This window comes from Narcine bancroftii, chromosome 9, assembly GCF_036971445.1.
Source record: "Narcine bancroftii isolate sNarBan1 chromosome 9, sNarBan1.hap1, whole genome shotgun sequence".
NCBI lineage: Eukaryota > Metazoa > Chordata > Chondrichthyes > Torpediniformes > Narcinidae > Narcine > Narcine bancroftii.
Window position 1 is genome coordinate 119,630,760 of NC_091477.1, and position 288,358 is coordinate 119,919,117.

Genomic DNA, 288,358 nt, shown 5'->3' on the forward strand with positions numbered 1-288,358 from the left:
AAGTAGGCTGTGGTGCAACTATGCTTTCAACAGTGCACTTGTCGAAGTTTGATGGACTATTCCAAATCTCTTCAACCACCTTCAAAAGTAGAGGTGTTGGTGTGCCTCCTTCTCAGTTGCCTCAATGTGCTGGCTCCAGGAAGGGTCTTCTGAAATCTGGACACCCAGGAACTTGAAGGTACTCTTCAGGGTCCCGCTGGGCTTTTGTCTAGATTGATGTGCAGATGTGAATGTCCAGGGTTGAAAAGGTCTGTTCTTCCCTCAGATGAGTGAACAAATCATCATTCGGTGTTAAGGAACATCAGCAAGCTTCATCGGGTTTTTTGATAATATCCACAGATACTAATGGTCTCATTTATCTTCATTACTACACAATCTGCCAAGTTGAAGGATTCAATTTGTTCACTTATATTTTTCTTTGGCTTGGCTTCGTGGTCGAAGATTTATGGAGGGGGTAAATGTCCACGTCAGCTGCAGGCTCGTTGGTGGCTGACAAGTCCGATGCGGGACAGGCAGGCACGGTTGCAGGGGAAAATTGGTGGGTTGGGGTTGGGTGTTGGGTTTTACCTCCTTTGCCTTTTTTCAGTGAGGTTATACCCACTTATACCCACTACCGAATCTCTACAGATCATCCTTAAGCTCTTTTTTTCACTCTGAAAGCTACAGGCTCTTCTGTGAAGTCACTTTCTTACATGAGTGTTTCTAAGTACATCTCAAAATGGGTCTGGATATTGTCAAGTATCGATGTTTTGTAGTCTCTCCTGATTTGATGTCTAATTCCAGTCTATCAAATTCGCCTGCATGGCCACTCCTCACTCGAAATTCAAGATTCAAGTCATGAGGTGAAAACAGTGTAAAATCACATGGAATTTGCTGCAGTCTGCCATAAAGCAGACAGATTCGGCATCGGCAGAAATTCCCTGAAGCACCTCTTACAGTCAACGAAAGAGAAGCAAAGGAGAGTCTCCACCCCACCACCTCCCCCCCTCCACCACCCTGTCACCGATGCCTGTGGATTCACATCCAGATCCTGCAGCCTCCATAGATGCACAGCCTTCAGTCCAAACCATCGGCAACCCAAGCTCCAGATCCAATCCTCCAACACGATCAGGAAGCCCTCAGCACCCTCTCGCCTCGCAGTTCCAATTCCACCCCTTCGTCCTGTCTTGAGCCAGCCTCCAGCAGTCACCTATTCCTGTCATTTTTCTCCTTTCTCCAATGTTGATTTCTTTAAATTTCAGACGTGCAGCATGGTAACAGGTCCTTCTGGCCCACAAACCCACGATTCAATTAACCTCAACCCCCGTACGTTTTGAAGGGTTGGGGGGAAACCAGAGATCACGGAGGAAGCCCATGCAGACTCGGGGAGAAAGTACAAACTCCTTACAGACTGCACAGGATTTGAACCCAGGTTGCTGTGTGGAAATGAAGATCTGCTTGTGATTCCTTGGCCTTGTCACTCCCAGCTGGCCAAATTTACTGATACTGCAGAGATTGAATCCTCTAATCTGCTCAGTTATACCAACCTCCTTTTGGTCTACCTGTCTGCGGGAGGAGCTCAGTGGATCGAGCATTGTAATTTATCTGGAGCCACCTCCTGCTTGACCCACTGAGTTTCTCCAGCAGACGAGGTTTTACTCCAGATTCCAGCATCCACAGGTCCTCTCTGCCTTCCAGCCCACTGAGTTAGCATCAACCTCCCCATTTACATGAATCCCATTCTCTTCTCCCCGCGTTCCCATCACCTCTCCCCCAGATACACGTCCACACCACGCACTAGGGGCCAAGCTAGGATGCTTAATTAATTAAACTCAGTGCACCATCTCCAGCACCAAGGGTGATGCACGATCAATTACACGAAGACTGAAAGTTGTTGAAACTGAAGGTTTTTATTTGGAAGAGATGGACAGTCTCCCTGTGTTGGTTGCTCGCACTGACCCAGACTTGAACTGGTGGCAGGCTTGGGGCAGGACAACCCTTATGGGGAAGAAAGGGGGAGGAATTGCGAGCCGCCCAGTGAGAGCAGGGTCAATCAGGAAAGGTCATGTCATTTACATATAGTGAATATGTACAATAGTGGTCTCACCATAGGGTGCGGAAAAGATTTATGTGGTTGTTGCCAGGACTTGGGGTCTGAGGGAAGGGCAGGTAGGTGGGGAGGGTGGTTGGTTGGAAACCATGACATTGAGAATGCTGAGCAACTAAATGAACTGCTCACAATAACCATCCGAGACCCTAATATTCATTAACACTATTTATTTATGTGTATATATGTATTACTTCTCCTGCATCTGTATTGTTTGTTTGTGTGTTAGTCTGGTTGTGTCTGCGTGTTTTGCACCGAGGACCAGAGAGCACTTTTTCATTGGGTTTTAAGTGTGCAATCAAATGACAATAAACTTGTCTTGACTTGAAAGAGAAGGAGGAAAGGAGTCAGGAAGATAAGGGAAAGTGAGGGGGTGGATGGGGGTAATGGAACCTGGAGGGAGGAGGTGACTGGAAATTGGAGAAGTGAGTATTGATGCTGTTTGGTTGGTGACTGCCCTGGCAGAATATAACATGTTGTTTGTTCCTCCATTTTAAATGTGGCTGTATGAAGCCATGGACAGATATGTCAGTTCAGGAATGGGATGTGGGATTGAAGTGGGTGATTCTTGCTATTGAAGCGGACCGATCGTTGGTGCTCAGTCACAAGGGAAATGTGCAGACAGCACCCGAGGTAAGGATCGAACCAGGGTCTCAGGCACTCTCTCCGGATGTACTACCAGCGTTAATGTTATACATTAAACCACATCCCCGACACCACACACTTCAGCCTCTGACACTGTCCAAGTATAGGCTGCGGGCTTCCCTACTTATTTCTCGCACATATTGAAAGTGAACATTGGGGGGAGGGTTTGCAGCAAGGCTGACAAACAAGCTGGTTGTTTTGTTCTGGATGCCAAGGAGTGTTTTTAGAGCAGTCCTCGACACTGCACATGGATGAGGACGTAAGTGGAAGACGTTGTAAGCAAAATCCATTTGACCATGCAGATGTATTAATTGGGCATGAGCCAATAATGCAATTATGTGATTACAATGAGGAAATAGGTTGAACTAATTGTGATTTCATCAAACGTTAAAAGATAATTCTTGTTTTGATTAATCCAATACATCTTTTTTGTATTAGCCCAGTTCTCCCCAAATTTTTTTTTTAACCTCTCAGTAGCTAACCATTTCAATCCCACGCTGACATGTCTGCCCATGGCCTCATGTGCTGTCAAACTGAGGCTAGCCGCAAATTGGAGGAACAACACCTAATATTCCGTCTGGACACTCTACAGCCAGTTGGCATTAACGTCAGTTTCTTTAGGCCACTCCCCTGTCACTCTCTCTCTCTCTCTCTCTCTCTCTCCCTCTCTCTCTCTCTCTCTCTCTCTCTCTCTCTCTCTCTCTCTCTCTCTCTCTCTCTCTTTCCCCACCCCCTTCTGTCTCCATTCATAAAGGTATGCCTTTCTCCATCACTTCCCAGCTTTTCTCTCTTCTGGCCTCCCATCTATGACCTCCTGCCTGTGGGCTTGGGCTTCTCCTGCCTCTCACCCCACAATTCTATTCAGGTGCCTGCCTGCTTTTTTGCTCACACCTTTTTGAAGGAGTCAGGCCCAGCTATTGGTTATGTATCTTTGCCATAAAAAATGCTGTGTGGCTTACTGAGTTTCTCCAGCATTTTTGTGTATTAAACTGCCCAAAAGTTTCCTTTTTTTTAAAACCATGCACACAGAGATAGGGCTAGTGGTGATGTGGTTAAGTGTAGGTGAGATGTGTTTACTTTACTGTACAGTGTGAATATGTGTCGTGTTCATTCACGGAACATTTATATCTGGAGGCTTAGCAGTCGTGTGTAAACTTTTCTCCACTTTTGAAGCAGACTATCAAAGAGGCTCTGACATATAATTGGCGAGAATTTCAAGCCATTAACCTTTCTATTAATGCACAGGATGTGGTGGGTGTTGAGGACATGATCCACATGCTCTGAACTCCTCTCAGTGTTCTTGAATGGCGTTCTTTGCTGAATCATTCCAATGGGGAGGGTGGAGTCAACAACATTTTAGTGGGGCTGGAGTCACGCTGACCAAAGTAGATAAAGCTGGGCCATTTCAAGTTCAAGTTTGTTGGCATCCAATTGCACAAGTCCATCCTGATGAAACAGCATTCTCCGGTCCTCGGTGCAAAACACGCAGACACAACACACATACAGACAAATGATTCATACACAATACAGTAAAACTCCTGTTATCTGCAATTCAAGCAACTGGCAGCCTCAAGCAGACGGCAAAAAAAATCAAAGAAAAAATATTAAAATATTTAAAATAATAGGCAAAAATAAGTAAGTAAAATTGTAAATACTCTCTGAGGTAACACGTAAACCTTTAACGAAGATGGGAGCAAATATTCAGCTGGCAGTTGCTCGTGCTTTACTCATAGCAACTGCTTGAATCAAGTTGCGTGAAACAACAAGTGTCGCCCAGGATGAAGAGTTGGTAGATCCTGCTCGCCAATGGGGTGACTCTTTTAAATTGTCTCCTTATCCCTGCTCAGTAAGAGTCATCCCAGTCAGAGGCTTTATCTGTAAACTTGGGGGAGGTGGGGGGAGTTAATTATTTATAATGTTATTGGTCATCTTTCTTGCAGCTCCTTGGAGGGGGAGATGCACTGCCTGTTAAATGTGACTGAAAATAAAATAAAATGCCTTAAGGTTTATATATTCATGCAAGTAAAATTTGTTCAGTGTAGTATTTTTTGTCTTAAAGGAGGAGTATTAGTTAGAGATTGTAAGAGTTCATCTCGAGCAACTAGAAAATATACTTATCTAGCATCTACCAATCCCCATAGGTGCAGGATACCAGGGGTTTTACTGTACATATAGAAAAATAAGTAATGGAAGGTTTATGCGAGCAGTTCATTTACTCGTTCAGAGGTCTCACTGCCTGTGGGAAGAAGCATTGATTGGTCTGGAGTCATATAGAGGCCATACCGGCTTGGGTTGGAAGATTTCAGCTCGTGGAACAGTGGTTCTCAACCTTTTTCTTTCCACTCATATACCACATTAAGCAAACCCTATGCCATTGGTGCTCTGTAATTAGTAAGGGATTGCTTAACGTGGTATGTGGGTGGGGGAAGGTTGAGATTCACTGTAAACCAGTGGTTCTCAACCTTTTATTTTTCACTCACATACCACCTTAAGCAATCCCTTACTAATCACAGAGCACCAATGGCATAGGGAAATAAAAAGATTGAGAACCACTGTTGTGGAGGATCTTCACATTTTGAGATCAGTTAGAAGTTTCTCAGTCAGGATTACTGATGGGGGTATTCTTATTCCAGGTTTTTGTTTCTCAGAGCTTTAAATACAGGAGCAGGAGTCAACCAATCAGACCTTGAATCTGCCCCATCATTTCGAGTAGGCCTCAACACAACTTTCCCTCCCTCTCACCATCCTCTTTGCACTTCACGTATCTGCAAGTCTCCACCTTGAGTGCACCCAGTGGAATCTGCCTCCACAACTCTCCCAGTTGTTGTGGATCATCACTGGCCATTTAGGAAGCACATCTCATCTAGTCTTCAGTGTTGCCATAAGGATGAAGGTGGTTCGACCAGTCCAGGACTCACAAGTTTCTTTCACACACGTGACTGAGTGATGCTGCTACATCCCTGCCATGGTTTCCAACCATCCCCCCTCCTGACCCACCACCTACCCTACCTGCCCGTCATGCACCCCCTTCCCTCAGACCCCAATTCCTGGCAACAGCCACATAAATCTTCTCCACACCCTGTGGTGAGACCACTATTGTACAGATTCGTTATATGTAAATGACATGACCTTCCCTGGTTGACCCGGCTCTCACTGGGTGGCTCACAACTCCTCCCCCTTTCTTCCCCATAAAGACTGTCTTGCCCCAAGCCTGCCACCAGTTCGAGTCCGGGTCAGTATGAGTTACCAACAAGGGAGGCTGTCCGTCTCTTGCAAATAAAAGCCTTCATTCTCACTAACTTCAGTCTTTGTGCAATTGATCGTGCATCAGGGAGTACATAAATCGGGCACTTGCAACAATTTAACGCTGCCCAGTATATTACTGCCTCACCCAGCTATTCTGAATGGAAGTTCACTAGTATCCCCACCTTTGGAGCCGCAAGAAAAAAAAAGCCTTGTTTTCTTTTCACTTCACCTAACAGGAATAATTCTTATATTTTTTATTTAGTCGGTAAGAGAGGAGCACGGAAGAAACAATAACTTGAGTGCTTCACACAGAAGGGGGCCCATAAACTTTGAGCAGAGCCCTCGGTGTGTGTGTGTGTGGGAGGGGGTGGTGGGGGGGAAGCCTTGCAAAAAAAAATTGGTTGGGACTTACTGCTCCAAACAGTCTCATCGCTGACTGAAAATTGATGCCACATGATCTGTGAGGGTTACCCTGTCTCCTTAGCAACACCAGGTGATTTATGCGACTGGTAAGTGCTGCGTCAGTTTATGTGGATGTCAGTGGTAACCCCCAATGACCATTGCTGCAGATTTAATGAAAGGCACAGTCCCTGCTTTATGAGGAAGGCAATTACAGCCCATTCATTCTGAGATGAATATCTGACAGGGAATTCAAAAGAATGGAGTGCCATTTAGCTCATCCTGTCTCTGAGTGAACTGAACAGTCTCCTTGGAGGGATTAGCAACGTGGCATTAAATCACTGGTTTCATAATCCAAAAGAGGGGTTGTTGAAGAGCTATGGCTTGCACCTGGTGCTGGAAGATAGACTGGTGAGTTAAGGGATTACTTAAGGTGGGATGTGGGTGGAAAGAAAAAGTTTGAAAACCACTGTTTTAATCGTCCCTCAATGACTCGTTATGTGCATGGTTTCCTAACTCCAAAGGAAATGGGCCAATGGCCATTTTTCTCAAGCAAAACATTTCAGTTACAATTGGGTCTAGAGCAGTGATTTTCAACCTTCCCTTCCTATCCATATCCCACCTTAAGCAATCCCTTACTAATCACAGAGCACCAATGGCATAGGGATTACTTAAAGTGGGATGTGAGTGGAAAGAAAATGGTTGAGAACCACTGATCTACTATCTCCTCCTACTGGCTCTCTCTTTCCACTCCACGGTCTGGCTTGATGAAGGGTTTCAAGCCTGAACCAACAGCAGTTAAATTTTTTAATTTAGTAGAAGCTGATTCAAGCCATTTAAATCCTGCCACATACTTACACCCAAATTAACCTACAAACCCTGTACATTTTTGGAGGGTGGGAGGAAACTGGAGCACCCAGAGGGAACCCATGCAGACATGGGGAGAACATACAAACTCCTTACCAACAGCTCCGGATTCAAAGCCAGGATGTTGGCCTCTGTAATAGGTAGTGTCCTGCTAACCGCTACACTAATTGTTCTGCTCCCACAGACACTGCTTGATCCACTGTCTGTTTTTCGCTCCATCTGCCACTATCAGTATCATCTTGCGTCCCCAAACAAACGAAAAGCAATGGCAAGGAACTCCGGCCTATAAAAGGCAGTGGAAGCAAAGATGTTGAATATTCTATAGATGGTGAGATTGATTCTTGATAAACGAGGAACGAGAGGTTAACTGGGATCGGTGGGAGTGCAGGGCTGAGGTTACACTCAGCTATGATTCTGTTCATTGACACAGCTGGTTTCAACAGCCTTATCCTGTTGTTAACATACATGTCCATACGGTCACATGGCGACGCTGCCAGAGCTCAGCGCTGTCGCTGGTGTGGACCTGTGGAGAGCATGGAGTGAGATCTCAGTGCTCCCCGTGGAGTCCAACCACCCAGTCCGATTGCCTTTGGCTCAGTACAGGATTTAAGCAGCCTGTTAAAGGAGCCCACAGTTGTTTAATTTTAAAATTCCACCATCGTGGGGTCTGGGCCCAAGATGGCAGTGCCTATGATTGGCGGCAGCCTCAAAGGGTTACAGACTCTGGGGAAGCAGAGGACTGGTGCAGGGCAGTAGAAAACGAGGGGACCTCCCTCCATTTGAGAAGGAGAAGCAGAGGAGATGACCAATGGGACGAAGATTTTAGCAGCGGACCAGCGAGGGGCTCTGAGGTTGAAGAGAGTGAAAGCATGATAGGTCGCAGACTCCGTGATTGTGGTAAAAACACCGAGATGCTGGAGAAACTCAGATGGTCTCTTCAGCATCCGTAGGAGACAAAAATATTTTGCCAACTTTTCGGGCCTGAGCTCATCTTCAAGGAAAAATCAGGAAAGACAGAAGCAGGATACATCAAAAAGTCTCAGAGGCTGAAGAACACACAGGAGGTGGGCTGGTTGGTGATTCAAGGTGAGGTACCCATGCAGACCGTGCGGGCTGGTGACTGTGGTCAAATTACTCACCCCAGGCTGTGGACCACTGGAGACTCTAGGGCTCTAGGGCACCAGGCATTGGAACCGAGAGCTGAGTGGGTCCTTGAGGCTTCCTAATCTTGTCAGAGGTGTGCTTCTGGAGCCCTGGTGGCTGATGGCTTGGACTGAAGTTTGTGTGCCTGCAGAGGATGGTTCTGGAGTTTCGAGGTAATCCTTGATTCATTGGGAGTTCTCGAGCAGAGCAAAGCTGCAGTCCTATTGCTGGCCACTAGATGGACACAAACCACAATGAATCAAGAAGTCACTGGGACAACGTGGCCTGTCTGGGAGATCACTTTGCTGAGCACATCTGCTCTGTTTGCCTTAATAGCAGGGATCTCCCAGTGGCCACCCATTTCAATTTCTCATCCCATTTCCTTGTTGACACATCTGTCCGTGGTCTCATGCACTGCCAAACTGAGACCACCCGAAAATTGGAGGAACAATACCTCGTCTTCCATCTGGACACCCTCAACCCTGATGACATTAACATCAACCACCCACATCGCCCACCTCACACCCCCCCCACCCCATGTCTCCTTTCCACTAGTTTTCTCTCTCTCTCTTGCTCTCTCTCTCTCTCTCTCTCTCTCTCTCTCTCTCTCTCTCTCTCTCTCTCTCTCTCTCTCTCTCCCTCTCTCTCTCTTTCTCTCCTTTTTTCCCCTGTCTCCTTTCACAGAGCCAAAATCAATAATGACCTTTCCTCTTGTATCATAACCTTTTGTTGGTCTGGACTCCTCCCCATCCCATTCTTCCCTTTTCTACACCAGTCTTCATTCAGACGTCTGCCTGCTTTTTACTTATACCTTGAAGAAGGGCTCAGGCGTGAAACATTGGTTATATATTTTTACCTTCTATCGATGCTATGGTATCTTAGTGCATAGAACAGAGAACACTATCACACTCAATGTTGTTCCAACTCATTTATTCCTTAAAAAAATGTCCTAAACCCTTCCTACTCCATAACCCTCTATTCTTTCATCCATGTGCCTGTCCAAGAATCTCTTAAATGCCCCCAATCTTTCAGCCTCCACCACCATCCCCAGCAAGAGATTCCAGCCACCCACAACACTTTGGGTAAAAAATTTACCCCTGATGTCTCCCCTAAACTTCCCTCCCTTCGCTTTGTACTCACGTCCTCTGGTGTTGGCTAGTCCTGCCCTTGGAAAAAGGTGCTGGCTGTCCATACTATCTATGCCTCTCAGGATCTTGTAGACCACTATTAAGACCTCCTCTCATCCTTCTACGTTCCAAAGATAAAAATCCCATCTCTGATGACCTTGCCTCATAGGATTTATTTTCCAATCCAGGCCACATCCTGGTAAATCTCCTCTGCATCTTCTCCACAGCTTCCACATCCTGTCTATAATGAGGTGACTAGAACTGAACACAGAACTCTAAAGTATTGTTCTCATCAGAGATTTCATAGTGTTGCAACATGACTTCTTGACTCTTGAACTCAATCCCCTGACTAATGAAGCCCAACATCCTAGAGGCCTTCTCATCTATCCTATCAACCTGCGCAATGACCTTAAGGGATGTATCTATTGAGTTCCTCCAGCCTGTAAGCCGAGGGGAGAGTTCAGAGTCAGGCATTGGGAGCTCCCGGCTCTGATGACTGGAACTCCCGACGCCGACTCCAAACCCGGCCTACAGTCACACCAGAGCTCCCAAAGCCCAATTCCGAACCCTCACCTCGACCTACCTGAACTATGGGGCACAATTTGCTCTCTTCAAGATCCCTCTGACATGTGTGCCCTAGGCGGATGCCTAGTTGGCCTAATTGTAGTGCTGGCCCTGTCTCTGTGAATGAGTTTTAATGATTAATAGATTGAAAAAGAGTTGCTTGCAATGGATTAAAACAATGGTTCTCAACATTTTTCTTTCCACTCATATCCCCCTTTAAGTAATCCCTATGCTGTCAGTGATCTGTGATTCGTAAGGGGTTGCTTAAGGTGGGATGTGGGTGGAAAGAAAAAGTTTGAAAACCACTGTTTTAATCGTCCCTCATTGACTCGTTATGTGCACGGTTTCATAACTCCAAAGGAAATGGGCCATTTTTCTCAAGCAAAATATTTCAATAACAATTGGATCCAGAGCAGTGATTCTCAACCTTCCCTTCCCACTCACATCCCACCTTAATCAATCCCTTATTAATCACAGAGCACTGATGGCATAGGGATGACTTAAAGTGGGTTGTGAGTGGAAAGAAAAAGTTTGAAAACCACTGTTTTAATCGTCCCTCATTGACTCGTTATGTGCACGGTTTCATAACTCCAAAGGAAATGGGCCAATGACCATTTTTCTCAAGCAAAATAATTCAGTAACAATTGGGTCCAGAGCAGTGGTTCTCAACCTTCCCTTCCCACTCACATTCCACCTTAATCAATCCCTTATTAATCACAGAGCACCGATGGCATAGGGATGACTTAAAGTGGGACGTGAGTGGAAAGAAAAAGGCTGAGAACCACCAGATTAAAGATTGGTTGCAATGATTTTTACATTAAGTGGCGGATACCCTGGAATAAGATGAAGTCTGAATTCTAATAGTTGGTCTGGTTTATGTATCCAAGCCCAATGATCGATGCAAATGGATCACAGATTCTGGGATCATGTCAGGTTCATATGGTTCTTATATGGGATAAAGGCTGCTTGCAAGTGAATCAAATGCTGGAATCTCATCAAGGACTTGGTGAAAGGTTTTAAGTTGGTCTTGGCATCGTGTTGATGCATCATTTTAGCAAACTCGAAAGCAGCCATTCTCGATGTTTTTTTGGCAATGGGCCCCTTAGGACTTTGCTCAAAGTTCATGCACCCCTTTGACTGTGAAGCAGTCAAGTTTTGGTTTCTTCCATACTTCTCTCCTACCGATGACATAAAAATACTTATGCTGCGCGAGGTGAAAATAAAACAAGGCTTTTATTTAAATGTGCTGTGGCCCCTGTTGAGAATGGCTGCTCTCATGAGGGCACTGAAGTTTCTGGCCATACGACACACAAAATGAGTAACTCCCGAGGTGATTCACAAGGAGCATTACAAAAGGAATGTTTGTTTAAAGAAGGGGCCTTCACTGTTAGCGAAGTGGTGAATGAATGCTGTCACGGCACCAGCGACCGGGGTTCGAATCCAGCACTTATCTGTAAGGAGTTTGGATGTTCCCCTTATGTCTGTGAGGGTTTCCTGTGGGCGCTCCGGGTTCCTCCCACCCTCCAAAAATGTAGGGGGTTATAGGTCAATTGGGTGTAATGGTGGGGGGGGGAGCACGGGCTCAGGGCCTGGAAGGACCTGTTGCCATGCTACATGACTAAATTTAAAGGATATTTTGGAGCTTTTGTGCATTGCTTCTCACAATTCCACCAAAACCAAGCTGTGGTAATATTCAGCTCATTTCCATATATTGTGGCCTGTTGGGGAATACCTTCAATTTTTAGCAGATTATTCAATTTTGCTCAGAGATTTTCATTTCACATGAAGCTCCCCAAGTGCCAGCAACTGTGATTCAAATGTTAAATTCTTCTCGTATCTATTCAGATGTAAATTCTTGTTGCAATAAATGTGAGAGAGGAGAGGCTTCTCTAATTCATATGGTCTGGACGTGCCCTAGCCTTGAAAAACATTGGAGGGAAGTACTTCAAACTTTATTTTCAATTCTTAATGTAAATCTAGAGCCTAATCCTTTGGTCGCTCTTTTCGGTACAACTGGAGAGGATGATATTCTTTTAACTCCAATTAAATGTCACACTCTATCCTTCGCCTCTCTTTTGGACAGACATGCATTATTGTTTAGAAGGAAGGATGCTGTCCCACCCACTCATGCTCCAAGGGTAAGGGGCATTAGGTCCTGTTTAGGTACTCAATTAATAATTCAAATATAAGGTTTCATATGATCTGGGGACCACTCCTGAATTATTTTCCTAACTTCTAGGCACAATGTTAATTCTGAATTTTAATGCCTGCTGATTTATTTCAGGAGAAAAGTAAATTTTTTCTTTAGTTATATATGGCATTAGTCTGGGGATGGGGTTTAGTGCCACGTTAACCAACACCCAACCCCAACCAACCAATTTTCCCCTGCAACCGCTGCAACCGAGCCTGCCTGTCCCGCATCGGACTTGCCAGCCACAAACAAGCCTGCAGCTGACGTGGACATTTACCCCTCCATAAATCTTCGTCCACGAAGCCAAGCCAAAGAGAAGAGAAGAAGATCCGTGATAACATTTTCTTTTAGATGTATATTTGTATCACAGATGCGCTGTATATGTTTTAGAGTTTGTTGAGTGACCTAATTTGTCATTTTTATTATGCATTCTTTAATGGCGCTCAGAAGTCTAGCGACCTGGCACAGGATGTCATGATGTGGCGCGCGCGGTTCCGTATTTAAAAAAGAATACGCGCATGACTCGAGAAAACGCGTTCTGATTTGCCTTCAACAATGTGTGGCGTTATTTCGTGTTCTTCAGCCACCACTGCATTTTCAGTGGCTACAATAACATGAATGTTGTGTTTATTTGTGAAAAATCAATAAAATTAAAAAGTCCCTGCCTCAACCAGCTGCCCATTCCATGCACCCACCACCCTCTGTGTAAAATAAGTTACCCCACAGGCTCCTGTTGAATCTCTATCCCCCTCATCTTAAACCCAAGTCCTCTGTTTACTGATTTGCCTCCTTGGGGCCAAAGGTTCTCTGCATTCCCTCAATGTCCTCCTCTCATGATCTTTTTACACCTGTGTGAGATCACCCGGAATCCCAGGAATACCCTCGCCTTCTCGACTTCTCCGGCACTGTTCCTGTCACACAGTGACCAGAACCGAACCCAATACTCCAAATGGGGCTAGGTTAACAGAGAGGGGCCTTTTCTGTTTGGAGCGAGGAAGGATGCAGGTTACTTAATAGGGGCCTTTTCTGTTTGGAGCGAGGAAGGATGCAGGTTACTTAATAGGGGCCTTTTCTGTTTGGAGCGAGGAAGGATGCAGGTTACTTAATAGGGGCCTTTTCTGTTTGGAGCGAGGAAGGATGCAGGTTACTTAATAGGGGCCTTTTCTGTTTGGAGCGAGGAAGGATGCAGGTTACTTAATAGGGGCCTTTTCTGTTTGGAGCGAGGAAGGATGCAGGTTACTTAATAGGGGCCTTTTCTGTTTGGAGCGAGGAAGGATGCAGGTTACTTAATAGGGGCCTTTTCTGTTTGGAGCGAGGAAGGATGCAGGTTACTTTCCCAGGGCGAGAGCAGCAAACTGTAGAACTGCAACATGACCTCCCAACTTCTCTACTCAATACTCAGACTGATGAAGGCCAATGTGCAGAAAGCCTATTTGACCACCCTCTCTACCTGTTAGGCCACTTTTAAGGTAACATGTGCCTGTACTCTGAGATCCCTCTGCTCTACAAAACTCCCCAAATCCCAACCATTCACTGCATAGGTCCTACCCATGGTAAACCTCCCAAAATGCAAAACCTCATATTTCTTTGTATTAAATTCCATCAATCTGCCCACCTGCCCAACTGATCAAGATCCTGCTACAATCTTTGGCAACTGTCTTCATTACAATACCAGACACTTTATTGTCAACCACAAACTAGCTAATAAAACATAGAACCTATAACAACACAGTGCAACACAGTGAAGGCTGAAGATTTTAATTGGATCTGATAAGAGGAGAGGTGAGAATTGATTTTGGCTCTGAGAAAGGAGACAGAGGGAAAAGGGAAGAGAGAGAGAGAGAGAGAGAGAGAGAGAACTAGAGGAATGGAGACAGGGGAAGAAGAGGAAGAGGATGAGCACAGGCCAACCATAAAAATGCCATAGATGGGCATGAATAGGAGAACAGGAGAGAGGCGCTGAGAATTGATTGGGGAGTGGGGTGGGTCAATGAATGTAGAACTGGAAGAAAGAATAGGTAAAGAGAGAGAGGCAGAGAAGGGGATGGGTGCTGGTAGTAAAGATACATAAAGACAGGGAACAAGAGAGATGGGGAGGGGGGGCGGGCTAACAAAAATTGGAGGTGGATATTAATGCTGTCTGGTTGGAAGGTGCCCATATGGAATATAAAGCGTCGTTTGCCCAATTGGGCAATTTGTCTCAGTTGGGCGGTGTTTGAGCCCATGGACAGACATGTCGGCATGCAATTGGGGCGGGGAATTGATGCACCTCCCGCTCCCCCTTCTTCCCTCCTCACCCTGCCTTTTATTCAGACACCTGCCTACTTTTTTCTCCTATCTTGGTGAAGGGCTAAAGCCTGAAACATTGGTTATATCTTTGTCTCCTGTGGAGGCTGCGAGACCTGCTGAGTTCCTCCAGTATTTCAGGGTTTTAACTGCCTAGATGCCTGTTCTGGGCCCTCTCCACTACCAGAGTGAGGCTCATTGTAAACTCCAGGAACAACATCTCTGACCTCCTGCCTATGCTCTTCCTCCTTCCTCTCTTCTCCTGTCCCCACCATTTTATCATTCAGGCACCCGCCTCCTTGTCTTAGGGCTCAAGCTCGAAACGTTGGTTATACATCCTTGCCTCCTGTGGACGCTGCGAGACCTGCTGAACTACCTCAGGCTTTCTTGTTCCACTGACTTTATGCCTCAAATCATTTCTTGGTTGAGTCATAAAATAAGGGATAACACATGATTCTTTTGCTTGCAGCTGTTGACAAATTCTTATCTATCATCTGATGTCTCTAAAACATTATCTGTGGGTTATTATCCTATAAATGCTGGCATTTATAGGATATTTCAGTATGCAACAGAAATCCTATGGTTTCTGTGTCACAACAGAGGTTCTGTTGCAGCGTGTGTGTTCATGTCCTTGATATTTCAACCCTCTTGATGGGAGCTCACCATGGCTGGAATTAATCAGCCTGGAAATTTTAGTGTTTCCTTATAAAACCATTGAGTTGCAGGGTAGGAAAACGGCCCATTAGGAAATGCTGATTATCAAGGGCCCCATTCACATTAGTCCTAGTCTAATCTCCACAACAATCTTTCATTCGGGCCACACCATATCCTGATGAAGGGCTCAAGCCCAAAATGATACTTCTGTCTCTCTATCTTGGCTGCATAATGTGCACTGTTCGGCCCGTTGAGCTCCTCCAGCCTTGCGTTTTGACTCCAACCACAGTGTCCGCAGACTTTCGTGTTCTATTTCCACCACAGTCTAATTTTTTCCCACCTCTTATTCATAACCCTCTATTTTTCTTACAACCATATGCATGTCTAAGAGTCTTTTGAATGTCCCTTTTATTCCAGCCTCCACCACCACCCCCGGCCATGGGTTCCAGGCGCCCACCTCTCTCTGAGTAAAAAATGTACCTCTATCTTCTCGGCCTTGGGGTAAGAAGCTTCTTTCTCCTTGTCCAAGAAAATCTTTTATTTACTACTCCCTCTCTCCTGCCAAATAGTTAATTTTTGAACCATGCTGCTAAATCCACTCTTATTCCATGCATTTCATTTCTGTTGACAAGCCCTATTATGCAAAACTCCAAGCAAATGGCTTTTGAAAGCCCATTTAGGTGACATGAACTACATTTTTTTGACTGACTCTTTCTATTTTATAACCATATAACAATTACAGTACGGAAACAGACCATCTCAGCCCCTCTAGTCCACTCTGATTTAAGTGATTTCCTCTAGTCCCACCTACCCACTCCCTGTCCAATCCCCTCACATCCATGCACTCATCCAACCTCCTCTTAAATGACAAAATTGACCCTTCTGCAACCACCTCTTTCGGAAGGTCATTCCACTCAGCCACCACTCTCTGAGTGAAGAAGCTTCCTCTCATGTTACTTCTAAACTTTTGCCCCCTAACCCTTAACTTATGCCCCCTTGTTCCAATCACACCTACCCTCAAGGGGAAGCTCCTATTCACATCTACTCTGTCTATTCCCCCCTCATAATTTTTAAATACCTCTATCAAATCCCCCCTCAACCTTCTACGCTCCAATGAACAAAGACCCAGTCTACTCAATCTTTCTTTGTATTCTAGATACTGCAATCCAGGCAACATTTTAGAAAATCTTCCCTGCCCCCTCTCTACCTTATTTTTATCCTTCCTATAATTTGGAGACCAGAACTGCACTCAATATTCCAAATTTGGCCTCATTAATGCCTTGAACAGTATCAACATCACCTCCCAGCTCCTATATTCTATGCTTTGATTTATAAAGGCCAGCATACCAAAAGCCTTCTTTACCACTCTATCCACATGAGAATCCACTTTCAAAGAAAGATGAATTGTTATGCCAAGACCCCTCTGTTCCTTTGTATTCCTCAACACCCTCCCCTTCGCTGCATATGTCCTGTTTTGATTAATCTTCCCATAATGAAGCACCTCACACTTATCTATAGTAAACTCCATCAGCCATCTTTCAGCCCACTCTTCAAAGCAGTCCAAATCCTTCTTCAGTCCCTGAAAACCATCGTCACTATCCATAACTCCCCCTATTTTTGTATCATCTGCATATTTACAAACCCAATTAATGTAAATAACGAATTAAAAGGGACCCAACACCGATCCCTGAGGCACACCACTCGTCACCGGCCTCTATCCTGACAGACAGTTATCCACCATGACTCTCTGGCGTCTATCTTCTAGCCACCATTGAATCCATAGGACTATCTCAACATTAATACCTAGCAATTGAACCTTCCTTACCAACCTTCCATGTGGAACCTTATCGAAGGCCTTACTGAAATCCATATCAAAATATATCTACTGCTCTACCCTCATCCATGTTCCTTGTTACCTCCTCAAAAAATCCAACAGAAACGATCTCTGGCAAATGAATCAGTTGATGAGAGAAAGTCATGCTGTGGGATCTCTGCAGACTGACTGCATTGCAATCTGGTTTGGAAACTCAAGTGCCAAAGAACACAGAAGGCTGCAGGAAGTCTCAAACCCCATCAACTCCATCACAGGCTCCGACCTCCCAGCCACTGATGACGTCAACGTGATGGCGCAGCCTCAAGAAGGCAGCCAAAATCATCAAGGATCCTCTGGTCACAACCTCTTCACACTGTTCCCTTCAAGATGAAGTCTGAAAACCAGCAGCTCTAGTTTTTTTAAACAAATCTCAGGCTGCTGAACTTCCCCATAATACCCTAACCATATACTACCCCAGGACCACCAAAAAGATCTGTCTTCACAATAAAAACATCAATTTTCTTTTGCAATAACTCCAAATGTGAATATTTATTTATAAATTTATATATTTATTATTTCTTTTTATATCTTAGAATATTGTGGTAACTTAATTTATACGGTTGTCAAGTTTATTGTCATCTGATTGTACATGTACAACCCAACGAAACAGTGTTCTCCAGTCCTCAGTGCCAAAACACACGAGACATAACACACAAGCAATAGGTCTGCAGGACAAGTATTTCACCAAAAAAAATTAATATATTAATATTGTTTTGTGCATATGAGGGTCTCGGATGGTTCGTGTGAGCAGTTCTTTGGGTCATTCAGCATTTTCACTGCCCATGGGAAGAAGCTGTTCCTCAGCCTGGTGGTGATCCTCCTGACGGGAGCAGCTGAAAGATGCTGTGTGCAGGGTGGAAGGGGGTCCTCAGTCATATTCCATGCCATTTTCAGACAATGAACCCGGTAGATCACGTTGTTGGGTGGGGGCGGTGTGGTGGGAGTAGAGAGATTGTAGTTGGCAGGTCTTACTTATCTATGTTTCTGCAACAAGCAAGAATTTTGGTGCATCTGCGCATTTTTCTTCTGTATTAGCTTACTCCCTTCAGGAAAGGCCATTGTCACAGCTGAATTGGGTTAAGAGCTAGCTGCATTGCTTGAGATCTGGAGTCTCATATCAGCTGGATTGCCTACAATCACTTCTAGTTTCATGGTCAGCTTTATAGATACTATCAAGTTATTTCACATGTATTTAATGAACCATATCTAAATTCCTTAAGCTGCCTAGAAGCTAAATGCACGCAGTGCTATAATAAGGCCACTGGGACAAGGGCTGGAGGTGGTTAGCAGGAAGACTGCCAGCCAAGCCTATTATTAAAGACACATGTGTTTTGACCTCCTCCCATACTTAACCTCTACTGTTCTCAACCATGGGGCGGTGGGGGTGGTGATCTGCTTCTAATCATTGCCTCTGTAAGAGATGTGATTTCCAAACCAATATTGGCAATTTCCAGAGAAAATGCATCCAATCTAAACTAAAGCTGGTTTCCAAGTGATTTCTTCAACTCATACTTCATTTTCAATGTGTACGTCAGACAAGAGAAGGGAAACTCATTCTTTACTGAGGGCAAGGGTTTGACTAGCAGAGGGACCATCTTCTGGTTGCTGTAGTGAAATGGATCGGAGGCCAATCCACAGGATCATAAGAGCTGCAGAGAGGGTCACTGGGATCTCCCACCCTCGCCCCTATCGGTAGAATATTAAACCAAGGAACAAACAAAATCCAAGAGAAACACAGAGTTGACTCAAGGCAGTCTGGTTCCAGTAGATCAGTGAGGAGAACATCGACCCTCACGTCAGTTCAGTGACTATCTCTATGGGGTGGCATGGTCTGAAATCTGGTTGGTGCAGGGAGACCAAAGTACAGTAGAAACCCTGGTATCTGGCTCCTATGGAGATGGTTAGATGATGGATAGGTAAATTTTCCGACTGCTGTGTGATTGGCAAACTAACAGCGAGGTGTGCCACTTTTAAGCTTTTGTATTTTTTAACCTATTTATTTTCCACAATTTTTTTTTTTGCCGGTTGCATGAGGCCTGCTGATTGATTGAATTCCAGATAACAGGAGTTTGGCTGTATCTTCCCTTTTCCTTAAGCCTTTCCACAACATCGCCTCAATTGTCAGGAAGGCACAAATTCCTGAGAAGGCTGAGGTGGGCAAGACTACCTGCCACCATCATATCATTTTTCTGCAAGAGCTCCAGTGAAACCATCCAGGCCGGCTGCATTGCTATAGAGAAGTGGATCAGAGGTCAATCCACAGGACTATAAGAGCTGCAGAGAGGATCGTTGGGGTCTGCCACCTCCCCATTGACGTGATCTACCAGGATCGTTGTCTGAAGAAGGCGTGTAAAATCATCCAGGACCCCTTCCACCCTAGGCACAGCATCTCCCATTAGGGAAGAAATAGAGGAGTATTGGAGCCAACACCACCAAGCTGAGGAACAGCTTCTTCCCACAGGCAGTGAGAATGCAGAACAACCAAAGGAACTGCTCACACTGACCATCCAAGACTCTCATATTCATGAAACAATATATATTTATTTTTATATATGCATTTTGGGCCTGGACATGTATCATTTGTCTGAGTGTGTGTTATGTTTGGTTGTGTGTCAGCGTGTTTTGCACCGAGGATTGGAGAACGTTGTTTCGTTGGGTGGTTCTTGTACAATCAGATGACAATAAACTTGACTTAACTTGACCAGCTTTTACATCCAATAGACAGCTCCTTCTCAATTTCCACCAAATGCCCCCACCAGTCACAGTCCCCTCCCTCCTCTTTGAGAATTCCGAAGGCACTGCTCCTATCATAACTCTTTGGTTCACCTGTCTATATCCACCAGCCTTTTCCCTCCTCATGCCACAACAGCAGAAGTGACCCTGGCCCCTCCACCATTTCCCATATCAATGCCCTGGGACTCAAACGGTCCTCCCAGCTGAAGCAGAGACTCCCTTGCCCTTCCTCCAATTTGCCATGCTGCCTCCTGTGGTCTCCTCTATTTTGAATAGACCAAATGCAGATCGGGTCAATGCACTGCAGAACATCTTTATTCATTCTTCAAGTCACCTGTCACCTTTATTCTTCAACCACCCCCACTCTTTCTGTGTGGTCCCCTACACTGCTCCAACAAAGCCCAATGTCAGCGTTAAAGGACAGATCTCATTGAGCAGAGATACTGCAGACTTCAGGATTTATAACTCAGTATCAGTCCTCTGAACAAACCTTACACCAGTAAAAATATGTTGCTGTTCCTTTCTTGTAAATGATCTCTCTTGTTGTGCCCTTGTATAAAGAAGAAAATGGTAGCACTGCCATTGGAGAATGGAGAGCAAAAACACAGCGCTGCTCCAAAAGGTTCATCTGCCTAGTCCTAATGTCCATGGCTCTATAATGGCCTGTTAATGGATCCAATGGTGTTTTATTTTCAATTCTTGCAAAAGCAGGGTCTGGTGACCAAACTGGTGGCGCCATGCTTGAAAACGGCCAGAAGGTTTTGCAGACTCCAGGGGAGCAGTGGACCAGTGCAGGGCACCAGAAACAGTGAGAACACCCCCTCCTCCCTTTGAGAAGGAGAACCAGAGGAGATGACCCTACAGGACAGTGACCACATCGGCAGGCTGAGGGCTGCTCTACACTGGCTTGTGGGAACCAGGTTTCAGAACTGGGACTTGAGAGGGTGCTGAGAGCTAGAAGGGCTCTTGGAGGAACTCAGACGCTGAAGGCTTCCAGACCATGTTGGAGGTTTGGATCCAGAGCTTGGGTTTCCGATAGATCGAACAAGAATCTGTGTGACTGCAGAAGCTGCGGGGGCGCTGGAGGTGACTCCATGGAAACTCAGTGCCAGAAGGGACTCTCTTTTTCTCCTGGACTGTAAGGAGCAGTGAGTGACACCAGTGGCCACTCTTTGTTAGTCTTACTGTGGACAGAACATGTAATATTACATGTCCTGCAGTATTATGTGACATTAAAATATTCTTGAAAGGGAGGATTTGACCCAGTGATGGTGAAGGACCGGAGATATATCTACAAGTCAGGAGGATGAGTGCTTTGGAGGGCAACTTCCAGATGGTGGAGAACCTGAATCTGGCCATTTAATTCTCATTGCAATACTCAGCCCTCTAAATTAAAAAAAAAGTTTACATGGACTGTTTGCCCTTTAATGTCACTGAACAACATATCCGATTGTCCTGTGACAGGATGCCGGACGTTCTTTCTGAAACTCCATCTTCTTGAACCTTCTCTGTTCACTGTATCTGCTTGATCTGGGGGTCACACATCTGTCTTTAGCAAGAATGAAATTTGAGAGGATTAGCCGAGGGATAGCAACTCAAAGAACCTATTCATGGAACCAACTATCCAGAAGAGATCCTTCAAGTTCAAGTTTACTATCATCTGACTGTACATATACTACCAGACGAAACAGTATTTCTCCAGACCACGGTGCACGAACATATGCACACAATACACAGCACATAATAATCACATGTAAACATACAGATATTATATAAAATAATAACTTCATTAGGGTTCTGTCCAGGTCCAAGGAGTCCAGGACCAGTGTGCTCCTGGGTGTCAACATCATTGAGGATCTGTCCTGCAGCCTCCTTGTCAATGCAATCAAGAAGATGGCTCACTAGCGACTATAGCTTGTAAGGAGTTAGAGGCTATTTGGTATGTCACTAAAGACTGTTGAAAATTTCCAACATTGCCTCACTTGTCAGGAAGAGACCATTCTGACTGGTTGCATCACTGTCATGTATGGAGGTGTCAATGCCCAGGACAGGAAAAGAATTCAATGGGGTGAACTCAGTCAGCACACAGGCATCAGTCTCCACTCCACTGAGGACATCGATAAGAGGTGGAGTCTTAAGAAAGCAGCTTCTATCCACAAGGACCCCCACCGCCTAAGCCATGCCCTCTTCACACTGCCACCATCGGGAAGGAGGTACAGGAGCCTGAAGATGAGCACACAGCGGCACAAAATCAAATTCTTTCCCTCTGCTGTCAGATTTCTGAATGGAAAATGAACCACAGACCCTGCTTCATTTTCTCTTATTTTTGCACAAATTTATTTATTTTTAAATGCAATTAGCAATATTTGCACTTTAATGCTGCCACAAAACAAGAATTTCGTGCCATGTTCATGCCAACATGTTCAAGGCAGTGATGCAACAGTGAGCTGGCTGATGGAGGACCTCAGTTTTCTTCAGGCTGACTTCCAGGCCAAACATTTTGGCAGTTTCCGCAAAGCAGGACGTCAAGCGCTGAAGAGCTGGCTCTGAATGGGCAACTAAAGCGGCATCGTCTGCAAAGAGTAGTTCACGGACAAGTTTCTCTTGTGTCTTGGTGTGAGCTTGCAGGCGCCTCAGATTGAAGAGACTGCCATCCGTGCGGTACCGGATGTAAACAGCGTCTTCATTGTTGGGACCGCAATCTGGACCGCAAGCCAATCTCCAGTAAGCATCTTTTGAAGTACAAGATTCACATAATATAGAATGTTACAGCACAGTATAGCCCATTCAGCCCACAATGTTGTACTTTCCTTTGTTAATCTTCTCCACAACAATCTAATCCTTTCCTACTTCACACCCATAACCCTCTATTTTTCTTACATCCATGTTCCTATCTAAGCATTATTTGAATGTCCCCATTGCTGTCCCCACTGGGACTCCACACCCCTCTCTGTAACTGGATCCTGGACTTCCCGATGGAAGGACCACAGTGTGTCCAGGTCAGTAACAGAATGTTGAGTATCATTACTGAACAGTGGCACACCTCAGGGCTGTGTGCTCAGCCCGCTCCTGTTCACACTACTGACCCATGAATGCATCACCAGATCCGGCTCCAACAGTGTCATCAAGTTTTCAGGTGATATAACAGTAGTCGGCCTCATCAGCAACAATAATGAGTCGCACTACAGAGAAGAGGGGGAAAATCTTGTGATATGGTGCGAGAGGAACAACCTGAATCTTAACGTGGATAAGACAAAGGATATGATCGTGGACTTCAGGAGGACCAGGAATGACCACCTTCCACTGTACATCAACAACTCTGTAGTAGAGAGTGGAGAGCACAAAGTTCCTTAAAGTTCACTTAACTATAGTGACCTATTGTGGACTCTCAACATTGCCTCACTTGTCAGGAAGGTGCATCAGTGACTACATTTCCTGAGAAGACTGAAGTGGCCAAGTCTACTGGCCACCATTATGTCAGCCTTCTATAGAAGCTCTGTCGAGAGTGTCCTGGCCGGCTGCATCACAATGTGGCCTGCAGAGAAATGATTCGGAGGGCAATTCACAGGACCTTAAGAGAAGCAGAGAAGATCACCGGAGTTTTCATCCCCCCCGATCGATGTGATCTACCAGGAGTGCTGACTGAAGAGGGCATGTAAAATCATTGAGGAGCCCTTCCTCCCTGAACATAGCATCTTTTAGCTGGTCCATTTGGGGAAGAGATACAGGAGTATAAGGGGCAGTGCCTCCAGGCTGAGGATCAACTACTTCCCAAAGGCAGTGAGAATGCTGAACAATCACACTAACCCTCTCATATGTACAAAGGAATATTTATTCATTTGTATAGATTAATACTTGTCCTGCATATGTATTGTTCATATGTAGTTTTGTCTGGTTGTGTGTCTATATGTTTTGGACCAGAGAACGCTGCTTTGTTGGGTTGTACATGTACTACCAGATGACAATAAACTTGATTTATAGCAGCCTCCGCCACCACCACCCTCTGCAATGCATTTCAGGTGCACACCACAGTACAAAACTTACCCCTGACATCTCTCATAAAGTTTCCTCCCCTCACCTTCAACAGATGTCCTCTGGTATCTCCTATTGACAAAAGGTGCTGGCTGTCCACCCTCTCTCGGTTCTCTCTCATCCTTCGTCATTCCAAAGAGAAAAGCCCTAGCTCAGTCAACTTCATATGTTCTCCAACCCAGGCAACATCCTGGAAAAAATTCCATGGATAAAATTGTACTGACAATAACCACACCAGCAGTGCGAGTATAAGACAGCTTTAATAAACTAATATGGACACTAAGAGGTCTTGTCTCTGCGAGACGAACCTGGAAGGCTAGACTGTAGCTCTGGACTGCTTTATAGACAAGGTTACCGGGATGACCCCTGGTGACCTAGTGGTGTAATTACATATCACCACAAAAGTATTCTATTATTCAGAGCTTTGCTTATTTTGATGTTTCTGTTCAATGCCAGAGTTGAATTTATGAGAAAAAAAATGCTTCCAAATAGCATGCAAGTCCCTCAGCCTCTTTCTTTTCCAGCTTCTTGGAATATCAATAACACTCTAATGACCATTTTTTATTTATTCAAATGCTGTATACATTGTTGGCAGCGCCCAGTTACTGTACATCCATCATTAGTTGCCCTTTGTTTAGTAAGATCCATACAGACTCAGATTAGGCAATGATTTTTGTTCCCAGAAGAAAATTAGTGAACCAAATGTACTTCTGCTTCCACACGACGTTCTCTACACAACTCTTCAAACTCCAGATTTAATCAATTGAATGCAAAGTCCCAAACCTTGATGGTGGGCTTTGAACTCATGTCACTGACCTTCTGGTAATTTTTCTGCCACACCATATTGAAAGGGACACTGTAAAAATCCATTGTAAGAATTTTTCCATAATGAGCGCCTCTCTAGTTAATTTGGTGCCTCAAATGCTGAAGGCATACCATGCACAGCTGCCACGGAAATGTCTTGCATTGAAGATAAAAATAAAATTGGAAGGTCACCCCATTTAATTTATTTTCAGGCTTCCTGATGCACAAAGAGCAAAGTCATTCGGGCCACACAGGATCATTAACATTGCTCCATTATTTTACCGGTCTTAATCAGCTGTAATTTCATGAGGTCAAGACTGGGTGAGTAGATGGATGCACACACAGATTGTTTTGCCCCTAACACTAGACAACAAAGTTTTGGCTTTCTTAACACTTTGGGCTGTATTTTATGGATTTTGACCATGAAAATCACCTCAAACGTTCCCTACCATGTACCATTTTTTTTAGATATGGCCTTTTTTGTGATTTCCTGTCTACTACCATATAGCCCACAAAGCAAGCTGTTTTGGTTAGTCCAAGCATGCTTGAGCATGCACTCATTGCAAATGCTATACAAATGTCTTAGCATAGAAGGTATTCAACGTTAAGAATTTTCTTACAGAGCACCCAACTACTGATTGACAACATGGTTCAGCAGACAGAACCATGAAGTACAACATTTGATTGAAAATTCATTTTTGCATGCACACTTGGACTTCTTCCCTGTTGATCTTGGTGCCATCAGTAATGAACATGGTGAGACGTTTCACCAGGACAAAATAGTATCAGGGCAACTGGAATCCATCAACGCCGGCCCATTATTATGAGAGACATCAGATGCTGAGTACAAACGTTTCTAGGTCAGTTGAACTAATTCAACGTGTCAGCATCATTATGCGATTAAACATGTTAAATTCAATAAAAATTAATTTAATGTTTCTACAACCTTCTATGTGATACCGCAAATCTAATATTATCTTGGTATTCAGCTTGAAGTAGTCTATCATAATCCCCAATTTTTTTTTCAGGAAGGAAACATTTTGAAAAAAAATTGTTGTCCCATGTAATGAAGAATTTAAATTTCCACAAAGTCTTCTATCTGAGGATGCCATTGAATGTTTAACAGGCTTCTCCACTGCGGTGCTGCTGGGGAATATTGTGGCCAGATTAGCGGGAAGCAAAGACTTGAATTCCTGCAGTATCTTTCAGATGAGGTACAGGGGCCAGCTAACACAGGATCTCAGCTATTGCTTTGCTCTCCCTTCTTCATGCTGCAGGACCTCAGGATATACCGGTTTCCATGTGGATCCATAGGAGAGAGCAAGGTAGTGAGCAAGTCTGATCACCTGGCTGTATTTCTATTCCCGGCGTACAAGCAGAGACTGGGGTCTACAGCACCAGAAGCAAAGACATGGTTGAGAGAGGCAGAGGAGCGTCTGCAGGACTGCCTTGAATCAGTGGACTGGAACATAGTCAAGAATTCATCCATAGACTTGAATAAATAGGCAACCTGTGTGGATGAGTGTGTGCCCACATGTACATACAGGGTGATCCCCAACCAGAAGCCCTGGATGAACCAGAGGATTTGCAACCTGCTGAGGGCGAGAACAAGGACGCTTAAGGCTGGGGATCGGGATCTTTACAAGAAGTCCAGGTGCGACCTGCGGAAGGCCATCTTTGAGGCAAAGTGGTAATTCCAGAAGAAGCTGGAGACAGAGACAGATACATGCCAGCTATGGCAGGGAGCGCAGGCCATTACAGCCAACAAAGCGAAGGTGAACACTATAGATTGGCTGTGCTGTTTCACTATCCGATGAGCTGAACACTTTCTATACCCGCTTTGAGAAGAAGAACCAAACAGGATCTACTAGAATCCCTGAACAGGCCTATGATATCTGTCCCTAAGGATAATGTTAGAACATCATTCAAGAGGGTGAACCCTCACAAGGCATCAGGCCTGACGGCGTACCTGAAAATCTGCACCAACCTACTAGCTAGACAGTTCACAGATATTTTCAATCTCTCATTGCTTCTGTCAAATGTTCCCATCTGCTTCAAAAGGGTATCCATCATCCCGGTGCCCAAGAAGAGTCGTGTGAGCTGCCTTAACGACTACTGCTCAGGAGCATTAACTTCTACTGTGATGAAATGCTTTGAGAGGCTGGTCATGGCCAGAATTAACATGTACCTAAGCAAAGATCTGGAGTCGCTGCAATTCACCTGTCGTCATAATCGCTCCACAGCAGAAGCAATATCGTTGGCTCTCCACTGGATCACCTCGTAAACAGAGCACAGAACCAAGCATCCTCCTCCTGTACTAACTTACTTTTCCCTCCTCCACCACTCCCGTCCCTTCCTCGTGATCTCTCCCTCCTATCTGTCTCTTCTTAATTTTTTTAATTAAATTTAGGCATACAGCATGGTAACAGGCCCTTATGGTCCAAGAGCCCTGCTGTCCAATTACACACAATTAACCTGCAACCCCGGTACATTTTGAAGGGCGGGAGGAAACTGGTGATCCGGAGGAAACCGATCCAGCCACGAGGAGAACGTACAAACTCCTTACAGATAGCAGTGATTTCGAACCTGCATGAATGGCGCTGTAACAACGTTACACAAACTGTGCCACCCAACACTTTCTCTCACCTTCTATTCTATCACCTCTGGAACCCTTGCCCAGCTTCACCTTTATAGATGTACTATAGCCCTTCCCACCCCACCCCTCCCTTTTAGTCCCAATATAAGATTCCGACCCAAAACCTTAGCCTCTTTTAAGATGCAGTACCTGAGTCACCCTCTTGGGTGCAATTACTGGGGCAAAGGTGGTGGAAGCACCTTTTAAATTGCAGGGGGATTGACCCATTAAATCCCCAACCCGACAATATAAGGGGGATCCCATCCCCGCAATGATGCGTCATGCACTCACCGGAAGTCCCGCTGGATGATCAGATTCTGGCTGCCTGGTGACGCATGCGCGTAAGCGCTGACGTCACTGGATTAAGCGGGTCGGCCATTTTCTTTTTCAAATTGCCCATGGACACAACCTAGGTAAGTTTAACTGAATTCCCTGACTACCTCTGAGGTAGGTCCAGGACCTGTTTGGATTCTGACAGGGTTGACCGGGTCAGACCATTTCTAACTGCCACATAACTGGAGCACTATCCAGGCAAAATGCCCGTTTAACCCCATTGAACACGGCAGTTTGAAAGGGTCTCTTGACGGACCATTTCTACCCGGGGATGCAGTTTGACCTGCTGGGTTCCTCCAGCAATTCTGTGTTTGCTCAAGATACCAGATCTGCAGCTTTTGTGTTTCATATCTAATTCTGTTTGACCAGATTTGATGGCATGTATGAGCCTGCCAGCTATATTTCCTCATTCTCAATATCAAAAAGGACAGTAATGCTTTGTTTCAACCCTTCTTATGAATGTGCAATTATTTATGTTTTGCTTCAGTTCAGATTTCTGGGTCATTGGAATCTCTTCTAGGGAATGTCTGAACTATATAACTATATAAAAAAGGATGGGCCTGCACCTTAACTGGAGGGCAAGTTTGCTAAAGCTGTAGAGGAGGGTCTGGTGATACAATCACAACACTGGCTGTGCTCCCACCAGCCTACTGCAGGGGGTAACCATTGTACGTGCAGGTAGGCCACCTGGGAGGCTTGACCCACCAGCCTGCTGTCAATCACAGGCCTGTTTATAGACTTGAGCCACCCTCTCCTGGGTCAGTCAGACATGTGGAGCCAGCAGAGGACAGTCAGGCACATGCAGAGCCATCAAAATATGACAACTGGTTTGTGGAGAATTTAAGTCAATTAAAGCCTGTAGTACAGTCTTTTCTTATGTTTGTGTTTGCTTGCTGCACCACAGAGGGTTAAACTAGTTTGGCAGGGGAGTGAGAATCAGAATGAGAGGGCAAAGATTAGGGTAGAAGGACAAAACTTAGATGCTCTATACTCTGAGTTGGTGAGGAAGGACAGGCAGGGGACAAAACCTAAAGGTAGCCAGTTAGAGCGGTTGAGATGAGTCTATTTTAACGCTAAGAGAATTAGAAATAAAGGGGATGAACTTAGTACGTGGAACTACGATGTTGTGGCTGTTACTTAAACTTGGCCAGAGGCAAGGCAAGAGTGGCTGGTACAGGGACCTGGGTTTAGGTGTTTTAAAAAGAATAGGATGAGAGGTAGAAAAGCTGGGGGCGGGGAAGTAGCATTACTGGCCAGGGATGGTATCACAGCTATAGAAAGGGTGGGCGCTGCAGAGTGAGTGTCCACTGAGTGGGTGTGGGTGTAAGTTAGAAAGAGGAAGGAAGCTATCACTGTGCTGGGAGTGGTTTATAGGCCCCCAAATAGCCTTCAGGACACCGAGAAGCAGATAAGCAGGCAAATTTTGGTATGGTGCGGGAAATACGGGATTGTAGTTATGGGTGATTTCAACTTCCCTAATATTGATTGATACCTACTGAATGCAAGAGGGATGGATGGAGCTAAATTTGACAAGTGTGCACAAGAAGGATTCCTGACACAATATGTGGACCAGCCGACGAGAGGAGAGGCCATATTGGATCTGGTTCTGGGGAATAAATCTAGTCAGGAAGCGGACCTCTCAGTGGGGGAGCATTTTGGTGAGAGTGGCCACAACTCCCTTAGCTTCAACGTAGCTATGGAAAAAGATATAAACAGTCAAATTGGACAAGTGCTTAACTGGGGATGGGCTAATTATGAATGGATGAAGCAGAAACAATTGAGAATAAATTGGAAACAGATGTTTAAGGGTAAAAGCACAGAGGTAATATGGAGGAAGTTTTCGGACCACTTGTGCAGGGTTCAAGATAGGACTGTTCCTCTGGAACAAGGAAAAGATGGTAGGAAAAGGGAACCGTGGGTGATGAAGCAGGTCAGAGAATTAATCAAGTGGAAGAAGGAAGCTACATTAGATATAGTAAGCAGGAAACAGGAAGGGTTCATGAGAAGTATATGTTAGCCAGGTAGGAGCTTGAGATAGGAGTTAGGAGAGCTCAAAGCAGGCCTGAGAAGGCCTTGGCATGTAGAAATAACCATAATCTGTATGTGAAAAGCAAAGGACGATGAGAATGAAGGTGGGGCAGCTAAAGGACAAAGGAGGCATCATGTGCCTGGAGGTGGAGGAGGCTGGAGAGGTCCTAAATCAGGGGTGTCAAACTCAAATTCACGGAGGGCCAAAATTAAAAACTTGGACTAAGTCGAGGGCCGAACTAAATATTTATTGAAAATTTTCAACAACATCTGCATGTTTTCTCTTCTTTCAACATATGTAATGTTAAACTTTAGGATATAACTTTAGGAGGATAATGTTACAGGTCAGGAGTAGGTAGCTCAAGTTCACCCTTTGCTTGACCTGAGGGAAACCTATTTGGTCCCTGTGGAGATGTAGTCAGCATTCACAGGCTGTGTCCATTTTGGCCTGCATCAGGACTCAGCATTTCCTGCTCACTCCTCAGGCTCTAGGCCTCTATTCACCCTCGACCCACCATCCCTCTACCTGACCAGTCCTTTACCCAACCTCTACTCACCCCTCACTCCACTCACTCTGCCTCTACCCACCCCATCCTATACACGCCCCTCTACTGCCTCTCCCCTCAACCTGTTCCTCCCTCTACCCGTCTCTCGCCCTCTAATCACCCCTCCCCTACTCGCCCTGCCCCTCCCCTTTTACCTCTTCCCTATCCACCCCTCCTTCTACCCACCCCTCCTTCTACTCATCCCTCCCTCTAACTGCCCCTCGCACCACCATAACTTCCCCTGCCCATTACTCCTCACCTACACCCTCTGCCCACCCCTGCTTACCCACCCACTCAGGCCCAGCGCGCTGCCGATCAGCCTTTGCGGAACAGCGGGGGCCGTGCGCAGCCTGCCATGTCCGTCGCGCCGACAGGAAATCACAGGCGCTCGCCAATCCGCCGCACCGCTCGACAGGTGGGAGAAGTGACTGGTTGTGCGGGGAGCCTTCCAACTGGCTTGCCGGCTGATGACATCGACAGACTTCTCGTGTTACAATTTTGTTTTCCCCATTCTCAAAGTTTGCACGGTCAACTGCAACACTCTTGCTCCCTCCACGTCCCGTGGATCTGATGCCCGGGTGTTGTTAGGATACCCAGCAGAAGGTTTGTGGAACTTTACCATTCTGGATTCCTTTTTGAGAATATTCTGGCCATCTTTTAAGGGGGGTGGTTTTAGTGGGGAGGTGATAGTTAGGGGGTGGGGAAGGATGTGCAATGAAGGGGGAGGATGGTGGGGGTGACATTACCAAAAAACAGCATCGGCTCTCGCTGCAGGGCGGGCCACCTCTAATACATTTTTGAAATGATCTTGCGGGCCAAATATAATTATATCGCGGGCCAAATTTGGCCCGCGGGCCAGAGTTTGACATGTGTGTCCTAAATGAATACTTTGTACCAGTATTCACAAGAGCAAAGGACCTTGATCATGGTGTCGTCGAAATTGAACAGGCCTGTGAGCTGGATAGTGCGGAGATTAAAGAAGGGGAAGTGTCGGATCTTCTTAAAAACATCAAGATTGATGTCCCCGGGGATGGACGTGATATACCCCAGGCTGCTGTGGGAAGTGAGGGAAGAGATAGCTGGGGCATTAACTATGATCTTTGAATCCTCTTTGGCCACAGAGGAGATGCCAGAGGATTGGAGAATGGACAATGTAGTCCCCTTGTTTACAAAAGGTAATTGGGAGAATCCTTGGAATTATGGACCGATGAGTCTTGTATCAGGGGTGTGCAAACTAATGAAAGGATTCTTAAGGAGAGGATCTATGAGCACTTGGAAAAGAACAGTCTACTCAAGATGGGTTTATGAAGGGAAGGTCATGCCTCACAAGTCTAATTGAGATTTTTGAGGAGGTAACAAAAGAAATTGGTAAGGGTAGGGTGGTCTACATGGATTTTAGTAAGGCATTTGACAAGGTCCCCCAAGAGAGACTCATTCATAAAGTCATGAGGCAGGGATCCGTGGAACCTTGGTCATGTGGATTAAAAAAATTGGCTGTAGAAAAGAAGCAGAGAGCAGTAGTGGAAGGCAAGTATTCTGCCTGGAGGTTGGTGACTAGTGGAGTGCCACAGGGATCTGTTCTGGGACCCATGGTCTCTGTGATTTTTATAAATGTCCTGGACGAGAGGTGGAAGGATGGGTCAGTAAGTTTGCAGATGACCCAAAGGTTGGAGAAGTTGTGGATGGAGCTGAAGGTTGTCGAAGGTTACAAGAGGATATAGACAGGATGCAGAGTTGGCCAGAAAAGTGGAAGATGGACTTTAATGTGGATGTGTGAAGTGATGTATTTTGGCAGGACAAACCAGAAGGCTGAATAGAGGGTTAATGGTCAGTTATTTAAGCTTGTGGATGAACAGAAAGATCTTGGGTGCAAATCCATAAATCCCTCCAGGTTGCTACACAGGTTGATAGGATAGTTAAAAAGGCCTATGGGATGCTGGGATTCATTAATAGGGAAATTGAATTCAGCAGTAGCGATGTCATGTTGCAACTCTACAAATCTTTTGTAAGTCAGTTCTGGTCACCTCATTATAGGAAAGATATGGAAGTTTATGGAGAGAATGCAGAGGAGATTTACCAGGATTGGGAAACAAGTTTTATGAGACAAGGTAGCAGAGCTGGGACTTTTCATTTTGGATTGTGGAAGGATGAGAGGAGATTTGATACAGGTCTATAAAATGATGAGAGGCATAGATAGGGTGGATGGCCAGTGCCTGTTTCCTAGGGCAGGATCAGCAAAGAACAAGTTAAGAGAGGGAAGTTTAGGGGAGACACCAAGGGTAAGTTTTTTGCACAGTGACTTGTGGGGGCCTGGAATGCCTTGCTGGGAACAGTGGTGGAGGCTGAAACATTGGGGGGCATTTAAGAGACTCTTAGACAGACACATGGATGAAATAAAAATAGAGGATTATGGGTAGGGAGAGTGTAATGGTATGGATTGTATATGCTAATTGGCACAGGCTGGCCTGCCCCCTTGATGACACTCTTACCTGGACTCCTCCCCTGGGACCCAGGCCATAAAGGGCCACCTTTTCCCTTCCCTGCATTTCCCTAGTTTGGATTCGGGCCAGCTCAAGTCTTCTGTGCAATAAAGCCTATCGTTCGCCTCAAGTCTTTGTCATTTCAATTATTGGGGCAACTGGTAATGCCCAACAGAGGGTTTAGTACTTTGTTTAAGGAAGAATATATGGGTCAGCACCACTTCGAGGGCCAAAGGGCCTGGATCGTGCTGTCCTATTTATTCGAGGTGTAGGAGTTGACGGATAAAGCTGATGTTTGACACCCATCCTCAACTGTTCTGAAACTGAGCCAGTTTGTTGTTTTTGGAGAACAGTTTCTGCTTCACCTTTATAGATGTCATATAACGGCCTTCCCATTTAGTCCCGATAAAAGGTTCAAGCCCAAAACCTTGACGGACCATTTCTACCCGGGGACCCAGTTTGACCTGCTGGGTTCCTCCAGCAATTCTGTGTTTGCTCAAGATTCCAGTATCTGCACATCTATTCCTGTTTGGTGGCCTGATGACTCCACATGCCCCTGATGAAAACTGTCCTCCCTTCTGCCATCTGTAGGAGGTATGACAACACTAGGGCCCTTACATCCAGATTAGGCAAAGGATTTTACCCCCAGACCATCAGAACATATGTGGATAAGGTACCGAGGACTCTTACAGTATACGTCTTAATATTTAATATTTTAATGTGTTTAGCTTCTAACTTATATTTATGTAAATATGAACCTGCCACATATATTTCCTAATACACAATATCAATAAGGACAGTAACACTTTGTTTCAGCCCTTGTTTCTCATGAATGCGCAAGTATTCACGAGGTGTGGGAGTTGATGGATAAAACCAATGTTCGACGCCCATCCTCGATTGTTCTGAGGCATTTATTTGCTTCTGTGGAACACTTACTGCAGACCACATGATCCTAGTGTGTGTATGTGTGGATCATGCACTGGCCCTGGAGGTAAGGATGGGAGGTTTTCCCCCTGCAGGGCATCAGTACACAGAATAGATTTTTGTGACCACATGACTTGTATTGCAGTCACTTGACAGGTATTCAGTTTCAGAATTTATTTTACGAACTGAAAATTACTTCCTCTGCTGCTGTGGTGCGATTTGAATTCAGTTTTCTGGATCATCTGTCGAGGCCTCTGGATAGCAAGGTTAATTCCAAATCATCCAGAATTTTATACATTCAGGAAAACCACAATCTGAGGAAGGGTGAACGTAGTCTTATTTTCACACCCATAACAAGAACGTATATTTCCTCCAGTAATTATTTTTGCCTTGCCAAGAGGAGTTCTGTATGGCATTATTATTCTTGGTAATGAAGTTAGTGCTTGGAATAATAAACTTGACTGTCTGTTGCCCTCCCTGCCTCGATGAAGTCAATATCGAGCAAAACCTGAACACAAAGATTTCACTGTGTAACAAAGCAAATGAGAGAGCAGGATTTATTTTGATGGGAATGAAATCGAGACAAAAATATATTGAATAATTTGGTTATTTCAATGGTAAATAGGTTGAGAGTTTAACAGCAACAGAAAAATAACCGAGACGCAAGGTTCCAGATTATTCTATGTCATGTAACGTGATGTTACGCAAAATTCCCTCTAGTCTCCCGCTATCAGCAGAAATTGCCCAACGTCCATTACCGCCGGAGAAAGAGAAACAAAAGAGAGTTCCCCCTGGGTCACTGAGTGCCCGTGGATCTGCCTCCAGCGCTCCCACAGCCTCCGCAGCTGCACAGACTTCAGGCCAAACTGTCGGCCGCCTGAGGCCCAGATGCGCACCTCATGACCCAATCATGAAGCCTCCGACGCCCTCCTGCAACCCGGTTCCGATGGCTGGTAGCCCATCAGCCAGTCGTCTCCAGCAGTCCTCAACCTGGTGCGAGCCCCTTGACTGTAGTTGCCAGCAGCCCGCAGGCAGCTCCACGTTAATGAACGGATGGAGTCGTTTATTGTCGCGTGTATAGAGATACAGTGAGAAATGTTATTTTGTGTGCCCTTCAGGCAAGTCAACTCATATTCAAATGCAAACTTGAGTACAAAATATAACAAAAGTGCAGAATGAATTGATCCAGAGAGAAAATAAATCACTTGAGAACATTACAAAGGCCTTATTATTTTGCAAGTGGGAAGTAATTTGTAAATGATATCCTTCCTACAGCTGGGCAACTGGAACTGCACACAAGGCTCCAAGTGAGGTCTCACCAATGTCATATGGAACAGAATAGCCATTGGCATTGCTCCTCCTTAAATTACTCTCTCTGCTGGGTATTCGTGCTCCAAGGCGGCAGTGCATACTCTTGCTAATCTGCACCGAAACAACTCACCAAGGCTTCTTTAACAACACTGGCTAAAACTGTGATTCTTACCACTTAGCAAGTGAAAGGCTGTCGGCATGCCCCTCTCCAATCACTCATTGTTCCCAAAAGGTTGTTAGTAACTCCCTAATCCGATTTTTAAATTTCAGATTTATTACATACACGACATCACATACAACCTTGAGATTCTTTTACCCCCGGGTCAGGCAGCCTTACCACCTAATTTTAGTGCAGAATGTAACTGTACTCATTTACACATGTAAACAAATAAAGAAATGTAAACAAACTGAATGAATGTTCCATACAGAGAGGTTTAAAAAAAATAAGTCCTTAAACAAGTTATTTAAATGAGTCCTTCAATTAACCATTAAGGGGGTTTGGAGCCAGGAGCCAATGAGGGAGAAGTGGATGCCTGGATCTTGGGTTCACCACAGGACCATGCAGCTATGGAGTTTAAAGGGGCGCAGGAGATGGTGGCGTCGAAGGTTGTGGTGGGATCCACAGGCATTCAGTGTCTCCGAAGGGGTTCTTCTTTGCTTCTCTTTCTCGTCGTGGTAGGGGCAGCAGACTAGTGGTGTCTCTGTGTGTGTCTTTGCAGACAGAAGTGCACAGATTTTGCACATTGAAATACCTGGCAATTAGGGACCTTATAGAATATAGAACATTACAGCACAGTACAGGCCCTTTGGCCCCTGATGTTGTGCCAACCTATATAAATGTATATAGGTTTAAACGTATATTTAAATGTACCATCCTTCAAAATGTAAGGAAGTAATAGGTCAACTTGGGTGGTACGGGTTTAAATGGAATCAGCTTTCACCGCATTGTAAGTAAAATAAAATTTAAACTTAAAAATCTAAATCCTACTCATTAATGTTAACCTTCCCTACCTCACACCCATTACACTTTTTTTTTCTTGCATTCATGTGCCTGACTAAGTATTTTAAATGTCCCTGAGGTACCAGCCTCCACCTCCACCACACATCCCAGGGACCCACCCTTCTCTGTGTAAAACTCTTACCACTGATGTCTCCCCTAAACCTTCCTCCCTCATTTTGTGCACAAGTTCTCTGGTGTTTGCTGCCGTCACCCCAAGGAAAAAGGTACTGGCTATCGACACCTCTCATAATCTTGTAGACCATTAAGTCATCTCTCATCCTTTGCTCCACTTGCTTGAATGTCTTAATCTGGAAACTCTGGACCCTGCAGCACAGTCGAATTTCTTCTGTAGAAGGCCTGCTGAGGTTTGAAAAGGAAGTTTCATCACTGCCTTTTGTGGGGTCATGAGGAATGAGAAATAAATGTTGGCCTTTCCACAGAAATCTACGCTGCAGAAATATTTTTGGAAGGCCAAAAAACAAACAGCTAAAGCAACTAGTGGCTCCCCAATGTTTGAAAAAGAATTATGACCTACCACACACACACACACAAACATGTACACACACACACACACACACACACACACACACACACACACACACACACACACACACACACACACACACACACACACACACACATTTTTCTGCAATATTTCATTAAGGAGAAAGGAGAAAGGGTAGCAGGAGGTGGAAAATATTTTTTTAATAGGGGGACAACCTTGAGTTTGTTGGTAATAGGATATCAAACAGGCAGGTACATCAAGTGGCAACTACATTCCTTCAGCATGAATAAACTGCCCCTGATTTACGAGTTGTGACAGATTTAATCTTCTAGAGAATATTACAGAAGACTGACAGAGTGGGTGTGTGTCACGGATTATACTTGCTTCGAGACCTGATTGCATCTGTATGGAGCAGAATGTTTCAGTCTATTCTGCAATGATTTTGCAAGTTAAAAAGGCTGGCAGTGCCTCTGTCTTTGCAAGTCCAATGAGAAGTGGGCTGGCAGACTTCAGATGCGATTACCACTTTGGGAATGTCTTTGCTCAATTCTTGTTAGGCGCCAGCAAGGAGTGTACGGATCTATCCTTGGAAGTCCTTGTTCTTGAATCACAGATATCCTCAACGGTGGAAAACTTCCCAGAATTCTTATCAAAGGAATGTTCCTTCTATCTCTGTGTCAAATGGCTTGTGCCTTGGAGAGAATTTTGGCTTTGAGATGCTTCATGCATATTCTCTGGAATTACCGGACAAATTCGGTGTGAGGGTTATATCAATCTGTCTGCTTGCTGACCATACTTCACTGCTGGACTTTCCCCAGAATGCAAATATTGCAGAAAAATGTGTGTGTGTGTGTGTGTGTGTGTGTGTGTGTGTGTGTGTGTGTGTGTGTGTGTGTGTGTGTGTGTGTGTGTGTGTGTGTGTGTACATGTTTGTGTGTGTGTGTGTGTACATGTTTGTGTGTGTGTGTGTGTGTGCACATGTACATGTTTGTGTGTGAGTGTGTGCATTAGCATATCTCTGTGTGTATATATGTGAACATGTAAATACTTGTGTATTGTGAACATTTGTGCATTTGTGTGCATGTGTGCGTGTGTGTCTGTATTTCTGAGAATGATCAGGGGAGAAGTGTTTGTGCAGGAGGTTAACATTGGGTTAACAGTTTGATGGGGCTGACACAACCCTTGACATTGCCACAGAGCTTTCTGCTATATTAAACCTCTGCTGGGTTTAGCTCGATACTTGTGAAACCACTGTTTAATTTTTCCAGTTCACCTCCCCTGTCCTGAATTCCAACAGCTCTTGAAGCTGGGCTCTCCGAGTAGCCTGATGTCCATCCCTTCATCTGCAGCCCAGGCATCACAGGGAAAATCCTGCCACCTTCAAGAACATCTATGGGAAACATTGCCATCAGAGAGCAGCAGTAATCATCAAGGATCCACAGCACCCAGCACAAGCTCTGTTCTCGCTGTTGCCATCAGGAAAGAGGTGTAGGTGCCACAAGACTTGCACCCACCAGGCTCAGGAACAGCTGCTCCCCCTCCACCATCAGACTCCTCAACGACAAACTCAATCAGGGACCAATTTAAGGACTCTTTACTTCTGTATTTTATTGGTTTTTTGAACTGTATTGCACAGTTTGTTTACATTTCTTTATTTGTTTACATGTATGTTGTGCAGTTTTTTTTTCATTACCAATAAATGATGATTCTGCCTCATCCACAGAATAAAGAATCTCAGGTTTGTATGTGATATGCTTTATGTAAATCTGAATCTGAAATCATTATGTGATTAAACATGCTAAATTCAATAAAGGTCAATTTAATGTTACTCCAACTTCTTACATGATACAACAAACCTGAAACTTTCTTTGTGTTCAGCTTGAAGTTGTCTATCACAATCCCCAATGTTTTCTCAGCAAGTTAACCTTTTGAAAAAAAACATGTAATTCTCTTCTAAAATCTCTGGGATATTCACCGCCAGATCAGTACCCCCATGTGGGATACATCCACCCACACAATATGCCGTCTGGGGTATATCCAGCCCCTGCTCAGTATATTGTGTGAAGGATATTCACTCCACATCACTACTTTAGTTCAGAACCCTTACTCTAACCCTTTTAGTTTGAAGGAGCAATATGGATGCTTTTTCTTTTAAGTTCAATTCCCATTTTGAAGTGTGTCTTGGTGCTTCTTACACACCAGAGTTTTCAGGGATTTCAGCAATAAATATTTTTCTTTGTTAGTCCACCCACGACTTTGTCACCACAGTCTCCCGCAAACCCAGAGAAATAGCATTTCACGGATTAAACAGAATTTAGACCCTGCACAGAGAGGATCAATCGGGGTTAGTGCCAGGAAAGAGGTGTCTGACTCACTGAGAAGAATTTGCCCTCAGGAGGTTACCGGTATGATGGATTACTGAAATCATTTGATAAGGTTGCACTTCAGAAATTATTTTGGAAAAATGAAAAGGAATCAGAGCCTATCTTGGAACCTGGGACATAATTGGTTGGAAACAAATTTTTTATTGTCAACAAGCAAATGGAATACAGAACATAGAACATACAATAGAACACAGAGCACAGAAAATAGATCATAGAGCACAGAAAATAGATCATAGAGCACAGAAAATAGATCATAGAGCACAGAAAATAGATCATAGAGCACAGAAAATAGATCATAGAACACAGAACACAGAGCACAGAACATAGAACATAGAGCACAGAAAATAGATCATAGAACACAGAAAATAGATTATAGAACACAGAATCACAGATCATAGAGCACAGAACACAGAAAATAGATCATAGAGTACAGAACATAAAACATAGAACTTAGATCATATAACACAGAACATATTAACATAGAGCATAAAAAGCAGAAAATAGATATAAAACACAGAACAGAAGAAATAAAATTGTGATAATATTTTGATATCTCCCCTCCGCCTGTTTGCTAGTGTGCCTTATTTCCCTTATCTGCCTATTACCTCTTGCCTGTGAGAATGTGCTCCTTCCTCCCCCTCCCCACCCTCATTTTGTTCAGACGCCTACTTACAGTTTGCTAGTACCTTGACGAAGGGCTCAAGAGCGAAACGTTGGTTATGTCTCTTTATCTTTGCGAGATAAAGGAAACTGGCCTGCAGAACTTCTCCAGTGTTGTGTTTTACTTCAACCGTTCCGTCTGCAGACTAAATTTGAAACACAGGTTTTCAATTGTAAAGTAGTGAATCAATCCATAGAGCTGAACAGAATGGATAATAAACCACAGACAAGACTTCTCTTCTTTTGCACTAATTTATTCTTTAAATAGTGTATTTAAGGAAATGTAATTTATAGCAACTTTTGTACCTGTAATGCACAATAATTCTGCCACAAAGCAACAAATGTTGTCGCTCATGTTCAAGATCAAAATAAAGATCCAATTTATGGTCACGTCTCCAGAATGGAGGACCATCGCCTTCCCAAGATCGTATTATATGGCGAGCTCTCCACTGGCCACCGTGACAGAGGTGCACCAAAGAAAAGGTACAAGGACTGCCTAAAGAAATCTCTTGGTGCCTGCCACATTGACCACCGCCAGTGGGCTGATAACGCCTCAAACCGTGCATCTTGGCGCCTCACAGTTTGGCGGGCAGCAGCCTCCTTTGAAGAAGACCGCAGAGCCCACCTCACTGACAAAAGGCAAAGGAGGAAAAACCCAACACCCAACCCCAACCAACCAATTTTCCCTTGCAACCGCTGCAATCGTGTCTGCCTGTCCCGCATCGGACTGGTCAGCCACAAACGAGCCTGCAGCTGACGTGGACTTTTTACCCCCTCCATAAATCTTCGTCCGCGAAGCCAAGCCAAAGAAAGAAAAAGATATTACACAAAAATCGCCTTTTGCCTGCTGTAAGGCAGACAGATTCACCATCGGCAGAAATTGCCTGAAGCTCCCCTTAAAGTCAGATAAAGAGAAGCAAAAGAGAGTTCCCCCACCCCCGGAGTCACCGAGTGTCCGTGGATTCGCTCCTGCAGACTCCGCAACCACACAGAGTTCAGTCCAAACATGACAATAAACCAGAATCTGATAGTGATTCCGAGAACTGTAGACTCACAGACTCGCGTCCAGTAACCGGGACGCGACCCAGCACACAAAATGACTGATGAATGCGGCAACCCTGCAGACCCCACGGGGGCCAGTGGCCAGTGACCTTCACACCTGCACGGCAGGAAACAGCGAGCAATGGCATTGAACGCCGGCCAGTCGGAGATCGGTGCTGTCGTGATGTCACTCCCGACGTCAGCAGCGAGGAGTGAACGTAACCAAAACTGCCAGTGCAGTAAATCAGTCTTCGTCTTCAACTCCTCATGCGTGTGTCTCGCTCTTCGCAGTAGCACGCATGTTACATCATCGAATCTGAGAATTTTAAAATTGAAGAATCATAAAACTGTAGAATCATTGGGACATACCACCCATTCTCAACCATTCTTTGCCAATAAGGAATTAGGGGATATGGGGAGAAGGCAGGTGGGTGGAGTTAGGTCCTAAATTAGATCAGCCATGATCGGATTGAACAGTGGAGCAGGCTCGATGGGCCGAATGAGGTGATAGAGGAATTAGGGGATATGGGGAGAAGGCAGGTGGGTGGTGTTAGGTCCTAAATTAGATCAGCCATGATCGTATTGAACAGCGGAGCAGGCTCGATGGGCCGAATGAGGTGATAGAGGAATTAGGGGATATGGGGAGAAGGCAGGTGGGTGGAGTTAGGTCCTAAATTAGATCAGCCATGATCGTATTGAACAGCGGAGCAGGCTCGATGGGCCGAATGAGGTGATAGAGGAATTAGGGGAAATGGGGAGAAGGCAGGTGGGTGGAGTTAGGTCCTAAATTAGATCAGCCATGATCGTATTGAACAGCGGAGCAGGCTCGATGGGCCGAATGAGGTGATAGAGGAATTAGGAGATATGGGGAGAAGGCAGGTGGGTGGAGTTAGGTCCTAAATTAGATCAGCCATGATCGTATTGAACAGCGGAGCAGGCTCGATGGGCCGAATGAGGTGATAGAGGAATTATGGGGATATGGGGAGAAGGCAGGTGGGTGGAGTTAGGTCCTAAATTAGATCAGCCATGATCGTATTGAACAGCGGAGCAGGCTCGATGGGCCGAATGAGGTGATAGAGGAATTAGGGGGATATGGGGAGAAGGCAGGTGGGTGGAGTTAGGTCCTAAATTAGATCAGCCATGATCGTATTGAACAGCGGAGCAGGCTCGATGGGCCGAATGAGGTGATAGAGGAATTAGGGGGATATGGGGAGAAGGCAGGTGGGTGGAGTTAGGTCCTAAATTAGATCAGCCATGATCGTATTGAACAGCGGAGCAGGCTCGATGGGCCGAATGAGGTGATAGAGGAATTAGGGGGATATGGGGAGAAGGCATGTGGGTGGAGTTAGGTCCTAAATTAGATCAGCCATGATCGTATTGAACAGCGGAGCAGGCTCGATGGGCCGAATGAGGTGATAGAGGAATTAGGGGGATATGGGGAGAAGGCAGGTGGGTGGAGTTAGGTCCTAAATTAGATCCGCCATGATCGTATTGAACAGCGGAGCAGGCTCGATGGGCCGAATGAGGTGATAGAGGAATTAGGGGGATATGGGGAGAAGGCATGTGGGTGGAGTTAGGTCCTAAATTAGATCAGCCATGATCGTATTGAACAGCGGAGCAGGCTCGATGGGCCGAATGAGGTGATAGAGGAATTAGGGGATATGGGGAGAAGGCAGGTGGGTGGAGTTAGGTCCTAAATTAGATCAGCCATGATCGTATTGAACAGCGGAGCAGGCTCGATGGGCCGAATGAGGTGATAGAGGAATTAGGGGGATATGGGGAGAAGGCAGGTGGGTGGAGTTAGGTCCTAAATTAGATCAGCCATGATCGTATTGAACAGCGGAGCAGGCTCGATGGGCCGAATGAGGTGATAGAGGAATTAGGGGGATATGGGGAGAAGGCAGGTGGGTGGAGTTAGGTCCTAAATTAGATCCGCCATGATCGTATTGAACAGCGGAGCAGGCTCGATGGGCCGAATGAGGTGATAGAGGAATTAGGGGGATATGGGGAGAAGGCAGGTGGGTGGAGTTAGGTCCTAAATTAGATCAGCCATGGTCGTATTGAACAGCGGAGCAGGCTCGATGGGCCGAATGAGGTGATAGAGGAATTAGGGGGATATGGGGAGAAGGCAGGTGGGTGGAGTTAGGTCCTAAATTAGATCCGCCATGATCGTATTGAACAGCGGAGCAGGCTCGATGGGCCGAATGAGGTGATAGAGGAATTAGGGGATATGGGGAGAAGGCAGGTGGGTGGAGTTAGGTCCTAAATTAGATCATCCATGGTCGTATTGAACAGCGGAGCAGGCTCGATGGGCCGAATGAGGTGATAGAGGAATTAGGGGGATATGGGGAGAAGGCAGGTGGGTGGAGTTAGGTCCTAAATTAGATCCGCCATGATCGTATTGAACAGCGGAGCAGGCTCGATGGGCCGAATGAGGTGATAGAGGAATTAGGGGATATGGGGAGAAGGCAGGTGGGTGGAGTTAGGTCATCAATTAGATCAGCCATGATCGTATTGAATGGTGGAGCAGGCTCGATGGGCCATTTTGGGCCTCCTCCTGTTCCTACTTCCTATGTTCCTATGACTCCCACTTAGGACTCTGCTCAGTTTCTGGGCTCCCTTCTCTGCAAACTAGTCAAGTTTAGTTGGTTTCTTCTGCACTTCTCTCCTACTGACCATGCACAAAAAAACCCACTAATAATATCTCAAAACTTTAAAATTTAAGGCCTTAAATGTGCTGTGGCCCCGAGGGGACACGTATGGCCTCTGTTGAGAATGGCTGGGTCATGTTAGGTCTGCTTTGTTCATGAATGAGTGAGTCAAACACCAGACTGAGTCAAAATCAAGGTTCTTTGTTCTTTATTGCCGGATTGTAACACTTGCAACTAACAGTGTTAGTTGGAGAAGGCGCATTCTGCCGTTATCAGCAAGTTGTGTTTTTTTTATACCTTAGGATACGTACTTAGTAAATTATCATACCATGACATTGTCCAATGAATAAACTGTTGCTATCCTTCTCTGCTAGCCTCCTGCACATCAATTTGTCATTACCACTCTTATCTTGAGAGTACAAGGTCACAACTGCATCTTGTTACGGCCCAGCACTGGGTGACTCCCTCTACATTCCCAGCTCATGATGTTTTTACCTAACAGTCATAAAATGATAAAATCTTTAAATAATGGAATAATAGGACTCAAGAGTGGCAGTGCAGAGTGAAGCAATAGATGCAGAGTGGAATCAGTTGCAACACATCAAGGGAGCATTATTTCACAAGATTCATGATGGAATGTGAGGTCACTTACCACCATGTTCATCATCATTTCTCTCCTGCTATTATCCAACTCCTGAATGGTCCTCACAATAGTATTCAAATTAAAATATATCCTATTGATGCCAAGACATTAGCCATCACAACTTCACCGATCTCATTTATTCTCGTAAAGGGTCCTGTGGATTCCTCTGACCCTCCACCTCCTGATCCATCCCAACCTCCCCCCCCAACCCCCCCAACTCCAAACCATGCCTGCTCTTTACCATCCCCTCTGACCTTCTCCTCTCAGAGATGGAACGTTCTGTCCTTAGTAGAGGACTCACCTTTATCCCCCTTCGCCCACACCTCAACGAGTTCCACGTATGCGATGATGCCAAACTCTTTTTCTGTTGGCTCCATTTCCGTGCTTACTTCTACAACCAAGATTAGTTCCACGTGTGCGATGATGCCAAACTCTTTTTCTGTTGGCTCCATTTCCGTGCTTACTTCTACAACCAAGAATCTTCACTTCCCACTTATCTTCTCCCTCCGTAAACTTTTCTCCTCCTGGACCCCTTGATCAATCCTGCTGACCGCTCTGGACCTTTCTATATCCAACTGCTGCTGAGACATCAACTGTCTCAACTGCTAACTCCCCTCATTTATTCCAATGAACGCTGAGACCTGCTGAGTTCCTCCAGCATTTTTGTGGTTTTACTGCAATCACAGCATCTGCAGACATTAGTGTTTCACTCCAATAGTAAAATAATGTGGCCTTTGCTTTGTTCCAACTGATCACTCTCGTTAAGCTCCATGGATTCACAGTGCCTTTCTGTATTATATCTTGCTTGCTAAATTTTAATTTTTAATTTTACAGTAAGGTAGAAGACGCTTCCAGCCTGTGAAACCCATGATGCACAAATACATCCAATTAATCTACCCAACTTGTACGATTTTTTTGATGACTGGAAGAAATCTGGAGTACTCAGAGAAAAGCCATGCAGGTCACGGGAAGAACGTGCAGAATTCTTACAGAGACCAGTGGATTTGAACCCAGGTCGTTGCAATAGCCTTGCTCTACCCATGTACTTGGTATAAGTAGACAGCTGGACTGTTAACAAAACAAAATTTATCACTGAATTATGTGACAATAATCCTGAACTGAAATTTAAACTGGTGAGAGGTCCGTTCAGGAGTATGATAGCAGCAGCAAAGAAATCGTTCTTGAATCTGGTGCTACGCGAACTCACATTCATGGATCTTCCCGGCCGGGGTGGGGAGAAAGAGAGTGTGACTGGGTTTGGATGAGTCCTTCAGAATCTTGACTACTTTGCCGTGGCAGCAGACAGAGAGAGTTACTGGATGGGAGGGGAGCTTGTGTGATGGTCTAAGCAGCACAGGGGTGATTGTTCTCTGTGGCCTGGAGTTTGGATACAGCCTTGGTGAATTTGTTTTGCAGGCAGTGGCACAGGGGACAGCTGGAAGATGGCATGTCTACTGAGGAACAGAGTCGATCTCTCTTTGACATTTGAATCTGAAAGTAACATTTGCTCATTCGAGATCTAGTTTATTATATCACTGCGCATTTACAACCTGTCAAAACAGTGTTTCTGCATACCATTGTGTGCATACATACTGTATATACATTAGGATGTAATATAAATAAATATTTATAAATATTTTGCAATAATTCACAGGATACCATTCATCCATCTCAAGGGTGCAGGAAGAAGCTATTTCCCAGCCTGGCATTCCTCATTTTAATGCTCCTGTACCTCCTTCCTGATGCTAGCGGGTGAAAGATACTGTGTGTTAAATGCAAAGGGTCCTCAATAATTCTCTTTAAGCAACGATCCTGGTAAATGTCATCAATTGAGGAAAGGGGAACCCCACTAGGCTTCTCAGCCATCTTGATGATCCTCTATATTGATTTCCGGTCCGATGCTTTGGAGCAACCATCCCCACACAGTGATGCAGCCGGACAGGACACTCTCAACGGTGCTCCTGTAAAGTGTTGCCAAGATGGGGGCCGGTAGCCTTGCCCTCCTCAACCTCCTCAGGAAGTATTGGCACTGCTGCACTTTCCTGGCACCACCCCATCTGAGAAACAACAGGTAAAATGCTGGCTGCAGCATGGTGAGCTCTCAGTCAAACGTCTCACAGCGGCGCAGAAATGCTGATTATAACAGAATGGAGTGCAGTCATTTGAAACCAAGGAGGCTTGTAATTCGACTTTCCCCTTCTCCTCTGGCAACGTACCAGTCTTAAATGAGGTGTTTGTTGCTGTTCTTGCCTGTTATTCTCTCAATGTGGCCCAGCTACTTCAATCACTCCAAGACAAAGGAATACAGGGATGAAAATTGATTGTACTCAGCTCTTTCTGGCCAACTTCGTCATTCACAGCCGCACAAAGGTCTGCCTCTGTGTCCCTGGTGTGAATGATGGCTCCTTGTCCAGTGTTTTTCAGTTTGCAAATCCATGGAGGTTAACAAGACGGCTGCAGATGCTGGGGTCTAGTGCAGGGGTAAGACACGGGATAAGGGCAGGAGGGTTAGTGTACCGATCGGCACAATTCTGCTAGAGCGCCAGTGACTGGGATTTGAATCCAACGCTGTCTGCAGTGGGTTAGTAGTCCTCCCCGTGTCAGTGTGGGTTTCCTCTGGGTGTTCCATTTTCCTCCCACCATTTAAAAATGTACTGGGGTTGTAATTGGGCAGCACGGACTTGTGGGCTGAAAGGGTCTCTTACCATGTTGTATGTAAAAATTAAAAATTAAATTAAATTCAAAGTGATTTAGTCATTTAAAAAATGCCATCATGACCCAAAATATTAGCAAACATCAATTTCTCTTGACAGTTACAAAGCAGAAAATGGACTGTAAAACAAAATGGTCATAATCTAAAAGGTAAAATGTCTATCTTTAATATGGTTATTGAACAAGAGGAGGTGGAGAGGGTGTATGTATGGAGTGTGAATGGTTGCAGCCTCTATTTGAATATCCAAAGGGGCTGCTCCTTTACTTCTGGCTGCGCTCTCGATTTACAGTCACACTTTGAAAAGGAGTAGGTTTGGGAGGGGGTGGGGAAGGTGGGTCGCTCGGAGGATCTCCTGGTCTGTTGGCTCCTGGCCGGGCAGTCAAGGTATCGGCTGACTACTTGCCGGTCTTCCAGGATTACGTCCGTGTCCATCTTTCCCTGGAGAAGGAGCACGTGGTGTCTGCAGGTGCGAGCGGGTATTTCCGAAGCCAGTGGGCACCACAGGAGCTCAAGTGCATTCTAGGTAGTGATGACCATGTTATAATTTGAGCATGTAAATATGTGCCTCTGAAGTACTGTATTAATGTGATCTCTTGTGATCAATGAATAAACAACCTCTTTTAAAGGGAAAAAAACCATGACACTGACATGGTTAAAGTTCAAGAATCCCGTGTCATTGCTAAAGTAGTTCAACACATATATTGCATTAATGTTAATTCATGCAGTTCACATTAATCCATTTCTTTAGTACCTTGACGATTCAAAATTGATCAGGTTTAGCTAAATTGTTGAACGTAGCCTTTAAAGAGAAAAGCAAATTCAGACCAAGCAATTACTAAAATTAATTCTCCAAAGGAACTCCGACACTTTGATCTCAAATGAATTGCATTTGTTTTTGACATTTAGTTGGACCCTTCACTTGGACAAGATTAAGTCAATTTGAAGGATTAACAAAACTCAGCTGAATCTGCTCTGGTGCAGAACAGAATCAAAATTGTTCTTGTACTTCACACAGCTAGAAGGAAAAAGTGAAAGAGTTCCCACCAGTTCAAGTTTATTTGTCATCCGACTCAACATATACAACGAGACAAAACAGTGTTTCTTTCAGCCACAGTCTACACACACACACACACACACACACACACACACACACTCACACAAACACACACACACAGACACACACAGACACACACACAGACAGACAGACACACACAGACACACACACACACGCAGACACACACACACACACAAACACACACACACACACAGACACACACAGACACACACACACACAGACACACACAGACACACACACAGACAGACAGACACACACAGACACACACACACACGCAGACACACACACACACACAAACACACACACACACACAGACACACACACGCAGACACACACAGACACACACACAAACACAGACACACACACACAGACAGACAGACACACACACACACAGACAGACACACACACATGCAGACACACACACACACAAACACACACAGACACACACACAGACACACACACACATGCAGACACACACACAAACACACAGACACAGACACACACACACACAAACACACAGACACACACACACACACACACACACACACAGAGCACATAATAATTGCATCAAAATAAAATATTATAATACATTTCAGCCTGAGGTAAATAACTATTTCCCAGCCTGGCGGCCCTGATTTTGATGCTGTGGTGCCTCCCTCCTGATGGCAGTGGGTCAAAGACACTGTGTGCTGGATGGAAAAGATTGAAATAATTCTTTGAGCCCTAGTTAAGCGTCACTCCTAGAAAATGGTCAGAACGATCATTTAAAAATATAACCATGTGCACAATCACTTTTATTGATGGATCATTTTCTAAATATTTCAAGATGCCACAGAATTGTTCATTCTGATGAGTTTGGGTTACAAGGACCCTATGAACAAGAGAATGCATTGATGGAGCCTCTCGAATTGCAGTGTCCTAAAATTAAGGAATTGTTTAGATGCTGAAGGAGGCCACTTAGTTAACGAAGTCCACGTCAGCAAGAAGTAGAAGATTGTGTCAGAACCACATCTCTGATCCTTCCCCACCAGCCCCCGCCAATTATTCCTTCAGATTTCACATTTATTATCAGAATCTGAATTTATTGTCATGAGCAAGTATGAAATTTGATGTTTTGTGGCAGCGTCATTGTATAAATATTCATATTATAACCATCTTACAACATTATATAAAAAAATAATAATGCACAAAAGGTGTCTGTGGTTCATTGGTCATTCAGGAGTCTGATGGCAGCGGGGAAGAAGCTGTCCTTGTGCTCGTCTTTAAGTTCCTGTACCTTTTACCCAATGGCAACAAAGTGAAGAGAGCATGGTGGGGGTCTTTGAGGATAGAGTACATACATGGCATCACATACAACTGAGATTCCTTTTTCCTGCGGGCGTGGCAGAATGACCACTAATCGCTAATACAAAAAAATGTACACTGCGTAAACATGTAAGCAAACAAAGAGTTGTAAACAGACAATGAATGTAAACAAACTGACTGTGCGACACAGAGAGAACAAAAGAAAACCAATAAAGTGTTAAATGAGTCCCTGATTGAGTTTGATGTTGAAGAATCTGATGGTGGAGGGGGAGCAGTTGTTCCTGAACCTGGGGGTGTGAGTCTTGTGGCATCTACACCTCTTTTCTGATGGCAGCAGCGAGAACGGAGCGTGCTCTGGGTGGTGTGGGTCTTTGATGTCCGCTGCTGCTCTCTGACGGCAATGATCCCTGTTGATGTATTCAATAGTGGGGAGGGTTTTGCCTGTGATGTCCTGGGCTGTGCCCACTATCTTTTGGAGGGCTTTACCCTCAAGGGTATTGGTGTCCCCCATAACAGACCATGATGCAACCGGTCAGCACACTTTCCACCACACCTTTGTCGAAATCTGCCAGGGTTTATGGTGACATACTTGTGATTATTTAATTACCTACTGAAGAAACAAATTGATTCAGCTTCCTTCACTGCCAGGAAGTTCCAAATCAGTGCTCCTCCATGGGGTCCTACTGCCTGGTTGTCCTGCTGACCTCCTTTCTGGGCAATTTTTTTGACAACAAGATCTCCGGAGGTGCAGATCCAATATGGCAGCACCCATGCTTGGCAGCCCAGATCGAAGGTTATGGGATCCTGGGGAAGTTGGGGATCACCAGAGGACACCCGGGATGGAGAACACCCTACCTTCCCCTACTGCCAAGAGCGGGGGGATGCATTGGAGAGGATAGGAAACCACAGCAGCAGAGCAGGCAGGCAAAGGCCCCACACCAGGCCGCGGAAATCGGGTGTCGGACCAGGATGGCGAGCAGCATTCCCAGAGGCCCTTGGGAGCTGTCGGCTTCCTGACACTTTGTGGGGGGGTTCAGGAGATGTGACTTTAATGCCTCAAGCTCAGGTTCGCCACTGGACAAGACAGGAGCCTACGGACATTTCAGGAGTGCAGGAAGCAGCGATATCAGATGAAGTGACAGGATTCACAGGCACTTATGTCTCTGACGAGACTCTTGTTAGCTTCTTCTTGGAACTGTATGAATGGCACCTCATTGAGTGCCTACACAGGACAGGAAAAGGAAAGATATTTGTATATTTTGTTCACATGAAAATAAATGGAATCTTGAGTCTTAAAGGGGAAGTGTAGGAAATGGCTTTGAGGAATGGGAGAGCTGGCTCAAGAGCTAAATGGAGGTAGACAAGAAAATATGCAAATATGGGGGGGGTCAAGTGCAGTACACAAATGGCTCAAGGCGTCTAGACGCTGCATGACCTGCTGAGTTTCTCACTGGCTCAAAGCCAAATGGTTTTCACATTCTTCCCTTTAGATCTATTGAACGATGGAACACGACAGCACAGAAACAGGGCCCTTCGGCCCATCTAGTATATGCCAAGCTATTATTCTGCCTCGCTCTGCATCACATCCCTCCATTGCCCTTCTTGACCTTGCATGGAAAATATGGCGGAGCTATTGTAAGCTCAGGTGCGGACCCTGGGAGAGTGGGGAGTGGAGAAATAGTGCTCCCATGTGGGGTGCTACCTCCCAGTCTTACTGCTGACAGCTCTGTCTGTGAAGGAGCCAGTGGTGCTCTATTTAAAATCCTGCAACCACGGGGTATAGATCCATGGCGGGGCCTATGTTTTACAGTGTGCCTTGAGGGGTTGCAGTTAGTACAGCAAGGTTCACCAGAGGGGAGACAGGCAGGTTGGCCACAGTGGAAGGAGCGAGGCAGCAGTAAAGAGAGAAAACCCCCCCCCCTTGAGAAGGGAAAAGTGAGGAGACGACCCCCCAAGGGCAGTGACCATGGCAGCGGACAAGCAAGGGCCTCTGCCACTCTAGGACACACACAGGCAGCAAGTCGTTGATGACTTGTGAGATGAGGGACCCACACAGGCTGTGGGCTGCTGGAGCCAGGTACCGTGACCAGAATTTGAGAGGGCGCTGTGAGTAAGATGGGCTCTCGAAGGGCCTTGGGCGTCTAAGGCTTCCTGATAGTGTTTGGACCTGGAGCTCGGGATGTCGATGAATCGAACAGGAATCCGTGTGGCTGCAGAAGCTGCGGGAGTATTAGAGCCGAATCCACAAATGTTCAGTGCCCTGAGGGTACACTCTTTTTCTATCCTTTCTCTGACTGTAAGAAGTGCCGGGCAATGCTAATGGCAAATCTTTTTCTGCCTTATGGCATCAACTACAATAGATACATGACTGCACATTGAATGTAATTGCAGAGTCACAGAAGGGAGATAGATCAGCTCGTTGAGTGGTGTCACAACAACAACCTTGCGCTCAACACCTACAAAGCCAAGGAGATAATTGCGGACGTCAGGAGGACATGACCCAGTCCTCACTGAGTGGTCAGCAGTTGATAGGTCAATTTCTTCAAATTCCTGGTTGTCATCATCTCCGAGGACCTGCCCTGGAGCCTGGATGTTGATGAAATCATGGCTTGCCAGTGGCTATAGCTTGTGAGGAGTGTCTCCGAGGACTCTCGAATACCTCCACAGGGGTACTGTGGGGAGCATTCTAACTGGTTGCATCACTGTCTGGTATGGAGGTGCCAATGTTCGGTAGAAGAAAAAAAAACTCCAGAGTGTTGTTAATTTGGCCTGCGTCATCACAGGCACCAAACTTCACTCCATCGAGAACATCAACATGAGGTAGTGGCTTAAAGAAAGCAGCTTCTATCCTCAAAGACCCCCACCATCCAGGCCATACCCTTTTCACTTTGCTACCATCGGGGAAAAGGTACAGGAGCCTGGAGGAGAGCACTCGGTGGCTCAAGGACAGCTTCTTCCCCGCTACCATCAGATGCCTGAATGAACAATGAACCACGGTCACAGTCTTGCTTTGATTTTGTCGTGCACTGTTGTAAGGTGGTTTCTAAGAATGTTTGCCCTGTAACGCTGCTGCAAAACAACAAATTTTGTGACATGTCTTCTTCTTTGGCTTGGCTTCGCGGATGAAGATTTATGGAGGGGGTAAAAGTCCACGTCAGCTGCAGGCTCGTTTGTGGCTGACAAGTCCGATGCGGGACAGGCAGACACGGTTGCAGCGGCTGCAGGGGAAAATTGGTGGGTTGGGATTGGGTGTTGGGTTTTTCCTCCTTTGCCTTTTGTCAGTGAGGTGGGCTCTGCGGTCTTCTTCAAAGGAGGTTGCTGCCCGCCAAACTGTGAGGCGCCAAGATGCACAGTTTGAGGCGATATCAGCCCACTGGCGGTGGTCAATGTGGCAGGCACCAAGAGATTTCTTTAGGCAGTCCTTGTACCTTTTCTTTGGTGCACCTCTGTCACGGTGGCCAGTGGAGAGCTTGCCATATAACATGATCTTGGGAAGGCGATGGTCCTCCATTCTGGAGACGTGACCCACTCAGCGCAGCTGGATCTTCAGCAGCGTGGACTCGATGCTGTCGACCTCTGCCATCATGACAATTCATGACAATAAATTCTCATTCTAAGAAAACTACCAAAGAATTTGGTAAGGGCCCGCAGATTGCTTGGTTATTAATATGGCACTCGGATCACTGGACTGATATATGTTAAGCCAGTGTTTCGTTTTAACCTTCCTCTCTTCAGCTGTCAAGAAGTACAGCAAAAAACGATTAGTAATCAGAGCCCTGGAGAGAGAAAGGTAAATATTCTTATCACCTTATCACAATGTCCAAGATTAGTTTAAACAAAAGCTCCTGAGGCAGCATGTATTGTTTGAATAAACACAGACATTTTCCCATCATTAAATCAATTTATTTTCAGCTTTGGGGACAGAAGTATTTTCTCACGCAGGGGGATTTGCGGAAACAATGCTAGACTCATTTCTTATGAAGTTTCTGTGTTAAAGGAAAATACCCAAAATAATCTCTTCCAATTTAAAAAGGAATGGCTTCCCCTCTACTGCCATCAACTTATCCCTCACCCGCATATCTGCCCTGCCCCGTGCCCCGCAGCCCCCCTCCTCTCCACCCCAGAGAGATAGCAAGGACAGGATTCCCTTTATCCTTATCTTCCACACCACCAGCCTCCGCATCCAACATATTTGCCTCCACAATTTCCACTACTAACAACTTGATCCCACTCTCCACTTTCCAGATGGACCGCTCCCTCCAGGACTCCCTCTTCCACACATCCCTTCCCATTACTCATCCCCTCCTTGCCCATGACTGCAAGAAATGCTCCACTTGCGCCCACACCTCCTCCCTTGCCACCATTCCAGGCTAGCATATTGGAGGAAAAATACCCTATCTTTCGTCTGAGCAGTCACCAACATGGACCTCCAATTTCCATTAACTCCTTACCCTGAGTCTCTTTTTTTTACCTGTCTCTGTTCTCCCAGATCCCACCCCTCCCCCTCCCTTGTCATATCAGAGAGCTAACCTCTCTCCAATCACATCTCAACTCTTTTCCTCCTCTACCCTCTCAGCTTTATCCACCTATGACCAATAACATGTTAGCCCATGCTCCTCCCATGCCCCTTCCTCCTCCCCCCACCTTCATATTCTGGCACCTGCCTGTTTTTGCTTATACCTGAAGTACCAGGCCTGTAACTTTGGTTACACTTTACTTCAAGTCACTGCTCTCTCCTCCACTTCAGCCCCTTCACTTCTCCATGTACCCTCCTCTCCAGCCCTTAAAACTCTCCATCTGCATTCCCCTCCAATCCTGACACCTCTCCGTGTCTCTGCACTCCCCTTCAGCCCTAACATCTGTCCCTATCTCTATACTCTTCTCCAGCTCCTTCACCTTTATCTACACTCCTCTTCTCTACACCTCTCCATCTACACTCCCCTCCAGCCCTAGCATCTCTTCGTTTACACTCCTCTCCATCCCCTTTGCCTCTTGCAGTCTCTGCGGTCCCCTCCACCTCTCTGTGTCTTTGCATGTCCCTCTCTTACAGGCAACATGGAAGCTCATTGTGTTCACAAGGCCTGTATGCTTTTCCATTACCACAGATCTTAGTCTTCAAAGTGTGACAGATTATGTTGTATTTTATATTGTATCTTGATATGTTTTAAAGGTGATAAATGCTGCAGGTTTTTTTAGTGCAGGTCACATACAAACACTTCAAAACAGATCTCATTTAAAATACTGGAGCTCTGCTCAAGCCAGACAGACTGGCTCTGAAGGCCTTTGCAAAAGCTTTTGGGAGTGCCTTTAGAGACTTCACACATGGATTGTTGTTTTGGAAAGCAATAGATGAAAGAACTCGGAGGATTAGGTCTGGAACTGCAGGCTGTCTGAGTGCAGGTTGCTATTCTAAGATGGTCATGTGATTTTGTAAGCAGAGGGAGTCAAACAGGCTTTTCTCAGCAGCAGCTGGGACTGGAACAGGACAAGCTGGCAAGCTTGTGGAAAAACCCCATTTTGAAGATGGGTTGTGAGTTCTTAGTTCAGCCTGATCAAAGCCCTTGTGGTCCATACAAGAGGAGAGGACTGGCTGCCTAATATTTCACTTGAAATAAGGGAAATAAAAAGAAACTCTGTGATGACCTGAAAGTAAGAGGTTATCATCTGGAAAACCCTGATGGGGCAAGTTTCTTTGGCAAGACACTGAAGTGGCTGATTAGAAGGGATCATTTTGTGTCCAGGAACAACAAATCTCTCTCTGAAAACCGACAAGAACCTTCCTGAGCGGTAACCATTTATCTTTCAAGTACCAAGCCCTGGTGAAATTCATAAATGTTAAATTCTGTGCACAGTCTAAGAATTGCCTGCAACCAGTGAACTTGGAGGAGTGAGAAGTGAGATTGGACTGTGAATCAAAGAACTTTTCTAAATTACACACATTACATACAAGTGCACTTAGAATTAGAAGGGGGTTAAGTAAATTAATAGTAATAAGTTAGAGTTTGATCCTGTTTTCATGTTTAAAGATCATTAAAAGCAACTTTTGTTGAAGTAACCATTTGTCTTGGTGAATATCTATTGCTGCTGGGTTTTGGGGTCCTCTGGGCTCGTAACAAAAGCAACAAGAACTTCATTGTCAGTGATACTATGGAGTGAAGAAATACAATACAAAAGGCAAAAGTAACGAAAGACAATTATATCATTCCTTCCACATCATCGTTTGAATATTGCCAAGAATTTTGCTGGTAATTATGGTACCTTACAGTATTGTGGGGCCGTTTTTAATGCATACACAACACTTGCTCACAAAAAGCAATGCTATCATGATCAGATAATATTCTTTTGAAATCTTGTTTGAGGAGGTATGTTAACTAAAACACGAGAATTACTTTCCAGCTCTTCCAAATGGATGTCTCATCTCAGAGACAATTGCAATAGCACCGTTGTCACTCAGCACCAAACAGCAGTTTTACCTAAAACTCAGTTTTCTGGACTCACCTCACAACTCTGCCTGTTCAAGGTCACCTGCAAATTGAAGGAACAACACCTATTCTGTCTCAATGTCCAACCAGATTTAAATTTAGACATAGAGCACCGGTAACAGGCCTTTTCGGCCCATGAGTCTGAACCGCCCAATTTACACACACTCTCGCTACAGTTCGAACAGTGGGAGGAAACTGGAGCCCCAGGAAAAACTCACACAGACACGGGGAGAGCCTACAAACTCCTTGAAGACAGCACAGGATTCTAACCACTCCTAAACCTAGTGAAGTGGGGGGGGGGGGAGGTGGGGAATGGTGGGCCCCTCAAAGGATCTCCTGGTCAATTTGTTCTTGGGCCTGGCCAAGGTGGCCATTCTTGGGTCTAGATGGGAGGTTGAGGGTTTGGCCCTGTGCTGACTGCCTGTCCATCATCTGGGGTTACATCAGTGCCTATGTGTCCCTGAAGAAAGAGCACACAGGGTACAATGGGGAATTTCTGAGACCAGTAGGCACCACAGAGTCTCGAATGTGTTCTACCATCAATCGGGAACTTCTTTATAGACTCACTTTATTGATTTTCTTCTCTCTCTCTGTATTTCATTCAGTTTGTTTACATTTCTTTATTTGTTTACATGTGTACATTGATCCAGGGTTTTGTTTGCGCTGCCAATTAATGGTAATTCTGCCTCGCCCATGGGAAAAGGAATCTCAGGGTTGTATATGATGCCATGTATGTACTCCGACAAATCCAAATCTGAAATGTGGATTGTAATTACTGCTTTATAATTCAAATGTGTAACGATCATGTAACTGAAATAATTTAATATATTAATGTGATTTCTTGTAATCACTGATGCACACATACAATACACAATACATAATCATCACAGAATCAAAATAAATATATATTAATATTTGGGCTGATTTCCACAATTACAGATATTGTTCATCAAACTCTACTGAAAGGATCTACTCCCTAGCCTGACAATATTGATTTTAATGCTCCTGTGCTCCCCTTCCTTTTTTTTTAAATTTTTTATTTTTCACACCATAAATCACATTAGCCATGATATACACTTTTTCTTTTTCACACATATACAGTGACTTTTTCTCCCCCCCCCCCCCTCCTCCCAAGCCACCCCCCCCCACCCCCCCCCCCCTCATCCATTTTAGGTATACAATCTAGGTTGCATTAAACCAGTCAGACAATGTTGTCATTCAACAAAAATACACCAGAAATTCTACTGAGTCCATTCTTTTCTTCCCTTCTCCTTCCATCAACTTAGGTAATGTTTGTCCCCGGTAGGTTTTCGCTATTGTATTTAATGTAAGGCTCCCATACTTGTTCGAATATTTCAATATTATTTCTTAAACTATGTTATTTTTTCTAATGGAATACATTTATTCATTTCTATATACCATTGTTGTATTTTCAAATTCTCTTCCAATTTCCAGGTTGACATAATACATTTTTTTGCTACGGCTAGGGCTATCTTAACAAATCTTTTTTGTGCATCCTCCAAATCAATTCCAAATTCTTTGTTTTTTATGTTACTTAGGAGAAAGATCTCTGGATTCTTTGGTATATTGTTTTCTGTTATTTTATTTAATATCTGATTGAGATCATCCCAAAATTTTTCTACTCTCTCACATGTCCAGATTGCATGAATTGTTGTTCCCATTTCTTTTTTACATCGAAAACATCTATCAGATACTGTTGGGTCCCATTTATTTAACTTTTGCGGTGTAATGTATAGTCTGTGTAACCAATTATATTGTATCATACGTAGCCTCGTATTTATTGTATTTCTCATCATTCCAGAACATAATTTCTCCCATGTTTCCTTTTTTATCTTTATATTTAAATCTTGTTCCCATTTTTGTTTAGTTTTCTGTGCTCCCCTTCCTGATGGGGGAGGATTGAAGATACTATGTGATGGATGGAAAAGGGTCTTCTATAATTCCATGAGCCCTATTTAGGCAGGGCTCCCAGAAAATGTATTCTGTAGAGATTAGGAAAAACCTAGTGATTTTCTGTATTGACTTCCAGTCCAACGCTTTGCAGCTACCACCCCACACAATGATGCAACCAGACAGGACACACTCATATGTGCTCCTCTAAAATGTGGTCAAGAAGTGGGCCAATAGCCTTGTTGTCCACATACTCCTTAGGAAGAGTTGGCCCTGCTGATGTAGAACTCTTTAGTCAACTGGGCAGATGCAGTGCATTTAAATTTTAAATTTAGACATACAGCACATAGTTGGCCCTTCCAGCCCATGTTGCCCAAATATCTCCATTAACCCACAACGCCTGCACATTTTTGATGGGTGGGAGGAAACTGGAGCACTCTGAGAAAACCCCCGCAGAAATGGGGAGAATGTACAAATTCCCTACACTCGTCACCGGATTCAAACCTGGGTTATAGCACTGCACTAAACATTTTGCTAACCTAAATATTTTGGAATGCTTTACTCAGTTACAGGATACCATTTATCAATCTCACAGCCTGAGGGAAGAAGCCATTTCCCAGTCTGACAGTCCTGATTTGATTCTCCTGTACCTCCTTATGACTTGCGCTCTACATATGGTCACTCACAACAGGATACATAGCCTTTTGATCTTGCAGCCATAATATTTATGTGGCTGATTCAGAGTCGGTAGGCCAGGATTTAGCAAATGGTGTTATCATGGTCGCAGCACTGCTGCAACCCGACACATTCCTCACTCAGGTTTTGGTGATATCGAATCTCCTCCACTCTCAATGGAAAAAGCCTATCCATATTAACTATCTTTTCCCCCTTATCATTTTGAATACCTCTACCAAATCACCCCTCAATCTTCTACGCTCCAGGGAATAAAGTCCCAGCCTGCTCAACCTTTCCCTGAAACCCCAGCAACATTCTCATAAACTTGCTCTGCACTCTATTCTGTTTCCATCCTTCCTGTAATTCAGTGACCAAAACTGCACACAATATTCAAAATTTGGCTTCACCAATGCCTTATACATTTTCAACATAACATCCCAACTCCTGTATTTATGAAAGCCAGCATACTAAAAGCCTTGTTCACCACCCTATCCATATGTGAATCAACTTTCAGAGAATTATGGACCATGACTCCTAAATCCCTTTATTTCACTGCACTCCTCAATTGGCTACCTTTTAACATATATGATCTGTTTTGATTAGTCCTACCAAAATGTCGCACCTCACATTTGTCAGTATTAAACTCCATCTGCCATCTTTCAGCCCACTCTTCTAACTGACCTATATCACCTTTAAGCTTTGATAATCTTTCTTGCTGTCCACAACAGTGGACCCAGTACTGATCCCTAAGGCACCACTCGTTACCAGATGCCAATTCAACAAAATTTTCCACCACTACTTTCTGGCATCTCCTATCCAACCATTTCACTACTTCATTAATACCCAATGCTTCCACCTTCCTTACCAACCTCTTATGGGGAACCTTGTCAAAAGCCTTACTAAAGTCCAAATAGACAACACCCACTGCCTTCCCCTCAACCTTTTTAGTAACCTCCTCAAAAAACTAAGATGTTAGACATGATCTACCACGCACAAATCATGTTGACTACTCAGAATCAATCTCTGTATTTCAAAATAGTTGTATATTCTATCTCTAAGAACACTTCACACTAATTTACCCACCACTAACTTCAGACTTACAGGCCTATAATTACCAGGTTTACTTTTGGATCTTTTCTTGAACAGCAGAACAACATGAGCCACCCTTCAGTTCTCCGACACCTCCCCCATGGCTAACATCCCCACTATTTGTTCACTAACCTCCCTCAGGATCCTAGGGAATATTTTATCAGGGCCTGGACGGGCCTGGACATTTATCCATCTTGATCTTTTTAAAAAAAAACCAACACTACCTCCTTTTTTTTGTAATTTTTTATTTATCACACTATGAACCATATCAACCACAATATGTACAGATATTTCTCTTTCAATATACAGTGACATTTTCCCCCTTTTCTCCCCCTTCCCTCCCCCTTCCAAAACCAATAAATATTAAACACAAAATACAATAAAACCAATAAACAACATCTTCACACAAAGGAAAAACAAACAAGAAAAATGTGTCATCTACATTTACACATTAAATCTAATCATTTTTATCTTATTTTAGGAGATAGAGGTCTGAGACAAGCTCTCTGTTACGTTCCATGTACGGTTCCCAAATTTGTTCAAACAATGTAACTTTGTTTTTTAAGTTATATGTAATTTTTTCCAGTGGAATACACATATCCATTTCCATGTACCATTGCTGCATTCTCAGGCTCTCTTCCATTTTCCAAGTTGACATTATACATATTTTTTGCTATTGCTAAGGCTATCATAATTAATCTTTTTTGTGCTTTATCCAATTTGAGACCTAATTCTTTACTACTTATCTTATTTAAAAGAAAAATTTCTGGATTTTTTGGCATGTTGTTTTTTTGTAATTTTATTTAGTTCTGATTTAGTTCTTCCCAAAATGTATTCATTTTTGTACATGCCCAAATTGCATGTATTGTTGTTCCCATTTCCTTCTTACAGCGAAAACATCTATCTGCTGTTGGATCCCATTCTTTTAATTTTTGGGGCGTGATATATACCCTGTGTAACCAATTATACTGTATCATCCATAACCTTGCATTTATTGTATTCATAGTTCCAGAACATAACTTTTCCCATGTTTCATTCTTTATCTTTATATTTAAGTATTTTTCCCACTTTTGTTTGGATTTATACCTTATTTCATAATTTTCCTTGCCTTGCAGCTTAATGTACATATTTGTTATCAATCTTTTAATTATCATTGTGTCTGTAATCACATATTCAAAGCTTCTGGTAACCTCAGTCTTTTTCTCAAATTGTCCTTTAAATAAGCTTTCAGTTGATGATATGCAAACATTGTACCATAAGTTATTCCATATTTATCCTTCAACTGTTCAAATGTTAATAAATTATTTCCCCAAAAACAACTTTCTATTCTCTTGATTCCTTTTCTCTCCCATTCTCTAAAGGAAAGGTTATCTATTGTAAAAGAGATTAGTGGATTTTGCATCAATAGCATTTTTGGTATTTGGTCATTTATTTTTTCCTCTCTATGTGTATCATCTTCCATATATTAAGTAAATGACGCAATACTTGTGAGCTGTTATATTGCACCAGCTTTTCATTCCATTTATAAAGTATATGTTCCAGAACATTTTCTCTTATTTTATCAAGTTCTATCTTAGTCCAATCTGGTTTTTCTCTCATTTGGTAAAAATCTGATAAGTACCTTAATTGTGCGGCTCTGTAATCATTTCTGTAGTTTAGTACCTGCAAACCACCTTGATTATACCTGCTAATTAATCTAACGCTACCCTCAGTTTCCCCCCTTTCCACAAGAATTTCCTTATTATTCTCCTTAGTTCAGCAAAGAATTGGTAATGTTTGAAATAAGTATTGTATCCTTGGGAACACATTCATTTTAATGCAGTTCACCCTCCCTATCAACGTTAGTGGTAATTCTTTCCAATGTTCTAAGTCTTCCTGTAATTTCTTTGTTAGTGGCTGATAGTTTAGTTTGTACAAGTTTTTTTAAGTTATTATCTAACCTGATACCTAGGTATCGGATTGCTTGTATTTGCCATTTAAATAGAGATTCTTTTTTTTAAAGTTCTGTATAATCCACATTACTCATTGGCATCACTTGCCTTATATTTGCATTGACCTTATATCCCAATATTTCTCCATATTCCTTCAATTTCTTATTTAATTCTTTTATTGATTTCTCTGGTTCTGTTAGGTATACTATGATGTTATCTGCAAATAAACCTATTTCATACTCCTCCTTTATTTTTATCCCTTTTAATTTATTTTCCTTTTTTATCAGCTCTGCTAATGGTTCTGTTGTTAATGCGAAAAATGAGGGGGATAATGGACATCCCTGCCTAGTTGATCTGCTTAGTTTCAACTGGTTCGATACATATCCATTTACCACTACCTTTGCCAACGGTCCATTAATATGTTTTTTTTGGCAGATTGAATTTCTCTAACACTTTAAATAAGTAGTTCCACTCTACCCTGTCAAAAGCTTTTTCTGTGTCTAAGGCAACTGCCACTGTTGGTTTTTTATTCCCTTGAGCTGCATGAATTAAATTAATAAATTTACAGACATTGTCTGCTGTTAGTCTTTTCTTGACAAATCCAGTTTGATCTTGTTTTATTATTTTTGGTACAGTCGACCAATCTGTTTGCTAATAGTTTTGCTATTATCTTATAATCTGAGTTAAGTAAGGATATTGGTCTGTATGATGCTGGTGTTAACGGATCCTTCCCTGTCTTTGGTATTACTGTAATTATTGCTGTCTTGCATGAGTCTGGTAAGTTTTGTTTCTTCTACCTGGTTCATTACTTCCAGGAGAGGAGGAATTAATAACTCTTTAAATGTTTTATAAAATTCTATTGGAATTCCATCCTCTCCTGGCGTTTTATTGTTCGGCATCTTTTTTAATATATCCTGTACTTCCTCTATTTCAAATGGTTTTATCAGTTTGCTTTGATCCTCTACTTGCAGTTTCGGCAGTTCAATTTTAGCTAGAAACTCTTCTATTTTTATAATTTTCCCCCTCATTCTCAGTTTGGTCTAATTGTTCATAAAATTCCTTAAAGTTTTCATTAATCTCTGTTGGGTTATATGTAATTTTTTTTTTCCTTTTTCCTTGACGTCAATACAGTTCTTTTAGCTTGTTCTGTTTTAAGTTGCCAGGCCAATATTTTATGTGCTTTTTCTCCAATTCGTAATACTTTTGCTTTGTTTTCATTATGTTCTTCTCCACCTTGTACTTTTGTAATGTTTCATATTTTATTTTTTGACCACCAATTCTCTCCTTTTTGTTATATCATCCCTTGTTGCTACTTCCTTTTCTGCACTTACTATTTCCCTTTCCAGCTGCTCTATTTCCCGATTGTATTCATTTTTCATCTTAGTTACATAACTTGTTATCTGCCCTCTAATGAAGGCTTTCATTGCATCCCATAGTATAAATTTGTCTTTAACCGATTCTGTGTTTATTTCAAAATATGTTTTCATTTGGTGTTCAATAAACTAAATTCTTGCCTTTTAAGTAGCATGGGGTTTAACCTCCATCTATATGTTCTTGATGGGATGTCCTCCAGTTCTATTGCTAATAGCAGGGATGAATGATCTGAAAGTAGTCTAGCTTTACACTCAGTTTTTCTGACGCTCCCTTGAATATGAGCCGACAACAAAAACATCAACCCTTGAGTATGTTTTATGCCTACTCAAATAATATGAATATTCCTTCTCTTTTGGATGTTGTCTCCTCCATATATCCATAAGTTTCATTTCCTGCATTGATTTAACCATAAATTTGGCTACTTTATTCTTTTTGCTTGTCTTTTGTCCAGTTTTATCCAACATTGGATCCAAATTAAGGTTAAAATCCCCTCCTATCAATATATTTCCTTTTGTATCTGCAATCTTCAAAAAAATATCCTGCATAAACTTTTGATCCTCCTCGTTAGGCGCATATATATTTAGCAAACTCCAAAATTCTGAGTATATCTGACACTTCATTACATACCTCCCCGCTGGATCTGTTATTTCGTCCTCTATCTTGATGGGTACATTTTTGTTAACTAGTATGGCTACACCTCTAGCTTTTGAATTGTATGATGCTGCCACTACGTGCCCTACCCAGTCTCCCCTCAATTTGTTATGTTCCACCTCGGTTAGATGCATTTCCTGCACAAATGCTATACCTGACCCATCTCATTTCCTAATAGGAGATCCAATACTGCCCCCTCTCAAGTCAGTTCTTCTATGTATTGATTAAGAAAACTTTCCTGAACACACTTAAACTCTACTCTATCCATCCCTCTCACTGTATGGATGTCCCAGTTAATGTTCAGAACGTTGAAATCTCCCATAACTACCATCTTATGTTTATTACACACACACGCAATCTCCTTACAAGTTTACTCCTCCAATTCCCTCAGCCCATTTGGTGGTCCCATTAATGTTTTCATGCCTCGGTCATTCCTCAATTCTACCCAAATAGCCTCACTAGACAATTCCACCAAACCATCCTGCCACAGCTGTAATGTTCTCTTTAATAAGCAATGCTACTCCTCCACCTTTTTATCCCCCTGGTTCTACCATGCCTAAAACAACAGAATTCTGGAATATTTAACTGCCAAACATGCTCTTCTGCAAACAAGTTTCACTGATGGCCACAATATTGTATTTCCATGTGTCTCTCCATTGCATAAGCTCAACCTCCTTACTTACAATGCTCTTTGCATAAAAATATATGCACAAGAGAATGTTCTCCTTTTATTACCATCGACCGTTACCTCCTTCATTTATTTTTAATGTTCTGATCCCTCCATTCCTTCTAATTTCACTGTTCCTCCTCCATCCTCTCATTCGGATTCCCACCCCCCGCCAAACTAGTTTAAACCCTCCCCAACAGCTCTAGCAAACCTTCCTGCTGGATATTGGTCCCCCTCCATTTCAAGGGCAGCCCATGCCTTTTGTTCAGGTCAGACTTTCCCCAGAAGAGATCCCAATGATCCACAAACCTAAACCCCTGCCCCGTTCTTGAGTCACACATTCATCGTCCACAACTTCCTATTTCTACCCTCACTAGTGCATGGCACAGGCAGCAATCCCGAGATCGCCACCCTTGAGGTCCTGCTTTTCAACTTCTTCCCTAACGCTATGTAATCCTTCTTCAGGACCTCATCCCCACTTCTAACTACGTCATTGGTCCCCACATGGACCACAACTTCTGGCTGCTCACCCTCCCCCTCCAGAATGCTGTGGACTTGATCAGAGACATCCCTGATACTGGCACCTGGGAGGCAACATACCAACCAGGATCTCCAATCTTGTTCAGCAAACCTCCTATCTGTTCCCCTAACCAGCAATCCCCCAATACCTTTCACTTTTCACTCCCTTCCCTTCTGAGCCAAGGGACCAATCTCTGTGCCATAGACCCAACCTCCATGACATCCCCTGTAGATCATTCCCCCAACAGTATCCAAAGCAATATACCTGTAGTTGAAGGGGAACAGCCACAGGGGTTCTCTGCATTGCCTGTTTCCCCCTTTCCCTTTCTTAACAGACACCCATTTCCCTGAATCCAGACTGCTGGGGGTGACTGCCTCCCCATAACTCCTATCTATCACCACCTCTGCCTCCCTTATCATCTACAGTTCAACCAGCTGCAATTCCTGTTCCCTAACCTGGTCTTCCAGGAGTTGCAACTGGATGTACCTGTGGTGCACACAATAATCATATCAACATGATGCAATAATTAAACAGCTTTAATTACCAAAACCTGAGCATTACTGATACACTAATTGGCCAGGTTTCAGGTACAGGAGCAAGTCCAGGCACACCAGGTGTGGTGGTACACCCCCAGCCTACTGCAGGGGGGAACTTCTGTACCTGCAGAAGTGTAAGGGGACAGGACAACACCTGGCCAGCTGCCAATCAATTGGACTAAATGGATCAAGCCCCACCCGGTCGATGACACCCAAATGGTGTCATCAGCTCACCAAAGCCTTAATACCCCATTTACTACCTGGGCCACTCCTTTACCTCACCCTCCTTTTATTGGGCCTCTACCAATTTACCTAATTACCCAATTACTGTCTCCCTCAAATCACTCCCGGCTGTCTCTCTTTTTTATGTACTCATGAAGCACTTTCTCCTGCTCAGTCCCAATGAAACATTAATCTCTTTTTATCTTCTAAGCAAAGAAAGTTAATAGAGATATTCTCCATTTATTTTCTGTAACCCAGGGAAAGGACTCAAATTATGCAGTGTGCCTAGAGTAGAGTAATGCAAAATGATTTTACAAGACAGTCATTTCATTGTGCGCCAATTTGATTGGAATTCTGTGTGTATCTTGTTACAGCGAATCTCAGGACAAAAGTGGATTTTCTTGTCACATTTATGAAGATTCAGACACAAAAATACTTCCAAGCATTGTCTCGGCAGAACTCACCCAGACGCACGTTGAAATCTGATGCTGTGATGGAGAAAGCTCTTGTGTTGAAAAAAAAATTGCTGAAAAGAAAATCACAGTTTGTCTGGTTAATTCATTGCAGACTTTTGATGACCACTCTGCCAAGACCCACAGTGAGCCAAGAGCTTCTGGAAGTGTCTACCACCTTGCAGGTGTGCATGCAGTGAGTGTCTGGGTGTCCGTGTCCGGGTGTCTAGTTCTCTCCCACGTGCCTTTGCGCTGACTGCAGCCAAGCCTCGCCATGTCCTTCCTGCAGCCTGATGAGTTCCTCCAACATTGCTATGTTTTGGTGACAACCACAGACTTTTGTGTTTCTCCCCAGTGTGATTTGGACAGGTGGTGTTAGTGGGGAAGTGCAAGGCTCTCCACGTTGGTGTCAACAACAAGAAGGCAGGTTATTATCTGAATGATTGGAGATGAGGGAAAGGAAGGTTCCTGGGCTTATTAGATTCCAGATTCCTCTTCTAATCACCTCTGTGTGATTCATCTTCTTCCCCGAGCCCTTGGATTTTCTTGCTCTCTCTCCCTTTGCCACTCCCCTGCCTCTGCCCATCACATCTCACCTCGGCTTGGTTCACCAATCCCCGTGTCTCACCCCTCCAGCAGTGTCTTCTGCTCGCTGCTTCTGCTCTAAGTTTCCTCAGTCCTGATGAAGGATTTCGACTCAGAAACACTGACCATTCTTTTTGTAAATTTTAAATTTAAATTTTGATGCAAAGCACGGTAACAGGCTCTTCTGGCCCACCATGCCATCCGATTACACCCAATTGATCTACAACCCCGTACGTTTCGAGCGGTGGGAGGAAATCGAAGCTCCCGGAGGAAACCCATGCAGGCACTGGGTGAACGTACAAACTCCTTACAGACAGCGCCAGATTCAAACCTTGGTCGCTGGCACTGTAGTAGTGTTGCGCTAACTGTGGTGATATGTAATTACACCTCTAGGTCACCAGGGGTCATCCCGGTGACCTTGTCTATAAAGCCGTCCAGAGCTACAGTCTAGCCTTTCAGGTTCATCTTGCAGAGAGACAAGACGTCTTAGTGTACATATTAGTTCATTAAAGCTGTCTTATACTCGCTTTGCTGGTGTGGTTATTGTTAGTACACTAACCACTACACTAAATGTGCCACCCAACTCTTCTCCTTGCTGATGCAGCTTGACCTGTTGAGTTCCTCTATCTTCAGAACCCAGTGTCTGCAGTCTCCTCTATGTCTCCTGTCTCCTTACATTGCTCAATGCAAGTTGCTAAGAAGCCAGTTGGCATGTTATCCTTCAAAGCAAGAGGGCTGAGTACAGGAGCAGGGACACCTTGGCATCATTCAGGGTCCCAGTGAGACAGAACCTTGTGCATAGCTTTGGCCTCTGAATCTGATGAACCAAGTTCTTGGTATGGAAGGAATTCAGGGAATATTCACCGGTCTCATTCCTGGAACGCTTGGCAAGATTTTGGAACAATTAGGCTGTTATTGACTAGGATTTCTAAGAAAGAGAGGGAAACCTCATCAAAGACACACAGGAACTTGGATCTGGAGACACTTACTATCTGCCGGAGAAACTAAGCAGGTCGAACAGCTTCAGTGGGAGAAAATTGGTCAAAAGTTTAGATCAGAACCCTTCATCAGGACAGAGAGTGTGGAGGGAAGAGAGGGAGAGGAGAGGGGAGAGGAAGAGAGAGAGAAGAAAGAAACAGAGGCACAGAGTGAAAAGGAGAGGGGAGGGGAAGAGGGATAGAGAAGAAAGAAAGAGAGGGAGATCAAAGCAGCTAAGGAAAGAGCAGGAACGGGGCTGAACTTGACTGATGAACCACCATCATAATTAAATGTCAGATCGGGATCAAAGTGTTTATGGGCCTACTCCAGCTTGTAGTTTCTGTCCCCCAATGGCCCAGGGAATGTTTTTTTTTACTGTAACCACTGTTGCAATGTCAGTTACATGAGAGGTGGTTTGAACAGTTCAAGGTCCCACAAACAGATCAACAATGATCGCTGTCATACTGGTCATTTTTTGGGATAAATATTGACCCGTGGCGACCCACTGCGGCAACAATCGAGCCAACGCTCCGAGCGGCGAGTACAATCAAAGGCCAGCAGCCTACGCAGCGACACTGGCCCCAACAAGCGAACCGGTGGGTGGACAGCAAGGGCAGCTTAAAGGCCAGCGACCTCAAATGGCGCTGGTCTTGCGGAACAGCCAACAGCCAGGGACAGCGCGCGGGGAAGAAGGGATTTGTTATGCAGGAAAGTACCCCCGCGCGGAAAACCCGCTTTTGTTATGCGGGTCGTGACATCAGTAAAGGGGGGGGCAATGGCAGGAATGGTGTGAGTATAAAAGTCAGGCCTGAGCCCCCAATAAAACACAGAGCTTAACCTGACTACAGTTGTGTGTGTGTGTGCATATTCTTTCGACTTGCGCGCGGCTACAGACCAAGATTCAAGAAATGGTGGCTCTTCTTTCAACACTTCCTTTATTTCTTCACATAGATCATACAGCATCCGTAGGAAGTTAAATGCAATTGGCGTTTCGGGTCTCTGCCCTGATAAAGAGTCTTTTGGTCAACTGCCTTTTACTTACTATGGATGCCGCATGACCTGCTGAGTTTCTTCAGCACGTTGGCATATTGCAGCAGTTTCCTTACAGTTAAGGCTGGAAGATTTCAAACTTATTGTCAGTGCAAAACAAAAACCTGGCTCAATGTACACATGGAAGCAAATAAAGAAATGTAAATAAACTGATTGTGCAATACAGAGAGGGAAAAAACAATAAAATGCAAAATTTGTTGTGAGTCTCTGATAAAGTTTGTCATCTGATAGTGGAGGGGTAGCAGCTGTTGCTGAACCTGGTAGGGCAAGTCTCGTGGCACCAATACCTTTTTCCTGATAGTAGCAGCAAGAACAGAGCATGTGCTGGGTGGTGCGGATCCTCGATGATTGCCGCTGCTCTCCTACAGCAGTGTTCCCTGTAGATGTTCTCGATAATGAGGAGGGATTTTCCTGTGATGCCCAGGGCGGTGTCCACTGCCTTTTGAAGGGCTTTACGCACAGGGGTATTGTTGACCCCGTACCAGACCGTGATGCAGCCGGTCAGCACACTATCCACCACACCTCTGTAGAAATTTGCCAGTGTTTCTGGCATCATCCCAAACCTCCACAAACTGCTGAGGAAGTAGAGGCCCTGACGTGCTTCCTTCACGATGCCATTAGCGTGTTGGGTCCAGGAAAGATCCTGCAAGATAGTGACTCCCAAGAACATAAATCTGCTCACCCTCTCCACCTCTGATCCCCCAATGATCACTGGATCATATACCAAGAGCCCAGGAGGTGGAAGTGTATGACAGACTGACTGACAACCTGCCTAATCCAAACATTCATTGCTATTTCTTCAGGCTCTGCAATGCATCATGGCTTCAGCTTTGGCACAGCTGCGGAAAGATCTTCCTGGAAAATGCGATTAGCCTAGTGGGATAACCTTATCACTTTCATGAAGGGATTGAGCTATGCAGTTTCAAAGCGACTCTTAAGGGCTTAAGTTAAAAGGGTTATCTATTTGACAGTTGGATTAACGTGCTTAGACCTGTGATAATTGATCAAGAATGGAAAAAGGCTTTCAGGGGAAACGGATGGAATGAGAGAATGGTGCAGTGAATCGAATGATCTCCAAATTATGTTCCTGTAATGGTTGGCAATGAAATCATTTACTCGCATTGCAAATTGCAGATACAAACACACGAACTATAACGAATAGAAGCCTTGATAATTTGCGACATCTTTTGTTTCACTTTCAGAGTTTGACAAAAGATCCTGTACAGCCAATAAAGTGATTCAATACAATCAATATAACCAATACAACCAACGCAACCAACACAACCAATGCATCAGGACCTGAATTCATTTTCATGAACAATTAAGGAAATTCATTGTTTTGCGCAGCTTACAAAAAATAAATAAAAATAGTGCCTGAAAAGTCAATATAAAGCAAAGTCTGTGGTTCATTGATTATTCAGGAATCCAATGGCAGCGGGGAAGAAGCTGGCCTTGTGCTGTTGAGTGCTCGTTTTTAGGGTCTTGTACCTTTTCCCTGATGGTAGCAGAGTGAAAAGGGCATGGCCTGGGTGGTGGGGGTTCTTTGAGGATAGAGGCTGCTTTTTTATGACACCGCCTCATGTAGATGTCCTCGATGGAGTGAAGTCTGGTGCCTGTGATGTCGCAGGCTGAGTTAACAACCCTCTGGAGTATTTTTCCTGTCCTGAGCATTGTCACCTCCATATCAGGCAGTGATGCAAACAGCCAATGCTCTCCACAGACATTTGTAGAAATTTTCAAGAGTCTTCGATGACATACCGAATCTCCCCAAACACCCTCTCCTCTGTTCCACGCTTTGAAAGAGGCATTAAACCTGCTCTTTCAGATGGGTGTAAGTTGACTGGGCTTGAATTACAAGAAGAGCCTGGATAGGCGAGGAGTTTTCTTCCATGAGCATGGAAGGTGGAGAGTGAAACTGTAGAGAAGGTTATAGAATTGTGAGAGGCATATGTAAGGTGGACAGCATTGTCCTTTTCCCAGGGTCAGAGAATCACAGATTTACAGTGAGGCAAAAGTTTTAACAGAGCTCTCAAAGGTATCTTTTTCACATCAGAGGATGGTGGGGGTATGGAATGAGCTGCCAGAGAAAGTGGTAGATGTGGGGACAATTGTAACATCCAAAAGTCATTAGATAGGTGCATGGACAGGAAAGATTAAGAGGGATATTTTAAATTTAGACATACAGCACGGTAACAGGTCCTTTCGGCCCATGAACCCATGCTGCCCAATTACACCCAATTGACCTACAACCCTTGGTAAGCTTTGGAGAGGAAACCGGAGACCCCGGGGAAACCTACGCTGAGAGAATGTACAAACAACGGTCCCAATCACTGGCGCTGTAACAGCTTGTTGCTAACTGCTATGTTAACTGTGCCATTGTGGTCCAAGCACAGGCAAAATTGGCTGGCTCTGGAACCCAGCTGGGAGGAAAAAGGTGAAAGGAAAAAGATTGGCACAGGCAGGGAAAATTAGAGATTGACAAGAAAATCTGTGGACCCTGGGGTCTAGTGTGATATGGAAAATTGCCGGAGAAACTTAACATGTCATACAGCATCCATAGGAAGTAAAGGCAGTCTGCGTTTGAGCAATGAGTTACATCTGATTAACAAATGATTGGTGTATGATATTTTTTCTAATGCTGACCATTATTTGAACAAGTTCAATGGTCAGAACTGGGAATTCAGGCAAGAATCTACAGTAAAACTCCTGTTATCTGGAATTCAAGCAACTGGAAAAATAATTAGGTAAAAAACATGGAACTTTAAAATTGGCGTGCCTTGTCATTAGTTTGCAAATTCACGCAGCCCCCAATCTCAAGCAACCAGAAAATTCACTTGTCCAGCATCTACTGATCCCCACAGGTGCCGGATACCAGGGACTTTACTATGTTGTAGCGTTCACGCTACACAAGCATGGAGAAGAACAACATGCACACCAAAGCCTTGGAAAACTAGACTGATTTATTGCTCTGGCTGTCGCGCTTACATGGGCCCCTGACACTGACATCAGGGCCACACGTCATCAGAGCGCCGGCCTCAGAGTTCCCACCAGAGTTCCCCACCTGGGACGACAAACGGTGTAACCCCCAGGTCTGCATGGTCACCGCATTTGTCGGCCATTTTGTGGCTGGTTCGTGGCTCCTTGCGCAGACTGCTACAATAAAAGGAATAATGTTGGGGAGGATAAACCTCAGTAATTGAGGGTGATAAAGATTTCATGAGTAGATTTAGAAACATAATTTTGACAACACAGCTGGTAGAAGGCCCTTAAGAGACACAAAAGGCCCTCAAGAGACACAAAAGGCCCTCAAGAGACACAAAAGGCCCTCAAGAGACACAAAAGGCCCTCAAGAGACACAAAAGGCCCTCAAGAGACACAAAAGGCCCTCAAGAGACACAAAAGGCCCTCAAGAGACACAAAAGGCCCTCAAGAGACACAAAAGGCCCTCAAGAGACACAAAAGGCCCTCAAGAGACACAAAAGGCCCTCAAGAGACACAAAAGGCCCTCAAGAGACACAAAAGGCCCTCAAGAGACACAAAAGGCCCTCAAGAGACACAAAAGGCCCTCAAGAGACACAAAAGGCCCTCAAGAGACACAAAAGGCCCTCAAGAGACACAAAAGGCCCTCAAGAGACACAAAAGGCCCTCAAGAGACACAAAAGGCCCTCAAGAGACACAAAAGGCCCTCAAGAGACACAAAAGGCCCTCAAGAGACACAAAAGGCCCTCAAGAGACACAAAAGGCCCTTAAAAGTCACAAAATGATTTGAGACTTTGAGAGGATCTGCATAAGGGCCTCTAAAGTAACTGCAAAGAGTTTGAATGCACAGATGGCTGCAGATTTTATCTCCAAAATTCTCTGCATTGGCAGGTAGGGGGAGCTGGATTGAAAAATGGAGGTGGATGCATATTCAATTGGTCAAAGAATAGATGGGAGACGAGAAATGGGGGAATGGAGACCAATTTAAATCAGACATGATCATGTTAGGGATATTTTCTCCTGCTCTTGTGAATCTTGGAGTCAATAGTCAAGTGTAAGTCAAACAAAACAGTAGTTGACCACGTTTGGGGAACTGTTATGAAGATGTCATTTTTGATTCAGGGCACATTCAGAATCTGACACCACCTAAATTGACATGAATTTGAGCTTTTTTATGCCCGTTGTAAAATACAATAAAATCCCCAATATCCAGAATTCAAGCAAACAGCAAAAAAAACACAGAAAATAAATAGGTAAAAAATATGAAATTTAAAAATGGCCACCCCCACCCCCAATGGTCAGTTCGATATATGATCTCAAGCAACTGGAAATTTCTCTAGCAGTCCCCATAGGTGTCAGATATCAGAGGTTTTACTGTACCCCAAATATTTATTACTAACACAAAGGAAATCTTCTTACCACATTAAAAGCATTTTGCCGCAAGTTTTAATGCTGTACTGAGACGCGGTTACTGCCAGAACGTACAGCGAGAACATAGCAAGTCAAGCAGCATCCAATCCATGGAGAGAAACCACAGACTGAAGGAAATAGAGGGCCCACCTAAAATGTTGCCTATCCATCTCTCCGCCTGACCCACTGAGTTCCCCCCCTCCCACTTTTCTTTGTTTGCTTGTGTTTCCAGCGCATTTATGTCTTTAATTACTGCTAGAAAACCAGCCACTGCTGAAGGAAATTCTATGTAGATACTCTGCAATTTCCATAAAAAGAACTTTTAACATCTTGAGGATTTAAGAACTATTTTAACAAAGTTTATTTATGATACTTCAATTTCTACTTTGACCATATGTCTACACTCAAATATTTATGTTAGAATATACAAAATAAATTGAAAAAATGTCTCAATTCCTGTTAGAATTTATTTTATGCAATCGGTTATTCAGCCAGGTGTCAGAGATGAGGTGTCAGAGATAATCTTCAACCATTGAAACTTTCACTAAAGGACACAGAACATTATAGCACAGTAAAGGCATGTCAGCCCATGATGCTGTGCTGCCCGATCTAAATCTACTCAAAAAAACAAAACCATCCCTTCATCATAGCCCTCTAATTTTCTTGCATCCATGTGCCTGTCTAAGAATCTTTTGAATGTCCCTAATGTACCAGCCTCCACAACCACCCCTCGGCAATGCGTTCCAGGCTCTCACCACTCCTACACCTACACCTGATGACTCCCCTAAACTTTCCTCCCCTCACCTTCTACAGATGCCTTCTGGTATTTGCTATTTCTAAAAATAAATTCTGCACCTTTGCTTTATTATTGCACTACCTGTTGTTCTTAAGTATGGTTGACTTGCCTGGATAGCACACAAAAGATTTTCACTGCATCTTGGTGCATGTGACAATGAACTATTCCATTCCAAAATGACAAGAAAAGATTACACAAACAGTTAAGGATTTCTCTTGATCAAACTTTTCAAAGTATTAGAGATATAGGGTAAAGGTGAGGGGTGTTTAAAGGAGATGTGTGGGTGTTTTCTTTTAAAACGGAGAATGGTGGGGTAGTGATGGAAGCAAATACAGTGGGACCATTTACGGGGCTTCTAAATAGATACATGTATGATTATGCAGGGAACAGATCATGCGCAGGCAGGAGGGCTTTAGTTTAATTTGAGCATGAATATCAACACAGACCTTGTAGGCTGAAGGGCCTTTTCCTGCGCTGTTCAATGTTCCAATTGATTGGAGTGTTGAGGAGAACCTCATTTTTTTCTGTTGGACGAAATATTGTTGGCAAATCTGAAAGTCAGTAAATTGGAGCCAAGCATTTCAGGAATGAAGTTGTGAAGCGCTTCTGTACACGGGGCAAGGTAGAAACTTGGACGGCATTTCTGGAAATGATAATTGAAGCTGGATCAATTGTTAATTCCATATCTGCGACTGATAGGTTCACAAGTCTGATGGTGGAGGGCGAGCAGCTGTTCCTGAACCTGGGGGTGTGAGTCTTGTGGCACCTAAACCTCTTTCCTGACGGCAGCAGCGAGAACAGAACATGTTGCTGTGTGGTGTGGATCCTTGATGATTGCTGCTGCTCTCCGATGGAGTGTCATGAGGATACATTTTTGGCAAGCAAAAGTTATGGATTTGGAAGTTAACTGTATGAGATCGTGTACCACCTGAGTCAAAGACTTTTCTTTCCTGCTGTTAACAGATTCCCGAATGAACCCTGGAAAAGTAACAATCCAATGCTGTATTTCTCTAGCAGGTCAAATAGTGTACTTTATATGGAATATATGTATATTTATAATTTTTATGTATATAAAAATCACACACACACACACACACACAATGAACTGGTACAATGATCAAGGAACATCACTACAATGCCCCACCACCCCTTTACTCAGTGCAGGCATGGCTCTATGCTACAAGAAGACATTAATTAAACGCTCCCAACTCTTTTAACAGTGGGCATCTTACCAACATTTCTAAGCCTGGAGTGAAGCAGGGTGGTCCCAAGCTGGCAAAGAGAGAGAGCGAAGAACACATGGCACATTTATAGTGCTGGAGGTTCCAGCTCAGCTCGTTAGCAGGGACCAATGGCTCAGTGCCAGGAGGGTTAATCCAAATACAACAGCCAATGGCCCAAGTTAAGGCAGGTTGGAGAGTCCAGTCCAGATAATTTACATGGAATGGCAAGGTGTGCACTAATGGGTGGGGTGGAACCAAACCTTGATTGGCAGCTGGTGTGTCCTCTGACTAGGTAGGGGGAAGTGCACAGGCTGAATAGGCTAGTTCTGCTCCTGTGTCTTATGGTCTTATGGTTATTCAGTCGGCACAACACTGAGGCCTAAAGGGCCTGTGCTGTGCAGTAAATTTTTTGGTTTGGTGTTTTATGATTGAACTGTACCTATCTTGTCCAAGATTATCTTCTTAATCTTATGACCCCTTCCTTCATGACCTGAAATCATTGTCCCTCACACCTGCAACACATTGCCGGACAGAGTGATGGAAGCAGAGTCACTGATAGTATTTAAGAAGTATCTAGATGAGCACTTGAATCATCTCAGCACAGAAGGCTACAGTCCAAGTGCTGGACGATGGGATTAATATGGATGGGTATATTCTAGTTGGCAAGGACTCAATGGGCCTAATGGCCTCTTCCATGAAGTCTAATGGCCTCTTCCATGAAGCCTAATGGCCTCTTCCATGAAGCCATTTGATACTGTGACAGAAAATCACCGCTTTGTTTGTTCCTTGGTTCCAAGTGTGAGATATTAGGCAGGGTGAAGACACATGTACTGAAAGAGTAAACTATTTCACATTATCTCCACGAGCCAGAATCATACCATGACTTTTTCAGTTTCTGCTAGCCTATGGGGTTGTAGCTTCATTGGTTACATGGTTATATTTGGTCATCACAGCCTCATGGGCCAGAAAGGCCTGTTACCATGCTGTGTCTCTAAATTAAATTTTCAATATATATCTGTGAAAGGTTCCTGACTCAAAACGCTGACTGGCCATTTCCACCCGTGGATGCTACCTGATCCTTTGAGTTCCCCCGGTAGCTCATTGCTTCTTCAAGATTCAAGAATCTGCAGTATTTATATTTCTCTTAATGATGGAGCCCTGACAAATCTTGGGGAACAGAGAAAACCAGTCCTACATTGACATACCCCTTCTGAAAGTGGTGACACAAGTGGTCAGAATGGTGAAGAAGGCATTGAAGAAGCTGGATTAGAACAGATTCTGGAAAAGAGAGAGGGGATGGTGTTTGCAGTTTGTTAACACTGGGTGGTGCACAGACATGGGAGTTATGTCGACTGCCTGCTCTACTGCCTTAGAGCAAACCTTGATTAAATTCAGACTCTTCTCTCTACCCTGAAAGTTCTCAACAGTGATTCTCACCGGAGTTTATATCCCTCCCGATGCCGATTACAAGCAGGCACTCACGGACCTGCATGATGTGGTCAATAAACAGGAGACGGCCCAACCCGATGCACTACAAACCTTAGTCAACGTCTTTAGCCAGGCCTGTGTAAAGAAAACCTTGCCCAAGTACCGCCAGCATGTAACCTGCTGCACCAGAGGACCCAGCACCCTCGATCAATGCTACATCAAGATAAGGAAGGCCTACCATTCTTTCCCAAGACCACACTTTGGCAGGTCTGATCACCTGGCTGTGCTCCTTCTGCCTTCCTACAGACAGAGTCTAAAAAGAGAGGCTCCGGAGGTCAGGACAGCTAGAAGGTGGTCACAGGAGTTTGAACAACGGTTACACGAGTTCTGCGAGTCAGAGGATTGAGTGGTGTTCAAGGACCCTGCTGAGAATCTGAACGATTACACCAAGGCCATCACAGACTTTATCTAAACAGCGGTGGATGAGTGGGTCCCCACCAAATCATTCATGGTTTTCCCGAACCAGAAGCCATGGATGAACAATGAAATCTGGAACCTGTTGAGAACCAGATCAGAGGCATTTAAGTCTGGAGATCCAGATCAATACAGAAGGACTAGGTATGACCTGCAAAAAGCTATCTCCCAGGTGAAGTGGAGATTCAGATGAAAATGGAAACAATGAGAGACACCCAACAGCTCTGTCAGGGCCTAAATACTATGTTGAAAAACCAAATCCGGTGAAGTTTAAGACAGCAAAGGTTCGCTCCCAGATGAACAGTGCCTTCTACGCATGATTTGACAACAGCAGCAGCGAAGAACCGCCCCTCCGCACCCCCACATATCATAATAATTCCATCCTGTCTGTATCTGAGGATGACGTGTGTGCTCTCTTCAAGAGAGTGAATCCGAGGAAAGCATCCAGCTTGGATGGAGTACCTGGCCGAGCACTAAAAAATCTGTGCTGGCCAACTTACCAATGTACTCACAGATATCTTCAATATCTCACTCCAGCAGGGAGATATTAAAGGCGTTAATAATACCGGTGCCTAAGAAGAGTGTAGTGACCTGCCTTAATGACTATCGACCAGTAGCACTTACATCAAAAGTGATGAAGTGTTTTGAAAGGCTCCTGTCTGAGTGGTGATGTGGATCCATTCCAGTTTGCCTGTCGTAGCAGGTCGATGGTGAATGCCATCTCTCTGGCTCTACACAAAGCTCTGAACCATCTGAACAGGAAAGATGCATCAGGATGATCTTTATCAACTATATTTCGGCATTTAACATCATCCCCTCAAAACTGATCAACAAACTCCAAGACCTGGGACTCAACACTCCACTGTGTAATTGGATCATGGATTTTCTCACCTCCAGACCACAATCAGTGAGGATTGGTAAGAACATCTCCTCCACAATCTCCATTAGTACTAGAGCACCACAGGGCTGTGTTCTTAGGCCCCTGCTCTACTCACTTTATATGCTCGCTACACCAATAATACCATCAACAATTTTCCCCGATATGATGGTCGTGTTTTGTATAAAGAAAGGCGATGAGTCACCCTACAAGAGGGAGATTGAAAACTTGGCTGAATGGTGCACCAACAACCACAACTAAGGAGTTGATTATTGACTTCAGGAAAGGAAAGCCAGAGGTTTACAATCCACTGATCATTGAGGTAACCAGAGGTGGAGAGGGTGAACAAATTGGGAGTCACTTTCTCGGACAATTTTTCCTGGACTCTACACACCAATGGCATCATGAAGAAAGCACACCAGCACCTCTACTTCTCAAGAGTTTGTGGAGGTTTGATGCGGCTCCCCAGAAATCCTGAAAGATTTCTGCAGATGGTTGATGGAAAGTGTGCTGACCAGCTGTGTCATGGTCTAGTATGGGGACACCAATACCCCTGAGTGGAAAGCCCTCCAAAAGGTAGTGGATACTGCCCAGGACATTGCAGGCAAAACCCCTCCCCACTATCGAGAACATCTACAGGGTACACTGCCATCAGAGGGCAACAGCAATCCACTCAGCAAATGCTCTGTTCTTGCTGCTGCCATCAGAAAAGAGGTATAGGCGCCACGAAACTCACATCACCAGGTTCAGGAACAGCTGCTACCCTCTCACCATCAGACTCCTCAATACAAACTCAATCAGGGACTCATCTAAGAATTCTTGCCTATCCATCATTATCTGTGTACAGTTCTTGATTTGTTTACATGCATATGCTGTGTACAGTCTTTTTGCACCACCAATAAGTGGTGATTCTGCCTCGTCCACAGAAAAAGAATCTCAGGGTTGATGTCATGTATGTACTCTGACAATAAAGATGAGATCTGAAATTTGAATCTGACTTCATCAGTCAAGGTACTGAGTACAACAGTTGAGACACTGCATTAAAATATAGAATATTTTGGCTGTATTTGTGTAGTTCTGCTCTCTTTTCTATCTCTTTCATATCAACAGATCTAATTAAACTGGAAAAAGTGCAAAATGAAAGATTCACAGAGATATCACTCAGACTACAGGGTGGATAGAGTTGGCCTCATTGTACCTCAAGCTTAGAAAGATGAAAGACCTTAGAGAGGGATTTTAAATCATGAGGGGCCTAGAAAAGGTGAATAGTTACTGTCTTTTCCCCAAGGTAGGGAGTCTGAAACTAGGATTTAAGTTGAGACAGGAGAGAATTTAATGGGGACCTGAAGGTCAACCTCTTCACACGGAGAGTGGTGGGTGTGTGGAACGAGCTACCAAAGATAGCCAAGGAGACAATTACAACATTTAAAATATGTTTGGACAGGTACATGAATTAGAGAGGATCAAATACACACAACTGGGGCCAACACAAAGAGGCAACTGAGCCAGCAAGGACAAGATGGGCCAAAGGGCCAGTTTCTGTGCTGTATAACGAAGTCTCCAATTTCCACTTAATTCATGACTGAGTGCTGCAGGTGAAGAAAGATACTGAGAGACAGAGACAGACAAACATAGACAGAGAGAGACAGACAAACATAGACAGACACCAAGAGACAGAGAGAGACAGACAGACAAACTTAAGACAGACACAAAGAGACTGACAGATAGAGACAGACAAATATAGACAGACACCAAGAGACAGAGAGACAGACAGACAAACTTAAGACAGACACAAAGAGACTGATAGAGACAGACAAATATAGACAGACACCAAGAGACAGAGAGAGACAGACAGACAAACTTAAGACAGACACAAAGAGACTGACAGATAGAGACAGACAAATATAGACAGACACCAAGAGACAGAGAGAGACAGACAGACAAACTTAAGACAGACACAAAGAGACTGACAGATAGAGACAGACAAATATAGACAGACACCAAGAGACTGACAGATAGAGACAGACAAATATAGACAGACACCAAGAGACAGAGAGAGACAGACAGACAAACTTAAGACAGACACAAAGAGACTGACAGAGAGAGACAGACAAACATAGACAGACCCCAAGAGACAGAGAGAGACAGACAAACATAGACAGACACCAAGAGACAGAGAGAGACAGACAGACAGACAAACTTAAGACAGACACAAAGAGACTGACAGATAGAGACAGACAAACATAGAGAGACACCAAGAGACAGAGAGAGAGAGACAGACAGAGACAAACAAACATAGGCAGACACAAAGAGACAGAGAGAGACAGATGCAGACAAACAGACAGATACAGACAGAGAGAGTGACAGAGACAGAGAATGATTCAGAGAGAGAGAAAAAAATCTCACATGGAAAAAGAGAAAAAAGACGCATAGACAGTGAGAGGGGATGAGAGAGAGAGAGAGATTATGCAAAGATGCAAACGAGGTTGTATGCATCGCTGTGAAAGGGACTCTTCGCAGTCCGCACGTTCATTCCCAGAGAACGAACTGCAAATCGTCATTTTGCAAACGACCGGAGTTGATGGAACGAGCACATTGCGGGGTCTGACCGGCGCTCGCTGCGTGAAACCCTCACCAATTGCAACCTGCGGGTCTCCGACTCACCAATGGAACTTACGTGCCTTTCGGATTCTTGAAGGGAGACCCTCCTCCTCCTCCTCCTCCTCCTCCTCCAAGAGCATCATATTCAACCACGTTGAATATGATCCAGAGCTGGACTCACATTCGCTTCGGAAATGAATTACGGTTGACAAGTGCTGGTCGATCCCAAGCTCCCGTGTGACTATGGGGAGGGAGGGGGAAGAGGTGTGTGTGTGAGTGAGAGAGAGAGTCTCGGTTTAAAGCTGGTGTCTGCATCGCTCTGTAGATTATTCGCTTGGCTATAAAAGAGCTGCTATTCTGTGTCCTGCGCTCTATTGGTCACTGACACCCAATCCACACCTGGTGAGTGCTTTGGAGTCACGGAGAGACATTTTAGATCTGCAAGCGTTTCTATGCTTTTCAAAAGTGTCTGAAATCTTGTTTGAGGTTGCATTATTTTCACGTTATATAGACTTGTTGCACGCGCAACGTCCAACGTTGTGCCTTGAATATTTCATAATGATTGCATTATACATTAGCATGCCAGCGTGGAACGAGGCGTTTTACAGGTTAACAAGTGTTCCGGTGCTGTTTCCAGCCAGGGAGGGAGGAAGAAGGGAAGGGGTCGTGAGCTGTCGGTAGTCCTGGAGTAGTGCGGAGGAGAGGGGGGGAGGCGAGGGAGGAGGAGAGGGGGGCGAGGGAGGAGGAGAGGGGGGCGAGGGAGGAGGAGAGGGGGGCGAGGGAGGAGGAGAGGGGGGCGAGGGAGGAGGAGAGGGGGGGCGAGGGAGGAGGAGAGGGGAGCGAGGGAGGAGGAGAGGGGGCGAGGGAGGAGGAGAGGGGGGTGAGGGAGGAGGAGAGGGGGGCGAGGGAGGAGGAGAGGGGGGCGAGGGAGGAGGAGGGGGGCGAGGGAGGAGGAGAGGGGCGAGGGAGGAGGAGAGGGGGGCGAGGGAGGAGGAGAGGGGGCGAGGGAGGAGGAGAGGGGGGCGAGGGAGGAGGAGAGGGGGGCGAGGGAGGAGGAGAGGGGGGCGAGGGAGGAGGAGAGGGGGCGAGGGAGGAGGAGAGGGGGGCGAGGGAGGAGGAGAGGGGGGCGAGGGAGGAGGAGAGAGGGGGCGAGGGAGGAGGAGAGAGGGGGCGAGGGAGGAGGAGAGAGGGGGCGAGGGAGGAGGAGAGAGGGGGCGAGGGAGGAGGAGAGGGGGGCGAGGGAGGAGGAGAGAGGGGGCGAGGGAGGAGGAGAGAGGGGGCGAGGGAGGAGGAGAGAGGGGGCGAGGGAGGAGGAGAGAGGGGGCGAGGGAGGAGGAGAGAGGGGGCGAGGGAGGAGGAGAGAGGGGGCGAGGGAGGAGGAGAGAGGGGCGAGGGAGGAGGAGAGAGGGGGCGAGGGAGGAGGAGAGAGGGGGCGAGGGAGGAGGAGTGAGGGGGCGAGGGAGGAGGAGAGAGGGGGCGAGGGAGGAGGAGAGAGGGGGGCGAGGGAGGAGGAGAGAGGGGGGCGAGGGAGGAGGAGAGAGGGGGGCGAGGGAGGAGGAGGGAGGGGGCGAGGGAGGAGGAGAGAGGGGGCGAGGGAGGAGGAGAGAGGGGGCGAGGGAGGAGGAGAGAGGGGGCGAGGGAGGGAGTTTTCTCAGTATTGAGCAGTCACCGCTGCATCTGCCAACCCCGCTAGAAGCCCGGCCAGGGCGCTAATATTGCTTTCACCCTGGGGTGACGACCTTTACCAATGCAGGCTGGAGCAAAACGCAAACTGCTCTCGGAGAGACCCCGGCGACCCAAGCCGGCGCTCGCGTCAGGGAACTCTCGGCTCCCTCTGAGAGTGCCTGCAATCTAGATGGGAAAATCAGTTTTCACCCGCGCGAGAGTTTCACGCTCCTCAGTAAGTGTTAAATTTAGGATAAATGGTGTCGAATGCGGCTAAATTTAAAAAAATCAAATCTACCGCTTCGCTCTGCCTGCAGCCTATATAATCCAACTCCCACACAGTTTATAGACACATCCCCATATATACTGTGTGTGTGAAATGTTGCAGTGAGTTCGTGATAACCTTTATGACCTTGGGGGTGGGGGGGGTTTGAAAGTCAAGTCCTCTAGTTTCATCCCCACTTCGAACGAATGAAAGGTCATTTTTTATTCTTCCAGAATAGACTTGAAGCATAATAAAGTTCTTCGCGAAGGGGATCCCGCACAGTCTGTTCCCCCCTCCTCCTCCTTTCATGTCCGCATTGTTCCAGCGATTCCACACCACCGCTGTGGCATTTCTTCCCCCTGTTGTTTGAGGGAATTGGTTTTAACGGGGTTTCGGTGCCAGATGCTCGCGTCAAGAGGACACATCTCGGGGGAGGTGTTGGGACCGACTTACTTCTTTGCCAACTCCCTTACATTCCACACCGAGTTCCTCCCCCCACCCCCTTCCCTGGAGCCAGGCAATTTTGGAAAGCAGATTGAAAGGCTGAATGGATACGCGTTGCAGCCAGCATTGACTGATCTTTAACCCCAGTCTAGGTGCCTAATGACTGGTGGACATTTCTCCCTTGGCTGCGGAAGGCAGACTTTGCCACCTATGCACTCAGCGACGTTGTCATCTTGAGTTCCTTTCAAACTTCCAGCTCGCCAGATAAGCAACACCGCTTCCCTGCTCTGCGACGTGAGTCCTCCACCCCTGTGTCATTTAGGGGATTGATTATTGATTCTTTCGTCCACTGCGCAGATGACCACGTTGAGACAAGCCAGAATTTGGACGTGAGCAACTGTAGCAGATTTCCCCAGTGGGGATGTCTGCTCACTTCAAACAATGCAGCTTCCAGCCGCATGATTTTCGTTCTGTTTTCCGATTTCGCTGGGTTGTCAGCGAAATTCACCTTGAACTTTGCGGCGATTTGTCTGGGATCATTCGGCTGTGCTTTGAACGGGGTCGATTGACCTACTCACCCCGAGTGGGCGAGCGCAAAGTTGCTTCGTGTCTCTCTCCCTCGTTCGAGGTTGGCACTGAGTTTGGGCTCGGTGTCCACGGGCAGTTCAGTTGATCTGTGAAAGTGAGAGGGGTTCTTTTGCAAACCGTCCAACAGGTCAGCTCGAACAGTCGTGCGCAGAGCACAATTTGCGGAGTGGAGGATGAGAGTGAAACATAGCGCTAAGGGCAGCAGGGGAACACTCTTGTGGGGTTCATTCAGGAGCCTGATGAGGAATGGGTTGGCCTTCTTCCTGGTGGGTGGAGGGAGAAGAGGGGGCGTGATGGATCCTTCAGAATGTTCCCAAGCTAGAGGAGCAGAAGGAGGCCCATTGGGCCTTCTAGTCTGCTTCTCTGCTCTAGTCATGAGCTGCCACTCAGCCCCACTCCCCGGCTTTCTCCCCTGACTAATCAAATACCTGTCATTCTCTGCCTCAAATCCACCTAAGGGCCTCGCTTCCGCAGCCACTTGTGGCAACAAGTTCCACAGGCTCACGCCCTTCTGACTGAAAATATTTTTCTGCATCTCTGTTTTAAATTGATTCCCTTTGATCCTGAAATGATCTCCTACCATGGGAAAACATCAACTCTGTCCAGGCCTTTCTGCATTTTTTACACCCCAGTCCAGCCACGTTGGCTGCCTTTCTTAGCCAGTGGAAGATGTATTTGAGTCCATGGAGGGGAGGAAAGCTTGCCTGATGCTCTGGCCATGGCAAACTGTTTCACTTCAACCCCTGCCTATCCACACCCTGGATGAAAATGGATGGGTAATGGTTTCTTCTGTTGTGGAACCACCAACTTGGGTAACCTCTGTGTGAGAGTGGTCATGAAAGCAAATTATTTGGGAAATGTATCTAGGACATGGCTGGTCTTAGTCCAACATGGGGTTTTGCTGTGAATTCTCTGGTTCCTGGACTAACCCCGGTGCTGTGTCTTTGCCCTTCAGATTGATGTTATGGGAAAGTCTGAGAGCCAAATGGATATGATTGAAGGTAACCAAGAAAAATCAAAGAAGTCATGGAAATCGTGCAGCTCTCTGGAAATTGGACTGATCACCATTGTGGCTTTACTATTCATTGTGGTCATCAGCTTAATCGCCCTTTATGCAACTCGCAAAGGTAAGCAAAGCAGTTAATTGGATGTTAGTGTGTGTTGTGTGTGTGTGTGTGTGTGTGTGTGTGTGTGTGTGTGTGTGTGTGTGTGTGTGTGTGTGTGTGTGTGTGTGTGTGTGTGTGTGTGTGTGTGTGTGTGTGTACGCACTCAATCATGTTCAAGTTTATTGCCACATACACTGAGGTGCAGTGAATGAAGTTTGTTTTATGGGCAGTCCAATTAGACATTACATGCATACTACAGCAAATTTGCAGAGTTGCACTGAGATCAGTTAGAACAGAACAAAGGCATTATTATTTTACTGATATGGGACTCATTCAGGAGTCTGGAAGCAGTGGGAAAGAAACTCTTTGAATCTGGTGTGCGCGATCTCACATTTGTGAATCTTTTTTTTCCTGACAAGAGAGGTGAAGAGGTTGTGGCTGGGGTTGAGTATTTTAAGATGTAGGTTGCAGCGGTGGGCTGGTTTGTGCCCAGTGAAGGCAACGATTACATAAACTATGTGAAATGCACACAGGAGAGTGGAGCTGAAGCCAGCAATCTGATCAGCCACCATTGTGAGGAATGGCAGAGCAGGTTCAAGAGGTCCAAGGGCCGATTCCTGCCCCTAGTCTTCTGTAGTGCTCAAGTATTCTTCTCAAGCCACTTGCATAGAAACTGTTATCACTCATCGAAGCAGGTTCTTTGACCTAACTCGTTTCCCCACCCCTCCCCCCCACCCCCCGGTCTGGTCTCCTTACCTGAGAGAGGCTACACTGGCTTTGGAGGCAATACAGAGCAGAGTCACCACGTTGATTCTGTATATGAGGGGGTGAGCCTATGAGGAGAGATTGAGTTGCTTGGGTCTGTACTCATTGGAGTTCAGAAGAATGAGAGGGGGATCTTGCAGAAATGTAAGGAAAAATAGATGAGATTAGATTTGGGGCAGCTTTTGGACTGGCTCGTTATTGTGCTGTCTGAAGTCTTAAAAACATTTAGAAACTGGAAGATTGTTTCCACTGACAGATGAGGTAAGATCTGGGGGATATAATCTGAAGATTTAGGGTGGTAAATTTTATGACTGAGAAAGACAAATGGACTGCTTCACCTGAGAGGAGTGAGTCTGTTGAATTCTCGACTCAATGAAGCAGTAGAGGCTGCCTCATTTGGAACATTTAAGATTCATTGTTGAATAAAAGGGGAATTAAGAGTTATGGGGAACAGGTGGATAAGTGGAGTTGAGTCCATGGCTAAGTCAGCCAGGATTTTGTTAAATGGTGGAGCAGGCTCCATGGGCCAGATGGTTGTCTCCTGCTCCTAGCTCTTGATTTGTTATGTTAAATATGATATGTATTTTGGTAATATTCAGTTGCCTAGAAATTTAAGCCTTATCATTAGTCATTCAATTAGATAAGAGTCATTCAATGTGTTAGTAAGCCCTTCAGCCTATCATATCCATGCCAACCATTGCACTTGTCTGTTCTTGTCACATACTCTGCCTCGACAGTTCCATCGCTGGTCGAAAACAGATCTCTTTTGGCTATGTCCTTTCCTAGGATTCTGCTCAGTCTATGCGTCCCCTTCTCTGAAGCAATCAAGTTTTGATTTCTTCCATACTTCTACCGACTACATTAAAAAAAAACTATTAAAATATTCATGTTGCGCGAGGTGAAAAAAAAACAAGGCTTTTACTTAAATGCACTATGGCCCATTGAGTCTGTGCCACCATTTTATCATGAAATGACCCATTTCCCTACTCAGCCCCACTGCCCGGCCCCTGTTGAGGATGGCTGGCCTAAAAGCTTCTTGAATGTTGAGAGTACCATGCAGAAGCCTAATGGCCTGAGATTGTCTGATCTCGGAAGCTAAGCAGACTCTGGACTGGTCAGTACTTGGAACGGAGAGCGTCCCCATAGGAACACCAGGTGCTGTAGGTTTCTGTGAGGGTCGCTGGACAAAGTAGTGACTCTTGTCCGCCTTACGGTAGAGAAGTTAAAGAATTTGATGTAGGTTGCATTCTAAATGTAATATTATGTGACAATAATGGAACCTATAACCTTTAATCCCCTCAGGCAATGTGTTCCAACCACTCACTGTGTGAGAAAAATAAAACCTCCCCACGTCTCCTTCAAACCTTCTCCGACACCCTGTATTTATCCCTGCTTGTTTTAAACATCCACATTGTGGGGAAAAAGGTTCTGACTATCACTCATGCGTTTGTATACCTCAGTCTTACAGCACAGAAATTGACCTTCAGCCAAACTTACTCCTGCTGACCAAGGTATAAAACCCCCCCCCCATTAAACCTTTTTTATTCATGTACCTGTCTGACTGCTGTTAATGTACCCATGTCTATCAGTTCCCCTGGCAGCTTCAGAGGAGGTTCAAAAGCATGATCTGGGAATGAAAGGGTTATCATATGAAGAGTGTTTGACGGCTCTTGGCCTGTACTCGTTGGAATTTAGGAAACTGAGGGGAAATCTCATTGAAATATTTTGAAAGTTGAAAAGCATTGTCAGAGCAGATGTAGAAAGGTTGTTTCCCATGGTGGGAAAGTTGCGGACAAGAGGGCACAATTTCTGGATTGAAAGGCAGCCACAGAACAGAGGTACGGAGGAATTTCTTTAGCCAGAGGATGATAAATCTGTGGAATTTGTTGCCACAGGCATTTGTGGAGGCCAAGACATTGAATGTATTTAAGGCAGAGATTGATAGGTTCTTAATTAGCCAGGGCATCAAACATTACGGGGAGAAAGCCGAGCAGTGGGGCTGAGTGGGAAAATGGTGGGGCAGGTTCGATGGGCTGAATGGCCTATTTCTGCTCCTATGTCTTATGCTCTGGTCAATATACCCATCACTCACTGTATCAGAAGAGTGCCCCATAGATCCCTTTTAAATCCTTCCCTTCTCCCAACTCTACGCCCTGAGAAAACTACTACAACTATTTACATTCTCTGTGCCCTAGTAGGCCGTCTCTCAGCATTCCACCCTCCAGGGAGAAAAGTGTCAGGCTGTCCAGACTCTCCCACTGATGCTACTCAACCCGTTGAGTTCCTTCAGCAGATCATGTTCGGCTTCACATTCCAGTGTCTGCAGTCTCCCTCGTGTCTCTTGTTAACTCCAAGCTTCCAGTGCCGGTGATGTCCTCGTGAATCTTTCCTGAACCCTTTCCGCCTTGATGACGTCCTTCCTGCAGCTCAGTGACCAGAACTGCACCCAATGTCTAATCTCTCCACATAACTAAAATCCTCCAATCCAAGCATCAATTTTGTGGATCTCCTCTCCTTCCTGTCCAGTGCAATCCCCATATTCCACATTGGAGCCACCTTTGAATTCATTCCATTGAGATCAGTGGAAGGAATTTGAGAGGGTAAGCATCACTCGCTGACACTACTTTGCAATATGTTTTCACTAATAATAGGGATAAGATTCGAGGTGTATGTTTCCGTTTCCTTCAATCCAATTAACTCGCGTCCTATTTTAGCCTTCTTATTAAATTTTTTTTGAGACTTTATTCATAAATTTTAAACCACAATATAATTACATGACATTTAATTGTCCACTTTTTTTTAAATTACATGGTGATCAACTCCGGCCCCCCACCCCCCCCACCACACCAGCCCTAAAAAATGAAAAAGAAAAAAGGAACAGAAAACAGGAGAATGCCAAGAAGTAAAATATTTATACAGAAAAATCAATTGGAAGTTACCAAGAAGTGAGGTCTTCATATATGCAAACCAAAATTTTGTAAATATTGGCTCCATATTTTCCAAAAAAAAATTTATCTCAAATTTTCTCTAACGGTATGCAACTACAAAGTTCTGCGTGCCACTTTTCCATGCCTAAATCTATTTCTGACTTCCATGATATTGCTATATATTTCCTAACAACTGCTAAAGGAATTAACACAAATTCAATTTGATAAATATTTAAATTTAATTTTGGCCTTAGAGCATTAATATTACTCTGTATCCAAGGTGACACATTGTTTGACACCTTTTTTGAATCCATGAGTGCATCACCAATTAATGTTCTTGATCATACTTCCCTTTAAACAAGTCAGCAATGATACTTCGTGTTTCTTGCCACTGAGTCCACTTGAGTCATACCCCTTACTTTCAATCTGCTAAGTGGCAGTCAGTCTTCAACTAGGTAATTGGATAAATACACAAGTGCTGGTGAAACCCTGCAAGTCATGGAGCCTCCTTAGGATGTAAAGGGCCACCAACATTTAGGGCCTTTGTCAGGAATGTGGGAAAACAGATAGGTGCCTGAATAAGAAGGTGAATGGTGGAGGAGGGAGGAGAGAACAGGAGGGAGGAAGGGGAGAAGCATAGGTAAAAGGTGGGATAGAAGGAAGGCAAGGGAATGGGGAGCTGGAGAAAGGAAAACCAAGGAATTGGGAAAGAATGAGACCAGGGGGAGGGGGGGGGGTTAATAGAAATTAGAGGTCAATGTTAATGCCTTCTGTTTGGAGACAGCTGAAATGGAAGATAAGGCATTGTTCCTCCAATTTGCTGTAGCCTTGATTTGGCAGAGCATGAGGCCATGGACAGATATGTCAGTGTAGCAATGGTCTGTGGAGTTGAAATGCTTGGCCACATGGAGGTCTTTGTTGTTGCAGTGGACAGAGTGAAGGTGCTCAACGAAATGATCCCCCAGCCTGTGCCCAGTGTCCCCTATGTAGAGGAGGCCACATTGCTTCACTTGGAAGGACTGTTTGGGAAATTGGATCATGTGTGTGATTTGGTATTGCAAGTTCCTGCTACCGATGCATTTTAGAATAAAACTGGTAAATGCAAAACAATCCCAGTTAATGCCCTAATATCTGTATTTCGGTTGAGAATAGTCTTCCTCGGATAACTCAGCAGTATCCATGGAACTGAGCTGGAGACAGTAGACAGCTTTAAGTTCCTGGGATGAAACCTCTCCATTCACCTATCCTGCTCCATCTATGTTGATGATATGGCCAAGGAAGCCTTAGTGAATTCAACATCTCCCCTGCATCCTTTAACAACTTGTACCGGTGTACCTTTGAAAGCATCCTGTCAGGGTGCGTCACTGCATGGGACGGGAACGGCTCAGCCCAAGAACACAAGAAACTGCAGAGGATTGTGAAAGTGGCTTAGGCCATCACACACACCACCCCCCTCCCCTCCATCATGCACATCCCTTACTCTCCATCACACAAACATTCCCTTCCCCATCGATCGTGCCCACCCCTCCCCCTCCATTGCTCCCACCCCTTACCCTCCATTGACTCCACCACGCACCTCCTTCCCTTCATCAATTCCATCTATAACTCCCTCTGCCTTGGAAAGGCAGCCAACATAATTAAAAGACGACTCCTATCCAGCCACACTCTCTTCATCCCTAACCTGTCAGGAAGAAGGTTCAAGAGTGGGAGATCACACTCCATTAGATTCAAGGACAGATTCTTCCCAGCTTTTATGAGACTCCTAAATGATTCCCTATACAGCAAGGTGTACTGTCTTTGCTCTGTATCAACTGCTCTCTCTTCATAGCTCTGCACTTTTGTACTGTGTCTGACATCTCTGCATGAGATGTCGAACTAGTCTGCACTTAGAACAACTTCTATAACTGTGTTGTGGCAATATACTCCCAACAGCTTGAACGATTGAAATGAGTGGAAGTCTGCACTTGGCAGACAGCTTGGAGATCTGGTTCCAATTTAGTACCAGTTGGTGATTTGATACATGAGAGCAATAGGGATGAACCATTGATCTCTGCAGAGTGAAGGGCTGAAGTGTTTGCCATGAAGCTCCTCGCTACTAGTGCTGCTGGGATCTATCGGCCATTACCTGGCAATCATCTGCCAAAAAGCATTAAGTCATCGCAGTGCTTGATATTTTTGCTGTTCTTGTGGAAGATTTCTGCTGATCGAGCATTTGGTGAATGGCCAAAAGGGAGCAAGGTCACTCCAAATGCAATCTCCAAGCAGGAGCTGACAAAAGATACTTGCATATGTGCTCGTTCCGGAGGCCAACTCCAAGTCAGCAGTGGCTCAATCCCTGAACTGCAAAGGAGAGCAGATGTCTTCAAGCCAAAGGCCAATTCTCAAGCTGCTTGCTGACCACCTCCACCACCTGCCCCCCCCCCCCCAACGATTCATGTCCGTGACAAGAGCCTGTTCCATTTCCCATATCATGAGAGTCATCTCACGACAAGGGCAGACGCCCAAGGTCAATTCAGCTTCTGCAGTGAGTCTGCACACTCGTTGGCCATCTGAAAGTTAGACCTCAAACCCGGAACAAAATTAATAGTGACCTATTGCTTGAGGTAGAGGGGATCTGAGGGGGTCCTTTTTCACCCAAAGCATGGTGAGTGGCTGGAATGCTCTGCTGGAGAGAGTGGTGGAAGCAGGGTGATGAAGTGTCTGAAAGAGCTCTTGAATTGCCCAGACAGAGAAGGGAACAGGCCAAGTGCTAGAAGATGGATGCCCGTAGATTGACATGGTATTGGTGGGCTGAATGGCCTGTTCCCTTTCTGCAATGCCTCTTTGACTTTTTTAACAGGGGGGGGCACACGGCGAATGATGTTCAAGTCTGCATCATCAGGGAGAGGGGATCAGGGCATCAATGTTTAAAAGAAATGTGGTATCAGGGCTCTGATGAGTTTAAAGGGAGTGTCATTGAGTTTAGTGTTCAAAGGAAGCATGGGATCAGGGCTCTAGCATTAAAAGAGAGTGTTGGATTAGGGGCTCCTTTGAGTTTAGTATGGGGTTAGAGACCCAGGGAGTTTAAAGTGAATGTAGGGATTAGGGTCCCAGGAAGTTTAGGGGGGGATTAGGGTCCCAGGGAGTTTGGGGGGGGGTGTGGTGGTGGTGGCAGGAAGTTTAAAGGGAATGTATATAAATACTTTTGAATGATTCACTTGGTTACAGGATGCGCCTGCGGGAAGAAGCTATTCTGCAGCCTGGCAGCCCTGTTTCTGATGCTCCTGTACTATGTTCCTAATGATAGTGGGTCAAAGATACTGTGTGCTTGATGGAAAGGGTCCTTTATAATCCTCTAGGTCTTAAGAGGAAAAGGAGGCTTTGGTGATCTTCTCTGCTGTTTTGATGGTCCTTGATTGACATGATCTGATGCTTTACAACTACAATCCCACACACTGATGCAGCCTGACAGGACACACTCAATTGTGCTTCTGTAGAACGTTGTCAAGATGAGGGCTGGTAACCTTGCCCTCCTCAAGTGTAGGCACGTTATGCTTTGGCGATTCTTGTGCATTCAAGGAGTATTCAGAATAATACAAGTGACATATTTTGAAATGGAAAACTAAGCTGTTGGATGAACTCCCACCCACACCCCACCTACAGTATGTAGTTGCACTCACCTTCCTTTCTCTTGAGATTCCATCATCTGCAGCCCAACATACCCCCCCACCACCACCCCACCCAGCATCTGTCATGATCTCCACCTGTCCTGCCCCACCTTGGGGCTCCATCTGTCTATCAATCCCCCTCGTCACCTGGATTCACCAATCGCTGACCAGCTCTTATCGCGCACTTCCCTTCCACCTGGCGACCTGGCCTCCTCTCTTCATTCCTGACTTGAAATGCTGACTGGTCATTTCCCTCAACAGTTGATGCCTGCCCCATTAAGTGCCTCCAGCAATCCTGAGGGTGACGTTCATTCTCAAAGCCTTCTGGATAGTATCTCAGGCAGACATCTCCTCTGTGAGGGTGATCGTAGATTACTGGAGAGCAGATAACAGAGATGGTGCCAAGTAATAAGTGCGTCTGGATTACTGGCTACCCCTGACTGTTTTCTTTATATTTCTCTGCAGATGGAACATGTACCTCACCAGCATGTGTATCAGCAGGTAAGAATACACCAACACTAATCCATTTGAGTGCAAAGTCAGGCAACACCTCGCCTTCTAACTGGTACCTTGACGAAGGGCTCAAATTCGCTAACGTTGGAGAGGGTTCAGAGGAGGTTCACAAGGATGATTTGAGGAATGAAAGGGTTATCATGTGAGGAGTATTTGGCAGCTCTTGGCCTGTACTCGTTGGAATTTAGAGAATAAGGGGTTATCTCATTGCAGCATTTTGAATGTTAAAAGGTGTGGGCAGAGTAGATGTAGAAAGGCTATTTACCATGGTGGGAGAGTCGAGGTGCACATTTTCAGGATCTGGTTAGCATCGAAATGGGGAGAAATTTCTTCAGCCAGAGGGTGTTAAATCTAAGGAATTTGTTGCCACAGGTGGGTATGGAGGCCAAGCCATCAGTGTATTTAAGGCCGATGACAGGTTATTGATTAGCCAGAGCACCAAAGGTTATTGGGAGAAGGCCAGGCTGTGTGGCTAAGTGGGAAAATGGATCAGCTCATGATTGAACAGCAGGGCAGACCCGATGGGCTAAATGGCCTATTTCTGTTCCTATGCCTTAAGATTTTATGGCTCAGGCCTGAAATATTAGGTGGCACAGCTAGCGTAGCTATGTTATTACAGTGCCAGTAATTTGGGTTTGAATCTGGCACTAAGTTTGTACATTCTCCCTATATCTGTGTGGGTTTCCTCCGGGTGCTCCAATGTCCTCCCACCTTTCAAAACGTACGGGGGTTGTAGGTTAATTGGTATATTTGAGGGGGTCATGAGCTCATGGGCTGGAAAGGCCTGTTACTGTGCTGTTTGATTTAATGTAAAATTTATCCCCTTCTTTCCCATGGACGCTGCAGGACCTACTGTGTTTTTCTAGCACTTTTGTACATTGTATATTGCACTTTTGATAATGTTGATTACTGCCTCTGAATTGATTTTGAATTCCCACTCTCTGTGTGGCCTATTTCCAACATTTATCTTCCTTCTTTTGAGGATAAATCTGCAAATGCATTAACTTACTTTTAATTGCACTTCATCCAGATTGTCAACTCTCCACTCAGCCCTGTAAACTTGTCATTCCTTTCCCCATTTACCACATATACTCATGTAATAATCTGCTTTTATGGACCAATTTTCAGGTCAAATTTGGGGGTGGGGGGGAGTAAATTTTTACATGGGTCCTATTTTTGACCGCAATAAATACCTGTGCCACTCAAGGTGTCAGAAGCTTGGGGGGCCAGGACCAGGTGCTAAGTCTGCGTTCGGGCTGCCGGGAGCTTGGATGGGTGGGCAGCCAAGGTCTCAGAGAGAGTCTGTGGCCAGAGGGGGTCAGGAGCTCAGATGAGTAGGTGGCTGTGGCGTCAGAGGTGGCTGAGGCATTGGGATCTCAGACTTGTGGGGAGTCAGGGTATTGAGAGTTCGGATGGACTCTCATGTCATCTTGTTTGAATCTCCCCTGTCCTCAATGGAAAAAGTCTATCTACATCTACTCTATCCCCCTCAAAAATTTAAAGACTTCTATCAAATCCTCCTTCAGCCTTCTATGCTTCAAGGAATAAAGACCTAACTTGTTTAACCTTTCTCTATATCTTAGGTGCTGAAACCCAGGTATCATCTGGTGAATCTTCTCTCTATTTTGTTCACGTTTCCTATAATTTGGTGACCAGAACTGAACATCATATTCCAAATTTGACCTCCCCAATGCCTTGTACAATTTTAACATGACCTCCCAACTCTTAGACTCTCTGATCTGATTAAAGGCCAGCATTCCAAAGACCCTCTTCATGACTCTAAACACCTGAGATTCCACTTTTAGGGAACTGTGGACCATTATTCCTAGATCTCTCTGTTCAATTGCATTTTTTAATGCCCGACCATTCACCAAATATGTCCTATTTTGATTGGTCTGACCAAAATGTAGCACCCCACACTTGTCAGCATTAAACTTCATTTGCCAACTTTCTGTTCACTCTTCTAACTTGCCCAAATCTCACTGCAAGATTTGAAAACCTTCCTCACTATCGTCTGTATACTTACTAATCTAATTTACTACCCCATCATCTAGATCATTAATGCATATTACAAACAACAATGGAACCAGTACAGATCCTTGAGGTGCACCACTAGCCACCGGCCTCTAACCCGACAAACAGTTATCCACCACCATTCTCTGGCATCTTGGTATCGTTCTGGACTCCACGCTGAGTCCAGGGGGTGGAGTGAGCAATCTGACCTCCAGAGGTTCTGATTTCTGCAGTGCTCGGGAGCAGAGCAGGTGGAGGGTGGGAACCTGGTATTGAGACGGAGGAGGCAAATGAACAGCAGTAAATCTATGGTTCCACAGATGTGCCTGCTCCTATTTTTCTCATCGCGCACTGTAGCAGCTGGTGACTCTCCACAGACCCAATTTTCAGTGCAATCCTTCCCATTAGTGCTGTTTCTCCCTAGAGTTTTATTTAAGTTTTCCAACGTCTGCAGTTCTTTGCTTGAGTCATCAATGAACCCTAACAATAGAGTTCTAAACATCTTGTGCAATACACTGTTAAATTAAAGCTAGACATACAGCACAATAACAGGCCCATCCATGCTACCCAAATGCCCCAATTAACCAACAACCCCCATGCATTTTGAATGGTGGGAAGAAACTGGAGCTCCCGGAGGAAACCCACGCAGACACAGGAAGAACGCTCAAACTCCTTGCAGAGAGCGCTGAATTCGTACCTGTGTCGCAGGCACTGAAATAGCGCTGCACTGTGTGCACCATGTCGCTGGAAGGCCAGAGGTCCTACAATTTGCTGAGATTTATTTATGACACAGTGGAGATACCTAATGTGAAAGATGTTACCCACTCTCTATATTTCAGCAGGTGCTTCAGTTGTTTTGAACAATCTATTTTGATACTTTTGATAACGTCACTATCAATTGTACCATTTATATTTCCACATTGAAATGGTAGACGCAGATCACTTTAAGTTGTTCTGAATGCATGAAAAGTGGTACATTAATGCAAAGTTTGTTCTGCTTTCTCTCAACTGCTCACAATTGAACTTTCTCTTCCACTATGACCCATATTCTCTCTCCTGTCAGGTTTGATTACAAGGATCGTTTGGAGAGGCAGATATTCAGCGCTTTCCCCTATTCCAGCTTCCAGTTAGACCACAGCTGATTTTTAAAAAATTAAATATTTGGGGGGGGGGGGGGGGAAACCACGGCAGATGCTGGAAATCTGAAATAAAACTGAAAATGCTAGAAGCATTCACCAGGTCAGGCAGCATTTGTGGGCCAATGTGAAACTTTAAACCCACTGGACTATTCACAAATGGTGACCGAACTGCTGCCTGTTTCCAGCGTGGTTTCATGTTACGAATGTAGAGTTCGTGAAGTGTTACAACAGGCCATTGACCACATGTGGCCTCCTAATACTGATATTCCTGTTCACCCAGGTAGTCCTGCAAAGTATTCTTCTCCATTGTCCATCCAATATTGCTTTGAAGGAATTGGTTACTTCTCTTTCCACTGTAAATATGAGATCTCAATTGCAATGTTAAATGTCCCTGCTCATTTCCTCCATGTGTTGATAATGTAATGCTATAAATCTTTGGTGAAACCACACTTGGAATATTGGGTTCTGTTTTGGTTGCCTCATTACTGGAAGCTTTGGGGAGGGTGCAGAGGAGATTTATCAGGATCTTGCCTGGATTGGAGAATGTGTCTTGTGAGGCAAGGCTTCTCTTTGGAGAAAAGAAGGATGTGAGGTGGCTTAATAGAAGTCTACAGGATTATGAGGCATATTATATGGTGGACAGCCAGCACCTTTTTCCTGGGGTGACAGTAGCAAGCACCAGAGGATCTGTACAAAGTGAGGAGAGGAAAACTGAGGAGAGATATCAGGGTTAAGTTTTTTTTGAAGTGCAGGGAACAATGGGTACATGGAATGCATTGCCGGAGTGGTGGTGGTGGTGGAGGCTAGTACACTGTTAGACAGGCATCTGGGTTCAAGAAAAAAATAAAGGGTTATGGTGTGAGGTGGTGAAGACTTAGTTTGTTGAGTAGGTTTGTATAGGTCAGCACAACATTGTGGGCTAGAAGGCCTGTACTGTGCTGTATTGTTGTATAATTTTTGTCTAAAGTTTTAATTGCATTCCTGGAACTAATCTGGTAACTAGATCAACTTCCCACCAGTGGTTCTCGACCTTTTTCTTTCCACTCACATACCACTTTAAGTAATCCCTCCGCCATCAGTGCTGTGATGAGTAAGGTGGGATGTGAGTGGGAAGGGAAGGTTGAGAATCACTGCTGTAGACCCAATTGTTACTGAAATATTTTGCTTGAGAAAAATGGTCATTGACCCATTTCCTTTGGAGTTCTGAAACCCTGCACATAGTGTGTCAATGAGGGACGATTTCAAACTTTTTCTTTCCACTCACATCCCACCATAAGCAATCCCTTACTAATCACAGAGCAACTATGGCATAGGGATTACTTAAAGTGGGATGTGAGTGGAAAGGAAAAGGTTGAGAACCACTGCTATAAACCATTTGTGATCTTGTCCTCCTTCACTAAAATCACCTCTCAGAGGACAATTACCCCAGACCCTCCATTCTAATCCAACATCTGAAATATATCATCCATGGCACCATACTGGGGATAACTAAAATCTCCACCCTCCCTGACAGCGTCACATCTTCACCTCCTGTCATTTGTACATTCCAGAGACTCCTGTTGCTTTTGAACTCCAAAAAAAGAGACCTTCTGGCCCATTAGATCAATGCTAGCTCATAGACACAATCCTAATCCCCCATATCCTACCCTTCACATTTGGGAAGGGGAGGAAGGGGAATGAAGATGATATCGGTTTCCAAATGAATCAGAATTTATTGTCATGAACATGTCATGAAATTGGTCATTTTGCTCTAGCGTCACAGGTGCAAAATTGCTATAATTTACATTTAAAAATGAATTGGTGCGAAAGATGAAAAAGTGAGGAAGTGTCTGTTGTTCATTGCCCATTCAGAGGGGAAGAAGTTGTTTTTGATCAGTTTATTGGAGTTCTTTGAAGAAGTTGAATATCCAGCCCCTCTTCTCAGTAACTTGCTGTCACAATTTCCATGGGAAGGATGTCATTGAGCTGGCGAGAAGGCAGAACAGATTCACTATGACTTTCCCATGAATGGAGAGCTTGAGTGAAAAGGCTTGGGTCATGGGGCAGAAGATAGCATATCAGAAGATTGGATGGCTCACATGAATCAGCGAGTAGTTTTATCTGACTGGCAACAAGTGATGAGTGGCGTCTTGCCGGGATTGGCGCTGGGGAAGAATTATTTTTACCGCTGATGGTCAGTACTTGGAGGGAAGACTGCCTGGAAACACCAGATGCTATAGGAATATGTGAGGAGCACTGGACAAAGTGGTGACTCTCTGTCTGCCTTACGGTAGACGGAAGTTAAAGAACTTTGTGTGTTATATTCTAAATGTTGTATTGCGTGACAATAAGGGAACCTTTACCTTTAGAAAATTGTGACATGCTCTTTGTTTGCTTCTCCATTTTCCCAGAATCTGCAGTCTCTCTCGTTTATTTCTGGTTTTGACCCAAGTGTTCTCTTGTCTTCCATTCAATGAATCAGAATTTATTCTCATGAGCATGTCACAAAATTTGTTGCTTTGCGGCAGCATTGTAGTGCAAACATTTATTTAAACTACCTTACAAAATAAATAAAAATTGTGCAAGAAAAAGCCAATGTAAGGCAGTGTCTGTGGTTCATTGATAATTCAGGATGAATGGCAGTGGGGAAGAATCTGTCCTTGTGCCGCTGAGTGCTCATCTTCGGGCTCCTGTACCTTTTCCCTGATGGTAGCAGAGTGAAGAGGCGTGGTGGGGGCCACTGAAAATAGAGGCTGCTTTCTTAAGACACCGCCTCTTGTAGATGGAGTGAAGGCTGGTGCCCATGATGCCACAGGCCAAGTTAACAATCCTCTAGTAAATCACGAAAATCCATGGTTGAAGTAAAAACACAACATGTTGGAGAAGGTCAGCAGGTCAAATAGTGTCCTTTATGGAGCAAAGTTAAAAATACAGAACCAACGTTTTGGGGTTGAGAGCTTACCAAATATTGGTTCTGTATTTTTACCTTTGCTCCACAAAGGACATTGTTTGATCTATTGAGCTTCTCCAGCATTTTGTGTTTTAACAATCCTCTGGAGTTTTTTCTTGTCTTATATATGGGATTGTGATGCAACCAACAGGAATGTTCCCCACAGTACAACTGTAGAAGTTTTCAAGAGTTTTCGGTGACATACCCAACCTCCTCAAACTCCTTACAAAGTATAGCCACTGGCGAGCCTTCTCCATGATTACATCGACGTGGAGGCTCCTGGACAGATCTTTGGAGATGTTGGCACGCAGGAAGTTGAAGTTTTTGACCCTCTCCACTACTGAGCCCTTGATGAGGACTGTTTCGTGTTCCCCTGACTTCCTCCTGAAGTCCACAAACCGCTCCTTGGTTTTGCTAACATTGAGCGCAAGATTGTTGATGTAACATCACTTTATTAGTTGTATCATAATGTTAGTTGTGTATCTCTGGGCTTTATTGTGTTGCAAAGCATTTGTTCTTCAGTCTTGCATATCTCATGTATCATTAAAGATAATACTGTGTGTAATGACCAAGGGGAATACATAGCCTGACGCTTGGATTTTGTGTTTCAATATTGATGAAGAATTTGGCCTTTGTTGTAATCTTTCTTCTTTATTATTTTCAGCGGCTCGGATAATTGAGAACATAGACCAGATGGTGGACCCTTGTCAGAACTTTTACCAGTATGCCTGTGGAGGATGGTTAAAGAAGCACGTCATCCCTGAGACCAGCTCGCGATACGGTACCTTTGACATTCTGAGGGATGAACTTGAAGTCATTCTGAAAGGTCGGTGACTTAACTGCCAGTGCGGAGGCTTTTAACAGATACTGGTTGTCCATTCAAACCACTTCATGGAGTGTCATTGCTCCAGCTAAGGCACTGAGCAACTTGGCACAGTTGGTGTAGCGGTTAGCGCAGGGCTAGTGGCACGGGATCGAACCTGGCCCTGTCTGTAAGGAGTTTGTACATTTCCCCCCCACCCTGTGTCTGTGGGGGTTTTCCCCGGGGGTCTGCTTTTCTTCCACCCTTTAAAAATCATATAGGGTTTGTAGATTAATCGGTGTCTTTGGGCAGTACAGGCACGTATGCTAGAAGGGCCTGTCACTGTGCTGCATGTTTAAATTTAAGACATAATTTGAGGTTATGTAATACATTTAAGGCTTCCAACAAAATCAAGGTTGATGAAAAATGGGTGTGGATTAAACATTACTATCCTTTGCGAATCCCTGTCAGCTGGAATCTATGAAGATCTCCCTCCTCTATCCAAAATGAAATGACGTTTGTCAGACACCATCTCCATCCATCTAATTTCCAGGCAAACCTGCTTTTAGAACACTCATGAGTTCTCTTTGACTTTGTCATTCTGGTTTGGGAGCACATCTTTTGTGGAAAGTGGAATATGTTAGTCCTGTAGAATTATGGAGTTTTATAGAATGGAAGCAGGCCCTTCAGTCCATCCTGTCCATGCTGACCAAACAAGTCCCATTTTGAACCAATTGAACATTATCGCACAGAAAACAGGCCCTTTGGCCTTTCTAGTCTGTGCCGAACTATTATTCTGTTTCGCCCCACTGATTTGCACTGTTCATAACTCCCTATATCCCTCCCATTTACCTCCATTCAGCCTATATAGGAACATAGGAAGGAGGAACAGGAGTAGGCCAAAAATGGCCCATCGAGCCTGCTCTGCCATTCAATACGATCATGGCTGATCTAATTTATGAATTTAATTTGTATCTCTCGCAGCCTTTCCTATCCATTCATTGTAATTGTTCTGCTGCTGTCTGCTTCCTCTGGCAGTTCATTCCAGGTACCCACAATCCCCTGTGGAAAATGTTTCCCCTCACCTCCCTTTTAAATCCTTCCCCTCTCACCTTAAGCATGCTCTCTAGTTTTAGATTCCCCTATCTGAGACAAAGACTATAACTATTTCCTGATCTTCATGATTTTGCAAACTTCGATCAGGTCACATCCTCAGTCCCCAATACTCCAGGGACAAAAGTCCCAGTCAATCCAACTTCTTGAAACTCAAGCCCTCTGGTCCAGCAACATCCTTGTGAATCTTTTCTGCATCCTTTCCTCCAAATGACATCCTTCCTACAGCCAGAGCTTCACACAATATTCCAAGTGTGATTTTTGCCAACGTCTCAAACAGTTGTAACATGGTGTCCCAATTGTTGTTCACAAAGAGTGCAAGCCTGTCTAATGCCTTCTCCACAAACCTACCACCTGTATCACTGTTTTCAGGGAAGTATGTCCTTCTGTTCCACAACACCTGCATCTTCTATGTAAGTCCTGCCCAGATTGGACTTGGAAGGTCAATGGAGAAGAGTGGAGGAGATACCATGAGGTGAAGTGGGGTTGGAGGAGGTTGGGAATGACCAGTGGGTCTGAGTGGGCTGTCCGAACTGCAGGATTAATTCAGTCAAAATGCCTGGGAGGCCTGATACAGTTTGTTTTGTTGTCATAGTTTCCCACCAAGTAGATGGGACAAATAAATCTGCCTTCAGGGTTACTAGATAAGAAAAAGAGAAGATGATCACCGATGCATAATTGTGCAAGAAAGAAAAATGCAGATAAAATAAATGAACAATCATAAATATAGGTCAAGTTCCAATTAGTTGCTTGTTACCATCTAAGTTGACTCCATCTCCTTATCTTTTGTCTGATTGCATTACACTTAAGAGAATGTTAACTATGGTCTGATAATTCTGCCTCAGGTTGAAGGGTGTTGTTACAGTCACAGGAGCAGAAACCAAAGGAGTTTTTGCCTTTCGTGACATGTTCATGAGGCTCTGATAGCTCAGTGGTTAGAGCACTAGTCTTGTAAACCAGGGGTCGTGAGTTCGTCCCCTGCTGGGGCCGTCATCCCTGTGAGGGACCCTTGACAAAGTGACAACTGTCTGTCTTCCTTACAGTAGACAAAGTTAAAGAATTTCATGTATCTTGCATTCTAAATGGAGTATTCCGTGACAAATTCTGATTAGATGGGAGAGTGTGCAGCATCCATGGGTAAGAAAAGGTAACAAATGTTCCACACCTGAGCCAGTCCCATAACTTACTTGAAGCTCTCCTCCAAACAGGAAAGGTCAGCAAGTTGTTATGATGAACTGGGCTGACAATTTATCATTTTAATTGATGCAACGTTTAGAATACTTGTTTTAAATTTTAAATTGTAGGAGGAACCGGAGCCCCTGGAGGACAAGGGGAGCATGTCCAAACTCTTTATAGACAGCACCAGATTCGAAGTTTGGCCCCAATCACTAATGCTGTAATAGCGTTGCGCTAATGCTAACCGTGTGGTGCCATGTCAAAAATGAAGCAGGTTTTTTGATGGAATATGCGGAGCTAGTCGATAGCCAACTGACACAGCTTTGGAATCCTCAAATGATGCAGAATGGAAGCAGGTTTTTTTGATCTAACTTGTCCCTGATGACCACGTTGAAATCTTAGCTGGTCTCATCTGCCTTCACCCAACTCTTGTGGTTCTCGCGCTTGTCCACATACCTGGACAAACATCTTTTAAATAATGTATTTGTCCCTGCCTCTGGCAGTTCCTTCCATGTACCCAACACCCCGTGTGGAAAAGGTTATCCTTCAGATCCTTTTTAAATATGCGCCCCCCCCCCCCAACTTAAACTTATGCCTCCTAGTTTTAACACTCTCATCCTGCCAAAAAGTCATCAAAAACCTATCTGTGCCCGCTATGATTTTATAAGGTCACCCCTCAACCTCTTGCGCAGCAGGCCAAAACATCCAGTCTCTCCTTGTGACTCAAGCCTTCCAATCTGAGTCGCAACCCTATGAATCCTTATTGCAGCCTTCCCGGGTCAATGACATCTTTCTAACAGCTCGACAAACATTTGAAATGTGGCTACAACGTCTTGTACAATGCGGAGAAAGGTTTCGTGGATGAACAAAGCATGAGGAGCAAGAAGTTTCATGCATAAAGGGTTGTAACTACTGACTGCAGAGTTGAAAGGGCATTGGGAATCTTCAAAGAGTTATTTTTTTTAACAGCAGGGTAGAGGCCGATGCTGGCATTTAAATCCACGATGCCCATTCACACCCAAATTAAGCTAAAACCCAGTAGGTTTTGGAGGGTGGGAAGAAACCAGAGAACTTGGGGAAAATCCATGCAGATATGGGAAGAACGTAGAAATTCCTCACAGACAGTGGTGGATTCAAATCCAGGTCGCTGATGCTATAATAGCTTCACTAACCTGCAAGAAAACATTGGATCTGTGGCACAACTGCAGAAATGCATTAAATCCTGACTACCAATGCTGTCTGTGTGGAGTCTGCACATTCTTCCTGTTCCCTCTGCTTATTTCTCAAATCACAAAGATGTTGGATGGTTGGGTTAGTTGACCACGATAAATTGCTGCCCCCTGTGTGCAATAAGTTCTGAGGAGAATTGGTTCAAGGTTGCCTTTATTGTCATGTAATAATAGATTAAAAATGATACATGATCTACTTCAACTATGATCTGCCGTAAGGCAAACAAGGTCGCCGTGAGCATTGCCTGGTGCTCCTAACAATAGGAGAAAGAGAAGAAGAGAGTCCCTTTGCAGACATTGTGAGTCTGTGGATTTGTCTCCAGTACTCCCACTACCTCTGCGGCTGCACAGACTCCTGCTCAATCCATCGGCAAACCGAACTCCAGATCCAAACGTTGAACACAATCGGGAAGCCTTTGGCACCTGAGGCCCTTCTGGATCCCTTCTTGCCCTCAGCAGCCTCTCGAATCCTGGCTCCGACACACCAGGTTCCCATGAGCAAGTCTCCAGCAGCCCGCAGTCTGCGTGTGCCCCTCAGGCACTGAGCCCCTCACTGGTCCACCCGTAGTCACACTCCCTGTGGAGTCGTCGCTCATGTTTCCCCTTGTCAATGGGGTGGGGGGTTTCTCCCTGTTTCTGGTGCCCTCTCTGGTCCGCTGCTCCCCTAGAGTCAGAATCCTCTCGAGACCACTGCTGAGCTTGACTGCCGCCATCCTGGGCCCAGTGATGGGATGGTGAGGATTTAGAACAGTTCACGCTTGCTCATTGGCAGGAATGAGTGCAGGACTATCTGAGCGAGTAGCAAAACTAATTAGAAACTACTTGCTGGGTGTTTTCACATTGTTGGCTGGTTCCGAAGATTTGAACTATTGATACAGGGTTCAAATCAATCCTGAATAGCAGAGAAATTCAGTTAATGACACAAATATTGAATAAAAAGTTGTAACCATGAAGCTATCAGATTGTTGTAAAAACCCATCTGGTTCACTAATGCCATTCTTGGCTGATCTATCTTGTACCTGGCTCTCAACCAAAGGCCTTGTAGCTGTCTCTTCACCTCCCTCTGGAATCCTGCAGAAAGCAGCTTAAATTCAGTGCAATTAGCGATCGGCAGTTATTGCGTTCTCAAGCCACTGCCTGCTGTGAAAGAATTAAAGCAATGGAGAAAGACCTTATCAAAAGAGCATGTACAAAAGTGTTCCATGACAGGAGTTTTCAGACATCAAAAACCTTGGCAAACTTCTACCGAGGTGTAGTGGAAAGTGCACTGACCGGCTGCATCACGGCCTGGTAATGGGAAACACCAATACCCCTGAACGGAAAGGTAGTTGACACAGTCCAGGGCATCACAGACAAAACCCTCCCCACCATCGAGAACATCTACAGGGAATGCTGCTGTCGGAGAGCAGGAGTGATCATCAAGGATCCACACCACCCAGCACACGCTCTGTTCTCGCTGCTACCATCAGGAAAGAGGTCCAGGTGCCACAAGACTCTCACCACCAGGTTCAGGAACAGCTGCTCCCCCTCCACCATCAGACTCCTCAACCACAAACTCAGTCAGGGACTCATTTAAGGATTTTTATTTTGCACATGACTTATTATTGAAGTTTGTTTACAATTCTCACTTCTATATATGTATCTTTTCTTGACTGCAGTTATTTTTTGCACTGCCAATAAGTAGAAATATTCCCTGGCCCATAGGGAAAAAGAATCTCAGGGTTATATGTGATGCCATGCTCTGAAAATAAATCTGAACTTTGATAGATTGGAACAGCTTTCGAGCTGACAGACATGAGGGACTTCTATAGAGCTATTAAAAAGGATTAATAATTACTAAGTGAAACATGAGAGGCTGCAGATGCTGTGGTTGTAGAAAACACACTGAAATGCTAGAGGAACTCGGTGGGTCTTTTTATCCGACGTTTCAGGCCAGAGCCCTTCTCCAAGGAAAAGGCAGAAGCAGGATATATCAGGAAGTCTCAGAATTCAAACAATGGGAGAGGAATCCAGCCCCACAAAAGGTGTTAATTGAATATGATTAGGGGACTACGTGAGAATTTATCATGTTGGTGCGAAAGGAGACGGGAACCTACGGGGGTCATCCACTGCAACCGGTGCTTCTGCTGTGGCCGCCTCTACGTCGGAGAGACTGAACGCAGACTGGGAGATTGCTTTGTTGAGCACCTCTGCACTGTCCGCTGCAAAAGCGTGGATCTCCAAGTGCCCACCCAGTTCGTTTCTCCATCCACTCTCTTGCCGACATGTCTGTCCATGGTCTCAAGTATTGCCAGACTGAGACGAGCCGCAAATTGGAGAAACCCCTCATCTTCCGACTGGGCACCCTCCAACTGGAGGGCGTTAATATCGACTTCTCTGGGTATTGTTAAACCCCAACCCCTTCTCCCCCCCCCCACCCCCTCACCCTCCCAGTTGTCTCTCCTTTCTCACAGACATGATAAATTCTACCTAGTCCCTTATCGTATCCATTTAACACCTTTTGTTGGTCTCCCATTGTTTGAATTCTGAGACTTTCCATATATCCTGCTTCTGTCTTTTCTGATTTCTCCTTGAAGAACGGTCTAGGCCAGAAACATTGGCAATATATCTTTGTCTCCTAGAGATGCTGGAAAGACCTGCTAAGTACCTCCAGCATTTCAGGGTGTTTAATAATTACTAAAAACATATTCCCCAGATGAATTAAAAGTAATTCGTAAGAAACGTATTTATTAGTTAATTAGCTCGTTTATTTATTTGACATTCCGCACAGTAACAGGCGATTTAGGCCCACGAGCCTGATTATTTACTGACAAAGAACAATTTGATTTTGCTGTGTTATTTCTTTACTATCTCAGTTATTCTGATGTGTTCCAAAGCCAAGTTGTCGTGTTTGTGAAGTGAAGCCATGGTTATTATGAAAGAATTATTACAACAACTTTGGCCCCAGTGGTCGTACAAATAGCCGTGGAACCATAGATCGTTGTGGCGCAGAAAACCAGTAAAAACACAAGGCTGGAGAAACTCAGCAGGTCAAACAGTGCACTTTACATAGCAAAGATAAAGATACAGAACCAATGTTTCAGGAGTGATTCCTTCAACAAAGCTTGAGGAAAATGTAGACAGTTGCCAAAAAATGCCCTTTCGCTCTTCTAGTCTGTGCCTAGTCCCACTGACCTGTCCCCATTCCATATCCTTCCATACCCCTCCCAGCCATGTACCTGACCAAATTTTCCTTAAATGTTAAAATTGAGCCTACGGTCAACTGGCAGCTCGTTCCACACTCTCACCACTCTCTGTGTGTAGAAATTCCCCCTCATGTTCCCCCTAAATGTCTCCCCTTTCACCCTTATCCCTTGTCCTGTGGCTTGTATCTCACTTACCCTCAGTGTGAAAAGTCTTCTTGCATTTACTCTATCTATACCTCTCTCACTATTTTGTATGCCTCCATCAAATCTCCCCTCAATCTTCTATGCTTTAGGGAATAAAGTCACAACCTATTTCAATTTTTTTCCTGTAACTCAGTTCCTCGAGTCCCAGCAACATTTTTGTAAATCTTCTCTGCACTATTTCTGTCTTATTTATATCTTTCCTTCAGCAGTATTTCATTTGGCAATAACCTTCAAAGTCTCCTGCTAAGTTCAGAGCTTGGGTGAAAAGCTTGTGAGTTGGGTTGTGGAGGTTGGGTACCGAGGTACGATAATAACAATGAATTTATTGCTATATGCAGTACACATTGTACACATCCATGGAAATTCTTCCTTATTGGTGCTAAACTGGAACTTCCTTAAAAACAAGAGTATACATTAAATTATTAAAAAAGGCTTAATAAATACAACAGACAGATAATAAATATTCACAATTACAATGGTGAACATAATAAATGATGTTATGAAAGTTAGACAGTCCTCTTGTGGTGTCAGAGCAGTCCATGATTAGTGTAACAAGGGGAGGTTCAAGATTCTGATAGTTGTTAGAAAGAAACTGTTCTTGAACCCAGAAGTGCTGGTCTTCAGACTTTAGTACCTTCTGCCTGAAGGGAGCAGCGAGAAGAGGTTGTCACCAGGGGTCCTTTATAATGTTGGCTGCCTTCTCGTAGATGTCTTCAATGGTTGCGAAGGCAGGGCCCATGATAGACCTGGCTGTGTTTGCTATCTTCTGCAGGATCTTGCATTCCTGGTCGCTCAAATTCCCAAACCAGACTGTGATGCAATCAGTCAGTATACTTTCCATAGTGCACTGGTAGAAGTTCAGCTGAGAGTTCGAGGAGAAAAGATCCCTTCAGGAAAGTGACTGGTGAATCGGCAGGGAATTGGATTGATCAGAGAGCATCAAACAACCATTGCCTTTCTGTCACCAACTTTCCTGGTAACCTCCTTGAAAAACTATAAGATTGGTTCGACTTGAACCATCACACTCTCCTTAATCTGTCCTTGTCTATCCTCCGAGAAACTAAACTTGCAAAACCAAATATCTACTACTGCTGAATGCTGGTGTTATGGACTTAGTGACGGTCCAACCATTCCCAACAGTTGCTGGAGACCAAAACATCTGTCGTACTCTAGGTTGATTGGCGGAGGGCTTTGAAAAAGGAGGTTGGTCAAAAAGATTCAGTGACTCGGTATCGAGATTGAGATAGTAAATTGGATTAGACAAGACACAGAGAGAGAGAGTAGTTTATTGCCTCATTATCTGGAAGCCTGTGACTAGCAGTGTGCGTCAGGGGGTCAGTGAGTGGTCCATTATGGCACCATGCAAGTACCACTTGTCAAATATTCTCATTGCCTGAGACTGGAAAGGCCATTCTATTTGATGTTCAAGACTTTCTGGGGACTCTTGCTTTGCACATTATTCATTATTGAATATTTATTTTCTGTATTGCACACTTTGTTTGAACTTCCTTCTTTGCATTTCTCTCTTCTGTATCCGTCTTGAGTGCGGTCTTTTTGCGCTGCCGATAAATTCTGCCTGGCCCATGGGAAAAAGAATCTCGGGGTTGTATGTGATGTCATGTTTGAACTCTGACAATAAATCTGAACTTTGAACTTTGAATATTAAAATATAATCAGCTGCAGCAGATCAGAGTTGTTGCATGTCTATATCGTACTATAGATATATATATAACAGCACAGTACAAACCCTTGGGCCTATGATGTTCTGACAACCTCTATAAACCTACTCCACATCAATCTAACCCTTTCTCCCCCGCCCCACCTCACACCCAAACTGTCTATTCTTCTTGTATTAATGTGCATGTCTAAGTGACTTTTGAAAGTCCTTATTGTACCAGCCTCCACCACCAACCCCGGCAATGCATTCCAGGCATTATTGACAATAAGCTCGTGATCATGAACCAGAGACTATTGAGGTTTCTTCCTCACTTTCTGATGCCAGTCTAAATAGTGAACATTTGAAACTTACAAACATTATTTATTGTTAGAATTTTTTTTTTAAATTGAGACGTAACAGGTCCTTCCTGCCCTCAAACCTGCCCCCGAAATACCTCAATTGACCTACAAGCCCTGTATGTTTTAAAGGGTAGGAGGAAACCCATGCAGACACAGCGTGAACACTTAAAGAAAGCATTGGATTTGAATCCATGTTGCTAGCACTGTAACAGCATTTCACTAATTGTGAAACCTGACTTATTTAATTACAAAGAGCAAAACTCAACAGACTGTAGATGTCATAATTGAAGTAAAGCAACGCTGGAGAAACTCAGCAGGTCCAACAGCAAACTTATCTATATAAAGTATGATGTTGGACCTGCTGAGTTCCTCCAGTGTTGTATTTTTACTTTATTACATTTCTTAGTGTTTATTCATTAAGAATAAACACCCCTTTTCCCAGGTTAGGGGGGGTCTAATACCAGAGGGCATAGGTTAGAGGTGAGAGAGAAGAGATTTAAAAGAGTCCTGAGAGGCACTTACTTTACACAGAAGGTCAATGGAGCGAGCTGCCAGAGGAAATGGTGGAGGCGGGGACCACTGTTCGAGAGAGACATTAACAGGAATGGTTCAGAAGGGAACATAACAGATACAGGCACTGGAATGTTGAGGTCACGATCTCAGCAGGTCACGGGTAGAAATGGTCAGCCATCATTTTGGGTGGGGACCAGATTGAGTTTAAGAGAGATATGGGCCGAATGCAGGCAAATGGGATCAGCTTGGCCAGCATAGACAAGTTGGGCTGAAGAACCTGTTTCTGTGCTGTCAAACTCTATGACCCGAAGCACCATTCGAGCCTGTCCCTCACTGACAAACCAGCTGAAATTGAGAATTGCGCCATTTACTACAAGGGCAAACCAAGAAAGGACATACACGGTGAATGGTGGGGCAGCAAGGAGTGCGGTAGATCAGAGCAATATGGGAAATCAGATTCATAATTCCCTGAAAGAAGCATCTCGGGCACAGCTGCCTGACCTGTTGACTCCCTCCAGTTTCTCATTGTTCACATATAAAATAAAAGTTCCACACACATTGACTACTACCCCTCGATTTTGGGGCCTTTCCCAAATTGTTTCACTCCTCCTGCTGTTTCTGCAATTGGAGCTGGAATCCTATTCCTCAGCACGTGCAGACCTCCGATAAGTTTCAGGATCTGCTGAATCTTTGCAATTCTTATCTTCAAGTTGACATCAAGGTTGATCTCTGTTCCAAATTGCTCCTGGCCTTTGCTCCTCTTGTTTGGCTGTTACTTGGCCAAGAGAGTTCCGGCTGTTGCGGAGGGTGGGTCAGCATTCAGCAAGCAATTAGCAGATCAAAGTTGAGGTAAACAAGGAAGCTGCAGGCAAAACTGCTGAAGGAACTCAGATCCATAGAAAGCAATAGGGCAGTCAGCGTTTCGGGCCAGAACCCTTCATCAGGAATCATTCCTGACCATAGGTCCTGCTTATTGCTTTCCATGGATGCGGTGGGACCTGCTGAGATCCAAGTAAGTCATTTCAATTCACGTCCAACCAATCTCAATGACCACGGTAGGAGGAATCAGTCTGGTGTCTGTCCCCACCAACTCCTCCCACCCCATCCTCTTTATGTTGCTTCTGTACTAACTTTATCGGTCCTTTTAAAATATATATATATATATAATTAAATTACGACACGGTAGAAGCCGTTTCCGGCCATTTAAACCCTTGCTGCCTAAATACACCTACAACCACGAACATCTTTGAAGGGTGGGAGGAAACCAAAGCACCTGGGGAAAACCCACACAGGTCATGGGGAGAATGCAAAACTCCTTAGAGACTGCTGGAATCGAACCTGGGTCGACGCATTAACTGCCACGTAAACTATTCGCCCCTAATGAAGAGTTTTGGCTCGAAACTGCAGTCATTCTGTTCTCCCCACTGATGCTGCTCGACCCTCCAGCAGATTCTGTTTGGCTTCAGATTCCACTGTCTCCAGCCTCCTGTGTGTCTGCTGTGGAGAGAGCTTGCTTTCACCTGCTTAAGGGCTAAGCCACAGGGCAGATTTGATTGAGTCGGTTGGATTGGTTGAACTAATTTGGGTGAATTTTTGCGAGAATCACTAGCCTGGTTCATAGTGGGCCTATCAAAGGAGCCTCCTGCTCAGGGGAGGCTCGGTGGTTCAGATCCTGGAGGTCCAGGGCAGTTTTACACTGGTCAGTTACATTGTGGTGACGGTGGAGGAAACTGGAGTGGAAGGGAGGGGTTGGTTGGCAGTGGAAACTCATGTGGTCAGAGGGAGAATGTGCAAACTCCGCACAGACAGCTCGGAGATCAAATTGACCTTGAACCATGAGATAGCAGCTCTACTTAGTGTCCCAGTGCCCTTTCCCTGGTGCAGGCATCTCATAGATGGGGTCAGACAGGGAAATGTCAGGCTTGTAGAGTAAGCAGAAAATACAGCACAGACACAGGCTATTCAGCCCATTGAGTCTGCATTGACTGTCAACCATCATTGACTCTGATCCTGTACTAATCCAATCCTATTTTATTCTCCCCATGTTCTTGTCAACTCCTCCCATATTCTACCACTTCCCCAAGCAATTCACAGGGGACCCTTTTACTGATCGGTCTACATAGATTAAAACAGCTATTATCTGGAATTCAAGCAACCTGCATAAAAAAAATGTGGGAAATAAATAGGTGAAAGATTTGGAAGTTTAAATTGGTGTTCCTCACCATTAGTTCGCCAACCATGCAACACAAGTGAAATTTATTGTCATCTAAGTGCATGAGCATAACCCGATGAAACAGCTTTTCTGCTCCTCAATGCAAAATAATCTCAAGCAAGCGGCAAGTTCACTTATCCAGGAATCCCCATGGATGTCAGGTGCCAGGGTTCTTCATTGTATATGGTTTGGGGATCACACTGGTTGGCAGGATATAATCCACTAAAGCCCCAGTTAAATTCTGACCTCTGGAATTTGCAGGATAATAATTGTGATAATGAGTTTATAAGTCATAGACATTGGGACAAAGTACAGACATACCAAAAGTTTTATTGGCTTCTGCTGGATAGGTACTTAAAAAAAGCTGCAATGGTGAACATACTTGAATTAATGGAACAATAAATTCTAAAAGATGGTAACCATTCACAATGATCTTAGAGCAATAAATATTCATAGTTATCCTAGTGTAAAAGAAAGTGACTCTGCAGTAGTGCCGACAGTCCCTTTGTGATGTGGGAGCATTCCCCGTAGCCGTGTGTTTCCCATGGATGCACTATCCTAAAGGCGCGCACGTTTGTGTGCGCGTGCGATGGTAGATTAATTGTCTTTTGCAAATCACTCCTTTGGCTGTCTGCTCTCTCCCGCTCGTGCAAACTCGGTGTTGTGCAAGTGTCATTGTAACGTGCAACTCGATGTCACTGGCACGTGTGACTTGTCGTCACTGCATGTCTAAAAGTGCCCCCAAGCACAAGTGCTGGACGTGCATGGAGGAAATGCATTTTGCAGTTGAAATTTTGATTGTTCTTGTAAAGGATACAAAACTGAAAGCAGCTTTAGAGGCTACAGTGTTAGGGAACATGAACATGATGTGAAGCTGAGAATGTCAACAATAAGCTCACTGGGGAATTTAGAAGGTGCAGCACAGAACTTTGGCCCACAATGTTGTGCTGACCTTATGTACATCTACTCTATAGCAATCGAACCATTTCCTACCAAATCTCCACAACCCTTCAACTTTCTCCTTGCACTCATGTGCCAATCTAAGAGGCTTTTAAATATCCCTATTGTACCACTTTCCACCACCACCCTTGGCAATGCTTTCCACCTCTCTCTGAGTGGAAAAATGTAGCTCTGCTATCTCCTCTAAACTTTCCTCCACTCACTTTAAACAGAATTTGAGAAATACTATCCGGGAGAAATCATGGAACTCCTTCCACCCCATCAGTTATTTCAGTTGAGCACCTTGTTTTGATCAGTGGAGTCTGGTGCTGCTGGAATCCGGAGCAACCAACAATCTGCTGGAGGAACTCAGCGGATCGAGTAGCATCAGTGGGAGGAAAAGAATGGGTCGGCCCTGAGAGGGAGACTAGAATTGATGAAGGGATCCGATCCAGAACGGTGACCACTCTTTTTCTCCTCCTGATGCTGCTCGGTCCGCTGAGGTCCTTCAGCAGATTGGGAATTTTGCATTGATCAGTCTCCAACAGAGGTAGCTGAATGTAATCAGGGCTGAAGATATCCTTTCCCAGGGTAGAGAAGACCATGCAACTTATCCTTGTCATTTGACCCAACCCTTGATATCACTCTGAAGGCAAGTGGGATCTTTTTTAAAAAATATGGACATACAGCATAGTATGTCCTTCCTGCCCTTGAGTCAGTGCCACACAAATAACCTACCACCCTCCAATGTTTTTGAAAGGTGGGAAGTAATTGGAGTACCCAAAGTAAGCCCACGCAGCCACGGAGAGTGCGTACAAACTCCAGACAGGTAGCGCGGGATTTGAACCCGGGTCGCTGGTGCTTTAATAGCGTCATGCTAACTGCTACGCTAAACGTGCCGTGGTTGTTGGCCCGAGGGATTGAATTTTAGGGAGTTTCTACTGCAACTGTGGCCACACCTGGGCTACCTGGAGAAAGGATATACCGGCTTTTGAGGTGGTGGAGAGGGCTTCTCCAGGTTGGTTCCAGAAATAAAGGGATGATCTGATGAGGAGAGATTGAGTTGCCTGGACCTAGTTGGAATTAGGAAAACTGAGAGGGGATCTTATACAAACGTATAAAATTACAAGAGGGATAGATAAGAGAGAGGCAGGAAAGTTGTTTCTACAGGTAACTGAGACTGGAACGAGGAGACATAGACTCAAGATTTGGGGAGTAGATTTAGGATGAAAGGAACTGTTTTTTCCAGAGAGCAGTGGAATTCTCTGCCAGGGAAGCAGTAGAAGCTGCCTCATTGAATACATATAGGACTCCATTAGAAAGATTTTTACATAGTAGTGGATGTTTGCCGCGAAAAGGCGGTTAGATGGAGCTGAAGCTATAGCTGGTCAGCCACAATCCTTTTGAATGGCGGAGCAGGCTCAATGGGCCAAGTGACCAACTCCTGCTCTTGTTTACATCTTACGTCCTTGTGGTGAGATGTTTAACCACAAAGGAATGAGTGGCTGAAGTATTAGCCCAGCTCCTCCATCGATCCTCTCTCAAACTGCACCAAAATAACAGTCAGCTTGCTTAAAAAGGTACCCTGAGCAGCAACCAACATAAATAAGCTCATTATTAGCACATTCTGAGGATGTGGGTGAAGAACAGATCTTCAATATTATCCCAAGCCAGCGTTACCTTGTGAACCATGTCTTTCAGCCTCGCAAAGTTTTGGCAAAGTTTTGACTCTGTATCGAGCCCCTTTAATGCATTTTCAATAAATCCTTCTCCTTATTTCACTCTTGCTTAAACCACCACCCCCCCCCCAACCCCTTTCATTTGCCTCTCAGTCATGCCAACTCCACAGTGATGTGCTGGCTTGTGAATCCTTGTTTTGGATCCCCACATCAGGTAGAAATGTCTCCACTATTGGAAAGGTCTTCAGAGAAGTGCCGCATTGACCTTGCTGTTACCAAATGCTCGCAGAGCTCCTTTAACAACTCTCTATCAATGAGATCTCTTGGACTCCAGTGCCGAATGCTCCACGTTGCTCCCAGCTCTGAAGTTACTCGCTCTGCTGCCAGGCACTTCAATAATGGCGAACAGAAATCAGATCGTCTGCTCCCTTTGTTGAGTGAGAAGGTCACATTTAAATACATCCCTTCCACACTGCAGATCTCCAATCAAAACCCTGGAGCGTGTCTGAACTGTGCTCTTGTTTCACTGAGTCATGCCCACACATGCAAGGATCATTTGAAGGCAGGCATTCACCTGCTCTTGTTTATTCCACTCCAGAATGGCCTGTCTGTTCTCTTTTTAATGAGCCTATTTTCCAAGACCATCTCCATTCAGCAACCCCCGTAAGTTTGAGAGACATCCCATGCCAAACTGCCCATTCAGGAAGACTGGAACTAGCAAACACCAAAGTGTGGTTGGGGCTTCCAAAGACAAAGTACAAATTGAAATTGTCCTTGCCCTGGACCATGTATCTGACAAGGAGCAAAAAATTAAATGATGTCCTCCAATTTCCATTAACACCCTGCCCCCCATCTCTCTCTTTTCCTCACACCTCTGTCTCCTTTTCCCAATCCCTCCGCTTCCTTCTCCAATCTTCTTAGTCCTCTCCCCTGATCACTTCTGAGCTTCTTTCTCTGGTACCTTCCTACATGAATCCACCGATTACTTCTGACCTGTCAACCTGTACTCCTCCCCTGCCCCTACCTACCTACCTCCTCTCCTCCACCTCCCTCCCCCAATTTTTCATTCAGGTGTCTACCTGTTTTTCCATCTTCCTAATACATGCTCTGTCCTAAAATGTTGATTATCCTTTCCTTCCAGTGGATGCTGCATGGCCTGCTGAGTTTCTCCGGCAGTTTTGTGTATTGCACTCAACCCCAGCATCTGCAGCTTTTCTTATTTAGCTGCATTATGGGCAGCACATTTGGCATAGCAATGTTATTACAGTGCCAGGGATCGGGACCAGGGGCTCGAATCCAGCACTGTGTGGAGTTTGTACATTCTCCTTTGTGTCTTGGTGGGTTTCCTCTGGGGCTCCAGTTTTCTTCAACCGTTCATAACATACTGGGCATTGCAGGTCAATTAGTTGTATTTGGGCAGCGCGGGCACATGGGCCAAAAGGGCCTGTTACTGTGCTGTTTGGCCAAATTTTTAAAAACAATTTAAAAACAGAAAAAAATTAAATTTAAATTTAAAAATCTAGCATGGACAAAACTCACAATCATTGAAAAGAGAATGTTGAAGGGCAATTAAAAATTGAGATCTACAAATAAAAGATTTGACAGAGTGGAAAGAGTTTTCTCTCCTGGGATGTGGCCAGACAGCAGAGATTTAATCTTGTAATGGGAACTTGGGCTGTTTCATTTCTACAGCAGAAGTGGCAAACTCGAACCCTTGTTCCAGAAAGCTGTTGAATCTAAGCAACCGCTGAGTTTTTCAAAACTAACACGGTTGGATTTCTGAGGCAAAAATCTAGCGGCTGGATGATCGGTTGGCGTAGATGTAGTAGTGCGACGCTGTTACAGCACCAGCCATTGGGATTGAGGTTCGAATCCCATGCTGCCTGCAAGGAGTTTGTACGGTCTCCCCGTGTCTGCATTGGTTTCCTCCCCCCAGGGGCTCTGGTTTCCTTCCACCTTCCGAAAGTGTACCAGGGATTGTACGTCAATTGGATGTGATTGGACGGCACGAGCTCGTGGGCCAACATGGTTTGTTACTGAGCCATGTGTCTAGATTTAAACATTTTAAATTTAACTCAATAGGCCAGGCAGCATCAATGGAGGGAAAGGGATGGTCAACATTTCGGATTGAAACCTTTCTCCTGGACTGAAAGAGTAGAGGGGAAGTAGCCATTATAAAGAGACATGGGGAGGTAGAGCAGGAGCTGTAGATGGATCGAGGGGATGATGAGCAGAAAGAATCAACCGAAATGCCGAAAATTCCTTTTCCCTCCGTGGATGCTGCTCGACACTTTGAGTTCCTCAGTCGATTTTTTTTTTCTCTCTGAAAAAGGAGTTTTTGACAGGCTCCGTCGGCAGGTGAATTGATCTTTTCCTATCCCCATATTCCATGTAATGATGGGGAACTGGGTATATTTCACAAGCAGTTATTTGCAAAGATGTGAGAAATCTTTGGTGAGGACACAGGGGGAAGTTTAGTGAGGGGTGGGATATCATAGAAATTGGTGGCTTTCCCCTCAAAAATTCCCACTTTCCCACTAAAACAATGCCAGAACTACAGTAGAATAAAATGCAGAGATTCTCTCGTCTTGAAATACTTAAGCCATGGAGAGTTTTATGCAGTCGTGGAGCCACACAGAGCAGACACAAGCACTTTAGCCTAACTTGCCCATGTTGACCAAAATGGTTAAACAGGTTAGGACTTTATTCCCTGGAGCGTAGAAGAATGAAGGGAGATTAGATAAAGGTATACAAAATTATGATGCGTATAGATGCAAGTAGGCTTTTTCCACTGATGGTGGGTGAGAAACAAACCAGGGGACGAGGGTTAAAGATGAAATGGGAGAGGTTTAGGGGGTACATGAGGGGAAATTTCTTCACACAGAGAGTGGTGGGGAAGTGAAACAAGCTGGAAGCTGAAGTGGTGAATACATTTCAGAAAAATTTGGACAAGTACATGGATGGGAGAGGTATAGAGGGATGTACAATGGGTGCAGGTCAGTGGGACAAGATAGAATAATAGTTCGGCACAGACTAGAAGGGCCTGCTTCCTGTGCTGCAATGTTCTATGGTTCTATGGGCCAGGGTGATGTTTAGGCGATGAGGGGTTGGGGAAGGCATAGAGACCAGGGTGGACTGGTGGGAGCAGAAAAAGGACATTGGGAGGGGCCCAGGTTACCTGACAACCTAACCTCCACTCCCCATTCTAACCTGTCCATCTTCTGCTACCTTCAGTGCAATGGTGAGGCCTGATACACCCTGGAGGATCAGCACCTCCCATTCGTAGCCCAATATTATGAACTTCGAATTTTCCAATTCCTGGTAACACACCTCTTTTTCCTATATCACTTTCCCCAGTATATCCCTCCACTCATTGTTACCTGGACCCATTACTGTTCCTCACCTCATACATTTGGCACTCTACAAGTGGTATAACTGTGAATATTTATTGTATGCTGCCTCATGTAGATACCGACTCACTTAACTGGATTTAAACAAGAAAGTTTGCAGACAATGTGATTGTGGTTTTAATGCTCAAAAGTGCCAGAGAAGCTCAATATTCAATGTAAGCCAAACATTGGCCAGGAATTCCTACCACACAAGCCCAGCAAACCACTGTAATCCTGACACTCACTGGATCCCAGTGTAAATAATGGTTTGTTCAAAAGTCTCTGTAAATATTGACTCATCTTTGCAATATATATAACCAAAGTTTGGCTTTTCTGGATACTGGGATTCAAGAAATCACAAAATAAATATTGGCATCTGCACCCACATTCCAGGTAATCCCATTGTAAATTTTGGTGCATTTTGTTTTATTTTAAAATCTTTGCATATTCTGGGTAACATCATAGTGTCTCATTTCCAGGGATCTCACTGTAATTAAGAATATTCTTCTGGGATATCCCAAGGCAAATGTTAACCCATTCTTGGCAATCCCTTTATATTTACTGATCCTGAGGAGAAATCTCATTATCAACAGCGCTTATAATGACACATTCCCAGAGTCCATTATGCGTAGTCTCTCTCTCAGATCTCCTAATATTAACAGCACATCCCAAAATACAGGTGCACAATAAGAAATCTTACATTCGATAATGGCAAAGGGTGGCCATTTCAAACTTAGCAAAACAGAGGACATTCAAGGTCAGCGTCAGAAAGTCTCTTGGGGGTGAGGGGAGGGGGTGCTGCCATCACACTTCCCCATCATCACGCATGCGCGAGTCGAGAAGAAACATGGCCGTGCACCGTGCATTTAACAGGTAAGCGCCACTTAATTTGTCCTCTATTTGGGGGTGTAGGCTCTACACCCCCAAATGAAGGGCAAATTAACATCCGGCTCGACGTGGCACCAGACAGAGGGCTCAAAAGTCTAAAACCGGACGTCTGGCCACCCTGCCCTTCCAGGAAGTTCCACAGCAATTGCACTCCAAACAATCTCAGAAACTCAAAACAAAAGAACCATGAAACATTGATGGACTGCTCCAGTTTCTCATTGTGAGGTCACAGTTAATGCTAATTCATAGAACATGGAACAGTACAGCGCAGGAACAGGCCCCCTCGGCCCATGTGTCTGTGCCCAACGTGATGTGCAGATCAAACTAAAACTCTGCTACTTGCAGAATAGATATCCCTCCATCCCTTTAACAATCATGTGCCTTCAATGCTATTGTTGTATCTGCTTTCACCACTATCCTGGCAGCTCGTACCAGGCACCTACCACCCTCCATGTAAAAGAATTGCTCCACACACCTCCCTTCAATGTTCTCCCCCTCACCTTAAACACGACCTCCAGTACATGACACTTTTACTCTGGAGAAAATATTCCGACTGTCCGTCCTCTCGTGATTCTATCAGGTTCCCCTTCAGGTTCCAATGTTTCAGAGAAAATGTCCCTTTATCTCACGTCCTCTAATCCAGGCAACATCCTGGTAAATGTCTTTTGTCCCCTTTCCAAAACCCCCATGTCCTTCCTGTAATGTGGTGACCAGAATCACCCTCTAGAAGTGGAGTCCTCAGGGGCAGGGGTTCTTGTGGGATTTGGCAGAAATCTCTTGGTAAATACTGGCAAATGCGAGAGTCTGCATATCAGTGCTTACACCGACCAGGAATTCCTACCGCGTAAATGCATCAGACCACTGTAATTCTCACACCCACTGGATCCCAATCTAAATAATAGTTTATTCAGAAGTCTCCTTGTAAATACTGACTCATCTTTTCAAAACCTATTGTAAATAGTGACACACACTCAAATCTCAATATAAATATAACATAGTTTGAGCAATCTCTCCATCAGACCTAATGCGCTGACATAATTGTCCAATAAATTTCACTGTAATACAGTATAAATCATTTTGAGATTAACTAAAACATTGTAGGATGAATATTAACATCCAATGAACTATGTAAACATCTGATGTTCTAGCCAACTTGAGCCTTTCGCTGGAATTCCAAACTGCTAGCATGCCGTTAATTCACTTTATTCAGAAATTGGGCAGCAGTTAGTGCAACGCCATTACGGCGCCAGCGATTGAGACTTGAGTTTAAATCCCGCACTGTCTGTAAGGAGTTTTGTAAGTTCTCCCCATGCCTGTATGGGTTTCCTCCAGAGACTCCGGTTTCATCCCAACATTTGAAACGTACTGTGGGTTGTAGGTTCATTGGGTGCAATTGGGCGGCACGGGCTCATGGGCCGAACTGGCCTGTTACCATGCTGTATGTCTAAATTTAAATTTCAATTTCAAAATTAAAAATAAATAAATTGCTTGGTATTATAATGAATGTCCCATTGAACCTAATAAGATTAAAGGAAGGGGAGAGGATATTATGGTGAGTGGAATATGAGCGCTGACATGAATGATTTAGTGAACCAATGGTCAAATAATTGGAATTTCTGAATAGTTCGACAGCAAATTTTTGGAATTGTACTCTTTCTCTATAAAATATTGTCACATTCCTATAAATCTCCATTTATAACTGCCTCCCCATCGATACAGATTCGACATATTCTGCCACAAAGACAACATTTCCGAAATTTACTGAAATGTTAACTCAGGATCGGGAAATCCCACAGTAAATGACAGCGCACGGAGAACAGAATCACACTAATGCTGCTTCACTGGAGGAGATTATTATCGCAGAGTTGCATGAGATATTTCTGGGAGTACTGATGTGATGTCAAAAATTGTAACGCTAAACCAAATGGGGGAATCTACGGCCACCCCTGGGGACCACAGCACCTTTTAGTAAAACCCTCTTAACATCACATAGCATGAACTTTTTAAAAAAGTTTTTCATGTAGTCGTTAGGAGAGAAGTATGGAAGAAACCAAAACTCGACTGCTTCCCAGGGGCTGATAAAATTTGGGCAGAGTCCTGAGGGGGCCTTAGCCATAAAAAAAGGTTGAGAATGGCTGCTCTAAATAGACACTTGCTCCGAGTTGCCTAACTGAAATTAAGAACAAACTCCAAGAAATCCCCATGTGTGGGCCCAAGAGCCACAAATTACTGACAGATTGCAAGGATGTTCTGGTGTGAATGCAGATGCACCCCATGGTGAAGACCATGAAATGCTGGAACTTTCCATAAATACTTCTGCAATTGGCAATGTACTCCATTATAAATACTAATGTTTGACAGGCATGTTGAACCAAGGATTCAGTCCAATTGTAAGAATGTAAGCCAATTTCTCTGCGTCAGAAACATCTGCTTTCTACAGTAACCTATATTGGTATTGGCTACATGAACATGTTATAATTTTTTTTCATTTCATCAATTATTTATCCTAATTCTACTCATTAACAAAATGAATGGAATCCAGTCATTAACAAATGCCACAAAACATTTACTTAGTTTTAATTTTGAATTTAGAGATACAACACAGTAACAGGTCCACTAGCTCACAGGCCTGTGCACCCCCCCCCCCCAGCCCCCAAAATACACACATGACCAATTAATCCATTAATTAACTCAATTAATATGGGAGGAAACTGGAGTACCCAGAGGAAACCCACGTGGGCACAGGGAGAATGTTCAAATTCCTTTCAGACAGTGACGGATTGGAACCTGGGTCACCTGCCACTGTAATATAGTGTTGAGCTAACAAATATGTGGGAGAATTTAGATCGTCAGATCTCCCTGACTGAGATGTTTCAGAACCCAGAGAGCCTCTGTATTGTATAATGATGATGTATTCCAGAAAACCCACCACCAAATCCTGATGCTCCCACATGATCCCTTTTTTTTAAAATTTTTTATTTTTCACACCATAAATCACATTAGCCATGATATACACTTTTTCTTTTTCACACATATACAGTGACTTTTTCTCCCCCCCCCCTCCCTCCTCCCAAGCCACCCCCCCACCCCCCCCCCCCCCCATCCATTTTAGGTATACAATCTAGGTTACATTAAACCAATCAGACAATGTTGTCATTCAACAAAAATACACCAGAAATTCTACTGAGTCCATTCTTTTCTTTCATTCTCCTTCCATCAACTTAGGTAATGCTTGTCCCCGGTAGGTTTTCGCTATTGTATTTAATGTAAGGCTCCCATATTTGTTCGAATATTTCAATATTATTTCTTAAACTATATGTTATTTTTTCTAATGGAATACATTTATTCATTTCTATATACCATTGTTGTATTTTCAAATTATCTTCCAATTTCCAGGTTGACATAATACATTTTTTTGCTACGGCTAGAGTTATCTTAACAAATCTTTTTTGTGCATCCTCCAAATCAATTCCAAATTCTTTGTTTTTTATGTTACTTAGGAGAAAGATCTCTGGATTCTTTGGTATATTGTTTTCTGTTATTTTATTTAATATCTGATTGAGATCTTCCCAAAATTTTTCTACTCTCTCACACTCCCACATGATCCCTGATGAGATCTATGAAATTCCATTCTTGGAATTCCTGTAAATCTCACTCTAAATGCATGGGATTCTAATGTAAACACCACCCCATTCAACCCCAACATAAAGATCGGCAATCCTGGAAATACCAATGTAAAACAGATACATTCCAGGAAATCTGATTGCAAATGCTGATATCCCTGGAAATCCAAATGCCAACAGTGGTGTATTGGAAAGATTCTTATTGGAAAATCTGGGAATATGTTGGAATTTACAACGTGAATGTTGACCCATTTCTGGAAATCGCATCATAAAGTTCTGGCCCATTCCTGAATGTGACTTTCCAAAGTCAGTTTCCACAAAATCCCAAATGCAAGTATCAACTGCATAATAGCAATGAAGGCTTCCAACCATAAAATGTTGACGGACTTTTTCTCTCCACGGACTCTGCCCGACCTCCATCTTCTCTTTGTTTTCTCAAGATTCCAGCATCTGCAGTTTGGGGGATTCTCTCTACCATAACTTACCATAAATATTGTTTCAGTTTCAGTAATTATGGAATAAGTCCAGGTAATATCCCTGCACATCTTTAAACTACCATTATACAGCACCTCCCAGTAGCCTTCAGCTCAGTGAATCCATGCTGTGACAATATGAGGCCAATTAATTACCACAGGAAGGTGTAACAAGTTTTTCTTTTCACAAAGCATTTGAATTATGCCCTTGGTCCTCTTGGGGGAAAGAAAAACCCTTACCAAGACAGAGCACAGAGAAGTGTGGTTATTTTGGGGATTTGTGCCAGGCCTCAGAGTCTTGTACCCTAACCCATCTGAGCCAAGCCCTGTAATTTATTATTATTTTTTAAAGTTAAATTTAGACATAGAGCACAGTAATAGGCCCTTCCTGTGCTGCCCAGCTCGTGCTGCCCAGTTACACCCAATTGATCTACAACCCCCGGTGCTTTTTGAAGCAATGGGAGGATACTGGAACACCTGGAGGAAACCCACACAGACACAGAGAGAACATACAAACTCCTTACAGGCAGAAAAGGATTCGAACCCAGATTCTGATTGCTGGCACTGTGTTGGCATTGAACTAAGCGTTACACTAACCGTGCCAGTAAAGTCCAAAGTCAAAGTAATGGGGACATTAATAATTTTCTGACTCCACCAGTTATTTTGGTGAACGTGTAGGCATAATTGAAATGAGTTGTTTATTGTCACATGTCCTGAGATACAGTGAAAAACATTGTTTTGCACGCTCTCCGGGTACTTAAACAGCTAGTATAAAATAAAACAAATCTGCTCAATTTAACAGAGAAAAGCTTCAGCGAAAACAGTAGAATGGCAGCATCATTTATCGACGGTGTTCACCAGTGCTCTGAGGTGGAGGTGGTCTCTGACATAGACAGGGCTGCTACCTGGTAGACTACAAGATTTGTGCCACTACAACTTTGCATGATATTCCACTGTAAAGACTAGTGCTCTCCAGAAACATGAGTTCGAATCCAGCCCCAGCAAATGGTGATTTAATATCACAGCATATGCAGCTTTTTTTTAACCTTTATTAATATTCCATTGATGGACTAACAAGCTGGCGTCAGTTATGGAAATTACAAAGCTACTTAATTGTAGTAAAGTTCCCATTCAGTTGGTTTCTTTATGAATCACAGAGTCACCTGTTCAAATGAAGCAATGGATGAACAATACAATTCTGGACTTAATAGTGAGGCCCTCAGAAGAGAATAAACAATTGGGAAAATTTAGTATGAATAATGTTTGTGTGATTTTAACGTGAATTTAAACTCAAACATAATGAACATAGAGCAATGTAGTAGAGGAACAAGTCCTTCGACTCCTGTGTCTGTGCTGAACATGATATCCAAATCACACTAAAACTTTGTTGTGTGCACTTGATAGAAATCTCTTCAACTCCTTCACACTCACGTGTCCAGAACAGTGGTTTTCAAACTTTTTCTTTCCACCCGCATACCATCTTAAGTAATCCCTTACTAATTATAGGGCGCCTATGGCATAGGATTTACTTAAGGTGGTATGTGAGAGGAAAGCAAAAGTTTGAAAACCACTAATCTAGAAGCCTCTTAAACACGACCATATAATCTGCTCCCAACGGTCCCACTGGGAGCCCACTTGAGAAAAATCTGCCCTGACATTTCCTTTAATCTTGCTACCCCTCAATCCAAATTCATGTCCTCTTGTCTGTGACTCTTTTACCCTGGGGAAAATATACTGATTCCACCCATGCCTCGCACAATTTTATAAATTTCTCTGTGAATACTGGTTTGCTTTTGATATGCATGAAGCAAAGACTGATGGATTTCATAACACTGCAAAATACCACAAAAGATTGGCACCTTCCAGCTATTCTTGAAATAACCCTTCATGTGATAACTTACACATTCCAAAAGTAATAACTTAAATAAAGGAACTATCCAGGAAATTTCACAGAAAATTATTTTATTGGATCTAAAAGCTCCATGCCTAAATTACCCAGGAAATTGCATTATGATTAAATCACAGACTCCATGAATTTTAAACACAAACTAAAAACTAGGAAATCCTTTGTAAGTGCAAACATCATTCAGGAAACATTAGTAAAGTTGCTTTGTAAATGTACTCCTGTGCTGTTAAAAATCTTCAAGGGATATCTTTAAATCTCATCTCAAAACATCAGTGACATGCAGGAACATTTTGTTGATCCTTGGTTCATTCCAGGAAATCCAATTGGATACACTGACTCACTGCAGGAAATTTCAGAACCAGAAACAGGATCAAATTTATTGTCGTGAACATGTGCCACAAAATTTGTGGTTTTGTGGCAGCAGTATTGTGCATGACAGGTGCAAAACTCCTATGAATTATAATTCCATAAATATAAATTTTTTTAAAAAACCAAATAACTAGTGCAAAAAATAGAGAAAAAAAAGAGAGGTGGTGTCTGTGGTTCATTGTCCGTTCAGAAATCTGATGGTGGCGGGGAAGAAGCTGTTTTTGTAATGTTGGGTGTGTGACTTCAGGCTCCTTCTCGATGGTAGCAGTGAGAAAAAGGAATGGCCTGGCTGGTGATGGTCCTTGAGGATAGAGGCTGCATTCTTGAAGCACCACTTCAAGATGTCCTTGATGCAGGGTGAAGACGAATGCCCATGATGGCACTGGCTGAGTTTACAACCCTCTGTGGCCTGTTACTCCTCTCCAGACAGTGATGTTACAGTCAAAATGAAAACTACCTGTGGAAATTTGCAAGAGTCTTTAGTGACATACCAAATCTCCTCAAACTCCAAACAAAATATAGCCACTAACATGTTTTCTTCATGATTGCATCGACATGGTGGCCCCAGAATAGGCCTTCAGAGATGATGACACATTTTGAAGTTTCTTACCCTCTTCTGGCCTCTCAATAACTGGTTTGTGTTCTCTTGGTTTCCCCTTCCTGAAGTCCACAATCAATTTCTTAGTTTTGCTAATGTTGAGTTCAAAGTTGTTGTTGTGACACCACTCAACAAGCGAATCTACCTTCCTCCTGTACACTTCCTCATTCCCATCTGTGATTCTGCCAACAACAGTGGTGTCATCGGGAAATTTGTAAATGGCATTTGATGTGTGCCTGGGCACACTGTCATATGCATAGAGGGAACAGAAAAACAGGTTAATCACGCATCTTTGAGGTGTACCTGTGTTGTTTGTTAGAGAGGAGCAGACAATGTTTCTGATCTGCACTGACTGTGGTCTTCCGATGAGGAAGTCAAGGATCCAGTTGTAATGTTAAGAATTTTTCTGGGATATCCCATTCTGAATATTGGCACTGTTATCCCAAGGTTAGTACTGAGACATTCTTGGATATCTGAAATAACACTGTCATTCTCCTGGCAATCTAATCATAAATATTAAACAACAATGAGAAATTACCCCGTGAATATTGATATCTATGTGCGGTGCAGTCTCAAGAAAGCAGCCAACATCACAATTTAAAAAAAAACGCCTTCTCCCTTCAGACAGATAAGGTGCACAAAGGTAAACAAAAAAAATCTGCAGATGCTGAGGTCAAGTGCAAAACACAAACGTGCTGGAGAAACTCAGGATGTCATGCAGTATCCACGGGAAGTAAAGGGTAACGAACGTTTCTGACCTGGGCCCTCTGTCAGGTATGAGCAAAGAGCCCGGGCCCAAAACGCTGGATATCATTCACTTCCTATGGATGTTGTGTGACCTACTGAGATGCAGGAAGGGCATAGGAGTGTCTAGGGCTGGGCTCACAGAGTGTCTAGGGCAGGAGTGTCTAGGGCTGGGCTCACAGTCTAAAGTTAAGAGGTAAGAGAGGGATGAGGAGAAATTTCTTCTCGAAATGATAAAGAGAGTGGCAGAAAAGGAATACAGCATATAAAAGAGCCCCTTAAATTAATAAATTTTTAAATTTATACATACAGCACTGAAACAGGCCAATTCGGCAGTATGAGTCCGTACTGCCCAATTTACATCCCATTAACCTACACCCTGGTATGTTCTTGAATGGTAGGAGGAACAGGAGACCCCATATAAAACCCACGCAGACACAGGGAGAACATACAAACTCCTTACAGACTGAGCAGGATTCTAACCCAGGTCTGGTCCCAATCTCTGGCGCTGTGAAGGTGTTGGACTACCCGCCTCGCCAACCGTACTGCCTTTGTCCCAATGTTGACCAGATTTTCCAACTGAGCGAGTTCCATTGCCTGCGTTTGGTTCCGTAACCTGTGAAATTCTGTTCCACAGAAAACAACTGAAACCAAGTAATTAAATTAGTTAAGAAGGAGATAAATATTATTCTTAGGGTCTAGAGCAGTGGTTCTCAACTTTTTTCTTTCCACTCACATCCCACTTTAAGTAATCCCTATGCCATAGGTGCTCTGTGATTAGTAAGGGATTGCTTAAGGTGGGAAGGGAAGGTTGAGAATCACTGATCTAGACCCAAATGTTACTGAAATATTTTGCTTGAGAAAAATTGTCATTGGCCCATTTCCTTTGGAGTTATGAAACTGTGCACATAACGAGTCAATGAGGTACAATTAAAACAGTGGTTTTCAAACTTTTTCTCCCCATCCACATATCACCTTAAGCAATCCCTTACTAATCACAGAGCACTAATGGCATAGGAATTACTTAAAGTGGTTTGTGAGAGAGTGCAGAGAAGGTTCACGAGAATGTTGACAGGATTTCAGGGTCTGAGTTACAGGGAAAGGTTGTGCAGACTGGGGCTTTTTTCTCTGGAGCGTAGAAGATTGAGAGGGGACTTGATAGAGGTGTTTAAGATTTTAAAAGGGACAGACAGAGTAAATGTGGATAGGCTTTTTCAATTAAGAAAGGGGGAAATTCAAACTAGAGGACATGGTTTAAGATTGAAGGGGGAAAATTATAAGGGGAACATGAGGGGAAATTTCTTTACGCAGAGGGTGGTGGGGATGTGGAATGAGCTTCCGGCAGACGTGGTTGAGGCGGGATCATTGGTTACATTTAAGGAAAGACTGGATCGTTACATGGATAGGAGGGGACTAGAGGGGTATGGACCGGGTGCTGGTCAGTGGGACTAGGAGGGTGGGGATTTGCTACGGCATGGACTAGTAGGGCCGAACTGGCCTGTTCTGTGCTGTAAGTGGTTATATGGTGAGTGGAAAGAAAAAGATTGAGAACCACTGGGCTAGAAGGATCGCGTAAAACACGAAAGTCTACAGACGCTGTGATTGCAGTTAAAACACAGAAATGCTGGAGGAACACAGAAGGTTTCGCAGCATCCATAAGAGGTAAAGATAGATAACTGACGCTTTGGACCTGAGCCATTCTTCAAGGTCTAAGTAAAAAGCAGGCAGGTTTCTGAATTAAAAGAGAGGACGGGCGGAGGAGCAGAGGCCAATAGACTAAAGGTCTGTTTATTTGAACAGAGAGGAGGACAGGAGAATGGAAAGGTCAGAATTGATTGGGGTGGGGGTGATAACTCTGTGAATGCAGAGCTGAGGGGAAGGAAACAGGGAAAAAGAAAGAGAGAGGGAGAGAGGAAAGGAGACATAGGGAAAGATTGGGGTGGGTGGCGGGGGTAGTGGGCAAAAGGAAACCAAGTTCGATGTTAGTGCCATCTGGCCAGAGGAATATTCCTCCAGTTTGTGAGTGATCTCAGTCTGGCAGTTGATGAGACCATGGGCAGGTATGTTGACTTGGGTATGGGACGGGGAATTGAAATGGGCAATGCTTGCTATTGAAGCGGTCAGAGCCAAAAAGCTCAATGAAATAATCTCCCAGTTTGCGTCCGATATAGAGGAGTCCACAACAGTGGCACCGGAAGCAGTAGATGACCCCTGCAGATCCACAAGTGAAGTGCTGCTTCACTTGGAAGGATTGCTTGGGGCCCTGAATGGTGGTGAGGGAGGAGGGGTGGACACAAGTGGAGCATCACCTGCTTTCACAGGAATAGGTGACAAGAGGGCGAATGGTGTGGAGGGAGGCGTGGACAAGGGAGTAATGAAGGGAGCAGACCCTGCGGAAGGCAGAGACTGGAGAAGCAGGGAAGATGTGCCCACTGGGAAATGCCCTCTATTGTGGCAGATAGAGATGAGGTGCTGAACAAATTGATCTCCCAGACTGATTCCAGTCTCTCTGATATAGAAGAGACCACACATGATCGCTGGTGAGGGAGAAAACAGGGACAAGGGACTGGATTTTGATGAACAACCATGAATTGTTGTGTAGGCTTGAAGGGCCCAATGGCCAACTTCTATTGTTGATGTTTCCACTCAAAATCCATTGTTAACATTGAGGTCCAACTTATTCAAATGCCAAGTGCAGACACATTGTAAACATGGCAAAACTTCTCAACTTTTAAGTACCAGTAATCCCATTATCACAATGGAAGGAAGATACATCTGGAAACTCTGAAAATCTTCCAGTCCGGTTACACGCACCTCACAATTATGGATACTCTAGGAAATCTCATTTCAACCACTTGACACTTTATAGGAATCCCCACTGCAAAGAGCCCTGGAAATGGGCACTCGAGGAAACATCAACCTAAATTCCGACTCACCCCGATCCAGGAAATCCCATATTATATACACCAGATTTTCAAAGGATATGGACCATTTCCAAGGAGTATTGTGAATAGTGACACATTCCAGGAAATCTCTCTCCAAAGTCTGACATGAGAGGGAGCTGCCAATACTTTGTTGTTAAAAAAAAGCAGTAAATGCTGGAGGAACTCGGCCGGTCTCGCAGCGTCCATAGGAGGTAAAGATATATCACCAACATTTCGGGCCCGAGCCCTTCCTCAGGATCTGAGTTTGAGACAATGAAACTCAGTCATTCACTGCCAGACTGAAGCCACTCACAAATTGGAGGATCAACACCTCATCTTCCATCTGGGCACCTTCCAAATGGATGGCATTAACATCGACTTCCCTGGTTTCTGTTAAACACCACGCCCCTCCCCCCATCTTCCTCCCCCTGTCTCCTTTCCTCTAGTGCAGTGGTTCTCAATCTTTTTCTTTCCACTCACATCTCACTTTAAGTATTTCCTATACCATCGGTGCTCTGTGATTAGTAAGGGATTGCTTAAGGTGGTCTGTGAGTGGAAAAAAAAGTTTGAAACCCACTGTTTTACTCATACCTCATTGACTCGTTATGTGCATGGTTTCCTAACTCCAAAGGAAATGGGCCAATGACAGTTTTTCTCAAGCAAAATATTTCAGTAACGATTGGGTCTAGAGCAGTGATTCTCAACCTTCCCTTCCCACTCATATCCCACCTTAATCAATCCCTTACTAATCACAGAGCACCGAAGGCTTAGGGATTACTTAAAGGCACTTTCAGATGGCCACAATACCTGACTGTAAAGCAGCACATTATACTCCTGTGCGGCTGTATTGTGGCCATCTGAAACAGGAGAAGCCAGCCAGGAGGTCTACTCACCTAACCCTTCTCCAGGAGGTATAATATCCTGCTTGGAGTATCCTCTCTTGCAGCTGAAAGCAGTTGGATTCTTGGTTCGAATAGTTAGTCGGGCATGCAAGGGGGAGGCACCGGCAGCGCGAGTCGGGCGGGCAAGGGGGAGGGACCAGCAGTGCGAGTCGGGCGGGTGAGGAGGGGGGAGAGACTGGCAGTGCGAGTTGGACGGGTAGGTCGGAGACCGGTAGCGTGAGTCAGGCGGGCAAGGGGAGAGAGACCGGCAACGGGAGTCAGGCAGGTTGGAGACCAGCAGCGGGAGTCAAGTCATGCCTTGAGTTGTTTGTCAGTCATGCCTTGACGTGCTGTAAATAACGTCAAGGCAGCATGGGCGGAACTAGGCCACTGTCCCGAGTAGCCAGCTTTCCCTGCTAGACAGCTATCAGTCAGCTGGCACATTCAAGTGGTAAAAAGGCATCCACTCCGTGGCCACCTAAACATGCCAGCTGTACTCCCCTAGCCACGACTGCCAGCGCAAAATCTTCCTGGGAACCCCTAAAAGCAGCTTTAGACTGGTATGTGAAAAGAATAAGGTTGAGAACTACTGCTCTATTCCTCTCTCTCTCTTCCCTTTTCCTCCTGTCTCCTCTCACTTTTCCTCTTATCACTTTCAGTTAACACCTTTCGTTTGTTGGTCTGGACTCTTCCCCCTTTCTCTCCCAGTCTTTATTCAGATGCCTGGCTGCTTTTTGCCTACACCTTGAAGAAAGGCTCAGCCCCAAAACGTCAGTAATCCATCCTTCCCTCTTATCGTCGCTGCAAGACCAGCTGAGTTCCTCCAGCATTTACTGTGTTTTTACTACAATCTCAGCGTCTGCAGACTTCTGTGTTTCCCTCAGTACTTTACTGCTGTATTCAGTGACACAGTCCAGGAAAACAAATTGTAACTGATGAAGCTCATTAGCAGGTTGTACCAGAAGCAATGTCTGTAAATATTGACATCGTCGTGAGTATAAATAAACCCACAGTAGTAACCCCATTTGACACATTCCAGAAAATCCCATTGATTTATGCAGCGATTCCCATTTTAAACAGATGGGATGGTGACACAGGAGTGAGACACCCTGCAGAATGACATCAGGACCCCAAATTCAATCCTGAGTTTCTGATATTGCTGGAGCCGGATATGCACCTTGTCCCTGGTAACTGTGTGGGTCTCACCCAGTGGCTCCCACAACCCAAGAATGCTGTGGTTGTGTTAATCAGCCATGGCAAATTGTCCCCCAGTGCAGAATCAAAATCAGAATTTATTGTCATGAACATGTCATGGTATTCGTTGTTTTGCGGCAGCGTCGTGGTGCAATATCACTCTAAATAAAATTTCTAAAATAAATGAACAGTGCAAGAAAATAGGAGAAAGTGAGGTAGTGTCTGTGGTTCTCCTTCCCTGTTGTTCTCATTGGTCACCATGACACCGAGTCTTCAGTGCTGCCAATGTATGCGAAGGTAACAGATTAGAGGAAATCAGAAATGTGATGGCAGAGGGAAAGAAGCTGTTCTTGTGCCATTGCGGCATTTGTCTTCAGACTCCTGTACCTTTTTGCTGATGGTAGCAGTGTGAAGAGGTCATGGTCTGGGTGGCAGGCTAGTGGTTGGGGGGCATCAAAGGAGAGGAGGTGAAGACACAGGAGAGGCTGCAGATGCTGGAATCTGGAGCAGGTAGACAGGTACGAGAGAGAGAGAGAATAAGTTGCAAGAATAGGTGAGGGGAAAGACGGTTGGGGTTGTGTGGCAGGGAGCCACCAAGTACTCAGTGGGCCAAATGGCCTCCTCTGTTGCTCTCACCTGTTTTCCTGTAAGGCCATGATACCTAGTCTTCAGTGAAGGTAATAGATTAGACGAATCTCAGCTTGCAAGTTCTTCCTTTCACACAAGTGTCAGAGGGTACAGGAGATGCGGTTGCATCTAAACAGTCCCAAACAGGGCCCTAAGTGAAGCAGCACTTCACCTGAGAATCTGCAGTGGTCGTCTACTGCATCTGGTGCTCCCAATGTGGCCTGCTTTACATCAGAGAAACAGGACTCAGACTGGAAGATCGTTGTGTTGAGCACCTTCGCTCTGACCGTTGTAACAGCAAGGACCTCTGGCTGAAATAATTTAGCCATAGAATTTCACTCCATGGAAAAAGGCCCTTTGGCCCAACTTGGTCTTACTAACCTAAATGTCGACCAAAGCTGGTCCCATTTGCCTACTTTCAAAACTTTCAAGATGAAGGAAATGATCGTGGACTTCAGGAGGATGAGGAATGATCACTGTCCACTATACATCAACAGCTCTGTTTAGAGAGAGTGAAGAACACTAATTTTCTTGGTGTTCACTTACCTGGTGACCTATCATAGACACTCAGTATCTCCTCACTTGTCAAGAAGGTGTAATAGTGACTGCACTTATTGAGAAGACATAAGCGGGCAGATGTTCAAAATCTAATATATAAGAAGAAAACGCTGGAAAATCTTAGCACGTCATGCAGCATCCATGGGAAGAGAGTTGGTGATTGGGGCCTGCATCAGAACTGAAAAAGGCAGGGAAGCAAGTGGGTTTGAAATAGGAGGGAAGGTCTTAAAAAGGATAGGCTATTGGATGAGTCGAAATGGGGACAGTTACCAGTGCATTAAAGTATCAAGATTGTACATGGTGAAGTGGTGTGACTTGCCTCTCAGGCAACCCAAAGGAGATTCACAAGGCTAATCCATGGGCTGAGAGAGTTTTCCTCTAAAAAGGGTCAAAATAATTTGTTGGTTTCCTTGGAGTTTAAGATGATGAGCTTATTGTCAACATATGCACCAAAATTCTTGCTGCATCCAAACTGGTATTTGCAAAGAAAAACTACAACTTTAAACCAGTGGTTCTCAATCTTTTTCTTTCCACTCACATCCCACTTTAAGTATTCCCTATGCCTCAAGTGCTCTGTGATTAGTAAGGGATTGCTTAAGGTGGGATATGGGTAGGAAGGGAAGGTTGAGAATCACTGCTCTAGATCCAATTGTTACTGAAATAATTTGCTTGAGAAAAATTATCCCATTTCCTTTGGAGATATGAAACTGTGCACATAATGAGTCAATAAGGGAAGTTAAAACAGTGATTTTCAAACTTTTTCTTTCCACCCACACACCACCTTAAGCAACCCCTTGCTAATCACAGAGGACCTGTGGTGCAGGGATTAATTAAAGTGGGATGTGAGTGGAAAGAAAAGGGTTGAGAACCACTGCTTTAAACTAATTGAATTAAATCGAAATAGAAAATAAAAATATGATAGATAATAAATATTAGGGTAAAGAAAAGTGACTTGCTAGTACATCAGTCCTTTTGCAGTGTTGGAGCCGTCCCTGATCAGTGTTACATGGGGAGATTCAGGAGCCTGATAGCCATTGGAAAGGAAGAATTCTTGAACCTGGAGGTGCTGGATTTCAGGCTTCTGTACCTGCTGCTCAGAGGTCGAAGTGAGATTAAGTAGTGATCTTATTCAAACATTTGAGGTTGTTGAAAGTGGAAGAGCCACAGGGTTACAGATTACCAGCTGTCATTTAAGTTGTGAAGCAAGATCTTCTCTCAGCGGGTAAATTTCTGGAACTTTCTGGCCCAGAGGGTTGCAGAAGCTGGATAATTTGATATATTTCAGGTGGAGAGATAGATCAATAAAGGAATTAGGTGACAAGGACTTGACGCATAAGAAGAGTTGAATCCCCAATAGATGAGCCATGATCATATTCAGTTCAGTTCATTTCATTTCAAGTTTATTTATCATCCGATTGTATCGGCACAACCAGACGAAACAGCGTTCTCCAGTCCACAATGCAATATGTGTACACACATAACACACATACTGTACAGACCAATGACATATACACAGTACATAGGTACATGTATTAAAATCAATGTTATTGATTAATAGTAGAGTCATGGCGAGATGTTTTAGCAGTCGTTCCGCATCATCACTGACCATGGGAATAAGCTGGTTCTCAGCCTGATGGTCTGGCTCTGATACCATTGTATCTCTTTCCCAATGGGAGTAGCTTGAGGATGCTTGGTGCGGGGTGGTAGGGGTCTCCAGATTTTGTGACCCCTCTTTAAACAATGATCTTGGTGGGGGAGGGGGTGGGGAGGAGAGGTGGTAGAGCAGCCAACCAGGATGATCTCAATAAAACTTCTGGAGAAAGTTGACAGGATGGTGGCCAGTTGCCTTGCTTGTTTCAGTCTTCACAGGAAGTGCAGTTGCTGTTGTATTTTCCTAACAAGTGAGGAGGTATTGTGTGTCCAGGATAGGTCACTTTTGAAAGATGGGCAAGCTTGAGGGATGGTACAAGGGGTTTGCTCCAGCTCCTATTGACTTATGTTCTGGTTCGGAGAAAAACACGAAGGGAACACTGTAGGAAAATTAAGCAGGTTGACAGCATCTGTGGAAAGAGAAACAGCTCATTTAGGGTCCCCTTCATTAGACCTGATATTCATACATTTAGTTAGAGCTGGTAACCATGACACATTATGTTAGGGGAGAGGGGCTCCTGAATCTTCAGGATCCTTGCGGAATATTGCAATCCCTTGGGAGAGGATCGGATGTTTGAACAATCTAAGAAGCGATCTGAACTAGGAGACAGAAATAAACATTAATTGCAAATGCAAACATTGACAGGAAGATTAATTGCACAAGAAACAAGATTGATTGCAACTATGAACACTTATTTCTGCATTCTTTGACGTTCATTGTTTTTCTTCTTGGCATATTGTAGTCATTTATTTTTTTACTACCTTATGGCAGCAGCATTTGGTGCTCCTGTACATTTTCCTTCTGTGTACAACAATGAATTTACGTTGAACATCTGCGGAAGAGAAACAGCTAACATTTCAGTTTGAGACCCTTCGCTAGAAGTTGGGATGGGTCTGCAACCCAGAATGTTGATTCCGCTTACAGTGTCCTGTGTTTCTTGAAGATTTCTTGTGTTTCAACCCCATCTCCAGCACATGCCAATAATCTGTTTTATTATCTTCCTGGTGATAAAATCCAGCTGAATTTTTCTTTTACTATAATTCACGCATCATAGAAAAGGTTGTGAAATAATGTGAAGAATCTTGGAAGCAAGGAGATCAAATTATGTAGTGTTCATGGTCCTCATTCTTTGGGTCCAATGGAATTTCAAATTGTCTTCACTAGATTAGCAGAAGAATCAAAATGAACATAAAATTCAAGATTCCTTTATTGTCACGTAATAGTTCAGAACAGGGGTGGTGGTGGAGGCTGGAACAATAGGGGCATTTAAGAGACTCTTAGACAGGCACATGGATGAAAGAAAAATAAAGGGTTAGTACATAGGGAGGGTTTAAGTTGTTTTTATGGGTATATATAGGTCGGCCCAGCATCATGGGCCAAAGGGTCTGTACTATGCTGCAATATTACACAAAATTGCCTTCTGCCTGCTGTAAGGCAACAAGTTGCCATTAGTGTGACTTGGCACCCCCTTACAGTAAGAGAGAAAGAGAAACAAAAGGGAGTCCCTTCAGAGTCATTGATGTAAAGGATCTGTGTTAATATTAATATTTAGGTTAATGTTAAGCTATATTTATTCTAAATATGATTTAATAATTAGTTTTGGGTGGTTACAAGGGCTCAAAGACAAGATGTTAGCATTTTAAACACACATGGTTCTTTAAGATGGAAGTTTAAAGCTGGTTTGAAAGCCGAAATGGCTGCTTCTGCAGTTGAAGCCAAAGAGATGAAAGGATTTACGATGGTTCTTGAGATACTGAAAATAATGGGTGTTATCTCACAGGCATCTGTGTAAACATACTGCCATTTTGTGTCCATGTGGGCAGATAGCCCAGAACCAGAAGAGGACCATTCAACAAACTGCTCTAACAACTGATTAGAATTTCCCCACTGCATAACCCTCTATTTACCTCAGTACCTTACACCTATCTAACATTCTCTTAAAATATACCATTGTACTTGCCTCCGCCACCCTTAACTTCTCATGGATGCTGGGTGAACTGTTGAGTTTCTCCAGCACTTTGGTGCATGGCAAGTACAGGTGTGAACTCTTTTAAGGCAGAATATTGGTCATAACTTTAACAAAATCTGAATAGTTTTCACTGAGAAACTAATTAAGAAATTGCAGATATTGAGTAATCATGGCATGAGTTTGTATTGACGTCAATAAGGAGACCACAAACATTTTGGCCCCGGGATATGTGTTCTGGATGTATTTTTGTATCTTTGAACACCACAAATCACTGCTTTCTCTCGTTATCTCTTATCGTCAACTCAATCATTGCTCAAAAATATACATTAAATAGTGCGATTAGATTAGAAATATTCATTTTTCACTAAAATAAAATCAGAAAAAATATCATAAAACTCTCCTTTACATATTTGGGAATTGTTTTTAGCATTAATCAGACTCTGATATATTTTATGTCAGTCACACATTTTACTTTCAAAATGTGGATTGCAAAATGTACTACTAGAACTGAAGAACGTGATTGAACAGTAGTGGGAGCATAACAATGATCTTCCCTGGTCTAACTATATTACTGATGCAGTCCAAAGAGAGCATCAGGAAGATCATTATCATATCCCCAATGTTTCCTACTAATTTTTACAGATGCACTATGTAAAGTATTCTGTCTGGATACATCACAAGTTGGCATGGGAATTGCTTGGCCAAAGATTATAAGACATTGAAGGGAGTTGTGAATGTATCATGCAAACTAACCTCCCCTTTATTGACCAGAACTTCAAACTGCTTCAGGAAGGCCGCTAACATATTAAATGACCCATCTCTCCCTGGCCACACTCTCTTCTCCACCCTTCCATCAGACAAAAGCAGGTTTGAAAACTACACAGCGCCAGATTCAAGGACAGTTTTTTTCCCGCTGTTGTCAGATTCATGAACCGGCCTCTTGTTAGTAAAATGATACTGACCTTGCACTGTCTTAACTGAACAACTTCTCTGACCCATTGAGGCCCTCGTTGTTGGCTCCAGATTCCCAGCATCGGTACTTCATAAGACCACAAGACATAGGAGCAGAAAAATTTTATTCAACCCATTGTGTCTGCCACACCATTCAATGAGTTGATCCATTTTACCACTCAGCTCCACTGCCAGCCTTCTCCCCATAACATTTGATGCCCTGGTTAATCAAGAACCCATCAATCTCTGTCTTAAGTACATCCAATGACCAGGCCTCCACAATGGCTTCAGGCAACAAATTCCACAGATACACCATCCTCTGGCTGTAGAAATTCCTACACATCTGAGTTCGAAGCAGACGCCCTTCAATCCTGAAGTTGTGCCCTCTTGCCCTAGACTCTCCCATCATGGGAAGCAACTTTTCTACATCTCCTCTGCCACACCTTTCAATATTTGAATAAGAACAAGAACCAGGAGCTGGAGTTGGCCACGTGTCCTGTTGAGTCTGCTCCGTCATTCAATAAGACCACGGCTGATCTGGCGGTCAACTCAGATCCACCTGCCTGCCTTTTACCCATTCCCCTTAATTCCTCTACAATGGTTAATCTATCTAACATTTATTTAGTGAGGAAGCTCTACTGCTTCCATGGGCAGAGAATTCCACAGATTCACTGCTCTCTGGGAGAAGCAGTCCCTCCTCACCTCTGCCCTGATTATTCTTGAATTTGATGTTGAGTTGAGAATCCTGCAGGATTCCCAGATGAAAGTTTAGGTGCAGTTTCTCAAGCTTATCATGGGCTTTGATATAACAATGCTGGAGTCCAAAGTGAGAGTAGGATGGAACTGAGGGAGCAGGTTTGAGTGTCCAAGTGAGCAGGACCAAGGAGCTTGAATTAAAGGGAGGTTGGATAGGCTGGGACTTTTCTGCCTGGAGTGTAAAAGGATGATCCCAATAGAGGTTTATAAAACCATGAAGGTCAATATTAATTGCTTTTTTTTTCTCAGTCTAGGTGGACTTAAAACTAGAGAGCATAGATTTAAGGAGATGACAAATTCCTGTGGTTCATCATTCTGGGAAAAGAAATTAAATTCCTCTGCATCTCTGTTTTCAATGGTGCCCTTCAGTCCTGAAGTTGTGCCTTCTTGTCCTAGACATCCCTTCTGTGGGAAACCATCTTTCTACATGTACATGTCCAGGCATTCAATCTGCTTCTATGAGGTCCCCCCTCATTCTTCTGTACACTGAGCAGAATGTTTCTGTACATCTGACAGATGCTCGATCTTCCTCTTAAGATAATCAAGCTGCTTTGTCATGCAACCTAAATGGGATGTGGCTGAAATTTTCCCTGTTGGTGACATTGGCTCAATGTTCATGCCATTTGTTGCAAATATCAAAGCTTTCCTTGACCAGGAGAGAGAATGGTCTTAAAGGTAGCAACACACAAAAGTGCTGGAGAAACTCAGCAGGTCATTGCGCATCCATAGGAAGTAAAGGATCACCAACATTTCGACAGGCATAAATGCTACTTGACCATTCTGAGTTTCTCCAGCACATTTGACCCCAACATCTGCAGAATTTCTTATTTAACTCTGCCCTTAAATGTTAAATTGCCAAATATTTTCAGGTTTATTGATTTAACTTTCAAAGAGGAGACTTGCCCTGTGTTTCCGAAAGCAGCAGAAGGTGAATTCTGACCCGTTTTCACCAACTGTTGTCGTCCCTGTGCCTTCGACCTATTCTCTCCACGTGTGAATGTTGTCGTTGCTGCAATCCATTCAGGTTATTTTTAGCTTCTGTTTACTGGCTGCACAGAAATCACTTAGTGGGATGATGGGGGAGTGGAAATAACTCACCCATCAGTCATTTGGCAAGGTTCCTACATTGCAGAAATAGTTTTGTTCTCTAGTACCTCTGCAGGAATATCCGGATAAACAGAGATACCAGAGTTGTAGCCCGAACAATCTCCGTCGGGGTACACTTCAACCTCCAGTAATCCAGCCGTTTCACCAACCATTCTTCCACATCCAGCTCTTTCTGCAGCTCTCCACATCCTGCTTCATCAGTAGTAATCCTTCCACACCGCACCCCCCCCCCCCCCAAACTCTTTATCTTTCATGTCACATGTATTATGCATTCCTGGACCTTTCTGAATGGCAGTAGATGGATTTTAGTGAGCTCCACTGAGACAGAATTTTTCAATTTTTTTTAAATTTAAATTTGTTATAAACTTTTATTCACACCACGATAGAGAGGGTGCAGAGGAGATTTACAAAAATGTTGCCTGGATTACAGTATCTAGAATACGAAGAAAGATTGATTAGTCTGGGTCTTCATTCATAAGAGCGTAGAAGGTTGAGGGTGGATTTGATAGAGGTATTTAAAATTATGAGGGGGATAGATAGAGTAGATGTGAAAAGGCCCTTCCCCTTGAGGGGAGGTAAGATTGGAACGAGGGGTCATAAGTGAAGGGTTAGGGGGGAAAACTTTAGAATTAACATAAGAGGAAGCTTCTTCACTCAGAGAGTGGTGGCTGAGTGGAATGACCTTCCGGAAGAGGTGGTTGCAGCAGGGTCAATTTTGTCATTTAAGAGAAAGTTGGATGAGTGCATGAATGTGAGGGGGATGGAGGGTTATGGGCTGAGAGCAGGTAGGTGGGACGAGTGGAGTTTCACTTAAATCGGTGAGGGACTAGAGGGACCGAGATGGCCTATTTCCATACTATAATTTTTATATTGTTATGGTTAATTATGATAGATGGGGGTTCTGGCCATTTAAACCCCTGCCTCCCAATTACACCCAAATCACACCCCATACGTGTTTGGAGGGTGGGAAGAAACTGGAAGAACATACAACTCCTGCAGACAGCAATGGATTCGAACCCCAGACACTGGCGATGTAACAGTGTTGCACTAACTGCTGTGCTCTCCGTGCCACCAAAAGGTTCTGGTTCAGTTCCCTTTCAAGCTGCACCATCACAGATCCCACCACTGAGGGAATGCTGCACTGTCCCTAGACAAAAGACTTAACTGAGGCCTCCCTTACTTTCTCAGGTTAAATTTAATTTTTTAATGTTAATTTTTAAAATTTTACTTTAACTACAGTAGAAGCTAATTCTGGCTATTTAAACCCATGCCGCCCTGTTACACCTACAAAGTAACCTACAAACCACGAACGTTTTTAGAGGATGGTAGGAAACTGGAGCACCCAGGGAAAACCCACTCGGAGACCGTGCAAACTTCTTACAGACAGCTCTGGATTCGAACCCCATTCACATGCTGTAAAAAAAATTCCATGATCCTACGCAAAAATGATTAGAGTTGTTCACACTGGAAGGCCAGGAAAATTTTATCCCGGAAACAGCACAGCTTAAAAACAGATATGACTTGTATTGTTGGGAGTTTGCATCGATTGACTACCAGGCTTCCTAAAAAAATCCAGGGCCTGACTTTCAGATGTATTTGATCAGAATCAGAATGTATTGTCACGAACAAGTGATGAAGTTTGGTGTTTTTCCACAACATTGTCATGCTTTATAACTCTCAGTAAAGAGAATCATATTTCTAATTACTCAGGAAGTGTCTTCAAGGATCTGTTTGTACTTGTGGAAGTATGAAACAAGGGTTTTCCACATTAAACTGACATTGGATGTGGGGAATATTTGAAATTCTGTTCCAATAACAGTCGTGCTACAGTGTTAAACATGAGTTGTTCTGTTGCCACGGGAACGCCAAACTAGCTGTTTCAACCTTTTCTGTCTTCACTGTCTTGGCTGAGTTGAACTCTGCTTGTAGAAGAGGCAGTAATTTGAGATATAGCACTGAGGAGCTTTCAGAGGTGGAGCTGAGGGGGCGGAGGGGGGTGTGGGGGGGCTAGAGGAGGGGTAGAGCTGGTGGCCGATTCAGGGTCTCGGCCCAAAAACCTTAACCTGCCTCTCTGCCTCCGCAGATGCCGCCTGACCTGGTGAGTTCCTCCATCGCAGCCACTGACCTCCCAACTGATGTCGTCATCCATGTGAGGTCCTGCCTCAAGGAGGCAGCCAACCTCATAAAGGACCTCCATCTCCCTGGTCACAACCTCTTCTCACTGCTACTTTCAGGCAGAAGGTACAGAGGTCTGGAGACCACCAGCACTTCTAGGTTCAAGAACAGTTTCTTTCCATCAGACTCTTAGACTTCCCCTTGTTACACTAATCAGGGATTGACCTGACACCACAAAAGGGCTGTCTGCAATATCGCCCTGGGAATATTTACATCTCTCTCATATTTATTGTCTTTTTTAAAAATTCAATTAAGTTTACTAAAATCAGTTTGTTTTTTCATGTCAGTAATTGAAGGTAAATATGTTTTCAGTGACAGATTGAATACCACCCCCTCTCGCTTCTGCTGCCATGCTTCACATCCTGTTGTTTCTGCATGCATTCGCATCCAGCTGTTTCTGTCACTGTCATTCTGTATCCAGCTGTTCCTGCAGCTGTTCGCATCCACACGCATTGACCACCATCCCACATCCAGCTGTTTGTGCATCTATTCACATTTTGTGGGCTTCTGGGCAAATCACAATGCCTCAGAGGGAAGGATTGCACTTCAAAAAAATGTCCAGGCCCTGATTCTTACTGCTGCAGCCAAATTGGTTCTTGTAGTAAGCTATAACAGTAAATCAAATTAAAAAGACAATAAATACATAAAATAGATATGCAGTCGTGCAGATGGTCCTTTGGTGGTAGCAGGGAATTCCCGGTTAATGAAACAAGGGGAGCTTCATCAGTCTGATAGCTGTTGGAAAGAAACTGTTCTTGAACCGAGCGGTAAAAGCACCACAGAAATGCTGGAGGAACTCAGCTGGTCTTGAAGTGTCCATAGAAGGTAAAGACATATAATCGATGTTTCAGACCTGAGACCTTCTCAAGGCAAAAATGGACCAACAGCCAAAAGGCATCCACAGGAGGTAAAGATATGTTAATGAGTCCTCCTTCAAGGACCCTGCGAAACCAGCTGTGTTCCTCTGGCATTTTTACGACAACCACACCATCTGCAAACATTCGTGTTCCACTTGAACCGAGAGGCTTCTGTACTTTCTGCCTGAAGGAAATAGCGAGAAGAGGTTGTGACAAAGGTGAAGGGAGTACTTTATGATGTTGGCTGCCTTCTTGAGTCTGTCATAGATGGGAGGCCAAGGCCTGTGATGGACCTGATGGTATTTGCTACCTCTGCAGCCTTCTGTGTTCCTGGGTACTCAAATTCCCAAACCAGTCAGTGCACTTCACACAGAGCACCAGCAGAAGTTTGACAGAACTTAGAACTCAGACTTCTTAGCAATTGGAGGCATTGGTGCAGATGGAATCATGGATAGTCATGGTGGAGCTGATGTAAAGAGTTGGATAGCCCTGTTCAAATGGTTCATTGATCTATGTTTGAAATGCTTAGCCTCTATGAGGGAGAATTCTGACAAGAATATTCATGAGTAAATTCACCCCCTTGTTTTCCTTTCTGACACTGGTTCTAGATGTCCTGGAGAAATCGGGCATTGAGAATTCTGAGGCAATTCAGAAAGCAAAGACACTGTACAAATCGTGTACAAATCAAAGTAAGTGGTGCTCTTATGAGTATTCCAGCCTGTTACCCACCGCTGCCCTGACTCTCTCTAACTCCTCTCCCTGTGTTTACTTCAGCGGCAATCGAGATCCAAGGTGGGGAGCCATTGATCACCATGCTGAAGGATTTGTTTGAGTGGCCAGTTGCAACAGATGACTGGGAGAACACTTACGGTAAGAACTAAACGCGGCTTAACTCTGTGCGATTGAGGCTGTAGCATTGAATAAATTGCAGCTCATGGGTTAAACTGATGAGACTTACTGCTGAAGGGCTAAAACAGAAGGAGAAATATTGCATTCTCAAAAATGTTAAACATTACAAAATTTAGTTGTGGAGCAGGTTTACATAGGTCTGCATATTTTGGGCTGAAGCGCCTGTACTGTGCTGTAAAGCTCTGTGTTCTCAAATTATTTAAATCTATCATGCGTATAATTTTCTTCGCTCAGAGATTAGAGAATCTCTGGACATCTCCACCCTAGTGGTGCAGACCAAATTATTAGATGTATTTGAAGTGGTGATGGGACAACATTGGAACAATTGGGAAACTGACACAGACGAAGTGACGAGGCCAGCGAGGATCATATTGAATAGTAGGGTAGGCTTAAGGGGCCAAGTGACCTAATCCTGCTCATTTTCTCATGGTTCATGTATTCTTCAGGCTGTCAAGGTGTCACCTCCTTACCTCCTTCCCACTTTGGGAAGCTATAGCCTTGGACCCTTCAACACCTTCTGAGTGGGATCTTCTGAAAATACTTGCAAAAAATTTCCATCCCCTTGGTCCTCTGTTAAATACTTCCTCAAGAAACTCTGAAGGATGAAGCCATCACAATTTTCCTTTCCTAAAATCAAGTTGATTCTGTTAACTGTACGATTATATTCCAAGTGTCTTTAGTGGGACATCAGAAATGCTGGAGGAACTCAGCCAGTCTTGCAGGATCCATTGGAGGAAAAGATATATAATTGACATTTTGAGCCAGAGCCCCTCTTCAAGGTGTCAGCGAAAAACAGGCAGGCATCTGAATTAAAGATGAGAGAATAAGGGGGATGAATGGAAGGGGAATGAGTCTAGGTCAACAGCCAAAAGATGTTAATTGGATATAATGATAGGTGATAATTGATTTTAGCTCTGTGAATGGAGACAGACAGAAGGAAAAGGGAAGGGGGGAGGAGAGAGAGAGAGAGGACTAGAGGGAAGGAGACAGAGAAGAAGAAGGGGAGTTTATTAATGGGAACGAGAGAAGTCGATGTTAATGCTAATCGTGTTCCCCATCAGAGTTAATCCAACACCACGAGTTGAATATCTCCTTCACAATTTCCAGACCCATCTTACTATCTATATTGTATTTTGTTATCCAATGCTCATACCTGTTGAGTTATGATCCATCCTGTGCAATTCATGCTTCTCCCTCAGATGTCTGTGTGGTCAATATTTGGCTTTGGTAAATGAACAGATTGCCCAAACGTAGATCCATAGAACCATTGAACATTGCACAACAAATACAGGCTCTTTGGCCCATCTGTTCCATTCCAAACCTTTTATTCCACCTTATCCTATTGACCTGCACTTGAACCATAGCCCTTCATATCCCTCCCATCCATGTACCTATCCAGTCTTCTCTGAAATGTCAAAATCAAACCTGCCTCCACCATGTTCTCTGGCAGCTCACTACGTGTTCACACCACCCTCTGAGCTCCCCCTAATCTTCCCCTTAAACTTTTCATCTTGCACCCAAAACCCACGTGCTCGATCTCTTGTCTCACCCAACCTTAGTGGGAGAAGCTGGCATGCATTTACTATATCTATATCCCACATAATTTTGTATGATTCTATCAAACCTCCACTCATTCACAAGTGCTTCATGGAATCAAGTCCAAATCAATTCAACCTTCCCCTGTAGCTCAGCTCCTCAGCAACATCCTTGTAACTTTTCTCTGCACTCTTTCTGATATCTTTCCTGTCGGGAGGTGACCAAATCTGTACACAATACTCCAGATTTGGCCTCACCATACACTCAACAAAAGATCCCAGCTCCTGCACTCAATACTTTGATTTATGAAGGCCAATGTGCCAAAAGCTCTCTTTGTCACCCTGACTCTCCATGACGTGCCTGCTCATTTTCTAAGTACAAGGTGAAGTACTTCCTGTAGCCTCCTCACAGGCATTTTTATCAAGGAACGGAAAGATATTCAATTTGTGAAAGTCTAAACGTTTCTGATGCTGGTAACTGCTGTGTTCTTTCTCCCAGGTAAAACGTGGACACTTGAAAAAATCCTTTCAACAATGAATGCAAAATATGGGAAACGAGTTATCATTGACTTTTTTGTTGGGACCGATGACAAAAACTCAAATGTTCACATCATTCACGTATGTGCCTTTATTGAGAGTACATTTTGTAACTGTTCTGGGACCAAGCGGGAGCACCCTGCACTGTTGAAACATTGCTTCCTTTTCGCATGAGCTATTTATTATCTATTCATTTTATATTTAACGTTATACAGTGCGGAAATAGCCCCTTAGGTCCATTCGGACCAAAGTGTCCCACCCACACTAGTCCCACCCGCCTGCTTTTGGTCCATTCCCTCTAAACCCATCTTATCTATGTATCCATCCAAATGTTTCCTTAACAATGCGACAGTATCAACTACCTCTCCTGACAGCTTATTCCATACATTCACCGCTCTCTGTGTTAAACAAACAGGATGGAGAGGGTAAATGGACCTTTTATCCCCTGTAGAAATGATAAAGAAAATGGAGAAATGACAGTGTTGGCAGGTGGCCACAAGTGTAATGGAGACCAAGTCATTGGGTGTATTTAAGGCAGAGATTGATAGGTTCTTGATTAGCCAGGGCCGAATCAGCTCATGATTAAATGGCGGGGTAGGCTCGATGGGCCAAATAACTTACTTCTGCTCCTGTTCCTTATCATTTATGGTTAATTAGTTACTGTAAATTAATGAGTGTGCATATATAATGGGAGAAGGAAGATGTTAGCTGATGTGTAAGAGAGAGAATAGATCAAAGAGGCAAAGTTGAATTCAATCAAATTGTTTTATTATAATATGTAATAAGAACCAGTGAAAAACTTTGTTTTGTGTGTTATTCAGGCAAGTCAATCCATACTTAAATACAGCAGGTAATATAATAATAGGACAAAGGTGCAGGGTGAGGTGCTGCAGTAAGTCAAAGAGAGAAAGATATATTTTTAATTAATTTACACATGCAGCTCGGTAACAGGCCCTTCAGCCCCATGAGTCTGTGCTGCCCAAATACCCCAATTAACCTACAATCCTGGTACAATTTGAAGGGTGGGAGGAAACCGGAGAATGCAGAGGATACCCACGCAGACACGGGGAGAAGGCAGAAACTTCTTACAGACAGCGCTGAATTGAAACCCCGGTCACTGGCGTTGAAATAGTGATGCGCCCACGGCTACGCTGACCTGTACTGCCCTAGTGCTACAAAACAAAGTGCAGGATGTAGAGATAAGTAGTTAAAATATTACGAGAATGATTGGATTAGTCCAGAAGCCAGCATAAACCCAGTGGACTAATGGACCATTTTTTATGCTGATAAGGAATACGAGAAATAAAATGCAAGAATCGATGCCAGGGAACGAACTGTGGAAATGTAATGAAGAAAAGAAGCCACAGATGCTGAAATCTAGAAAAGAATAACAGAACCTCAGCAGATTAAGCAGCATCTGTGGAGGCTAAAGGCCCGAAAGGTTGACTTGCCTCCACAGCTGCTGCATTCTTCCAGCATCCTGTACTTGGTTGAGGAAATACAATGGTTGTTTTAAAAATATATTTCTTTTGCATTTTTAATTCTACATTTTTACTACTGGCAAGCCAAACGAATGATACATAGCCAATGGTTCGGGCCTAAGCCCTTCGTCAAGGTGTGAACAAAAATTAGGCAGACGTCTGAATCAAATGATTGGGGGTGGGGGGGGGGGGAGGCAAAGGCCCACAAGGAAGAGGTCATAAGTGCATATGTGTGGGCAGGCGGAAGAGAAAATAGTTGGGAAGTGATAGCAGGAGGGGATAGCTCTCTGAATGGAGAGGCAAGTAATAGCAGGAGGGGATAGCTATCTGAATGGAGAGGGAAGACTTACATTTCTGCCAGGCATCAAAAAGCCAAATCCAGGAGATTTTGAAAGACAACCTGGGATAAAGGTAAGGTGCAACTTGTGGGAGAGGATCATTGGAGTGATAGAGCAGCAAACATAGACCAGTACAGCACAGGATCAGGCCCTTCAGCCCATCATGTCCATGCTATAATACCAAACTACAGCACTCCCATGTGCGTGCTCTCAGATTGTATATTTTGATTCCTGACCTGTTCACGTGGCTGCCTCAAACCCTCAACAGTTTCAGGAGTTTTTCATAACCTGTGAGTCTCCTGAACATCATTTCTGTACGTCGACAGCAGTGCGGTAACAATGAGTTTCAGATTGGACAAATTTCAAATTGGATTTAATCGCCCGGCTTTGGCTGTAGCTAGGAAATGTATTGCCATCACATGGAAGAATGATATTGAATTGAATATACATAGAAAGCATAATGAGTTGAGATCTTGTTTTTATTTAGAAAAGATAACATATAATTTACATAATAATTATTCCTTTTTTATTAAAATGTGGACTCCATATTTGAAATGTATAGGTTTGGATATATCTTAAACATTTTTTATAAGATGTTAAGGGTTTGGCCCATTCCACAGCAATGGATAGTTAACTGATATATGTTTTTGGTTCTTTTTGTAGGGGTAGTTTGGGGTGGGATGTCGGGGGGGAGGGAGGGAGGGGGGAGGGGGTGAGTAGTAGAGGGAATATTATGTATTTTGTAGGGTTTTATTTTTATTTTATATCTTAGAAATAACGTTTAAAAAAAGGAAAATATCCTTTTTTTCTGCAAAACCGCCTCAGATTAGAGAACTGTGAACATAACATTAACCCAGTTTCACCTCTTGATTAATTTCTAGATTGATCAACCAGGCCTTGGTATGCCCTCTCGGGATTACTTTGAATGCACGGGAGCATACAAAGAGGTAGGTGATTCTCTCCCTCTGTTGGTCTGACTGCACATATCCAACCTTACACACACATAAAGACACAATACACAGCACGTAATAATTGTATATATATTTTTAAAAATATTTTAAATGCTATTTTCAACAGCCATCCTCAACTTTATTTTGGTTGTGACCCACTTAAGACTCTACTCAAAGTTTATGGGCTCCCTTCCCCTTGAAGCTGTCAAGTTTAGTTGGTTTCCTCCGTACTCCTATCTAACTGACAACATAAAAAATTTTTTTATGATTTCTCTCCGTGGCCCCTCTCAAATGTACTGTGGTGCCTGTTGAGAATGATTGATTTACAATGTTGGGAACCGATTCCAGCCCATGAAACCCGTACCCACCAATGACACCCAATTAACCAACCAACCCCGCACATTTTTGGAGGGTGGGATGAAACCTGACCACCTGGAGAAAACCCACGCAGGTCAAGGGGAGAATGTATAATCTCCTTAGACAGTGTTGGATTTGAACCTTTTGCCAACAGTAATAGATCCTGGATTAACTGTTTTAAAGATTTTAAAGCAGTGGTTCTCAACCATTTTCTTTCCACTCACGATTTCTTTCCCTATGCCATCAGGGCTCTGTAATTAGTAAAGGATAACTTAAGGTGGGATTTGGGTTGGAAGGGAAGGTTGAGAATCACTGCTCCAGACCCAATTGTTACTGAACTCAATCGTTACTTGAGAAAAATGGTCATTGGCCCATTTCCTTCGGAGTTATGAAACCATGCACATAACGAGTCAATTAGGTACAATTAAAACAGTGGTTTTCAAACATTTTTATGCCCACCCACATCCCACCTTAAGCAATCCCTTACTAAGCACAGAACACCGATGGCATAGGAAGTACTTAAAGTGGAATGTGAGTGGAAAGAAAAAGATTAAGAACCACTGACACAGAGAGTGGTGGGAGTGTGGAACGAGCTGCCAGCCAAAGTGGTGAATGCAGATTCAGTTTCAACATTTAAGAAAAATTTGGATAGAAGGGTTATGGACGGCTAAGGACTGGGTGGAGGTCAGTGAGACTTGGCAGAATAATAGTGCAGCACAGTCAAGAAGGGCCAAAGGGCCTGTTTTCTGTGCTGTAATGTTCTACAATTGGTCCAATTATGAAGTACGAGACATGAATGAACTCCTGTAGTGTGTAATTCCATAAATCTGCTGTTCCACTGGCATTACACTCCACTGATCTTCCAAGCATTCCACTGAGTGATCCCACTGAGTGTATTTATACTGTAATAATAATAATTAATACTCAGGTTGGTACTAAGAAAAAAGTTATTACAAGAGCCATTAAGGCTGCCACTAAAGAATTAAAGTGCTTATCACCAAGATTCAGCAAACTTCAAGACTGACACCAGCATTCTGAGGAGTGTCCTGTCTGGCCAAGGCTTTTGATACCCTGATGCTCGGAATGTTAATTGATGAGAGCAGAAAACCTCGCCTGGGCTTTGGTTGAGGAAGTCTGTGGAATGAATGAGGAAGGGAAGTGTGTGATGCTGGGGAGATGGGGATGAAATATGAAGCTGGCGGGGTGAGCCTTAATGTACAAGCAAGGGAAGTTACAAGAGCAAGAGGACGAGACAGTCCCTGGAACCCACTCTGTCACTACAGAGACAGAGGGCAACACAGCACAGAGGAGGTCATCCAGCCCACCTAACCTATGCCAGCCAAGTTGACATTCTGGACCAATTCCATTTGTCTGCATTTGGTTCATATCCTTCTTAACCCTTCTTATCCGTCTGTCTCTCTAAATGCCTTTTGCATCAGAGAATGCGGGAAGATTTCATAGAGGTAGACAAAGTAGATATGAGTAAATGCAACCAAGGCTTTTTCTGCTGAAATTGGGTGAGACAAGAGGTTAATTATTAAGTGTAAAAGGTGAAATGTGTAAAGGGACCTTCAAGGAGGATTTCTTCACACAGAGAGAGGTGGAAGTGTGGAACGAGCTGCCCGCTGAAGTAAAGAATGCAGGCTCAATTTTGAAAAATATGGATAGGTACGTGGATGGGAGGAGGTCAATGGGACTGGACAGAATAGTTTGGCCCAGACTAGATGGCTTGTTTCGGTGCTGTAGTGTTCTATAGAAAGTTATAATTGTGCCCGTTTCTGGCAGCTCCTTCCAGGTATGGATCATGTTAAGAGCGAAAACTTTACCCCTTAGGGATCTTTTAAATCTCTCCCCTCTCACCTTAAACTTATGCCCCCTACAACAGGATTAGCCACGAAACTGGATCATGGTTGATCTGATCATGTCCTCAACCTTCTCCCACCCTCTCTCTCCGCAGCCATTTACTCATTTTCATAAGTTCATCCCATAGAAGATGTAACATAGTAAAGCTGGCTGAAAAATAAAAAGTCCTGGTATTTTCCAATGTGATGCAGGATTTTGAAATTACTGGAAGTACGGTTAGCAGAGTACCTATGGAGAGAGAAACAGTTATCATTTCAGCTTGAACACCCTTTGTCAGATCTAGTTCTGGCAATGGATCTTTGACCTGAAATGTTAATTCTCCTTCTCTCCCCACAGATGCCACCTGACCATCATTTTCTGTTTTTATTTGCATCGTTTATTGTCTGGGAAATGTCAGTTGTGCCTCCATTTTAGTGCAATTTCTAGTTGAGAGATCAGTCTGCAAATACTCCATTTGCAAACACAATCACATCCTTGAGCAATCATTATTTCTCAAGTGTGTCAAGATAGAGTGCAAAGCTTTGTTTTGTGTGCTAATCAGGGAACCCATCTATCCATCAACGCAGCAGGTAATGCAACGGCAAAGCACAAGTGCGGGTGCAGTGTTACACTAGGCCCTTTCAAGCTGCCATGTAAAATGGGGTTAACTGGGCAATTTGCCCAATTAGCGCCCCATTCACACGGCAGCTTTAAATGGTCCGACCTGGTCAGCGTGGTCCAAATCCATCCGGGTCCCTGACCCACCTCAGGGAACCCAGTTAAACTTACCTAGGTCGAGTCCACCGGTGGCTTGAAAATGAAAATGGCCGACCTGGTTGTTCCAGTGACGTCAACACTTGCGTGAGAACATCACTGGGCTGCATCTACTGAAATGCGGGGTGCTTACATCCTGCTGCTGCTCCAATGACTGCATCGCTCGCCTGACAGCGGAGGTCACAACAGTTGTTTGCTGTACTGCAGCACAGCAGAGTTGATCAGAGTTGTAATCGTTCCCATTCCCATTCACCATTTGGTCTTCAACTCATCACTTCCATTAGTACTTCCAGTAAGTCCGTGGTGCATCATTCAATGCGTCATCGCGGAGTCAGGATTCCCCCTTAATCCGCCGGGTTGGAAATTTAATGGGTCAATCCTCCCTCAGCTTAAAAGATGCTGGAAGCATTTCTGCCCCACTAATCACATCTGGGTCCCAGGAGGGCTACCCAGGTTCTGCAGCTTAAATGTGCTTAGTGATTCACAGTGCAGGGTGTAACCACAGTGAGTCACGGAGTGCGGGCTGTAGTTACAGTGAGTCACAGAGTGCAGGGTGGGCTGTTACAGTGGGAGACAGAGTGTAGGGTGCAGTGTTGCAGTGAGTCACAGAGTGCAGGGTGTGGTGCTACAGTGAGTCACAAAACATAGGGTGCAGTGTTACAGTGGGACACAGAGTAGGATGCGGTGCTACAGTGAGACACAGAGTGTAGGGTGCAGACTTCAGAGGGGTGCCGTCACGGGGGGCAGACATACAGTGTGTTACTGGACCCGGCGCCCAGGGTGAGTGCCTCAGTGGTGGTTTGCATTAGCGCCCTCTTCCACATCCAGCTGTGTTGCCGCATTGTGCCCAAGGGCTGGCTCGACAAGCTCGTGGTGCACCTAAAGCGACTGGCACCTGGCTCCAATGCCCTGACCACCCACTCCTCCTGCTGTCCAAAGCCATGTACGGGCACCTCCCTCGTGGCCCGAATGGCCCTCTCCTCTAATCCCTCTTCAAGGGGCTGCATAGTGACTTCCCCGGCTGCTCCATCGTGATGAGTCCTTTTGTTTATTGTCAGCTGGCCTGATAGAGTGAGATGTATATGGAGTCGCTGGTGTTGATTTGTGTTATGGCCTGAGCTGTTTTCACTACTCCCTGCAGTTTCGAACTATATTCATGGAATAATAATGAACTCAGAGGCATTGAACTGAGGGTGAGGACTGGAGTTATTGACCATATGATGTTGTTCCTGTAACAGACTGAATCCTCGGAAGGTGCCACAGTTTAGCTTTGGATTCACAGTGGCACAACCAATGACATGCTTTTGAATTGTTTAGCTGATCATTCTCCAAGCTTCTGTAAAATATCATGTGGTTAAACTCAGCTAGACCACCTTCTGCCGCAAGCTGCTCAGTACTAAATCTGGAGTCGTTGTGAACACAGGCTCTGGCTTGACATCTGAAGTTTGCTTCCTATGTACAGAATTAACAGCTTTTGTTGCTCACAGTCTCATTAATCAGTGCTAATGAGACAATTACAGGAAATTTCTGCAGATCCCATTTCTGCAAATGTCTGAGTTTTTAGCTCAGTGACACTGGTGGTGTCAATTGCTGTCACGTGCAGTTTCCAGGAAAATCTCAACCAATGTCTTGGATTGTGTCCACACTCATGGTAGCCTTCTAAGATTTCACATGGTCTATTCAAATCTGGTGCTGGCTGTATGAAGTTTGTATGTTCTCCCTGTGTCTAAGTTGGTTGGATCTAGATTCTCCACTTTCCTTCCATCCTTCAAAGCATTCGGGGTTATAAGCCAATTGGGTGTAATTGGAAGCCATGGGCTCATGGGACAGGAGGGCCGATTATATGTCTAAAAAAACACTGTCATCCAGATTTCAAAGCACTCTACCTGTACAACAACTTCAATCAGAGGGCCATCCATGTCTGGAATAAGCTACCAGAGGAAGATTTCGAAGTGGGTGCGATTATAGCCTTGAAAAGATGGAGAGGGGAGGGGAGGGGAAGATGGGTTATGGTGGGATTGCATCGCAGCTGACAGAAATTGCGGAGAATGGCATGTTGGATGCGGAGACTGCTGGGGTGGTAGGTGAGGACAAGGGGAATCCTGCCGTGGCTGCATCTGGGAGCGGAGTGGTGGGCAGTGGGAAATGGTCAGGGCAGGTGTGCAGGGAATAGGTGAGTGCCGAGTTCATGGCAGGAGAAGGGAAACTACATTCTCTGAGGAAGGAGGAAGTCCTGGAATGGAAGGCCTCATCCTGGAGCAGATGCAGCAGAGAAGGAAGGATGGAGAGAAAGGAATGGAACAGGAGACAGGGTTAATGGGGTGGTACAGTTAGTGTAGGAGTTATCCCAAAGTTCTTACAGCGCTAGCAACCCGGGATCAGATCTGCCTCTGTAAGGAACTTGTACATTCTCCCCTTGTCCACGTGGGTTTCCTCTGGGTGCTCTAGTTTCTACCTACATTCCAAAGATGGATGAGATTTGTCAGTTAATTGGTCACATGGGTGTAATTGCAATGCATGGGCTTGAAGGGCCCTTTCCCGTGCTTTATGCCTAAGTAAATAAATCGGGTGTTCAATAGTCCCAGATTTAGATTTAGGTGCAGATTTCTTCTTCACCTCTATTCCCTGCCCTATGTTTTTGGACTGGTATCCATCCCCTGCACAACCTGACCTACTCTGAGTAAACCTACTCCGTACACTGATTTATTTACCTATTTATTTGTTTATATATTATTACACTACCTGCTGTATGAGTTGACATGTCTGGATAGCAAGCAAAAAAAAGCTTCTTGCTGTATTTTGGTGCAGGAGACAATGGACATTTCAGTTCAGTCTTGCATGTAATTCAACAGTGGAAAGTGTCTTTGGTAGAAAGAAGGGAGTTTGGTTCCACAAGGATGATACATTGGACCGTGCTACCAGTGATGTCAGGGTAGGGCCATCTGTGATTATGTAGCTAGCCAAATGTTTTTTTATTTCCATTTTTGTTTCACCATCTGCCACATACCCAGTCAGGTCACTCCATCCTCGGAAATACCTCGAGCCGAAGTTTATTCAGTGCCTTTTCCTTCACCTTTGTGCTTATTGCAAGTAGAGGAGCGCTGGCTTATCTGCTGAGGGAGTGAGGGAGTGATTTCCTTGCTCATGCTTCACCCAATGTGGTGAAACCTTACAAGGATACGGCAGCCTGTCATTTCATTGTTATTCATTCTAGCCCCCGTGCTGGGTAGGTTTGTCTAGAGACCAACACCAAATTTCATAAATTATTCCAGCAGATCCATACCACTTTGGGGTCCTGGGAACATATTGAGAAAAATCAGATGTGAATTTAATGTTTTTCCCCATGTCTCAGAGAACTTCATGGGTGGTGAAGGTGCTTTTGAAAATGGGGCAACTGTTATAATTAAAGAAATTTGGTCACCAATCTCTGTACGAAGAGCAGTCATACAGTAAGTTTTATGTTTATGATGGGTTCGAAGGAGCCAGGAGAGAACCAAATGCTCCCAGTGTGTCGATGATGCATGCACTACAATGCAAAGATGTTTCATGTATTTATTTAGCTTTTTATTCATTAATTTATTTTTCTATATGGACGTCCTGCGTATGTGTCATTTGCTGTATGTGTGTTATGTCAGTAAGTGTGCTTGCACGTTTTTCACCAAAGTCTGGAGAATGCTGTTTCGACGAGTTATACTTGTACTGTTGGATGATAATAAACTTGAATTTACCTTACAGAAAGAACACACCTCCACTAAAGGCCTCAGACTATCTTACCTCAAGTTTCTGTTTCAGAATGCTACTATTAACCCACAGACACAGCAGTGGACAACTTTGTAAATGGACACTCATTGCATTGTTTTGGATAATTTGAAGCTGTGCCTTTTTCAGTGTCTTTCTCGAGGATTTATACTCCACATATGGATGTCCGCAGGATTCTCATTAATGCCCTCATTATTTTGATTGATACCGTTTCTGATAACCAGCTGTTTTCCATTACCATTGGATGTAGTATACAGCGACCATTAGTAATTACAGTTTCTGGCAGCACATCTGCTCCAGATGTTAATTCTGAAACAGCCACTAATTCTTTTCAGTTCTCCAAGGTGAATGTCTTCAGTAGGATGCTTCCACTTACATCCCAATGGACACTGCACATCTCTGAATGCAAAATGTCCAACTCTGTCTTGGTTGCCAACACTATTAGTTCTGAGTGAAGTTTGAGGGTTCAAGTCCCATTTCAGAGGTTTGAATGATATGCTGAGGGAGTCATTTCTGCCTTTTGCTGAGAGATTAATCCAACGTCCCATCTGCCTGGAACCAGATGAGATATACCCCAGGATGCTACAGGAAGTGAAGGAAGTGATCACTGGAGCATTAGCAATGATCTTTGCAACCTCCCAGGCCACATGGGAGGTATTGGGGGTTGAAGAATGGAAAATATAGTCGCCTCTTTTAAAAAAAGGTAATAAGGAAGAATCCTGGGTATTGCAGATCAGTGAGTCTTAAATTAGTCAGTGGTGGGCAACCGATCAGAGAGGATTCTTAGGGGTAGGATTTAGAGAAGCATAGTCTTCTCGGGGATAGTCAGCATGGTTTTGTGAGGGGCACCTCATGCCTCACAAGGCTAATTGAGTTTTTTGAGGAAGTGACAAAATAAACGGATGAGTATAGGAGGTGTATATGCATCTTAGAAAGGCATTTGACATGGTTGCCCATTGCACCCTCATTCAGAAAGTCATGAGATATGCAAACCATGGAATGTTGGCTGTGTGGATTCAGAATTGACTTGCCTGCAGAAAGCAGAGGGTAGTGGATGGAACATATTCTGCCTGGAGGTCAGTAACTATTGGAGTTCCACAGGGATCTATTTGGGATCCGTGCTCTTAGTAATTTTTAGAAGCGATTGACTTCGAGAGCTGTGAGGTAATGTTGCAGTTCTGTTAAACTGTGGTTCTACCACACCTGGAATGTTGTGTTCAGTTCTGGTCACCTGATTACAGGATGTGTAAGCTTTGAAGCGGGTGCAGAAATTTACTAGGATGTTGCCTGGATTAGAGAATGTGCGTAATGAGGCAAGGTCAGCACATCTGCTCCAGATGTTAATTCTGAAACTGCCACCAGGGCTTTTCTCTTTGGAGCCGAGAAGGATGATAGGTGACTTAAGAGAGGTCTACAAGATTATTCGAGGCATAGATTGGATGGACTACCAGCACCTTTTTCACAGGGTGGCAGTAGCAAACATCAGGGGAAACATCAAAGGGGAAGAAAGTTTAGGGGTTGGGTTTTTTTTTACACAGAGTGGTGGGTGCAAGGGATAGAAGTGAAGTCTATAGGGGCATTTAAAAGACTCCTAGACAGGCAGATGGATGCAAGAAACAGTTATAGGTGTGAGGTAGGGAAGTTTAGATCATTGAGTAGGTTGATATTGGTCAGCACACCACTGTGGGCCAAAGGGCCTGAACTATGCTGTATTATTCTATGTTCTATGCCTTTTTTTGTGGTTTGAATAATCTGCCTGTGACTTGTGTAATGAAGAATAATGCCGTTGTCATTGGTGTCGGGACGATACTTCTCCTAGTGAGAATTTTTAGTAAAAGATTATCTCTTCATTATCTTGTTGCCGTTGGAATTTTTGAGGTCTACTCTTTCCCTGCATTACAACAGTGATTGCACTTTAAAAGTATTTCAGTGACTACCAAGAAGTTTGGGAATGGTTCTGAAGGAGCTAACGAAATGCAAGTTTTTCCTCATTTTTCCAAGCAACAATTGGACTAAACTCCTCGGCCTATGCATTACTTCAAAGATGCTATTTTTACAAAAATCTTAATGGTGAATTCAATTGCCAGTCCGTTCCAACAGAGTTGTTCGATATATTCACCATATGTGATGAATTGAGACCCCAGATGTGGCTAATTTGTGTAAATAGCAAATGAGTAACACATGCCCTAAATGGGTCTGTCTTCTCAACAGTCACCTCAGGAAAGAGGTGTAGGTGCCACAAGATTTGTACCAGCAGGTTTAAGAACAGTTGCTGCTCCTCCACCATCAGACTCCTCAATAACAGACTCAATCAGGGACTCATTTAAAGGTTCTTGCTTTGCACATTATTTATTGCTGAATATTTTTATCTGTAGTGCACAGTCCTTTTGCTTAACATTTCCTGTTTTACTTAAATTTCTCTCTTTTATATATCTATCCTTTCTCAAGTATAGTTTATTGCACAACCAATAAGTAGAAAAACTGCCTGCCCCGCAGGAAACAGAATCTCAGCATTGAATGTGATATCATTTATGTATTTGAAGTGCCAGTTGATGAAGTAGACAAAGATGATGTGGTCAAACAATAATCATGGCTTTTAGTCAGTTTCCTGACTTCTTCCAGAGAATAAGGAAGGTTGTTAACCCTTATGTAGTGGCAGAACCTCGTGACTCCTGGGTGGCACAGTCTGCTATGGATCTCTTTTAGCCCCTCCAGCTGAGCACCAACAACAGATCGTGACAATGCGTCGAGGGATCATTTAACCTGCCCGGTCTGTAGTGGATCTCATAATTATAAGTTGAGAGTTCTATTCGCCAGCATGCCATCTTATCATTCTTGATTTTACTTTTGTGTTTAGTACTGAACATGTAAGCTACAGATTTCTGATCAGTGACGAGAGTAAATATTTCTGCCGGTAGAAAGTGTCTCCAGTGGCGAACAGCTTCAATAATAGCCTGGGCTTCTTTTTCAATGGCATCATGTTTAAGTTCAGGTCCGCGTAACGTGCGGGAGAAGAATGCCACAGGTCTGCCCTTTTGATTAAGGGTTCCTGCCAAGGCACAATCTGAGGCATCAGTTTCCACTTGGAATGGGACGTCCTCGTCAATGGACGAGAGTGCAACTTTGGCAATATCAGCTTTAATTCTCTCGAAAGCCTTCAAAGCCATTGGAGAGAGAGGAAAAGATTTAGTCTCAAACAGAGGGGGTGCCTTCATGGCGTAGTCCCAAACTCATTTGCAGTTGTAGGAAAAGAATCCCATATACCTTTTAAGGGCTTTTGCTGAGTTTGGGGGTGGTAACTTCTTAAGGGGGGGCCATTCTCTCCGGGTCAGGGTGGATTTTGCCCTTATGGACAATGTAGCCCAGAATGGGTAGCTCTGTCGTGTTGAACACACATTTGCCCTCGTTAAATGTAAGGTTGAGTTCTTTAGCCGTTGCTAAAAATTTCTTTAAGTTGTTGTCGTGCTCAGCCTGTGTTTTCCCACAGATAGTGACATTATCCAGATAGGGAAACATACCCTGTAACTCGTACGTCCTAACAATCTTATCCATTTCCCTCTGAAACACGGACACACCATTAGTGACCCCAAAAGTTACCCTTTTAAACTGGTATAACCCCCCCCCCCCCACCATCAGCCTCAAAAGCCGTATAGGGCCATTCCCATTTTGTAATGGGGATTTGGTGATAAGCTGCTTTGAGGTCGATAGTGGAGGACACTTTGTATTGCACTATCTGATTAATCATTTCATTGATGCATGGCAGGGGGTAGGCATCCAGGTTTGTGTAACAGTTGATTGTCTGGCTGTAGTCAATAGCCAGTCATCTCTTAGTGTGATTTTTCACGACTACCACTTGGGCTCACCACAGACTCTTACTAGGTTCAATTACTCCCTCTTGAAGCAGTCTCTGGGTCTCCGCTTTGATAAACTCACGATCCTCTTTGCTGTAAAAACAGTTCTTAGTGACAATCGGCTGACACTCAGGGAATAATTCACTGAAAAGAGAAGGAGCTTTGATCTTTAATGTGGACAGACCGCAGTAACTAGCGCGGAGGATGGTAAGTGTGGGTAGTGGTCTACCGAAATTTAACACTACACTATTCATGTGAGATTGAATATCTAACCCCAGTAATACAGGGGCGCAGACCTCCGGCATAATAAAGAGCTGCATATCAGCAAGGCAATGTCCCTGCAAATTTAAAGTAACTTTACACTTGTCCCGTACAGTTTCTGTAAGTTCACTACAAGCCATCGATATCTTTCGGTTCGCTGGATATCACTGCAAATTTAAGGCTCTGGCAACTTTCTTGTGGATGTAGCTGTCAGTACTCCCCAAGTCTATTAGGCAATCAAGAGTTTCACCATTCACCTCCCCCTTCATAGTCAACCGTTCCAGTCCATAATATCCCCCAAGCTTTACAGTCAATTGAGCTATCACAAGGGATCTCACCTCACCGTCACTTGAAGTCGATTCAGCCTGCTCGTCTGAAGATTCCCCCTTTTCACAGTTGTCTTCCATTCCTGCAGCTCCAGGAATGTTAAATTATCCCTTTGACGCATTGTCACGATCTGCTGTTGGTGCTCAGCTGGAGGGGCTAAAAGAGATCCATAGCAGACTGTGCCACCCAGGAGTCATGAGGTTCTGCCACTACATAAGGGCTAACAACCTTCCTTACTCTCTGGAAGAAGTCAGGAAACTGACTAAAAGCCATGATTGTTGTTTGACCACATCATCTTTGTCTACTTCATCAACTGGTACTTCAATTTTATTCGCAGAAACTCATGTTACAATCTTTGGCTTGGCTTCGCGGACGAAGATTTATGGAGGGGGTAAAAAGTCCACGTCAGCTGCAGGCTCGTTTGTGGCTGACAAGTCTGATGCGGGACAGGCAGACACGGTTGCAACGGCTGCAGGGGAAAATTGGTTGGTTGGGGTTGGGTGTTGGGTTTTTCCTCCTTTGCCTTTTGTCAGTGAGGTGGGCTCTGCGGTCTTCTTCAAAGGAGGTTGCTGCCCACCAAACTGTGAGGCGCCAAGATGCATGGTTTGAGGCGATATCAGCCCACTGGCGGTGGTCAATGTGACAGGCACCAAGAGATTTCTTTAGACAGTCCTTGTACCTTTTCTTTGGTGCACCTCTGTCACGGTGGCCAGTGGAGAGCTCGCCATATAACACGATCTTGGGAAGGCGATGGTCCTCCATTCTGGAGACGTGACCCACCCAGCGCAGCTGGATCTTCAGCAGCGTGGACTCGATGCTGTCGACCTCTGCCATCTCGAGTACTTTGACGTTAGGGATGAAAGCACTCCAATGGATGTTGAACCTCACAAAGATAAGCGTATACAGAGCCGTTGTCATACCCACACTCCTGTTCGGCTCCGAATCATGGGTCCTCTACCGGCATCACCTACGGCTCCTAGAACGCTTCCACCAGCGTTGTCTCCGCTCCATCCTCATGGTACAATAATGAAAGACAATAGGTGCATATACAGTTAGACCCAAGGGGAGTGTCCTTAACAGTCAAGATAATGCACAGCAAGGCTCGCCAGAGCGGAGACAGGCAGCTTGGCAGACATTCTTCACAGAACTTTGACAATATATCTGAACTCTGACCTGCCATGCATGTGCTTACACACTGCGTGTGAGAGTTTAACCTCTGTGTGCTAACAGCAGAGTGTGCAAGTGAGTTTGGGCTACATCTGTGCTTAAATGGTCATTTCCATTGGATGGATTCTTCTCAAGGTCCAAGTACATCTTGATTTGGTTGACTTTGAAAATATTTCAGTAAGATTAAACATTGGAGTTTGTTTTCACAACAAAAGTTGACACATGATTGCACCTCTATCATTGAGATGTCGACGGTAAGAACGGCACAGTGCAGGCAAAGATTCTTTGGCCCACGTCTGTGACGAACATGATATCCCAATCAACTTAAAACTGTTGCTTGCACATGATATTTATCCTTCCAATGTCTCTGAGGGAACTCTCTGTTTGTCTTTCTTTTACTGTAAGGGGTACCGAGAGACACTGATGGCAAATCTTTGTCTGCCTTAAGGTAGGCAGAAGAAGGTTTCAGGTTATACAGTCCATTTTCCCCTTATCCCCAAAGTTCCGTTAACCGAAATGATCCATTAACCAAATTTTTTTGCAGTGCCAACATGTCACAAGTTGAAAAAGAATGATCAGCTGACTTGCCCCATGTGGGGGTCCTGATAGTCTGTTGGAGCTATTTTGATAACAACAGAGCTCTCGTGTCGTGTACAAAGATATACTCACAAACAGCAAAAACCTCTGCAGATAGCACTATTTATGTCAGTGAAAAGAAAAGGACGAAGCATTTATGTTTGTCTATAGAACAGAATGTCAAGCTGTTGGCAAAACTGGACAGTGGTGTAAGTGTGAGACAATGCGGTGAAAATGTGCGATGGACTTATTAAAGGACTACAGAGCCCACCTCACTGACAAAAGGCAAAGGAGGAAAAACCCAACACCCAACCCCAACCAACCAATTTTCCCCTGCAGCCGCTGCAACCGTGTCTGACTGTCCCGCATCGGACTTGTCAGCCACAAACGAGCCTGCAGCTGACGTGGACTTTTACCCCCTCCATAAATCTTCGTCCGCGAAGCCAAGCCAAAGAAAAAAAAACAGCAACATGCATTTATAACAGAACAAGAAATCATGTCGGTTTATAAAATCAAAGAGACTTCTCAGACAAAACCAGTGTTAATGAGGCAAATGACACTGGAGGAAACATTTGAAAAAGCCGTTGAGAATTTCTCGCGTTTCGTGCTGCATTTATCTTATTTTGTAATGAGAAATCAAGTTGTTTTTTGCTACATACTAAACATTATTTCATGCTTGAAAAGCCTGCTGTTATTGTTTAACCACCAATACAAATATTCAGCTGATACTACTGAACCTGCTTAAAGCTATTGTTCCAATAACCGATAAAACCCAATAACCGAAAACCGTCCAGTCCCAAGCGTTTCGGATATGGGGAAATGTACTGTATTAGCATGACTTTAAAGGAACTTTTAAACATCACAGTACAGAAGTGCAGTGTTAAAGAGAGATAAAATAAATTGGATAGGTACATGGATGGGATAGGCCTGGAGGGTCATGGAATTGGAACAAGTCCGTGGGACTAGGGAGATGATGGTCAGTACAGACTAGAGGGGCTGATTGACCTGTTTTCTGTAGCATTATATGGTTCTATCAAGCAAAGACCACATCAAGTTTGGGTTAATTCAGGAGTCTGATAACAGGGGGAAAGAAATTGTTCTTTAATCTGGTGGTGTGTGATCTCACACTTGTGAATCTTTTTCTAGACATGAAGGTCGTGAAGAGATTGTGGCTGGGTGGGCTTTTAATGGGTTGGCTGCTTTTCCAAGGCAGTGAGTTATAGATGGGGTATAGATGGCTTGATGAAGGGGAGTGTGTGTGCACCTGTAAAAGTTCACAGTTATTGTCAGAGTACATACATAACATCACATACTATACTGAGATACCTTTACTCATGGGGCAGGCAGAATTTCTAATTCCTGGTAACTGTAAGCTGTACAATACAGCTGAACTGTAAGATGCACAGAAAGAACTGTGAGCAAACTGGCTGTGAAAATACAGAAGTATAAACATTCACTAATAAATAATGAACAAAGTGAGAGTTCTTAAATGAGTCTCTGAATTAGTCTGTTGTTGAGGAGTCTAATGGTGAAGGGGTAGCAACTGTTCCTGAGCCTGGCGGATGTGAGTCTTGTGGCACCTGTACCTCCTTCCTGATGGCAGTAGCGAGAACAGAGCATGTCCTGGGCGGAGTGGATCCTTGACGATTGCTGCTGCTCCCCATCGGTTTTCTCAACGATGGAGAGAGTTTTGACTGATGTATTTTGTACTGTGTCCACTACCTTTTGCAGGTATTCATACACCCATAACAGGCCGGTTGTTAGGGATGGAAGTGACGTGCCAAATTTCCTCAGGCTTCTGAGGAAGTAGAGGCGCTGGAGCACTTTCCTGGCCATTGTATTGTTGTGGGTAGACCAGGTCAGGTCAAGGGAGATGGTTACACCCAGGAACTTAAAGCTGTCTCTTATCTTCCCCTCATAACCATTGACATGGATAATGGGGGGAGGGGAGGTGAGTTGTGCACAGTTTTGGTCTTCTTGTAAATTCAAAGGAGAAAGTGTCAAAAATGAAATTCCACTGATAATGCCAGATCGGAGTGGTTGAAGAAAGTCTGCTGAGACTTTTATTCAGACATTCAAGAGGTTGCCAGCCAGAAGGTGACAGGAGGCTGGTGTTTTTTAAAGAGATTTCCACATTTCCTTATTTTTGTTTTCCCACAGGCATGCGAGGCGTACTCTCTATTCATGCAGAACACAGTTAACTTAATTCGAAAGGACAAAGGTTTGAAGCAGAATGAATCCTTCGTCAAAGAGCAAATGGGCACTGTCCTGCAACTTGAGAAAGAGATAGCGAACGTAAGTCTCCAACAGTTTTGTGGCCATTACCTTCTTCCCAAAATTCCAAATGACCTAGATTTCAGCAGATGCTGAAATCTAGAGCCAAATACAAGTTGCTGGAGGAACTCAGTGGGTTGAGTACCATAAGTGGGAGAAAAAGCTTGGAGCCCTTCAACAAGGGTTATTGGCTGACTATAAAATTAAGAATCCCCTGTTCAATATAGGGATGTAGCAAAGTCTTTTTCCAAGAGGAATTGCGAGTCTTTGGAAGGATGTGGACAAAGACATTTCCAATGTATACAAATGCAGTGGACACCCAGGAAAGCTGGGAGTATGGAGTAATTATAGTCAGAAGACCAGTGACCTTTTTAAAATGGGAGTGGGATGGTGGGGTGGTCCATCCCCTCGCATTTTGCAGGTAAGACTATGACCCAGTAGATAAATGAGGTGGAGCGTGGGAGGAGAGAGAGGTGGATGGCTGGGGAAAATCTTTGGACTGCTGTTGTTGGTTCTAATATCTGGCTGGAAAGGGGAGGGGGGCAGAAACCGGGTTGGGTATTCTCAACTCTTTGGTTCAATGGTTCTATCTCAGAGGGCTGCATTGTCGAGCACCACCCAGACGTTTGAGTACAATATCCTTGGGTCCTTTGGGAATGTAGCACTGCCAGACCTGTAATCTTCCAGGTGAAGCATTGCATACACCATAGAACATTACAGCATAGTACAAGCCCTTCGGCCCATGATGTTATGCTGACCTTTATAAACCTGCTTAACAATCTGGAGAGCTCGTCGAAAAAAATCAAAGATTTGTTGATCCAAACCAAGGCTTTTATTAGCAAAAGACAGGAGCTCTTCACAGGTGGCCGACCAGTCCGGAATGATCCGACCTGGCTAGGGACACAACCCTTTAAGGCCCAGACAGTAGGCGTGGCTTAGCTCTCAGCCAATCGCTGTAAGCACAGTCTAGATACTGTAACTATATACACTATATACATTGGTGATAGATCTGTACTATCACATAATCCAAACCTTCTCTACCTCACACCCATAAGCCTCAATTTTTCTTGCATCCATGTGCTTATTTAAGAGGCTTTTGAACATAAGTTTAAAAAAACTTACCCCTGGCATCTCCCCTAAACTTTTCTTTCCTCACCTTAAACAGATATCCTCGGGTATTTGCTACTGTTGCCCTGGGAAGAAGATGTTGGGTGTCCACCCTATCTAAGTCTCCCAAAATCTTGTAGACCCATGGGATATAAAAAGATCCCATAACAGCAAGCTATTGGTGTCTCTCACCAGCAGTTTTCCCCCAACCCTGCCCCACCAGCAGCACAAAACCAGAGCAATTCCCTCATTGTAGGACCATGTTGTGTCCACTGACCAGAATAATTTCCTGCTTTATAGCAGTAATTACAGTTAATGATGATTCCTTTAGGTATTTAGTGATCAAAAAAGTTGCTGGTTTCATGAATTCTTTCTGTTTACCAGATCTAACATGGTAACATTGATTGATTGATTTTTACGGACTATAGATCATAAATCACAGGCCCTTTGGCCCATGCATGTATGGCAAAGGTGATCTGCCTATTAAATTAAAACTTTGCAGCTTGCACATGATTCATATCCCTCTTTTCTCTGAGGTCCCTATCTTGAAGCTCCTTAAACACTGCTATTGTACCTGCTTCCACCGCTAACTCTGGTGGCCCATTGTGCAAAAGAACTGGCCCCGCACATCCCCTTTAAAATTTTTCCCATTCAACTTGAATGCATGTCCTCTAGTAGGTGTGATTTTTTAAAAACTCTGGGACAAATAATCTGACCGTCTACCCTCTCAACACATCTCATAATTTTTATAAACTTCCATCAGCCTCCGACACTCTAGAGAAAATGACCCAAGTTTGTCTAATCTATCCTTGTAAACTCACAACCTCTAATCCAGGTGACATCCTGGTAAATCTCTTTGCAAAGCCCCCACATCCTTCCTGTAATTGGGACATCCAAAATTACACATGATACTCCAAATCGAGCCAAACCAAAGTTTTATGTAGCTTATATTGGAATGCGTCCATGGCATTTGGAACCGTACCTCTGGCCAAAGCTTCCACAGAAGAAAAGAACTAAAGCCAGCAGCTTTTGATAATCCATGTATTGCTCGTATTTCTCTGTCACATCTCTAAGTTAGTACAAAGCTTTTTAGCAAACACAGTTTATGAAAGTTCCGTGATTCACCCCATAGTTAGTGGGAATCAACCTGACTTAAAGTCAATAGATGTAAAAATTAGTATAAACTAAACAGGTTCCTGACTCGATATCACCCAGTATTATCCAAGTGGGCAAGGCTACCAGCCACCATTATGTCAACCTTCTACAGGAGCTCTATCAAGAGCATCCTGGATGACAGTGTGGTGGGATTGCTGCAGAGAAATGAATTGGAGGTCAGTCTTCAAGATCACAAGAGTGGCAGCGACGATCGCTGGAGTGTCCCGCCCCCACCTCAATGTGATCTACCAAGATTGTTGCCTGAAGCGGGTGTGCAATATCACTGAGGACCCCCTTGCACCCCTCACACAGCATCTTTCAACTGTTCCCATCAGGGAAAAGATACAGGAGGATCAGAGCCAGAACCACCAGGCTGAGGAACAGCTTCTTCCCACAGGCAGTAAGAACGCTGAATGACCAAAGGAACTGTTCACACTAAACATCTGAGTGTCTCATTTGTACAAAACAATATTTATTTATTATAGATATAAAACATGGACTGCATATGTATTCTTTGTCTGTATGTGTGTTACATCTGGTTCTTTGTTTGCGTGTTTTGTATGGAGGACCAGAGTACGCTGTTTGGGTTGCACTTGTACAATTAGATGAAAATAACCTTGATGTTATACAGATCAAAATTACCAGCCACCACTGCAAATTATGTTATAATGCTGATGTCAGCAAGATCTCATTCCTATGGACCCTTTGACTATAAGGTTAAATATTCATCATTAAAAAGTAATGTCGTAGCAGTTAGTGCAATGGTGTTACAGTACCCACGATCAGGACCGAGTTTTGAATCCTGCGTTTTTTGTAAGGAGTTTGTATGTTCTCCCCATGTCTGGTTTCTTCTCACCCTTCAAAGTGTATCGGGGTTGTAGGTCACTTGGGTATAGTTGGGAGGCACGGGCTCGTGGGCTGAAATGGCCCACGATATCACCCAATTTGCTGTATGTCCAAATTTACATTTCAATGTAATGCTTTGAAGTTTTAATTTTACATAATATTTTATTTATAAAATGTAACATTACAGCACAATACAGGTCCTCCACCCCACAATGTCGCGCCGTCCGAGGTAAATCTGCTCCAGAACAATCTAATCATTCTCTACCTCACACCATAACCCTCAATTTTTCTTGCACGCACATTCCCAAGAGGCTTTTGAATGACCCCCTTGTAACAGGCTCCACCACCACTTCCGGCAATGCATTCCAGACACCTAAGATGCCTGTCCACTTTATCTCTGCTTCTCATAATCTTATATACCTCTAATGAGTTGTCTCATCCTTTGTCACTCCAAAGAGAAAAGCCCCAGCTCTGTCAATCTTGCTCTATTAGGCATGTTCTCCAATCCAGGCAATCTCCTCTACACCCTCTCCATTGCTTCCCCATCCTTCCTGTAATAAGGAGACCAGAACTGAACGCAATACTCCAAGTGTGGTCTAACCAGAGTTTTATAGAGCTGCAACATTTCCTCATAGCTCTTGAACTTAATCCCTTAACCAATGAAGGCCAGCACACCATATGCCTTCTTAACTACCCTATCAACCTTGAAGGATCTTTGGACATTCGCCCCAAAGGTCCCAATGTCCAACCACACTGTTAATAATCCAACCATTAACCACGTACTCTGCCTTCGTTCGACCTTCCAAAGTGCATCCCTTCACGCTTACCTGGCTCTTCTCTGCTCAACTCTGCATCCTGTCTCAATCCTGTTGTGACCTATGGCAACCTTCTGTACTATGCACAACATCTCCAACATTTGTGGAATCTACAGCTTACTGACCCGTCCATCTACTTCTCCGTCCATATTAAGGAGGCCTATTTTTGTCACTGTTGCATCAAATCGCATTGCACAGGAGGACCTTCCACCCATCGCATCCATCCTAACCACGAAGCCCATTTACGCCAATCCTGTTTTCCCACAGTCACCCATATGACTCCAAGTACCCATCAAAATATCTTTTAAATATTGTAGCTGAATCTGCCTCCACCATCTCCTCTAGTCGTTTGCTCCTGTTATTAACCACCTTCTATGTGAAAAACTTACATATCAGATTCCTTTTACATTTCTTCCCTCTCATTTTAAACCAGTCGCCTCTGGTTCCAGACTCTCCTCCCCTGCATAAAAAATATTTGACCATCTATGCCTTTCAGAATATTTCCCTTCAGTCTACACCAACTCTGCAATGCATTTTCCTAGAATCGATGAACAAAACTGACTGCAGGTTCAGTTCCCACTGCAGCTCTCAACCCATATTCTGTTTTGTGGACCATAGATTTTAGCAGGGAACGAGTGGTTGTTGTGGGAGTGAAAGTACTCAGCCATGGGTTGCCACAGAGATGTGGGTTTGGCTGACTGCTTCACTGTGATTCTGAAGTTTCATCAATATAATTGGGAGTTTCAGAGGAGGTTCACAAGGGCGATTTCAGGAATGAACGGGTTATCATATGAGGAACATTTGAATTCTCTTGACCTGAGCTTGTTGGAATTCAGGAGAATGGGTGGGTGTGGGGGAGAGTCGCACTGAAACATTTCAAACATTGAAAGACATGGACAGAGTAGATGTAGAAAGGTTGTTTCCCATGGTGGGAGATTCTCGAACAAGAGGGCTCAGTTTCAGGATTGAAGGGGATCTTCTTAGCACAGAGATGCAGAGGAATTTAACAGCCAGGGGGTGGTGAGACTGTGGAATTTGTTGCCTCAGGCAGTTGTGGAGGCCAAGTCATTGGATGTATTTGGGGCAGAGATTGATAGCCTCGATTAGCCAGGGCTTTAAAGGTTATGAGAAGAATGCCAGGCAGTGGGAAAATGGATAAGCTCATGACTGAATGGTGGGGCAGACTCGAAGGGCTGAATGGCCTATGTCTTGTGGTCTAATTACATGTCCAGTGCATCTCTGCTGGAGCAAGACTACAGTTGTTAGGTGATACTGGACCCCACTAGACAGCTCCAACAATAAGTAAGATCATAGCTGATGAGACTGTAACCTCCATACTCGATGAGTGATGAATATCATGTTATTTAATTTTTAATTACTTTGGTTGTTGGTTAGGCAGGTAACATTAGGCAGATGACTAAGGGGTTCTTGTCTTGAGGTAACAGTTTGCACCTTCAATCCAGCGGGAAGGGTTAATGTGATGGTGATGATACAGTTCCAATGGTCCAACTCCCTCAGTCATAGAGTCATGCAGCATGGAAACAGGCCCTTCGGCCCAGCCTACCTATGCCAACCATCCACTTTAGCCCCACCTACCTGCATTTGGTCCATATCCCAAACCCATCCTATCCATTAATTCATCCAAATGCTTCTTAAGCATTGCAAAAGTACCTGCCTTAGCCACTTTATCCGACAGCCTGTCCATACACTCACCCCCCTCTGTGATTAAAAAGTTACCCATCAGGTTCCTATTAAAGGGAGAAATTTGGCATGTCACCAGCATCCCTTAACTTCTACAGGTGCTCCACTGAAAGCATCGTGTCAGGGTGCGTCAATACGTGGGATGGGAACTGCTCCACCCAGGACTGCACAACACCAGAGAAGATTGACTACGATGTTGCCCGAACTTCAGGAACTGAGTTACAGGGATAGGTTAAATGGGTCAGGACTGTATTCCTTGGACCATAGAAGAATGAGGGGAGATTTAATAGAGGTACTTAAAATTATAATGGGGATAGACAGAGTAAATCTAGGTCAGCTTTTTCCACTGAGGGGAGGTGAGATGTAAACCAGAGCACGTCGGTTAAGAGTGAAAGGGGAAAAGATTAGGGGGAACATGAGAGGGAACTTTTTCACACAGAGAATGGTGGGAGTGTGGAACAAGCTGCCAGCTGAAGTGGTAAATGTGGACTCAGTTTGAATATTTAAGAAGAAATTGTATAGGTACATAGATGGGAAGGTTATGGAGGGCTATGGACTGGGTGCAGGTCAGTGGGTCTAGGCAGAAAAATGGTTTGGCACAGACTAGAAGGGCTGAAAGGGCCTGTTTCTGTGCTGTAGTTATAAATCTCACCCATAAACCAATGTCCTCAGGTTACTGATTCCCTGATTCTGGGCAAAAGACTCTCTATATTTACCCAATCCTATCCTTTCATGACTTTGTGCCCCTCATTGAGATCACCCCTCATCTCATGCAAGGAGGAAGAAGGGTGATCTCTTTCTTCCACCCTGCTCAACTTTTATCTATAGCTCAGCTCCCCAAGTTGCAGCAAAATCCTCATGAATTTTCCCTGTACCCTCTGCAGCTTGACATCTTTCCCGTAGCGCAATGACTAAAACTGAACACAGTGCTCCAAAAGTGACTTCATACTATCGACAGATAATGCCAGGCATTCGACAGTTTTCTGATTCAGCGATCAGAGGGTTGTTTGAAATAAGACTGAAGTATTAATATATTTATTTATATGTTTTTGTTCCATAGGCTACAACCAAATCTGAAGATAGAACTGATCCTAATCAACTTTACAATAGAATGCCTCTTTCCAAAGTGAAAAGTGACTACCTGATAAATGTCGATAACAAGGTAAATGATTCTGGAATGAAATTGTGTGCCTCAACCGTAGTCATATGGAAATTCAAAACTGTGCCAACTCCTGCTCCCTGGTAATGGCAAAGGGAGAATTTTTTAAGATCTGGACCTCACTGGTAAATCCAGCATTTGTTGAGCCTCCTGGTCGCTTTGGCGATACTGAGGAAGACCTGCTTAAATTCCTGAAGTGCTTCTGGTGAACAGTTCCACAGTTCTTTTGGAGGAAGAATTTGAAGATTGAGACCCAGCTTAAAGTTGAATTAAAATATTTATTGATTAAATAAAATGGCATTGCTGCTGGACCTACTGTAATGACAGCGCTGTCCCTAGTGCAGATCTTGGTAGACCTCGGAGGGGGGGGGGGGGAGCAGAGAAATAGTGCTTCCCCAAAGGGTCCTACTGCCCAGTCCGACTGTCGACGCCTCCGAACAGGCTTTAAGTGGCCCACTTAAAGGAGCCAATGGTGTTTTATTTAAAATCCTGTGACCACGGAGCCTGGGCCCAAGAGTTTCCTTTGAAAGCTCCAGTTTCCACCCACCGTTCAAAATGTACCAGGGGTCGTAGGTCAATTAGGGTGTAATTGGGCGGCGTGGACTGACTGACGGCCTGTTACCGTGCTGTATGTCTAAATTAGAATGTGTGAATTGGAAAGCCTACAACTGGTTTCACATTACATTCCCACACCCCTGACGTTCTTGGCCTCCTAGGTTTTAAAGGCTATACCTGACTTTTTAAAATTGCACTTAAATTTTAAATTTTTATTTAATTTTTTTCAATGTTATTTACAGCATGGTAGAATCCGATTCCGGCCATTTAAACCTGTCCTGCCCAATTTTATCCAAATTAACCAAAAACCTGATAGGTTTTGGAGGGTGGGGGGAAACCAGAGCATCTGAAGAAAAACCCATCCAAACATGAGGAGAACATACAAACCCCTTACAGACCCTGCTGGATTCGAACCTGGGTTGCTGGGGCTGCAACCGCTTTGAGCCAACCTCTACAAGACCTGCTGAGTGTCTCCAGCATTTTCTGGTTTTATTTTAAAATTCCAACATCTGCAGTTGCTTTGCTTGTCATTAGACTGGAAAAGTCGAGGTGTTCCTACCTGCACGTGATTAACGGACCAGTGGACAGGGTGGATTGTCAAATACTGGTTAGATTCTCAGCCTGTCAGGGTGATGGAAACAGTATCATCAGATACTGATGCAAGGAACTGTATCAGATACAGATACAGTGCAGGGAACTGGATAGGAATTTGGGAGAGAGGAGGAAGGAAATTCTCATTGTTGGTCTTCAGGGCAGAAAAGTCTACTGCAGTGTCAGAATTCTGCTCTCTTTCTCTGAACAGTGATTCTAAGAACAAGATGAGGAAGAAGTTGGTGTATCCTAAAATCACAGGTCCCTTGAATGGGGTGGAAATAGCTAATTGCAGGTTCTACATTTTTGGAGTCATCACAGAGAAATTGTCTATATTCCTAGCTCCCTATCTGTGCTGCTCCCATTCATCCAATGCTGTCCTATCCATGCACCTGTCCAAATGTCTTTTAAATTTTGTAATTGTACCATCCTTGACTGGCAGCATGTTCCATATACCCACTGACCTTTGGTTCATACCATCTCTGGTCCTCTTTAAATCTTTCCCCTCTCACCCTGAATCTATAACAGTGATTTTCAAACATTTTCTTTCCACTCGCATCCCACTTTAAGTAATCCCTATGCCATAGGGGCTCTGTGATTAGTAAGGGATTGCTTAAGGTGGAATGTGAGTGGGAAAAGAAAAGGTTGAGAACCATTGTTCTCGACCCAATTGGTCCTAAAATATTGTTGTTGAAAAAAATTGTCATTAGCCCATTTCCTTTGGAGTTCTGAAACCGTGCACATAACAAGTCAATGAGGTACGATTAAAACAGTGGTTTTCAAACTTTTTCTTCCCACTCACGTACCACCTTAAGTAATCCCTTACTAATTACTGAGAACCTATGACATAGGTTCATAAGGTCCATAAGGTGGAATGTGAGTAGAAAGAAAAAGTTTGAAAACCATCTTGTCTAGAGTTTTAGAGTTTTGCCATCTCGTACTTTGGGTAAAAACTTGTGACCATTCACCTTATCTACGGACTTCATGATTTATAAACCCCTATTAGGTCACCATTCGGTTTCCTGCTCTCCAAGAGAAAAAGTCACTCCTTATAACTGAAGCCCTCCAGTCCCCGTTATATCCTCACAAATCCCTCTTGCACCCCTTCCAGCTTAAAGACAACCATGCTGTAGGTAGGTGAGCAGAATTGCACACTTCCCACAGGCAACGAGAAGGCTGAACAACCAAAGGAACTGATCACACTCACCATCTGAGACTCTCATATTCATGAACAATATTGATTTATTTATTTTAGAGCTAAAATACTTGTCCTGCATATATTTGCCTGTATGTGTTCCATGTCTGGTTGTGTGTCTGTATGTTTTGCACTGAGGACTGGAGAACGCTGTTCCGTTGTACTGTACAATCAGATGACAATAAACTTGGACTTGACACAATGAAAGTAGAAAGTTCATGTTCAAGTTTTTGTCACGTGTATGATGAAGGTTCTTTTGCGAGACCAGATATACCTCTCATACACTGTACAAATAAGACACAGTTCAAAAGTGCAGAGTTACAAAAAGAGATAAAGTTCAGTCCGTGCAGGAGTCTGTTAATGATGGGAGAGAAACTGTCCTTGAATGTGGTGGCACGTGATCCCATACTCATGAATCTTCTTCCCATTGGGAGGAGGGGGAAGAGAGTATGGCCAGGGTGGGAAGTCAGGGTTTGGGTGGGGTGGGGGGGGGGGGTTGCTGAGCTATAGGGAGAGATTGAGCAGGCTGGGGCTTTATTCCTTGGAGAGCAGGAAGGTGAGGGGTGATCTCATAGAGGTGTAGAAAACCATGAGAGGAATAAATCGGGTGAACACATAGTCTTTTGCACAGGGCAGGAGGATTAGTAACCTGAAGTTATAGGTTTATGTTTGGGGGGAAAAGATTAACAGGAACCTGAGAGGTAACTTTTTTGACCCAGAGGTTGGACTGTGTATGGAACAATCTGCCAGAGGAGGTCATTGAGGCAGGTACGATTGCAACTTTTAAGAAACATTTAGATGGATAGAATGAGTTGAGAGAGATCTGGGTCAAACGCAGGTAGGTGGGACTGGTGTGAGTGGGACATTTTGATCGACGTTGACAAGGTGGACCGATGGGCCTGTTTCCAGTGTGTGTGTGTGTGTGTGTGTGTGTGTGTGTGTGTGTGTGTGTGTGTGTGTGTGTGTGTGTGTGTGTGTGTGTGTGTGTGTGTGTGTGTGTGACGACCAAGAACCACTATCCTTGAGTTCCTCTGTGCCCAGGGAAGAGTTAAAACCTCTGAAAGGGCCCAGGCAATCTGCATCCTTCCAACATATTAAAAAGGCACTCTGCTTCCAAAAATGGGTCCTAATATCTTCAGTCAAATCCAATTTCGAAAGAGCCAGAGGGGTGAGAGGATCTTTCTAATATGTTGAATCAAATTAATCCACACCCAAGGAAAATTTATTACATTCTCTTTCTTTTTTTCATCAGCTGTTCAACTGGATGGATTTTACCAACGAAATCCTCGCTCATGTGTCCCTGAATGTGATGGAAACAGAACAAGTTGTTGTTTATGCACCTGATTATCTTAAGAAATTAGGAGATATCCTCAAAAAATATACTGCCAGGTATGCATGCCTGAAATCTTGTGTGGGTCTCTGCATGTGAGAAAGGGCGTAACTTTAACTGAACTTAATAGGCTCCAGCCCCATTCACCACCCTCCTCTCTCTCTGCCCATGCACGCTGGGCTGCTCTACGTACTTCCTGCACAATATGACAGTGTGAGAATCCACACCCCATTGCCACACCGACACATACGTCCATGGCCTCATCCACTGCCAAACCGAGGCTGCCCGTAAATTGGAGGAGCAGCAACTTGTATCCTGTCTTGGCACCCTCCAACCAGATGATATTAACATCAACCTCTATTTTCTGCTTAACCCCTCCCCCCATCCCTCTGTCTTGTTTCCTATAGCTCCCCCCTCCTTCCCTCTTCCATCAGAGAGCTACCCTCTCCCCCACCACCTCAGCTTTTTTCTCTTCTACACTCCCACCTCTGACATCTTTCCTGTGAAGCCTGTGCTTCTCACTCTGCCACTTTACTCCCTACTCTTCTCCTCCTTCTTCCTCCACCCCCCCCCCCAATTTTTTTATTCAGGGGCCTGCCTGTTTTTACCTGTACCTGACGAAGGGCCCAAGCCCAAAATGTTGGTCACCCTTTACATCCCATGGATGCTGTGTAACCTGCTGAGTTTCTCCAGCATGTTTGTGTGTTGCACTCGACCCCAGCATCTTCAGACTTCCTTGTGTGAGAATCTTCTCACTTGCTTCCAAATCGCTTTGTGGTCCTATATTTTCCTACATCACCTCATTCTTCAAATCCCCAATCTCGCTGAGATAGCTGCCCTCTCCCAATTCCGCCCTCACCAACTGCTCTCCCAGTGGAGACCCTTCTGATGGAGGTGTGTGATGCCCCATTAAATAGGTTGCTGTGACCTGTAATCAAAGCTCACGTATGGGGAAGATCCACTTGAGAGAGGAACTGAATGCCCGCAGCGATGGCAAGGCCACACTCTAGCAAGAAGGTTGGAGAGGGAGGGAAGAAAAGCCAAAACAATGAAAGGAGGATTAAAATTTCTGGCTCGTGTGATCTGCAGAGAAATTCAAAACTACGTCATGTGGAGGCAAGTCATGGATCTCATGGGGAGTCTAAGCTCTGCCTACAGGGAGACAAGAGCAGCTTTCCGTAAGGTAAGAACCATCTCGGGAGAAGCACAAGGATGTCAGAAGCCAGAATCTTAAGTGACCGAAGAGAAGTTGGAGGGAGTCAGCAGGTCAGACAGCATCCGTGGGTAGAAATAGTCAACATTTTGAGTCGGGAGCCTATATCGAGACAAAAGTAGAAAGAGGAGATGCCAAGTATATTGAGGCAGGTGGGAAGGTGGGAGAGATGCTAAGAGGTGATAGGGAGCCAAACATAAAAGTCTACAGATGCAGTAATTGTAGCAAAAACACAACGCTGGGGAAACTCAGCACGACTTGCAGAGTCCTTTATAGCAAAGATGAAGATACATAACCAACGTTATAAAGTATTAATGAGGTAATAGGGCTTTGGATGGAAGACAGAAAAGGTGGCGAGACTGGTAGAGGGAGAGATAGCACTGGCAAGGAAGAAGGTTGGAGAGAAAATAGGAATTGGTAAAGCGATGGAAACAGTGAAACCAGATAGAGGTGGGGGCGAACTAAAATTGGAAAAATCAATGATCATGCTGTTAGGTTTAAGGCAGCCCGGGAGGAAGATGAAGTTCCAGGTGTCTGGATGCTTCTAACTTGGTCAAAGCTACACTCCGAACAACTGAAGAAGAGACAAATCTTTTGTACTTAACTAGGTGCTTGGGATAAGGGAGGATTATCTGGAAACCATCTACATTGATATCAAGATCAAAATTCTCTTATTGTCATGTAATAAAACAGTAATAAAAAATAATATTACCCAAAATTTCCTTTAAACTGCCATAAGGCAGACAAAGGGTTGCCATTAGTATTGGCAGACACCCCTTACAGTAAAAGAAAGAGAACCAAATAAGAGTCCCTTCAATATGGAAGGAGCCCATTCAGCTATCATGGCTGTACTGGCCCTCAAAGAGATAACCAATCAAACCCACACTGGAGGATTGGGTCTGTCACCCACAGCTCTCAACTCTTCATGCACAGATTAAATACATTTAGAGTTTCTGCCTTGATCACAGTCTCAAGCAAGAGTTCTAGACACTTCCCATTTCAAGAGAAAAACCTTTCCTCTTCCTCCTTTCTGATCGAGCTACAATTGGCGTTAAACTCTGCCTTTAGGGGCAAGACTCCTATTTGTATTCTCTAGGCCCCTCGTTACATATTTTGACCACCCCAGTTAAGTCTCCCCTCAGAAACCACTGTTTCAAAAAAAATTAACCTTGTTTGTGCAGTCACCCCTCATGCCTCTAGTGCCACCTCGTGGTGAGAGATTGTAACTGGACCGTGACTGTTTACATGGCAAAATTCACTGACAGAGCTGATGAGTAAGTTTGTGGTGATAATTGGATAACGGTTAAGTTAAATATCATGACATCTAAAATAAAGTTGAAAGCAAAATAAAAAAAACAGGATCTGAGGTATTTTAAAACAATCTTCAGACAATTTATGGAATCAGAATTTATTATCAGAATCAGAATTTGTTGCCATGAACACACACAGCAGCATTACAGGGTGCAAATACTTCTAAAAATTATATTTAAGAAATAAACAAATTAGTCCAAAAAGGAGAGAGAGTGAGGTAGTGTCTGTGGTTCATTGTCCATTTAGAAACCAGGTGGCCCAGGGGAAGAAGCTGTTTTGTTTTTGTGCCGCTGGGTGTTCATCTTCAGGCTCCTGTACCTCCTTCCTGATGGTAGTGGGGTGAAAAGGGCATGGCCTGGGTGGTGAGGGGCCTTGAGGATAGAAGACAGAAATAACAGTTAGTATATGAAATACGCAGGTCATTGGCAATCGGAGAATTATTGCTGAAATTGCTTTCTTGAAGAAAAAGTCATTTAAACAGGTGGTTAACCTGCTCCTGAGTCATTTGAGATCTCTGCAAACTGACAGTCATTTTGATGAGGTCATTTCTCTACTACCTCTCATTCAAATGTGATGCTTGATTAAAAGAACATTTTGTTCTTTAAAGGCCCTCTATGGCACTACATCCGAGAGCGCAGTGTGGAGAAAGTGTGCGAATTACGTCAACAACAACATGGAAAAGGCGGTTGGACGGCTCTACGTGGAAGAAGCTTTTGTTGGGGAGAGCAAGCAAATGGTACCCTTATCTTATCTCCATTCCCAACCGCTACAGCGAGAACACAGGCAGACAGGGTGGTGTAGCTGACGTTTATATGTCTCATTGTACCGAGTGCAGTGAGAAGGATTATGCACCAATTATTCCAACAAAGGACCCAGGCCCACAACGTTGCTTACCCCTTAATTCCCACTGATGCTGCGTGACCTGCTGAGTTTCTTCTGCAATTTTGTACGTTGCACTCGACCCCACCATCTGCATATTTTTACGCTTACCTCCATTTGGCTGTTCCAAAGCAAAGTCTCTTCAAGGGATGCCTGCCCTGAAGAAGTCACCTCAATAAGTCACCTCGGCTCTCGGCCAAAGGGCCCAGATCTGAAACGTTGGTGACCCTTATCTTCCTATGGTGTGGCACAGTTGGCGTAGCGGTTAGTTTGCAATGCCGGAGATCGGGACCAGGGTTCGAAGCAAAGGAGTCTGTACATTCTCCCCGTGTCTGCATGGGTTTTTCACGGGGTCTCCAGTTTCCACCCACCACCAGGGTGTAGGTTACCTGGGTGTAAATTAGGTGGCATGGACTTGTGGGTGGAAATGGTCTGTTACCGGGCTGTATGTCTAAATTTTAAACATTTTTTTAAAACTTAAGCAAGTTCTATGAGACCTGCTGAGATTCTCCAGCACATTTGTTCATTGCACTTGACCCTCAGCATCTTTTAGATTTTCTTGCTTAACTTCAGTGAGAAGGGATCTTCTGTGAGTAGTCCAATAGGTTACATACATCCACAAAAATTAGAAGAATAAGAGCATAATTTAGAGTTATAATGAAACAAAAAGAGTGATTAGCAACAAACAAGGGCAGCATGGAAGTTCTGTCGTGGGGTTCATTCAGGAGCCTGATGGCTATGGGGAAGAAACTGTCTTTAAGTCTGTTGGTGCATGCCTTTGCACTCCTGGACTTTCTCCACGATGGCAACGGGAGATGGATTTCTGATCAGGAGTGACGGAAGGATTGACAAATACATTAATAAATTACATGCAAATGTGGAGGGGATAGGATTCATGAGATTGATCTTATCAATGGCTATATTTTATTCTTAATTAATTTAAGGCATGAAAATACATTGAAGGTGGGTAACACATTACTTTACTTCATTGACTTTTTAAATAAGGTCAGAGACCACCTCCCCATGCAAGAGATTGGACAGCATTGGCAACATCGTTCATGGTCTGTGTAACACTAACAGGAAGGGGAGCGCAAGATAATCAGGGATCGTTGATGAGTTTGGTGCTGCATACAAGGAATCCACTGGGACTTGGGTAATCCTGACAGGAAGGACAGCTCAGCATGATCAGAGACTGTTTGTGGGTTCGGTGCTTGGATGAAAGAAAAGTAGAGGATTATGAGGTAGGGAGGGTTTCGTTTTTTTTTGGTAGGTATAAATGGGTCAGCACAGCATTGCAGGCTGAAGGATCTTGATGCGCCATCAATAAATCACAAAAGAATGAAGTTGTGAAATTAAAAGGCTTTTATTAACTAGACTGGAACAGCCATCAACCTCATTGACTGATCAAGGCAGAGTGGATGTCCAGCCAGCAGGTGCCAGTCGTAGAATAACAGTGGTTTACCACAGGCCTGTACTGTGCTATAATCTTCTACGTCAATAATCCAGAGAGAAAAATAATCTGAGAAAACCGGGCATGAGAAAATATATATGGATGTGGCCTGGGCGAGAGATTTATAATCCTTGTTGGGAAAGTTTGTGAAATCTGTCTCTGTTACACAAGTAACAGGTCTTAAAGGTCCCTAGTGAAAATGTGAATACAAGCTCAGCCTTGAAAAAACTCTCACATGGTTACTTAACGGGGCACAATTTGCCACCAGGCCACCCTTCGAATGACGATCCACAGTCCCTTTCAAATCCAGCTATTTATTTTCTTGTTCACGAACTGCAAAACTTTAAAAAAAAAATTTGGGTACAAAAATACCCCTGGGCCATGCAAGAGACTGGCACCACACTGTCTGCGGAGTTCCAAAATCAAACAGACCTAGCAAATGTATGTTCTGAAAAATGTCAGGTGCATTGGGAAGGAGAGGGGAAGAGCAGTGCTTTAATTGTGTTTAAGCATGTGAATAATTGATGGGAACCTCATAATGGCCTTTACTGTTAATAAAAATCCAACTCTACTCTTTATCAGAAACTCAGTGTGTGCCAATCTGTGTCCAAAGCAGCATAATATGGACATAAAATATTTATTAAGAGCATGATGTACAAAAGTTTAAACAGCAGTTCCTTTGCAGACTGTTTGAATGAAATATCCTTCTGAGTTTTTATCTACCATTACTGTCTCTTGCTCCTGGAAGACAGCTTTAAAATCATTGATATAAAAGCCCAGATCACTCTCGTTTAATTTTTTTAATTAATTTTAAAATGATTAATTTAGAGATACAGCGCAATCACAAGCCCGCACTGTTTAAATGCACCCCACTAATCTAACAACCCTGCACATTTTTGGAGAACAGAGGGACTCAGAGGAAACCCATGCAGGTCACAGGGAGAATGTACAAACTCCTTACAGACAGGGCCAGATTCAAACCGGTAGTAGCATTGCGCTAACCACTACACTAACCGTTCTGCCCAATATAAATCAAACACAAGTTATTCATGATGTTTAAACTTTTTATTACAGTATTGTTAGTGCCACTTTCTGTTTCTTGGTGCATTTGAAACTTGATCCAATCATAAATCCGGATTGCTGATTGAATTGGTCCAGATGGGAGGGGTAGGTGAGTTAAGATGCCTTAGGGTTGGTGCCAGATGTTTTCCTGGAGTGAAGTTGGTGCCTGATCTAAGGGCACTCTGGAAAGACATCAGCCATCAACCTCGTCAAGCAGCCAAACTACATGTAAGGGTTCAGTTTGTGTGTGGATCGTGGATTGAGAATATTTCGGCAGTAAACAGAGTGTGTAGATTCTAAAGTAGCAAGACGCAAATGTGCTGGAGAAACTCAGCAGGTCAGTCACCATTCACAGAAAGTAAAAGGCAGTTGATGTTTCAGGTTGGAGCCATTCATCATATTGATTTCTCTCCATGGATACTGCCTGACCTGCTGAGTTTCTCCAGCCCTTCTGTGCGTTGTCCTGAGGTGGTGTAAGACTGTGCACCAACGTGAGTGGGGGCTTTACAGGTGAAAGGATGGTTCAGAGGAAGGTCAAGGGGAAGAGCCAATGTCAACTCCCACACTGCAGATTCAACATCATCGGCTTTGCAGCGGGGACCATGAGGGAAGCTCCTGCTTCCAGGGTTTATGATCCCCATCTCAAATGGACCCAAGTATCTGGCTTACTTCGCAGCAAGACTTGCCCTCTGAACAGCCAATTCTGGCCCCCAGACTCCACAAAGCATTTCTGGAATGGAGCGGGGAACCCATGTTCACCAAACAATATGTATTTAAATAAAAACAAGTAACACTAAGGTAAAACACTCCTCAGCACTGATTTAATGACATGACTTGGGGACAGCATGGATAGCATAGCGGATAAAGCTATGTGCCAATGAACCAGGTACAAATCTGGCATTGTCTGCAAGGAGTTTGAGAGTTCTCTCAGAGTCTGCATAGGTTTCCTCTGGGTGCTCTGGTTTCGTCCGATCCTTCAAAATGTACAGGGGTTGTAGGTTAATTGAGGTATTTGGGTGGCATGGGTTCGTGGGCAGGAAGGGCCTATTACCAAGCTGTATGTCTAAATTTAAATTTACATTTGCAGATTTAAAGATATATTAACTTATGAAGTTTAATGTAAAACAGGAAAGTCTGCAGATGCTGTGATTGATTGACAATACACAAAAGTGCTAGACAACCTTTAGCAGGTCCCCTAGTGTTAATAGGAAGCCCTATGAGCCCTTCATCAAGGTATTAACAATGATGTTTAACCTAATTTTCTCTCAGAAATGAATATGTAAATTACTATAATTAAAAATAGGGGTATTAATTTTTTACAACTCAGCTGCAGTTTTGAGAAGTTCATTCCACGGTTTTGGTTAGGACTAGGAAATGTGTCAATTTTCCATCCACCAGTAACAACCTGGCACCAAACTCCTCATTAGATCTTGAGGTTCTTTCAGGAGGAACAGTCTGGCATTTTATCTTCTTCATTTCCTTCCTTTCTTTCTCCAGGTGGAAGAACTGATTGAGCAGATTCGTGTTGTTTTCATCAAGAACTTACACGAGCTCAGTTGGATGGACCAGGAAACCAAAACAAAAGCAGAAGCAAAGGTAAGGACTGTTTGTCCCATTTTGACTTTCAGTGCTTTTTTTCTTTTTATTGTAACAGGATGAGGATGTTTGCTGAAAGGAAATGATGAAGAGATCAGAGTTTGTTGTCATGCACAGAAGTTCAATGTATAGATGCAACCAACATTTTTACTTCAAGTTGATTATCATCTGACTGTACATGTACAACCAGATGAAACTGTGTTTCTCCTGACCACTGTGCACACGCAATACAGAGCACATAATAATCACATTTGTACATACGCGGCACATTAGTGTAGTGGTTAACACAATGCTATTATAGCACCAGCGACCCTGGTTCGAATCTGGTGCTTTTGGTAAGGAGTTTGCCCGTTCTCTCCCCATGACTGCGTAGGTTCACTCCAGGTGCTCCAGTTTCATTCAACCCTTCAAAACATACTGGGATTGTAGGCCAATTGGGATATTTGGACAGCATGGACTTGTGGGCCAGAATGTGTGTCTACATTTTTCAAAAAAAATTCTAAAATGATATATAAATATTTGCAATAATTCATTCAGCTACAGGACACTGTTCATCGATCTCACAGCCCACGGGAAGAAGATATTTCCCAGTCTGGCAGTCCTGATTTTAATGTTCCTGTTCTTCCTTCCTGATGGTAGTGGGTCAAAGATACTGTGTTCTGGATGGAAAGGGTTCTCAATGCTTCTTGGTGTCCTGTTTAAGTAAACCTCCTGGTGAATGCTGAGGCCACATAGAAGCACAGTCTGCAATTAAATCAGGACAATATGCCAAGATAGAAAAAGATATAATAAATTTAGAAAATGATAGATAGATAAATATAAGGACTGGCATTTTCTACCCATTCCTTCTTGCCCTTGAGGAGGTGTTGGTAAACTGCTGCAGACTGCAGAAAGTTTGGATAGGACTGCCAGGATTTGCTCCTCCTGAAAGAGATACAGTATCTCCAAGAACAATCAGCCCTTCAAGCCCACTCTACCATTCTGATAAATTGTGACTGGTCCATTTTCCCATACCACTTGTTTTCCTTGCGGTTTAAGTATCTGAGCCTTTGATAAATTTGCTGGCCACCTCAGTGTTGTTGACTGGATAACTGGAAATCATGAGTCAGGTCGAGAATTTGATTGGCTGGTCCCAGAGCAACACTATTGCTCTCAATGTCAACAAACCAAGGAGCTTAGTCTGAATTTTAGGAAAAGGAGGTTGAAGGACCATGCACCTGTCCACATGAATGGGACGGAGGTGGAGAGGGTTAGCATCTTCAAGTTCCTGGGAGTTCACATATTAAAAGACCTCTCCTGGAGCCAACACATCAACACAAGTATAAAGAAGGCCTCTACTTTCTAAGGTATTTTGATAGATTATAGGGACAGGATTTGGAAGGATATGGACCAAATTCAAGCAAATGGGACCAAGTTGGTCAGCCTGATGTGTTGGGGTGAAGGGCCTGTTCCAGGCTGTAAACTCTATGAAATGGTGGAAGACAAGAATCTGAAATCTTATTTTCTCTCTCTCCCCTCTCATTTCTTCTCTCTCTCTCATATCTCCCTCTCTGTCACATACACACATTATATATATAAACTGTATCTATATCTCCAGGAACAAAATGAAACAATTAACATCCTATCTTCACACAAACACTGACCTCACCCAATTGGATGTATTGTCTTTGTTCCATCAGCAATAACCTGTACAAGTTAAAACTAACTTGCTTCATCTGTCTCTTTGATCGGATGAAGGATCTTTAACCTGAAGAATTAACTGCTTCTCTTTCCACAAACATTGCTGGAAATGCTGGGAGATTCCAGCATTTTGCACCTTTATTGATGTCATCTTTTGGACGGCCATGAACAAGTTGCATCCCTCTTCATGAGAAGATTGCAGGACAATTCTCCATTTAGCTTCCATCTGTGCAATCCCTGTGATCTATCTCATCACTCTCTCAGAACAGGCTTTTCAGACTTGTGCCCTTTCTCAATATTTAACTGTCCTTTATCTTTTCTCTTAATTCATTAACCTTCAACAAATAATGTCTTGGAGCAAAATTTGTTCTGGTGCTGAAATAGTTCATGTTTATGATTCAAAAATTCAGTGAATTTAATGCTCAAGTTTTAGTTCATCATAATATACGATCATCAGATGACAGAGAACATCGGGGCAGATGGGCAACTTGCCACTCTGAGTGTACAGATTCTATCACCACTGTGTCTATGTAGTGTAGGATGACTGTGATTGGCTGAGAGTGTAGCCACACCTATTGGCAGGTCTTAAAGGATTGCTGCTAGCCAAATCAGGTCATTCTGGACTGGTCGACCTACTTGTGATAGTTAATAAAAGCCTTGGTTTGGATCAACAAGTCTTTGGTTCTTTCGACGCGCATTTACCCCCTCCATAAATCTTCGTCCGCGAAGCCAAGCCAAAGAAAACAGCCACCAAAGTTATGGTCAGGTCATGTCCCAAAGACTCATACTGCAGATGATAAAAAAAATTAAAATGTTGGACATACTCATCTGTGGGGAAAGAGAGGGATCAAATATTTTAAGCCAACAATCTTACATCAAGCATAGACCGCATGGGTAATGTAGCGTTACGAGCGACTCATGTTCGAATCCATCACTGTATGTCAGGAGTTTGTACATTCTCCCCGTGTCCTGCGAGGGTTTCTTCCGGGTGCCCCAGTTTCCTCCCACGTTCCAGAGATGTATAGGGGTTAGTCGGTTAGTTGGTTAACATGGGTGTATTTGGACCAGAAAGGCCTGTTTCTGTGCGGTATCTCAAAATTAAGTTTTAAACGTCTCTAAATTATAAAAAAAATTAAAGCAGAACTAGTAAAAGTTAGAAATGGTCCAAGTTTAAAGTCATATTTTAAGAAGGAGTTATATATTTGTGTTAGATGTGAATTTACCCCGATTTTATATTTCCAGGCGAAAGCCATCAGGCAGAGAATTGGATACCCACCTGACATCAAGGACAATAACAAACTGGATGCAGAGTACAAAGATGTAAGTAATTAGTTTGTTTATTTTTGAGCAAAATAGCTTTGGAAAGAAGTTCAAGTTTCTGACTCGTCACTGGGAATTAAAAGCAAGAAAAACTGATAAGGGTGTAGAAGAATGAGAGGGGATCTTATAGAAAGATATAAAATTATGAAAGGCATAGACAAGATAGAGGTAGATAAGTTGTTCCCATTGGTGGGGGAGACCAGGAGCAGGGGACATGGCCTCAAGATCCAGGGTAGTAGATTTAGGGCAGAGATGAGGAGGAAGTTTTTCCTAGAGGAGGGTGAATCTGTGGAATTCACTGCCCATTGAAACAGTGGAGGCAACCTCGGTAAATATATTTAAGACAAGGTTGGATAGATTCCTACAATAGCAAGGGAGTTAAGGGATGTGTGGAAAAAGGCAGGGAGGTGGAGAACATCATATCATCAGATCAGCCATGATCACATTGAATGGCAGAGAAGGCTCGACGGGCCAGATGGCCAACTCCTGCTCCTATTTCTTACGTTGTTGTTTCCAAAGGTTACGGTGAGAAGGCAGGAGAATGGGGTGGAAAGGAAAAATACATCAGCCATGATTTGGATGGCGGAACGAACTTGATGGACAGATGCTCTCTGCACTTGAATTTCTGAAGTTCTAACCTTCTTACAATTGCCTCTTTAACCAAAGGACTGTTCACCCTTCTCCTTGTCTTATTATGTTTTTATTTCTCCACATGTGCTCTGTCAATGCATTTTGTGGTCCTCCCGCCTTCACGGCCTTACCCCATGATGTTATGATGGGGCTGCGCCAGATAGCCTTCCGGAACATTGATCTCCAAGGAGTCAATGGGCTTTTCATCAGATATATCCTGTGACCTTGCAAATAGCTCAGGAAGTGAGCACACTTTGCCAAATAATGAACAATACAAACCTCTTGATCTTCAATGTTCGGGCTTTCATTGATCCCCGAGTGTTGGATAAACAGATCTCAGCTGGAATTAAGCCAAAAGTGAAAAGATTGGATAAAAACTGTGGAAATTATTGATCGAGTGGCTACTGTTCTGAGGGGATTGGAATCTCACCAGTAGTTTTCTTCATGAGTACGATGGCGGGGAATATTTGAATGGCCCTTTAACTGAGTTATCACAGCCATTCCTGTTTCTGACCTCAAACCATGTTATTGTATGAACAAACAGGACACCTGCAGCCGTAGTGTTAGAGAGCCAGCAGCCCAGGTTCGAATCTGCCATAACTTGTAAGGAGTTTGTACGTTCTCTCTGTAACCTGCATGGGTTTCCTCCGGATGCTCTGGTTTCCTCCCACACTCCAAAGCTGTAAGGGATTAGTAGTTTTATTGGTCACACGGGTGTGACATAGGTCAGATAACAGTCAGTAGGTTTGCTATTTCTTCTACTCCAACCCTACAAGTAGCACCATTCCCCCACTGCCCACCCCCAAAACTCTGCCTTCCTCAACATCCCAACCTGCCTGACCCATAGAATAATGGCACTGCAGAGACTTAATTTCAAAAGTTATTTGCATCATATATCAATATCTCTCCATCTCCCTTTCAGCTTCTCTCTTTAAGTCCCAGAAAGTGGTCATGCAACTGGAGAGGGCAGCATATAGCAAGCTTGCCTGCACTGGATGGGGCACTGAATATAGTTCATGTTGTATTTATTGAAAACTCTAAATAGATGACACTTGGATTGAGGTGTGCAATTCTGGTCACCCCATTACAGGAAGAACCTGGAGGCTTTGGAAAGGGTACAGAAGAGATTCACTAGGATGTTGCCTGGATTGGAGGATATGAGCTCTGGGGAGAAGTTGGATAAACTTGCTTTCTTTATCTTTGGAACATTGTCAAGTCAAGTTTATTGTGATCTGATTGAACAAGTGCAACCTGAATAAACAGCATTCTCTTGTCCTCAGTGCAAAACACGCAGGCACACAACCAGACATAATGTACATACAGACAAACAATGCATATGAATGCAGGACACGTATTTCATTTATATAAATAAATAAAGGGTGACATGGTTAGCATAGTAGTTAGCTCAATGCTGTCACAGTGCCAGCGATTGGCACACTTTCCACCACACATCTGTCGAAATTTGCCAGTGTTTCTAGTGTCATACCAAACCTCCACAACCTCCTCAGGAAGTAGAAGCGCTGCCATGCCTTCTTCATGATACCATTAATGTTGGGTCCAAGAAAGATCCCCCGAGATAATGACCCCCAAGAACTTAAATTTGCTCACCCTCTCCACCTCTGATCCCCAGTGATCAATGGATTGTACACCTCTAGCTTTCCCTTCCTGAAGTCATCAATCAGCTCCTTAGATTTAGTGACATTGAGTGGAAGGTTGCATTATTCAGCCAAGTTTTCGATCTCCCACCTGCATACTGATTCATCACCTTCCTTAATGCAATCCACTACTGTGGTATCATTGCAAAGAGTCATTGATCATTCAGTCTGCACCATGGAAGCTGTAAGCCGGAACATCAAAGCAGCGGGCGATAATAATTACTGTTTTCCATCTCCTTCAGTTGCATTTCATCATTGATGAGTACTTCACAAACATTCTTCAGAACTTGCAACTGGGGCAGAAAAAGAATCTGAAGAAACTCAGAGAAAAAGTGGACAAAGAGGCGTGAGTGTTCCTTTATTCATAAACAGGCCACTCATTGATAATGCCCATGTACTGTTTTAATTCAAATTTTTCTATACCTTGCACTTAATCTTTGTAGCTACACCCTGTCCTCTGTGACCCACTGTAACACCACACCCTGCACGCTGTGACTCACTGTAACACCCCACCCTACACTCTGGGTCCCACTGTAACACCGCACCCTACACTCTGGGTCCCACTGTAACACCGCACCCTACACTCTGGGTCCCACTGTATCACCACATCCTACACTCTGTGACCCACTGTAACACTGAACCCTACACTCTCACCCACTGTAACACCCCACCCTACACTCTGGGTCCCACTGTAACACCGCACCCTACACTCTGGGTCCCACTGTAACACCCCACCCTACACTCTGGGTCCCACTGTAACACCGCACCCTACACTCTGGGTCCCTCTGTAACACTGCACCCTACACTCTGGGTCCCTCTGTAACACTGCACCCTACACTCTGTGACTCACTGTAACACCCCACCCTACACTCTGGGTCCCACTGTAAAACCGCACCCTACACTCTGGGTCCCTCTGTAACACTGCACCCTACACTCTGTGACTCACTGTAACACCACACCCTACACTCTGGGTCCCACTGTAACACCACACCCTACACTCTGGGTCCCTCTGTAACACCCCACCCTACACTCTGTGACTCACTGTAACACCGCACCCTACACTCTGGGTCCCACTGTAACACCACATCCTACACTCTGTGACCCACTGTAACACTGAACCCTACACTCTCACCCACTGTAACACCCCACCCTACACTCTGGGTCCCACTGTAACACCGCACCCTACACTCTGTGACCCACTGTAACTCTGCACCCTACACTCTTTGACTCACTGTAATACCACACCAGCCAACCTTCAACTTCACCGAGTAAAATCATATGCCATGAAGGTTTTGGTTGCAAAGTTTTACTTCACCTCTCGTTGGCCCCACCTACAGTTTTTGGGGTAATCAGGATCTAGCAGGAGAGAGGAAAAAGGCTGTTCTTGAGCTCAAGACACCTCAGTAACACTAGCACCCTTCTCCATCCAGAAGGACATGATGGGGAGGTGACAGGTCAGCGTGGAGGTCAAGAGGAGACGGGGAATAGGATCCAGTTCACTTTTATCCTCGGTTTGTTTTGCAGGTGGATTTCAGGAGCTGCTGTGGTGAACGCCTTCTATTCTTCGAGTAGAAATCAGATTGGTAAATCTCTGCATTAAACTGAGAGGAAATGACAAAATTCCTGAGGGACTCAAAGGTCGAGCAGCATCTGTGGAGGTTGGAATGGGAGGGGGGGGGATGAATGTCGATATTTCAGGTCAAGAACGTGCATCAGGACTGAGTGGAGAGGGAAGGGAGAGGGATGATGCCAATAACTGGTGGGTGACCTAGAAAGGAATGAAGGAAGATGGACACATGGAGTCAGGCGGGAGAGGGGTGACGTTGGGGGACAGAGGCAGAGAAGATAAGAAAACAAAGGCAGGTCGAACCAATTAGGAGGAGGGGTAAGTGAAAGGTGACTTCATCAAACTTTCCTGCTTTCAGGGTGAAAATGATTTTGTTTTCAGTGTGGTTTATGCACTCCTTTGGCATTTACTCAAATTGTCTTGGCCCAGCATTGGTGTGCAGGGTGCTGGGGTTTAATGTATGAGAGTTAAACAAGAAAGTCTGTAGATGCTGGGGTTGAGTGCAATACGCAAGCATGCAGGAGAATCTCATCAGACTTTGCAGCATCCATAGGAAGTAAAGGGCAACCAACATTTCGGGCCTGGACCCTTCATCAGGTACAAGGTCATAGAGCTTGAGATCAGTGGGGATGACACGGGAGCAGTGAGAGAGGCTTTGACAAAATATACATTGGTGTTAAGGTCAAGGAGTATCAATGGGAGAATAAGAATGAACAATAATCAAAAAGAAGGTTGTCACCTAGAATACCAATGGATTTCGAGTACACACTGTATTCAAGGACCATTGTTCACCACCAGGTTCAAGGAACATTTTTCTCCTGCTGTTGAATGAACCTCACAACTATAAAATAATATATTTAAATTTAAGCATTAAGCATACAACACGATAACAGGTCCTTTCAGCCCATTGAGTCCATGCCCCCAAACTGACCTACACCCCTGGTATATTTTGAACGGTGGGAGGAAACCAGACCGCCTGGATAAAACCCACGGAGACAGCGGCAGATTCAGACCTGGATCGCTGGTGCTGTAATAGCGTTGCACAAACCACTACACTAACTGTGCCACCCATTTCTGTTCCTCCGAGCCACTCCATTCTTCCACCTTTCCCCTCATCCCATTTTTGTCCCCTTTCCCAACTACCCCCAACCATCTATCCAAATACCCTTCCCTCTTTGGTTCCCTTTACATTTCCCCCACTGGACTCTTTCCCCCTCCCCCTTTCAGTTCTATCTAGCACCTCATTCTCTCCCATGACTGTCACCTTCTCTTTCAAAATTGGCAGGCCTCTGCCCCTACCTATTATTCACCACCACCCCCATTCCTTCCCCACTGACGTAACCTGCCAGCCTCGTTGTCTGAAGAGGGCGTGCAAAATCACTGAGGTCCCCTTCCACCCTGCGCACAGCATCTTTTGGCTGCTCCCTTCGGGGGAGAGATCCAGGAGGATCAGGGCCAGCACCACCAGGCTGAGGAACAGCCCGTGGGCAGTGAGAATGCTGAACGACCAAAAGAGCTGCTCACACTGACCATCCAAGACTCTCATATGTACAAAACAATATTAATTTCTTTATTTGTATAGATGAAATACTTCTCTTACATAAGTATTGTTTGTCTATATGTGGGTTGTCTGTGAGCGTTTTACACCGAGGACCGGAGAATGCTGTTTCGTCAGATTGTAATTGTGATCTGCTTGCACAAGTACAACCTGATGACAATAAACTTGATTGACCCTCTATGTCTGACTCATTTTCCTCCACCTGACTCCTTTGCTTTTCTTACATCTCTCTCCATTTGTCTCCTACCTGCCTCTCTCTGTCATCATTCACCTCTCTCCCTGGTTTACCAATCCCCCACCATCCCCCTTCAACTCTTTCCATTTTATACAGGCTCTCTTCCATCTGCACTCTCAGTCTTAGTGAAGGGTTCCAGCCAGTAACAGCGACCATTCTTTTTCTCCCACTGATGCTGTTCAACCCACTGAGTTCTTCCAGCAGATTGTGCTTTGCTTCAGATTCTAGAATCTGTATTCTCTCGTGCGTCACCAGTAAGGCAACCTTTGCTCTGGCCTAACTGATCTCTCTCTGTCCCTCTGTTACTTTGAGACCTGTAGTGTTTTATTTCTAGCTGGACTAATCTCAGTAAAACTTTCCCACTTCTGTACATGTCACAATAAACTAGGTCTTGGACTTGAGAAGTCACCAAATTGAGTAAGCAGATTCCAAATTCCCAACAATTTACTGTTGGCTGATGCATGTCCAACAGTAATAAAACAAATGATTTATTGGCCATAACGAGGTTACAATGACTCCAGGAGGACATGAAGAGCACTATGTAAATGCAAGTCTTTCTCTCAAGGAAAAATCTGATCCATCTGCTCTTTTTGAATTCAGCGTAGACTAACTCAAACCAGGAGCCCTCCTAGTCAGTGTACCCCTGTGCCCATCCGGGAGAGCTTAAAACCATTTACCATAACAATGTGCAGAGTCCTGTAGGGAACAGATTCTCTCAGCTCCAGAATATGGAAAAAATTAACCTTTCAAACGGCACTGAAAAGGAACAGATCCAATGGTATCCAGTTTCTTTTCTACGCTCTCATGTAGGTCCATTATCAGCCTTTTTGTCGTTAACTTCAAGGTCATTGCTAAATAAACAGTGTTGTGTGCGGTTTTGATCATCTAACTACAGGAACAATATCAAGAAGATTGAAAGAGTGCAGAGAAGATTTTCTAGAATGCTTCTGGGTCTTTAGGAACTGAGTTATGGGGATCAGTTGAATAGGTTAGCACTTTGTTCCTTGGAGAGTGGGAGAATGTGTGGAGATTTGACAGAGGTATGCAAAATTATGAGGGATGTAGATAGAGTAAATGCAAGCCGGCTTTTTGCTCTGAGGTTGGGGGAGACTAGAACTGGAAGACGTGGATTACAGGGGAAAAGTGAATAATTTAAGGGAAACAATTTGGAGAACTTCTTCAGTCAGAGGGTGGATGGAGTGTGGAACGAACTGCCAGTGGCGGTGGTGGATGCAGGTTCGATTTCAATATTTAAGAGAAGATTTGAAGAGGCGCATGGATGGGAGGGGTATAAAAGGCTATGGTCTGGGCGCAGGTCAATAGAACTAGGCAGGATAATAGTTTGACATGAACTAGAAGGGCCTGTTTCTATACTGCAGTGTTTTATAGTTCAAATGGATCCCAGCAGACAAACAGCTTCACTTATAGCAAATGAACTGACTGTGTAACAAAGCATTGGAGACGAGAGTTCACCTTCAACTGACAATGGGCACTTGTGGAATTGTGACCAGCTGTCCATGTGGCCTGATTCTCATACCCTTAAGCTGCTTGTAAGACCAGCCCTGCTACATCGTTGTGGCAAGATATTGGGGAGATTAGTCACAGCCTTGGAGAAAAATAGTTTCCCCTTACATCTGACCTCCCTCACACTTCCCTAGGTTGTCCAGCATTCCCAGGAAAGTCTGCTTAGATCCACATGGCCATCCCTCCACCCTCCTGGCGGACGTATCCATTCACGTGGCCGCCATATGTCTTGATCCCGAACAGGCCTGCCAGCAGATCCGGAGAGCGAGGGGTCCATCTGCCATTTCTATGTCTATATACAGGCTCCATATAATCCGATGCATGGCTGTTAAATCTGGCCACGTAGCAATGGATTTTGTCGAGCCAAAGATTCGCTAAAATTTTCTAATTGTTGTAACATGCTCATTAAGTCCTCAGTGGTGGAACAGGTGGACGAAGTTACTCTGAACTCAACGGCTGTGAAGGTGGACGAAGGCCGGAACAGTCCATCAACTCCGATTGTCATCGTTTTCATGCCATGGGTTGATTTGTGAAGTATCGTGTGCTTCCTGGAGTCCAATCAAGTACACATTAAACAAATACAGGCACGGGCGTCTTTGCTCTATGGGTCAATGGAATGAAACATCATCCTCAACTACAAGGGATAGCCACAAATGTGATCGCAAAGCAGCCATCTGCTTCTCGAAGTCAAAATACAATCCTGAGTATAAGAATATGGACCAATCTTGCTGTAAATAGGAGCTCAATCTGCCCATGTATCTCTGAGTTTAATTTATCTGACAGATGTATTCCTCTGGTTTGTGTTGTGCAGTTTATTTCCAAAGACTCTAAAATATCTATCTCCTTAATTACTGTGTTCATGTTATTGGTCATCTCATTTATAAACAAAATTCCTTCTCCTGTTCTCACAGTCTAATGTGACACCCAGAAAGCTAAATGTCTGGATCACTTTAATATTCAACCCAATCAAAGCAAATTCTGGTTTGTGAGTCTCTTCTCATAATTTTAGAGACCAAGATTGGAAATAACCATGACATATTTCATGGATGTCTCACAGTACAGAGACAAGCCCTTTGGCTCCCCCATGTCAATGCTGACCATGGTACCCACTATACTAATCCTATGTACTAGCACTTGCTTCATTAGCCTTCAAGTAGGGATTCAAGTGGTTGTCTAGATACTTTGTGAACGTTGTGTAAATCTCTGACTGCACCACCTCCTCAGGCAGAGTGCTCATTTCAACCACCCTCTGGATGAAAAAAATCTTCCTTGTATCCCCTCTAAATCTACACATTATAGATACCCCAGTAGCCTCAGCCTACTCTCCTTGCCATCCATCACCTACAAATTTCTGTGTCGTGTGCAGCTTCATACCTGTTATTGTTAGCACCTAACTTAATGTTTATAACAAACAATAAAACACCGCTGATCCCTATGGTGCACTCCTCTCACAGGTTTCCAATCATAAACTTAACATATGCTGTCTCCTACTACATTGGACAACAATTTTGTTCAAAAGATTTGTTTCCTGGTCAAAAATTGAGGATTACAATAGACAACTTCAAGCTGAACACAAAAATAATTTCAGATGGCTGCATCAATTGGAAAGGTTAAACTGGATTCCGTCCATACAGAAGAAGAATAGATTAGCAGGGAGAGGCATTTTGGTCGGCATGAACCATTTGGTAAAATGTCTTGCAAGAAGATCTTTCCTGGAACCGGCACACCAATGGCATCATGAAGAAGGCCTCTACTTCCTCAGGAGTTTGCGGAGGAGCTAGTGGAGTTGTTCAAGAGAACCGGTACGGACTTGAAGGGCCGACAAGGCCTGTTTCTGTGCTGTAAACACGACACACTCAAGCTGATGACACCAACTCCAGGAAACACACTGTCACTATTCACCTTATAACTGCCCCTCACAATGTTATTGACCTCAATGTGATCCTCTTTCAATCTGTAACACTCTAAATAGAACAGATCTAATTTCTCCAGTCTCCCGTGTTAACCCAACCCCCTAGTTATGCTAAACCTGTGTAAATTGGTCATGGGTTGGGGGAGGGGGAATTTTTCTATTCCTTCCTGCTTTATACATTTGCCTTTCTTAGCTCTTATCCAGAGGGCCATGGGTCCAAGAGCCAAGGTTAACATAGAAGTTAGCATGACACCATTACAGCAACAATGATCTAGGTTCATATCCGGTGCCGTCCGTCAGGAGTTTGTATGCTCTCCCTGTGTCCGCGTGGGTTTCCTCTGGGTGCTCCAGTTTCCTTCCACCCTTCAAGATGTACAGGGCTTGTAGGTTAAATAATGTATTTTGGGGGCACAGGCTTGTGGACCAGAAGGGCCTGTTACCTTGCTGTATGGCTGAATTAAAAATTGAAAGAGTCTTTAATCCATGGCCCAGTACTGCAGTACAGTGCTCAAGCAGAGCCAGACCATTACAGATATAATGTTTTAATCTGAGGCCTTATCTGCTCAAGATAAGACGTTTTGTCTTGAAGAAAGACCTTCCAAGATGTTGGGAGAGATATATCCATCAGGCTATGCAGTCACAGATGCACCAAATTGTTTACTTGCTCCAGCATCTGTACTTTGTTCATGTGCATATGGTAATAAGTTCTAATATTTATTCTTTGAAAATTTAGCTGGCAAACAAAATAAGAACAAATAATAATTTTTTATTCAACATTAGATAGTGTTGCAGTTCACACAACACTGTTACAACACCAGAAACCCGGGTTCAAATCTGGCACTGTTTGGAAGGAGTTTGTACGTTTTCCCTTCTTCATGTGTGGGTTTCCTCCGGGTGCTTTGGTTTCCTCTCAGCCTCCAAAAAATCTACAGGAGGTTATAGATTAATTGGGGTATTTGGGCAGTGCAGGCTTGAGGGTCAGAAGAGACTGTTATGTTTAAATTAAAAATATATATATCTGGTCTATTCTGGCTGCAGTTTTCCCAGCTGGTATTCTCCAACCTCCTTTCTTCGGAAAAGGACAGCCAACTGCATTGAACTTTGGTGCCATTGGCATGGTTATTGGCCATGAAATCACACATGGATTCGACGACAATGGTAAGAGAGAGCCATCAAAAATGTCTCAGAGGGAATACGAGTTTGTAGCCTGTCTGGTTTCTAACTGGCTGTCCGTGTGCTCAATGCAGGTCGTAACTTTGACAAAGACGGCAACCTCTTGGACTGGTGGAGTGCCCAATCTGCCACAAATTTCAAAAACCTTTCACAGTGCATGGTGTACCAGTACGGAAACTTCACGTGGAATCTGGCAGGTGGACAACACGTATGTTGGCAAAGTGAAACACCTTCCACTTCTTACTTAGATTTGCACGGAGACTAACTGAGAAAATGTGGATGATTAAAATCCACCCCCATTCAATTGGATCATTGCTGATCTAATCTTCACCTTGAATCCACTTCCCAACACAATTCACTCATCCTTGATACTGCTGTGGTCCAATTTATCTGAAGGCTCAGGGCTTCAGACATCCAAGAGTAGAAATTCTTCCTCTTCACAATCGCACATGGGAATGGCTTGGTCGTGAATAAGGTTCTGGATTTTTCCATTCTCACAATATCCATTATATCAACATCCTTTGTATCATCCACATTTCACTAAGGTAACGATGGTAAAATCCCCATTATCCAGAATTCAATCCACCAGCTGCCTCAAGTAACCGGCAAAAAATTTGTGGAAAATACATAGGTAAAAAATACGCATTCCACTAGCAGTTAGTTTGCCAATCCCCGCAACATGCAATCCCAATCCAAAGCAACTGGAAAATTCACTTATCCGGAATCGGATAACAGGTGCTTTATTGTATTAATTCTTCTTAACTCCAGTAAACATATGCCTGACCTACTCAGACTCCCTTTCCTCATCTTGGGAAAGCTGCCAACATATTAAAGGACCCATTCCACCCATTCTCTTTTCTCTCCCTCTCTACCTTGCCCTCCTACCTGCCCCCCCCACCCCACTCTTCCATATAACAGTAGGTACAAAATGCAAACCTCTGAATTCAAAAACAGTTTCTTTCCTGCTGTTATCTTGATGAAGGGTGGCCATCCATAAATTAGAAAAAAATCCATGCTTTATATTTTGTCTCAGAATTCTCAAACTAGACAGCAATCAATATCGAACTCCTATTTGCAATAACATCCCCTCCTCCAGATTTTAACCCCCTCCCTTCCCTTACCTCTCTGATTCCTTCTCTGTCCTTTCGCCCAGCTACCTTACCTGCCTGTCACCCACATTCCCTCCTCTAGCTCCCCACCTTTTTTCCCTTCCTCTTGTTACAACATAGAACATTACAGCACAGTACCGGCCCTTTGGCCCTCAATGTTATGCCTACCTATATAAGCCTACTCAGCTAAGTAAACGTACTCAACCAAGTATGAGTTTACACCCATAACCCTCTAATTTTCCTGCTTCCAAGTTCCTGTCTAAGAGTTCCCATTGTACCAGCCACCACCACTATTCCTCGCAATGGCTTCCAGGCACCCACTGTGCAAAAAAACTTATCCCTGCCATCTCCCCTAAACTTTCCTACCCTCACCTTGTACAGATGTCCTCGGGTATTTTCTACTATTGCCCTGGGGGAAAAAAAATTGCAGGCTGTTCAGTGCATCTCCCTCAGCCCTCTGCCTCCTTCCCCTCATCACCTCTAAACTTCCTTTATTTCTTCCGCCTCTCACCTGCCTTCACCTATCACTTGCCCACCCATATTCCTCTCCCTTCCACCTTCCTTTTTACACCATTGTCAGATTGTTGTTATTCCTCTTCAAGGGGTAGCCACCCCAAAGGTCTTTCTTTCCACCTGACCTGCTGAGTTCCTCCAGCACTTAGTCTAAAGTTCTAGATTTTCATTCCCCTTGCAATATTTTACATTTTATTTTACATTTAAGCGTACAATGCAATACAGACCCTTTCAGCCCATGAAATCTATTCTGCCCAATTAATCCATAACCGCCGTTTTTTTTTGGAGGGTGGTTGGAAACCGGAGCACCCAAAGGAAACCCGTGGAAGCACAGAGAGAGCGTAGAAACTCCTTACAGTCAGCGCCAGATTCGAACCTGGGCATTGCACTAACCATACCACCCTTTGTTGAAGGATGTTCCTTGACACTGCTAACAAACAGACTGAGACCACCCATAAATTGGAGCAACAACACTTCATTTTCTGACTGGGACCCTCCAACTGGATGTCATTAATATCAACTTCTCCAGTTTATGTTAAACCACTCCCACCAACCTCTGCTTCCCCCGTCATAGAAACCACAGAAACAGGTCACCTCTGCCCCCCACCCCTCTGCCCTCCCCCAGTCTGTGCCAAATCATTTTCTTGCCTAGTTCCACAGACCTGTACCCATCCATATCCCTCCATACCTCTCCCATTCATGGACCTGTCTAAATTCTTCTCAAATGTTAAAATTGAGCTTGCATTCACCACTTCAGCTGGCAGCTCATTCCGCACTCCCACCACTCACTGTGTGAAAAGGTTCCCCCTCATGTTTCCCCTAAATATTTCCCCTTTCACCCTTAACCCATGTCCTATGGTTTGTATCTCTTTCTTTTTCAATCAGTTTATTGAGTTATATCGAATATATATACAAGAGAGAATTATGTTACATTCAGGTATTTATAAGTCTGTAAGAAAAAGAACATATTAGTATTTAACAAATGTATATTAACCATAAATTTCTTCTCCTCTTGTAAAACCAAAATAAAAGAGAGAAAAAAAACTTTAAATTTTTATTACAAATTCTCCTCTAACTAATCCAAAAAAAGAAAAAGGGACAGGGCCGACTGTTTTGAGAGGAAATTAGGAAAACGAAAGGTTTCCTGGTTAAAACCAAATTTATCATAAAGGAACCAGGAGAGAATCCAGTTTAAAATTATAATTCTTAAACTTTATGGAAAGATTGAATAAACGGTCGCCAAACTTCTTCAAATTTAAAAGATGTATCAAATGACCAACTCCTAATTTTCTCCAAACTTAAACATGACAGGACTATATCTCAGCCATCCTCAGTGGAAAAAGCCTGTTGACATTTACTCTATCCATCCCCCTCATCATTTTAAATACCTCTATCAAATCTCCCCTCATTTTTCTACGCTCCAGGGAATAAAGTCCTAGCCTCTTTCACCTTTCCCTGTAACTCAGTTCCTGAAGTCCAGGCAACATCCTAGTAAATTTTCTCTGCACTCTTTCCATCTTATTGATATCTTCCCTGTCATTAGGTGACCAAAACTGCACACAATGCTCCAGATTTGGCCTCACCAATTTACAACTCTCCATTCCCTGTCTCCTTTTGCACAGACATGATAAATTCTCACACAGTCCCCTATCACATCCAATTAACACCTTTTGTTGGACTGGATTCCTCCCCCATTTCTTTCTTTCTGATATATCCTGCTTTTGCCTTTCTGATTTTCCCTTGAAGAAGGGATCAAGCTCAAAGCGTTGGCAAAATATCTTTGTCTCCTATAGATGCTGAAAAGACCCGCTGAGTTAATGCCTCCAGCATTTTGGTGTTTTTACTACAATCACAGCGACTGCAGCTTACATGTTTCACTAACTGCTAACAAATGGCCTGGCTCTGACATGAAGATTTCACCTTCCAGCTTCCACCTAACAGTGGAAGTCGTTTCTAATTTATCCATGCCCCTTAAACAAATGAAATGGTTACTGCACCACCTTTACACTGAAGGTAAGGTTACATGATGCAGCTTTACTGCTGAGTCCCTTTAAGAACCAGTATTTCTGGTGAATCCACACCCAGTCCCTCCTCCCTTATGAGGTACTGAGTTACAGAGAAACGTTAAAAAGATTAGAAATTTATTTTCTGGAGCATCGAAGAATGAGGAGACATTTGTAGAGATATGTAAAATTATGAGGGGTATAGATCGAGTAAATACAAGCAGGCTTTTTTCACTGAGGTTGGATGAGACATGAACTAGACGACATGAGTTAAGGGTGAACAGTGACATGTTTAAAGGGAACATGAGGGGAACTTCATGCAGAGATTGGGACGAGCTGCCAGCTGAATTAACAAATGCGTCTCAATTTCAACATTTGGACAGGTACATGGATGGAGGGGTCCGGAGGGATAGGTTCAATGGCATGAGGCAGAATAATAATTATGCATGGACCAGATGGGTCTGCGGCCCTAATTCTGCGTTGTACTGTTCTCTGGTTGTATGAGGTGCATGGGGCCATGACTGGACATGAGGACTCCAGAGGGGCTCCCACCAGAACCTCACCCAGACCACTCCAACCCACTGTCTTCCCCTCACTGCCCTGTGTTGGCACACAAGAGAGACAGAATCCCTCCTCACCCATGCATTGGCTGGCACTGAATTTTTCACGCCTCCTTTCCTGAATTTTTCACGTCTCCTTTCCTGAATTTTTCACGTCTCCTTTCATGTCTGTGAGCTGCAGAATCATATCATGAGTAAACTGTCAAAATGGACTCATCTTCAAATTTACCGAAAAGATCATCTATCCTCAGACTGCATCACGTAACTTATTTCCTTTTCTCAATAAATTACAGCTCAGCGGTATAAATACCCTGGGAGAGAATATTGCAGATAATGGAGGCATCAGGCAAGCCTACAAGGTAGGATGCTGCAATTTTGTTATAACAATTGCAATTTGCATTTATATAGTGTCAAGAAAATAGTAAAAGTTTCCCAGGCATTCAAATCGAGAGGAATAGGATATAAGGGCAGGGATGTGATGTTGAGGCTTTAGAAGGCACTGGTGAGGTCTCACTTGAATTACAGGGGCTACAGTTTCAGGCTACTTATTTGAGAAAAGATGAACTGGCATTGGAGAGGAGAGGGCTCAGAGCAGATTTACAAGAATGATTCATGCAATATGGGATTAACATATGAGAAACATTTGACGGCTCTTGGACTGTACTCCTTTGGAGTTCAGAAGAATGAGGGGGGAACCTCATAGAAGCATTTTGAATGTTGGTCAGGGCAAATTTATTTACCATGGGAGAGGAGTCTCAAACAAGAGGGCACAACTTTAGGTTTGAAGGGCACTCATTTAAAACAGAGATGCAGAGGAATTTCTTTAGCCAGTGGTGAATCTGGAGTTTGCTACTATGGACAAAGTCATTGGGTATTGAAGGCAGAGATTGAGAGATATCTGAATAGTCAAGGATTCAAAGGTTATAGGGAGAAGGCAGGGGAGAGGAAGAATGGACCAGCTGGAATGGCGGAGTAGACTCGATGGACTGAGTGGCTTCCTGCTCCTATATCTTATGGTATTAGATGTGATTGATATATTTCATTTCCATATTACATTGTACAAAGGGATACTGCATTAACATGGGGAGATCTTTACCAGATTATTCATTCATGGATGTGGACATCACAAGTGTATCTCTTTAATTATTATCCAACAACATTGAGCCCTTGAATTTTGAGGCCTTGTAAGAATAAACTGTGTAGACTAGATCAGTAAAGCCAGATTTCCTTCCCACAGGGATATTAATTAACCTTAGGGCTTTCTTTGCTGCTCAGCTTTTCCATGGTTTCCATGTCTGATGCGAATATTTTTAATTCCAGATTTATTTAACCCTGAGTTTGATTTCCCCAGCAACTATGATGGGATTGGAACTGGCTTCTCTGGATCTATTACACAGGGGTTTGGCTGTTGGAATAAATAATCTAACCCTTATTGTATTGCCCCACTTGCAAGGAGAACATTGTAAGAAATCACAACTGCACATCTCACCCATTACAAAATAGTCAGTGGAGGTTTGGCACGATGTCAACTGCTCTTATCGACCTTCTACAGGCGGGTGAGTTTGGAAATGCAGGAGCCCTGGAATGTAGAAGGCTGCAGAAAGCAGCAACCTTACAAAAGTCTATCATGGACACTGACCTCCCATCCATTGTGAGGTTCTGCCTCAAGAGGGCAGCCAATATCATGAAGGACCACCTTCACCCTGGTCATCATGTCTTCTCACGGCTCCCTTCAGACAGAAGATACGGAAACCTGAAAACCAGCACCTCTTGGTTCAAGAACATTTTTTTATCCAACAGCTATCTGGCTCTGGAACCTTTCTGTCATACACCAGCCCTGACCATAAATTATTCCAGGATGACCGAAAGGTCTGTCAGCACCATTGAAACATCACTGTCTTTTTGCACTAAACTGCACAGTGAATCTATCCTATTGTATTTATTAACTCTTTTTGTATCAATCATAGAACACTACAGCACAGTACAGGCCCTTCGATCCATGATGTTGTACCGACCTATATAAACCTACTCCACAATCTAAACCAGCCATTATCAACAGGGAGTATACAGCCCCTCCCCTCCCACCTCAGGGACCACCACTCATTTAAGGGAGGCCCATGGACTGAAATCATAAACTATTTTTTTATATTTTTATATAGTCGGTAGGAGAGAAGTACAGAAGAAAACAACTAAACCTGACTGCTTCACAGGGAATGGGGCCCATAAACTTTGAGTGGAGTCTTAAGGGGGCCACAGTCAAAAGAAAAAGGTTGAGAATGGCTGATCCCCAAGCCTGTCCCTCTGATGGAATCTCCAAATCACACCTTTTTTTCAAATTTTATTTATTAATCAAAATAAGTCATAGAATCAAAATACAAATATTTTCCCCATATAATCCCCCACCCATCCCAACCCCCCTCTAATCTACCCAAAAGAAAGAAAAGAAAAAGAATAGGAGATCAACTTACATAACGACCATCAACTATCACCATGGTTTGGTGCAACCCCAACAACCGTGGGGAAAAAAAACTACTACAAACTCAAACCCATGTATCTCATATACAGGCTCCAAACTTTAACAAAGAAGGGATAATTATTACGTAAATTATACATTATTTTTTCCAGTGGAATACAAGACTTCATTTCCGAATGCCACTGTTGAATACTCAAATCAATCTCATTTTTTTAACTAATTGCCAAACATTTTTTGGCCAAGGCTAATGCCAATCTCAGAAAAGCAATTTGAGACTTATCTAAACTCAATTTCTTGATATAACCCAATAGAAATACCATAAGATCAAGCAAAATTTTTTTTTGAAGACTTTATTTAAAATTTTATAACATGAATACAATAAAGAATTACATTTAAAGAAAAATAGAAAAAAAATTAAAAAAGGTATGATTACAATATTACATCAGAAAACGACACAAAATAACCCCCCCCCCCGTTAATATTAATAGTCTAACTTAAAATTAGTCCAACCCTCCCCCCAAGCAAAATTTTAAATTTAAATAAAACATAAAAATTCCTTAATTCTATTCCAAAAAGGTTTCACTGTTGCATGTAACCAAGTAGAATGCAGGAAAGAGCCAACTTGCTTAGGGCACCTAAAATGTGAATCAGAAGAAATACACCCCTTTTTTCACTTCTCTTTCACCTGCCTACTTCACCTTGCAGCTACACAGGTTTGTAAGAAACACACCAACTACTGGTATAAATTTAAATGACCACATTGTACCATGAGAAGCATAGATAGAATGGTCAGCCAACACCTTGGTCCTGCGGCGACAGTAGCAGTAAGTGATGTGTGACTGCAGTAAGTAAGGATTTTGATGCATCTGCACGTCGTACTTGTGTATACGATGAATAACTTGTGATGCTCATGGTGGACAACAATGTAAAATCCCCCCACGACTGCCTAGCTAGAGGAGCCAGTAAAAATCTGTCCTGAAGATAGTAGGCCTGATGAAAGAGAAGTATTAAAAAGGGGTGTGATTTGGAGGTTGCCTCAGAGGGTTAGGGTTGGAAATCTCACCGATTGTTTTCAGAATCAAAATTTATTGTCATGAACAAGTCATGAAGTTTAGTGTTTTGCGGCAGTATCACAGGGCAAACGTTCATATTATAACCACCTTAAGACATTACTTTTTCTTTGGCTTGGCTTCGCGGACGAAGATTTATGGAGGGGGTAAAAAGTCCACGTCAGCTGCAGGCTCGTTTGTGGCTGACCAGTCCGATGCGGGACAGGCAGACACGATTGCAGCGGTTGCAAGGGAAAATTGGTTGGTTGGGGTTGGGTGTTGGGTTTTTCCTCCTTTGCCTTTTGTCAGTGAGGTGGGCTCTGCGGTCTTCTTCAAAGGAGGCTGCTGCCTCCTTTGAAGACATTACTATAAATTTAAAAAAATAATGGTGCACGAAAAGTAAGGCAGTGTCTTTGGTTCATTGATTATTCAGGAATCCAGTGGCAAAGGGGAAGAAGCTGTCCTTGTGCCACTGAGTGCTCATCTTTAGGCTCCTGTAGCTTTTCCCCGATGGTAGTGAAGAGGGTGGTAGGCGTATATGAAGATAGAGGCTGCTTTTTTAAGACACCGCCTCATGTAGATGTCCTCGATGGAGTGAAGTTCTGGTGCCTGTGATGTCGCAGGCCAAGTTAACAACACTTTGGAGTTTTTTCTTGTCCTGAGAGTTGGCGCCTCCATACTAGGCAGTGATGTAACCAGCTAGAAATGCTCTCCACGGTACACCTGTAGAAGTTTATGAGAGTTTTCTGTGATATACCGAATCTCCTCGGACACCTCACAAAGTATATCCATTGGTAAGCCTTTTTGTGATTGGATTCACATGGAGGCACCAGGAAAGATCTTTGGAGATGTTGACACCCAGAAATTTGAAGTTCTTGACCTTCTCCACTACCGAGCCCTCGATGAGGACTGGGTTGTGTTCCCCTGACTTCCTCCTGAAGTCCACAATCATATACTTGGTTTTAGCTGCATGTTTCCAGTCAGGATATGTCACGTCATCTCCTGTTTTTGAATGTTTGTATCCAGGCTTATCAATCATACGTGAAGAAGAATGGAGAAGATGGGTTACTACCAGGGATCAGCCTGAACCATGAACAGCTCTTCTTCCTTAACTTTGCACAGGTACAGCCAAGTATTCCAAATGAATCATATTCTATAGTTCATTGGCAAATGTACTGAGATGCAATCAGAGCTTTGTTTTGTGTGCTATCCATGCATGCTAACCTCTACAGAGTAAGGCAGGTGGCACAAGAATGAAAACATGGTGTTTCAATAAAACAAGTATGAGGCACAAGTCCAAGGTGTAGTGTTAAAGAGAAATGTATGATTAAACAGTGAAAGGCATCAACTTTTACGAATGAGGGGCTCATTCAAGTGTCTAATGACTGGAAGGAGCAATTATTGAATCTGGAGATGCATGGTTTCAAACTCGTGTATACTCTGCTCAAAGGGAGGGAGGAGAAGAGAGTAAGTACAAAAATACTGGAGGAACTCAATGCATCTCACAGCATCCCTACAAGGTAACTATATATAAAACCAATATTTCAAGCTGAGCCCTTCTCCGAGTTATCAACACTCGTTCAGTGAGATGAGTGAAAATCAGAGTGGGGCCTATGAAGAAGATCTACACAGACAGTGTGATTGATGTTAGGATCTCATTCCCGATGAGAGGTTGTCAGTCAATGTCTTCACAAAAAAATTGAACAGGGAAGTGAATGAAAACAATTTTCAGGGCTTTGGGGAACAAACATGGGATTGAAATTGAACAGGTTGATCAAGAAAAAAATGATATGGGTGCTAAAACAATTTTTTGTTAAAAAGGCATCTTCATTTTAATATTTTGATGTTCATTCAGGAGTCTGATAATGACAGAAAAGAAACTGTCCTTGAACCTGGTCGTGGGCAATCTCACACTCATGAATCTTCTTTCCAATGGGGGAGGGGGGGAGTGCAGTCAGGGTGGAATAAGTCTTTTCAAAGTTCAAAGTTCAGATTTCTTGTCAGAGTATATACGTGACATCACACACAACCCTGTGATACTTTTTCCTGCGAACCAGGCAGAATTTCTACATAACATGGTACAAATAAAAATGTCTCAAGGAAAGATATGTATGCAAAAGAGAGAAATGCAAACAAAGAAAGAAATATAAGCAAATGGAGAAGGTTTGGAGTGTAAAGTTTCCATTACTTTCAAGTAACACTACATTTAGAATGGAACATACATGAAATTCTTAAACTTTTATCTACTGTAAGGCAGATGAAGAGTCATCACTTTGTCCAGTGCCTCTCACAGAAACCTACAGCACCTGGTGTTCCTAGGAGGTCTCCCCTCCAAGTGCTAACCTGCTCGCCTGCTTAGCTACCGAAATCAGACAATCTCATGCATATTCAGGCTATCAAGCTTATTTACTGTACAATACAGGAAAAAGATACAGTGATAAACTGTGCAAATCAAGAGTCCTTAAATGAGTCCTTTCAATTAGTTTGTTGTTAAAGAGTTTCAATAGGTTGGTTGCTTTTTCAAGGCAGCGGAAGGTATAGATTAGGGGTCTCCAAAGAGGTCAATATCGACTCCTGGGGTTGAAAGGGGGTTGATAACACTAGGAGGTGGGGGTGGGGGTAGGAGTCCATTTAAAATAGCACCTCCACACCCCCCCCAACTGTCCAGCACAAAGGGTGGGGTAGGTTTACCTGCCATGAACTTTTGTGTTCCGCCATCACGCTTCTCCCCCCCCCCCCCCCATCCCACATCGCACATGTGCCAGCCAGTCGCGCACAACTTATGGATCCCGGGCCGTTGCATTCAGCAGGTAAGTGCCCTTTCTGCCCTTAACCTGACCTCCATTTGGGGGTGTAGGGCCTATACACTGGCTCAAAGTGGAGCTGGATGGAGAAGAGAGGGGACATAAGTTGGACTTTCCGGCCTAAAACTTGATGTCTGGCCATCCTACTCAGGCCCCCCAACCCTTGCCGAGATTCCATGCCTGGGCGTCGATGAGAGACCACGTAGTCCCTGAAGGGGTGGATGGGCTAACAAGTTTGGAGACCCCTGAAATTGATGGAGGAGAAGAGGGGTGTATGTGATATTTGTTGAACTGTAGATATCTCTTATTCACTTCCAGCGATTGGCTGCCAGCTGCATAGTCATGGTGAGTGAATAAATGATTGTACTCATTGCATTTTCAGGTGTGGTGTGGAATATACAGGCCTGAATATGCTGTCAACTCGATTAAAACTGATGTACACAGTCCAGGAGAATTCAGGTGATGGTTTTATTCTGTTTTAAGTTCCCCTTGTTCTGTGAAAGGTGTCTGCAATTTTCAAAGCTCTTCTTCCCACCCTCCATATCCCTGACACGTTCAAAATGCCTGCAGAACACGAGAGCTGCAGAGGCAGGAATCTTGAGCAAATAATGAGAAGCTGGAGGAAATTTCTATTGCTGTTGTTTGTCTGGGCTCGTAACAACACCCGTGGGTCATGGATGTATACAAAATACCACTGGCCCCATTCCACAAACAGTGGATGTTGGCGGAACTGCCGGGAAGTATGATCCTGTGGTCTCCCCCCACTCCTGGATCTGCACCAACTATTTGCATAACCACCAGAGAGCTTATCCTCAAATCATCTGTTCATTGGACATTTGCTGTTTGTAGGGCTCATCTTCACAACGGGGACTTCTTACAGGAGTTCATTACCTGTGAAGCTATTTGGGATGACAGAACGCAAATCTAAAAATGTTGAAAATAATCCACAGGCCAGGCAGCATCTGTGGAGAGAGAAAGACATTCGATATTGCCGGGGGTGCTGCCAGATCTCCAGAGTTTTCTGGTTTTGTTTCAGATTTCTGGCATCTGCAACTTTTTAATTTTGATTTGGGGGTTTGGGAAAGTCTCTCTGAATTAAAATCTTTCATTTATAATTTATTTTTCCCCTTTTCAGAGTTTTAGGATCTCTCCAGAACTTTGAAGAGTTCAGTAATGCATTTCACTGCAGGAAGAATGAAGACATGAATCCTAAGAAGAAATGCCGTGTTTGGTAATCAAACAGTTCTGCAGTGTGGAATGGCTTTTACCTGGAGTAAGTGAAACTTTGAACTGCAACAAAATACTTTGTACACCCTAATTTGAATATATCAGATTCCATTTCTACTGGTGCCACGTGTCAACCAAATTTCCCAGACCAATACTGTTTAAATAATCCAACAAAACAAAAAATTTGGACCTGAAAGCAAGGGCCACAATGGTAAGTTTGGCAGCTGGATCACAGGCATTGGCTGTCTTAACATTGTGGCTTAACATTGTCTATCATCCCAAGTGAAGAGCTGCTCCGAATCACGGGCACGAACACAGAATTAAAAAGAGGTTTGGTGAGGGTGAACCGACACCACACAAGTTTGAACGCCTGACACTTGATACTGTCCAAGACTGTGATAATGTACAAGTCTGTAAATGTTTGTCAGACAAAGAGTGCACAGGGAAACAAGTGGAGACGAATGCAAATTGAAGAAACCTTAAAATAAGATGAGAGGTTGGGGTGATAAATCAACTGGAAACTATTCACGTTGTGTCAAATTTTAACCTATGGGGATAAAATTAATAGACAGTCTGTGGAAAACCAAAGAGAAGATTTCCTGAACTTCATGATGTTCCAAGAAAATCGAGGCATCAGGAACATCTAGGAAATGCCAACAGCCCAAGTCTGAATCGAATGGTGTGACTGTCTGATGAGGAATTGATGTTTATAGAATGTGACTTCCAGACAAGTTTTACTCCTTGTTTTTATCCTCGTTTAATACAATTCGGGTTTTGGTCTACTGATGGGATAAGGTTTGATGAGCCAACTGGCACTTTGTTACTTCAATGCATTGCATTTGTCCAAGAGCTGTCAACCATGAAGATAATGCTGTGTGCTCTTGTTAAATTATTAGATAGAAAAAGAACTTGCACTTAAATAATGCCTTTGTGACCTCAAGATATCCCAAAGTGCCTTACAGCCAATTTAGCAAAGTCTGATCATTAATGTAAAATAGAGAAGAGAATTTGTGCTTACCCAGCTCCCACATCCAACATTGCAATCGCAGATTTTCGGTTTAGCGATTGAGAAACAAATGTAGGGCCCAGTTCCTGAATGTGAGACCGTGACCTGACATTGACAAATATTTTGCAAACTTTGCCTCAATGTTGTTGAAGAGTCCAAAAACATCCACTGTTAAGGATTCTATTTTGCTTTTTGCTGCTCTATTACTGAGAATGTATAACCTTTCTTGATACAAGTCAGCGGACAATTGTTCTGCTTCATTGATTTGCCATCTCTATTGATCATTGCATACAATGCCATCAGGATGCACTGCTGGCTGTAGTTCTCTTATTAAAATGAAGTCATTTGAAATGGTTGAGAGGTGCTGACTACTCTGTGCCCAGATTTCCAACAGATAAGGCTGCCAGAGAAACAACACCGCTGTGTAAATTCATCTCTATAAATTGGGGTGGGGAGGAGAAAAACCCTAACTAGAAACATCTTATTTTAGCAGTTAGCGCAACGCTGTTACAGCGCCAGTGATCAGAACCGGGACTTGAATCTCACTCTGTCCGTAAGAAGTTTGTACATTCTCCCCATGTCTGTGTGGGTTTCCTCCAGGTACTCTGGTTTCCTCCCACTATTCAAAACATACCATGGTGGTAGGTGGATTGGCTGTAAATTGGCTGGCACAGGCTCACCTGTTAAAATGCCATATGTCTACATTACAAAACTAAATTTAACTTTTTTTTAAAGAAACCAGCATCATTAAAGTAGGACCAGCTCACTTTCTTTTGTCAGGTTAACAGCATATGGAGTCAGCATATATGGAGAAATTAGACAAATATGGTCAGAGAGTTCCTTTGGTGGGACAGGAATGAGATAGATAAGGCAGCTCGGAAAGTCAACACAGGAAAAGAGTGAATTCCTGCAGTGTGTCTGGGATAGTTTTCTCCAAACAGTTTGTACTAGATCTAGCTTTATTAATGAATAATAAGGTAGATTTATGTAACTCATGGGGTGTTAAAGGACACAGGTAAAAACATCCATCAATGGCGAAGGGGTAGAAGATATTCTGCAGCTGAACAAAGCCTTAATTACATCACAGATAAACTATGACAAGCAATTATGAACCCTATATTAGGTTTGAAGGGAGTCTTGCAATGTTTTACCAAGATGATTCCAAGGGTTAAATTATTGGGAATGATTAGAAATCCAAGAAGTTATTCCATGAATTTGGTTGAGTGTTTGAAGTGAGAGGGTAAGTCAAGAATGACTATTACCTCTGGTTAAGGAGTCGAGGATTGATGACCCTTTTTCAAAAGCAGGGTCAGGCCTTTCAGGAGTGAAATTAGGAACATATCTGCTGACACACCAGGAGGGGGAGGTTGGAGGCTTTCCTCTGACAAGCCAATTGATAACCTTGTATTGGGATTGCTGGATTTTATTGCCAAATGTAAAGAGATTGTCAGTGGCCAATGCAGGAATATGGATGTCAGTCACAAATCAGTCTTGATGAGATTGGAGAGGAATGGAAACTGGCATTGTTAAATGATCTGCTCCTATTGAAGATACGTTCCTATTGCTGACTGAGGGATTCAAAAGTAGCCCCACTTCACATAGCCAACATTACACAGCTGCAAAACGCTTTGGGACCTTTTGAGATCATGAATGATGTTCTGTAAATGCAAGTATTTTGTGCGCCTTCTTTGTCTCCAGAAGCTGGACTGCTATTGTTTGCACTGAGAGACGTTGTTGCTTCACCACATTCGGTTGCCCTGTTCTCAGTCTGATGACGGACAGTCTGCTGAGTCTCTGCTGTCAAATGGGACCAGTGTTGAACACTGGGATATTCTTATGGATACTCTATGGCAACAAAACCACTTGTCCTATACCTTAATCAGCCGCCACCAGTTCCAAGAGGTCCAGAGGAAGACCGTCAAAAGAAATTTCACCAAACCCAGCCTATAGTACAATATGATCCAATACTTTGCACAGCGTTTGCACTTCACCAAATCTAATCTGAATTGTTCACAAAATCTAGCACAGGTACAAAGGGTAGAATGGCATCCTCTGGTGCCTGGGCTTGGTATAATATTGATTCCCGCCCCTTCTATTCACACCTCATCCTTGATACACTCAACTTGTTTCCAATCCATCTTCTCTCCACCCCACATTTTGGTAATCAGCATAAACTATAATGCCATGATTTTCCATTTTCAAGGTGGAGAAAACAGAAATCACAAGTTTAGGAGGAAAGAAAAGTACCAAAAATTACATTTTACATATTAGTTTTCTGTTTCATGACATTAAATAGGATCTGATCTGATTTCAGTCAGGGTCTGAAAGAGAAAGGACCCCCATACCAATGATTCCAAATGAAGGATTCAAACACAAACATGAACCCACCATTCTCTTTCACACTCGAACCGATCAGCTGAACATTTGCACTAGCTTTTTGCTCTCAATCGAGTCATCATAGGGTTCATGTTCCAGTTCAGTACAGCTGGGACACCGTGTTATTGGTAGGCACGGATGCCTGAAGCTGATGTTTGTGACAGCACTGGGTTTTGAGGCATTGTGCGGTGATGAATTGAGGGCAGTTGAACAGTTCATGAGCTGACACCAAGTGCCTCTCTGAACTACCTGAGTGCAGGTATAAGCTAGTTCAGTGCTTGAAACCCAATACCATTTGCTTCAAGATAGCAGAAACTATATTTTTTAAAATCTTCTATCAGCCATTAAGCATTGAAGTGAGAACAGCAGAGATCAAGAAATAGTATTTTAATTTAATTTGGGAGCCAGGCAAAGAAAATAGTTCACTGGATAAATCTCCCAGCACAGTTGTCAGAGAAGGACCATAATTATTGCCATTATATCCCACTGGGTGAATTATAGAGGCCCCCTTTACTGATACTGAGGCTGTTTGTGCAGGCTCGGGAGCAGTTTGGCTGTGTTTGTCCTCCAGTGAATTGAAGGCACGTGACGATTGCAGGCATTCAGTGTATCTATCAGTGGCTCTGCAACAAGCCTTCGGTATGAGCCAAACTACTGTGGAACCTGTGTGCTACTCTCAACCTGAGCACCCTGTGAGCATTTCCTGAGTTGTACCTCATACCTCAAAAAATCATATTGCCTTTTTATTTTTAAACAACTGCAACTCTATCCTTGGGTCACAAACAAGAATTGGCCCATTGGAAACTTGATTTTATAAATTGAATGTAATGTTGTTGCAGGAAAATAAAATGTTCTCTCCCCCCATCCCCCCCCCCCCTCCCACTCCCATCCCTGTCCTTTTATCAAACTTGATTTCTCCTGAAGGAACCTGTTCCCAGGAACTGTGGGCCTGACATTGAAGGTTTTTGAATCCCTCTTTGCAGGACAACATGATTTAATAAGATGAAGGGTCAACGCATAGAACATTGACAGCTCTGTTTCTCCCATCCTTGTCCCATTTGAGTTCCACAGCTTTTTTTGCTCCAGATTCCAGAATGACCCTCATATTTTATTAAACTTTGTTTTTCAACGAGCACCGCAAAGGACACGTAAGGATAATCAGTTTATTGTCATATACATTGTAAAATGTACATATGACCAAAATTCTTACTTGCTGCAGCCAAAGAGATACTTCAAAAAAATGAATTAATGCAATTTAATTCTGCATTAAATTAAACTGAAAATAGGTAATCAATGCAAATGATAGGTAGATAGATAAATAAATAGGTAGATAATAAATATTCACATAATCATAGTCCAAGTACAATCAGTCCTTTTGTGGTGTCGATGCCATCCATGATTGCCAATTAAATTAACCCAGAGGTGCTGGTCTTCGGGCTTCTGTACCTTCTGCCTGAACATTGCAGTGAGGAGGTTGTGACCAGGGCGATGGGGGCCCTTTATGATGGGCCGTCCCTCACATAGATGTCTTCAATAGATGGAAGGTCAGAGTCCTTGATAGTCCTGGCTGCTTTTTGTACCTTCTGCATTTCTGGGCACTTGAATTACAAAACCAGTCTATGATGCAACCAATCAGAGTACTTTGCACGGTGCGCCTGTGGAAGTTTGATAGCGTATTAGATGACACGCCAATACTCCTCAGACTCCGTCGGTGTGTCTTCTTCATGGTTACCTCATTCTGCTGGTTTGAAGAGCCACGTTCATTTTGGTGCACAATGAGGAGAACATTTGATGTAAAGCTCCCTATTAAATTTTATCAAAATTGTTATTCGCACATTCAGATCTCTCCCAAATTTTGACCCATTGCCTGTCTCTCTGATCATCTCCAGCTTTCCAGCTCCTGCTGATGGGGAAGATCTTGCCAGGATATTGCAGGGCCTAGAGGGCTTGAGTTGTAGGGAGAGGTTAAATAGGCTGGGTCTTTACTCCCTGAAGATATGAGGCTGAGGGGTGACCTTACTGAGGTTTACAAAACCATGAGGGACATGGAGAAAGTGAATGCTTACTGTCATTTTAGAACTAGAGAGCATAGGTTTAAGGTGAGAGGGAAGAAATTAATGAGGGACCTAATGGACATCTTTTTCATTCAGAGGCCAGTCTGTATCCAGAAATTATAGAAGCAGGAATCATTTCAATGGGTCAAAAGACATTTGCTCCAATATACGGATAGGAAGGGTTTTGAAGGATGTAAACCAAATGCAGGCAAATGGGACCAGCTCAGGATGCCATCTTGGTCAATCTCAATGGATTGGACTGAATGGCCAGTATTATCGATGATGCTGTAACTTTCCCAGATCCGTGTCCTCCTGTATTTCGGCAGTTTTGCATGTCCTTGGCCTCTCGCTCTCCATCAGTGTGGTTGGACTTCCAGCTGGCGTGTCTCTCTTGCTCTCTACTCTTCCCTCCTCTAAGATGCTATGGCTTAGAGTTGACCTCCTTAACCAAGATTTTGAACAGCCATCTGAAAGTCTCTGAATCTGGCTCAGTTTCTTATTTAGTCAAGCTCCTTCTACATGCTTTGATTCAGTTAGAGATACTTCACAAACAAAAGCTTTGTACCCTTGCACAATGGAGTCTCCTCTCCTGGGGCAGAAGAACGAGTGATTCCTTGTTCAACAGTCCATGAGTTTGCTCAACAGCATGACAAGCTATTCCAGCAGTTGAAGCACTGAACCTAAACCCAGCCTGTCAGTCACACTCAGGATAGTGTTAATAATCAATGAGAATCCTGGAGGATATGCTGCTGGCCCATCTTCTCTCCTGCTGAAGCAAAACAGAACACACAACAATGGTTTACTGAATGCAGCTCACATCAGTGGATGATTGTCCATCTAAGTCAACCATTACACGGCACAAAGGGGTGGCCCCTTCAAGCTATAGAACCCACATTGAGATCCTAAACACTGGCTAGTTTGCAGCCCTTCACTCTGTGTCAGCCACAGGCGGAGAATCCTCAGCTCATTGTGCGTACTCTCAGCTGGTCCTCATTCGATCCATAGAATGTCAGCAAAATAGCTTCACCACTCCCAGACCAAACAGGCTGCCTTTCTCATTCAAGGCACCTCGATTTCCTCCTGTTTGCTCCCCCCTCTGACTTTAGCACGTCCTCTATTGTTTCCCCAAACCCAGCAGGTTCCAAAAGCATCAATAATTCACACGGCATTCACATGGTGTCTGGCCATTCTGGGTTTTTTTTTCAGTTGCCTATCACAGCGTGTTAACAATCATTGCTTGAAATAAGTTGCATTAACAGACTGAAGCAAATCCTAAATGAATGGAAAATAGAGAGGGCAGAGAACCAGCCCAAACTCAGACCAGAGTTCCTGAGAACATCAAACCAAATTACATGTTAAAGATTTTTATTTCCAATATTAAAAGAATGAAAAGTTTCAGCTAACTTCTGAATGTGTCATTTTTTGAATCTGTAATTAAAATTATTTTAAAATAAAGCATTGAATGTTACTGATTTTCTAGAGTAAATATTTCTTATAACTGATGCACAGGGGAAATGTCAATGGCTCCAAATGTTATTGATTAAATTGTTAACACTAAAGATTTTCACACCAGTGAGTATTCCACTGGGAACTTCCTCAGTTGTGGGCATTTGCTCTGCTAATCTTTCATTAATCTTTTCTAGCTTTTGCCCTATTCCAATCATTTTAGCTTGCCTGCTATACTTGACAGTGCCATATGAACTTTACAAATTATATTTATGTTGATGCTTCCAAAGACAAGATATTAATAAATAATTAATAAATAATACCAATATGAAAAGTTAGATGAAAAAATGTTATTGGCTAGTAAAGGACGAGATTAATATATCACGTTATTAACAGTCGGCCTCAAAGAGGATGCGCACACACACACACACACACACACACACACACACACACACACACACACACACACACAGAGTGAAAGGATTCTATGGGAAAATAACAGATTAATGATTGGCACTTGGCTCTTCTAAAAAATGATAAAGAGGAAACTTCAAAAATAAGCCGTGGAAATTGGCATTAATTCTTTAACTGCTTGGTTTAATAATGAGAATATTTATTGTCATACACATTGTACAATATATATATGCACTGAAATTCCCATTTTTCTGTAACTGAGTAGATATTTGTAAGATAAAAATTGGAAACATAAATTTAATTGAATTAAAAAAGACAATAAATACAAAAGAGAAATAAAGGATAGATACTGACATTAATCTTAGTGCAAAAAAAATTACCTGCAATAGTGCACTGTCCTTTTGTGGTGTTCGAGCCATCCATGATTAGTGTAGCAAGGAGAGGTTCAAGGGTCAAATAGCTGTAGGAAAAAAACTACTCTTGAACCAGAAATGCTGGACTTCAGGCTTCTGTACAATTCTGCCTGATGATGCAAATAGGCTGATGGGTGTCCTTTGTGATGTTGGCTCTCTTCTTGATGCAGTGCTTCAAATAAATGTCTTCAGTGATCAGAGCCTGTGATGGACCTGGCTATGTTTACTACCCTCTGCAGCCTTCTGCATTCCTGGACACTTGAATTCCCAAACTAGGCTGTGATGCAACAGGTCAGCGTGCTTTCTACGGTGTACCATAAGAGTATCAATTGGCATGTTAAATCTCCTCAGACTCAGTAGAAAGTAGGAGCCTTCTTTATAGCTGTTTCAATGTGCTAGCTCCATAAATGGGGAAAAGGGGAAAGGTGGTGATGAGGTGTAAACAGAGAATAAGATGGCCATGTTGAACTATATGACTATAAATATTAATGGAATACATAACCAAGTCAAAAGGAAGAGGCTATTAAATTTACTGAAAAAAGAAAAAAATAGATATAGCATTCATGCAGAAAACGCATCTAACTGAAGTGGAACATAATAAATTAAAGAGAGACTGGGTAGGGCACGTTAACGGCAGCATCATATAATTCAAAAGCTAGAGGTGTAGCTATATTAATCAATAAATATGTACCAATCAGAATAGAGGAGGAAATAATAGATCCAGCAGGAAGGTATGTAATGATAAAATGTCAGATATATTTAGAATTTTGGAATTTGGTCAATATATATGCACCTAATGAAGAGGATCAAAAGTTTATGCAAGATATTTTTTTGAAGATTGTAGATACGCAGGGGAATATATTGATAGGAGGGGATTTTGACCTTAATATGGACCCAAAAGTGGGAAAAACTGGACAAAAGACTAGCAAAAAGAACAAAGTAGCTAAATTTATGGTTAAATCAATGCAGGAAATGGAACTTTTGGATATATTGAGGAGGCAACACCCAAAGGAGAAGGAATACTCATATTATTCGAGTAGACATAAAACATACTCAAGGATAGACCTGTTCCTGTTGTCAGCCCATATCCAAGGCAGAATTAGGAAAATGCAATATAAAGCTAGATTGATATCTGATCATTCACCCTTGTTATTGGCAATAGAACTGGAGGACATCCCACCAAGAACATATAGATGGAGATTAAACTCCATGCTACTTAAAAGACAGGAATTTAGAGAATTTATTGAATGCCAAATTAAAATGTACTTTGAAATAAATACAGTATCAGTGAAAGACAAATTTATATTTTGGGATGCAATGAAAGCCTTCATTAGAGGGCAGATAATAAGTTATGTAACTAAGATGAAAAAGGACTACAATCGGGAAATAGAACAGTTGGAAAGGGAGATAGTAAGTACAGAAAAAGAACTAGCAACAAGGGAACGTACAACAAAAAGAAGAGAATTGGCGGACAAAAAAATAAAATACGAAACACTACAAACGTACAAGGTGGAGAAGAACATAATGAAAATAAAGCAGAAGTATTACGAGCTAGGAGAAAAAAACACAAAATATTAGCCTGGCAAATTAAAACAGAACAAGTTAAAAGAACGGTATTGGCATCAAGGAAAAAGGACAAACAAATTATATATAACCCAACAGAGCTTAATGAAAACTTTAAGGAATTCTATGAACAATTATACCGAACTGAGAACGAAGGGAAAGAAGACAAAATAGATGAATTTTTAGCTAAAATTGAACTACCGAAATTGCAAGAAGAGGAGCAAAACAAATTAATAAAACCATTTGAAATAGAGGAAATACAAGATATATTAAAAAAGCTACCAAACAATAAAATGCCTGGAGAGGATGGACTCCAATAGAATTCTATAAAACATTTAAAGAGTTATTAATTCCTCCTCTCCTGGAAGTAATGAACCAGATAAAAGAAACACAAAACTTGCCTGATTCATGTAAAAGAGCAATAAATACAATAATACCAAAGATGGGGAAAGATTCATTCACACCACCATCATATAGACCAATATCTCTACTTAATTCAGATTATCAGATAATAGCAAAACTATTAGCAAACAGATTGGCCGACTGTGTACCAAAAATAGTAAAACTAGATCAAATTGGATTTATTAAGAAAAGACGAACAATGGACAATATCTGTAAGTTCATTAACTTAATCCATGCAGAACAAGGAAATAAGATACCAACAGTGGCTGTTGCTTTGGAGGCAGAGAAAGCCTTCGACAGAATAGAATGGAATTATTTATTCAAAGTATTACAGAGGTTCAACCTACCAGAAAAATATATTAATTGGATTAAAGCATTATATAAGGGACCATTGGCGAAGGTGACAGTAAATGGATATGTATCGAACCAATTTAAATTAAGTAGGTCAACTTGGCAGGGATGTTCGCTGTTCGCTTTAGCAATAGAACCATTGGCAGAACTGATAAGAATAGAAAATAAAATAAAAGGGATAAAAATAAAAGAGAAGGAATATAAAATCAGTTTCTTTGCAGATGTCATCATAGTATACTTAACAGAACCAGAAATATCAATAAAAGAAATATCGGGGTACAAGATCAACGCAAATAAAAGTGAAACGATGCCAATGAATAATGCAGATTATACAAAAATTTTTATTAAATCACCATTTAAATGGCAAACACAAGCAATCCGATACCTAGGTATTAGATTAGATAATAATTTAGGCCACATATACAAATTAAATTATCAGCCATTAATGAAGAAATTACAGGATGACTTAGAACATTGGAAAGATTTACCACTAACATTAATAGGAAGGGTAAATTGGATTTAAATGATTATCTTCCCAAGGATACAATACCTATTTCAATCATTACCAATTCCCTTTACAGAGAAATTCTTCAATGAACTAAAGAGAATAATAAGGAAATTCTTATGGAAAAGGGGGAAACCGAGGATAGCGCTAGATAAATTAACAGAATGGTACAAACAAGGTGGTTTATAGTTACCAAACTTTAAAAATTATTATAGAGCAGCACAATTAAGGTATTTATCAGATTTTTATCAGACAAGGGAAAATCTAGATTGGACTAAGTTAGAGCTAGATAAAATAGGGGAGAAGGTACCGGAACATATACTTTATAAGTGGGATGAAAAGCTGGTGCAATATAAAAGCTCACCAGTACTGCACCATTTACTCAACATATGGAAGAAGATTCACGTAGAAAGGAAAAAAAAACAAATTACCAACTACCAAAATTATTATTGACGCAAAATCAACTAATCCCTTTCACAATAGATAACTTTTCCTTTAGAGAATGGGAGAGAAAAAGAATTAAAAGAATAGAAAATTGTTTTTTTGGGAAATAATTTATTATCATTTGAACAAATGAAGTACAAATATGGTATAACTCACGGTACAATGTTTGCATACCACCAACTGAAAACCTCTTAAAGGACAAATTGGGAAGCAGGCTGAAGTTACCAGAAGGAAGCAGCTTTGAATATGTGATTACAGAAACAATGATAATAAAAAGATTTATAACAAACATGTACATCGAGCTGCAAGAGAAGGAAAATAATGAAATAAGCTAATAACCCAAACAAAAGTGGGAAAAAGATTTAAACATAAAGATAAAAAAATGAAATATGGGAAAAGCTATGCTCCGGAACTATGAGAAATACAATAAACACGAGGTTACGCATGATACAATATAATTGGTTACACAGGGTATATACCACGCACCAAAAGTTAAACAAATGGGACCCAACATTATTAGACAGATGGTTTCGCTGTAAGAAGGAAACGGGAACAACAGTACATTCAATTTGGGCATGTGAGAAAGTGGAAAAGTTTTGGGAAAATCTAAATCAGGTATTAAATAAAATCACAAAAAGCAACATACCAAAAAATCCAGAGATCTTTCTTCTAAGTAATATAAGAAGTAAAGAGGCCTCAAACTGGATGAAGCGCAAAAAAGATTTATTATGATAACGTTAGCTGTAGCAAAAAAATGTATAATGTCAACTTGGAAATCAGAAGAGAGCCTGAGAGTACAGCAATGGTACATGGAAATGAATAAATGTATTCCATTGGAAAAAATAACATATAATTTAAAAAATAAAGTCACATTATTTGAACAAATTTGGGAACCGTACATGGAACATAACAGAGAGGGCCTACCGTGGACCTCCACCCCCTAAAATGATAAAATTATAAGAAGACAAAATGACCTGATTCAGGGTGTAAAAGTAGATGACACAATTTTCTTGTTTATTTTCATTGTGTGATGACATTGTTTAACAGGTTTATTGTATTGAATATGTTGAAGGTTTAAGGGGTTTGGAAGGGGGGTGGAAAGGAGGGAGGGAAGGGAGGGGGGAAAAATGGGGAGAAAATGCCACTGTGTATATTCAAGAGGGAAATGTTTGTGTGTATTTTGATTGATATGGTTCATAGTGTGAAAAATAAAATAATTTTTTTTAAAAATGTGCTAGCTCCATAAGAGATCTTCTGAAATGTGGACTCCCAGAAACGTTGAACATTGGTTAGACTATTGCTTCCGTAAGGCCAAGGGAAACTACAGCAGGTACCTGCCTCAATTTTGAGGAAGAAAATACAGCACAATAGAGGCCTTTTGGCCCACAATGCTGTGCCATCCTGTGTAAATCACCAGAATAATTTAATCCTTCCTGAACTCGAAACTACAACTCTCTACTTTTCTTTCATCTATTTACCTATCTAAGAACCTTTTAAATTACTATTATACCAACCTCCATTGCTACCCCTTGCAATGTATTCCACCACTCTGAGTAAAAAAATACTTACCACTGATATCGCCCCTAAATGTTCCTCTGCACACCTTGAACGAATGTCCTCTGGTATTTACCATTCTTGCCTCTGGAAAAAGGTGCTGGCAGCCTGCCGTGTCTGCACAACTGCCCCCCCCCCTTCACCACCATAATTTTATATACCTCTATTAAGTCACCTCTTTTCTTTTGTTGCTCCAAAGAGAAAAGCATGAGCTCTTTCAACCTTTTTTCAGAAGATGTTTTCTCTAATCCAGGCAAAATCTTAGTAAATCTCCCCTGCACCCTTTCTAAAGCATCTATGCCCTTCCAGTAATGAGGTGAGTGTAGTCCAACTAGAGAGTTGTAGATGTGTTCATTTGCAGTAACACATATGGGCCCTTCCAGCCTGCCCTCCGGGGGTCTCCCTACCTTAGCTCCTCCCTTGATCCTTCCCATGTGACCCCTGGCCATAAAGGTTGAGTCCCCTCTCCTTCCCGCTCATTTTCCTAGCCTAGACCGGGGCCAGCAGTCTCTTGCTTAATAAAGCCTATCGCTCCCCTCAGTCTTCTGTCTGCATCATTAATGGGTTACTGATAGCGCCCAACAATCTTTAAATTAAATGCCATAAATTTTGGCTTCGGCTTAAAATAAAATGATTATGTTGTGGAATGCCTAAGGTTAGAGTTCAACAGATTTCAAGCACTGTACATAGAGACTAATAATGAATTCTCCATTATTTTCTTTTTCTCCTGTGATGGCAGAAAAAATTGGAAATTAAAATCCATTTTGCTGAAAATTGAATTTATTTCTAAAAGCAATAAAATGCTTCAAAGTGTAATCGAATATTTTTTCTTTGTCCGATTTATAACACGAAAAGCACAATATTTATTGCTATTTCTTGAGGAGAAGGATACCAGTTAGGAACTTCTGTTGGGAGATATATTTTCCATATCGGTTTCAACAGCATCTCAGTCCCTTACAGTGGGTATATTCGTAACTCTCCACAATCATTAATCTTGTGCATTTCTCATCTCCTACGCACCTCCATTGGTAGAAATGCCTTCTGTCACCAAACACCAATGCCGTAAATATTCCTTTACCCCCATCTCACTTTTTTGCCTCGATAGATCCAGCATTGTGACCATCCTTTTGGACACTTTGTTTTATTAAACCTCAATGCTGATCCATCTCCACTTGCTGGGTCAGCAAGACATCTGAGCATTAGTTAGAAGGGGATTCCAAATGCCTTATCAACCAGGTCCTGCCTTATAAAGCAGTAAGGGAGCACAGAATATACAGAAATGATGTGACAGATCTATTATCACACATTAACCAACACTTCACTTGTGAATCTGCGGGAATCATTTACTGCATCCAGTAATCCTGTTGTGGCCTGCACTGCATCGGAGGAACTAGACGCAGGCCAGGAGATCGTTTTATTGAGCACCTTCACTCTATCCACCACAATGGAAGGGATCTCCTACTGGCTAACCAGTTCAACTCCTTGCCCCACTCCCATGTCTGTCCATGGCCTCAGCCCTGCCCAATCAAGGCTACCTGTAAATTGGAGGGGCAACACCAAATATATCTTGATGAAGGCCTCAAGCCTGAAACTTGGGTTGTGTATTTTTATCTTTGCTGTATAAAATACACTATTTGATCTACTGAGTTTCTCCAGCATTGGACTCTGATAGCTCAGTGATTAGAGCACTGGTCTTGTAAACCAGGGGTTGCGAATTCGTTCCTTGCTGGGGGTTTCATTTCTGTGAGGGACGCTTGACAAAGTGACAACTCTCTGTCTTCCTTACAGTGGACAAAGTTAAAGAACTTCAGGTTATGTTACATTCTAAATCTAGTTTTATGTGACAATAATTGAAACGACCTTTCTACCTAATATTCCGTCTGGGCACTCTCCAACTAGATGGCATTATCGATCTCCAGTTTTTATTGGCCGCTTCCCCCTTCTCCCTCCCTTCCTCATCCTTTCCCCCTGCTCTCCACCTCCTTCCCTTTCTATTCAGACCACCATCCCCTTCCCCATCATTTCTCAGCATTTTTCTCTTGTGACTGCACATAGACAACTTACTATGATGTAAAGTTCTTCCACTTAATGCTAAAGAGCTGCCACAAAATTAGAACCTCGTGTTGCCTTCAAATATTTTCATTGTTATGATGGAGACCAAAATTAAATTTCTGCAAGATGGCAAAGACTAGCATTTCATTACCAAACCCACTCTCACAAAGATAAAATATGAAAGACATTTCTTATAAGGCATCTGGAATCCCCCTTTTAACCATTGCTCAGATGTTTTGCAGACATATGACGCTGCCGATGAATATGGATCGACATTGAGGCTTCATAAAAGTGTCCAAAAGTTTGGTCAATTGCTGCATCTTAAGAGGGGCATCTTAGAGAAATATAGTGTGGTGGGGAGGCAGAGGAATATACACCTTTTAGGTGTTTGGCAACAGAAGGCATTTCAACTAGTGGATGGGCGTAGGAGATCAGCAAGGTTACTGATTGCATAAATGGGCTTAGAATATAGCCATTGCAAGGGTGAAAGCAAGTGTAGGAATTTTATATACATTTATTTATATTATATCAAAACGGTCAACCAGTTTACCTATCTCGGCTGCACCATTTCATCAGATGCAAGGATCGACAATGAGATAGACAACAGACTCGCCAAGGCAAATAGTGCCTTTGGAAGACTACACAAAAGAATCTGGAAAAACAACCAACTGAAAAACCTCACAAAGATAAGCGTATACAGAGCCGTTGTCATACCCACACTCCTGTTCGGCTCCGAATCATGGGTCCTCTACCGGCATCACCTACGGCTCCAAGAACGCTTCCACCAGCGTTGTCTCCGCTCCATCCTCAACATCCATTGGAGCGCTTTCATCCCTAACGTCGAAGTACTCGAGATGGCAGAGGTCGACAGCATCGAGTCCACGCTGCTGAAGATCCAGCTGCGCTGGATGGGTCACGTCTCCAGAATGGAGGACCATCGCCTTCCCAAGATCGTGTTATATGGCGAGCTCTCCACTGGCCACCATGACAGAGGTGCACCAAAGAAAAGGTACAAGGACTGCCTAAAGAAATCTCTTGGTGCCTGCCACATTGACCATCGCCAGTGGGCTGATATCGCCTCAAACCGTGCATCTTGGCGCCTCACAGTTTGGCGGGCAGCAACCTCCTTTGAAGAAGACCGCAGAGCCCACCTCACTGACAAAAGGCAAAGGAGGAAAAACCCAACACGCAACCCCAACCAACCAATTTTCCCCTGCAGCCGCTGCAACCGTGTCTGCCTGTCCCGCATCGGACTTGTCAGCCACAAACGAGCCTGCAGCTGACGTGGACTTTTACCCCCTTCATAAATCTTCGTCCGCGAAGCCAAGCCAAAGAAGATCTTTAGCTATGCGATTATTACAGGTACATGCTGCGTATTGTGTGTGCATGTGAATCCACTGTGGTCTCGAGAAATGCTGTTTCGTCGGGTTCCATGTACAGTACATACAGTCAGAAAATAATAAACTTGAATGTGAACTTAAAAATTGCATCCAAAATCATTAAACAGATGCAAAGGACGATAGCCAGAGCCATAAACAAATTAGCTGCCCAAATGGAAACAGATTGAGTGTCATGAGATGATAAATTAAGATTTGGAGAATTCATTGGATTCTCAGCAGGACATTAACTAATGCTTTGTCACTGAATTACGAACAATGTCCAAACACTTGAAATATTCTCTGCTCAAGATGTTTATCGCTGCAATTTTCTAATTAGTTTTTTATCAACAAGTATCAAAAGAAAGTCTGTCTAAAAGTGTTTATTTTCACCATTCATTGCTGTTATGTCATAGACCAGCAGTAATAGAAATTCACCAAGACAATGGTATCTTAAAACAATAATTTTTAATAATAACTATTAATAAAATACCTTATTTAACTCTAAACTTAACCCCAACTATGTGCAAGAGTGTGTGTGTGTGCATGTGTGTGGGTGTGTGTTTGTGTCTGGGTGTGTTTGGGTGGGTGTGTGTGGGTGGGTGTTTATGTATGCGAGTGTGTGTATGCGTGGGTGTGTGTGAGGGTGGGTGTGGGTGTGTGAATGGGTGTGTGTGTGTGGGTGTTTATGTGTGTGTGTGGGTGTTGGTGTGGGTGTGTGTGAGGGTGGGTGTGGGTTTGTGGATGGGTGTGTGTGTGGGGGTGTTTATGTGTGTGTGTGCGCGTGTGTGTGGGTGTTGGTGTGGATTTGTGTGAGAGTGGGTGTGGGTATGTGGATGGGTGTGTGTGGGTGGGTTTGGGTGTGTGGGTGGGTGGGAGTGTGTGGTTGTGTGTGTGTGTGTGTGTGTGTGTGGTTGTGTGAGTGTGTGTGTGTGTGTGTGTGTGGGTGTGTGGGTGTGTGTGGGTGTGTGTGGGTGTGTGTGGGTGTGGGTGTGAGTGGGTGGGTGTGGGTGGCTATGTAGATTACCCAAACCAATACAGCTTAGACACAATTCTGAAAATCTTGTATTGAAACTCAGAATCCTTAAACTGATGTTCAAAGTTAATTATGGAGTAGAAGAGGCATCTAGTCAGCAGACATCTCAAAACTCACAAATTCTTGTTGAGTTGCTTTTGGAGAAATGTTCCTTTATATGAATGATTCATCACAACTTCCCCTTTTTTTTGTGTAAGGGCTATGAAGCGAGACTTCTGCAATTCTTTCAAAGACCAAGGCAAGGGTCATACAAAGTAATCATCAAAATGGTCATGATCCAGATGCAAGAATGATCTTACTTTCTTTTACCCAGATATAGGTCAGTCAGAAGTGACCATTACAATGGCCACAATAGCACTGGTCTCTCTTGACAAGGAGAAGCAGCAGGGATGACCATCTTCCCCCGGTGACTTTAATTCTGTCTCCAGATCACTCTTGTTGATAATACTAAAATATTGTTTTTTAAAATGTTGGAATCACATGACTGGCTTGAGCAATACTGGTTCTTAGTTTCAATTTCCCAAAAGCATGAGCCAACAAGCAAATGCCCCCTTCTGTTTGAACAGATGGCCTTCTCAGTAAATATTCATTGTTTCAGTATTTCAATGGAACAATAAACACGCTGTCTCCAGAATGTTGTTATCTGTGTGTCTTTCCCTCTTCCAAACACCCACATTAACTCTCTAAGATATAATTTATATAAAATTAAGATTAAGAATAACACAAGCCTGTAACTTTTCACACTCCCTCTGAAGTGCTCAATTTAAGAGTAAATGCCTTTGTTTTTGCAGTTGGGCAATTCGATGTGTCCCTAATTCAAAGGCACCGCTGTTTGGCATAAAACGTGCATGATCCAGTATGATTTTACCAGTTAATTACAGTCTTTGTAGTCCTGAGCTTATTTCACTATAATTTATTTGTTTTTAATTAAGTGTTGTATGTTTGCCAAAGCAGAAATTAGAGCTGATTTATTGAATTACAAAATGAATACCAAGCAAGGCTTGAGATTACAATTTGAATCTCTGAAGGACTTGAAAATGTTTCACGTAGAAAATAATAACCTTGATGAACAAGAAGCCTGCAAATGTTAAATGGGACCTTCCTTGGTGTGATAATAGAGTCAGAGAGTCTGCCGATGCTGTGATTGTGGTTTACACAAAAAAAAACTGCTGGAGAAATTCTGCAAGTCATGAGGTGCCCTTTACATAGCCCTTCATCAAGGTATGAACAAAAAGCCCACAGGCACCTGAATAAGATGGAGGTGAGAGGGAGGAGTTCAGGCCCACAGGCATAGGTGGGAGATCTGGCTGTATCTATGGATAGAGCAAATGGAAAGAGATGTGTAGTCTATTCTTGTTGGAGACACAAGCGACTGCAGACACTGGAATTTGTAGCAAAAACTCAGTCTGCTGGAGGAACTCAGCAGATCCAAGCAGCATCAGTGGGAGTAAAAGAATTTTACTCTTCCCTTTATTTCTAATGTTTGTGAAAACATGAAGGAAGATTGGTTGTAAAGTCGTAGAGTTAGTGTAGGGTGGCATAGTTACTGTACCGATTAGCACACCACTATGACAGCACCAGTGACCTGGGTTAGACTGGCACTGATTCTAAGTTTTTATGTTCTCCACGTGACCTATGTGGGTTTCCTCCAGGAGCTCTGATTTCCTTCAACATTCCAAAGACATAGAAGGTCACATGGTCACATGGTGGAACAGGCGAGTGGGCCACAAGGGCCTGGTGCTGGGCTGTATCTCTGAAAAATTAAAAGTTGTTCAGGACGGAATCGAACCCTTTGCTCACTGTACTTGATACTTCAAGTATGAAGACTTGAGTAGTAAACACAAAATCACAACCAACAATACAAAATGTTCCCTTGGGAGGCAAAGATGCAGTTAATTCTTGAGCTGATACAACAGGTAGGGAAGTTCAATCCATTTGCACCTCCATTCCCCACAAAGAAGGCCTTAAAGCACTTCGCTTTTTCTGGGACTTCAGACCTGAGCAGTCACCTTCCACCACCACCCTTCTCTGCCTGGCAGAATTTGTCCTCACCCTTAACAATTTTTTCTTTAACTCATCACAGTACCTCCAAATTAAAGAAGTAGCCATGGGTACTAGCATGGGTCCCAGCTATGCCTGCCTGTTTGTTGGTTTTGTGGAGAAAAACATGCTACAAGCCTACACAGGCAAGACCCCTCCAACTCTTCCTCCAGTACATCAACGACTATGTCGGGGCAGCCTCATGCACCCGCAATGAGCTCGCAAATTTCATCATTTTCACTGCCAATTTCCACCCTGACCTCAAACTCACCTGGTCCATCTTTGATATCTCTCTCCCTTTTCTGGATCTCCCTGTCTCCATCTCAGGAAACAGACTCTCCACAGACGTTTATTACAAACCCTCTAACTTCCACAACTACCTGGACTATTTGTCCTCACACCCTGTCCCCTGCAAGGACTCCATCTCCTTCTCTCAATTTATCTACCTCCGCTGCATCTGTTCCCAAGATGACGTCTTCCAGTCCAGAGAGACTGGTCGCAAATTAGGACATCGCTTTGCCCAGCAGCTCCTCTCCGTTCGCAACAAAAGTGACCTCCCTGTAGCCAACCATTTCAATTCTGAGTCACCCTCAAGCTCACATGTCTGTCCATGGCCTTTCACACTACCCCACCCTGACCACCCGCAGATTGGAGGAACAACAACTCATCTTTTTGTCTGGGTACCCTCCAACCCCAGGGCATGAACATTGAGTTATTCCAGTTCCTACTTCCTTTCTCTCCACCTAGCCTAGACTCCTCCCCCCTTCCTGTAGTCCTCCCCCTTCCACCTATCATCTTCCACCCTCTCCACCCCCCCTTCCCCCACACCTTGATGAAGCCCGAAACACTGGTGATGTTGCTACATAAGGCACTTTTGACCTGCTGAGTTTCTCCAGCATTTGTGTTTTTTCACTTAACCACAGAATTCTGTGTTTTACAACAAGTAGTTACAATTTGTTCCCAGATATATGTTGGATAATCTCTGGCTTTATCTCTATCATGTATTCACAGAGGTAAAGCTGTTTTCATTTCATGTACACAATGTTTCATTTATCAGTCCTGTGACTCAGTGCATTATGTTTCAATTGAACAGTATCTCCATTGTGGGAAGATGCAGATCAGGTGAGCACTTCTGTTTACCTTCCAACCTGAACTTTGTGGTGGACAAAGAAACACAAGAAAATCCACCCTATTAGGGAATCGATACAGGAGGATCAGAGCCAGCACGACCAGGCTGAGGAACAGTTTCTTCCCACGGGCAGTGAGAATGGTGAACGACCAAAGGAACTGCTCACACTGACCTCCGAGATTTTCATAATAATTAAACAACATTTATTTATTAGTATGGATGGAATACTCATCCTGCACGAGTATTGTTTGTCTGTATGTGTGTTGTGTCTGCATGTTCTGCACTGAGGACTGGAGAACGCTGTTTCACCAGGTTGTACTTGGAGGACTGGAGAACGCTGTTTCACTGTGTTGTACTTGGAGGTGCCCACCTCACTGACAAAAGGCAAAGGAGGAAAAACCCAACACCCAACCCCAACCAACCAATTTTCCCTTGCAACCGCTGCAATCGTGTCTGCCTGTCCCGCATCGGACTGGTCAGCCACAAACGAGCCTGCAGCTGACGTGGACTTTTTACCCCCTCCATAAATCTTCGTCCGCGAAGCCAAGCCAAAGAGACTTGGAGGACTGGAGAACACTGTTTCACTGTGTTGTACTTGGAGGACTGGAGAATGCTGTTTCACTGTGTTGTACTTGGAGGACTGGAGAACACTGTTTCACTGTGTTGTACTTGGAGGACTGAAGAACGCTGTTTCACTGGGTTGCACTTGGAGGACTGAAGAACGCTGTTTCACTGGGTTGCACTTGGAGGACTGAAGAACGCTGTTTCACTGTGTTGTACTTGTATAATGCAGCTCCGGGAATCTGGAGCAACATACACACTTGTGTTCCTATCTCTCTCTCTCCTTCTGATCCATCTTTTGTCATTTTATTTCTGACCTCTTTGCGATAAATCACCCCCTCCCCTGTCCAAGTTCAAGTTTATTATCATTTGACTGCACATATGCAACCAGATGAAAGAGCGTTTCTCCCTTTCAACGTTCACCAGGACCTCTGCTTAAGTAGGGCTCAAAGAATTACTGAGGACCATTTTCATCCAGTGCACAGGATCTTTGACCCACTATAATTAGCAAGGAGATGCAGGTGCATCCAAATCAGGGCTGCCAGGCTGGGAAATAGTTTCTTCCCACAGGCTATGAGATTGAACAAGTGTCCTGTAACTAAGTAAATTATTCCAAAATATTTTTTATAGCGAAATCTATCTGATCAATTATGTGCATTGTGCGTGTCTGTGTGTGCACTGTAGCTCAGAGTAAAGCTGTTTGTTTTGGGTTGTTTCAAGTTGTCTATGTGCAGTCAGATAATAATAAGCTTGAACTTGACAAACTGGTGGTGCTGCCAGAAATGCTGCAAAGTCAGTGCAGCTTCTGGTGAGGACAAGCGGTGGAAAGGGAGCGGAGACACAGCGCTCCCGCGGTGTCCAACCACCCAGTCCGCCTGCCATCAGCTCTGGGCAGGCTTTAAACAACCTGTCGTAGGAGTCAATGATGGTTCTATTTAAAATCCCGTGACCGAGTTGTCTTCACCCAAGATGGTGGTGCCTCCATGAGCGGTTGCAGACTCCAGGGAAATGGAGGACTGGTGCAAGGCAGCAGAAAACAGGAAGACTACCCCCCCATCTGAGAAGGAGAAGCAGAGGAGACAACCCACGGGATGGTGACCACGATGGCAGTCCAGTGCAGAATTCCGCGGCTAAGGAACACACGGCTGCTGGTGACCCGAGGAGAGGAGCCCTCTAAGGCTGGGGGCTGCTTGAGATTGTGTCTGAGGGATTCACACCAGGCTGCGGACTGCTGGAGATTGGCTTAAGACTGGCTGAAGGCGTACCAAGTGTCGGAACCATGACGTGAGTGCCAAGGGCACTGAAGATTTGCTAATCATCTGGAGCTCGGGTGGCTGATGGTTTGGACTGGACTTTGTGTGGCAGCTGCGAGAGCGTTGGAGGCGCTCAGTGACTCTGGGGGAGACACTCTCTTTTGCTTCTCTTTATCTGACTGTAAGAGGTGTTTCAGGAAAATTCTGCCCATGGTGAATCTGTCTGCCTTACAGCAGACAAAATGCATTTTCATGTAATATGAGACTGTCTTTATTACATGACAATCAATTGAATTTTTTATCTTGAGATACAGTGGGAAGTTGTATCTCTCTGAGAGAATCGACATTCTAATATGTGCATGCAAATTGTAAAGCATGTTGGAGTACTATGTGTCGTATTGATCAGTCAGCTACAGGAAGGATGACATTATACTGGAAAGGGTGCAGAAAAGGTGCCCAGGATTGGTGGATTTTAATTCGAAAGGGAGACTGGATATTATTTATATTTCTGAATTTGTACAATCATTTTCTTTATATTTCTTTCTTCTGTTTACATTTATTTCTTCTTGAATTCAGTTTATAGTTGATTAAAAATTCTGCTGGGCACACAGGGAAAAGAATCTCATGGTGGTATGTGATGTTGTATGTAACCTGAAGATAAATTTGACCTTTGAATTGGCTGGTTCTTTTCCCCCTAGAGTGCAGGGGGGAGGGGGGGGCCTTGTATTAGAATCATAACAGACACAGTTTCTTTTAACATATTTTAAATCTTGAATTTTTTTTAATTAAATGTTGACATATAGCACAGTAACAGGCCCTTCCAGCCCATGAGCCCATGCAGCCTGGTTACAGCCATGTGATGAATTAACCAACTAATCCTGTACAGTTTTGGAATGTGGGAGGAATCTGGAGCACCCGGAGGAAACCCATGCAGTCACAGGGAAGAACGTACAGACTCCTTACAGACAGCTCCGGATTCGAACCAGATTGCTGCCGTTCTAATAGAATTCTGTTAAATGCTACACTAAATGTGCTGCCCTCCACACCATTTAAAAGTAGACCTGATGGGTATATGGAGCCAGCTGCCAGAGGGAATGGGAGAGGCAGGGACAATTGCATTGTTCAAAAGTAATTCAGACTGGTACATGGAGAGGAGAAATTTGGGCCAAATGTGTGAGCTTCAAGTCAACAACTTGCTTGGCAGGAATTGCTTTTCACTTCCCATGGATGCTGTGAGACCGGATGAGTTTCTCCAGTACTTTTGTCTATTGCAGAAGAATTTCAAAGAATTATCTGTGTGACAATAAATTCTAACTGTCTCATCACAATTCTTTGCTCTGTTATTGTAAAAATCTCAGATTCCAGAGACAAATATTCTTGATACATTTTTTGAACTACAACTTCCTTATAAAGGCTTAATATCTCTTATTTATGACAAAGTGGCTAATTTAAGACAGGCCTCGTTAATTAAGTTCAATAATACCTGGGAGCAAGATTCCAATGAGGTTTGGAGTTCAATTTTTAAACTGATTAACACGACATCCTTTTGTGCACGGCATTGTCTGTTGCAATTAAAAGTGGGTCACAGAGCACACAACTAAAGTTAAATTGTCTCGTTTTTATTTGGACATAAATCCCCGATGTGACAAATGTAAAACAGCCTGATGCCTCTTTAACTGAAATGTTCTGCACCTGCCCGAGCTTAGAAACATTTTGGAAGGAAGTTTTTCAAGCATTATCAGTAATTCTCAATTTAAAATTGGAGCCTAACCCTTTAATAGCTTTTTTTGGAACACTCCAAGATGATAATGTTTTACTAACTTCAATTCAATGTTGTATTTTTATCTTTTTATTTGTTGATGGCCAGATGTGCCATTTTGATTAAATGGAAAGATAGTACTCCATCTATTCATGCACAATAGCTAAAGGATATGATGTCTTGTTTACCACAATGCTATCATAGATTCAAAATATTACATTTCAAATGATATCGGGCTCGTTCATGGATGACTAACATAACCTTAAAAGTTAGTGTTGATTTGGAATTTTGGCTCGGTGCTGTCCTTCTCCAAGACAATGCCACTTAGATTTTTGAATGTTAATCCTCCACCCTTGCTTCGGGGAAGGGGTTTAGAAATTATTTCTTCTTTTCTTTTGGTATGTTTTATGGCTTCGTTATAGTTGTGGGATTGTGCTTTTGAATACAGTCCTGTATTTCTTCAAATTTTTATTATAACAATATCAATAAAAACATTTTAAAAAGAAAAGTAAAGATCCCAGTGTTTTCATCTCAATCTATTTTAAGTCATCACCAATGTTCTCTTCTCAAAAATCAATGTATATTCTTTGGAAACACTTGTTGGCTGTCGTGAAAGGTGGATATCTCCTGTTCCTTATAAATTTCTGGCAATGGGTCGCTTGTTCCCGCGCGAATGCCTGCACAGGTTTCTACCGGCAGCGCTGCTCTTCAATGTGGCTCCAAGTAGCAGTGGCCCCACCTCAGTACTGCAGTGACTTGCTCCAACTGTCTGGGCTCAGAGTGGTTACTAAGCCCAACAGTGTCATTGATTTAAAAACCTGGAAACAAATCAATCAAAATAACTGAAACTAGCTCAACTAAGTAATAAGACTTGATCCAGGTGTAATCCAGCATTCATTCCCAGCTAGATTGGTGGCCATTGATTGGAATCCATGATGAGCCACAAGGGCAGGAGATAGGGCTGAAGGTGCCAGTGCTGGTATTCTGGAGGATAAGCCCTGGTAAAAGGTGGGAAAGGACAAGAGGAGACTTAGTGAATGACGGAGGACGAGAGGAGACTTAAGAAAGGAATATAAGATCATGAAGGGCATAGATAGGATGGACAGCCAGCTCCTTACAATAGCAAGTGCTAGAGGATATCTTTTCAAAGCAGTGGTTCTCAACCTGTTTCTTTCCACTCACATCCCACTTTAAGTCATCCCTATGCCACAGGTGCTCTGTGATTAGTAAGGGATTGCTTAAGGTGGGATGTGAGTGGAAAGGAAAGGTTGAGAATCACTGCTCTAAACCCAATTGTTACTGAAATATTTTGGTTGAGAAAAATTGTCATTGGCCTATTTCCTTTGGAGCTATGAAACCGTGCACATAACGAGTCAATGAGGGACGATTAAAACAGTGGTTTTCAAACTTTTTCTTTCCACCCACATCCCACCTTAAGCAATTCCTTTCTAATCACAGAGCACCTTTGTCATAGGTAATACTTAAAGTGGGATGTGAGTGGAAAGAAAAAGGTTGAGAACCACTGATTTAAAGTGAGTGGAAGAAAGTTTAGGGAAGACATCAGAAGTAGGTTTTTTTACACAATGTGGTGAGTGTTGTGCAGTAGGCCTATGTAAGTTGCCACCACATTGTGGGCTGAAATGCCTGTTAAGTGTTGCAATGTTCAATATTATATGCATTCTGGTACAACCTCCAAAGCATATGGGCTTGTAGGTGAATTGACTGTAATTGGGTGGCACCAGTGACAATGGCTGGAATCAGCTTCAACTGTGTTGTAAAATAAAATAAAAATTAACACTGGTGTCAGGATAGAAAAGTATTTCTCAAAGTTTGACTGAATTATGTTAAGAAGCATTACATTCCTCAGGTCAAGAAATGGATACAGTACCAACAAGCTTCTTCGACAGGGTTAAAGTGACTAAAAAAGCTGTGAATGAGTCCAATCTATAAGCTCTATAAATGAAACTCAATTGAAAGGAGGAAAACAGTTCAGTGATTATAGATACAGCAAAATACAGTAGGGCTTAGCCTAGCAGTTAGTATAACGCTGTAACAGGACCAGCAATCGGGATGTAAGTTCGAATCCTGCACTGTCTGTAAGGAGTTTGTACTTTATCTCTATGTCTGCATAGGTTTTCTCTGGATGCTCCAATTTTTCTCCCACCCTCCAAAAAATATCAGGGGTGTATTTGGGACCATAGGTTCATGGGCTGGAAGGGCCTGGTACTATTCTGTATGCCTAAATTTATTTAATTTTTTTAATCCCAGCTATCCGGAATTCAAGCATCCAGTAACCCAAACCACCAGCAAAAAAAAATTGAGGAAATATATAAATACTTTAAAAAAGAATAAATAAATATTTATAATTGTGAAAATAAATGTTCTCTGGAGCAACACACAACCTCTTGGTGAGGATGGGAACAAACGTTCAGCCAGCGGAGCATCTCAGTCGTGCCCCACCCACAGCAGCTCTTTGAATAAAGTTTCAATAAAGTTATGTTTGAATAAAATGGCAGTGCCCAGGATGATGGTGGCACTGTTAGCCTAGCGGTTAGTGCAACACTGCTACCGCGACAGGGATTCAAATTTAAATTTAAAATTTGGAAGTTACAGGAATGTGAGCCCTGCTGCACAAATAATTCTGACGCGAAGTCCACAGACCGTACAACAGGATTTAATTAGCGTAAACTTGTACACACCAGGTCTCAATACACTCCAGGCTCCACATGTCTGACTTCTTCCAAAGGGGCAGGTTGGAGTCTATATATAGGCCGGTAATTGACAGCCGGCAGGTGGGGCCAGCCTCCCAGGATGCCTACCTGCAGGTACAGTGGTTGCCCTCTGCAGCAGGCTGGTAGGAGTGCGGCCAGTGCAGTGGCTGTTTCACCACAGGGAATTACCTGATTCAAGTGAACTTTACAATACTAATTTTTTTTTTTAATTACTTTACATTTTGCACTGTCCTTTGTCTTTCGAACTGTTTATTCTTAATGCTAAGCATTGTAAGAGAGTGTCTCAGGCAACCAGAAAATTTGCATATCCAGCACCCGCAATCTCCGTAGGTGCCAGCTACCAGGGGTTTTACTGTACATGACACATACATACATCCGTTGCGCAGCTCACTGTCTGATGGGACAAGTCGAACAACTCCCCGACTTTCCTCAAACACTCCAGATTCCCCAGGTTCAGGGAGAGGACTGTGTGCACATTTGCAAACTGGACAACTAATCTTGCAGAGCAAATAGATGCTGGTGTTGTAGGCGTTCAGTATCTCATCAGTAGCAGGTTTCAATCAATCCAGATCTTGATGGAGAAAACAAGAGTAAGGGCCAAACTCCAAAGACAGAACAGTTAATTTTCCTGGGATGTCAAGGCCTAGAAAGGACAATAAACTCGTGCAACAAATTTCTTTTGCGAAAAGAAAATGGAATGTTCCACTAATGAATTCCAGACAAAGGATTTGTGAGGAATTATGCCGCAAATTGCATGCACACTATAAAATAAAATCATAGAGCAGCTATAATCAATTTTATAATTAACATCAGTGAGGCATGCCTCACTTAGATGTTGCTGCCAACATGTTTGAGAAGGAAAGTAACGGCGCTGTTATCCATGCAAGATTAACTGTGAAGATCTCTTTGAAGGATCCCAAGACAAAAGAATCCCTATAAATCAAAGTTCTTCCTTTCTATGCAATTATAAAAAATAGAGGTCATTTGGTCTATCCATCACACCCATAAAAGCATAAGAAAAAGGAGAAGAAATAGGTTATTCAACCCATCAGGTCTGCCCCGTCATTTAATCATGAACTGATCCATTTTTCCACTCAGCCCCACTGTCCGGCCTTCTCCCCATAACCTTTGATGCCCTGGCTAATCAAGAACCAATCAATCTCTGTCTTAAATAAACGCAGATTATAGAAAGGAACTTCCAAACATTTGTTCTTCTTTCCTCTCCTTTACACAAGTCAACTACATCTTGAATTCCTTTTCGAATTGCTATTAAATTTTTTTTTTTGGTTTTAGACAGGCATCATGAGATGACGCTGCCCAGATATCTCAATTAACCTACAACCCCAGTACATTTTGAAGAGTGGGAAGAAACCGGAGCACCCAGAGGAAACCCACCAGTAACGCAGGGAGAGTGCATAAACCCCTTACAGACAGCGTGGGATTCGAATCCAGGTCGCTGGGTCTTCACTGTAATTTTCTCTGTATCCTGCATTCTTGTGCCATTAGTATAACTAAGGGCAATAATAATGATTTATTGTAACACTACTCTTAACATTGTTGTTCATTTATTTGTTTATGAATGCATGAACTGCTCCAAGTGTTGACTTGCCCAGATAACAAGTAAAACAAAGCATTTTCTTTTTACCTTAAGGAATCCCTTACTAATCACAGAGCACTTATGGCATAGGGATTACTTAAAGTGGAATATGAGTCCAGGGGGACAGTTTGAAAATCATTGATTTAGAGGGACATAAACTGAATTCAAGCAAATGAGATTACCAGAGATTGTCAACTTGGTCAGCATAAAGGAATGGGCCAAAGGGTCTGTTTGCACACTGTCTGAATACATGAATCTATCAATGTAGGGCATCAGAGATTTGGAATCTTATTTCCCAAAGTGTGTTGGGTCAAATAAAGTTCATAAAACAGAAATTGGTCAAATATGGCAAAATGGAGAGATCAGGGATTGGAAGAGTGTTTGTTGACAATGAGATCAACCAACTGCAGGATAGTAGACAGTCAAAGGGTTGAATGGCCTACTCCTGAGTCTTCATTCTTGCCTGGCAATTGGAAGTCATAACTTTTAAATGATTCATTCCTCGTGGGCAATGTTCCAATTTGTTCCATGACGAATGAATTAGAAGTAATTTCATTGTGTGCATGTGGATATGATGCATGATAGATAATTATAGTTAGTAAACAAATCAGTCTCATATCAGATTATTTTCTTCAGAACAAGGAAGGCTGAGTAAATTTAGTTGAACTGCTTTAAATTATACACGATTTGGTCAAGGTAATCGAAAGGACATATAGAACATAGAACATTACAGCACAATACAGGATTTCTGGCCCCCGATGTTGTACCGATCTATGTATTCCTACCAAAAAAGAACTAAACCCTACTTACCTCATAACTCTCTATTTTTCTCTCATCCATGTGCCTGTCTAAGAGCCTCTTAAATCCCCCTGATGTTTCAGCCTCCACCTCCATCAAGGGATGCTTGATGTTTTCCCTTCTGGCTACAAGTCCATCCAGTGAGTCTTACTGTACAATTCCCATGGTCTGGTAGGGGAACATCAATATCCCTGAATGTAAAGCCCTACAAAAGATTGTGGACACTTCCCAGGACACCACAGGGAAAACCCTCCCAACCATTGAGAACATCTTAGGGGAACACTACTGTCGGAGAGCAAAGGCAATCATGAAGGATCCATGCTACACAGCACACGCTCTGTTCTCCACCTAGAAAGGCGTATAGGTGCCATAAGACTCATACAACTATGTCCAGGAACAGTTGCTCCCCATCCACTTTCAGACTCCTCAACAACAAACTCAATCAGGGACTCATTTAAGGACTCGGACTTTTACACCTCTTTGTAATTTTTTCTTCTCTGTATTGCACAGTCAGTTTGTTTACATTTCTTTATTTGTTTCCATGTATACACTGTGTACAGTTTTTTTTTGTATTCCCAATAAGTGGCAATTCTGCCTCACCCACAGGAAAAAGAATATCAGGGTTGTATGTGATATCATGTATGTATTCTGACCATAAATCTGAAACCTGAATCTGAAATCTGAATTTTCCCTGCAACCAATTCTCCCTTTACTCTCTTCTCCCCCACCACCGCCCCCCCCCCCCCCACCACCTCATGATCTTACATTCCTACTAACTAGGAGCAATTCAGCTTGACCAGTTGGCCGGCTAACCCACGTGACTTTGGAATATAGGAGGAATCCAAAGCGAATCAGTGAAACCCACAGAGTCAGAGGGAGAATGTACAAACTCCCCATGGACAGAAGCCAAGCCAGGTTGCTGGTAAGAGTCATAAAATCTGGACTGCTCGGGGATGGGGTCAAACCAGATTTTCTGATTTTCCGAATTCTCGGGCAGCACATCTGTAGCACTTACGCAATGCACACATTCATTCATACGCCCAATGCACGCACGCATGCACACGTGCGCACAAAAGCCTGAGAGCGGTTGAGAAGTCCAGATTCTTGGGTGGTCCTGATTTCAGCCGAGAGTTATTGAGAAGTCCAGTTTCTCAAGTGCAGCAGATTTCTGACATCCAGATTTTTGGATTTTTACTGTCTTTATTTTCCTCGACATTTTCACTGGTTGCTTGAGGCTGGCTGTTGCTTGAATTCTGGAGAACAGGGGTTTTACTACATAAGCAGAATCAGGAAAGCACCTTCACTTCCTTCAGTTGATGTGAACTGCTCTGAGTCAGAAACTCAAGGCTCATAGTTCTACCCTCGAGGCATGAGAAATAGGGTCAAACAATCAACGATATTGGAGGATCTGTGATCTCACATGCAGGCTAGGCTGGGCAAAGATACTTCCTTGAAGAGCATTAAGTGAACCAGATCTAATGGTTTCATGAACACCATTAGTGATTTTCACTCCAGATTTATTTTCCAGAATGCCATTAATCGACTACAATTTATGGAAACCAACAATGCAAGGCTATTTACATTTAATTTCCCAGCAGTACTGATGGAATTTTCCTGAGGAAAATAGTCTTAAATATTAATTTGATTCCTTAGCCACAATCCAAGTACAGTGGTGTGTCGAATCCAGAGACACTCAGCAGGTTAGCGGAAAGAACAGCCTCCACGCTTCATGAGACCTGCAGTGTTCATTTTGTTTCTCTTCCTACAGATGCTCCCTGTTCTGAACTTCAAACAACGTCTGATTTACTCCAGATTTCTAGTGCTAAACCCTATTTTACTGAAGCATTTAAGGGATACATCAGGGGTGGGGCTTTTTTGCACAGAGTTGTGCAATGCCAGGAGTGGTATTGGAGGCTGGTACAATACGGACATGTAAAAGACTCTTGGATGGGCACATGGATGAAAGAAAAATAGTGGGTTATGAGGTAGGAAGGGTTTAGGTTTTTAATTGGATGGTGTATATTGGTCAGCACAGCATCATGGGCTCTAATGTTTTATGTTCTATGTTCTATTGCTAAATCAATGATTCTTGTTGGGAATTTGCCGTGTTCAAGTTACAATATTCACTAAATCATGAGAGAGAAACTTTTCTTCGTTGTTTTTCTTTCTTCTTTCATTTATCTTTCTTTATTTCTCATGACTTTCTTTTTACCTTTTCCCTTCTTTCTTTAATTTTATTCCTTTCTTTTTCATTCTTTCTCATTCCTTTGTCTTTGCTCGCTACATTTAAATTCCTGGGAGTCACCATTTCAGAGGACTTTTCCTGGTCCAACACACTAATGTTATCATGAAAAAAGCACATCAGCGCCTCTGCTTCCTCGGGAGTTGGCGGAAGGTAAGTATGGCATCGGAAACCTTGGCAAACTTCTACAGATGTGCAGTGCAAAGTGTGCTGACCAGCTACATTACAGCCTGGCATGGGAGCACCAATACCTCAGAGCAGAAAGCCCTGCAAAAGGGAGTGGACACAGCCCAGGGCTGTGAGGTAAAACTCTCCCCACCATCAAGGGGGATGGTTGCTGCAGAGAAATGGGTCGGAGGTTAATCCACAGGAACATAAGTGTGGCAGAGGGGATCATTGGGGTCTCCCCTCACCCCCCCCCCATCAATATAAACTATTGGGATCGTTGTCTGAAGAGGGCGTGCAAAAGACCCCTTCCATCCGACATGCAGCATCTTTCCTCTGCTCCCCTCGAGAAAGAGATACAGGAGGATCAGAACCAGTACCATCCAACAGAGGAACAGCTTCTTTCCACGGGCAGTGAGAATGCTGAACGGCCAAAGGAAATACTCACACGAACCATCTGAGACTCTCGAATTCACAAAACAATGTTATTTATTTATTTGTATAGATGAAAAACCTGTACTCCACCATAAGATTCGAAAAAAACACAGGCAATCAGAAACGTATTTAATGACTCTCCACATTATTGATTCTTTTCTCTGTATTGCACAGTCAGTTTGTTTACATTTCTTTCTTTTGTATATGTATCTTTCGTTGACTACAGTTTTTTCCACTACCGTTAAGTAGAAATTCTGCCTGGCCCACTGTACTCTGACAATAAATCTGAACTTTGAAAATCTTTGCCATCAATACCCAGGGAATCAAGGGGTCTGCCTCATGAGCAAAGCAGCAGAGCTTTCATTTAATTTGGGTGTCCTGTTCGATGCAGACACATTGTCAAAGGCTCTCTTCCTATGCTGTACTGTTCTTCTTTCATTCTTTCCTTCTTTCTTTGCTTTTTCTTTCTTATGTTCCTTTTTTCTTTCTTTCTTTCTGTTCTCTCTCTCACCCTATCTAAGGAGTAGTGCAAGGCCTGCATTTATTGGCCATTCCTAATTGCCTCATCTTTACCTGCCACACTCTTTCTCGTAAATGTCCCCTCGTGGTCCTGTTGGAAAGTAAACTGCATGATTAGACCGGGCAGCAATGAAAGTCAGACTGATGTACAACTTGGAAGGGGATGAGCAGTCAGTGGTGTTCCCATGCACTAATTATACCACATTGGTGGCATCAAGGTATTCTAATTCCAGGTTTATTGTCAGAGAACATATATGACATCACATACAACCCTGAGATTCATGGCAAAATTACCACAAATTGGTTGTGCAAAAAATAAACTGCAAACAGCGTAAACATGTAAACAAATAAAAGAATTGCAGACATATAACGAATGTAAATAAGTTCAATACAGAGAGAACAAAATAAATCAATAAAGTGCACAAGTAAGAGTCCTTAAATAAGCCCCTGATTGATTTTGTTGTTGAGGAGTCTGTTGAACCAGGTGTTCCTGAACCTGGATGTGTGAGTCTTGTAGCACCAATACCTCTTTCCTGATGGCAGCAGTGAGAACAGTGTGTGCCAGGTAGCGTGGGTCTTTGAAGATTGCTGCTGCCCTCCAATGGTAGCGTTCCCTGTAGATGTTCTTGATAGTGGGGAGGGTTTTGTCTGCGATGTCCTGGGCTGTGTCCACTACCTTTTGGAGGGCTTTACACTCAGGGTTATTGGTGTTCCCACACCAGACCATGATGCAGCCGGTCAGCACACTTTCCACCACACATCTGTTGATATTTGCAATACCATACCTCTGCAAACTCTGAGGAAGTAGAGGTGCTGACGTGCTTTCTTCATGATGCCATTGATGTGTTGGGTCACCCTCTCCACCTCTGATCCCCCAATAATTGTATATTTATGGCGTTCCCTTCCTGAAGTCAACAATCAGCTCCTTAGTTTTGGTGGCATTGAATGTTAGGTTATCGGTGCACAATTCAGCCAAGTTTTCAATCTCCCTCCTGTTCGCTGACTCATCCCTTTCCTTTATACACCCACTACCGTGGTATCGTTGGAAAATGTGTAGATAGTGTTATTGTCATTCCGAGCCACACAGTCATAGGTGTAACATGAGTAGAGCAGGGGGCTAAAAACACAGCCCTGTGGTGCTCCAGTACTAATGGAGATTGTGGAGGAGATGTTCTTACCAATCATCTGGTCTGGAGGTGAGGAAATCCATGATCCAATTACTCTGTGGGTTGTTGAGTCCAAGGTCTTGGTGTTTGCTGATCAGTTTTGAGGGGATGATGGTGTTAAATGCTGAACTGTGCATCTTTACTGTCTAGGTGTTCCAAGGTTTTGTATAGACCCAGTGAGATGGAATCCATCTATGATAGTCGAGCTGGAATGGATCCATGCAATCGCTCAGTCAGGAGCTGATATGCTTCAACACCAGCCTTTCAAAGCACTTCATCACTGTTGATGTAAGTGCTACTGGTCGACAGTCATTAAGGCAGATCACACTCTTTTTGGGCACCAGTATGATTGACGCCTGTCTGAAACAGGTGGGTACCACGTCCTGCTAGAGTGGGGTATTGAAGATACCGTGAATACCTTGGTAAGTTGGTCAGCACATATTTGTAATACTCGGTCAGGGTCTCCATCCAGGCCGGGTGCTTTCTTGGATTCACTCTTCCTGAAGGCAGCACCAATGTCATCCTCAGATATGGACAGGATGGGACCATTAGGGGATGTGGGGATACTGAGGGATAGTTCTTCACTGTTGTCATCGAATTGGGCATAGAAGGGATTGAGTTCCTCTGGGAGAGAAGCTTTGCCATCTGCTACTTTACCTGATTTGATTCTGTAACAGGTTATAATATTTAGGCCCTGCCACAGTTGTCAAGGGTCCCTTGTTGTTTCCATTTTCATCCAGAATCTCCACTTTGCCCAGGACATCGCTTATCACAGGTCATACCTGCTCCTACTGTTTAAATGCCTTTGATCTGGCTCTCAACAGGTTCCAGATTTCACTTTTTATCCAGGGCTTCTAGTTCAGGAAAACCCTGAATGTTTTGGTGGGGACACACTCATCCACAGCTGTTTGATAAAGTTTGTGATGGCCTCATTGTACTCATTCAAATTCCCACCAGGGTCCTTGAATATCATCCAATCCACTGGTTCACGGCACTCCTGTAACCGTTCTTCAAACTCCTGTGACCACCTTCTAGCTGTTCTGACCTCCGGAACCTCTTCTTTTTAGGCTCTGTCTGTATGAAGGCAGAAGGAGCACAGCCTAGTGATCAGACTTGCTGAAGTGTGGTCTCGGAAAAGAACGGTTGGCCTTCCTTAACTTGGTGTAGCAGTGATCGAGGGTGCTGGGTCTTCTGGTGCAGCAGGTTACATGCTGGTGGTTAGGGTTTTCTTGACACAGGCCTGGTTAAAGTCTGACTAAGATTTGTAGTGCATTGGGTTGGACTGTCTCTTGTTTACTGACCACATCATGCAGGTCCGTGAGAACCTGCCCGTAATCGCCATCGGGAGGGATATAAACTCCAGTGAGACTCACTGATGAGAACTTTCAGGGTAAATAAAAGGGTCTGGATTTAATCGAGATTTGCTCTAAGGCAGTAGAGAAGAAGGTTGACATAACTCCAATGGGCGTGCACCACCCAGTATTAACGAAATACGCACACTGCCAACACTCCCTTTTCCAGAATCTGAGTTCCAACCCAGTCTTTGAAGCACCTTGAGATGGTAATTAGGTGCTACATGAATGCAATCTTTTACTTCACTGTTGCCATGGTTATAAGTGCAAGAGTCATTCTAATTGGTGGCTCTCCTTCCTATTGGAAGCAGCGTGGTTGCCAGGGGAACTTGTTGGTTAGCATATAATTTTCTTTAAAGTGAAGGGTGCCCCGCTGCACAAATCTGATCTTTTAGAGTGCTGTGTCGTGAACATTTTATGAAATGAAAATTACTCCAGGGCTCTGCTGTGGATCTTATCCAAGACATCGAGCAATACAAGCCTAGGGTAGAAAGTACATTTCACGATCGAAGAGGAACTCCCTTCATTTTGCACAAGGAAATCTTCAGGGACAAGATAAGTTTGGGCAAGGAATACCTTTCGATCCAATAGATGTCACTGTTCCAGTCACCTACCCTACCATTTCCATTGTAGATCAGTACATTTGCTGAGAGATCTATTTTGATTGCGATTACTGTCTAGAATTCTGCTGGGACAGTTATCCCCAATCTACTTCTTAACTTGTTGCCTCTGGAGGTTCAGAGGGATATTTAGGCAATATGGGACAAGCTTGGGTTGACAACTTCATCAGCATGGACAAGTTGGGCCAAAGGGCCTGTCTCAATGCTGTAAAGTTCTCCGAATCTAAGGGTCCAAAAGCTACAAATGAATTTTCTTTTATTTCTAGAACCATAGAACGATAACATTACAGCACGGAAACAACCCCTTCAGCCCTTTTAGTCTGTGCTGAGCTATTATTCTGCCTAGTCCCACTGATCTGCACTCAGTCCATGGCCCTCAATACCTCTACCATCCAGGCACCTGTCCAAATTTTTCATAAATGCTAAAATTGAGCCAACATTCACCACTTCAGCTGGCAGCTCGTGCCACACTCCCACCGTTCTCTGTGTGAAGACATTCCTGCTCATGTTCCTTCTAAACTTTTTCCCTTTCACCCTTAACCTGTGTCCTCTCATTTGTATCTCACTTACCCTCAGTGGAAAAAGCCGACTTGCATTTATTTTATCTATTCCCTTCATAATTTTGTATATGTCTATCAAATCTCCCCTCATTCTTTTATGCTCCAGAGCATAAAGTCCTACCCTATTTAACCTTTCCCAGTAGCTCAGTTCCTGAAGTCCCAGCAACATCCTAGTAAATCTTTTCTGCGCGCTTTCAGATTTATTGATATCTTTCCCGTAGTTAACTGACCAAAAGTGCACAAAATACTCCATATCTAGCTTCACCAATGTCTTATACAACTTTACTATAACATCCCAACTTCTATTCTCAATACTTTGATTTATGAAGGCCAATATGCCAAAAGCTCACTTTGCAACCCTATCCACCTGTAACAACACTTCCAGGGAATTGTGTATCTGTATTCCCAGATCCTTGTGTTCTACTGCACTCCTCAGTGCCCTACCATTACCATGTCTGTCCTACCTTCGTTTGATCTTCCAAAGTGCAACACCTCACACTTGTCTGGATTAAATTATATCTGCCATTTTTCAATCCATTTTTCCAGCTGGTCCAGATCCCTCTCCAAGCATTGGAACCCTTGGTGTCCATGACGACTCCTTCTTGGAATCTACTGCCACCTAACCATGCATTGTTGCTGTTGTCACTGCAGGAGTTCATGCCCTCAATTATCATGTCTCTAAGTTCAGGACCTCTTCACCTAAACTGCTGCCTTAAAGTTCAAGTTTATTGTCACGTGTACATAGATTCACTGATGAAGGTTGTTTTGCGAGCAGATCATTTAGCCATTTCATACATAGTACAACAAATAAAGCACTGAACAAAAGAGCAGTGCAGAAAGAGATCAGATATAACGAGCCAAGGCAACATAATTTTATGCTGTTCTGATAACTGTCTTTGAATCTGGTGGTGTGTGATCTCACACTCATGAATCTTCTTCCGGGGGGGGGGGGGCGGTGGTTGGGGGGAGTTGTGAAGAGATTGTGGCCAAGTTGGAATGAATCTTTTAATATGTTGGCTGCTTCTCCAAGACAGCTGAAATTATATATAGACAGAGTTGATTGGGGGGGGGGGGGGGGTGGGGAGGAATATGCATAATAATCTGACTTACTCAAGACTCCATGAACTTTTCAATAAAAGAATACCCTGAATTATTTATCCCTTCATCAAATCAAAGCACAATGATTTTTGCGCAAATTGTGCCAAGTGGGAGTGATTGCATCTGCCATATGCATGTCGTTGGATAGTTGATTCAAGCTGAACGATGGACTATGTTGTACTGTGTCGTATTCTGACATTTAAACGGAACTTGTGCATTTAGCTTAACAGATTTATACATGTTGTGTAGCAAACTCAAGTTCATTTGTCATCTGATTGTACCGAACAACCTGACAAAATAACATTCTCTGTTCCTCCTTCCCTCCTCCCCCAGCTTTTTCATCCACATGGCTGTCTGCTTTTTGCTCCTCCCTTAAAGAAGGCCTCAGGCCCGGAACATCGGTCATATATCTGTGGACGCTGCAAGTCCTGCTTATTTCCTCCAGTTATTTTTACAACAATCACAGCATCAGCAGACTTTTGTGTTTTGCCACATTGGACCTGAAATTGCTCACATATCAAATGCGTCTCAGAGTTTTGATGAATTTTAATATAGAAAATTCTAATGCACAGGAAACAGAGTGTAAAATGAACAAATTTAGCCCTGTGATCGAAAGTGAGGGGAATGAAATGCTCTACCCTCCAACGGGATAGCATCAATATCGACTTCTCCAGTTTATGTTAAACCCCCACCACATTCTTCATCCCCGTCTCCTTTCCTCTAGTTCTCTCTCTCTCTTCCCTTTCCCCTCTGATTCCTTTCACAGAGCCAAATCCAATTTTCACCTTTCCTCTTATCATATCCAATTAACACCTTTTGCCTGTTGGTGTGGACTCCTTCCCCTTTCTCTCCCTATTCTGATGCCTGTCCACTTTATGCTTATACCTTGAAGAAGGCCTCAGGCTTAAAACAGAAGGTATATATATATACCTTTACCTCCAAAGGACACTGAGAGACCAGCTGAGGTCCTCCAGCATTTCTGTGTGTCTTTGCTACAATCACTTCTGCAATCTTTCACTCTCCTTCACCTACATTCTAGATGATGGGGCGGTAAAATGGATTAGTAAATATGGAGATGATACTAAAATAGAGGGAATTGTGGATGATGAAGAGGGTTTTCAAAGATTGCAGAGGGATTTAAACAGAGGAGTGGGCAGAAAGATGGCAGATGGAGTTTAATGCTGATAAGTGTGAGGTGCTTCATTTTGGAAAGAATAATCAAAGCAGGCCATATGTGGTAAATGGAAGGGCATTGAAGAATACAGTGGAGCAGAAAGATCTAGGAATAACAGTCCATAATTCCCTGAAGATAGGAGCACATGTGGATAGGGTGGTGAAGAAGGCCTTTAGTATGCTTGCCTATATAGATCAGTGCATAGAATATAGGAGTTGGGAAGTAATGATGAAACTGTACAAGGCATTGGTGAGGCCAAATTTAGAGTACTGTGTGCAGTTCTGGTCACTGATTTATAGGAACGATATTAACAAGATAGAGAGAATGCAGAGAAGATTTACAAAAATGTTGCCTGAGTTTCAGCATCTGGAATACAAGGAGAGATTTAGCAAATTCAGTCTTTATTCCTTGGAACGTAGAAGGCTGAGAGGGGATTTGATAGAGGTGTTTAAGATAATGAGAGGGATAGATAGAGTTGATGTGGAAAGGTTTTTCCCATTGAGAGTAGGAGAGATGAATGCAAGAGGTCATGGGTTGAGAGTTGACAGGCAAAGGTTTAGGAGTAACATGAGGGGGAACTTCTTTACTCAGAGAGTGGTTACTGTGTGGAATGGGCTTCTGTGAAAGGTGGTGGAGGCAGGGTCAATTTTGTCATTTAAGAAAGAGTTGGATAAGTATATGGATAGGAGGGGGATGAAGGGATATGGGCAGGGTGCTGGTAAGTGGGATTCAAGGAGGGTACTTGGATCAGTGTGGACTAGAAGGGCCAAATTGGCCTGAGCGCCTCAGATGCCCCCCAAAGTTCCTCAACATGGTTATCAAACTGCACGAAAACCAACAAGGTCGGGTCAGATACAGCCTTCTCCATTAACAAAGGCGTGAAGCAAGGCTGTGTTCTCGCACCAACCCTCTTTTCAATCTTCTTCAGCATGATGCTGAACCAAGCCATGAAAGACCTCAACAATGAAGACGCTGTTTACATCCGGTACCGCACGGATGGCAGTCTCTTCAATCTGAGGCGCCTGCAAGCTCACACCAAGACACAAGAGCAACTTGTCCGTGAACTACTCTTTGCAGACGATGCCGCTTTAGTTGCCCATTCAGAGCCAGCTCTTCAGCGCTTGACGTCCTGTTTTGCGGAAACTGCCAAAATGTTTGACCTGGAAGTCAGCCTGAAGAAAACTGAGGTCCTCCATCAGCCAGCTCCCCACCATGACTACCAGACCCCCCACATCTCCATCGGGCACACAAAACTCAAAACGGTCAACCAGTTTACCTATCTCGGCTGCACCATTTCATCGGATGCAAGGATCGACAACGAGATAGACAACAGACTTGCCAAGGCAAATAGCGCCTTTGGAAGACTACACAAAAGAGTCTGGAAAAACAACCAACTGAAAAACCTCACAAAGATTAGCATATACAGAGCCGTTGTCATACCCACACTCCTGCTCAGCTCCGAATCATGGGTCCTCTACCAGCATCACCTACGGCTCCTAGAACGCTTCCACCAGCGTTGTCTCCATTCCATCCTCCATTCATTGGAGCAACTTCATCACCAACACCGAAGTACTCGAGATGGCAGAGGCCGACAGCATAGAATCCACGCTGCCTGAAGATCCAACTGCGCTGGGTAGGTCACGTCTCCAGAATGGAGGACCATCGCCTTCCCAAGATCGTGTTATATGGCGAGCTCTCCACTGGCCACCGAGACAGAGATGCACCAAAGAAGAGGTACAAGGACTGCCTAAAGAAATCTCTTGGTGCCTGCCACATTGACCACCACTAGTGGGCTGATATCGCCTCAAACCGCGCATCTTGGCGCCTCACTGTTCGGCGGGCAGCAACCTCCTTTGAAGAAGACCACAGAGCCAACCTCACTGACAAAAGACAAAGGAGAAAAAACCCAACACCCAACCCCAACCCACCAATTTTCCCTTGCAACCGCTGCAACCATGTCTGCCTGTCCCGCATCGGACTTGTCAGCCACAAACGAGCCTGCAGCTGACGTGGACATTACCCCTCCATTAATCTTCATCCGCGAAGCCAAGCCAAAGAAAGATATGGTTACATCCTGCCCGATTTAAACTTCCCATCACTTTACCCGCAGTTGTAAACCAAGTACAGTAACTGAGCCACTACTGTCCAAAACCTGGGAAACACATACCAGACAGCAGACACTGGAAAAGCAAGGTGAAACCCAATCCACCAGAGGAACTCAACGGTCGAGTAGCATCATTGGAGAAAAGGAATGTTTGATGTTTCGAGCCAAGACCTCATCAAGACAGAGGAATGGTAGGGCAATAGCCAGTGTAAAGAGGACGGGGTGGGCAGGTGAAAGCTTTCAGAGTTGGAGGAAGTTGCAGCTTAGTGCAGTGTCGACAGTTGCTGAGAGCAACTGCTTCTTGAAATAAATTGTCAAAATGCTTCCCAATGCATTGACAGATAGAATGAAAACTGAATTGACCTGGGGAAAATACGGTATATCAAGAGGCCAAAGAGAAGGGCTTTAACCCTTTGGATTCTGTGTTCTCATTTTCCAGGACTGGTTTTATACCCAACCACCAGCTGGTGCATACTGGTGTTTGTACTGTAGTTTGCCCATGAGCATAGTCTAGAGTATATATTATGAAAGGTTAAAAATGGCTCGATCCAAAGGGTTAAGGACAGAAATCTAAGGAAAACCTGTTTTGAGGAGAAGGTGTTCATTACTGGATTTAAAATGTTGACATTGTGACTTTTCCAATAAAATTAGGCACATGTTACACTGGGACAGACACCTCTCAAAGAATTTTTATGTGTTTCACAGTAGATAGCAAAAATGAGTTTGCATCAGTTTCCATTATTGTACAAAAAAATTATTAATGTGTTCAATTGTGACTGTGTCGCTGGACAATTTTTGTAGCTGTGCACACAGCCACAACATCGTGTCAATGACAGTGTGCTATAATCTATGGTGCATACACAAATATAGGACCTGTATTCATGTGTTCACTGTGCTTGTATTTGTGTACGTGCGGCTGCGGGAGCTCTGGAGGTGAATCCACAGACACTCACTGACTGGAGGAACTCACTTTTGCTTCTCTTTCTCTTTCTGCAAGGGGCAGCAAGCAATACCAACAGTGACTCTGCTTTACAGCAGACAAAAAATTGTGTGTGTGTGTGTGTGTGTGTGTGTGTGTGTGTGTGTGTGTGTGTGTGTGTGTGTGTGTGTGTGTGTGTGTGTGTGTGTGTGTGTGTGTATACCATATAAAAATCTTTATTTATGTGCTGCTCTTGTATGCAAATGTACTTGTATATCTGCATGAACCCAGGGCATCAAAGGTTATGGGGAGAAAGCTGGGCAGTGGGGTTGAGTGGGAAAATGGATCAGCTCAAGATTGAATGGTGGGGAGACTCGATGGGCTGAATAGCCTCTTTCTGCTCCTATGTTTTATGGTCTAGTGAGTCTATAAACACCCATGCACCCTCAAATGTGCTCTAGCCATGATATTTACTGTGCAAACCTATCTGTGGAATTGTAGGGGAATGAAGTGTTAGTCAGCATCTTCCAAGCCAAAGAGAAAGCCTTTTCATATTGAGACATTGGGTTTGCAGGTAGTTATACCGGCATTGCACGCAGACCTCCACACATAGCTAATGAAATCAATTAACCCACTTTAATTACATGGGTTAGAAGGCCAGCTTTGGCTGCGACACAGGGAGAATTCCTGCTTCTCCTTATTGCTGCAGTAAGAGACATTAATTTGACATTCAGTCCTATTCCAACAATGCAGAGTTCCCTCTGTTCTGTGTAGAGATTTAAAGAGACATTATGTGCCCAAGTCTCGGAAGTGGGATTTATTGCACCAATCTTCTCCTCAGATACACCCCGCCAAACCAAAGGTCATACGATTTCAGAATAAGGTCAAAACATTTAGCACTAACTGGAAACTGGAAACAGACAGGAAATTTGAAATCAAAGAGTTCATTTTAATTATGTTTACCACTGATGTTCCATACAGGACTAAAACAGAAAACATTACATGTTATTTCTCCACACTATACAATCCATTTTACATTGCTGTGTATGCATTTGCGAATGATTGTTTATTCATAGCCATCCTCGATGTAGCCACAGCTTCTGCTCAGGTAATGACATCCCATGCACCTGTATGCAACAGAAACCGAGAGTTCATATTTTATCTTGATACTCTACATCAGCCATTTATTTTGGCTATTATGGCCCCCTTAGGACTCTGCTCACAGTTGATGGGCCCCATTCCCTTTGGAGCGGTCAAGTTTAGTAGGTTCCTTCCATGCTTCTATCCTACCAACCATGTTAAAAAAACATTTAAAATATTTTATGTTATCAGTCTGTGGTCCATCCTTAATGTGCTGCAGCTCCCCCCCCCCCCCCCCCCCCCCCCCACCACCCCGTTGAGAATGGCTGGTCTCCAGCCTTCTATCCTTACTGAGTTCAGTGAAAACTTATTTTATAAATTGACAAGTCTTCCTCCCCCCCATCGGCGGGATCTACCAGGATCATTGTCTGAAGAGGGCTTGTAAAATCATTGAGGACCCCTTCCATCTTTCAGCTGCTCCCATTGGGAAAGAGATGCAGGAGGATCAGGGCCAGCACCACCAGGCTGAGGAGCAGCTTCTTCCCATGCTGAACAACTGATGAGCTGCTCATACAAACCCTCCGAGACTCTACTATTCATTTAACAATACTTATTTATTTTTATATCTGTATATAGATACTTCATATGAATCATTTGTCTATATGTGTATTATGTCTATATGTGTGTTTGCATGTTTTTGCAGAGGATGTAGCCACATACTTACACAATCGGATGATAATAAGCTTGAACTACAAGTTGAACTTATCAATATCTTTTAACCATCATTTGTCAGTAAATAAAAATCAAAAAATGCTTATGCTGGACTAATAAATTAGAAATAGGTAAAGCTGGAAATACACAGCAGTTGTTGTCTGACGTTATCCTGCTTGTGTTTGCATTTTGTGTTTTAATCCCATTACTTGTCCCGTGTTGAGTCAGATCTCCACCCCCTTTCATCATGCTTCCATTTCTGATGAGAACTTTTTTGTTCTTTACTCAGCACTGTTTAATTTTGCTCTCTCTGCACTGGTGTTGTGAGAGAGGAAACAGGTTTAGTAGGTCTCAAAGGCAAGGACTCTGAACACATTTTTGTCGGGGAAGTATTTTGTTTACAAAAGGCCAGTGTGGGAAATGGTAACTGATGCAGCACACACACACACACACACACACACACACACACACACACACAGACACACACACACACACACACACATACACACAGACAGACACACACACACGCACATGCACACACACAGACACACACACGCGCACACACACACACACACACACAGACACACGCACATGCGCACACACAGACACACACACTCAGACAGACAGACACACACACACAGACACACACACATGCACACACAGACACACACACACACACACACTCAGACAGACAGACAGACACACACACACACAGACACACACACACACACAGACACACACACACACAGACACACACACATACACACAGACAGACACACACACACAGACACACACACACAGACACACACACACAGACACACACACAGAGACAGACACACACACACACACACGCACACACAGACACACACACACACAGACACACACACACAGACACACACACACACACACTCAGACAGACAGACACACACACACAGACACACACACATGCACACACAGACACACACACACACACTCAGACAGACAGACAGACACACACACACACAGACACACACACACACACAGACACACACACACACAGACACACACACATACACACAGACAGACACACACACACACAGACACACACACACAGACACACACACACAGACACACACACACAGACACACACACAGAGACAGACACACACACACGCGCACACACAGACACACACACACACAGACACACACACACACACACACACACACACACACACACACACACACACACACACACACACGTACAGTTTACAGCAGCCATGGGAAAGAAATAGTGGACAATTAATAATGAACATGGGGAAAATAGCATGGGAACAAAATACACACACACATACAATGAACTGGTACATAGAATGATCAGGGAAACATCACTACGAAGCCCCATTACTCCATGACTCAGTGCAGGCACGGCTCTATGCTACAAGGGACACTAATTAAACATTCCCAACCCTTTTAACAGTGCACATTTTGCCAACAGTTTCTCCAGGACCCTTCCACATTTCGAGGCTTGGAGTGAAGCAGGGTGGTCCCAAGCTGGCAAAGGGAGTGAACAAGGAACACGTGGCATCTTTATAGTGCTGGAGGGTTCAGCCCAGTTCCAATGGCTTGGTGCCAGGAGGTTTTATCCAATTACAACAGGTAATGGCCCAAGGGCTGGAGAGTCCAGTCAAGGGCATTTAGATGGGTCCAACAGCAAGGTGTGTACTAATGGGTGGGGTGGAACCAAACCTTGAATGGCAACTGGTGTGACCTCCAACTAGGTAGGGAGCAGTGCTGTCCCTTCCCAACACAACTGGTAAAAAATAAAACATTTCTCATTTCATCCTACTTCCAATCGGAGATTCTCGAAGAATGCACGTGGGGCCTGAGTCATGGAATCACAGAATTATGCAGCAGGAAAACAGGCCCTTCAGCCCAACTGATCCTAGCTAGCCAAGCTGTGCCAGCCCCATCTGCCTGCATTTGGCCCATAGCCCCCATCCCCTCCTATCTATTGGGTGAAACACAAAAGTCTGCAAACTCTGTGATTATCATAAAACACACCGAAATTTGGGAGGAACTTAGCTGGTAGACTGAGACTTTCAGAGACATTCTGAGATTTCCTGCTTCTGGCTAATTCCTTGAAGAATGGCTCAGGCCTGAAATGTCAGCAATATATCTTTGTCTCCTATAGACGCCGAAAAGACCAGCTGAGTTCCTTAGCATTTTGGTGTGTTTTTACTTTCCTATCCATGTACCTGTCCAAATATCTTTCAGATGTCACAATTGTAGCAGCTTGTTCCGCACACCCATCACTCTCTGTCCCTTTTAAATCTTTCCCCCTTCACCTTAAAACTGTGCTCTAGTTGTTTCTCTCACTCGCCAAGGGTGCTGCCTTGTTCACTGATTTCCCGTATTATAGGTACACTGTTACCTCTGAGCGGAAATCCCAGCAAAAGGTTGTGGACAAAAGCCTAGTACATCACAGCCAATACTCCCCACCATCGAGAACATCGACATGGAATCCTGCCATCAGAGATCCAGGACCCACACCACCCAGCACACGCTCTGTTCTCGCTGCTGCCATCAGGAAAGAGGTATTGGTGCCACAAGACTCGCACCACCAGGTTCAGGAACAGCTGCTGCCCCTCTTCCACCAGACTCCTCAACAACAAACTCAATCAGGGACTCATTTAAGAACTCTGACTTGTGCACTTTATTGATTTTATTTATTTTCTCTGTATTGCACAGTCAGTTTGTTTACATTTCTATCTTTGTTTACATTTGTCTCTTTTGTATATGCATCTTTCCTTGAGTCGTTTTTTTGTACTATCAATAAGTAGATTCAGGGGCAGTGAGAATGCTGAGCCATCAGGAACTGCACAAACGAACCATCCGAGATTCATGAAACAATATTCATTTATTTATATTTATAGATAACATACTTGTCCTGCATGTGTATCCTTTGTCTGTATGTGCATTATGCCTGGTCGTGTTATGCACCAAGGACCGGAGAACGCTGTTTTGTTGGGTTGTACTTGTATAATCAGTTGACAATAAACTAGACTTGAAGTTCTGAGTGGCCCGCAGGAAAAAGAAACTCAGGATTATATGAGATGCATCTACTCTGGCAATGAATCTTAACTTTGAACTTTTATTTTTTGGGTAACGTACCGCTTCCTGATCTACCGCAAGACTTGCTTACCTCCTGCTGTGCCCGGATCATCAGGAGAAAATGTAATAGACGGCCACAGTGCACCCAATGACCCATCCAACCAGGAGAAGGGCAGGGACCACGTAACGCTGGTCTGGACAAAACAGGAGCAAACCAAGAATCGATCACTCAAAGCATTCCGATTCACAGAGTCATACAGCATGGAACAGGCCCTTCAGCCCAACTCACCCATGCTGACTAATTTGGCATTCTGTGTCAGTACCATTTGCCTGAATTTGCTCCACATCCTTTGAAGCTCTTTCTGTCCATTGCTTACCTGTGCAGTTCACCAATACATACTGTGATAGGAATAGAGTAACAGAGAAGAGAAGCAAGCCCTTCGACATGCCAGGTCTGCACCAGCATTCAAGCATCCGTATCTGATTGATCCTGTTTTATTCTCCACACATTTCTGCCAACTGATTCAGATTCTTCACTCCCCTGGACACCTCTGGCACCGTTAGGGTTTGGATGGCATGGCTAGTGTAGCAGTTAGTGCAATGCAGTTACAGAGCAAGTGACCCAGGTTCAAATCCGGCGCTGTCGGTAAGGACTTTGTACATTCTCTCCGTGTGTTTCCTCGGGGTGCTCTGGTTTCCTCCCATCATTCAAAACATATGGAGTTTGTAGGTTAATTGGGAAGGAAACAGAGCGATCCGGGGAGAACATAACAGCTCTGCACACTCAGTAGCAGAGGACCAGTTTGAAACTGGGTCATCGAACTCCACACCTGGAGTCATAAAGCTGCAGAATTAAACCTGCCAGGTCCACGCCGATCACTACACCATCACAAATCCCATTCGTCCTCCATAACTGTGAGGCAGCTCTCAGCATCTCAAGATCATCATCCATTTGGTTGAGAGGAACAGCCTCTGGAGCTGATTCGCCCAAACATCGGTGCCCCCTCAGGGGACTGGACGGCGGGCGAGACCAACTCACCCGCATGCTATGATACTGAAATGATGAATACTAGTGTGATAGAGTTAGCACAATATTCTTAAAACGCCAGTGACCCAGGTTCGAATCCGGCACTGACGATAAGGAATTTGTATGTTATCCCTGTGTCTGCGTGGATTTCTTCTGGATGCTCCAATTCCCTCCCACATTCCAAAGACACATAGGGTTAGTATATTAATTGGTCACATGGGTACATTTGGACGGTGTGGGCATGTAGGCCAGAAAGGTCTGTTACTATTCTGTGTCTCCAAATATAAACAAAATTGTAATTTAATCAGCAGGTATTGAAGACACAAACTGTGTCTTTTTTTTTTATTTTTTATTTTTCACACCATAAATCACATTAGCCATGATATACACTTTTTCTTTTTGGCGCCTCACAGTTTGGCGGGCAGCAACCTCCTTTGAAGAAGACTGCAGAGCCCACCTCACTGACAAAAGGCAAAGGAGGAAAAACCCAACACCCAACCCCAACCCACCAATTTTCCCCTGCAACCGCTGCAACCGTGTCTGCCTGTCCCGCATCGGACTTGTCAGCCACAAACGAGCCTGCAGCTGACGTGGACATTTACCCCCTCCATAAATCTTCGTCCGCGAAGCCAAGCCAAAGAAAGAAAGATTGAAGACACATTGCTGTAGGTGACCAGAACTGCCCGCAGTACTCCAAGTGCGATCTCACCAATGCCTTCTACAGGTTTAACATGATGGTTCAAGGGGCCCTATGTCTTTTCCATGCTGTATCGCTTTCAGACCCTGTGACAATGGGTTCAAATGGGATTTGCACAGATGGACATTGCAGTCAGACTACAGGGATGCTGTTAGAACCATGGAATCTACAGCCCAGAAACACGCCATTCAACCCACATAGTCATTGCCAAACTCTTATTCTACCACATCTCATCGATCTCCAAACCCCTTCTAGTCAGGTACCTTTTCTTAAATGTTAATTCGAGCTGTATTGTTCTGAATGTAAACCAACATGCTGTCCCAATGCTCCATTAAAACAATGATGTACTTCTACAATGTTGTGTAATGTAGGAAAAACACATCTGTGCACCTCTGGGGTCCACAAACACCACTAAGATTGTGGTCAGGTAATTTTGCATTAACGTAGAGAGTGATAGGAACACTCAGCTGATCAGGCCACATCTGTTTCGGGTCAGCAGATCAAATTTATACACCCCCCTGACCAATGCTTTCCTTTGTGTTTTGCTTTTCTGGAGACGCCTGTTTCTCTGTGCGAAACTGACTTGAACCTTTGCCTCGGTTTATTTCTCTGCAGAGGCAACCTGATTGGTTACATATTGATCCAGCATATTTCCATTTTACTTCAGAACTCCAGTAACTGCGGCAAATCAGATTTTAGACCCACCCCTGTGAGCCTAAATGAAGGAATGAAGAGAAAGAGCTTTGGTTTAACAAAGCTCACCCGAGAGGCAACATCCCTACTGCTGCTAGTCAATCCGAGTGCTGTGCCAGGATATTAGATCCGAACCAAAAAAAGAATTTATTGTCAGGAACATGTCACAAAATTCAATGTTTTGCTTCAGTATCACAGTCCAAACATTAATATGAACCACCTAGAAAATAAATTAAAATTAATGCAATAAAACTGTCAAAGTGAGGCAGTGTCTTTGGATCATTGTTCATTCAGGAATCTGATGGCAGCGAGAAAGAAGCAGTCCTGTGCCGCTGAGTGCCCGATTTCAGGCTCCTGGATCTTTTTCCCAATGTTAGAAGGGTGAATAGGGTATAGCCTGGGAGGTGGGGGATCCTTGAGGATAGAGACTGCTCTTTTAAGACACACCCTCTTGTAGATGTCTTCAGTGGAGTGAAGTCTTGTGCCTGTGATGTCGCAGGCCAAGTTAACAACCTCTGGAGTTTTTTTTATCTTGTCCTGAGAGTTGGCACCTCTGCACCCGTCATTGATGCAACCAGCCAGAATGCTCTCCATGGCACACCTGTAGAGGTTTTCAAGAGTCTTCAGTGACGTACCAAATCTCCTCAGATTCCTCACAAAGTATAGCCACTGGTGAGCCTTCTTCATGATTGTATTGTCATGGAGGCTCCAGGACAGGTCCTCAGAGGTGTTTCCACCCATGTATTTGAAGTTCTTAACCCTCTCCACGACTGAGCCCACAATGAGGACGTGTTCGTGTTGCTGAAGTTATTGGAGTGTGGCTTGAACCTTTTGGGTCAGAGCTAAGATTGTGACTTGAGTGAACAGTGTGATTGTAGAAAAAACACACCAAAATGTTGGAGAAACTCAACCAGTCTCGCAGGGCCCATAGGAGTCAAAGATATATTACCAATGTTTTGGGGCTGAGGACTTCTACGAGGAATAGGCAAAGAATAACAGGAAATCTCAGACTAGAGACAGCTCTGCATGGGGGAGAAGTCCAGACCAACAAAAGGTGTTAATTGGATATGATAAATGGAAAGATGAGAATTGATTTTGTTTGTTACCCATTTCAATTTCCCTATCTCATTCCCTTGATGACATGTCTGTCCATGGTCTCATGCACTGCCAGACCGAGACCACCCTCAAATTGAAAGAACAACACCTCGTCTTCCATCTGGGCACCCTCCAACCGGATGGCATTAACATTGACTTCTCTGGCTTTCATTAAACACCCTCCACCCACCGAACGTCTTCCCCCAGCTCTGTCTCTCTCCCTTTTCCCTCTGCCCCCTTTCACACAGTCAAAATCAATTCTCTCCTCCCTCCCTCCCCCCCCCCCCCCATATCATATCCAATTAACACCTTCTATCAGTATGGACTGCTTCCCCAGCCAGCACATTCTCTATTCTGAGATTTCCAGTTTTTTGCTTATTCTTTGCCTATTCCATGAAGAAGGGGTCAGGCCCGAAATGTCAGCAATATATTGTTTCTCCTGTGGACGATGCAAGACCAGCTGAGTTCCTCCTCCAGCATTCTGATGTGTTTTTACTTTCTCAGACAGAGTAGGCAACACAAAAGCAAAATGAAAAGAAAATAACCATGAGGGAGAATGCAGAGCCAATTCCCTCCCACCTATTCCACATGATTGCACAGAGCTAAAATTATCCCAGGCAGTTTAATTTGGGCTACTATCCCCCATTACAGATCTCACTAAGAGATCTATCATTATCAGCTGAATCAGATAATGATCTACTTCATGTAATGTTAACCATTAAGTTGAACACTGGAAGGAAACTTTTAATCAGTTTGTTTACAGGATGAGATGAGGATCGCAAAGCAGATGACTACTTACCAAATTTTTCCATTATTTGACCTTTGGAGTAGACGTGAAGTTGTAACCCTTTCCGATCTCAAGCCCAGTGGACACCAAGGCTGGGTTAAAATGGAGCCGCTTATGGTTCAATCAATGTTAAACGGCACTATGTGGATCAATGCAACAGCCCTGGAGTGCAAGTTAACTGCAACCATTCCGTTTCCTTTCTGTCACAGTTCAGAACCGCACAGCTCAGTGCTTTGCAGACCCAAGAGTATTTGCAACAGGAGGTGGAGCAACTCATCACAATAGGTGGATATTTTTGGTTGTTTCAGCACCAGTGATGCATGTGCTTTTTTTAAAAATATGTTCCATTATATTTGCCTGCAACCATGGTCAAACCTAGATCCCATGGCTCAGGGATAAGAACCAATCAAGTTGAAGTTCAAGTTTGCTGTCACATGCACCAAGAATCCGGAGCTCCCACTGTGGCCTTCTCTACATTGGAGAGACTGGGTGCAGACCGGGAGATCGCTTCACTGAGCACCTTCGCTCTGTCCGCATCCATGACAGGGATCTCCTAGTAGTCAGCCATTTCAATGCTGCGCCCCACTCCCACGCCCACATATCTGTCCATGGCCTTATGTACTGTCACAAGGCCACCCATAAATTGGAAGAACAACACCTAATTTTCTGTCTGGGCACTCTCCAAATGGATGGCATTAACATCGATTTCTCCAATTACTACTTGCCCTCTCCCTTTTCTCCTTTTCCTCCCCAATCCCCCCCTTCCTCCATTTGCAGCTATGTCCTCCCTCCCTTATCCACCTATTACCTCCTACCTGTGGGACTGAGCTCCTCCATTCCACCCCCCTAAATTGGTTCAGCTTCTTGCCCACATTTATCTCATACCTCAATGAAGGGCTCAATCCCAAAACGTTGATTATGTATCCTTATCTTTGCTGTATAAAATACACTGTGACCTGCTGAGTTTCTCCAGTATTGTGTTAATACTTCAAGTATAGTATCTACAGAATTTTGTGTTTACTCATGCAGTGATAGAAGTTGTTTTGCAAGCAGTCCAGCAAGACATCTTGTACATAGTACGACAGATAATGGCACCGTAGGGAACTGCAAAGTTACAAAGAGAGTTCAGATGGTGCAGAGCAAAGGCAACATAATTTTACTCATGTGAAGTTCATTAAAGAGTCTGATAACGGTGAGAAGAAAAAAAACTGTCCTTGAATCTGGTGGTGGGTAATCTCACACTTGTGAATCTTCTTCCTGTCAGGAGGAGAGGAAAGTAAATGGGCCGGGGTGGGGTGAGCCTTTTGAAATTTTGGTTGTTAAACCCTCTGCAGTGTTTTGTGGCGTTGAGCAGAACAGTTCCTCTACAATCAGAATACTTATCCACGAGCAACAACATCAAGGTTTGTCAAAATATTGAATGGTGCAAGATATCTGCCTTATTCGATGCTTGTTTAATGAAAAGTAGTTCCTGCAGTCATAGAATATGAAATGCCATTGTGAAGAAAGCATCTCAGTGCCTCTACTTCCTCAGGAGTCTGTGGAAGTTTGGTATGGCATCAACAACTTTGGCAAACTTCTACAGATGTATGATGGAAAGTGTGCTGACCGGCTGCATCATGGCCTGGGCTGGGGACACCAATAACTCCAAATGGGAAGCCCTGCACACGCAGAGCACACGCTCTGTTCTCATTGTTGCCATGAGAGAGATTGTAGGTGCCACAAGACTCACACCACTAAGTTCAGGAGCCATCTCAACAACAAGCAGGGGGAGGTGGGTGTCTCTGTGAATGGAGAGGGAAAGGGGAGAAGAGCTGAAAAAAAGAAGACAGAGGAAGAACAGGGAGTGGTCCAGCAGAAACCGGAGAAATCAGTGTTAATGCCATCTGGCTGGTAAGTGCTGAGAAGGAAGATTAGGTGTTGGTCCTTCAATGTATGGGTGGTCTTGGTTTGGCAGTACATGAGGTCTTGGCAGACATGTCGGCGCAGGAGTAGGGCACAGAATTGAAATGGTGGCCACTGGGAGATCCCTTTCATTGATGCGGACAGAGGGAAGGTGCTCGGCGAAGCGATCTCCCAGTCTGCGTCCAGTCTCTCCGATGTCGAGAATGCCACAATGGGAGCACCAGATGTAGGGTGAGGATAAGATTGGTGTTTTGAGTTGAAGCGCAAATTGGAGGATTAAGCAGGAGAAAATAGGTTTGGGGGGTGGCAATTTGTAGATAAATTGACAACCAGCCTTGTTTTCTGATGTTTATTCCACAAGTCATGATACACATGAACAAACAATATACCAATCACAAGATTATGCTAGTAGGTGGTCCACACGTCCACATGCAGGTTATATAACAGCTGCACCACTAATCCAAAACCTGGATTACTGATCCATAGAAACAAGTATGGATCGAAGTACAGCAGTTAAGTTCAATGGGACCACCCATCTATCTGCACTGATGGGACGGAGGTGGAGAGGGAGAGAACCTGGGAGTCCATATTTCAGAAGAGCTCTCCTGGAGCCAGGACAGCGAGGCCACTGTGAAGAAGTTTTCTCGGGAGCCTGAGGAAACTTGGCATGTCACTGAATATTCTGTCAAGCTTCCGTGGGTGACCTGTGGACTGTTTCTATCACAGCCTAGTTTGGGAATACACCAGCCCAGGAAAGCAGTAGGCTCCAGAAGGTAACAATCTCTCATGCATTGCAAAGGTGGTGGCAGGCAGGGAAAAGGGAAGAGGGAGGAGAAGAAGCAGGAGCACAGGCCATCAATTCAGTGGTAATGGGTGGGTACAAGTGGAAGAGGCTGAGAGGTGATAGGAGAGGGTAGAGGACTGAGAAAGAGAGGTTTCTGATGAGGTGGGGAACTGGATGAAGGGACATGGAGGGCTGATATACTGGAGATATCGGTGAAAGGGATTAATGGAAATTAGAGGTTGATATTGATATCATCTAATTGGAAACTGCCAAGACCGAATGGAAAGTGTTGTTCCTCCAATCTGTAGGTGGCCTCAGCTTGGCAGTGCATGAGGCCATGGACAGATATGTCAATGTGGCAATGGGGTGTGGAATTAAAGTGGAAGGTTCTTGCTCTTGCCACGGATCAAGCCGAGGTGATCTCCCAGTCTGCGTCCAGTCTTTCTGATGTAGAGGAGGCCACAATGGTAGCACCAGATGCAGTGGAGGACCCCTGCGGATTCACAGATGAAGTGTTGTTTCCCTTGAATAGACTGTTTGAGGCCCTGAATAGAGGTGAGGGAAGAGATGGAGGTCCAACGTCTGCCACCGACAATGAGTTCCCACATTTTCCCTTCTCCATTTTCTGCAGGGATTGCTTCCCAGTTAACCCACCCTTAGTACCTACCCCCGTGATCACCAGAAGTGTTACACTGGCACTTACACATCGTCCCTCCCTGCTGCTGAGAGTTTTCAAATTTTCCTGCCTGTTGTTTTTCACTTTAACCCCCTTCATTTCCAAAGAAATAAACAGAGAGGGAGTGATACCCAACCAGTCACATATCTCTGGCTACAAAATGTGCCTTCCCTCTCCTGCTATTCCAGATGATTTTTTTATTCCTCAACACCCACTGAAAGGAAAAAAAATCACAGACTATCTCATGGGTGTTTGTTGGAGTTTGCCATGTGCAAATGAGCTGAGGACATTCCCTCATTAAACATTAAGCCCACTGCCTTGCTAAGAGAGGGTGGGGCATTTGGATGCCATAAAGGATCCAGGAGGGGGGCAAGCACTCTTTTCTCCATCCCACAGTTTCTAACTTGATTGGCTAAAGTACCAGGAACACTGTTTGAGATTTGGCCAGTTGCCACAGTTTGATCCTTTAATCTCGTCGTAAATCACGGCGAGCTAAATTAGAAACCAGGCTTTATAAACATAGAACAGCAGGTCAGTGGAGACCAATGCTTCAGTTTTAATCTCATGAGGCACGCAGTACCTCCATGATCTTTGAGAAGCCAGTGATTGACACAGGTTAATGGTGACCTTGAAATGCAACATGTCTGAAGGTCACCAGCCACTGGGCAACAAGTGACACCTCAGAGATGCCAGGGTGTTCGCCAACGAGGATAAACATTTTCCAAAATGCTTTGGAATGGAAGCATTTACATGGCGCTTTGTACTGCTTTATTTGCTAAGTATATATTAAAATTAAATTTACTGCCTTCTTTATTGCTCTCAGGACCACAGAGCACCCAAAGCCCATGTGTAACAGTGAGAAGTACAATAATGAAAATTAAATTGTTCTCTGCTTTCTGAAGTTTACAACAGTGAGATGAAATCTCATTGATCCATGCAAAATTGTTCTCCCTTTTCAATTTTCCATGCTTTGGATTGTCTCAAAAAGTCTGCAAAACAAGATAGCAGAAGTGAAGAAATGTTTGCTATTTTTAAATGTGAGAGCATTGGAAGCAAAAGTCGGCCATTGAGCCCCTCAAGTTGCACCCCCGGTTCTGCAAGACTCTGGCTGAGCTTCAACTTTATCATCCCTTCCCTGCACTAACCCCAAATCCCTTGGTTCCCTCAATATCAAAAAAATGTGTGGATCTCCTTCTTGATTGTACTCAGATTGAATTTTTAATTTCAAGATACAGGTCAGTAACAGGCTCTTCCAGCCCATGCCGCCCAATTACATCCATGTGATCAATTAACCTACTAACCCCTTTGGAAGGAAACCCATGCAGACACAGGGAGAATGTACAAGCTCCTTATAGACACCGTGGGATTCGAACCCAGTCACTGGTGTAATAATGCTGTTCTATCCACGCCACTATCATTCCGCCCCTTAACTGATAACTTCACCATCCTCCAGAGTAGCCATTCTCAACCTTTTTTCAGCTGTGGACTCCCCCAGGACTCTGCTTAGTTTAAGGTCCCCCCTTTCCTGTGCAGCAGTCAAGTTTTGCTTTCTTCCGTACCTCTCTTCTACCGACTACGTAAAAAAACATTTAAAATATTGCTGATGTTTGAGGTGAAAAGCAAACAAGGCTTTTATTTAAATGTGACGAGAGTGGGCTTTAGGGCTCCCGTTGAGAATGGCTGACCTCAAGAGGAGATTTCCAAAGGTGCCTGTAACTTGTTCTAAAATATTCCGTAAATCCACCCAAAAAGGCTGTACCTTGGGACATGACCAAGTTGAATGCAAGAAAGTTTCTTCACCACATCTAAAACATTGATCTATTAAATCTAATTTCATTCTATTCAATTTTTATGGTGTCAAATATAGCTGATGTTAAAAATTATATTGAACTAATCTATATCTTATATTAATAGCATTTGTCATACAATCTCGACAGAGATCTGACCATCTTTGCTCAACAATTGTAATATTCAAATCCAGCTCCCACCTCTGTCTAGATTTATGCACTTGTAGCGAGCACTACAGCAGAGAGTGGAAGAACGACACACGCTCGATGTAACTATAGTCAAGACTCCTTTTATTTCTCTCCCTGCCCTTGCTTATATAGGCCCAGCTTCCCGCCACTGGGTCCGGTTTTCCTGCCGTTGTCGGCGGAAGTGGCATTACCTGTGTGCTGGCCACTGATTGGTTGGCATTCCCGCCAAAGTTCACTGTTTCCCGCCGTGCAGGCTGTTGGCCGGGAAGAAAGACCATTAGCCCGTCCAGGCTTTGTGAGATTGCCGTGTTCGTCCGCCGTTTTGTGTATTAGGTCGTGTCACACTCCCTGTTTAGTAGTTCCTATTTGTAATAAAAGATAAATTCCAGAAGTAAATTTCTTAATATTTCCTCTCCTACTAAGAGATTCCACCTTGTTACAAGTAGATAACAGCATCACTGGACCAGCTTTTCCCTCAAGTATCCTCTCAGTTAAAAATAACAAAAAAGAGCATTACTGTTATTCCATGTTTATTCCTTAATTAATCCAGTGACATCAATTGACTTTGTTCATAACAATCTTCAATATTTTTAATACCTTTTCTAAACCATATATTTAAAAATCGATTGTCCTTTGAAAAAGGTACAAGATAGTTTTGAATCAAAGGCATCTTGGGCGATGTACTTCCTTTTGTTCCAATTTCATCATTTACCTTATTCCAAATAGTAATCAAATGTTTCAACAACGATGCCTCTTTAACACCAATTATTAATTTTGAATCCCATTTGTATATAAGTTCCTCTGCTAATCTCTCTTCTATTTTATCTAATTCTATTTTAACCCACACCAGTTTTTCTGCTCCTTCAAGAAAAGAAATAAGAAATCTCATTTGAGCCGCTTGGTAATAATTTTTAAAGTTAGGAAACCTCCCTATTATATTTCCACATTAATCTTTCTATAGGAATTCTTGACATTTTACCTTTCCGAAGACATTTCCTTACATATTTATTTAATTCTTGAAAAAGATTTTGTGGTAATAATAGAGGCAAGGTTTGAAAAGATATGTATTCTTGAGAATATATTAATACAGTTAACCCTTCCTACTAATGTTATATGTAAAATTATCCATTTTTAAAAATCTTCTTCAACCTTTTTGAGTAATGGCAAATAATTCAATTTAGATTACTTGAATCCCTAAATATTCAATCCCATATTTTGGCCACTTAAATTGAGTATCTTATTGAATGGTGGAGCAGGCTCGATGGGCCGGATGGCCTACTTCTGCTCCTATTTCTTATGTTTATGTTTATGTTATTTCTTTGACAATGTCTATAATCTCATTCTGTAACAAATATAATTTCACTTTTGTCCCAACTTATTTTATAACCTGAAATCTTACCATATTCTTCCAAATTAAAATGTAATTTTCACAGAGAAGTCTCAGGTTCAGTCAAATATATTAAAACATCATCTGCAAATAAACTAATTTTATACTCTTCTTGACCAACCTTAAATTGCTTAATTTCCAAATCGCTCCTAATTGCCTTTGCTAGTGGTTCTATAGCTGATATAAACAGAGCTGGAGAAAAGAAACATCCTTGTCTACTTGATCTCATCAGAAGCTCTGGATGAGAGAATGGAGATGCAAGGTTATTCCCACAGTCCTGCACTGATGGAGTGCCTCGTTATCAGAAATGCTAGCCATCAAAAGAGAGGTTAAACCAAGCCTTCATCTCCCCTGGACTGGGGAGCTCAACCTCCCCTAATGTAAGCAAGGGTAAGGAGTGGGTTATTGACATCCAATGAGAGTGGAGCTCACTCACCAGTCCACATCAATGGTGGAGATAGTCGACAGTCCTTAAGTTCTCATCTCTTACATCTCAAGGGACTTGTCCTGGGCCACCCATGTTGATGCAGTGGCACATCACCCGAGTCCCTTAACAACTTCGACAGGTGCATCTTGAAAAGCAACCTGTCGGGGTTCATCACTACGTGGGATGGGAACTGCTGCACCCAGCACCAAACGAAGCTGCAGAGAAGGCTCAGCCCATCACACACACCCTCCCCAGCGCCTCCACACAACTCCATCTGCCTTGAAAAAGCCAGTCAACATTTACAGAGATTCATCCAACCCCGCCACTCTCCTCATCCCCCTGTCATCTGGAAGTAGATCAGGTCTATGAGATCACACACCACCAGATTCAAGAACCGTATCTCTCCCATTGATATCCTGAATGAACACCAGAAATGTAAAATTATGTTGTCTTTGCTCTGTACCAAATGAACCCTCTACACTTCTGCCCTCTTGTTCTGTCTTACTTGTACAGCGGGGGAGATGTCTACTGGTCTGTTTGCAGAAGAATCTCTATCTGCGTCCTGGTACATGAAACAATTAGCTTGAACTTAAACTTGTCAGAGAACCATTTTGAACAAGACCAAGTCTGCTTTCCGCACTGCATTTTCCAATGTTGATCCCACATGCAACATCTCAAAGAGAAATAGAATATACTGCTACTAGCAAGCTGTGGGATAGAGTAGGACATATAACATCAACCAGTACAGCACAGGATCAAGCCATTCAACCAATGTGCTCTGCCAAACGTGATGTCTCAATCAAACTAATGATCTGCTGCTTGCTCCAGTCAGATATCCCTCCATTCTCTTCATATTCATGGGCCTATCTAGATGCCTCTTCAATGCTACCATTGCAACTCCTTCCATTACTACCCCCAGCAGCCTGTTCCAGGTACCCACCACTCGCTGTGTAAAATATTTGCTCCACACATCTTCCTCCCCCTCACCTTAAACGTGTGTCCTTTCGTGTGTGTGACGTTTTTGCCCCGGGGAAAAGATTCTGACTCTCCATCCTGTCCATACCCTTTCATGATTCCATCAGGTCATCCCTCAGCCTCCTACACTCCAGATAAAACAATTCAAGTTTGTCCCATCTCACTCCATAACACCGAGAGAAAAATAAAGGGTTATGGGTGTGAGGTAGGGAAGGATTAGATTGTTGTGGAGTGGATTGTTTACACAGGTCGGCACCACATTGTGGGCTGAACAGCCTGTACTAAGCTATAAAGTTCTGTTCTATGGTGTAACTCATACTTTGTAGACAAGACCACATCCAGACAAACCTCTTCTGAACCCTTTCCAAAGCCTTCACATCCTTCCTGTAATGGGGTAACCAGAACTGGACACAGTATTCCAAGTGCGGCCTAACCTAAGTTTTATACAGCTGCAACATGATCTCCTTTTATTACTCGATGCCCTGCCCATTGAAGTCAAGCATAGCATATGGCTTCTTTATGACCCTCTGTGCTTGTGCGGGAATCTGATTTTCCTTCAGAAATTCCCTGGGATTTCCCAGCTTCAATGATAGGGACCAATTTCAAATGTTGTGCTTGCAATTTATGGGGATCTTGGACACTAAACTGTGGCAGAATCATGGGTTTCACGGTAACTTACAATAGATGAACAAAAATCATGGCCTTCATCTCTCCTTCTCAAGGGCACAGAGATGTGCCTGTAAAGCGGTCAGCAACAATAACAATGTTATCATTCCACTCAAGTTCAGGGAGCACTTGCTGGAATTTCTGGCTTGTTGGATGGAAATTCCCGGTTGTAGAGTTCTTAACCCAGAGCATTCAGATCGGTGCCAGATGCCAAAGCTTTGCGATCATGACGTAGACTATTGGAACACATATCGGCAAATAACTGCAGTCGTTCTGCCTCAGAGACTGTTGTTGCAGAATGACAGCAACATGCAAAGTACCATTGCTTGTTCCTTCAGATTTCCTTTGCTTTTGCCAATCACCTGGGCTTTACTGTCTCCCCTGGAACAAGCCTCCACCATCTGCCAGTCCTCCTTCATCACGCAAATTCATCAGTTGCAGACAGAAATGTTCATTCGATGCCTCAATCTGCTTATAACCTTCTCACAGCCATTGCCTCCCCTGCACATGTTTGGGATGCTATCTGAAATTAGCATCTGCTGTATCTCAGGAGTTGACAGGCCACCTCTTTAACACATGATACCAGTGCAGACACATATGCTAATAATTTTCCATGCCACGGGATAGATTCTGGCTTTCATCTGAATGTATGCTGGAGTGTTCCCATATTACGTGCCTCCATTTTTATTCTAAGCAGTGTTTTTCACTCTTTGCACTGATCTGTGGAGTCTGAGGCCTTGTAGAATGAGTGAGTATACTGAGGAAAGAGAACCTTATAGCAGAGTGCAGACCCTTCAGCCAACAACGTTGTGCACGCCTATGTAAATCTACTCCACAGCAATCTAATTTTTCCCTTCCACATGCCCATAACCCTCTATTTTTCTTGCATCCATGTGCCTGTCTAAGTGTCTTTTGCATGTTCCTATTGTATCAGCCTCATCCAACACCCCTTGCAATGTATTCCAGGTACCCACCACGGTCTGTGCAAAAACACTTACCCCTGACATTTCCCCTAAACTTTCCTCCACCCACATTAAACAGATGTCCTCTAGTCTTTAGTATCATTGCCCCCAGGGAAAAAAGGTGGTGGCTGTCCACTCTATCTCAGCCCCTTAAAATTTTATTTGCTCTACCTCCATTAAGCCGTCTCTCATCCTTTGTCGCTGCCAAGAATAAAGCCCGAGCTCTGTCAACCTTGCTTCATAAGACATGTTCTCCAATTCAGGCAACATCCTGGTAAATCTCTCCTGCCCCTTATCTGAAGCACCTATATCCTCCCTGTAATGAGGCAACCAGAACCAAATGCATGAGAGGTCTAACCAGAATTTTATAGAGCTGCAACATTACTTCGTGGCTCAAGAACTCAATCCCCCAAATAATGAGAGAGACCACGGGAGGGGTTAACAGAAATTGGAGGACAATATTAATGCCTTCTGGTGAGAAACTGTTGAGATGGTGTTCCTCCAATTTGTAGATGACCTTGGATTAGCAGTGCATGAGACCATGGACGGATATGTCAGTGTTGCAATGGGTGCTTGCTGTTGCAATGGACAGAGTGAAGGTGGTCATTGAAACAATCACCCAGTCTGCGTCCAGACTCCCCAATATAGAGGAGGCCATGTCAGGAACACCGGATGCAGAAAATGACCCCAATAGAATCAGTTGGAAGGACTGTAGTGAGAGAGGAAGGCTAACTGCGTTTAGCATTTCCTGCGGTCACAGAGGGTAGGTGCCAAGGGGGCGATTTTTGGGATGGATGAGTGGATGAGGGAGTCACGAGGAACACTGTTAACCCTAGCCTCTCTCTTTCCCTAACCCTCTGCCTCCAGCTCCCAACCTCCTTTCCTTCCTTTTCTGACCAGAGAGCTACCCTTCTCAGCCCTCTGCCCTCTCCCCATCACGTCTCAGCTTCTACTCTCCCATCTTTATCCACCTCTTACCTGTTAACCTGACCCTCTTCCCCTGCCCTTTCCTCCCTCCTCTCCTTTCCTCTTCCCTCTCTCCCCCCCCCCCACCCACTCCACCTTCCCCACTCCTCCCCTCTGCAGAAGATCTGTCTGGTGGTTAATTCCACTGGTTACTCTTTTATTATATCATTTCAATGCTTTCAGGAAGAACGAGGTGCAGTATTTTGTGACAAATACACTTAAACAATAATTATTTATGGCTCAACACTTCAGTGAGGCAAAACCAGCCCACTCCCTGAAACTCATGTTGTTTTTGAAAATCCAGACGGGACAACCAGAAAATGAAATCCAGACGCCTTTAGCCCCGCATCAAATTTATTAGGATTGGCAGGAGAAATTAATACTTCATTCAGCGTAGTTGCTTGCAGCTGCCACAAGGAAATGAAAAGGACCTTACAACTGGTTAGAACTGCAGCGAGGATTTGAGCCTCAGGTGCTTTTGTGGACCTGGGTGCCCGTGGGAGCTGAGATTCACTGCTCGCCTCGTCAGAAAGGCACACGGCCACAGATCTGCACCTGGTACCCTGACGGAGCACCCGATCTTTGTCAGGATTGTTTAGCGCAGGGCTCTGCCCATCCTTGCTAAGTGACAGGCTGCAGATCCAGCAGCTTGGGGTCTGCCGTGATGCCCCACTGTTGCAGTTTCGGATGCAGATGAGGAGGAACCGCTTCTTAAGATAGGGACAAGAAGGCGGCTTCCACTGGCGTTAGAGTCGAGACCTCAGTGGCATAGCCTCAAGATTTGAGGGTGTAGACTTAAGGTGGAGATGAGGAGGAACTACTTCTCCCAGGGAGAATCTGTGCAATTCTCTGCCCAAGGAAGCAGTAGAGGCTGCCTCATTAAATATATTTAACAGTTATAACGGGTTAACCAAGCGGTTAGTGCCACGTACTTCAACATCAGCAATCTGGGTATGAATCACTGTCTGTAACCCTGTGGGTTTCCTTTGGGTGCTCTGGTTTCCTCCCACCCTCCAAAATGAACAGGGTTGGCAGGTTAATTGGTCAAATGGGTGTATTTGGGTGACACAGCCCTGTGGGCCAGAAGGACCCATAACCGTTAAGGCTAAGAGTAAAGACATCAGGACTTTGTGTGGTATGGGAATTAAGGGTGAGGGAGAAGGGGCTGGTCGGTGGAGATGTGTCCACGGCCAGATCAGCCACACTCTTACTGAATAGTGGAGAAGGCTCGATGGCTGAATCCTGCTCCTACTTCTTACTAATGCTCAAGCAAAATTCGATCCAGGGTCTGCAAAAGGAATTCAACTTCCAGAATCTATGGAAGAGAGATTTCAGGGAGGAATTTCAGATCTTCCTCACTGAAACATCTGCAAGAAACCTCCGAGCTTTCACCTTGTATCCATACTCTCTCGTCTCGAACACCTCTGCCATACCAGCTCACTGCCCTACATTGGGTCCGTTGGGGCATTCCTGCTGTTTCAGGGAAAACACGACTAGTCCATCCACTCCCTCAATGTTCCAATCCAGACAACATCCGGGTGAATCTCCTCTGCATCTTCAGTGCAATCATATCCTTCTTGTAGTGTTGTGACCAGAAATGCATGTAACACAAAGCTAATAATATGAATATCAATTTCCAATAAAATAATATAAAATCAAGGTGCGGGTCAGGACGACGCGTTTTTGAGATTCAGTGGGATTTAGCACAGAAGTTTGGAGGAGTTAACATTTATTGTGTTAGAGTCGTGGAGTTCTACAGCACGGAAACAGGCTGGAAGCAAAGTGGGCAGCAGGGTTAGGGTAGCAATTAGTGTGACGTTATTACAACAGCAATGACCCGGGTTCAAAACCACTGCTGTCTGTAAGAAGTCTGTACGTTCTCCCTGTGTCTGCGTGGGTTTCATCCACCTGCTCCAGTTTCCTCCAACCATTCAAAACATACTGGGGTTGTAGGTTAATTTGGGTGACACAGGGCCATCGGCCTCTTACCACACTGAATGTCTAAATTTAAAAAATTAAATTTATCCATGCCAACAAAGGGATGTACACAAGCTACCTGCATTCAGCTCATGTCCCTCTGAACCTTGTCTCTCCATCTACCTTTCCAAATGGCTTTTACACAGATGTACAATAAATATCCTAACTGGAAACTCCAATCTGATCTGGAAGGAATGGCAAGCTCACTGTCCTCCAAGATTAATATTTAAAAAGGAGCTTGATACATTCTTAATTTGAAAGGGCATCAAACTTTGTGGGGGAATGGGTTGAAAAGAAGAACACATCAGCCATGATGAAATGGCGGAGAAAACTTGGGCGGCCATATGACCTAATTCTGTTCCCTTTTTCTCATGGATTTCTCAGGAAATTAATAACAACCAGTCACCTTTGACAAAGTTGGGGAACAATTTTCGACTCAGAACTTAATACTTTCTCCTGTATGGTTTGATATGGGCTGAAAATTCAAACCTCGGAAGTGTAAAGGGACCTGGGTGTCCTCGAGCAGGGAAACCTAAAAGTTAATGACTAGGTGGGAATGATCATGAAGAAAGCGAATGCTATGTTGGGATTCATTTCAAGAGGAATACTGTACAAGAGTAAGAAGATGTTGATGAGGCTCTATGGGGCACTGGTGAGACCTCATTTGGAGAACTGTCTGCAGTTTTGGCCCCTTACCTTAGAAAGGATGTGATGTTGGAGAGGGTGCAGAGATTTACTAGGATGATTCCTGGAATGCAAGGGCTAACGTATGAGGAGCATTTGGCAGCTCTTGGGTTGAACTCTTTGGAATATATAAGAATGAGGGGGGATCTAATTAGACATTTTGAATTTTGTAAAGTTTTGACAGAGTGGATGTAGATAAGATAGTTCCCTTGGTAGATGAATCAAGGACAAGGGGGTCACAGACTTAACAGTAGAAGTTATCCATTTAAAACAGGGATGAGAAAGAACTTCTTCATTCAGAGGACCGTGGTTCTGTGGAACTCATTGCCGCATACAGCGGTGGAGGTCAGATCATTGGGAGAATTTAAACAGGAAATTGATAAGTATCTAATTGTTAAGGATATCAAAGGATATGGGGAAAAGGCTGGAAATTAGAACTAGGTGTGAGTATAGTTCAGCTTAGTGTAGAGTCACGGAACAGACTCGATGGGCCTAGTGGCCTATTTCTGTTCCTTTATCTTGTGGTCTTGTGATAGACAGAGTAAATGTAGATAAGCTTTTTTCTACTGAGGATAAAGGAGATATAAACCAGAGGACATGGGTTAAGGGTGTAAGGGGAAAAGTTTAAGTAACATGAGGGGGAACTTCTTCACACAGAGAGAGGTGGGAGTGTGGAACGAGCTGCCAGCTGAAGTGGTGAATGCAGGCTCAATTTTAACATTTAAGATGAATATGGGTAGGTACATGGTTGGGGGACATGGAGGACTATGGACTGGGTGTAGGTCAGTAGGACTCAGCAGAATAATTGTTCATCATGAACTAAAAGGGCTGAAGGGCCTGTTTCTGTGCTGCATTGTCCTATGTTTCTAATGTGGCAGAAGAAGAAGCTGTTCAGACCATCCAGCCTCCTTTCATGGAGTTCATCTGTGCATTCCCCATTTCCCTGCATACCACATCTACTTGAAGCACAATGATTGGGCCCATGTTCCAGTCACAATTTTGATCAAGAAATAAGTCACTTCCTTTCATGCCAGTTTCACTTTCTGGGGTTTCTGTTATTTCGGTCAGAAGCGCCTGAACTTGCTCATATGTGATAATAGTCCAGAATTGACAATGGGAGGCATGGTACAGGTTAGGACATGCCTCGTGCCCACACTGTCAGCACCATCCAATTTAAACTAACTATGTCTCCCCATTCTCCGCCTGTTCATGCGTCTGCCCAAACACATCTGTTTCCACCACTTCCACACACCCAATTCTGCTTAAAAAGTCTTCCCTTGTAAATCTCTTTTAATCTTTCCCGTTCAATCAAGTTTATAGTCATCTGATTGTACAAGTACAACCCAACGAAGCAGTGTTCTCCGGTCCTCAGTCCAAAACACTCAGACGCACAACCAGACATAACGCACATACAGACAATACTAGTGGCTCCCAAACTTTTTCGGGCAGCCGACGCTTAGCCTCCAGGCCACATCCTGAACGCCCCTCCCCCACACAACGACGCTGAGAGGGAGGGTTGGTGGAGGCACCGGGGGGCGGGGGGGGTAGTGACTGCACTGAGAAGGGTGGTGGCAGCGCTGAGAGGGTAGTAGTGACGCCAGTACAACATGGCGGTCACCGAGACGAGCTCTCACAAGAACGCCTTATCGCCATTTATTTTGCTCACTACTGCCACCTGGAGTCTGGCCAGAAAATTACTGCACTGGTTTCTTCATTAAACTTTGCAGCAGACTGAATAATAATATTGAAGGTTCGGAACACTCACACCCCCACCCCCCCCCCCACCCAATTTCCTTCACCGTCCCCTTGGATCTTTCCACCACCCACAGGGAGCCGGCAGTGCCCACTTTCAGAATCACTAATCTATACAAATAAATAAATAAAAGTTGTTTGGTGAATATGAGAGTCTCGGATGGTTTGTGCAAGCAGTTCCTTTGGTCGTTCACCATTCCCACTGCCCATGGGAAGAAGCTGCTCCTCAGCCTGGTGGAGCTGGCTCTGATCCTCCTGGATCTCTTCCCCGACGGGAACAGCTGAACGGTGCTGTGTGATGGGTGGAAGGGGTCCTCAATGATTTTGCACACCCTCTTCAGACAACACTCTCTCCTTAAACCTCTGCCCTCTGATATTTGACATTTGCATTCAAGGGAAAGAAAGATTCTTACAGTACACCCTGTCTCCTAATTTTATAAACTTCTATCAGCCTCTGGCACTCTAAAGAAAACAGCCCGAGTTTGTCCAACTTCTCCTGGTAGCTAGTAATCTCCAACATCCTGGTGAACCTCTTCCGCACACTTTCCAAAGTCTTCACATCTTTCCAGTAATGGGGTGGCCAGTCTGCACACTCCGAATGTCACCGAAACAAAATTTTATACAACTGCAACGTGACTTCCCAACATTTCTAATTCCTGCCCCAAGTGATAAAGGCAAGCATTCAGTATGCTTTCCTTACCACGTGGAACCATCTACTTGTGTTACTACTTTCAGGGATCTATGGACTTTTACCTCAAGGTTTCTCTGTGCATCAATGTTCTTCAGGGTCCTGCCATTCACTCCAGTTCAAGGTACAGTGAGAACATTTCTTTTGTGTGTAATCCAGCTGCCCAAACCACACATAGTACAGGAATCACCAACACTGTACAGGGATGGTCAAAACACAGGCGCTGGGCCAACTGCAGCCATTGCCCATTTTTGTGACCTATTTGAAAAAGGAAAATAGCCCTGGTCCCAGAGCTGCTGTAAGGTAGCCTGGGGCCAAGTCTCAGCAATCACCCAGTCCGACTGCCATTAGCCTTTAAACGGCTTATTAAAGGAGCCAACAGTGGCTGAAAACTGCCAGGCCTAATATTGTTGGGCCTGTGACTGGTTATGACCCAAACCCAAAAGGGCTTGGCCACCCCTGAGTTTCAGAGAGATCACTTAGAACAGAGCAAAGGTAACATGGTTGTGTGGGTGAGGTTCATTCAGGAATCTGATAATGACAGGGAAGAAACTACCCTGGAATCTGATGGTGCGTAAACCTTCTTCCTGATGGGAGGTGGGTGAAGAGAGTGTGGCCAGGGTGGGTCATTAAGTCAGAGATTGATCAGTTCTTGATTAGCCGGGGCATGAAAGGTTATGGGGAGAAGGCTGGGCAGTGGAGCTGAGGGGGAGAATGGTTCAGTTCATGATTGAATGGTGGGGCAGACTGGATGGGCCGAATGGTGTATTTCTGCTTCTGTGCCTTATAGTCATTAAAATGTTGGCTACTATTCTAAAGCAGTGGGAAATGTGGATGGAGGGGTAGAGGGTTTTCCTTTTACATTTGGCCTCCCCCTGCCTTCTCTTCCTGCCTGTCTGTTTTTTTGCCCACACCTTGAGGAAAGGCTAAAGATCTAAACGTGGATTATATATATATATATATATATATGTCTGTGTGTGTGTGTGTGTGTGTGTGTGTGTGTGTGTGTGTGTGTGTGTGTGTGTATATATATATATATATCTTTGGCTTGGCTTCGCGGACGAAGATTTATGGAGGGGGTAAATGTCCACATCAGCTGCAGGCTCGTTTGTGGCTGCAAGTCCGATGCGGGACAGGCAGACACGGTTGCAGCGGTTGCAGGGGAAAATTGGTTGGTTGGGGTTGGGTGTATATATATATATATATATATATATATATATATACATATATGTGTGTGTGTGTGTGTGTGTGTGTGTGTGTGTGTGTATGTATATATATATATATATATATATACCCCTGCTGAGTTCCCCCAGCACTGAGAATTTGTTTATTTACTTGCAGATCCCGTAATAGCCACGGTGTGGCGCAGCAGACCATGAAATCCACAGGCACCAAGTACTATCAGCTGTTGGGAAATTCCAGTTCTTTTCCAGCATGTCATTTATTCATGAGCTGATTTTGAAGATAATTGTTTGGTCAAATGTTGAACTACATGAATGTTATTTTAGGGTATACTGAATTTTTTGATCGTAATTCTGTGTTTAGCTTTCTGCTGTGTATTTGAGAGGGATATCTTAGCTTTGAAGACAATCTCCAGGCTAATACCTGGAGTGAGAGCTTCACAACCTGGAAACTGCCTGCAAGATCCCAGGAGGAATAGCAGCGGGAGAGGACACCATGACAGGATAAGGAGGTAGCCACTTAAGATTGATGTGCATTGGAATTTTTTGACTTTGGCTGGATATTCCTCCCTTGAGAAAATACTTGAAGAGGAGGTGGATAAATTTTTGCAGACATTGGTAAATAAAGGTGATGTAGAACTCCTGTTCGGCTCCGAATCATGGGTCCTCTACCGGCACCACCTACGGCTCCTAGAACGCTTCCACCAGCGTTGTCTCCGCTCCATCCTCAACATCCATTGGAGCGCTCACACCCCTAACGTCGAGGTACTCGAGATGGCAGAGGTCGACAGCATCGAGTCCACGCTGCTGAAGATCCAGCTGCGCTGGATGGGTCACGTCTCCAGAATGGAGGACCATCGCCTTCCCAAGATCGTATTATATGGCGAGCTCTCCACTGGCCACCGTGACAGAGGTGCACCAAAGAAAAGGTACAAGGACTGCCTAAAGAAATCTCTTGGTGCCTGCCACATTGACCACCGCCAGTGGGCTGATAACGCCTCAAACCGTGCATCTTGGCGCCTCACAGTTTGGCGGGCAGCAGCCTCCTTTGAAGAAGACCGCAGAGCCCACCTCACTGACAAAAGGCAAAGGAGGAAAAACCCAACACCCAACCCCAACCAACCAATTTTCCCTTGCAACCGCTGCAATCGTGTCTGCCTGTCCCGCATCGGACTGGTCAGCCACAAACGAGCCTGCAGCTGACGTGGACTTTTTACCCCCTCCATAAATCTTCGTCCGCGAAGCCAAGCCAAAGAAAAGAAAGAACTGGCCCAGCATTACTTAGCCATGGTTATAATGAATAGCGGGTGAGGTTTGAGGTGTGATGGCCTACTCTTCACTCTAACTTCCTGCGTTGTTGTATGTGACTCGTTGCTTAGAAGAGTGGGTTGAAAGGTGGCAGATGGAGTTTAGTGTAGATAAATGTGAGGTGATTCATTTTGGGAAGAATAATCAAAACATGATGTATGCAGTGAAGGGGAGAGCGTTAAGGAATGCAGGTCACTTAAAAATGGAATAACGGTTCATCGTTCTTTGAAAGTGGATTCTCATGTAGATAGGGTGGTGAAGAAGGCTTTTGATCTGCTATCATAGAATATAGGAACTGGGAGGTGGTGTTGAGACTGTTCAAGGCATTGGTGAGGCCAAGTGTGGAGTATTGTGTGCAGTTCTGGTCTCCAATTATAGGAAACATATCAATAAGGTAGAGAGAGTGCAGAGAAGGTTTACTAAAATAGCTAGCATACCAAGAAAGATTGAGTAGACTGGGTCTTTATACATTGGAGCATAGAAGGTTGAGGGGGGATTTGATAGAGGTATATAAAATTATGAGGGGAATTGATAGAGTAGATGTGAATAGGCTCTTCCCCTTGAGGGTAGGAGAGATTGGAATGAGGGGTCATAATTTAAGGGTTAGGGGGAAAAACTTTAGAGGTAACATAAGAGGTAGCTTCTTCACTCAGAGAGTGGTGGCTGAGTGGAATGACCTTCCGGAAGAGGTGGTTGCAGCAGGGTCAATTCTGTCATTTAAGAGAAGGTTGGATGAGTGCATGGATGTGAGGGGGTTGAAGGGCTAAGGACAGGGAACAGGTAGGTGGGACTCATGGAGTTCACTTAAATTGGTGCAGACTAGAGGGGCTGAGATGGCCTGTTTCCGTACTGTAATTGTTATATATAACCATGTAGGATTACATATGCTGCGGCTCGGAGGTCTTGACTTCCAGGCAGTGGCGAAAGGCAAAGGCTGTGGGTGCTGGAATCTTGGGGAAAGCATGAGCTGCTGGAGCACTTGTGTTAGAGATTAAATGCTTTCTTCGGTGATAGTGATGCTTTGTTGTGAAAACACAGAAATGCTGGAAGAATTCAGCAGGTTTCACAATGTCCATAGGAGGTACAGACATATTACCGATGTTTTGGGCCAAAGCCCTTCTTCAAGGTATTTTTTTACAAGGTCCAAAACAGGCAGAAGGCCGGAGCAAGGTGTCCAGGATGAGGAAGAATGTTTGTGGGAGAAGGGGTCTGTCGTGGGAGAGAGGGGGAGGTGTGGAGGTGGAGAATCCTGGTTGTTGAAGTAGGCACGGAGACAGAGCTGATGGAAGAAGAGTTTGTCCTCAGGATGTGTGTGGAACTCGTTGAGGTGTGGGTTGAGTGGGACAAAGGTGAGTCCTCTACTGAGGATAGATTGATGCATCCCTGAGAAGGGAAGGTCAGAGGGGATGGTAAAGAGCAGGCAGGGATTGGAGTGGGAGTGGTGGGGGGGGCGGGTGTAGGTGGGAAGAGGATTGAGTGGATGAGGAGGTGGACGGTAGGAGGGGTTGACGAGAGGAAGGGGAAGGTTGCAGAAGTTGGAAGGGGAAAGGGGAGGTGACCAGAGCCAGAGTGAGAGATCGCAAAGGAGGATCAGTCCTGTGGATGGCTGGGACCAGGGAAAGGGTTCCCAGCCCCGTAGGATGTCGGGGCCAGGGTGTGCGTTTGCAGCAGAACTTTCAGGCCTGCCGCTGATCCCTTTTATCCTTAATTCACAAAGATAAACTGAATTGACTTGTATCGAATTGTATTGTTTATTGTCACATACACTGAGATACAGTTGCTCTGTGTGTTATCCAGGCTGGTCAAGCTCTGCTTGTGCAGCAGGTGGTGTAAGAATGAATGTAAAGTAAGGATGTAGTGTAGCCAAGTGGATGATACTAAATTGAGTGGAAAAGCAAATTGTACAGAGGCTGCAGAAGTATATAGTTAAATTAGGTGAGTGGGCAAAGGTCTGGCAGATGGAGAATAACATTAGTAAATGCGAGGTCATCCACTTGGGTAGGAAAAATAGAAGAGCAGATTATTATTTGAATAGTGAAAAACTGCAGCGTGCTGTCATGCAGAAGGACCTGGGAGGGCTTGTGCATGAATCGCAAAAAGTTGGGTTGCAGGTACAACAGGTTATTAAAGAAAATAGAATGTTGGCCTTCATTGCTGGAAGAATTGAATTCAAGAGCAGGGAAGCCATGATGCAGCTGTACAAGGTACTGGTGAGGCCACACCTGGAGAACTGTGTGCGGTTCTGGCCTCCATACTTGAGGAAGGAAAGACTGGCCTTGGAGGCAGCGCAGAGGAGATTCACTAGGTTCATCCTGGAGATGAGGGGGGGTTGACCCACCTGGAGAGACTGAATCACCTGAGATTATCCTCACTCGAATTGAGAAGAATGAGAGGAAATCTTATAGAAACATATAAAATTATGAAAGGGATAGATAAGGTAGAGGCAGGAAAAGTGTTTTCACTGGTAGGGGAGACCAGAACCAGGGGACACAGCCTCAAGGTGGGAGTAGATTTAAGATGCAGATGTGGGAAAACTGTTTTTCCCAGAGAGTCGTGAATCTGTGGAATTCTCCGCCCAGGGAAGTGATTGAGGCGACTTCATTAAACATATTTAAGGTTCAATTAGATAGATTTTTACAATAAAAAGGAATGAAGGGATATGGGGAAAAGGCAACTAGGTGGAGTGAATCAATGATCAGATCAGCCATGATCTGATTGAATGGCGGAGCAGGCTCGACGGGGCGAATGGTCGACTCCTGCTCCTATTTCTTATGTTCTTATGTTACCCAGGCAAGTCAACTCACACTTAAGAACAACCAGACACAGTAAAATTAAACTGAAGTGCAGAGTGTAGTGTTACAGAGAAAAAGCTCAGTTAAAACGGTACGAGGCAGCTTAGTGATTCTGATGGTATTAGAGTTGTGGGCAGTTGTGAGGAGAGTATTTGCTGGGGTTAAACAAGAAAGTCTGCTGATGCGGGGGTCAAAAGAATGAATTTTGTGACACATGTTTATGACAATAAATTCCGATTTGAGGACAACGTTCTTCCCCGCAGCACGAACATCACGCAGATGTAAATATTTAGAATGAGGAACATATTAAATGTGTTGAACTGTTCGGCCCATCAGATGTTTCTTGGTGTTTTGTTCTGGTTTTAACAGGATGATGTAACATTTGGGGACAAATATGCAGATAAGCACACCAAAACTCGATGCCAAAATGGCAAAGATTTCGACAGCCACAGCGTACTTCCCAGGAGAACTGGTGTAGGCCGGGATAAACGCCAGCCACACTGCACAGAAGATCAGCATGCTAAATGTGATGAACTTTGCCTCATTGAAATTATCCGGGAGCTTTCGAGCTAGGAATGCCAGAACAAAGCTGGCGCACGACAGCAAACCGATGTAACCCAGCTCGCAGCAGAATGCAGCCACTGAGCCTAAATCACACTCATAGATGATCTTCTCCTTGTAGTATTTGGTCTGCTTCACTGGGAAGGGAGTGGCCAGGAGAAGCCACAGCAGGCAAGTCACCATCTGGATGGCTGTGCAGAGCAGGACGCTGAGGATCTGCTGCAGGGTCCCGAACCACTTGGTCAGGTTGTGGCCGGGGAGAGTGGTTTTAAATGCCACAAGCACCACCAGGGTCTTGGCCAACACGCAGGAGAGGCAGAGAACCGAACTGACGCCGAACATGGTGTGCCTCAGCCTGCAGGACCAGGTGGAGGGTTCCCCGATAAAGGCCAGCGAGCAGAGGAAACACAGCGCCAAGGAGAACAGGAGCAGGAAGCTGAGCACAGAGTTGTTGGCTCGAACGATGGGGGTTCTCCTGTAGTACCACACCACCCCTGCTACAGTCACCACGCTGGCTGTTCCCAGCAGGGACACTGTTGTCAGGGTGATCCCCAGGGTGTCCTCCAACGACAGGTACTCGATGGGTTTGGGGATGCATTCATTCCTTAGGTGGTTCGGCCAGTCTTCCGGTGAACACGGGACACAGTTGAGAGAATCTGAAGATCAGAAAAATAAACTACATTTAACACAGAATAAGAATCTCCTCTGACGTGTTTGATGGAGACACCATAAAACCAAAGTGGAGACAATGATGGGGAGTTTATTATCATACACATTGTACAATGTACATATTCACTGACATTCCTATTTGTTGGATGCAAACATGTACTTAACAAAAAATGTTTTCATTAAATTGAATTGAATTGAAAAGATAATAAATGCAAACTATGGATAATAAATATTCTCAGCAACCATATGCAAGAAAAAGGGCGCTACAATACTGCAGACAGACCTTTTGTGGTATCAGATGAATCCCTGGGGTGGCATGGTTAGAGTAATGGTTAACACAATGCTTTTGCAGTGCCAGCGACTGGGACAGGGGTTCAAATCCCGCACTGCCAATAAGGAGTTTGTACATTCTCCCCGTGTCTGTGTGGGTTTTCCCCAGGGGCTCCAGTTTCACCCCACTATTTGAAACACTGTAGGCATTGTAAGTTAATCGGTTGTAATTCGGCATCAGGGGCTCATGGGCCGAAATTACTTGTTAAAGTGCTATATTTCTAAATTTAAATTTAAAATTTGGTGTAATAAGGGGATTTTCAAGAACCTGACGGCTGTTTGAAATAAACAATTCTTGAGCCTAGACATGCTGGTCTTCAGGCTTCTGTATCTTCTGCCTGAAGGGACCTGTGAGACGAGGTTGTGACCAGGGCGATAGGGGTCCTTAATGATGTTGGCTGCCATCCTGAGGCAGGGCCTCATGGAGATGTCTGCAGTCGATGGGAGGTCAGAGCCTGTGATAGAACTGGCTGTGTTTACTGCCTTTGCAGACCTCTGTGAGCCTTGGATTCAGATTCCCAAACAGGCTGTGATGCAACCAGTCGCTATACTTTCCACAGTGCACATGTAGAAGTTCGATAGAGTATCCACCATCATGCCAAATCTCCTCAGTCTCTTAGGCACACCTGAGTTGACATTTTGGGCCTCGGCCCTTCTTAAGGAGCACTGAGAAACAGGCAGATACCTGAATAAATAGTTGTGGGGAGAGGAAGGAGACTAACAGGTAGGAAGTGATAGGTGGGTACAGGTAGGAGAGTAGAAGAGAATGAAACTCAGATAGGGGAAGTGATAGGGGAGAGAGCTCAGAAAGAAAGCTCTCTTAGGAGAAGGAAAAGAAAGAAGTGGGGAGCCAAGAGGGAGACAGAGAGGTAGGGAAGAAGAGAGACCAGAGGAGGGGATTAACAGAAATGGTTGTCTGGTTGAAGACTGCAGAGAGAGAATATTGGGTGTAGTTCTTCCAATTTATGAGAGGCCTCAACCTGGCAGTGTACAGCCATGGACAGACATTTCACTGTGGGAACGGGATGTGGACTTGAAGTGGTTAGCCACTCGGAGGTACGTACTGTTTGCAGCAGACAGAGCAAAAGTGCTCCACAAAGGTCAAAGTAGGATTTCCATCACCTATATCCTTCAACCACTGGGTCAAAATGTAATTAAGTTAAGGGTTTGACCAAGGGTGAATAATCTACCTGTGTCATTACTGATCTCCCCATCCGGACACTGTGAGCATTCGGAGCAGCAAACTGGTTGTCCCTTTGGAACAGTTTTCCTTGTGCCTGGAGGACAGCTGTCCATGCAGACTGACCGCAGCACCTGAGTCGTGGAAAAGCAAGGCCTTTTTACCTTGGAATGGGGTGACGGCAAGAGAATATTGCCATATACATAATTTAAAATGCATAGAAGCGCCAGCATTCTTACTTGCCTCAGCCACCAACCTCAATGGTATAAATTAACATAACCACCGTCTGCTAAGGCAGAAAATCTAAGAAAATCTCAGCCACGCCCAAGAAGCTGCACATTGACTAGGGATCAGGCGTAACAGTCACTGCAGCTGTAGTAAAATACGAAAGTCTGCAGGTGCAGTGATTGAAGAACAAAATCATTGCCACAGACTTTAGGGGGATCAGCATCTTGACAGCAGGCCTGCAGGTTTTGGCAATGAGTCAACAAGGGAGTCATCTTAGTAAAAACACAAAGAGATCTTTACCTCCTGTGGACACCGCGAGACCTGATCAATTCCTCCAGTATTTCTGTGTTTTTACGATCATCTATAGTTTTATCTTTACCTTGTTTCATTTGTTAACATTGAGGGCCATGTTATTTTTTTGTAATATTAGCAGAGCTCTGGAAAATGAATGAACAAGCACATTGCCAGGACTGTCAATTTGAATTCCACCTCTCTTGGTCTTTCACATTCTTCTTGACTTCAGCCACTCTGCCAGCACTTGATAACGGCATCCAAAGATCAGGAAAACCTCAAACCTTTCATTTGTCCTTGATCTTTCTGATGTCTTTGCATTTCCATGAAACTCTGGTTAGACCACATTTGGAGCATTGCATTCAGTTCCAGTCGCCTCATTGCAGATAGGATGTAGTGAAAACTGAAAAAAATGCTGGAGCAACTCCGCAGGTCTCACAACGTTGGTGATACATCCTTTCCTCCTCTGGATGCCACGAGCATGAGCTCCTCCAGCATTTCTGTGCTTTTAACTCCAATCACAGCATCTGCAGTGCTCTCGTGTTTCAGTTCTCGTCAAGTGAGTACTCTTACCGAGGTTTGGCCGCCATGCCAAACAATATTTTCTACTTTGATCTGAGTGAAGCCATCCAAGCCTGACGCTGCATCGAATCTGCCGACATGAACATACTTAACAGATCCATCCGCTTTTCTTTGCCAGTTTATGATATCATATGACGCGAGTGGGTCCCCATTCTCATCGAAGTGAATGTCTTCCCCCAAATTGGTTGTGTAGTTCACCTCTTTCAGGTAATGGAGGAGCTTTTGTAAAAAAGAAAGGAATACAGAGCAGAGCTCATAAAAAATAGTTTTACTTTGCCACATCCTAACCACAACTACATTGGGATGTTAAGTTGAAGCTGTATAAGATTCCAACTGTCTCTTGATCGTTCATCAAGAGACACAGGAGTATCAGAGCCAGAAACACCAGGCTGAGAAACAGCTTCTTCCCACGGGCAGTGAAAATGCTGAATGACTGATGAACTGCTCATATAAATCTCCGAGATGCCACTATTTATTCAATGATTTTTATATATGTGTGTGTGTGTTGAACTGGGTATCATTTCTCACTATATGTGTTTGCAGTGTGTTGAACTGAGGACCAAAGAATACTGCTTTGTCGGGTACAATCAGATGATAAATAAACTTGAACTTGATGTTGGTGAGGCCAAATATGAAATATTGTGTGCAGTTTTGGTCACCTACTGACTAAGATAGCAACAAGCTTGAAAGAGGGCAGAGAAAATTGACAAGGATGTTGTTGGAACTTAAGGCATGAAGTTGAACAAATGAGGACAGCCATTCTTAACCTTTTATTGGCGACAGCCCCCTTAGGACTCTGCTCAAAGTTTATATCCCCCTTTCCTGTAAAGCAGTCAGGTTTCTTCCATACTTCTCTCATACTGTCGACAGCAAAGACATAAAAAATAGTTATATAGCATGAGGTGAAAAGGAAGCAAGGCTTTTACTCTGAGAGTAACAACTGTGACTTGTTCTGAACAAACAAATAAGACATCATTCTTAATTAACATTTAGGAAAGACGAAAATGTGAACATACATATTATAGTTTCCATAATCCCCCATACATTTAGGTCTCCCCTTATTAAGGATTTAAATCCATGCCCCCATCCCCTTAAATGTGCTGTGGCCCCCAACCTCCGTTGAGCATGGCTGGGCTAGGACAAGTCCCTGGAGTGTCAGTGAAAGAGGGGAATTTGATAGAGGCATGCAAACGTTTGAGGGGTATAGATAGGGTAAATGTAAGCGGACATTTTCGGAGGGTGAGACAAGAACTAAAACCTTGGGTTAAAGATGAAAAGTGAAATGGGTAAGGGGAAAATGAGGGGGAACTTCTATACTCAGGGTAGTGAGAGTCTGGAACGAGCTCCCAGTGGGAGTGATGCACCTGGGCTTGATTACGATATTTAAGAGAAATTTGGATAGTTGCATGGGTGGGAGGGGTATGGAGGGCTATGATCTGGATGCAGGGGCAAGGTGGAAAAATAGTTCAGCATGACTAGCTGGCTCAAATGGCCTGGATCAGTGCGGTAAGTTCTATGGTCCACATTTTTGTATAAACTGTACAGAACACATAATTCAAAAGTGCATTTGTTGACACTTGTTAAAGAAACATTGAAGAAATGATCACTCCCTCAGTGAATATGAGAAAATAAGCCAAACATTGCTGATTCCATGTCTAGAAATAAGGTTCTACAATGCAATAGTAACATGGTTCTTATTTGTATAGAAACCCACCAATTTTGTCCATCTACCATTTCCACTTGCTCTAACAACTAAATGGCTTGTAAGTCCATCTCTGTGTCTCACAAGTACTTAGTGACAATTGTCTACCACATAGACATAGAAACACACAACAAAGTAACAGGCCATTCATCCCTCAATATCCATGCTAACCAGTGAGCCTCCATCTGCACTAATTCCATTCTCCAACTCTTGACGCATACACTTCAATGCTTAAGAAATTCAAGTGCCCATCTAGAGTTTCCTCAAAGGTGAGACCTCATGTGGAGTACCGGGTACAGTTTTGGGTTCCTTTTTTTAAGGAAAAATGTGGTGGCGTTGAAGATTCAGAAGAATGGTTCCTGGAATGAAAGGTTTAGCACATGAACAACGCTTGATGGCTCTTGCACTGTTCTCTTGGAGTTCAGATGGATGGGGAGCTGGGGTGGGGGGTGGGGGAAACTTCATAGATGCATTTCGAATGTTGAAAAGCCTGGATAGCATAGTTGTGGCAAAGTTGTTTCCCATGACCAAGGAATCAAGGACAAGGGGCCATAACTTCAGGATTGAAGGCTACCCATTTAAAACAGAGATGCGGAGGAATTTCATTAGCCAGAGAATGGTGAACGTTTGGAATTTTCTGCCACAGGCAGCTGTGGAGGACAGGCCATTGGGTGTATTGAAGGCAGAGACTTATAGGTATCTGAATAGTCAGGGAATCAAAGGTTATGGGGAGAAGGCAGGGTAGTGAGGCTGAATGGGAGAATGGATCATCTCGTGAAGGAATGGTGGAGTGGACTTGATGGGCCAAATGGCCGGCTTCTGCTCCTATATCATATGATCTCATGGTCAAGTGCTGTCAGTTATTCAGCTTCCATCACTCTCTAAGGTTGTACATTCCAGGTACTCACCACTCTGGAGAAAAAGGTCCAACATGTCTCTCAACTTCTTCAGGTAGACCATTATAAGCATATGAAATGGATGAATCATAGTGTGGCACAGGAAGCTGCTCCACCCAAGATGGAAGTAGCCACAGAACATCACGCAAACTTCCCTCCCCTCCATGGACTCCAGCTACACCTCCTGCGGTCTAGATCCACCACAACCCAGACTAGCCTCGCCCCCACCCCCCCACAAACCAATAGATATAAAATGTCTTCCCCGCAGCCATCAGGCTCCTGAATAAACCCCACAACCATGCTTTGCACTCATTGATCTTTTTCATTGTAACTCTACCCTCTGTAATTATGTTCTTGCATTGCCCTTCTTTGTTCAGCTGTACTCATGTGAGAGTTATCTCATGGAAGAATCCTTCTCACTGTACCAGGTGTAATCTGATAATAAACTTGAATTTGAATACCTTCAAGCTCAGTTCTGCCACATTACACCTGGTGCAGGAATATGTTCACCATAATGACTGCAGAGCATCACATCAGCCTTCTGGAAGGAATCACTGATGGGTGAGCCCTCGCGGCCCCTGAACAAAATTAAAAATATGAAGCAATTGGTGCCTCGCTGCTTGGATATCTTGGGCACCATGGAGCTTGGATTAACAGCTCTAACCATGAAGCACCAGTGCAGTGCCAAAGGTGCATGAAAGCAAGAGAGTAATAGAAGTTATCTCAGGAGGGTTAAGTGAGGCGAGGGCGAGAACTTTCATGTACAAATATCAGTATGACCTGATGAGCTGAATGGCCTGTTCTTTGCTCCTCATTCTCTGCTATTCCATATATATATTATAAAACAGTTTCAGGAATATATTATTTTTTAAAAAACCCAATGCTGGAGAAAAACAACTGGTCAAACAGTGTACGTGACGTTGCAAAGATAAAGATACATCATCAACATTTCAGGCTTGAGCCCTTCATCAAGGAATGAATAAATGTCTGCAGGTGCCTACTAAGTTTGGGCCACATACAGTACATTGTTTAACTACCTGTGTTTCTCCAGCACTGTATTTTTTCTTCAGTCATGGTGTCTTCAGACTTCTGTGTTTTACATATATTGTTTCTTTATCGTCTAATCAAAACATGCCTTTATCGAAGATTTCACCATGGAGTCACCATTTATGTGCCAACGGAATAAGGATGAAAATCTATCCTACATAAAAGTCCATCACAGGAACAGGCCTTTTGGCCACGATGTCTGTACTGAATATGATCCACAGGTTAACTAAAACTCTGCTCTCGGCATATGATCCATTCTCCTCCATATTCATGTGTCTATTTAGAAGCCTCTTAAACACTTAAACCCCTTAAACACGACTATAGTACTTGCTTCCACCACTGCTCCTGGCAGACCATTCCAGGCCACCACCACTTTCTATGTAAAGAAAAATTGCCCCACAACATCTCCTTTAAACTCCTCTGCTTCCACCACCACACTCTAACCTTAAATACGTGACCTCTAGTGTGTGACACTCTTATGCTGGGGAAAAGATTCTGACCCTCCACCCTTGCACTGCCTCGCAGAATTTTATCTTGTGGGTTATCGAGGAGGCTACTTATTCTGATAAAAATATCACTGTCTCTCCATCTCTCCCAGCTTGTGCACTTCTTGCCCTTCCCCAGCCCCCACCCTCTCATACCTTTCTACTTTAGTCTCATAAAAGTGAGGGGAGGAAATTTAAGGGCGACATCGGAGGTAAGATTTTTATTAAGTTGTGGGTGCCTGGAATACCTTGCCAGGGGTGGTGGTTAAAGGTGAAATATTTGGCACATTTAAGACACTTGACATCAAGCACATGGATAAAAGAAAACTAGAGGGGCATGAGATAGGAAGGGCTTAGTTTTTTGAAAACCACTGTTTTAATTGTCCTTCATTGACTCGTTATGTGCATGGTTTCATAACTGGAAATGGGCCAATGACCATTTTTCTCAAGCAAAATATTTCAGTAACAATTGGGTCAAGAGCAGTGATTCCCAACCTTCCCTTCCCACTCACATCCCACCTGAAGTAATCCCTTAATCACAGAATACAGATGGCATAGGGATTACTTAAAGTGGGATGTAAGTGAAACAACTGCCTTAAAGTGAGATTAGCTCAGCTCACACAGAGAGGACTTGGGATCAATCTGCTCAGTGGGGCTCCAGTGGTGGTGTATGCCCCAAGGGAAACACAGCTGAGTCGACTAACCAGGCAATTGACATGGAGAGGGGCATTGCTCATTGATGACACAGACCGATAGCTAGCCAAACGCGTTGTCATGCAAGATTGCACCAATTTCTCCCAGAATCTTAAACATCCTACCTGCCATGGTTCGAACTTAAAAATATTTGCACAGGTCCTATTTAGTGCAGGATCATTTTTGCAAGAGTTGAGATTGTGGAGGGCATGAGCAATTGCATACACTGCTTTGTAAACGTTGTAAGAAACTCTCAGTTGGGACACATCTGAATATATATTGTACATCCTGTTTAAGTCCTCTGAACCAGTGCATTGGCTGTGAGAGGCATTGTTCCCTTTGATACTACCTGGTGTCGTGAAGGAACATTCAAACGTTGTCTCCCACAATTCTTTCACAAAGATATTATTGGGAGTTTTGAATGGATGGGCTTCAAGAAGGAAATCCCTCAGGCCTGGGATTTCCCCCCTGTGGATAGCAAATCCTATTGTTCCACTCAGAGAGAGGAGATTCTCTCTGGTTGCCATTAAAGCTGATGTAACCCACGCCTCACTTGCAATCCATTGCCTTCCAGTGATGTTTTGCTTCACAATTTCTCTGATTAAAGGGTACGCATCCCCCTCAATGGCAAACATGACGATGACCCTGGCCGTCGACGCTTTGATTGCCTCTGTGATCTGAAGGATCTTCTGCCGGGAGTACACCTTGGGAATGACTTCGGTGAAGGCGATGCACACGCCGAGCCGTCTGACCTGCTCGCTGAACGCTTGAATGCCATTACGGCCATAGTCGTCGCCGCCAGCCACCAACCCCACCCAGGTCCAGCCGAACCGATGTACCAGCTGAGCCAATCCCCGGGCCTGGTGGGCATCGCTCGGCATGGTCCTGAAGAAGGCTGGGAACTCGTTCCTGCGGCTCAGACATGCGCAGGATGCAAAGTAGCTGACCTGTGGGGATAAAAACCATGAATAAATCAATAATCCTACACAGTTACACAGCTCACCTTCTGAAAGAGCTCTCCAATTAAAGCACTGCTCCCACTCTATTTATGGTCCTTTGCAAACAACAAATGTGCTGGAGAAGTAGGTCTCACAGCATCAATCAGAAGTAAAAGGGCGGACGCTGTTTCAGGCCTGAGTCCCATTACTTCCTGTGTCTGCAGACTTTCTTGTTTAACTCCATTTGTGGCCCTTCCTTTGGGAAGCTGTTGATCCAGCAATCTTAACTGTGTCATCGCCTCAAAAGGGCGACACAGACTGAAGTGCTTGGCTTTGAGTACAGGAGTTAGGCTAGCAGGATCTAAAGACGATAATGAGACCACACTTAGGATATTGTGGTCACCTTGATGTAGGAAGGATGTTAATAAGCGAGCTCAGATGCAGAAAGTATTTAAAAGGATGTTAGTAGGATTGGAGGGCTTGAGGTATAAGAAGAGAAAAGATTTTAAAAAATGTTTTCTCTTGTAATGGAGGAGGGGAGGACAGGGGTAACACTATAGAGGTTTATGAAATCATAATGTACATTGGTAAAGTGTGTGGTCACAGACTTTCTCTCAGGGTAGGAGAGTCAAAAACTAGAGGGCGTAGGTTAACATTGATGGGAAAGATTTATAAGGGGCTTCAGAGATAACACTTCCATGCAGATGGTGGGATGTACGAGCTGCAAAAGGGAGCGGTTGAGTCAGGCATTTAAAATACATGGTACATGACTAGGAAAGTTTCAGGGGGTGCGTTTGGCTTGTAAGCAAATAGGTTTAGCACGGGAAGGGAACAGGGAACGTGGCTGGCATGGCCAAGTTGGGCTGAAGGGCCTGTTTCTGCACTGTTCTGCTCTCTGTCTCAACATGGCCAAGATTTCTTTGCAGGAAATTGAGGTGAATATGCATCCTGCTGGCTTTGTGAATGGAAAACCTCCGATCAAACTGTCTTAAAATCAACTTACCATTGGAACTCTGAAAGGGCCCAGGATCCTTTGCATGATCATGGACTGCGTGGATCCAGAGTCTCCAACAATTACAGGGATGAAAGCAGATCCTTCACAGGCATGACCATCCATCTCTTCTGCTTCACCAGTTGTTGACGCCAAGGCTGCTCTGAGAGACTGAGAGTGTGTGGCACAAGTGTCATAAATCCGATAGCCCAGCTTTACGCTCGGCAGGAGTGTGCTATCTTTGTTTACTTCCCGAATTGCAAAGATCATTGTCTGCACCCAGCGGAAACTCCTGAAATCAAAGCTGAAGAGAGACTTCAGTGACCAGAGGATAATTGGCAAGTAGGTGGAGGTTTCAGCCATACTTTGAAACTGGGCATAAATACATTTTCACAGAGTGGGTCCACATGAGGGGAAACCAATAGAACTTGACTTATCCTTTCAACAAATAGAATGGGCTTCAAAGTGGTCGAGGGAAGGCAAAGCTGTTAAATAATTGCCCCTTCAGAATGAGTGCAATTGAAAAGGGGAGGCAGGGATTAGCGTTACATTACATTTTTTAAACAAAAGTTTATTCAAACGCAAAAATCGACGAATACAAACACGTCTAAACATTGCTGGATATTCACGAGAATCGGTATAGCATCACTGCCCCTCAATTATATATAATTTACATTTTCAAATTAAAATCCTGCTGAAGCTATCGATAATGCACTTCATCCCCTGGGGGTCCCACCATTCCCAGACTTTGGCCAACGACCCTTAAGATACCACGTGTTTTGTATCTAACAACACACAGAGCCGGGCATAACCCCAAAAGAGGAGCAGGCAGTCAGCTCGCCCTGAACCCTCGACTGTTGACCTGTCAATAATAGCCAGTTTGGCCAGGCCTACCAACAACCCCACAAGGAGATCCCCTGAGTGCCTGACCCCTCCACACAGGGTAACCGTAAATCAGGAGTGTGGTGGGGCTGAAGTGCAGCCAGAACCTGAGGAGCAGCCCCTTCAGGTAGGCAAAGAGGGTCTGCAGCCTCTCACACTCCACACAAATATGGTACACCATCTCCTCCCGTCCACAGAAGTGACAGGCGGCCAAGGTGTCGGTGAACCGACTCGGGAAGTGGTAGCACGGAACTGCTTGGTGCAACTTTCTCCACTCCAGGTCCCCAATATAAAGTGGCAGGACTCTTGCATACAGAGACCTCCACTGGGGACCCAGCGTAATGCTATTACAGCACCTGCAACCCAGATTCGAATCCGGCACTGCATGTTACATGACTTCCTTATTTTCTTTTATATACAATGCCAAGCCCAGTAGATGACAGGGTGGTATGAAGGCAAGAACACCATAGGCCTTATTTGCCATCCCATTTACTTGTGTGGTCACTTACAATCAACTATTGCCCTGAACCCTCAGATCCATCTGCACCTCAATGCTTTTAAGAGTCCTGCCATTAATTGCCTATATTTGACCTCCCAAAGAGTAATACCTCATACATGTCTGGATAAACTCCATCTGCCATTTCTCTGCAATTTCTGAAATTGATATACAGCTTTATATATTCTTGATAACTCTGCACTGTCCACAACTCTTCCAATCTTATCATAATTTGCAAACTTACTCACCCATCCACCTACTTTGTCATCCAAGTCATTTATATTCAAGATTCTTTTAGTGACATGTAATAAATAGAAAATCTAATATGACACAAAATTTCCTTTAATTTACCTAAGGCAGACAAAAACTCGCCATCATCAAAATTTCCTGGTGTCCCTTTCAATCAGAGAAAGAGAACCAAATGATTGTCTCTCTAGAGTCATTGAGTGTCCATGGCGACACCTCCAGAGCTATCACAGCCAAACAGCT

The 288,358-nt window shown here is 43.8% G+C and overlaps 2 protein-coding genes across 7 annotated transcripts; one reads left to right on the forward strand and one right to left on the reverse strand.

Moving 5' to 3' along the window:
- The first annotated feature begins 79,782 nt into the window (after positions 1-79,782).
- Positions 79,783-211,302, forward strand: LOC138742722 (neprilysin-like). 6 transcript variants are annotated; one of them, XM_069897506.1, is made up of 23 exons: positions 79,783-80,196; positions 83,712-83,883; positions 91,667-91,702; positions 98,460-98,621; positions 141,112-141,192; positions 141,278-141,373; positions 143,447-143,565; positions 146,185-146,250; positions 161,328-161,462; positions 168,126-168,227; positions 171,818-171,954; positions 172,985-173,078; positions 175,027-175,155; positions 179,308-179,406; positions 182,329-182,406; positions 184,934-185,037; positions 186,216-186,274; positions 192,526-192,645; positions 192,735-192,868; positions 197,139-197,204; positions 201,394-201,489; positions 203,554-203,630; positions 204,307-211,302. In XM_069897506.1, exons 2-23 carry the CDS (start codon positions 83,721-83,723, stop codon positions 204,404-204,406), a joined length of 2,253 nt encoding a protein of 750 aa, XP_069753607.1. In that variant the 5' UTR covers positions 79,783-80,196; positions 83,712-83,720; the 3' UTR covers positions 204,407-211,302. The 6 variants fall into 6 exon arrangements, with proteins under 6 accessions (XP_069753607.1, XP_069753611.1, XP_069753606.1 ...); XM_069897505.1 differs by lacking the exon at positions 79,783-80,196 and adding an exon at positions 81,441-81,694 and having other exon boundaries at positions 98,460-98,576; XM_069897504.1 differs by lacking the exon at positions 79,783-80,196 and adding an exon at positions 81,442-81,694.
- A 64,902-nt stretch (positions 211,303-276,204) lies between these two features.
- LOC138742723 (extracellular calcium-sensing receptor-like) lies at positions 276,205-286,788 on the reverse strand. Its single transcript, XM_069897511.1, has 5 exons — positions 286,504-286,788; positions 284,688-285,509; positions 279,731-279,958; positions 278,649-278,772; positions 276,205-277,115 (listed from the first exon to the last, which is right to left on the reverse strand). Exons 1-5 carry the CDS (start codon positions 286,759-286,761, stop codon positions 276,205-276,207), a joined length of 2,343 nt encoding a protein of 780 aa, XP_069753612.1. The 5' UTR covers positions 286,762-286,788.
- Between the last annotated feature and the right edge of the window lie 1,570 nt (positions 286,789-288,358).

Coding starts and splice junctions, on each gene's coding strand:
- LOC138742722 (XM_069897504.1), top strand. CDS start 81,650: ATGGGAAAATCAGTTTTCACCCGCGCGAGAGTTTCACGCTCCTCA. Junction 141,374..143,446: donor TGACTGGGAGAACACTTACG/GTAAGAACTAAA, acceptor TCTTTCTCCCAG/GTAAAACGTGGACACTTGAA. Junction 192,869..197,138: donor ATCTGGCAGGTGGACAACAC/GTATGTTGGCAA, acceptor AATAAATTACAG/CTCAGCGGTATAAATACCCT.
- LOC138742723 (XM_069897511.1), bottom strand. CDS start 286,761: ATGATCTTTGCAATTCGGGAAGTAAACAAAGATAGCACACTCCTGCCG. Junction 285,510..286,503: donor GCCCTTTCAGAGTTCCAATG/GTAAGTTGATTT, acceptor TTATCCCCACAG/GTCAGCTACTTTGCATCCTG. Junction 277,116..278,648: donor GGAGATCAGTAATGACACAG/GTAGATTATTCA, acceptor TCTGATCTTCAG/ATTCTCTCAACTGTGTCCCG.